The sequence below is a fragment of the Carcharhinus amblyrhynchos genome, chromosome 9 (genome assembly GCF_965287045.1).
Source record: "Carcharhinus amblyrhynchos chromosome 9, sCarAmb.v2.hapA, whole genome shotgun sequence".
Lineage (NCBI taxonomy): Eukaryota > Metazoa > Chordata > Chondrichthyes > Carcharhiniformes > Carcharhinidae > Carcharhinus > Carcharhinus amblyrhynchos.
The window spans coordinates 73,272,538-73,532,976 of NC_137332.1; the positions used below are offsets into that span (position 1 = coordinate 73,272,538).

General features: G+C 42.5%; 2 protein-coding genes, 1 long non-coding RNA gene, 2 other non-coding genes and 1 pseudogene across 8 annotated transcripts; 2 read left to right on the plus strand and 4 right to left on the minus strand.

The window, feature by feature from the left end:
- The first annotated feature begins 55,682 nt into the window (after positions 1–55,682).
- On the plus strand, positions 55,683–55,881 carry LOC145348711 (U2 spliceosomal RNA). The gene has a single exon (XR_013887963.1). It is a non-coding gene; the product is annotated as a U2 spliceosomal RNA (small nuclear RNA).
- Positions 55,882–72,065: 16,184 nt separating this feature from the next.
- Positions 72,066–81,262, minus strand: LOC145348415 (uncharacterized). The gene is made up of 3 exons (XR_013887938.1): positions 81,173–81,262; positions 78,602–78,758; positions 72,066–72,170 (listed from the first exon to the last, which is right to left on the minus strand). It is a non-coding gene; the product is annotated as an uncharacterized LOC145348415 (long non-coding RNA).
- Positions 81,263–81,805: 543 nt separating this feature from the next.
- On the plus strand, positions 81,806–160,862 carry LOC145347941 (uncharacterized). 4 transcript variants are annotated; one of them, XR_013887878.1, is made up of 4 exons: positions 81,806–81,968; positions 117,988–118,101; positions 130,593–130,667; positions 158,874–160,862. XR_013887878.1 is itself a non-coding variant. In XM_080195929.1 (3 exons), the coding sequence occupies exons 1-3, from the start codon at positions 88,393–88,395 to the stop codon at positions 159,096–159,098; spliced, it is 534 nt and encodes a 177-aa protein (XP_080052055.1). In that variant the 5' UTR covers positions 88,198–88,392; the 3' UTR covers positions 159,099–160,862. The 4 variants fall into 4 exon arrangements, 1 of the variants encoding a protein (XP_080052055.1); XR_013887876.1 differs by lacking the exon at positions 81,806–81,968 and adding an exon at positions 88,198–88,587; XR_013887877.1 differs by lacking the exons at positions 81,806–81,968; positions 158,874–160,862 and adding exons at positions 88,198–88,587; positions 131,023–131,094.
- On the minus strand, positions 114,323–114,508 carry LOC145348723 (U2 spliceosomal RNA). Its single transcript, XR_013887971.1, has one exon. It is a non-coding gene; the product is annotated as a U2 spliceosomal RNA (small nuclear RNA).
- LOC145347940 (transcriptional adapter 1-like) lies at positions 141,302–196,829 on the minus strand. The gene is made up of 8 exons (XM_080195928.1): positions 196,659–196,829; positions 183,631–183,722; positions 177,144–177,209; positions 174,436–174,533; positions 172,673–172,882; positions 164,058–164,209; positions 160,884–161,046; positions 141,302–142,215 (listed from the first exon to the last, which is right to left on the minus strand). Exons 1-8 carry the CDS (start codon positions 196,730–196,732, stop codon positions 142,066–142,068), a joined length of 1,005 nt encoding a protein of 334 aa, XP_080052054.1. The 5' UTR covers positions 196,733–196,829; the 3' UTR covers positions 141,302–142,065.
- A 28,701-nt stretch (positions 196,830–225,530) lies between these two features.
- On the minus strand, positions 225,531–225,672 carry LOC145348722 (U2 spliceosomal RNA; annotated as a pseudogene).
- Between the last annotated feature and the right edge of the window lie 34,767 nt (positions 225,673–260,439).

The window sequence follows — 260,439 nt, forward strand, 5'->3', positions numbered from 1 at the left end:
TGGTTAGGTGGATTGGATATGTCATACTCTCCATTAGTACAGTTGAACAGGTGCCGGAGTATGGTGACGAGGGGATCTTTACTGCAGTGTTAATGTAAACTTACTTATGACACAAAGAACTAAACATACTGTGGGCAGCATAGTAGCACAGTGGTTAGCACTGCTGCTTCACAACTCCAGGGACCTGGGTTCGATTCCTGGCTTGGGACGGTGTCTGTGTGGAGTTTGCACATTCTCCTCGTGTCTGAACTCATAGGGGACAGGCACTGTGAGATGTTAGTGGACAGGGGAGCATCCATATCTGTCACCGACCTACCCTTACCGACTACAAATAAAATGATTTACCTAACCGTGATAGGAGGAAACACATCCACCTACCTAAGCGAGACCACGTTAGTAAAGATAAATAATCTGTATACACCAATGAGGCTTTATGTGTGCAAAAATAACATGGATATAATAATGGGAAATGATATGATGAAAGAATAAGATTTTGATAGACTGTGGAAAGGGAGAATTAATCTGGCCAAGACAAGATGGTCGTAAAACTAGAATAGGGAAACTCACAAGTCACCTCAACCATTAAGGTGACCAGCCACTGCCAGAAATCGGGAATTAGAGACAGGAGGGTTTGGAGCCATCTGTGCTTCCGTCCTCGGGGTATGGGCTAAAACAAAGTTAAATACCGGTTTTACTAAAAAGTGCCCAATAAAGGGGCTGGGACTGGAACAAAAGCCACATCGACAATACCCAATAAAACCAGAGAAAGCTGTAGTGGAGGTAGTTAAAGGGTTAGTGGAAGGGAAGATTCTGAGAGAAACCACAAGCACCACTAACTCCCCAACATGGCCAGTGAGCAAGCCTGACGGAAGCTATAGGCTCACGATAGATTACACCAGACTCAAAGTCACACCCAAGTTGCACCCTGTTGTAGCAAGTCCTTCGACAATCCTGAATGGACTGTCACAGGAGCACAAAATATTGGACATAGCCAACGGATTCTGGTCCTTACCGTTGGATCCCGAATCTCAAGACAAATTTGCCTTTACCACAGGGATTCCACAACAGCCCTGTTATATTCCATTGTGTAATAAGTGACATCCTGAACAGTGTAGAACTGCCAGAGGGTAGTACGGTCCTACAATATGTAGACAACATCCTAATGGCCTTGCAGTCCAAGTCAGGGCATCAAGCAGCCTTATATTTAGTACTGAATGAATTAAAAACCACAGAGTTAAAAGTGAGCCCCAAAAAAGGCACAAATCAGGAAAACACAGGTCCTATACTGAGGACGCTTTATATCCCAAGAACTTAAAGAAATGCCAACGGACTGAAAGAAGGTGATAAAACAAATGCCATGACCCGTCGCCATGAGAGGCGTCAGAAAGGTGCAAGGATTATTCAACTAGAGCCGGAGTTTCATCCCAGGGTTTGCAAAATTAGCAGAACCCATACAAAGACTAGTCAAAGGGGGAAAACCAGCTTTAGATCCCTTAAAATGGGAATCCAAGTAGGAAGAGGCTTACGACAAACTAAAAACAGAACTGATATCAGCCCCTGGACTAGGATTACCAGATTCTAATAAGGACTTCCACATCCATTGTAGTAATAAGGGAGGGTTCTATTCTGCAGTGGTAACACAGGACCACGGCGACAGAAAGAGACCCATAGGCTATTACTCCACCGCAGAAGGGCCGGTAGTCACCAGACTACCAAGGTGCATAGCCTCCTTGGATTGCGCTGTCTGGGCCGTAAAGGTTAGCGAGCCAGTAATCATGACAGGGAACATAATCCTTCACACCAAACACATTTTCGTGGAAATATTGAACACAGGAAAACTAAGGTCAGTCTCAAACATGAGAAGGACTCAAGTGGGAAGCTGTCTTCCTACCTCCAAGAAAGTCCGTGATAATAATAAGGGATACAGGGAAAAACCCAGGAGAAGGGATTTTAGATGTAGGAGAGCCACACAATTCTGAGGGTATAGATAGGGACAAAGGAGAGGGTAGGATAAAGGGTATACCCTAAATAACAGCTGAGGAGACTCTTTTTGGAGATGGGTCACGCAACTATGTGGAAGGCTCACCCCAGACAGGGGGGGGCAGTAGTAAATGACAAATTAGACACAGTAAGGTCAGGAAGGATTGACAGAGGTCTATCCATGCAAGTGGCAGAACTAGTGGCACTCACACAGGCACGAGAGTTATCTGAAGGTAAAACGGTGAACACCTATACAGATAGTTGCTATGCATTCAGAGTCATACATGACTATATGACAGCAAGGGGAAGAAGAAGGTTCATAACCACGGGAGGAACCCCTATTAAGCACCAGCAAAGAATTGAATCATTATTGAGAGATAGCGAGAAACCTAGAGAAGCTGCAGTAATCAAAATTAAAGCGCACCAGGAAGAGATAACCTGGACTAGTTAAATTTCAAAGGGAACCAAGCCGCAGACAGAGCGGCACAGTTAGCCTTAGGACAGGAGACAATTGGCAAGCTGCCAATAGCAACGATAGAACAGACCGGACAAAATAGATATTCGGGACTTACATGAGGACACCTCAAAAGAGGAAGAAGAGAGATGGGAAGCACAGGGAGCAATCAAAGGGACTGATAACATTTGGACATGGGAAGATAAGGAAATAGCACCAGAGTGATTACAAAACACACAATTAAAACTACACCATGGACTACTCTCACATGTGGGTAGAGAGGCCATGATAACTAGTATAGGAAAGGAATGGTGGTGGAAAGGAATGGGAAGAGATATAGCCCAACACTGTCACCGATGCGTGATGTGCGTGCAACACAACCCTGGTAGACCCATAAAAATTAAAATGGGACACCAGCCAAGGCCAAAGGGACCCTGGGAACATCTGCAAATAGATTTTACAGGACCACTACCACAATCCCATGGCAAAACTTATTGTCTGGTTATTATAGGCAAGTTCACCAGGTCGGTAGAAATGTTCCCTACCACAAATTGTACTGTTTCCACAGTGGCTAGGATATTGGCAGAAGAGGTAATCCCTAGATGGGGAGACCCCCTACAAATCGATTCGGATGAAGGGATGCACTTCACTGGAAAGATGGTAAAAACAGTATGCCAATCAATGAGGATAAAACAAAAATTTCACATCCCTTACCACCCACAGAGTTCTGGAATGGTGGAACGTATAAATAGAACGCTTAAGAATGCACTAGCTATAGCCATACAAACATTGGGAAAAATGTGGACAGAGGTATTGCCCACTATACTAATAAGATTAAGAGCTACCACAAACCAGACAACCGGATTAACCCCTTTTGAACTAATGACAGGGCGGGCGATGCAATTACCGGAAGGCATCATAACGGGTGGCACTGATGTAGGTCCATTTAAAGATAAAATCAGGAGATATGTTTTGGAACTAAGCACCCAACTCAAAGGGATGTGCAAATTGGGAAAGGACAATCAAGAACAAAGAGACGCAGAGAGAGAGCTTGAAATGCTCCCTGACGTTCCAACAGCAGGAAGTCACGTCCTAGTAAAAACATTGCCTGACAAACCAGGGTTTGCACTAAAATGGAATGGGCCATATGAAATTATAATTAGTGGAGACACCTGTGCCTGTATAGACATAAGAAGGAAAGGTATATAGAAACATTGGACACAGCTGAAATTACACAAAGAAATGCATGAATGAATGAACGAGTGAACTAACAGAACTGCTTTCCTCAACACAGGCAAAGACTGCAAACAAGAACAACTGGCACATGCAAGTCAGTAGATAATATAACTTTTGGAGATTATATAAATTATAGCTTTAGGTTTGATATCTGATCATTGTGAATATGTACGTAATCTCATATGTAACTGTACTACTTAGCATTGTCACGACTGTAAATTTGATTGGATTGGAGGATAATCTATTTTACAAAGCTCATGTACATTTACACAGGAATTGAACTGTATGTTACCCCTCCCAGAGGGGCATAATTGGTAGAGGCCCTATTTGTAGCAACACCTGGATGGACCTCTCATGACTTATATACTGTAGATCCATCAGATGCACCCTGTAAGGGACAAATTGGCAAAGATAAAAGACAGGAGATGTGTGGAACTTGCAAATCCCACAGACCCTATGTGCAGGGCGTTACAACAGAAGGGAGGAAAAGCTTGTTCAGATACTGCAAGCTATCCGCATTGTTGTACAGGGCAGGGATGAGGATGTGCCTATGTCTTTGTCCCCAAGAATGATTCCTGCGTGCAGACGCAGTGTGTCCGTCAACACTTTTGGGTTAATAATGGACAGTTTATTTGCACTTGTGATAAACAGAAATGTCCGAATATAACCACGGGAAAACAGCTCATTTGTGGACAGTGCAATGGAACTCACGTAAGCTCAGCCAAATGGGCATGCCCATTTGATACTTAACAGGTGGTGGGATCAAACGGGGAGTCAGGTAAACCAAGCAACTGGCAATATGAACAAATTCATAATCAAGACACTAGATGTTACTGAGTTAAGAAGGGATATGTGTTCCTCTTCAATGGTACTTACACGACAGAAACACCAAACCTCCCAAACAGTTTTGCAGTAGCAACAATAGGACCACTGACGGTTCCATGCCCTCAAAAGGGGCATATACGGAGAAGAATAGTAACTCAGGCTATCAGCAAGGGACTCTATGCTGATTGGGAAGACTCGGGCACAACGCGATCCTCACTAGGATATAGGTTCCCTGGAGCCCTATCTCTGGGAGGGGCAGCAGGAATGATTAGTGCAAAGAATATGAAATATATTGTTTGTGAACGAACAGACCTGGGAACAGCACTTCAAAAGCACTAGAGGCTGTTAACCAAGAAATGGCTGAACTGAGATTCAATGCACAACAGACATGATATGCAGTGGACTACCAGTTAACACAACAAGGGGTGTGTGTACAATTATAGGCAATAAATGCATAACCCATGTCACAGTCGAGTCTCATAACATTACACAAGTCATCAATAACATCAGAGAACAACTTGATAGCTTCAGACAGGGACCCAAGAAAGGAAGTAACTGGCTGGAATGGCTAGTGGGGGATGGGGGGGTGAGCGGGGGGGGAGGGTTCCTGGGAATCTTATTTATTACATGGATTGGTCATACTCATTTTAATTGTAATTGTCTGTTGTCTAATTGTTGGATGCCTAAAAGTCTGCTGCAAGGTTATAGAATCATAGAGGTTTACAGCATGGAACCAGACTCTTCGGCCCAACTTGTCCATGCTGCCCTAGTCTGGGGTCTAGTGGTCTAGTCTGGCTTCCTCATATAAATTGCGGTTCTGGCTCAGCACCCTAACATACTCTATTTGCCAAATGGTTGCCCACTCAATTCACCTATCTGCATCCCTTTTGTATTCTTCTTACATCCGCTTCACATCTTACTTCCCACCTGTCTCTGTTTCATCAGCAAATTTAGAAACTACACCTTTGGTTCCTTCATCCAAGTCATTTATACATATTGAAAAAAACAACTGAAGCACCAGCACTGAACCATGTGTCACACCACTTGTTACATTTTACCAAACACAAAAAGACCCATTCATACCACCCTCTGTTTCAAATTAACTAGTCAATCATCTATACATGAGTCCTAGATTGCCGCTACACCATGAGCTTTTGTTACTCACAATAACTTTGCAACGCGGCACCTTAACAAATGCCCTCTAAAAATCCAAGTACAATACATCCACCAGTTCCTCTTTATCCACTGCAAGTCATTTGCTCAATGAACTTCAAGTTGGTTCAATATGACTTCCCTTTCAAAAACCATATGGAGTCTGCCTGAATTTTTCCAAGTGTCTTCAATAACAGTAATATTAATATTAGTTTCTAACAACTTTGCCTAAATGGTTAAACAAACTGACTCATTTTTTCCCTGCTTTCAGTCTCCCTTCCTTTTTGAATAAAGGAGTTACATTAACTATTTTCCAATCAAATGGAACTTTCCTCAGAATCTAAAGAATTTGGGAAAATTAAATGCGAATCACAAAAGGAATGGAGGCAATGGAAAACGGAATGGAAAATGGAAAATGGAAAACGGCTAATGTTACGCCGTTGTTTAAGAAGGGTGCCAGGCAAAAGGCGGGGAATTATAGGCCGGTTAGTTTAACGTCTGTGGCAGGTAAAATGTTAGAATCCGTCATTAAGGAGGAAATTGCGAGGCATCTTGAAGGGAATTGCTTGATAGAGCAGACGCAGCACGGTTTCATTAAAGGGAAGTCGTGTCTGACAAATTTACTGGAGTTCTAGGAGGATGTGTCTAGGGCAGTGGATAGAGGAGAGCCGGTGGATGTGGTCTTTCTGGATTTTCAGAAGGCGTTTGACAAAGTACCTCACAAGAGGTTATTGCAGAAGGTCGGGGGACATGGAGTTGGGGGTAGGGTGTTAGCGTGGATAGAGGATTGGTTGTCAAATAGGAGGCAGAGAGTGGGGGTCAACGGGTGCTATTCGGATTGGCGGATGGTGACTAGTGGAGTGCCCCACGGGTCGGTGCTCGGTGCTGGCGAATGGGCCAGGAAATGGCAAATGGAATTTAATGTTGGCAAGTGTGAGGTGGTCCACTTTGGTAGGAAGAATGGTAGGAAGGACTATTACTTACGTGGCGAAAAACTGCAGCAGGCGACGGTGCAGAGGGACCTCGGGGTCCTTGTGCATGAGTCGCAAAAACCCAGCTTGCAGGTGCAGCGGGTGGTCAGGAAGGCAAATGGGATGCTGGCCTTCATCGCGAGGGGGATTGAATATAAAAGTAGGGAGATCTTGCTGCAGCTTTATAGGGCATTGGTGAGGCCGCAGCTGGAGTACTGTGTGCAGTTTTGGGCGCCGCACCTGCACAAAGATATTTTGGCCTTGGAGGGAGTGCAGAGGAGGTTTACTAGGCTGATACCGGAGTTGAGGAAGTTGAGCTATGAGGAGAGGCTGAATAAACTAGGCTTGTACTCGTTAGAGTTTAGAAGAATGAGGGGAGATCTCATTGAGACGTATAAGATGATGAATGGGATGGATGGGATAGAGGTGGAGAGACTCTTCCTGCTCAAAAAAGACAGTAGGACTAGGGGGCACAGCCTCAAGATAAAGGTGGGGCGCGGTTTAGAACGGAGTTGAGGAGGAACTTCTTCACTCAAAGGGTGGTGAATCTCTGGAATTCTCTGCCCGTTGAAGTGGTGGAGGCTGCCTCGCTAAATATTTTTAAGACGCGGGTTGATGGGTTTTTGATAAGAGAGGGGATTAAGGGTTATGGGGAGAGGGCGGGAAAGTGGAACTGAGCCACGACAGATCAGCCATGATCTTATTGAATGGCGGGGCAGGCTCAAAGGGCTAGATGGCCTACTCCTGCTCCTATTTCTTACGTTCTTATGTTCAAACTACTGCAGATGTTGGAATCTGAAACAAAAACAGAAAATGCTGGAAAATCTCAGCCGGTTTGATAGCACCTGTAGAGAGAGAATGGAGTGAATGTTTGGAGTCCGGAAGATCTTTTGTCAGCTCCGGATTCAAAACATTGGCTCCATTCTCTCTTCACAGATGCTGGCAGGCCTTTTCTAGCATTTGCTATTTTTATCACAAAAGAAGTGGCTAAGGATGTAGTTTAAAACTCTAGGATGAAGTTCATCAGGGCCTAGGGACTTGTCATTCCTTGACTTCAAATATTTAGTCAGTACCACCTGCCTAGTGATTGTAATTTTCTTGCGTTCTTCCCCCACTTCCTTTCATTTCAAGCTGATTTACAGCTTTTTCTGGGATGTTACTTGTATTTGCTCATGAAGACTGATGCAAAATACCTGCTCAGTTCATCTACCATCTCCTTATTTTCCATAATTAATTTCTCAGGCTCACTTTCTACAGAATCAGCATTCACTTTAACTCTTTTCATTTTAAAATAGCTATAGAAACTCTTGTTGTCTTTATATTTATATTTCTTGCTAGTTTTCCATCTTTTTTTAATATATGGTAACGAGAACTGTGCCAGGAGCTAGTGTATCCATCGAGGAAGAACCCATGATGAAGATCCCCGAAGACATCAGAAGAAATGAAGAAGGAAAGAAGAAAATTGACTTCTACATGTGAAGATGCAGCTGTTGGTCTAGGGATTATTAAAAATAATAATAATCCGGACCAGAAAAGGGGATTGTAGTGGGAAAAATCACAAAGATGGCTATCTGGCACATAAAAAAGTTACCTGGGAGAGAGACATTAAGCAGGCACTGACTTTTAGTGCAGACAGCTACTTGAAACTAAAAACATGCAGGACAGACAGTTATTTAATGTTAAACATGCAGGAATCAGATACTGCAGGAAGCTAGTAGAGAGCTTCAGGCACTTCTAAGATCAGGACAAACCTAGAACAATAAGGAGATTAGCCATAAATGGGAATGGGGTTACATAAATGCAGGAAAACCAATTCCTGTATGTATAGACCGAACTAAGTCATTGATAGTTACTGATAGAGGAAATGTATCCATTCTATGAACAACGCAATATTAAATGCCAATGTCTGTATATGTCTGGCTGTAATGATGTGTTAAACTATCACTCCTGCTCAACTATAATGATGTGTTAAATGGCTAGTGTTCAGACTATCCATAGTGGCACAGTGGTTAGCACTACTGCCTCACAGCACCAGGGCCCTGGGTTCGATTCCTGGTTTGGGTCACTGTCTGTGTGGAATGTGCATGTTCTTCCTGTGTCTGAGTGGGTTTCCTCTGGATGCTCTGGTTTCTTCTACAGCCTGAAAGACATGCTGGTGAGGTGGATTGGCCATGGCAAATTTTCCCTTAATGCAGCTGAACAGGTGCCGGAGTATGGTAACGAGGGGATTTTCAATGCAGTGTTCATGTAAGCCTAGTTATGACACAAATAACTAAACAACATATTGTGGGTGGCACGGTAGCACAGTGGTTAGCGCTGCTGCTTCACAGCTCCAGGGACCTGGGTTCAATTCCCGGCTTGGGTCACTATCTGTGTGGAGTTTGCACATTCTCCTTGTGTCTGCATGGGTTTCCCCTGGGTGCTCTGGTTTCCTCCCACAGTCCAAAGATGTGCGGGTTAGGTTGATTGGCCATGCTAAATTGCCCCTTAGTATCCTGAGATGCGTAGGTTGGAGGGATTAGTGGGTAAAATATGTAGGGATATGGGGATAGGGCCTGGGTGGGATTGTGGTCGGTGCAGACTTGATGGGCCAAATGGCCTTTTTCTGTACTGTCGGGTTTCTATGATTTCTATTGAGAGAAGGTAGCTGCCCAGTACTGCGGAGTGCCAGTGCCTTTTCTCCACGAAGCTTTGTTAAATAAAACTGTATTGTTGCACCCCAAGTCTGACTCCGAAGTGGTCATTTCCCTCAACACCATGATTCAAATCTTTAAGGTCTACTTGATAGTTTATTTTAAGTTTGAAGCAATCTTTCCACTCAAGAAATCCATATGCATGACCTTTTTCCAAATGTTGGAAAGAAAGTGTTCAGAAACTTGCGTAATTAGTAACTAAGTGGATCGGTTGATATTGCTGAGTGTTTACTTGGACTTGTGTGGAAGGAGTTTATCTACATACTAGGTCAGATAGCAAGCTCTGCAATCAATACAGACTGAAAGGGAAGACAATACAGCATGTCTTAATTGAAAAATTCTAAGTGGAGGATGCTGTGCTAATCATCTGTGTGCAGACTCAGCTAGAAATATGTATGGGTTGTTTTCCATGTCTATAATCTGTTCTCCATTGTTGTGAGCCATACAAAGTGCTGAGAACACTGGGCTAAAAACCAACAGCAAGCCCAAGGAAATGATGCTTCTGGGTCAGAATGTTATATCTCAATGATATTAAATAACACTTTGCTGGAAGTTGAGTAAATTCTTCTACGTTGTGTCCATGATAGACAGTCTACCTTGATGTAGAATTTGACTTGCATTGGAGAAAAACAGATGTAACCTTTGGCTGACTCAGGAAATGTGCATGAAATAACATCAATCTGACTTGAAACCTGGGAGCTGGTTTGAAGCCTGTATTCTCTGGATCTTGTACATGAGTGAAAAGTGGACAACTTGGCAGTTATCATGAAAGGGATCCCAATAACTTCCATCTTTGCTATTTGTGGCAAATTTTAGGCAACTCATGGAAAGATAAAATGACAAATGCAGAAGGACAAATCTCCCATCAGGCAGTGGTGACTTTGGCTTGGGTACATTTAAGGGATGGAAGACGGTTGGGTGCCCGTGCAAGGTATCCAAAATCAGAAAACCAGTAGGACACACAAAGCAAATCTGAAGTTTGATTTTTTTTACATCTGGACAACACTAAATGACAGGAAAATGCTGGCATCATCTATGCCTCAGTGTGCACCACCATGATGAGCAGTGGCTTGGCAACTGCTGTCAAAACCAAAAGCAACCCACATGACATGATCACTTTGTATGTGACACTTGTGGTTGAACCTGTCTGCCAAGGTTTGGTCACTTTAAGCCATTCTATTCCCAAGGAATTTGATTAGCTGTGTTTCCATTTTACATTGCTATTGACAGCTTTCCATCTATGTGATGTTGTATTCTCCACCTTCGCATTTTCAGTCATTAATTTGTATCTCATTGGACCAAAGCAGGGCAGAAAGAGGCCATTCAACCATCAAGTCTGCACCGACTCTCTCTTACCCAGGCCCGATTCCCATATACTGTGGCTAATCCATCTTTGGACTGTGGGAGGAAACTGGAGCACCCAGAGGAAACCCACACAGACCATGCAAACTCCACCAGTCACCCAAGGCCAGAATTGAATCTGGTGCTGCGAGGCAGCAGTGCTAACCACTATGCCATCATACTGCCCAAGTCTCAGCTTTACATTTCTTGTGTGCTTTTGGTCTAGATTTCTCTGCATTTACAATGTGAAGCAGTCATGGTGAGAAAAATTTGTAATTGTTTTCAGATGTTTTGTGAATTAATTGTTTTAAAAATCATTTGAAAGGAACCTTGAAGCATTTGTATCAATTGTACAGGGATTGATTTTAATATTTGGATACAAAGTACTGGTCCCTTGATCTGGAAATAGTGCCAACAGGAATAAAGTTAAAAGAGGCAGGTCATGTGGCAGACCACATAACAAACGAAAGGGAATAGCTGGAGGAAACAGACCTGCATATCTGCTATTCCATGTATAATTTGTACCGACTGATTTGTCTGCTAATTAGTTAAATTTGCATTGATTCTGATTTTTATTAAAAGTTAGAGTAAAATCGCGCTTGATAAGTTATTTTCATTTGGGGTTGTTTGGTAAATTTGGTTTATTTGCTTTAAGGATCCCCACAGGTACCATAACAGAAACTTTTCACATGCTGTAATAATGAATTTCTGTGGTGGGGTTCCTGCCATGGTGTGTGGTCGTACCGACAGTTCAAGGAATTGATTTTACGTTTTGTGAGAAGGAACAAAATTTTATTATTGGTTTATTTTACTTCACGACATCACCAAGATAACTTTTGTTGGATTGTGAGGTTTCAGAACCAATCGCATGATTTGATGGTAACGTCATTAGAATGTGCATTCAGGCTGCTGCTTAACTTTCAATTTTGTATTCTGATGTGTTAGTTGAATCTGAATGTACAAATCAAGTCTGTCTTACAACATGATAACGAATTGATTGCTTTCAGAGCTATAAGCAGATGTGGCAGCCTATTTGCATACAGGATTCTACCATATGGTAAAGCAATTTTTAATGGTGTTGGTTGATGGAGCTCTTTGTTGATGGTGAAATGTTACCCAGTATCGTATTCTCTGCCATTTTCCACCTAGAGGCATGACATCTCTTTGTATCTACTTGTCTTAACCAAAAGGCAGCACTTCCAATGATGGAGTACTCCCACAAGGGTCATCTGGAATACTTTAGGACTATCTCAGTCCGCCCACATTACAACTGAGACAACGATCTTACCATCAGTGGCAATCTGAATAAAGATGCTCTGACATACGCACAGCAGTCATCAATATTGAGTTTCAATACCTGGACCGGTAGACGGGCGCCGCAACAACTCGGTGACTAGCACTGCTAGCTGTGCAGATACATGGATTTGGGCCTGTGTCTGTGGGAGTTTGCGCATTCTCCCTGTGGTTGCGTGGGTTTCCTCCGGGCGCTCCGGTTTCCTCCCACACCCCAAAGGTGTGCTCTTAGGCTGATTGGTCTTACCAAATTGACACTATTCTCCCCTGAATCTGGCTAAGTTAGGAGTTCCATTCGTAGACATGCAGGGTAGAATAGGTGTAGGGTGATGCGGCGGCGCAGGCTCGTTGGGCCGAAGGGCCTGTTTCCCGTGCTGGGTTGTTCTTTGTTCTTTGTTCAAAACATAAATAGGGAGGAAATAAAGGGAGACGGACCAAGTGAGGGAAGAAGGTTTTTTAGTTAGGACATCAATCGGCACAGGTTTGGAAGGCCGGAGGGCCTATTTCTGTGCTGTACCTTTCTTTGTTCTTTGTATAAGTGGCAGACACCTTGAGATGAACTGGGGCATTCATCAAGTGAGTCTATCACAATACGTCCATGGCCAATGCTATCTTTTGTGCTTTCTAATTAATTTCTGCTTATTACTGAATGTCTCAGCATCTGTGTAGCCCGAAACAATATTTTGTGCAAAGTATAAAGTATTCAGAAAAGTTAGCAGTACGATTCAGCTTGATGTAACTTCCACGTGATGCTTGAACATAATTTAGGGGATCGGTTAAACCCTTGAACTTGATGTTTTAATCTATTATATTTTCAAAGAAGCTAGTGATTGATATCCATAAGTTTAAATTTTACTCTTGAAAGAAACCTGACCAGCCTATTCCTACCTATTCAAAAATGGCTAGCTCTGAGGTGATTGAATTCTTTTATTTGAACATGTCCAGGACAAGGCAAGGTGAAAGGTCACAACCTGAATCAGTGAGTGTTTTTTTCTCTCCACAGCTGCTGCTGCCTGATCTGCTGAGTATTTCCAGCATTTTCTGTTTTTGTCTGATTTCCAGCATCTGCAGTTTTTTTGTGTATTGTTGAATCTGTGTTCAAGTGTATTAACGATGAACAATGTACACAACAACTTGTTCTGCAGTGGAACTTGGTGATTGCAAGTTAAAGTACAGTATATTTCTCAAGTATTAATATTGTCCAATCTACTGTGTTGGAATTTGGTCTTCTAGAAATTATTTTAAATTTTGACAAATAGAAGTTCACAAATAGAATGAAGTATCGAGCCAATTATGTTGAAATTTGAAGTTCTTCTTTAGAACTGTTATATTGAACTAACAAAAGCATTAACTCTGTTTCTGTCTTCCTGGATGCTTCCAGACCGTTGAGTATTCCTCGTATTTGCTTTTTTTAAGTTCAGGTTTACCAAAATCTGCAGTGTATTGTTTTAATTGCAATTGATGTGTTGACATGCAAAAGATTTGAGGACTTTGAATGAAAATTGGAAATGCCCTTTCTCTGAAATCATGGTGATTGAGTGGCTTGGAAAACATCTGTCTTTCAACAGCAGGCCATTCATTACCTCACCCTCCAACCAGTTTCTGCCCACGTGTGATAGACTGTGTCACTTGAGAACACTTGTTTTTAGTGTGGAAAGTCATCTGAGGGAGTGCCAAAGAAGAAGAATTATTGAAATGGCCATTCTCTTGGATATCACGCCCTTAATATTTTAAAATGCATGCAATTGCAATGAGGGTGACCCATTCATAAGGTGGTGAATTGGCCTGAAGTGTTTAGGTGCAGTGAAACAATGAAAAATTAAAGACCAGAAACAGCCTGAAAAAAGATTAAATACAATTGTTCATTTTACAGAATGGTGGCTAAAACAGCCGGAGCAGAGAACAACACAAATATTAAGTACTGAAATATAAATTAGTCACACTGCATCCTATGGCAGTTTCCACGTGGTGTGCATCTGTCCAATCCACGATTGCTTGTCACGAAGTATACTGCATGGTAAAGACTAATATTCCACTCAGCAGTGTGTTCTGATAAATTTCCTGTCCTGGATGGCCTCCTGAAGTTCTTCACCTGCTTGAGCTTTATAAAGTGGTCATGTGAAGATTGTTGTGTTGTTAGCAGGCTTGTGAACCAGAAAATCCAACTCTCTGGCTTTGAACTAACTTTGGGAGTTCAGAAGTGTTTTGAGTGCTGAACAGTCTGTTGCAAATTAATCATGTGTTTGAGAATCCAGGCAGCGCAAAAGTAAACCAGAATCATCTTGACGCCTTTAGGCCATTTCTAGATACTTGCCGTTGAATGTTAGTCTGTTCCTTATGTTCATCATGTGGAAAGTCTGTGGTGACCAATGAAATGTTTGTCAATTCAGGAAACAGTTGCAACTAAGGAATGGGTATTGTATGAATTCAGTGTAAAGTTTCCGCTATGTTGTCATGTTGCCTTAATTTCTGAACTCCAAAATTGTGACCTTTCAACTTCCCCCAACAGCCATACAATGCAGCCTCTGGCTGAACTCTGGAATAATCACATTGTTTCACAGGAATGAGTGCCAGGTTAAGACATCCCAAAGTCACCCCACATCAGACCCTCGGAAGCACATGAAAGGGCCATGTGCTAACTCTGCACTACAGTGCCTTGAAAATGAATTAATGGAAAGAGGTGAAGCAAATGTAAATGCAAGCCAGTTGAGAAATTAAGGCTTACTTTTTTAATCCAATAAAAATCTAGAATTAAAGATATAATTACCAAAAAAACTATAGACAATTGTCATTTAAAAAAAATCTAGTTCAGTAATGCATTAGCAAAAAAAAATCTGCCATCCTTACCTGGTCTGGCCTACATGTGACTCCAGACCCACAACAGTATGGTTGACACTTAAATGTCTCTGAAATATCCTAACAAGCCACTCCATTCAAGGACAATTAGGGATGGGCAATAAATGCTGGCCCAAACGCCACTTTCCTTTTACCTCTTATTCAATCTTGATGCATGTGAAAAGGAAAAGATGAACTAGGACAAATGTGGAGCCATTACAACTAGAAACAAGAGACTTCATAATGGAGAAAAGGGAAATGGCGGAGGAACTAAATGTTGTGTCTGGTTTCACGCAAGAAGATAGTGAAAAATATTGATTCTTGCATGCTACACAGCTAAAATATATTGTTCATAAGAACATAAGAAATAGGAGCAGGAGTAGGCCAACTAGCCCTTCCAGCCTGCCCCGCCATTCAATAAGATCATGGCTGATCTGTCGTGGCTCAGTTCCACATTCCCGCCCTCTCCCCATAACCCTTAATCCCCTCTCTTATCAAAAACCCATCAACCCGCGTCTTAAAAATATTTAGCGAGGTAGCCTCCACCACTTCAACGGGCAGAGAATTCCAGAGATTCACCACCCTTTGAGTGAAGAAGTTCCTCCTCAACTCCGTTCTAAACCACCCCCCCTTTATCTTGAGGCTGTGCCCCCTAGTCCTACTATCCTTTCTGAGCGGGAAGAGTCTCTCCACCTCTATCCTATCCATCCCATTCATCATCTTATACGTCTCAATGAGATCTCCCCTCATTCTTCTAAACTCTAACGAGTACAAGCCTAATTTATTCAGCCTCTCCTCATAGCTCAACCCCCTCAACTCCGGTATCAGCCTAGTAAACCTCCTCTGCACTCCCTCCAAGGCCAAAATATCCTTGCGTAAGTACGGCGCCCAAAACTGCACACAGTACTCCAGCTGCGGCCTCACCAATGCCCTATACAGCCGCAGCAAGACCTCCCTACTTTTATATTCAATCCCCCTCGCGATGAAGGCCAGCATCCCATTTGCCTTCCTGACCACCTGCTGCACCTGCAAGCTGGGTTTTTGCGACTCATGCACAAGGACCCCGAGGTCCCTCTGCACCGTCGCCTGCTGCAGTTTTTCTCCACGTAAGTAATAATCCTTCCTACCATTATTCTACCAAAGTGGACAACCTCGCACTTGCCAACATTAAATTCCATTTGCCATTTCCTGGCCCATTCGCCCAGCCTATCTAGATCCTTCTGTAGACTCTCACCACCCTCCGCACAATTTGCCTTTCCACCAATTTTGTTGTCATCAGCAAATTTCGACACCCTACACTCGGTTCCCTCCTCCAGATCATCTATATAAATGGTAAATAGCTGAGGCCCCAGCACCGACCCCTGGGGCACTCCACTAGTCACCATCCGCCAATCCGAATAGCACCCATTGACCCCCACTCTCTGCCTCCTATTTGACAACCAGTCCTCTATCCACGCTAACACCCTACCCCCAACTCCATGCCCCCTGACCTTCTGCAAGAACCTCTTGTGAGGTACCTTGTCAAACGCCTTCTGAAAATCAAGAAAGACCACATCCACCGGCTCTCCTCTATCCACCGCCCTAGACACATCCTCATAGAACTCCAGTAAATTTGTCAGACACGACTTCCCTTTAACGAAACCGTGCTGCGTCTGCTCTATCAAGCAGTTCCCCTCAAGATGCCTCGCTATTTCCTCCTTGATGACGGCTTCTAACATTTTACCTACAACAGACGTTAAACTAACAGGCCTATAATTCCCCGCCTTTTGCCTGGCACCCTTCTTAAACAACGGCGTAACATTAGCCGTTTTCCAATCTTCCGGCACTTCCCCGGAATCCAGCGACGTCTGGAAAATAACCACCAAGGCATCCACTATCACCTCCGCCATTTCTTTCAGGACCCTCGGATGCATTCCATCCGGTCCTGGGGACTTGTCCACAATCAGTCCCTCCAGTCTGTCGAGCACCACCTCTCTAGTAACAGTAATGTCATCGAGACCTTCCAGTCCTACCACCTTTCCATCTCTAACATCCGGCAAATTATTCACATCCTCCTCCGTGAAGACCGAAACAAAAAAGTTATTCAAGACCTCAGCCATTTCCCCATCCCCTACCACTAAGTCCCCCTTCTCATCCTCTAAGGGACCAACGTTCACCCTAGCCAGCCTCTTCCTTTTCATATATTTATAAAAACTCTTGCTATCCTTTTTTATATTAAGCGCTAGCCCAGCTTCATAGTTTCTCCTACCCTTCTTTATCAACTTCTTTGTCAATCTTTGTTGACATTTAAACCTCTCCCAATCCTCTTCTCGCCCACTACTCTTAGCTACTCTAAACGCCTCCGCTTTTAATTTAACACTTTCCTTCACCTCCTTCGTTATCATAGTGTACATTGGGGAGAAGGAAAGGAGAGGATGTAGGATATGGTGTTGAAGTAACAGGCAGGGGTGAAGAGAAAGATCAGCTTAATATGATGGGTCCATGCAAAAGTCTGATGACAGCAGAGAAGATGCACTTGAGTTGGGTAATATATGTTTTCAGGCTTTTGTATCTTTTCCCTTACAGAAGAAGGTAGAAGAGTATATTTCCAGGGTGTATGGGGTCCTTAATTATGCTGGCTGCTTTTCTAAAGCAGCGGGAAGTGTAGGTGGATTCAATGGATGGGAAGCTGGTTTGCATGATGGCCTGGGCTACGTTCCCAACTCTTTGTAGTTTTTAGTGGTCTTGATCAGAGCAGGAGCTATACCACACTGATACACCTGGAAAAGATGCTTTCTATGGTGCATCTGTAAAAATTGACGTGCTGAATATCCTCGACCTTCTGAGAAAGTAGAGGCGTTGGTGGACTGAAATCGAAAAACTTGAAATTCTTGACCATTTCCACTTCGTCCCCATTGATGTAGACAGGGGTGTGTCCTCCACTCTGCTTCCTGAAGTCAAGAACTATCTTGTTTTTACTGACATTTGAGGGACAGATTATTGTCATAGCACTATTCCACCAGATTCTCTGTCTCCTTCCTGTATCCTCCTCAAAGTTTGGGATCTGACCCACTGTGGTGATGTCATCAGCAAACTTGAAAATGGAGTTGGAGTGAAATTTGGCCACACAGTCATAGGAATATAGCAAAGGGCTGAGGACACAGCCTTGTGGGCAACAGCATTGAGAATGATTATGGAGGGGGTGTTATTGCCTATCCTTACTGATTGTGGTCTGTGGGTTAAGAAATGGAGGATCCAGTCTGAGGAAGGAGCTGAGCCCTAGGTCACAAAGTTTGAAGATGAGTTTTGCTGAGATGGTGTTGACCGCTGAGCTATAAGTCTCCTTGTTGTCCAGGTGTTCTAGGATCGAGTGCAGGGCCAGGAAAATGGCATCTGTTGTGTATCTGTTGCAGTGATAGTCAATTGTAGTGGATCCAGTCAATCTGGGAGGCCAGAGTTGGTGTGCCATAGCTAACCTTTTGAAGCACTCGATCATGGTGTCAGAACCACCAGGTGGTAGTCATTAAGGCACGCTGCCTGCTTTTTCTTTGGTACCGAGATGATAATCATCATTTTGAAGCAGATAGGGACTTCAGCCAATGTAAGAAGTAGTTAAAGATATCTGCAAATACCGCCACCAGCTAGTCCATGCAAGATCTAAATGCTCCTCCATGTGCCCCATCTGGGCCAGTCGCTTTTGGTGGGTTAACATTCGAACCTGGTGTCTGTGATGGTGACTTTGGATGCCAGTTTGATCTGGGCAGAATTAAGTCTCATGAAAATCAAATACATCACATCCACTGGTTCTCAATCTAAGCTACAGGTAACATCCTCAGAAAAAAACCTCCCAATGGGTTTGTCACAATACCCTTTCAGAACATGGACATGTTGACTCTGTGATAAAGGATGTGATGATTAGATATTTAGAAAGTAAAGATACAACTGAACAAAGTCAACATGTCCATGTTAAACAAGGACGTAATCTGTGACAAACCCATTGGGAGTTTTTTTGAGGATGTTACCTATAGCTTAGATAAAGGAGAACCAGTGGATATGGTGTATTTGGATTTTTATGAAACTTTTAACAAGATCCCACCCAGGGGGTTTGTAACAAAATTAGAGCATGTAGAACTCGGGGAAATATATTTGTATGGATTAAGATTTAGTTAACAGACAGAAAACAGAGTGGGAGTAAACAGATCATTCTCAGGATGAAAGGCTATTACCAGTGGGGTACCTCCAGGATCAGTATCAGGGCCACAACTGTTCACAATCTACATAAATGATTTGAATGTGGGAACTAAATGTCATATTTCCAAGTTTGCTGATAATACAAAACTAAATGAGAATGTGAAGAGGATTCAAAGAGGCTTCAAGTGAAAGATGGGATCAGAATATTGAATTCAATGATCAGCCATGATCAAAATTAATTGAAGTTGAAGGGCCAAATGGTCTTCTCCTGCTTCTAGTTATGTCCAAAGGGACCAGGGTGAGCATAAGCCATTAAAAGCTAGCATGCTGGTATAACAATAAGGAAGGTACATTGGCCTTTATCATCAAGGGATTTGAGTATAAAAATAAATATCTTGCTGCTGTTGTAAAGCATCTTAGTGAGACCGTACTTGGAGTACGATATGCAGTTTTTTGGCCTCCAGACGGAATACAATGGATGTTTATCAGACTAATTCCTCGGGTAGCAGGAATGTTTTCGGAAGAGAGATTCAGGAAACTGTGCCTGTATTCTCTAAAGCAGGGTTTCCTGAACTGTGTTCCACACTTGTATATAAAATTCGAAAAAATGTAATGAAATTGCTTGTCCAATCAGAGTCTGGCTGATGGAAAAAGCAGCCTCTGATTCGATGACCGAGAAACAACACACAACTCAAATTCCCAGATAAGAGTGAATGCAGACTGTGGAGTGTCAGGGAAATGGCATGGCTTGGCTGCAGAGTGGGAGTTAGAAAAATTTAAAGAGAATTAAACTTTTTTTCATTCTAACACTAGTTGCTGGTAAATTTTTGATATACAAATTGCAGGTGGAAATTTGAAAACCCTTCAGGCCTAAGAAAGGTAAAAACAAAGTCCCTTTGTGGGACTAGCAGAAGATTAATTTCAGGTGGTTAGTAAACCAGTTCAGATTGTATTTCTTTTTAAACAGGGGAAGAACAGACTATAGAAACAAGCTTGCCAGTGCTTTTGCAGGGAGTGCCATTTTGCTCTGAGCTTGGGTGTGAATGTGGGGGTGTGAGTATTTCTGTGTTATGCTTTTCTTTTATTATGCCCCAGGTTAGTGGAAGCAGTTGCAGGCCAAGGAAGGAGGACTGAACACATCTGTGTGATCACAGATAAGTGACTAGGAGGTGAGTCTTTCTCCAGACTTTGGAAGAGAAGATTGATAGGGAAGCAGAAATTGCAGAAAGTCAAGATTAGTGGTATAAGTTAAACAAATTTTAATTCTAAATTAAATAAATTCTAATACAATGAAATAAGGATGCAGAGTCAGGTGATGTGTTGTAGTGCAACACATAGGAGCTGGTGGACCCCATTGTGATTCACGGTGACCATGTCTGCAGCAAATGTCAGTTGCTTGAGGAACGTTGTCTGAGTTACTGAGCAGGAGTCTGAGCTACAGACATTGTGACACATCAGGGAGGGGGAGAGGAACCTGGATGCTGAGTTTCAGGTGGCAGTCAGTGCCCCCTCCCCCCACTGCCTGCCTGCCTGCCCTGCTTAGATTAACAACCTTAAATTCTGTCAGTTGTCAGAGATGAGATGGTGTGATTGTGAGTGAGGCAGGTGGAGGGGTCAAAAAGGCAGAGCACTGCAAGAGCCTTGCTCCTTATCAATGTGCAACAGCTTTGAGATTCTTGCTTCCTTTGTGGACAAAATGAGCAAACTTACCATCTTCAGCTTGAAGATAAGGTCAGGCTTGTGGCCTTGCTGAAAAAAAACATCTGAAACTCTCCTGTTTTCATCCTTGTTTGGGACTTAAAAGTTTGTGGTAAGATTGCCCCACAGTCTTTGAAAAATGGAGCAGGCAGTCACAAAAAAGTCAATTTGTTGGGGGGTAGGGGGCTCTGCACAAAAATGAGTTTGAATATCACTGTGCTTGTGGTAAGAGTGATCTTGCTATCTCATTGACAAAGCAAGTTTCAGCTTCATTAGCTGAAGGCTCAATTTTGAAAGGAATTTGCTTTACATTTGAAGAATTTTGACACCTTTTGATTGCTTGTGAGTTTGTAAAAGTGCCAGTTTCTAATGGCTTTGCATTAGTGATGTGATTATTTAATCCTCGCAAATTGGCTTAGTGGTATGCCCAATCTAGTCCAGTGCATGAGTTTCAAAGTAGCCAAAGAGTTTGAACTAAGTTCTGGCTGTAAGTATTCCAACATTGTCAATTAACTGGAACCACTTCCTGGCCTGCATTCATAGGAGGAGAACTTTTGGCAATTTATAAAGCAATGGAAATTGAAATGAGATTACCAATGGAGGAATGCATTTTATTAAATATTTAAATATGTGATGTTAGGCTATATTTATTCATTTTTTAAATACAAGGATTCTAAAATCTGGCTGTTGATTTAGTACCAAAATTGACAAACAAGCTCTATTATAAAGCCACTGGAAGTCTTAGACCTCGAGGCTAGCTACAGATGTATTTAAAGGAATAGTCAGAATGTCACTACAAGGGCTTCCACAAAAGAGTTGTTCTCTGCTTTGTGTCTAAGCATAAGTAATGTCACATAAGGTGTACTATAGTGACTGTAGCATTTTTACCATGCCATAGGCTATATTCAGTTAACTTGGATCAGGGGGTTGTGGGTTCAAGTCCCATTGTCAAGATTCATGCATATAGTTGACGCTAACACTTTAATGCCATATTATTGCAATTCTGTTTATACAATATGTCGATGTATTGATGTCCTCAATGTTGAAATTATAAAAATGCTTATTCCCAACATCATTAAATTTTAAGTTGAGGACATAATATTGGCTGGAGGATTCCACTGTCACCCTAGAAAACTACTAAAGGCAGAGTACTTCCCCTGTTAAACCCCACAATCATATTTAAAATATCTGAATGTGCTGCACACTATGAAATACCCTTTGCCATGTTGTAAAGGATCTATAGTGTTCACTTCAACTTGAGCAACCTGTCAAGATGTTGAAATTAGAAAATGTTAAGCAATGTTTCACATGGATTTGATTCAAATTAACACTGCAGCAAAAGGTACATGTTGCTAATCTATGCCTAATCCAAGGATCACTGGATGTATTCTGAGTTTTATTTGTTGACTTACAATTGTTCAATGATGATATGTAAATAAGGGGAAATAGGCAGGATAGACAAGAACAAGAGCACCCAGGAGTAAAGTGAAATTGGCTGAACAACCAGATGAAGAGAAATATCTTTGCATATTTGCTTTGTTCTGAAATTCACTGCCTGAAGCACTGGTGGAAGCAGATTCAGTAGTAACTCTCGAAGGTAATTGGAGGATATAAAATTACAGGGCTATGGGAAAGAGTATTGGAATGGGATAAATTGGAACAACTCTTCAAAGGACGGACATAGCCACAATAGGTTGAGCGAGCCCCATTTGTGTTGTCTCAATTAGAAATATATACAGCAAGTGAAGACAAATTTACCTAAAATGTGGTTAATAATTGTTGGTACTTAAATTTGTATGAAAGCTCTCAATCCAAAAGTTGAGATTTTTTTCTACAAGTACAGTAAGGGCGATAGGATGTGCACCATTGTTTTCTCGGCTGCTGTGATCATTATTATTTTCACTGGCAAATATACCCAGAGTTTCCCCTGATAGAGAAGTCTTGTTAGTAAAGCCTCAAGGTCTGTCAGGCCATGTTGCTGAATTTGATGTAATGGATTGCAGCACACTCGCACAGTTACAGCCAACAATTCAGTGGGATTGGCAGGAGGGAACACAGCTATGTCATAACCTTGAAAATAGTTGACTGAAAGAAAGATAAAGAAAATTGTATTTAACGAATACCTTTCACCTCCTTGGGATGTTCCACAGCATTTTACAGCGAATTAATTACCTGCAAAATGCAATAATCACTGCTATCAAGTGGCAAGAGCTTTGGATGGTTTGCACCAAGGCCTCAATGTGATAGGGTGGAATATGTAGGGTGGAATTGCTTGAGGGAAACATTACTGGCTAAATAAATTTCTTGTGAACTGGGAGAGTCGAGTCAGAATACAGAGTTTCAATTTCTGCTGATATAAAGAACGGTCACGAACATTTCATAATGCCACTGTTACACTCCTAAATGATAGTTTGGAGTTGTATGGACAGTGGGAGTCTCAGGCCATATCCTGTGAATGCTTCTTTAAAGACCCAGTCACAATCCAAGCTACAGGGGTTAAATATATCTCATATTCAAAAGAATCTAGACAAGGTAAGAAACAGCTAAGAAATTGGGAGACAGATTTTGTTATGGATAAATGTAGACTTTTTAAAAAATATATGATATATACTCCTGAAATGTGAACATCATTGGCAGTTCTGGCACTTATTGCTCTGAATTAGGTACAATTGATCAATTATTTCACAGGGCAGTTAAGACTTTGAAATGGGCTTTGAGTTGCATAGAGACCTGACTAAGGGCAATAAATTATTTCCCAAAAGGAATGACAGGGATTCAGACCTTTTGATGATAAGCTCAATAAGGCAAGTAGCATATTACCATTGTGCAACAGTAATGTGCATTCTCACTAATGACTGTGCCAGGATCCTATGACAATCGTCTGCAGCTTGGCAGGATGAGATGAGCTGGATTGACAACTTCCTTTTTGTTTTTGAAAGCTTAAGCAATTTGCCACTTCCCCTTGGCACTGCACTGGCAAAGATACCCGGTGACCATAAAGGAGTGGAATTGGAATACACCAGCAGTAAAGAAACAAGTCTTTGATGAATCAGCAGCCAGTTATTCATGTGCCTGCTGTCTATTCTAATGACATTGAAAGATGGAAACTCAAGTCTAAGTTGCAGTAACAGAGACTTTATTCACAAGTATGCTTGGGAGACACAACCTGCTCCTGCAGGGTGTCTTGTATTACACAGCCTTTGTATATTTATATATTTTAGTTATCACATGTGCATGATAAAATCCCAACAAGCAGCATTATACTGGTTGCAGCTGTAATTTAACTAACTGAAGGCTGAAGTCAGTGCTCCTTATCATACTTTTGCTTAACCATTCTGTGAGTCATTACATTTTTGATTGTTACTTTCCCACACCAGGTTGCTGAGAAAGGCCTTGAATAATTTATTTTAAAACTGTTGATGCTCATGACTAATAGATCTGAAATAGTCAAATGTAACGTTTAATGTCCAATTGTTTCGACTACCCCACTCCACATTCCGAACAGTTCAAACGCTTCTTTGCAAACTCGGTTCTTACTCTGCTATTGCTTTTATTGGTTTGGAATTGTAAATCTTAGCGATATTTTCCAAGTCAATGGAAAATAGAAACAAAGTGGTGAAACATCTGATTCGCTGGGATCAGTTTCATCCCCAAAGCCTGAGAATTCCCTGGGCAGCTATAAGCCAGAAGAACAGTGATTACTGTTTCTTTCTAGCAGAGGGCAAAAGCTAGGGTAATGTTGTGTTATCATCACATGTAGTATACACCCTCCTTTTCACCCCATGTCAGATTTTTGCAAGATTTCTTTACTGAGCAGCATTGATTGTCCTGTTAAACTTGCACCAGTGCAAATGTTGCAAACACACTCATGAAGAGGGTTGACCAAAAGGATGATATGTCTCTTGATGTCACATGTCTTTGTTTCAGTGCTGCTGAAATTAGGAAATTACATTGAACCATTCAGGCTTCTGATCAAAATGATCACAGGAATTTATTGTTGAAAATAGCAGTTGTGACTGTCTTGTTCTGGGAATCTTCTCGGCAGCCTTGATTGCACTCCATGCCGGAAGTGTCTGATACAGCAGCCTGCTTAAATCGAAAGCAGGATGCTCTCTGGCAGTTTCTATTGCTTTTGGCAACCCACTTAAAATCACTGTCAGTAAGAGGAAACCTGTCCTTCAACAAGAACTTCCTTGTCATTGAATATTCTGAGCAATGCCATTTCACAAAGTAGTGTCCAGCCTTGTATATAAATCTCAAACTTACATTTGAAAGAAATCCATTCTAAGTTGATCAAGGCATTGATTGGTGCCTAAAGCTCATTTAGCCCAGCTGCTGTTTGCCCAGTCGCTCCAGCTGTCTGCCGGTTTTCACTTCCGTGGAACCCCTTAAATTCATGCCCCCTCCCCCAGCAAATGACATCTGCCACTGGAGGCACAAGCAGGTTATTTCTAAATTGGAAATTATTGGGAGAGACAAAGTGCTGCTCAGTCTGTTTTTTATTGTTGAGGGGGAACGAAGGTGGGAATTCAGTTTCGACTCTAGTGCTCAGTTTACTTGGGTCAGCTGATCCAAGCAAGTTCCTTGCTTGTATTGCTGGCACAAAGTTGGTGGGGAAGAGGGAAGACTGGGAACTAACTTACTGTAAAACCACCTGATTTTAATCTTTGATTTAAACAGAATGAAAGCCAGGCATTTTCTATATTGGGCAGTCAATACATTCTGTCAGGCTAATGACAATTGGCACATTGCTAATTCTTAATATAGGAGTGGACATCAGAGGTACTGTTGGTAGGGGAATTGCATTTCTGGCCTTTGACATTACAAACTCCCCAGTATTAATAATAATTGGTCTTCACACAGGAATATAAGATTTCAGAAAGCACAAAAGGGAAGCACTGACACTGGGATTTGTAGAGGAAACTGAAACAGCCTATGTTCACTTTCCAATCTATGATATTAACTTCACATTGGCAATGTGTTTTGAAAGAATAATTTTGCTAAAGTTAGTATTTCCGGACATAGAAATTGACAAAAGTACCTGTTTGTTTTTGGAAATCTTGTGTGCAAAAATCACTTGAGGAATCCAGCTGATAATTTTGATGGAACTCCAAACCGAGCTGTTAACCTGATAGGGCTCTCGATGCTTGGCTCTCATCCTGTAGAAATTAAGGGGATTAAACTCAGGTGGCTTTTCAATGAGTGTAATTTTTTTACAAATAATGATGTTTTAAGTATTTTCAAATAAACGAATGTTCTGTATCTTGTATGAAAATTGCATTAACAGCTCCTGAAACCCCTCAATAGTAGCATAATGCAACCCTTATGCCAAAATGGCTCTCTGCCTCTATGCTTTTACCATGGTCAGTTAACACCAGACTTAAATAGCCACTGTTCATGCAGTTGTGACTTGACATACTCTAATGGTTATGTCTGCAGGGTGCAGTGTATATCTCCCTCCCTCCCTCAATATGGTGAGCTTGGTCATTGTTCGTATGAATCTTCTGAAGTGAGCTTGTGTGGTTGGGGTACAGTGGCTAACTGTAGGTGGCCTAACTAAAACTCTGCTATTGAATACTTCAGGAAATCATTTTCATTGCCTTGGACACCTCCCAATCTTTGACTGGATTGGATGCTAGTTTTTTTAACTCAAGGCACACCATTATGTTTTCCATTACAACTGTATTCAGTATTATCAAACTTCATCATCTGATATTGTTACAGTTTGGAACATAGAAACTTTTTCATTTATATTTGTTCATGGTATGTGTGTGTGCTGGCTGGGTCAACATTTATTGCCCATCCCTAACTGACAATGAACTATGGTTTTCTCAGTCATTTTGGAGGGCATTTAATAGTCAATTACATTGCTGTGGCTCTGCAATCGCTTGGAGGTCAGACCAGGTATGAACAGCAGTTTTCATTCCCTAAAGGATATTAGTGAGCAAGATAGCTTTTTTTATAATGACAATCAATAATGCTTTCATGGTCATTACTCAACTTTTCATTCCAGGTTTTTGTTGAATTCAAATTTCATCATCTGACATAGTGGGATTTGAACCCATGTCTCCAAGGTAATATCCTGGGTCTCTGGAATGCTAGTCCAGCAACAATATCACATGCCACTGCTAAAGAATCAGGTCATTTAGTCTGCCCCACCATTCACTATGATCTTGACTGATCATTTGTCTTTTTCCCACATTATCCCAATATCCCTTTATATCATTGATATTTAAAAGTGTCAATGTCTGCTTTAAAAATACTCAATGACTGAGATTCCACAGCTCTCTGGGATAGAGAATTTGAAACATTCACAAGATTCTCATTTTGAAATTTGGTCCCCTGGCTCTAGATACGCCAACTAGGATAAACCGCTTGCCTGCATCAACTCTTATCTATCTATCCCTTTAAATGTTGTGAAGGTTTCAATAAAGTTGCATCTCATTCTTTGACACTCTAGAGAATACAGGCCCAATTTCTCTTGAAGACAGTTCCACCATCCTAGGAACAAGTCTGGTGAACTTTTGTTGCACTCCTTTTATGACAATCATAACCTTCCTCAGGCAAGGAAAGCAAAACTGCACACAGTGCTCCAGGTGCGGTCCAACCAAGCTTCTATACAATGGAAGCAAGGTTTAAGAACATAAGAACATAAGAAGTAGGAGCAGGAGTAGGCTATCCAGCCCTTCAAGCCTGCCCTGCCATTCAATAAGATCATGGCTGATCTGAAGTGGCTCAGTTCCACTTTCCCGCTTTCTCCCCGTAACCCTTAATTCCCTTGCCTACCAAAAACCTATCTACCTGTGTCTTAAATATATTTAGTGAGGTAGCCTCCACCACTTCAACGGGCAGAGAATTCCAGAGATTCACCACCCTTTTGAGTGAAGAAGTTCCTCCTCAACTCTGTTCTAAACTGCCCTCCCCCCCCCCACCCTTATCTTGAGGCTGTGCCCTCTAGTCCTGCAGTCCTTTCTGAGCGGGAAGAATCTCTCTACCTCTACCCTATCCATCCCCTTCATTATCTTATACATCTCTATAAGATCCCCCCTCATCCTTCTAAACTCCAACGAGTACAGACCTAGTGTATTTAGTCTCTGTTCATAGTCCAACCCCCTCATCTCTGGTATCAGCCTAGTGAACCTCCTCTGCACTCCCTCCAAGGCCAAAATATCCTTGCCGCAAGAGCAGCGACCAAAACTGTACACAGTACTCCAGTACCAGGTTGGTGGGAGGGGGGGGTGAAACGGGTGCTCAGGTCTGCCTGGGTCCTGAAGAGTTGGGGTGAGGGTGTTAAAGCTAGGGTGTGGCAGATATCAGGGGAAGGTTAGAATCAGGTTTGTGGGGTGGTGGGTATGTCCCTTGTGGTTGGAATAGGGAGATTGCCTTAGGGATGGTATAGAAAGGGTTTGCAAATAACTTGGTGGGGGTAATTAGTCGGGATATAGGAGTCCCGTGCGTGGAGGGGGAATTCTGTGCAGATCTGTGGTCTGGATGTTTAAAATAATTGCATTGAAGTGTTTTTATTTCTTCTAACTCTTGAGTAACTATTGGTGTAAAACTGGCAGACCAATCAGAAGTTAGTGCTTAAAATCACTTTTGTCAGATGGTTCCTAATAAAGGGCAATTGTCTAGGGGAAGTATGCCCTTTGGGGGTATAAGATCCTAACTCGAGAGAGTGCATACCGCCTCCCGTTGCCTTTAAACACCCGGAGAAGTAGGCGAAAATCCTCCACGTTATTTCTTTTTTTCTCTTATTTAATCCCATTACTCATGATAAAACTTTACAACTCCTTATCTCCATTAGTTCTTTTTCAATCTTGAGACTTTTCAAACTAGAATATGATTGTCACTTGAAGTACTTTGTAACTTTTTTCACTCTTGCTAATGTCCCTTGGGTTCAACACAATTTGGCTTTGGAAAAAATTGGATTTTGTTTGACTTAAAGCCTTGCTGAGGGGCAACAGCCCCTTCAAAACAAAAACTAAACTATTTTCTGACTTTTTTAAATTCAAAACTCCAATTATGGGATAATAGTTTCCATTTCTGACTCTATTAAAAGAACTGACAAATAAATCAAAGTCGTGCCGTGGTTTTTGTGGAAGATTTTGATTGGCCGAGTTGTGGAACCAGGAAGATACCGCTGTTGTTTTTGAAACGTGTTTGGCAATACCCACAACTGGCTGTCCGCACACCACGTTTGTCTCATTTAGAAATGCAATTTTTTTTAAGAGTATATGGTTTCATTCAGCCTGTTGTGGTTTGGCTGCATGCGCCTCTTTGGAATCGCTAAGTGAGAAAATGTAGAAGTTAGGGTGCAAATTTAGCTGGCCAGCACTTCTACTTTGCAGCGAAGGAAATTAAATCATCGCGTATCATTTCTGAACTTGTCCAATGGTAAATCCTCAAAGGTCAATGACCGTTAGAAAGGAAAAATGTGAGACTTGGTCATTTTGAAACTTCATGTTCAGTCTTGCTTGAGCTAAAGGCATTTTCTCTCTGATGACATTACTTAATAAACAAGCATCGAAACTGCCCCCTCTAAATTGTACCAAGAACTATTTGTTACAGTCAAACATTGGGATATGTCTTCCCTTGCTGATGGGCAGAAAAAGCTCTGTCTCCACTTTGCTAGAAAATTTATGAAGCCCCCCCCCCCCCATTTGCCACACAATACAAAAGTGAATGTGCGATTAAAATTAAGGAGAAAACACATCATTCTACATTTAGGATATAAGATACAGGGCTATTGGAGGGTGGGGGATGGAGTGGGCGGAGGAATGACACTAAGTCATGCCGCTCGTTTGAAGAGCTGTTCCAGATACGATGGGCTGAATGGCCTCTCTGCATTGTAACAATTTCGTGACTTCACAAATTTCATAATTAAATTCTCAATTATTATCATATTTAAGTCAACCTAAAAGATACTCAATAGAATTTTAACACAACAGTGCAATGGGCTATTCATTTTTTTCTGTAGGAGACGTGAATTTTGCAATGTATTGTAATTTAGGTTCATAGAATTATTACAGAACCGCTATAATAATGCAGAAGGAAGCCTTTCAGTCTAACAAGCATGCCCTGACAACAATCTCACCCAGGCCCTCGTATTTACCCTGCTAATCCCCCTGACGCCAATAGGCAATTTTGCATGGCCAATCGACCTACTGCAAATCTTTGCGTACTTGCATGTTCCTAATTGTGCAATTTTTTTCTGAATGATTGTCTATAACAATGTTATGATTAATTGCTTTACTTGAACTGTCAGCATTGGTTGGCACCTGACTCCATCATGACTGACCCTGTTGATAGCTGCAGGAAAATATTGGAGACACAAACTCAAAAATGCATTGCATTTCATAACTTTGCTTTGGATTGTCATAAATCGATGTAAAATGTTTGTCAAGAGTCAATATTGTACTAATTTCTCACCGTGACATGAAAACAACAGAAAATTGTTTAATATTTATTTTCTTAGCCAGTTTTGAATAATGAGAATTAGATAATGGAAATTATTGCTTTGGCTGGGTGAATCAATCCTTCGTGAAACTTCTGCTGATCGGCTGAAATTGCACTTCCTGAACGTTGTTCCTCCGTTTCTTTTTCTCAAAAATTCTGCGGTCTACTGCTCGTGAAAACCAATTCCTGAGCAAAGCAAAAAGTTTGCATAGGAACCCAATAAACATCAACGTGAATTTACAGAACTGACCCAAAGGGATAAAATGTCCCAGGGTAACTCAGCAACATAATCAAACAATAGTCAACACCAAACCACTTGAGATATTGGAAGATGTAAAATCCAGGGCAAAGGGATATGTTTTCAGGGGCATCTTAGAAGAGGAGACTCTGATAGAAAAATAGAGAAATGAATGGAGGGATTCCAGAGTTTAGGGACCAGGCAACTGACGGAATGGCAACCATTAATGAAGCAGTCAAAGTCAAAGTCAGGGATGTGCAAGAGGCCAGAACCAGGAGTACAGCTGTCTTGGAGGGTTGCGGGGCCGAAGGAGTTTTCAGATCTGGGGAAGGACAAAGACGTGGGGAGATTTGAAAAACGGAGGCATTGCCAGTTGGGGTGTAAATGGAGATCAGAAAGCACAGCAGCAATTGGATTAATTGGCAAGTTAGGATTCAGACATGCAGAGTTTTCAATGAGCTCAACTTTAATTGCGGGGTGGGGTGGGGTGGGGGAGGAAGAGTTGGAAGCAGCCGGAAGAGCTTTGAAATAATCCAGTCGAGAGGTAACAAGGACATGGATGAGGGTTACTGCAGTCGGTAAACTGAGGGTTAGAAGTGGACGACGTTATGGAGTCAGAAGTTGATGTTGGTGACAGAGGGAAAACCGAGTCGAAAGGTCAGCTCAGGGTTGAATGGGGTCAAATAACGAAAGAATTTTCATTCTTACAGATTTTCACATTCTCCGGTACACCAATAAATAGTCTTGAAGCGTAGTCACTGCTGTTAAGGAAAATAATGCAGTAATCAGATTACAAGAAATTGCCGAAATCAGCAATAAGATGAATGACCAGTTAATGTTTTTGATTCAGGGATATTGACTAGGACGTTGGGAGAATTCCCTGCACATTTTTCAAATGCATGCCATGAGCTCTTTTACTTTGATATACAAACGGCCAGATGAAGTTTCAGATTGATAGCTTATCCAAAAGATGACACAAGCAACATTGCGCTCTCTCAAATTCTACACTGAAGTGTCAGCCGAGGTTATACGCTGTAGAATTGGAGCAAGGCTCGAATCCATCAGCTTCTGATTTGGGGGCAGGGATGTTATCACTGAGTGTGATAACTGGTGCTTGGCTGTATCAATTTCACCCTCTGCCAAAGAAAAGAAACACCCCATCACAAGATGAGTTATCATCCAACAGTTAATGTAAGAAACATTGTCTGATCAGAAAACAGAAAGGACAATTTAAGAGCTGAGTTTCACCCGAGATAATCTCCTCTTTCTGAAAACTGAACAGATCCTAAATTCAAGTTTACAGACAGCCTCCTCATGCTATTAGACATGGAGTTAACAGCTGCCTAAATTGAGACAGCACAATGTTGGCTGGTTTATGAAATGGATAATTTAGATTGGGCAGTGTTAATGCTATTGATTCTCAGGCCATAAGGAGAATGGTTTGATCCTGGATAATAAAGGGAGAGAGAAAGAAGTAACATTGGCCATGATGTTACAAAAAAATTCTAAGTGTTGAACGAGTGAGAAAACGGAAGAGTTTCAGGCTTTTTCTGGGTGAGTTTGAAGATGCAAGCTTACGGCACTGTCACTTTTTTGGACAGAAGTGCAATCCACACGAGTGTTGTGTGTGGATGGGGGAAGGTGCCTAAGTTCACTGATTTGTTGATTTCTTTAAACTGTTCCAGTCAGGCCAAAATAAATAGTCATTATGAAGTAAGTTTTTGGCTGCAGAAAGGTATAAAGTCGTTTCAAGATGGGAGGTGCAACAGCTCCAAATTCTACTTTTTCAGCAATATTTAATATTAAAACTTCAAGTTGATGTTAGAGGTCAGTCCAAATGGCTGATTGCAGTTGTCGGCTGACTCCAACATGACATTTGAATAAAGTGCATCAGATGTTTGAAAGAACATTACTCATATTAAAGAAGTTTCATTCATTATATTTAATAGGTGGATCTTGTTTCGAATAAGACACGTAGCTAGAGAGGGTTTGCAGAAACAGTGGTTGCAGATTTTTGTAATGTTCTAGATTTCAATAAAAAAATCTTAAAGGTTGACCAGTTACCCAATGATTATTCAGTGGAAATGGAATGTAATGCACCTTTTTTCTCATTAATGTCATCAAGGAATTTGAGTGTCTCTTGTCTTGGAAGATGGACTGGTCAAATTTACCACTTTGTCCTTCCTGGGATATTTTAATCCTAAATTTCAATCTTTCAGGTCGCTCCTCAATTTTCTCTGCTCCAGAGAAAACAACCCAAGCCTATCCAACCTCTCTTCATAATTTAAATGTTTCATCCCAGGCAGCATCCTGGTGAATCTCCTCTGCACCCCTTCCAGTATGTTCATGTCCTTCCAATAATGTGGTGACCAGAACTGTACACAGTATTCCAGCTGTGGCCTCACCAAATTTCTAAACTACTCTTTCATGATCTCTCTGCCTTTGTAATCTATACCCCAACTGATAAAGGCAAGTATGTCAAATGCCTTTTTCATTGCCCTATAAACCTGCTTTTCCACCTTCAGAGATCTATGGACAAATACACCAAAGTCCCTTTGTTCTTTGGAACTTCCCAGTGTGAGATCTTTCATAGTATGCTTCCTTGTCAAATTACTCCTTCTAAAGTGTATCACCTCACACTTTTCAGGGTTAAATTCCATCTGCTACTTACCTACCCATTTGACCATCTTGCGTATCTCTTCCTGTAACCTAAGACACTCGGCCTCACTGACTACCCGGCCAATTTTGTATCATCAGCAAACTTGCTGATCCTACCCCATACGTGGTCATTGATGTCGTTTATATAAATGACAAACAATAGGAGGGCCAGCATGGATCTCTGTGGTACACCACTGGTCTCCAGTCACTCAAACAGCCATCTGTCACCACCCTCTGTCTCCTACCACTAAATCAATTATGAATCCGCCTTATCAGATCACCCTGGATCCATGTGCATTTGCCTTCTTAATCTGTCTTCCATGTGGGATTTTGTCAAAGGCTTTGCTGAAATCCATGTAAACTATATCAACCACACTATTCTCATCCACATACTTGGTTACATGCTCAAAAAAATTCAATTAAATTTGTTAAGCATAACCTCCCTCTGACAAAACCATGCTGACTATCCCTGATCAAACCTTGCCTCTCCAAATGGAGATAGATTCTCTCCTTCAGAATCTTCTCCAGTAATTTCCCAACCACCAACATGAGACTCATTGGTCGGTAGTTCCCTGGTTTGTTTGCCAAGGAACTACGTTTGCCAGTTACGTTAACTTTTGAAACTAACATGGCAGTTCGTTCTGTATTCTTATGGCAAGTTGCCTTGTTAAACAGCAACGACATTTCAGAAGTAATTAATTGGCTGTAAAGCACTTTGTTTGAGGATGTTGAAGGTACTGTTGAAAAGCAAGTTCTTTGTGTTTTGTCTTTAAGTTATTTCTTCACCATGACCTTTCTCCCTACACAGCTCCTGAGGCCCAAAGTAATTCTACACTGGCGGTAGAGACAGAAACTGAAATCCGTTAAAGGAAATCAGCAAACAATTTGACCACAAATAATTACAACCAGAACCTCAGAACTTTAACTCTGGAAGAGATTATTATTTTTGAACTTGTACCCTTTCTGTTCAATATAGGTGTAACAGCCAAAGAAAATGTCAGGAAGGAGCGTCCCTCACTTAAGGCCTTTTGCTAAGCAACTAAATGCTGCTGTTTGTCCAGTTTGTTTTACGTTTTGCTGAGCTTGCATAACCTTGTGGTGTAACTTGCTCCATTTACACTGACAGCTCTGTATTTTATTTCTCAAATTAGATGGTTGCTTTAAACACTCAGCAAGTTAAGATGTCATTGTGCAGGTCCGTTATGCACTGAATCGAGAGATTCCTTTAGTTCCTCACTGGCATGAATCCATAGCATGAATTTCAGAGCATCAAATGCTGGCAAACAACGGGCACAATCTTACTGGCTCACTGAGTCGGTCGATCGGCGCATGAGCCAGCAAGATTGCAAGCGGAATGAAAATTCTGGTTTGCGTCCAGTTTCTGGCCTCACTCAGTTACTGGCACTGTTTTGCAGGTGGGAATTGGCATTGCGCCCAAAAAAAAAGGCACATAGCCTATTCGCATATTAATAACATGCTTAACCACAGCTGGTTTCTACAAGTGGAGACCAGACATGATGGCCTCACAAGATTATAGTCGATTGAAACGCTGGTAGTTGGTGTCATGGCTGGGTAGTGCCCATGGGGGAGAGCTAGCCTGCCAGTGTGGCACCTGGCACTGTCCACCAAGCATCATTAACAGTGTTCGGGCATTGCAAAGGGGTGGTATCTGAATGGGGGCATTGGGCTGTGCCTGGGAGTTCTACAGGGAGTGAGGCAAGTGGGGAAAGGGGAGCTCTGTGTTTTGGGGAGTGGCGGGGAGGGCTGATCAGCAGAAGTTATGCAAAGGTGGTGATCAGGGGAGTGTAATCAACAGGGGTCTGCGGCAGGGGTAGGTATGCAAGGGGGGGGGGGGGTTGATATGTGTGGGGTGTGGGGGGTGCGGGGTGATAGGCAGGGATGGATATGCAAGGGATTGACGGTAAGGGTGAAGAGACTGGCCACGTGGGTATATGCAGGCTGGGTTGTGGAGGGGGTCATGATGGGGGACTCATTGGGAAGGTCCTAATGCCGGTTACCTGTGATGCCATGGGGAGGGGCTTACACTGCCGCAGATGATGGGATAGCAGAGAAGAGCAAGAAGTTTCCCGGTTCACTGGGAGATTAGGGTGTCTGTACAAAGGTGCTCCAAGCTCCTACTCTAAACTCCAAAATTCCTTATACTCTTTGCAAATTCTTTCTCTTCAAGCATTTATCCAATTTCCTTTTGAAAGTTATGAGTGAATTTGTTTCCATCATCCTTTCAGCTCGTAACTCATTGCATAAATGTCTTTTTCCTGATGTTGCCCCAGGTTCTTTTTGTCAATTATCTTAAATCTGTGACTTCTGGTTATCAACACTTCTCCCAATGGAAACCTCCCCTGCCCACCCACCCCTTATTTATTCTCTCATCCGCCTTTATGAATTTGAACATTTTTATCAAATCTCCCTTTCACGTCATTGCCTGAAGCTGAAAAACTTCAGTTTTTCTCATCTCCATGTCTTTCATCCATCACAACATTCTTCTGAGTGCAACTTTGTTTAAGAAAGGAGGGAGTGAGAAACTTCAGGCCAATTAGTCTGACATCAGTCATCTGGGAAGTGCTGGAATCTATTATTAATGAAGTCTTAACAATACACTTAGAAAATATTAGTATCATCCAACAGTCAACATCGGTTTACGGAAGGGAAATGATATTTGACAAATTTAATTAAGTATTTTTGAGGATGTAACGAGTAGGGATAAAAGGGAATTGGCAGGTGTATTTTACTTGGATTTCCAAGTAGGGTTCAGAAAAGTATCTCACAGAAGATTAATACACGAGGTAATGGTCCGTGGAGTTTGGGATTATGTATTAACATGAATGGAGGATTGGTTAATGGTCAGGAAAAAGAGTATGGATAAAAGGAGCAATTTCAAATTGGAAGGCCATAATGAATGCGGTACCACATAAATCTATGTTGGGGCCTCAGCAATTTAGGTCTAAATTTTTTCATCCCACCTACCATGGGAATTGCCTTGGGTGGAATTGAAAATGTAACCGACTAGCAAAAGATCAATTGACTTTAGATGGGAATTTCTGGTCCTGAGGCAGACATTAATGACTTAGATGAAGACAGTCAGAGTAATGAATCTAATTTGTCAGTACGAGAATTGAACCCACGCTGCTGGTGTCATTCTGCAGCATGAAACGGCTGTCCAGCCAACTGAGCTAAACTGACCATTTATCTTGATACTTAAAAAGAATATTTGCCTAGGAGACCCTACAACAAATGGTCACTGGATTGGGAGGCCAAAGGAATGAGAAGGTTACTCAATGATGAAGGGCTGAATAAATTGTGCCTATACTCTGTTGATCACAAGAATGAGAGCTGAAGCATACAAGATTCGGAACAAACTTGACAGAGACTATACCTAGAGGTCATTTCCCCTGGCGAAGAAATCTAGACTATGGGGCACGAGCCTCAGAATAAGGGGGTAATCGTTCAGGATTGGGATGGGGAGATATTGTAAAGTTTTGGAATTCTCTACCCCAGAGGCTTGTAGATTCTCCATTGTTGAATATAGTTAAGGTTAGGATAGAGAGATTGGCGATCTCTTAAGGAATCGGAGTGTATGGGGGTAGCCTGCAAGAAACTGGAGCTGAGACAGAAGGTCTGTCATAATTGCATTGATGGCTTGTGAGGTGTTATGACCTATTTCAGCTCCTATGTTCTCAAATCTCGGCTGCATTCTGTGTAAGGTCTTTATTTCTTTCATAGAATGTAGTACCTAGAATTTTCCACTATTGTCCAGCTGTAGCCTCATCTGTATTTTATGAAGGTTTAACATGTCTTACTCTTCTAAGCATCCTTTTGCAACAGAAAGGAAGAGGCAACTTGATTGAACACTTTAAGATCCCAAGGGGTGGAGAGAATGACTCCCTAGTTATAGATTCACTGATATCAGAAACAATGTTTAAAAATAAGGGGTCGCTCATTTAAGACAGGTAAGGAGAACTTTTTTCTCTCAAAGGATCATAAGTCTCTGGAACTGTTCCTCCAACGGCAGTGGAGGCAGAGTCTATGAATATTTTTAAGGTAAAGCTAGATAGGTTCTTGATTAACAAGGGGATGAAAGATTATTGACTTTAGACAGGAATGTGGGGTTGAAATTGCAAGCAAAAGAGTCACAAAATTGTTGAATGGTGGAACAGGGTGGAGGGGCTGAATGGCCTATTCCTGCTCCTAATTTGGAAATCTGAACATTTTAAAAATAAATGTTAAAACAATTCACCAGATCTGCTATTATCTGTGAGGAGAGAAAGTTTATACTCTATGCCTCTCTTTATAAAGCCAAAGATCATGTATTGCTTTTTAACAGTTTTCTTGGGTCATTCTGCCATTTTTTAAAGAATTTTATTTCATTTGTAAACTTTTAACTGATATCCCTTGTACCCAAGTCCAGCCATATCATTAATATATATCTACAAAAAGCAGTCGTCCTAACACCGACCTCTGGAGTACACCTCTACGCTGTTTGTGTTCAATACTGCACAAAATATTGTGCCTCCAGCATCCGTCAGAAAAATGAAGTTCCACCTGGTGTGAACACAAGTCTTCTTGTTGTGTGCTGCAGTTTAAGTGCTGGCTTGACGCTGCTGGAGGCAAGGGAATTAATGAGTTGTTGAATGCAAGTAATGGAAAGTGACAGAGAGAGAGAATGGCCTCATTTATATTTCAGTTAAAGATAGGGAATAGGTAGGAGGGCAATGATTGCTCTTGAGTTTATTCATCTGACCGTTGTATGTATTGAATCAGTACAAGAGCAAGAGGAAAATGGATCATGCTGGAATTCCACAGTGTTCAGATAAAAGAAATTGGACTTGATCACACCAATTATTGGGGTGCTACAAATGCTTTGAGAGCTGAGCAATAGCATCCCGTGGGATAAGTCGTGTTGGACTTCATATTGACCTCAGGACATGTGTGGTGAGTAACTGCAGGAAATATGCAGAGCAGGCAGGCCACAATGTTCATCAGTGCGTTTTGAAGCTCAGTGCTCCAGCTAATGTCCTCTCTTAACTTCACACAGCTGAATATGCACTCAGCAGCAGGAAAGATCCCCCATCGGTGCTATTTAAAAAAAACTATCAACTACTCATAGGGTAGTTGCTTATTAATTTCTACTGGTTGTTGCTCCAGCCCTACAAGTGTTGAAGCTCTCAATTTTTGTTGTTTCAAGTCACTGAAGTCAGGTACTAATGAACCTTTTGTTGACTTCAGTGTTCTGCATAAAACCAACTGTTCCCAGACATGGGGGGGGGCGTCTGGAGGACATTCCCTTGGAATACAGCATGAAAGTGAGAGATTAGGCATTGCAGAACTCGCAATGTTGCTAAAGAGGGAAGAAAAAAGTTAAGGATTTTCAGCAGGTGGCCATACCTGAGTGTGCAGGGAGCAATTGTCCCACCTGAATCTCAGTGAGAAACAATGTGGGAGATTACTCTTTTTTTCGTTCATTCGTGGGACATGGGTGTCAATGGCTGGCCAGCATTTATTGCCTCCATTCTGTGGTAGTCTACAATGCTAGTTGCATGTGTGCCATCAAGGCAAACCAAAAGACAGAAACCGGGTATAAATGACTTTACCTGCATGCACGAGTTGTGAGTCAATGTGCACACAATGAGAGCAATGCAGCCATATGACACATAATAGAGCTAACCGTTGGCGTGCTGAAGAGACACTGCCACTATTTTTAAACTTCAACAAATACAACTCACGAGTCAGGGGTGTTATAGAACACTGTCTTCTTGCCCAGCTGTTTGCAGCTGTAACAATACTCAAGGGGCTTAACACCATTCAGGGAAAAGCAGCTTGCTTCAATAGCATATTGGGCATTCACTCCCTGCACTGCAGCAGCTTACTGAAGCTTTGTCTGTAGCAGCTCTCAAACCCACAACATCTACGACAATGATTGATTCGGGTAACAAATGCATAATACCATCATGGTTCAATCAATAGGTTGTATTTTACAAGGGGGTGGGGAGCAGCATGGTGAATGTTTGCCACCCCTGAAGCATGCTGTGGGCAGGCTAAAGTGGTTGAGACTGCCATCCCTCAGTGAGAGGAAGTTTTGCCGTAGGGAGCTGCCAGGCAATCTGACTGGCATCTCCAGAAGTCTCAGCAGCACCAGAGATCCATAGTGGGCACTGCTGGTACTGCAAGTGGAGCATCCGGAGGATGGATGGCTGCTCTAGAGAGGTAAGTTCTGGGCTTTGGGGCAGAGTTTTGGAGGGCAGACGCCACGGAAGGAAGGGCTGTGGAAAGGCTCTGATGCATAGAGGGATCCCTCCAAATGAGGTGTCCCAACTGCCCCCACTCCGCCTTTTTCTCATTTAGGTGTTAAGAACAGCCTACTCAACCCCTATCCACATCATCTGTATTCTGGCATAGCTAATGTGTTATCCAGATCAATAAGTTTACTAAGAAGCTCATCCAACATATTGTTATGTAATTACTATACCACCCCACCTCTGACTCTTCGACTTAGCATTCCTTCCCCAGTCCTAGGCCAAAATCCTGAAGCTCCTTACCTAACATCACTGCTGGCATACCCATACCTCCAGAACTGCAACACTTCAAGAAAGTCAACTAACCAAATGTCCACAGCAGTTAGAAGTTAGAAGACTACTACATCCAATTGAGCAGACAGGCTGACTAGCTCCCAAGGAAAAAGATCCATTAGTAGTTGTGCTCTGGAGATCATGTGGCTCAATGGGTAAGTCCCTCTACCTCCAAGGCAAAACCTCTGGGTTTGAGTCCTACCCCAGGACTTGATGATGAAGATGTTTTTGTGGTGTGGCCATGCAGCTGAGTGTCAATCTGTAAATCCATCTGATACAGCTATGGCAAGAGGTAAGAATGGGAGAGTTTCCTGATCAGCCAGAACTTGCAGATGGTAATGGCAAGTCACTTATTACCTCATCAGGTGTAACCATGGACTGACACACATGGTCTCTAATGCCCTCTGAGGCCATGGTACCTGAAGCTTGTGTGTTGAGCTGTAATAACCACTGTTACATAATGGCTGCCATCACCCTTAACTGGCAGACTTGCAAGTAGCAACGTTTGGATCAAACATTTACAACATCATAATGCCGATTTACACAAAGGTGGCTGAATTCTTCTGACAATGTTATGAAGCCCAAATTGACAAGTTTGACTACAGAAAATCAGATGAAAAGGGAGACTTCACCAGACCCTTGAGCCTTCAACCCCCTCAGTTACATCAGGTATGTGTTGGCAGACAACAAAAAACGAATTCAAAAAATAGATTTGATTCTGACTGCTTTCTGCAGTCCCTCTGGCTATTTTAGTCAAATCATCTAGCTGCTTTTTGTTTGGGACATTTCTGAGTGTTCCATCCAATCTCCCCTACATGAGTATGTCCCCAGTGTGACAGCTGTGGAACAAGCTGCCATAAAGCAAAAATAGCAATTGAATCTTTCACTATTTTAAACTGATTGAGGAGTTAAACGTAACCTTTCAAAACCACAAAAGTGAGTGTTATATCAGCTAAATATTTTGCATTAATACCCTAGATAATAACTAAATTAAATTTGGGCAACTGGGATAAAGTGAACAGATATTTTCAAATATACAATAAATGTAATAAATGTCACTGACATTTATTATAAACCAAGCTTGCTGGATAAAAAACACATGTGGATTCAATACCTTTGAGAACCATTTCCCAGTCAAAAGAATTTGAGATAAACTACTCACTCTGGCTTCAAGTAAATGCTCTTCCATCTTTCGTGTGCATTAAGTGTGAGTCATGCTGTAGTTATTTTGTCCTGAGTGCAGCAGGATGAATAAATTATTTCATAAACAGACACCTTGAAATTGCAAGACTTTAATTTACTTTCACGTGGGATTTGCACAGTTGCACAATTCTATTGATTTGGAAAGTCAGACAATCTCAAGCCATTCTTTAAAATCCTCTGATAGATTGTGCTGGGGCTTCGGGGAAGGGCATTAGTAAGGTATATGGTACATTTAGCACCCTGTCATGCAGGGGAATGTAGATGGAGAAAGAAATAGGACTATCGCTGGACAATGTCGCAATCTCAAACTGATCAAAATAGTGGGTTCTGTGACCTGTGCCCTAAACAAATGTTTAACATTATAGATTTTAGGCTCATGGCCAGTGTACCATGCCCAATTAAACAGCCATGTTTGAGGAAGCAGACCAGAGCAGCAGGGAGGTGTTTTGAAGTTGTCTCATGGACATGTATTGTGGTATGCTGTAATTATGTTTGTGTTTTGGTAAACACAAATTTGCTTTTTCTTTGACTGCAGAGAAGAGAAAGCATTTGAAAGCAGCAACAAATAAGATGGCACTGTTTATTAGTGGCAATAATTATATTAGACTGCTGCAAAAATGCTTACCTCTGTAAAATGGTGATAAATGCTTGGAAAAAGCAGCCACTTGAGTGGAACAGATTTTAAAAATAAAATAGGGACTTTCCAAGGGCTGAAAGATTTGGGCCACAATGTGTAATATCAATGGTTTGGAGGTGAAGTGGACGGCTAATCATTACAGAAGGCCAGAACTCTCCATTCACCTGACGAAGAGGTTAACCTCAAGCTTGAGTTTATTATCAAATAAATTGGTTGGACTTAAACCTGGTGTTGTCAGACTTCTTACTCTGTGAAAGGAAACCAGAGAACCCAGAGGAAATCCACGCAGACACGGGGAGAAGGTACAAACTTCACACAGGCATTGACCCAAGGCTGGAACTGAAATCGGGTCCCTGATGCTGTGAGACAGCAGTGCTAACCACCGTGCCACCAGAACCAAAAAAGAATTATTGATGTTTGGTTTTATTTAATGGTTCATTTTTGTCAAATACAAATTGTCAGGATAATTTCTTCCTTACCCTTTAAAAGATTTGCAAAGTTAAAGATAGCAAACATCTGAGAATTAGCTTCATTTATTCTGCCAACTGAAACATTTATCATTTAACGTTTCGTACAGAACGGTGCCCATGTAAAGCTAAAACCATCCATGCAGGAAAATTCTTGGAAGAAATTGCAAGAAAACTTGTCCAACCCTGTAGTCAAGACCAGCAAAGCAAAGTTCCTGTTGTGTTTTATGACCTGCTCTTCCAGTCTTTTTGAGCAAATTGCCAGTGATGAAGGGGTTTCATATCTTTTCACATAAGACTGTTACTTACTATTGTATTTCCCAAACCACGTTACCTTATTATATTGCAGTTATCTCTTGTTTTACCTTACCCCTGCTTTGATGAAGAACCCACATTTAAGTGGTTTACTCCTAACACCACTTTAGTGCTATAGTATCCATCTAGCTTATTTATTTAATAATCTATATGTGCCTAATCTTACAGTATGCCTGTCTTTGACTGTAATTCATCCTTCTCCAATGTTATCGCAAAAGAGACAGGTTTTACATAAATGGGATTTCACACAATTTGATCCATTTTACTGTTCAGCTATTGTTCTGTATTATACTCTTTACACAAAAGGTGCACAAATTAATTTGTTTTTGTTTGCTTATCTGTACAATGTTTTTAGACACTATCCCTGTATCCCTGTGCAAGTTCTATTCCAGCATATGTAATGACAACAAATGGAAATGGTCAGAAATTTGAAAACAACCATGATGGCAGAGTGAGTCATTTTTTTCATTCCTGAGTGTGATTGGGACACCATTGTTAACTTACACAGGATCCTAGAATCCTACAGTGCAAAAGGAGGGCATTCGGCCCATCAAGCCTGCATTGACCACAATCTCACCCAGGTCCTATTCCCATAACCCCATACATTTACCTGGCTAGCCCCATGACACTAAGGGGCAATTTAGCATGGCCAATCCACTTAACCTGCGGCTGGTTGCCGTCGGCAGGACTGAAGGAGGAAACCCACACAGACACAGGGAGAATGTACAAACTTCACACACACAGTGACCCAAACCAGGAATTGAACCCAGGTCCCTGGTGCCGTGAGGCAACAATGCTACTGCTGTGCTGCCATGGATAGACCCATATTTTCAGCATACCTTTCAGTGTTAATTACTATCAGGTGAGCAAATGCATGATCAAATAATAATTAGAACTAATGCATACGGAGTTGTGATTCTGTGTGATAGCCCAGCTTTCAATGAGAACACAAAATAAAAGCAGTGAGTGCTACAAGCATCAGCAAATCAGGCAGCATCTCTGGAGAAAGAAACCAAGAGGCCTGTAAATACAAGAGTCAAAGATTATGGCCAAAAGATTTTCAGTCCTTCCCACAATTGGGCTCTCCCAGTCCTGCCGATGGCAACCAACTGCAGCTTGTTCCCTGGTGGCAGAGGATGTAGGGTATACATAATCCCATTGACATCAACAGGACTGGAAGATCCACTGCTGGAAAATAATCCCTACAGCTTGAGTTTTAGAGGATTGGTATTTATGATTAATGCCGATAGCTAACAATAAATGTTTTACTGAGCAGATGGACTCCACCTCCTGCTTTTCTTCACTCATAAAAGTGCACTTCTCACACCACAGTGATCAAAGTTCCCTTCTCATTACCTCAATTCTCTGAGTTATCTCAGTCAGGGGTAACAGCTCCTTATTGCGTTCGGTCATCGGCAATGTTACAGACCGAAGGGAGTTTAATTTTAAACAGCCCTGATTTCTTCCTTCATTACCCATCCATAAACAGAAAGATGTTTCTGATTTTTGATTTCCCCCTTTATAAATGATGCCATATTTTCTCCAACCCCTCAGTTTGGATGGTCCAATCCTCTATTAAAAACCCCACAGCAAACTCCAGATTTTATAGTAACTTAATTGCAGTGTTAATGTAAGCCTACTTGTGATGCTAATGAATAAAGATAAGGTAAAATATGAGGGTTTATTTTACGCGCACACACACACAAAACATGAAAAGGAATTTTATAACTTCTGTCCCTTTTTGCACTTAAAATAAAAAAGGATAAGGGAAAGAAAGAGCACAGGCCAAGATCATAATAAAAATAAGAGTTATGGTTTCATTTGAGTCCAGATCTCTGAATCAAAGCCGTATTCCTTCAGAGGTTAACAGGCTGAAACTGTTGCAGAGCAATTCTTCTTTCCAGATGTGAGGACTTCCATGGTGGAAAAGGGCACATGGAGATGAATTAACCTAATAGACACCGATGCAGGAGTTCCAGTGTTCCTGTCATACACAGTGTAGATGTGCTTTGGGCACTTTTCCTGGATAGAGATCCTTCTGCAGCTACTTGTTAGGTGGTAAAATGATAGACTGCCTGGGTTCAGTTCTACATGACAATAGTACAGATTCTAGCAGCTTGGGGGAGGTCATGTGACATACCTCCCACCACTTCTCCTGAGTTTTGGACGCAGGATATATTCTTCCATGTTTGAAATCTTGGAAGGTTTGGCCATGCAGACAAATTATTTCTTTTCGCCAGAGCTCTGTTTTAGAAATGTAAGTGATGTTGGTACATCCCTTTGGAATTTGATTTTCTGCAATCACAGGAGGCATTACATAGAAACTAGAAGCAGGAGTAGACCATTGGGCCTTCGAGCCCGTTCCAATGTTCATTTTGATCATGGCTGGTACCTGGTCCTGTCTTCTCCCAAATCCCTTGATCCCTTTAGCTCCAAGAGCTACATCTAATTTCTTCTTGCAATCACACACTGTTTTGGGTTCAGCTACTTTCTGTGGTAGTGCATGAGTGCCTCTTTAAATATAACAAGATTGATGTTGATTTCTCAGGTATGAAATTCCTCAGGTATGAATCATGGCTAGTCAGGCCTTTGTCCATTTAAAATAAAAATGATAAAGTAACCAGGTTGACATAGATATAGGGGAGGCAGTGGTGTAGTAATATTGTCACTGGGCAACTAATCCAGAAGACCAAATTAATGATCTGGGGAACTGGGTTCAAATCCTTCCATGGCAGATAGTGAAACTTGAATTCAATAAAAATCTGGAATTAAATGTCTAATGATGACCCTGAAACCATTGTCAATTGTAGTAAAAATCCATCTCGTTCACTAATATCCTTTTAGGGGAGGAAATCTGCCGTCTTTATCTGGCCTGGTGTACATCTGACTCCAGAGCCACAGCAATGTGGTTGACTCTTAACTGCCTTCAGGAATGGGCAATAAATAGGTGCACAATGCCCACATCCCAAAAATGAAAGAAATATAGATCTTCCTTCCTGTCCTTTGGATGAGACAGCTCAATCACCATTAGCAAGTCATTCTGTTAAGAAAAGTTAATATTACTGTCAGGTTGTCTCTTTTAAAAGAAAAAGAATGCAGTTGCACTTTTTAAATGCACTTCAGGGTGTCCAAGAGTGGTTCAAAGCCAATTACATGCCTTTGAACCTACTTTTAAAGTAGTCACAGTTTTAATGTGGGAATGTATGCAGCCAAATTCCACTCAGCAACCTCCCAAAAATAGCAATTCATTTAATAACTCGATCACTTATTTTAAGTGTTGATTAAGGGATAAGGGTTTACTCGGACAATAGGCAGAGCTCCTCTGTTCTGCTTTCAAATAGTACTGGGGGATCCACCTGTGGGAAGCCAGGACTTAGTCCTACCTGAAAGATGGCACTTCTAACAGTACAGCGTGCCCTCCGTACAGTACTGGAGTGCCAGCCTGGGTTTCATATTTAGGTCTCTGAGTAGAGATTTAAACTACAACTTTCTTACCAAAAATAAGAGTCTTGTGTGCTGTTTTGGTCTCTTTTTTTGAGGAATGATGCTCTTGCTGTAGAGGGAGTGGAGAGAAGGTTTACCAGACTGATTCCTGGGGTGGTGGGACTGACATACAAGGAGAGATTAAGTCAGTGAGGATTATATTTGCGGGAGTTTAAAAGAATGAGGAGGGATCTCAAAGAAACCTATAAAATTCAAACAGGACTAGACAGGATAGGTGCAAGAAGGTTGTTCCCGATGGTGGGGGGGCGTGGGGGGGTGTCCAGAACCAGGGCTCACAGTCTGAGGATACAGAGTGGGCCATTTAGGGCAGAGATGAGGAGAAATTTATTCTCCCAAAAAGTGGTCAGTCTATGGAACTCATTACAACAGAAAGCATTTGAGGCCAAAACATTGCATGTTTTCAAGAAGTAGTTAAATATAGCTCTTGGGTGAAGGGGATCATCAGATATGGGGAAAGCAGCATCAGGCTACTGAGGTGGATAATTAGCCATGATCAGAATGAATGGCAAGTAGACTCAAAGGGTTAAATGGCTTCCTCTTCCTCCTATTTCCTGTTTATGTTTCTTGCCCACTGAGCTACGGTTCATATTTCTCTCATTCCACTTTGCTATGTTTCCGTGAGAAGGCAGGGTTACAGTTCCAAATGTCTCACTGAGCAGAAAGGAAAGTTGTTAGCCAACGTGGCCTGAACCAGATTGTAATTCAACTTTGTGCCATCTCTTTTCTTGGGACTTTGATCTTGTTGTTTGGAAACTGTCTTAGCTGAGGTATCCCAGTCACGCAAGATGATCACCACCTTGAAGTTCCAAAGCAGGGAAGACCATCATACAAATGGCATCTGACAGGCAGAGACATCTCTCTCCAAGTGCCTGTATAAATATTATAAGTGGAACTGGGCTTCATTCCATTCTGAGTTTTAAATGTTATTGCAGGATGTTAGCAGTTACTGACTAGTGCAGTCTGTCCAGAATTATAACTGGAAGTATCGCTAAGCCATGTTCACACACCACTGGCTGTTCACTGCAGTCATGCAACTTATACAAATCCTGTTGCTTATCAGTGACAGTGCCATTTATTATTTGGCTGTGGGAATGTATTTATTTCTTTGTTCCTGAGAGTTCCCCAATCAGGAGATATCCTGTGTGAAGCTTTACATTTTTTTAAAAAAAATAAATTCATGCTTATGGGATGTGGGCTTCGCTGGTGAGGCCAGCATTTAATGCCCATTCTTTATTTTCATTGAGTAGGTGGTGGTGAGTTGCCTTCTGGACTGTTGCAGTCCATGTGGTGTAGCTACACCCATAGTGCTGTGAGGGAGGGAGTTCCAGAATTTGACCCAGGGACAGTGAAGGAACAGTGATATATTTCCAAGTCAGGTTGTTGAGTGGCTTGGAGGGGAACGTGCAGGTGGTGATGTTCCCAGTTATCCTTCTAGATGGAAGTGGTCGTGGCTTTGGTAAGCTTCTGCAATGTGCCTTGTCTGCCATTATTCATTAGTGGTGGAAGGAGCCAATTAAGAGGGTTGTTTTATCTTGAATGGTGTCAAGCTTCTTGAGTGTTGTTGGAGCCACATTCATCCAAGCAATTGGAGAGTACTCCATCACACTCCTGACTTGTGCCTTGTGCCTTGATGGTGAACAGGGTTTGGGGAGTGAGGACAGGAGTTACTCATTGCAGAATTCCCAATCTCTGACCTGCTCTTGCTGTTATAGTATATTTATGACTTATTCAGTGATATTTATGGTTAAATTAATATAGAAATTTGAGGTTTCACTCTACCAGCTCTGTTGTAACTTGCATGAACATTGCAGCTCTGACTTGAAATTAGAAACTTTTCCGATGTTACTTTGATCCTAATCTTGTGGAAGATCTGTTCAGTCAATATTAACAGCAATAACTGATCCTGTACTATTTGCAGTTCTAACTGGAGTGGGAAGCCTGGATGATTTTCTGCTTTCTACATTAGGGAATGGGGACAACTCTGACCTCCCTTCCCTTCTCTTTTCCACCTTACCATGCACCACCACCCCCCCAATTTCTCCCCCCCCCAACCAACCCCCCTAAAGTTTCTGTCAAAGATTTGTTCTGTAAACTGTGATGATATTGTGCCTTTAAGAAATGTACTTACATCATGTTTTTTGTGAGGGGTCTGTTTAAACTTCAGCTCGGTTTACCTGGTGCCAAACTGTCAGCAAACCAGGCAACTCCATGCTAAAAATGAATTGACCCTAGATAATGAGGTGTTTGTTTTAATCTGATCTGATGCATCTTTTGTTTGTTTCTGGTTTTTCCCCTGGAGTTTCAGGGTAGGGTTTAATTAGGTTCATTGACAAGAGATAGAGTCATGTGAATGGATGGAGTTAAGCTCTCAGGGAAAAACAATTTGTTTCTGCTTGATCCTGAAAGAATCCAGAGGTTGGTCTCTCTCATTCACGCTCTTTCTCTGGAGACTGATGTTTGAGTGTAGAAGACAGGTATCTGTCTCTATCTTATTCCAAAGATGTTCAAAGGCTCTAGGACTGTTAATTAACTTTTAAAAAATGCACACAAGCCTATGTTATTTGCTAACTGATTTTGAAGTGAAGTTTTATGAGGAATATTTCTTAAATTGGAACTAATAGAGATTGGTTAGCAGTTAAGAGTTGTATCTTGCTATACTTAAGTATTTCAGTTGGTAAAAATTAAGCTAATTCATTCATTATATTTAAATTGTATTGTTAAAGTTTTATTTTGATGAAAGTTTCCTAGTGCGTCAACAGAATCACGCCCGGAGTGAAGCACCTTATCCTCACACCAATGGCAAACTCAAACAAACGATTTAGGTCTAATCTAGCTTCATAATATATTTTGGGTTCTTAACAAAGCAGAATAAGATCAAGATAGAAGTGTATAAGATGTTGAGAGGTATAGATCGGGTGGATTCTCAGAGGCTTTTTCCCAGGGCTGGAATGATTGCTATGAGAGGACACAGGTTTAAGGTGCTGGGGAGTAGGTACAGAGGAGATATCAGGGGTAGGTTTTTCACTCAGTGGGTACTGAGTGAGTGGAATCAGATGCCGTCGGTGGTGATGGAGGCAAATACGAAAAGGTCTTTTAAGAGACTCCTGGATGAGTACATGGAACTTAATAGAATTGAGGGTTATAGGTAAGCCTAGTAGGTAGGGATACCATCGGCGCAACTTATGGGCCGAAGGGCCGGATTGTGCTGTAGTTTTTCTATGTTCTAGTTACTTGAAGAATATCTGCCCTGAGCTTTCTTTCTGGCAGAGTAAACATTCCTAGGTCTGTTAATCTCCTGTCACAACTCTTGATGTTTTAAGCCATCAGGTATCAGTCTGATTGTCCTTTTCTACACTACTCACAGTTTTGATATCCTTGCTACAGTACAATATCCAGAATTTTTTACTCATAAGACATGAGTGTTGTGGGCTGAGCCATCATTTGTTGTCCATCCCTAATTGCCCCTGTACTGAATGGTTTGCTAGGCCATTTCAGAGAACAGTTAAGAGTCAACTGTAATGCTGTGGGTCTGAGATCACATTTAGGCCAGACCACGAACTAAGGACAGCAGATGTGTTTTTACAACAATCGGTTTCGTGGTCACCATTAAAGTTTAAATTCTTAAAATTTATTTATTAGTGTCACAAGCAGACTTGCATTAAAACTGCAATGATGTTACTGTGAAAATCCGCTAGTCGCCACACTTTGATGCCTGTTCGGGTACACTGAGGGAGGATTTAGCATGGTAAATGCACCTAACCAGCACATCTTTCAGATTGTGGGAGGAAACCGGAGAACCTGAAGGAAACCTATGCAGACACGGGGAGAATGTGCAAACTCCGCACAGACTGTAATTCAAATCCAGATTTTTACTGAAAAAACATTTCACCATCTGCTGTGATTGGATTCGAAACAAGATCACTAGCCCAGTGATGATACCATTACATCAATGCATCTCCACCTTTTAATAGCTTTACATAGTTCACCAGGTCTTGACACATTAGTTGCCTTGAACAGACTCACTATCACCACCTGGACTTTGTGTTATACTCTTTGGTTCTACATCCAAAGATCTCATTCGAATTCCTCACAGCTGTTAAGTAAGCTCTCCACTAATAAACCACAGTCCCTTACTCTCTTGCATTCTGTAGCCTGGAGCCATTTAATTTTTGCCCACTACTGTTTCTCTCATTAACCTGCCTTTGTCCACGCTGAGTGCCATTTACTATTCACCCATTTAGGATAAGGGTGATCTGTCCCCTTCATTGTGCTAATAAAAGTTTTGCATGAAAGGAGGAGGCATTCGTCCTGGATTGGAACCTGCTGATTATATGAACAGGCTTCATGTGTTTCGCACAACCACGTAGATTCCAAACTCTTCCCAAGTTCAGAGCTCTCAATGGAAGTAATTGCTATGGCAGAGATGTTAAACAGGCTGCCTCTCACTACAACCACTGTAACACTATGCACACTAAATCCAAATTATCCCTATGATCCCCAATTCATCCCTAAGCATTGAAAGATTCACTTGACTGCCAAGTGCCTGTTACACCCAGCAAGAAAGTATACAGCTGAGGAATGCTTTGCAATGTATTAAAAACTCTTTCTAGTGGAATAGACAGATGGGACGCGATCTTACTGGCACACCACACCAGTTGATTGGCGTGGTGAGCCGGTAACATGGGGCCAGAGGTGAAAAATCTGATTCGTGCCCAGTTTCTTGCCTCTCTCTATCTTACCAGTGCTGTTTTGCTGGGGAAATCAGCCACAATATCATTTAAGTGTCATTTGTGAGTCCTGGAAATGAATCATTGATTAGGTTTCCACCCAACACCACCACCCCCCCGCCCCCTGTTGGCAAGAAATGCATTTTTTGGGAAAATTCTGCCCCTGATCTTTAGAATATAAACTGCTTGTTGCTAGCAAATGTTGAGAATTATTATACCTGTCTTCCTGCCCTGCACGAAGTAACAAAGAATTTCCTCCTTCCTCCCTAAACTGCTTCATTAGTAATGCTAAACTAGAGAGCTGGTCTAGAATGAGGACAAACATGAAATAGAAGCTGGACTAATTTGGCACATCTTGCTCAGAGGGAAGGTTTGCAGTCTCTGAAAACCAATAAAAAGGAACTCCATTGACATTTTTTTAACAATGGGAGCAGTTTATGGGCCGTCCTCAGAGCTTCAAAGCTACAACACAGCCCTGATTAGGTAATACTTTACAGATTGTAACATGTTTTCGATTCATGTCTGGAGTTTCTATATATCCCCTGGAGATTACTACTGGAAACGTCAGGCACACCTATACATTGTATGAATGTGTTGTGCAACTCATTAAACTGGCAAACACTCAGGTTAATACGATTCAGCACCTCAGATGGCATTCTTTCTGAATGCTATCTCAGTAACCCCCTCAGGCTCCACAGTTCCCTGAGAATTCTGAATTCCTCCACTTCTGTCCTCTTAGCATCCCTGCTTTCCTTCCCATCAGTTATTGATGTCCAATCCAAAAGATGTACCTGTTAGGTGCATTGGCCATTGCAAATTCTCCCTCAGTGTACCTGAACAGGTGCCAGAGTGTGGCAACTAGGGAATTTTCACAATAACTTCATTGCAGTATTAATGTAAGCCTACTTGTGACACTAATAAATAAACTTTTAACGTTGAAACTTTAAAAAAAGTATCTAGGGCCTAATCTCTAAAATACTCTCTCAAATCTCACTGACTCTCTGCCTCTCTCTCACCTTTAAGATGCTGCTTAAAGCCAATCTCTTTGATTTTTTTTGCCTTAATGATTTTGCCTTTTGATTTCATCTGCCTTAATGTCTCTTTCTTTTGTTTGCTCTCAAATTTTGTTTGAAGCATCTTAGAGAATTTTAGTGTTTAAAAGCATTATATAAATGGATATTGTCACAAGATCTCACTTGCAAATATGTGCCTCCTATCAACCTCTAGAAGGTGGTGCTACTTAGCAGTGGAATTGGGGATATAACAAACATAGAAACATCGAAAGTAGAAGCAGGAGTAGGCAGTTCAACCCTTTGAGCCTTCTCTGTCATTCATTTTAATCATGGCTGATCTTCAAGTTGATTTTATTTGATTTTGATTTGGTTTGATTCATTACTGTCGTTTATTAGCACACAGTGAAAAGTATTGCTTCTTGTGCGATATACAGACAAAGCAAACCGTTCATGGAGAAGGAAATGAGAGCTTTCAGAATGTGGTGTTACAGTCATAGCTAGGGCATAGAGAAAGATCAACTTAATGCAAGGTACCATTCAGAGACTAATGATGATGATGTTACACAATGGGTTACTGCAGAGCTAGCATTTCTCCCTTACGCCTGGCTGTTCCCATTCCAAACCTCCATGCAGACATCTGTACCTCAGGTTTTACGTTGGTTTGTTGTTCATTTTTCCCTGACTTTTAGTTAGCAATTAAATGGCATACTGTTCAGGGAGGTGTTTGGAAGGGAAGACTGAGAAAAGAATGTTTTTTCTTAGCTCTTTAAGGTGTAAAATCGACAGTTTGGGGAAGCCAATGATCTCACCTTTTAAGTAACATGAGGCCTATTCATTACAGGTTAATGAGGCAAAGGTAGGGAAATACAGAGGACGAAAATCAAATGGCAGAGCCAAGACGTCTGCCTGCCAATTCGAGTGCAGCAGTGATGGTGAGTGCGAACACTTGCATGGGTCAATGATTACTGTGAGTTCAGATCAGCTCACTTTGGGTCATTTCGGGGTATTTGTTTCCACTAATAGCCCCTGTGTCTTGCTATGACGAGAGGTTACATTTGCTGCCCTCTTTCCACCTGTGAGTGTAACAATGAAACACTATTGTGATCTGAGCTGGATGGTCATGGGGGCATTTCACTCCCCCCGCCCCCCCCCGAAAAACTAAATGCCCAACGGACAGGAATACAGGGAGTTTTTCCACCTGTATTTAGGGCGAGCTTACTTGTGTGAATCTCTGGGACTCGGTGCATCACACAGTCCTTAATGTGATTCACATCGCTGGGTGGAGGGTTGGGGGGGTGTGTGGGAGCCTGAACCCACTGGAGAGGCCAGAATCAGCATGCTGAGGTGGCCAGTGCTCATGTGCTGATCAGTCAGCAGGGAGATCGGCACATGTGAAGTGGCCGGTGCCTGGTCGGCAGTGTCAAGGTGCCTGATGGGCAGTGCCAGGCTCTCACTGCTAGACTGTCAGGCTGGCAGTGCCAAACTGGTACTGCCCAAGGAGCAGCTCCCCCACCCCAACTTCCCGGAGGTGGGAAGGGGGGCCTCAATGGCTTCTGGTCCCACCAGCAGAGTGATCATGCCTTCTCCCCATTGATGGGGACCAGCCGAAATCCCCAGCCATGGGAATCTCTCCTGGCAGGTTGGGAGACATTACTGAACCTGGAGGATATCATCCCGGGCTCGCCAATAATATGGAAATAAAGGTTTCCATATTGTAATCAGCCTTGCGATTGGATGGACACTGGTCACAACTCTCACTGACATTGCTCAGTCTTTGCGATATTCGAGCAGCACAGTGGGCTGGGAGAATCACACCCCATGTCTTTTATTTAAACAAATACCTTCCGACAGCAGAGTGAGTGAACGTTCGATGAGGTGAAGAGTTTGATTTAGTTCACACACTGCTTTATTTCATGGATCAGCGAAAGATAGAGTTGTGGATACGGCTGGAGCCACTTAGTTCAATCCAGGCAATTAGTTTCTACGTAATACTACAAAATGAAGAACTTGCAAGGAACTTTCTTACTCAATGAGTCATCTCACTTAACTTCTCTGTATTGTATCCAACAATCCATGGGCAGACTTTCTCTCTCCACGGCTTTTTGCTGCCCTCCACTGTGCACTCTTGTTTGTTAAAATCAAATTAGCTACCTTGGCATCCATGTTGAACATATTCACCTGGATTTACAACTGCCAGGAAAAAATACACAGTAGCATAGGGATTAGCATTGCTGCCTCAGTGCCAGGGACCAGGGTTTGATTCTGGCCTCGGGTGACTGTCTGCACATTCTCACCATGTTTGTGTGGATTTCCTTCCGGTGCTATGGTTTTCTCCCACAGTCGGAAAGATTGGCCATGCTAAATTCTCTCTCTGTATCCAAACAGGCACAAGAGTCTGGCGACTAGGGAATTCTCACGGTAACTTCATTGCAATGTTAATGTAAGCCTACTTATTTACTAATAAATAAACTTTAAAAAAAATTCTTGAAAAAGCAATCCCTTTGTCAAAACAATTTTAAAGATTTAATTGCTACTAAGGAATCCAATAAGAAACCCAGGAGCAACTTTTTCCACCCAGAATGATGGAAATGTGGTGCCTGCCACCACAACGGGGGGTGCGGATGTGAATATCATTTAAGGGAATAAACACATGCGAGAGAAAGGTAAATGCCTTACTCTTCCCGTCCTGCCCACTGCAGGAACCGGCACGGGCAGGATGGATAATTTGATGGACCAGCAAAAGGTCCATTGACCTCGGGTGGGAATTTCTGGTCCTGGAGCAGGTGGAAACGGAAAATCCTGTCAATAGAATGATATGCTGAGAGGGTGAGATAAGGGGAAGGAGGCTCGTGTGAAATTCAAATACTGCCATAGATCTCTTAGGCCAAATGGCCTGTTCTTGAGTTCCAAAGTCTATTTTTTAAAAGTTTATTTATTAATGTCACAAGCAGACTTACATTGCAGTGAAGTTACTGTGAAAATTCCCTAGCACTCTGGTGCCTGCTCAGGTACACTGAGGGAGAATTTAGCATGGCCAATGTACCTAACCAGTATATCTTTCCGACTATGGGATGGAACTGAAGCATCCAGAAAGAACCCATGCAAGCTCTACACAGACAGTGACCCAAACCAGGAATCGAACCTGGGTCCTTGGTGCTTTGAGGCAGCAGTGCTAACCACTGCGCCACCATGCCACCCCTGTGTGAGACACTGCTCCATCCAGTGTAAATGTTGCCCGAGATTTCTTAGTTTAGTTTATTTATTAGCCTCACAAGTAGGCTTATACTAGCAGTGTAACGAAGTTACTGTGAAAATCCTCTAGTCACCACACTTTGGTGCCTGTTCAAGTACACTAAGGGAGAATTTAGCATGGCCAATGCACCAAACCAGTACATCTTTCAGACTGTGGGAGGAAACTGATGCATCTGGAAAAAATGCAGACTCCACACAGACAGTGACCCAAGCTTGGAATTGAACCCAGGTACCTGGAGCTGTGAGGCAGCAGTGCTAACCACTGGGTCACCATGCCGTTCTAGGCCTGAAGCCGAACAGGGAACATACAATGTTTGACAATCTCAGAGGGGTTAAGGGGCATCCTAAAAAAAATGACTTCTCAGCCACGTTACAGAGAATGAATTAAATACTGAATCTGTAAAGAACAGAGGAAAGGGTTCATATTGTCTGATCGTAATTTCAAATTTGATTTAGAGTACCTATAATTCACATTTCCTCCACGTGAATTTGTTCTATAAATTGAAAGAAATAATCTCAAGTCCTGAGAGTCAATACCACAAAACCCCAAATGAAGAGAAGCCTGACTATAACGAAAATTGACAACACATTGCGCTACAAAGCAGCACAATTTCAGCAGAAAATAACACAGGGCCAGATTTCTGCTGAGGGAGAATGAAGTCTAAGGTGAAGTTAAAAGGAACCACATCAAAAAACTTGCCACTTAAAGATTCGAGCACCATCCAAACAGTCTGCATATTCTCAATTTTTCTTTCAAAGCCTCTGACTTTTCTGGGAATTAATCATCTAGGATCCAATTGCAGAAATAGAATCACAGAATTGCAGAAACTGAGAGGCAATTGTGGGGTTTCCCATACATGCCTCTAAGAGTATGGCAACATGTTCAGTTTAAATGAGTTCAAGGGCTGTAAATGCCCATTTCATTCATAACAAGAAGCTGACACCTACACCTACTGGCCATCTCTCATAACAGTAGCTGGAATGCTTCTCGGCCTTTTGGCTAAGATCAAGTGTAGTATCGACATGCTGCACTTGGTTGAAGTCATTAGGATACATTTTAGCTTCATTTGAAGCAATTTTTTAAAGCGGCATCTCAGCCTTTTGGCTAAGATGCAAATAAGATCAAGCCTTGGAGGAGGAGCTATACCTACTCCAATCAGCTTGGATCACGTAGATCAAGCCCAAGACAGGAGGTGAGAGCCCTGTCTTGTCAGCTTGGATCAGGGATGTCTCAACTTGTTGGGACTCTGAATTGGATTTGATCTGATTAGATTGAATTGGAATAAAGAATAAACAAAAAACAGTAGCTGGAATGCTATATCACAAGGTATAATGTGAGCACGCTCTGTTATAAGGCAACAGTTCACTAAATTCCATCAGTGACATTAATATATTATTGTAGGTAATGGGGTTAAGAAGCCATAGGATTTGGAGCCTAATGGGATCAAATTTGTACAGGTTGATTAGTTTAAAACACATTCAAAACAAAATTGTCAGTCTTATTGAACGTCAATGCACTAGTGTACCATGCACAGATCAGCTAGACAGTCAATATCTTTTCCCAAAGGTAGGGAAGTCTAAAACTAGAGGGCAGGGGTTTAAGGTGAGAGTGGAAGTGTCCAGCGGGGCAATTTTTTTCACAAAGGATGGTGAGTATCTGGAACAAGCTGCCAGAGGTAGTAGTAGAGGCGGGTACAATTTTATCTTTTAAAAAGCATTTAGGTAGTTACATGGGTACGATGGGTACAGAGGGTTATGGGCCAAATGCAGGCAATTGGAATTAGCTTTGGTGTTTTAAAAACAAAGGGCAGCATGGACAAGTTGGGCTGAAGGGCCTGTTTCCATGCTGTAAACCTCTATGACTCTATGCACAACAGACTTAATTCAATATTCTCTATCCTACTGTAGAGCTTCCATTTTGTATTTAGTGAAATTAGAATGAACTCATGAATGTCTAATCAAAGAACAAAGAAAATTACAGCAAAGGAACAGGCCCTTTGGCCCTCCAAACCTGCACCGACCATGTTGCCCGTGTGAACTAAAACCCCCTAACCTTCCGGGGACCATATCCCTCTATTCCCATCCTGTTCATGTATTTGTCAAGATGCCCCTTGAAAGTCACAGTCATATTTGCTTCCACTAGCTCCCCAGCATTGAGTTCCAGGCATCCACCACCCTCTGTGCCTCATATATCGCCTTTAAATCTTGCCCCTCGCATCTTAAACCTATGCCCTCTAGTAATTGACTCTTGCATCCTGGAAAAAAGCTTCTGATTACCCACTCCGTCCATGCTCCTCATAATCTTGCAGACTTCTATCAGGTCACCCCTCAACCTCCGTCATTCCAGTGAGAACAGACCAACTTTCTCCAACCTCTCCTGATAGCTAATCGTTGATGGAAGTTTGATAGATGAGAATAGAACTTTATTGCCCACACGAGATGGAATGTCTTTGGCTTCACCTCCAGTATAACACATTATCATATTGTCATTAGATTAAAAAGTGACCATTTCGTGTGTAACTACATTCATACATTTGTTGACATATACTATACATCCATACCGTACAAACAGAACACATTGCACTCTGCCATTAAAACACTGACTGCAGTTGATTAAATAAAGTAAATAATAACAGCGGGCTGAGTTTATATTGGGGTGGGGCGGGTGGATTCTCCAGGCCCACCAGCTCTGATTGCAAATCGTGATGGCCTGAATATCAGAAGTCAGTGGAAAAGTGGGTTTTGCTCCAGACAGACATCAAATCCGCTGTGACCCTCCAAGGCCACGCTGCCAGCCTCGACCTGGGTTCCTTCCATAGCATATTCAAAGCCACAAATATATATATAATCAGCGGGCTTTCAGCCCCAGTCAAATAGCACCAGCTATTCACCCATCTCCCCAGCAGAATCTGCATTGGGCCGCCTTTGATACAGGCCCTCACATATGAGGAACTGACGTGTTGGACCCTGAGGAAACACCACCAACCCCTCAGCAATGAGAGGCATCCTCCCTGCCAAACCATGCAGGCTTGAGCTTTATCCGACACAATTCCCCACACAGATTACTCCCCTGTCAGACCCACACACAGCCCCTTCCCCCGGGCTCCATACATAGCTCCTTCCCCCCAGACCCTCCACACAACCCCTCCCCCCTCAGACTCCGCACACAAGCCCGTCCCCCCTCAATACCTCCACATAACCCCCTTTTCACCTCAGATCCCCCACACAGTCTTTTTCCTCCTCAGAACCCTCTACACAACCCTCTCCCCCCTCGAACCACCCACACAGGCCCTGTCCCACCTCAGACCTTTACACACAGCCCCGTTCCCCCTCAGAACACCCACATAGGCTCACTCCACCCCCAGACTCCATTCGTAGCCCCCCTTTCACCTCAGACACCCCCAACAGTCCCCTTCCCTCTCAGACCTCCCACACAGCCCCCTTTCTCTTTCAAATCCTCTACACAGGCTCCTTCCCCCAAAAAGGACCCTTTCCCCCTCACAACCCCCCACACAGACCCCTCCCCCCTCTGATGCCTGAATATTACCCTTGGCAGCCCTATGATCAATATCTGAAGTGAAACCACAGGCTGTCAATCAGAACTAGACTGTGTCAGCATTGCGGTCAGGATTAGTGAGGTACTTGAGGTGCATTCAACCTTGAAGGGAAAGCAAAATAAACACAGATGGCTGGAAGATGATAGAAATCCATTGACCTGACAGCTGAATCGTTGGTGTTTTATAATTTTTTATAAGGTCCTTGATATTAATGAAAATCTTACCATTCTAAACAGTGTTTGTCGCAGCAACATTAATGGTCAGATTCAAAAAAAAGATAGGGATGGAAGGAGGGACAGATACTGGTCTATCACTCATTTACATCATAGCAAAGTTAAGTGCTAGATGATTTGTGCAAACCCAACACGTCAGTCAAAAATGGCAGCTCCTGACAGTAGGGCAACACATGGTTCCTGGGGGCTGAAATTTTTAACCAGCCCACAGTAGCAGAATGAAAACCATTTGTTTCACTGCTGGCTTTAAGAGTCTGATATGAAACAAGTCAGCAAAGTCTCAAACCGGTTCATACCACGGTTGGCTCAAAAGCATGCCACTACACATAAAGAGGCAAAGCTGGTGACGTGCTGAGATTGTCTGGTGTAGGAAAGGCCAAAAAAAAGTTGAGAGAGAGATCTACTACTGGGGAAGATCTGATCTAATACTGGGATAGAGGGTGATCGGGGGAGGCGCTGGGGAGGATGGCAGGGTGGTGGAGGTGGAGGTGGAGAGGCTGCTTTTCTGATACTCAGTTTTATGCACAGTGTTGGGTCAAATTAGAAGGAGCTATCCCTACATTACGGTGTGCTAACCTGATGTGCCTAATGATAACAAAATTGGATGGACAATTTCCTGCAGCCACTTATCCTCAATGAATTACTTCAATCCAGGGAGGAAAGTTTATTTGCTTTAGTACAAAAAAAATTCAGGAACATTAAGGCCCATTATTAGTGTTAGGTGATTTTAGATAATAATATTGGAGGGGATTCTTTAGTTCTTGATGTGAAGAGGTTTTAATGTAATGGCCAATTTAGCATGGACATTAAAAATTTCTTCCATGCTTCTTGGGGTAATTTTAGTGGAAATGCGACACAAACATAATTGATACAGAAATAAGATTACAACAGTGGAGGAGAAGGGTTGAAGTGTTTGTGGGTCTTTTGCTTTGAGTCTCCTCAAGTTGATGTTGTGCAGTGTCCTTAACCTCAACAGAACTTGACATGGGCTGTTATCTGAAGTCCAGTTTAAGGTACTTTAATTATTGTTGGACGGAGTGCATCGTAATCAGCCATCCATGCTGTCTTTTACTGTTCCAGGTCAATGCTTGAACTGGACATTGCTCTGATAGCTTAAGGTTGAGGCTGCAGCTGGAGCAGCTCCAGTCAGAGGCAGAGGGGTGGAGGGGAACGTTGATGCTGTCTTCTGATTATTCACTGTACCTTTGGTGGAAGATCAGCAGAAACTCAGATATCAACAGGAATTCCCCAATCTTAGCAGATCAGCTAGAAAAACAGAACAGAGGCAGTAGATCACGTGCGTCTTGAAGGAATCTCTGCTCTTAATGCCAATTTACTGGTGTGCTTGTGGCACGGTACTGATGTTTTCCTGATCAGCAATGTTTCTTGTCAATTGTTGATTACCACAGGGCTGGTGGCGGGACAGGGAGGGCTGGTGTAGAGGACATATTAAACGTAAACTGCAACTCCTGTAAAGCCTGTTTAGAAAGAGCAGGGCCCATTATCACAGAATGTAAGTCTCTCCCAACCTGCGCAGCAAGCTTGGTGTTCAATGTTGGAAGATCTTCCAGCAAGTAGTTGTGTGTCAATCACAGGATTGCTAGTATAATTCTGAGACTGGTGTGGCTATCCACTGTCTGGCCTTAGGGGAACCAGCAACCCGCAGGAGAAAGAGAAAGGATGCAAAGTCAAAAGGGAGGAAGAAAAGTGGTATTGTGGCATCTTAGTGAAATATGCATGTTAGAATGTAACCGATGATAACATTGGGTCTGTTGTAGTGTGACCAATGGTAACAAGCTGTAAGGGTCAGCTAATCCAATAAACTATGTAGCCAATGACATGGTGGTCACTGACTCAGTATAAATAAGAACTTGTTGGAATTGTTAAAGAGCTTGGAATGGCCCAGGGTGAGGCCTCAATTGTTGGAGTAATGATGTTTCTTTATTAAATCTTTCACTTTGATTTGCAAATTGGAGTAAGTTTTGTTTCATTTTATTGCCTATAACTGAAGACTCCCATCTGCTGGATGAACACTTTTCCTTAAAGTCTTTTTATTTGAACTGTTGGTTTGAATCCTCACAATTTAAATTGCAGGGCTTAAAACAGACCTTGGCACCCAGACAGAATAAAAGCAAAAAAAGGCACGCTGCTTTCCAAAGTGAAGGACTAAAGATTTGCTAGCTGTTGATTTATGGAGATGAGCTGGCAGTTGAGTTATGGAGTGAAGCCTGTACCAGTGGTGTCACAGTGACAAAACGCTTGTCAGTTTCTCACATGACAAGTGGGGTGTGAGAAAAATCTTCTTCACATAGTGAGTGGTTTGGGTCTGGAATCCACTGCCTGGAAATGTGGTGGAGGCAGATTCAAGCGAGGCATTCAAGAGGGCGTTGGCTGATTAGTTGAATAGAAACAATGTGCAGGAGGAGTACAGGGGAATGGCATTAAGTCACAATACTTGTTTGGAGAGCCGGTGTGGACACAATGAGCCAAATGGCACCTTTCAGCGTCAGAACAATTCTGTGATTCTGAATTAATATTTCCACTTGTCAGTAAGGCTGCCTTACATCTGAAACACCTGTTTCAGATGTTCCTGCAGGATTAGAGATGATCCAGAATTCTGTTTCTCTTGGCACATATTCAATAGATCAAACATCACGTCAAATCTTAGTTACAACTGAAGACAACCTATGTTTCCCACATTATTGATTTGAATATTGAATTCTCCCGCCCCCAATAAAACACCATGAAATTATCAGGACAATGTTTGTTGCATATGTTTTCTCTTAATACAGGTTCCCTCCAACACACACAGGGAATGAGTCTTCCACCCTGCTGCCCTAATCGATTAACATAGCGGGGTGGGAAATATGAGTGGGAGGTGAAAAATCCAAATCACTCCCAGCGTCACGCCATTCGCCATCCTCCAAGGCCATCTTTTCCAGTGCAATCTGGGCGCAACGTCAATTTCAATGATTTTGAATGTATTTCCATATTATTAGTGAGTTTGGCTTGGCCCTTTCCCCCTCCTGTATCTTAACCCCCTCCCCGTTCCCCCCAACCCTTCCTCTGTGACATCATGCCAGCATCTTTCAAGGCTGCTGTGAAAAGTCTGGGTCAAGCACAACAGTAGTGAGGGGGTGCACGGTGGCACAGTAGTTAGCACTGCTGCTTCACAGCTCTAGGGATCTGGGTTCGAGTCCCAGCTTGGGTCACTGTCTGTGTGAAGTTTACACATTCTCCTCGTGTCTGCGTGGGTTTCTTCCAGGTGCTCTGGTTTCCTCCCACAGTCCAGATATATGCAGGTTAGGTTGATTGGCTATGCTAAAAATTGCCCCTTGCTGGGTGGGATGGGGGAATTGCATGGATGCTGGAGTTTGTGGGGCACCCATGCCGCTGTAGGGGTCCACAGGTCAGAGGTCACCACTGGCTCCAAGCCCCATGGTGCATGCATTGAACCTGGCTGCAGAGAAACTACTGAGAGGTGTCACATGAGGTCCACCACCAACCTCACAATTACTGATTTATTATCGTTACATGTGTTAGTGTACAGTGAAAAGTACTGTTTCTTACAGACAAAGCATACCGGTCATAGAAGGAAATGAGAGAGTGCCAAATGGAGTTACAGTCACAGTTAGGGTAATAGGGAAAGATCAGCTTAGTGTGAAGTAGGTCCATTCAAAAATCTGATGGCAGCAGGGAAGAAGCTGTTCTTGAGTTGGTTGGTACGTGACCTCAGACTTTTGTATCTTTTTTCCCAATGGAAGAGAATATGTCCAGCGTATGTGGGGTCTTTGATTATGCTGGCTGCTTTTCTACACCAGCAGGTGGTGTAGATAGTGTCAATGGATGGGAGGCTGGTTTGAGTGATGGACGGGGCTTTGTTCACAACACTTTGTAGTTTCTTGCCGTCTTGGACAGAGCAGGAGCCATACCAGGCTGTGATATAATCAGAAAGAATGCCTACAATGGTGCATCTGTAAAGATTGGTGAGAGTCGCAGTGGACATGTCAAATTTCCTTATTATTCTGAGAAAGTGGTGGTGGGCTTTCTTAACTATAGTGTCAGCCTGGATGGACTGGACAGGTTGTTGTTGATCTGGCCACCTAGAAGCTTGAAGCTCTCGACCATTTCTATTTCATCCCCATTGATGTAGACAGGGACATGTCCTCCATTATTGACCTGCTTCCCTGCTATCTGTCTTCTGGACGGACATTGTGGCTGACTCCAGACCTTACATCCCAGAACCCACTAACAGGTAGCAGGTCTGGCAGCTGCTGTCCCAAGCAAAGGAACTGACCAGAAGTTAATATGGCCCCTCATGCTGCATGGACTCTACTGTGCTGCTTTGAATGGGAACCCATCTTGTGATAGTCAGGAGGCTGCCCCTCCCGTCTGGCTGAACTGCAACTCATGGAAGGTAATGTAGTGGCTGCACTCATGTCAATACTTCGAGGGTCTGCAATGGGGATCCCGCACGCAGACATGTATGCTTTCCCTTTCTGCCGTGGCCAGGAGGTCAACGGTAGGCAACACGATGAGGTGACACATGGCACTGGGGATGGTGACAGATTGCCAACATTCACTCATGGGACCACTAGTCATAGAAGCAGTGGAAGCCTGGGATGGGCAACTGTACTAAATGTTTCTCTCCTTCTCTGTCACCAGCAGCCCCCACCATGGGGCCAGGACATGGCAGTGCATCCTCTTGCGGGGGAAGGAGGAGGCGGTGACCCAGGGCTCAGGTCCTTCGAGGGGATGACCGAAGGTGTGTGCTGCCGCAGGCTCTGACTGTAAGAGATGGTATGGCACCTGTGTCATGTCCTCACAGATCTTGCACCTTGAGAGACAGGAGAACAACTGCTCTAGTGGAAGTGAAGGTCACGGCGGCCCTCAACTTTATACCACAGGCTCCTTCCAGGCATATTTGGCAGCTGTTGCCCCAGGCGAACAGGGTATCCTGGTGCGCTAGGGTGGTATGTTTGTGCACAGAGAGCTGTGAGATGCCACAGAGGTCTAGGGATCCACAGATTGGGGATCACCATTGGCTCCAGGCTCATGGTGCACTAACAGACCTGCAGCCTATTACTGTTAGTGGTGCATGGGATGTAAGCTCTGGAGTTAGCCACAGTGCCTGTCCAGCAGACAGACAGCAGGGAAGCAGACTGATATTTGCGGGGTTGGTGGTGGACCTCATGTGGCAACCGGCTCCCCCCCACCCCCCCATGGGTCTCTCTGCAGCCAGAGCTATGCACCCACCACAGACCTGGAGCCAATTTTGACCCCCCCACTACCTGAGGACTTCTAGACATCTGCGGCATCTCGCAACCCTCTGTGCACAATTGCGTCTGCCAGGGCACGGATGCCCTGTTCACCCAGCCTGCCAATTACATTCATTTTTACATGGGCCAGGTCCAACAGAAAGCCTCGGCAGGAGGCTTCATCAGCATGCCCCATGGCTTCATTATCGCTGGTCCTGAAACTCCATTTCTCACAGCATTGTGGATGTACCAACATCACAAGCATTGCAATGCCTCAGGAAGATGACCGCCAATCAATTCTGGCTTTGTCAATAATGCTCACATCCCATGAGCATAACTAAGTAAGTTAAAGAACACTTCATAGAATCATAGAATCCCTAAAGTGCAGAAGGCCATTCGGCCCATCGAGTCTGACAACAATCTCACCCGTGCTCTATTCTCATAACCCCATGTTATCCCCCTGACACTAAGAGACAATCTGACCCAGTCATGTTCCCCATTACCCCAAATATTTACCCCGCTCATTCCCCTAACCTGCGCATCTTGGAACACTAAGGGGCAATTTAGTATGGCCAATCCATCAAACGTGTGTGTCTTTGGAGTGTGGGAGGAAACCAGAGCACCCGAAGCAAACCCACACAGACATGGGGCAGATGTGCCAAATGCTACAGACAGTCACCCGAGGCCGGAATTGAACCTGGCTCTCTGGCACTGAGGCAGCAGTGCAACCATTGTGCCAACCCTTATTCCATTGCCCAATACTTTTAAAAATTGTTATTAAACAACATTTCCCAAATTTTTTGTAATGCTATTGTTTTTATTGATTTACGGTTTATCTCCAGGGTTTTTCGCAAGAGTGTCCTAGATACTAATACTTAATTTCTAGAGACTTCAGAACAGTGCTGCAGAGGTTGACAATCCGACCACAGCCTTAGGTGTATAAATTTGACTAGTCCCATTTTCTTCTGCCTTTGTCCAGTTAGAAGGCTGGCGACTGTCCATCAACTGACTATCAGTACAGCAATACTAAGACGCAGTGTTCCTGGTAGTAATCCAAAAACTGCCATGACATCTCTGAATAAGTCTCAGGCAACTGCAGATAGTCATTGGAAAAGTCCATTCTGGTCTCTTTATAACCTTCCTTTTCTACCAATAAGTTTTAAACTGATATTGGTATATTTGATCAAAATGTGTAACAAAATGGATTATTCCTTCAGAGGCTGACATGGCAAAAGAAATCCTTGTGTCTTTGTCTACATATATCATGTTTGCGAAACCTACCTCTCCACTCACCTGATGAAGGAGCAGCACTCCAAAAGCTCATGATTTCAAATAAACCTGTTGGACTTTAACCTGGTGTTGTGAGACTTCTTACTGTGCCCACCCTAGTCCAAGGCCGGCATTGCCACATCATGGCAAAAGTAAAGCAGAAGCTCATTGTTGTGAGGGATGCATGCTGCATTATTAAAACAGTGATGGCCACTGAATTGAAGTCAATTCACTTACGTTGTTTGCTATTAGATTTAAGTTGAATAAGTTTGCCTTTTTTTTGGCAGACTATTTTTGACGGCACGGTACACAGTGGTTAGCACTGCTGCTTCACAGCTCCAGGGACCCGGGTTCGATTCCCGGTTCGGGTCACTGTCTGTGTGGAGTTTGCACGTTCTCCTTGTGTCTGCGTGGGTTTCCTCCGGGTGCTCTGGTTTCTTCTCACAGTCAAAAGATGTGCAGGTTAGGTTAATTGGCCATGCTAGAATTGCCCCTTAGTGTACTACAATGCTTAAAGGGATTAGTGGGTAAACATGTAGCGATATGGGGGTAGGGCCTGGGTGGGATTGTGGTTGGTGCAGAATCGATGGGTTGAAGGACCTCTTTCTGTACTGTATGGTTTCATGATTCATAATTTAAAATAATTTATAATAATTTAAATAATTTAAAGTAATTCACAGTTTTTTTAATGCTCCAGCTGATGTTGATTGTGCCAACTGCCTTTAGTAACAGTTCTGATCGATAAGGGAATTAAGGATTATGAGGAGCAGGAGGGTAAGTGGAACTGAGCCACTTCAGATCAGCCATGATCTTATTGAATGGCGGGGCAGGCGCGAAGGGCTAGATGGCCTACTCCTGCTCCTATTTCTTATGTTTAACAGCAGTGAGCGAATGTTCATTTGACCAATTTTAGCCAGGATTTAGGTGCAATTTTCCATGCCCAAGAAGGCTTTATACAGACACCACAAGTGCAGAATACACCCTAATGAGGTGGCCCAATATCAGAGTCAAATTCCTTGCCAGGGTAATGTGTTTGAGAGATGCTACATAATAATATATAAAGTAGGGAAGGGGTCGAGGTAAAGATGCCTTCCATAGGTTTGTTGACTGGAGAACTGGTTTATTAGTTCAGAGGTTGAGGCTAATGGGCCTACGTTTTAATGTCCTGGCCCCCTAATTTACTGGAAACTCATTGAATTCAATTTTCAGTGAGCCAGTAACATTTTTACTGGCATGGATTGCAGCCAAAGAAAATACAACAGATCTGAAGAATGGGAGAAAAGCAGCTGAGATCTCTCTTCTTGCTTGAAATAAGAGGCACAAAAATAATGCAACATACCCATAAGTAGCCTTTGTGAGTAAATAATAAGGAAGGAGGACAAAATTGGGAGAAAGAGAAAAGTTAGCACAGTAAACTTTCCTATTCTGTAAGTCTATTTTATTAGTATTTACTATTACAGCAGCAATATCACTACTGACAGCTCAGTAATATTAGGCCATTTTTCAGGCTCAGTTGTGGAGCCTGCCATTGATGGCTAACCAGGGAACACAGAATTTCCTGCTGCTCTTGGTCATTTCAATTGTCAACCTGGGCTCCCAAGGAGTTAGAATTAGGATAATGTCAATAGATTTGGTGCAGAAACTTGAGTATAACTTCATCTTTGGCCAAACTAGCACAGTATCCAGCACACATTTTATCAATTGAGTTGAAAGGCTTTGGGGCCTACTTCAGAGACAAAAGCCTAGCATTTCCAGGAAGGCTACAATTGGCAAAATCTGTGCTGGAAACTGCGCCAGTTTGGCCAAAGGTGAAGTTACACTCAAGTTGCCTGCATGAAATCTATTGACATTAGCCCGAAGGTAGAGTCTCCTCTGAATCAGTGGGAGATACAGAGGTGGTAATGTCACACGACTAGTAATCCAGAGGCCCAGACCAATGCTTTGGGACCAAATCCCACAGCAGCTGGTGGAATTTAATTTTAATGAATACATCTGGAATTAAAAGCTACTCAATAATAGTGACAATGACAACTATCATTGTTGTAAAAATCCACCTAGTTCACTAACCCCTTTTAGGGAAGTAACTTGGTCGTCCTTACTCGGTGTGACCAACATGTGACTCCAGACCCAAAGCAATGTGGTTGACTCTTAACTACCCTCTGAAATGCCCTCACAAGCCAATGAGTTCAAGGACAATTAGAGATGGGCAACAAATGCTGGCCTTGTCAATGACAGCCACATTCCATTAAAGAATGAGTGTGATTGGTTGATTAGCGAGTGAATTCTACTGGAGCGGGATTACCCAGAAGTAAGCCATCTTCAGCTGGTTGGTTTTATGCTCTTGCTTTAAATTATTTTAACTTCAATTTAAATCATTGCAAATTCAGTCAATCATAGCCAAGCATGGCATACCACTCTGACTTCAGCTGGATAGCTTTGATGTGTCTTTGGTACCTAAGACCAAGAATTCAATTGAAGTTAAACTGGTGTGGCCTCCTTGGCTATGACTGACTGAATTTACAACAATTTAAATTGAAATTAAAATAATTTAAAGTAAATTCACAGCGTGATTGAATGCTGATCACTGCAGTAATGCTGGAGCCATGTGTGTCTGTGCAACCAAGGCTATGAGTACAGTGTGATGAATATCCTCAAATGGGAACAGTCTGTGAGACCTCACTATGCCAACCTAGGAGCACGGCCACGTTTAGAGATAGGGACTTCTTCAGGTGAGTGGACATTTGAGTCAGTGTAAGAGATCGCAGAGACTCCTGTGCAAAAGTAGTTATGGATGCAATTCATTTGCGCTGAAAGATCTGAGAAATCTTTAGCACTGTTTCAATCATTTCTACCAAGGTTTCGCCGATCTGGGTAGAAATTATGCATAAACTCCAGCTGATTGGTTAGGCAGGCATTCCAGTGCAGTGCTCTGGGAGTGCTGCAATGCTGGGGATTCTGTCTATCAAATGTGTGATGGAGATTAGGCGATCCCCGAGAATAGTAAGGGAATTCTGTCTGGAATCCTGGCCACTATTTATCCCTTAATTAACATCACTTAAAAAAAAATTATCTGATGACTCTCAAGTTGGGAGCTTGCTGTGCACAAATTGGCCACCATGTTTTCTACCTTAAAACAGAGACTACACAACAAAAACCTGTGGCTAATTCATTCTAAAGCATTTGGAATGCCCTGAGATCATGAAACACAATGCATAAATCCTTTGCTTTCGTAAGTGTAACGTCCCAGGAACCACCAGTTTAACCACAAATTTAGAGATTAAAGCAAAAAGCCTTTCCTCCTCCTCTCTCACACCTTTCTCATAATAGTTCTTATTATGTAATGATATAGAGGTAAAAGGAATTGAGTCCAGGTCTGCAAACAAGTGTTGGAACCTTTAGTTTATGATGTTACCTGAAACCATTGAATACATTAAGAACCTTGTAATTCCTTTGCAAGGAGCTGGTCTTTATTTAACTGCACTTTCCATGGCCACCAAGTGCTACCTCTTGTTCCAGCCGTCAGATATACATGTTAACAACCATCTCTGGCTGTCAAGATGGTCACAGCATTGATGGTATGACAGGAGTGTTGGTGTGAAGTGTTTGACTTCACGCCAATGTTAAGTTCCTGTCAGACTACTGCACTTGCGGTTTGGTCTGCCTCCAGAGGAGAGTGCAGCGGAACCCCCTAGAAGAAAGCATCACTTCAGAATCCAGTTGACTTGATCTTTATACTTCTTGGACTTGTGGCTAAGGAAAATCACATCGAAGTAACTTTACAACCATAAGCCAACCACACCCTTAGACTAACGGCGGGGGAGGAGTGGGGGAGGGAGAATAGTCGTCTGAAACCAGAGTCAATTTATTTAATTTTAGGAGTAGAATTTCAGAACATTAATTCAACAATGGTAAAGAAACAAAACACCTTATGTCCAAACCAAGATGACATGTAACTTGGCAAGAATTGATAAATTGCCAGGATAGTTTCACACCTATGTGTGAAATTTTGAGTTGCATAATTTGCCATGCTGTATCAGAGATCAGTTAGGATCCACCATATAATGTGGGACACAGATCCCAAAAGATCCAGCTTGGGGAAAGGGTGAAAGCTCCCTTCCCTGAAGGCAATTTCATTTTTAACGATTAATCTTCATAGTTTTATTCTGATGCTAACCCACAAAAGGGAATTCTCCAGTCTTGTACACCCCACTGCTGCTGCCAACGAGAATTTGGCGCTCAGCCAAATCTCTGTTCGCTGCATTGGGACTGGAGAATCCCCGCTGTGCGTGAAGTCAGAGAATTCCAGCTACTGTGTCTCAATTCAGTGCCAAAGTGAGATTTGAATTAATTCCCCTGAAGGGTAGAGCTTAGCACAGAAGATGTGAGGAGGCTTAGACTGTGGGTGGAAAGGCAGAGCTTGGCAGGGAGGCATGAGGGACATAGGAGGTGGATGGAAGGGCAGAGTTTGACATGGGAATGAGGGATGTGGGGAGTGGATGGAAAGGCAGAGTTTGACACAGGGGGGTTTGAGGGGCATGGCGGGTGGATGTAATAACAGAGTTGACACAGGGAGCATGAGGGACATAGGGGTGGATGGGAAAGCAGAGTTTTGCACAGGGGACATGAGGGACATAAAGGATGGGTGGACGGGTGGAGCTTGGCACAGGGGGCATGAGGAGAACCTTTTGAACTTATCTTTTTAAAGGTCCCCTCAGTCAGACCAGGGTTCACAACTTCTCTAAGGGGCCATCAACCATGACTCTTTAAAAACCTGACCCATCTCCATGACAATTGTAGAGTAGGAGATACCTACATCTACAATGGAACCAGCCACGTTGAGATTGCCAGATGTGGGCTTCGGACAAGAAGCAGCTCAAAATACTTTAAGGCACTCCTGAAAAATCAGACAGCCAGGGAATAGGGTTGGGAATCCCAGAATCTGGACCCATCAGCCGTTTTTAAAAGGCTTCCAAATCAACGTGACTCAGTGAAAATCCAGACCATTCTTTTTCCTGAAACCCACTGATTTCCTTTGCTTCCTTTGCCCTTGTGAGCTTAATTGTTTACCATGGGTTTGAATATGAGCCACTGAAACAACTTAATGTCCCAGCTCTTTTACCCTGAATCTCTGAGGGAAATGATCATCCTGTATTAAATTCCTGTCATTGTTCTATTGCACTGAGAAGTAACAATGGACTAATGGGATTTGCTTCTGATAGATAGGATTGCCAACTCTGGAATATATTCCTGGAGATTTTATCACATGACCTCGCAGCTCCATTACCCCAAACAGCCAAATAAACTTAATTCCCTTCTCCAAGTTTTTAAAGCTGATAAACAAATGTGCTCTCATTAAAATAAAAAAATTCTTCAGAATTCCTATGATTTGTCTCCCTGGTTGCAGCCAAGTTTGGAAAATAAATCTTTAATTCTTGGTGAGTCCAGGACATTCCAGGAGGGTTGCAAACAAAGTTTCATCAAAGGCATTTCTTTTTATATTACAGTTCCATCCACTTGGTAGTCTTTGAGCCGCAATGGGGCACAGAGAGAGGCCCTTTGGTCCACCAATTATCTGCTGAGCATTCTAGTCAATTCCAATCCCTTGGCAGCCTGCAAGTTTACTTCCATCAAGTACCCATCCAAGTTTCCTTGTGAAACCATTGATCATCTCACTCCTGACTTCTGCAGCAATATTGCTGAGCAAATGAGGGCAGCACAGCTTTCTGGCAACAGGCCAAAACTCTCCTTTGACTGCAGTTGCAAATTCCGACACTGGAGGGAGAGGTGCTTTCATTTCTGTGACACATCACATTCTAAAACACTTGATGCAAAATGAATTCCTTTTGAATTTTGAGTGATCCTTGTTACAGATCAAGTCTTACAAATGCAGCAATCCATCATCATACAGATAAACATTCAGTGATAACAAATGGATGAGTAATACCTTGGTTTTGGCACACACTGTAGCATTTTTCTGCTGTAAGGGGTGGAAAATTGGGCGTGAGTCAGGACCCGTCCTGGACTAACAAGTCATTTAGGGGCCACGGTGGAAGTTCCCGTTTGTCCCAAACGTGGCCTCTGGAAGTGGGCCAACGATGGATAGGGGAATTCCGATGTCTGGAATCTCATAGGAATTTAATTCTCTAACATTAAGTTGTCTTATATTTCAGGATGAACCTGTCTTATTATAGACATCTGCCGAGACATAGGTAAGGTCTCATCCAGAGGCCCAGGCCTCGAGCCTGCATGAACCACCAAGCAAAATGTCAGCCACTCCTGAATATTAACTCCCCAAAAAAAGGGTTGACTGGAGAAATGGGAAGAAAATTATACCTTCTCAAAAAAGTTCTTGTAGTCTTGGGACTAATTGAAACAATTTGACCCGATATTACAAAGATTGGGGGTTCCTGTTTGTTGGCGTGGTGGGGGGGAGGTGGGGCAGGAGGCTGGGGAAGGGGTATGCTGGAATGACAATATGATCACGGAAGTGTGGAAGTTGAAGTCTATGTTGCCTTTCTCCTCCTGAAGCTGTGCTTTATCACAGAAAGTCTTGACCATCTTATATGCAGGTGGCACAATGGTGAGCACTGCCACTTCATAGCACCAGGGACTGGGTTTCAATTCCAGCTTCAGTCACTGTCTGTATGGAGTTTGCACATTCTCCCTGTGTCTGTGTGGGTTTCCTCTGGGTGCTCCAGTTTCCTCCCATAATCCAAACTTGTGCAAGTTAGGTTGTTTGGCCATATTAAACTGACCCTAGTGTCAGGGGCATTAGCAGGGTAAATATGTGGGGTTGCGGGAATAGGGCCTGGGTGGGATTGTGATTGGAGCAGGCTTGATGGACCAAATGGCCTCCTTCTGCACTGTAGGAATTCTATGATAAAAGGGTGGAGATTTGCAGTGCTTTTCCACTCAATACCTACTAAACATATCAGAAAGTAGGTTTTGTCTACTCAAGCATAAGGTAATATTCCATGGTATGGTGTCTTAATTACTAACTTCTCTGGAATGAAGAATTCATGTGTTGGCATCACAGGCATGTTCAATTGTGGATTGTGGGGGCAAGTGAGGCAGAGTCCAAAATATTACGCCACTGTGACTATCCTGTGGGATCTTCCATTGGTGCCTGCCATGGCAGCTCAGGAAACCTGCTGTAGACAGGGTGTAAAACCGATTTCTGTCATGCTAATTGGATGCAAATGAAGGCCTGACTGGAATCATTCCCCTCTCCCACACACCCAATTCTCTGCAATGCCACAGGAAGCAATGCCAGTCTAGAACACATCTGGAACAACGTGGCTTACAGGAGCCAGTTGAACAACGCATGGGGCTGCCTTTGGAATTCAGGATGGAGGCTGCCAGTGGCCTGGAATACCACAGCAGAAGGTGGGGGAAGAATCTTCAGGTGGACTCTCCAGATTCCATGTCATTGAGAAGTTCATCTCAGGAGTGTTCCTGGAGATTGATCTTTTTCAGGAGGTCCATCTTTTTCCTTGCTTTTACTTACAGTTGTTAATTTGTTCAGATGTCTTATAGCTAATATTTCGTAAGTCTGAAACCTGCCATTTTTTATAGACCCTTTGGAAAATTAGGAAATCTGACAGATTAAAAATCTTAATTTGAAATGCAATTTTACATTTAAAATTGTAATACATGTCACAATGCAAACGACAATTTAATGTTATTTGCAGTATCCAGGAAGAAGGCTTTTCAAAGTCAGCTGGAGTAAAAATAATTTAAAAATAGGATAGCTATTTGAAGCTTAGAAGGTAATTGGGCAGGGGGGGGAGAGGGAGCAAGCAGGAGGTTAGTTACAGACAGCTCAAAAGAGCAGCAGCGATACAATGGGCCCAATAGCTGTAGAATCATAGAATCCTACAGTGCAGAAGGAGGCCATTTGGCCCATCGAGACTACACTGACCACTGTCCCACCAAGACCCTATCCCCATAATCCCAGGCACTTACCCTAGCTAGTCCCCCTAGCACTAACGAGCAATTTAGCATGGCCAGTCAAACTAACCTGCACATTTTTAGACTGTGGGAAGAAACCGGATTACCCAGAGGAAGCCCATGCAGACATGGAGAGAATGTGCAAGCTCCACACAGACAGTGAACCAAGCGGGAACCCTGGTCCCTGGCACTGTGAGACAGCAGTGCTAATCACTGGGCCACCGCGCTGCCGCCTTCTGAACTGTGGACTTCTATGGCTCAGTAATTGTTTTAATTCTTTAGGTGCACCATTTTAATATTTTGAATCACAAGTTGAATTCAATGCCAAGTTGTTCGTGGAGAAGTCCAGTTTCTGATAGCAAGGGCAAGGCTTTAACATTCAAATTCTACCCAATGCTCAAAACGCTTTATTTCCACTGGAATACTGATGTTCTCAGCTTTTCTTTGCTTGATTCTCCTCATGGCCGGATTTTCCAGTAAGTGTCACCCCAATATTCAGAATATCCAACACCAAGATATTTTACAATGGTGAAATGTTTAGATCTAAATTTACAGTTATATAGTTCTGTATAGAACTGTATAGTATGGTATATAGTTTTATATAGAAATAACATAGAATGTAAAAGCTTTACCACCCCTCAGAATGAAAAAAGCTCTAAATTATAGAAACATGGAAACTAGGCCATACAGCCCTCCGAGCCTGCTCCGCCATTTTATTATGATCATGGCTGATCATCGAATTCTCCTTTTCCTCCCGTATCTCTTGATCCCTTTAGCCTCACAAGCTATACCTAATTTCTTCTTGAAATCAGACAACATTTTGGCCTCAGTTACTTTTTGTGGTAATGAATTCCACACATTCACCACCCTCTGGCTGAATAAATTTCTCTTCACCTCAGTTCTAAAAGGTTTACCCCTTATCCTCTATCTATGATCCCTAGTTCTGGAGTCCCTCACCTTCAGGAACATTCTTTCTGAATCTACCCTGTTCGAGTTTCGAAGAGATCCCTTCTCATTCTTCTAAACTCCATTGTATGTAATCCTAACTGACATAGTCTCTCCTCATATGACAGATCTATGCACACATTATTATCTGAACAAAAGGATAACCAATGTTTTTACACAATATCGCACAGGGGTAGACTGTACACTGCCTTCTGCATTGCAGGGATTCTATGACGATGGACTGCAACAAAAAAGGATAATCGGGTAAGTACTTGAAAAATAATGCAGAAATGGTAATGAAATGAGTTTAGATTAGATGGTGCCAATCAGAGGGCTAGCAGCCATTCGGCCCATGGAGTCTGCACCGACCACAAACCCACACAGGTTCTATTCTCATAACCCCACTTGTTTACACTGCTAATCCCCCTGACACTAGGGTCAAATTATCATGGCCAAACAAACCTGCACGTCTTTTGGAGTGTGGGAGGAAACTCCACACAGATAGTGACCTGAGGCCAGAATCGAACCCGGGTCCTGGCGCTGTGAGGCAACAGTGCTAGCCACTGTGCCGCCATGGCTTTTTGGTTGATTATTCATTCATGGTAAAGAGAGTTGCAGTGTCTGCTATGATTGTCATTTAAAGTAAAATATCGCAAAAGTATTAATGTACCAAGGTAAGCGGAAGACATTTTTCTCTTCCACTGCTTCTTCCCTGATCTTGAGAATATCCGTCTAACTTTTTAAATTATGTTTCTTATCGTCGCAGATCCTTGTTTTGGATGTTGCTGGATCTTCTTTTCTTACTACAATATCTCATTCTCAACTGGTGCCTTTGTACCAACTGTGTTTTTTGTTCCATAAATTTATGATTTTGTTTGGTCAGTTGCAGCAAAGTAAGGTGGTGGGAGTTTTGTAAAAGGTACATTGCCAGAAGTGTGCTTAGGCACAACAGTTATATGGTGCGAGTCCAGCATCGAAACTTCTGTAGAATCTGACCAGTTGCAGTTGCCTGGACACCAGCATTTTGCAGGGTACAGAAATACAGAGGAGCAATTCAGTGGATTTTTTTTTCATTTAAAAAGAGCCAAAATCCCATCAGCTCTGTCACACCATAAAGAACAAAGAACAACCCAGCACGGGAAACAGGCCCTTCGGCCCAACGAGCCCGCGCCGCCGCATCACCCTACACCTATTTTACCCTGCATGTCTACGAATGGGACCCTACTCAGTCAGATTCAGGGAAGAAATAGTGTCAATTTGGTGGAAACCGATTAGCCTAAGAGCACATCTTTGGGGTGTGGGAGGAAACCGGAGCGCCCGGAGGAAACCCACGCAACCACAGGGAGAATGCGCAAACTCCCACAGACACAGGCCCAAATCCATGTATCTGCACAGCTAGCAGTGCTAGTCACTGAGCTGTTGTGGCGCCCGTCTATTGGTCCAGGATCAAGCACACACACCGACATGAAGTACTAGGCCACTCCTGGACTTCCAAGAGCAGCCCACGCACGACCCGCCGTGTGCATGCCCCTCGCTTGACACGAGGTGGAGTTTTATGAAGATCTTACTGATTATCTTATTCAGTCCAGTGTGTGGGCATGTTGCTGAAAGGTTTTTCTTGAAAAAGAAGCAAAACAACCAGAAGCATTGACTGTGCTGGTAACATTACAGAATGCCAGGTTGGAAGTGAAGCAGTAATGAGTATAATAGCTGGTTATTCTATCAGCACAAGAATAAGAGGGTTTTAAGTTGCTGGGGACACTGAAAACTCTTTACTGTTTATCTGCTGATTTATGACTTTAGCAAGTTTTATCGATGTTAGATACTTCAGACTGCAAAAAGGGCAGGGATTGCACTAGCAGACCTCAAAGGTGTACATGTGAACAATAATCCAGTGTTAAATTACACAACAGACTATGTAGCAACCATAATTTAACTCTGATACCCAAATGAGTAGAGATAGACTTATGCTTACAAACTAACTCCTGGTCTTCCCTTGGTATTAAAACCACAAATCCATAATTAAAAAATAACTTTCTATTGTTTTGGACTCTCTTCCACTCAGTCCGTTGAAACCAAATGGTGGGAATATCAGGGAGTTGGACAACAATGACAACTTGCATTTATATAGCACCTCTAATGAAGTAAAATATTCAAAGGTTTTCACCATTAGGAAATTAGGACATGTGACCAAAATCATAGTCAAAGGAATAGGTCTTGAAGAAGTCAGTGAGAGATATAGGGAGGTGATTCTGGAGTTTGGAGTCTCAGCATTTGAAGGGACAGCTATCGATGAGTTTAAGGTTTTAAGTTTATTTATTAGTGTCACAGATTGGCTTACATTCACACTGCAACAAAGTTACTGCAAAGGGAATCAGGAATTCACCATAGGTCAGCATTGAAGAATGCAGAGTTCTTGGAGGATTATTGGGTTGGACATGATTACAGAGATAGGAAGAGGTGTTACTAAACTGGGGCTAATATAGGTCAGCAAACACAGGGCGAGACAATGGGTAAATGGAACTTGGCAGGGGGTTAGGATGTGGGAAACATTTCTGCATTTTCATACAAAGTTTGAGTTTGATAAGTTGACAGGTCGTTGAGTTAAAAGCTGTCTGATTGTCATCTGCTGCTGGCCACTCAAAATTACAACCTTTCTCCCAGGCATCTCAGTCAGATTTACAACTATTTGCTGGATCGTGTACACACAAACCAGTTCAGCAGCTTCTGCAAGAACCTCCTTCCACAGCAGGCAGCCTATGCTGTGTGTAAATGGAAAAGCAAAGACTTGTACCACTGGAAAATAACAAACAGAGAAAACACCAAGCTAATTGTTGCAGGATCCGATACTAGGAGGGCTGCCTGCTGCCCCTGATCTGATTCTGCAAGTGGTTCCACAATGTGGAATCCTTCTTCCTGTCCTCATCCCTTCATTCCCATCTGGATAGATTCCGGACATTAGATCATGAAGGAAGTCCACAGCTGCCAGTGCTCAAAAGCTGTGCATCTGGGGCTGCATTTAAGGTTAGAGGGGAGGCAGTCCCAGCCTATTTCTCACTTGTATCCACAGCACCACACCCCCCTGACAACTTTAAAAAAAAGGTCACCCCTCAGCAATAACACCTTAATGATAGAGAGTGAGATTTCTACCCCTCAGTGGGAGCAAGTCTCCTCTCTTAAACATTGCTGGTCAGTCAGAGTGGCTGGCAGCTCTCGCTGTCACTGCAAAGTCTGAACTCAGTGGTGGGTGGTGTTGGGACTGCAAATATTCCCCGGCATGAAGAGCAACGGATCCCAGTCTAAAGTTAAATCCCAGGCTTTTAGGGAAGAAAATGATTGGGTATCCTAGAGATGGGAGGAGTGAGAGTGGGGTGCACAAAGTGAGGGTGCCCACAATACTCACAGGACAACTCTCAAAGGATTGCCCACTCCTTCCCATCTTTTCACCTCACAAGGTGAAAAAGCCAACTCCCCAATTTTTCTCACTACCAACCACACTATGGCATGGGCAACATGGCATTCTGGTCAATTAACAAGTTCAATTGCACATTAATAATTTCTTTAAAGAGTGTGGAGTTGCAGATTTCTGCCCCTTCAGCTTATTCACTGCATTATAGGGACCAGGTCAGGGCTAGGCAGGAAGATGGTGGTCGAGCCACCTGTCATATTTACCTGCTCTTCCCCTTCTACGTCCCACCACTGCTTAAAGCATGAGTGGCTTTAAGCAGTGGTTGGGGGGGGGGATGGTGGTGGTGGTGGGAAGGGGATATAAATTCCAACTTTTTGTTGCACGTATGGCCAACATTAATGTGAGTGAAGATCAATTTAGGCATAGCAAAAAAAAGGGATTTGACCATAAAACATAGGAGCAGAAATAGGCCATACAGCTCTTTGATTCTACTCTGTCATTCAGTGAGATCGTGATTGATCTGGTGTGATAATCCTCAACTCCACTTTCTCACCTTATCCCCATAACCCTCCATTCCCTTACTGATTAAAAATCTATTTCAGCCCTGAACATACTTAACCACCAAGCCTCTATAGCTCTCGTTGGTAAAGAGTTCCACAGATTCACTGATCCGAGGAGAACAAATTCCTCCTTATCTCTACCTTAAGTGGATGAACCCTTACTCTGCAATAATGCCCTCCAACACCTCTACTTTCTCAGAAGGCTAAGGAAATTTGACATGTCTGCTACGATTTCACCAACTTTTACAGATGCACCACTGAAAGCATTCTTTCTGGTTGTATTGCAACTTGGTATGGCTCCTGCTCTGCCTAAGACTGCAAGAAACTACAAAGGGTCGTGAATGAAGCCCAGTCCATCACACATTGACTCTGTCTACACTTTTCCACTGCCTCGGAAAAGCAGCCAGCATAATTAAGGGACCACACACCCTGGACACACTCTCTTCCACCTTTCTCCATTAGGAAAAGATACAAAAAGTCTGAGGTCACATACCAACCCGACTCAAGAACAGCTTCTTCCCTGCTGCCATCAGACTTTTGAATGGATCTTCCTTGCACTAAGTTATCTTTCTCTACACCCTAGCTCTGACTATAAGACTACATTCTACACTCTCTCCTTTCCTTCTCTATGAATGGTATGTTTTGTCAATATAACATGCAAGAATCAATACGTTTTACTGTATACTAATACATTTGACAAAACAAATCAAATCAGTACCTTGGTCCATCCATGGTGATCTTGAACACTGTCAACTGAGAGAGCTACAATTTTCACATTATGTTTTTGAAATTCTAGGGCCAGCTTTGACATGCAGCCCAGCTCTGTAGTGCAGACAGGGGTGTAGTCTGCTGGGCGAGAGCAAAGGAGGCCCCATCTGTACAACAAACAAAAATAAACCATCAGTACACCACTTCCCATTTTGGATCTGGATGTCAAGAGAAACGATGCCCAGGCAAAACCCTATTGAATTTTTAAAATTATTTAAAAGTTATTCATTTGTGGGATATGGGCATTGCTAGCTGGCCAGCATTTACTTCCCATCCCCATTTGCCCTTAAGAAGGTAGTGGTAAGATGCTCCAGTCCATGTGCTGTGGGTTGAGCCACAGTGCTGTTAGGGAGGTAATTTTACAACTTTGGCCTAGTGACTGCGAAGGAACAGCGATATATTTCCAAGTCAAGATGGTGAGTGGCTTGGAGGGGGATTTGCAGTTGGTGGTGTTTCCATGTGTCTGCTGCCAATGTCTTTCTGGATGAAAGTGGTCGTAGGTTTGGAAGTTGCGGTCTAAGAATCTTTAAGAACATAAGAAATAGGAGCAGGAGTAGGCCATCTAGCCCTTCGAGCCTGCACCGCCATTCAGTAAGATCATGGCTGATCTGAAGTGGATCAGTTCCACTTTCCTGCTTTCTCCCCATAACCCTTAATTCCCTTGTCTATCAGAAACCTATCTACCCGTGACTTAAATATATTTAGTGAGGTAGCTTCCACGACTTCAATGGGCAGAGAATTCCAGAGATTCAACACCCTTTGAGTGAAGAAGTTCCTCCTCAACTCTGATCTAAACTGCGCCCTCTGTTATCTTGAGGCTGTACCCTCTAGTCCTGCTATCCTTTCTCTCTACCTCTACCCTATCTATCCCCTTCATTATCTTATATGTCTCTACAAGATACCCCCTCAGCCTTCTAAACTCCAACGAGTATAGACCTAGTCTATTTAGTCTCTCTTCATAGTCCAACCCCCTCATCTCCAGTATCAGCCTAGTGAACCTCCTCTGCACTCCCTCCAAGGCCAATATATCCTTGTCCAAATGCGGCGACCAAAACTGCACACAGTACTCCAGCTGCGGCCTCACCAGTACCCTGTCAGTTGCAGCAAGACCTCCCTACTTTTATATTCTATCCCCCTCCGTATAAAGGCCAACATTCCATTCGCCTTCTTGATCACCTGCTGCACCTGCAGACTGGGTTTTTGCGACTTGTGCACAAGGACACCCAGGTCCCTCTGCACCGTAGCATGCTGCAGCTTTTCGCCTTTTAAATAATAATCCCACCTACTATTATTTCTGCCAAAGTGGATAACCTCACACTTGCTAACATTATACTCCATCTGCCAGGTCCTCGCCCACTCGGTCAGTCTATCCAGATCTCTCTGCAGACTTTCCACACCTTCCACGCAATTTGCTTTTCCACTCATCTTCGTGTCATCAGCAAATTTCGTCACCCTACACTCAGCCCCCTCCTCCAGATCATCTATATAAATGGTAAATAGATGAGGCCCCAGCACTGATCCCTGCAGCACTCCACTAGTCACCAACCACCAACCAGAATAGCACCCATTGATACCAACTCTCTGCTTCCTATTAGACAGCCAATCCTCTATCCACGCTAACACGTTACCCCCAACTCCGTGCACCCTAACCTTCTGTAGCAACCTTTTATGAGGCACCTTATCAAACGCCTTTTGGAAATCTAAAAACACCACATCCACCGGTTCCCCTCTGTCTATCTTTGGCGAGTTGCTGCAGTGCATATTATAGATAATACACACTGCTGCTACTGAGCATTGGTAGTGGAGGGAATGGATGTTTGTAAACATGGTGCCAATCAAGTGGGCTGCTTTGTCCTGGATGGTGTCAAGCTTCCTGAGTGTTGTTGGAGCTGCATCCATCCAGGCAAGTGAGGAGTATTCTATCACACTCCTGACTTCTGCCTTGTAGATGGTGGACAGGCTTTAGGGAGTCAGGAAATGAGTTACTTACTGCAGTTCCTAGCCTCTGACCTGCTCTGGTAGCCATTTGTTTATGTGGCGAGTCTAGCTGAGTTTCTTGTCAATGGTAACGTCAAGGATATTGAAAATCAAGTGATAGTTTTCACAGTTTGACACAAAAGAGGTGGGAAGTTCACATCTCTTTTTAAAAATTATTGGTCACTATGAAGATGGTAACATAATTAAAATGGCAAATCAGGGCCTTGCTCATGAAGGCTGGTGATTTGAGGTGAAACACCAATACAACCTTTAACTCCGAGAGTTAAGAAGAGGAGAACAAGGGCAGGTTGTGACAATATGATTCAGAAAGGCAACCTAGGTCAGTGAGTGAACCGCATGAATGGCCCTCCTGCATCTCAGTGGGCCGCAGATTGAAATTGGGCTTGTTCACTAACCATGAGTTCATTAATAAGGTTGAAAACACGCCAAATATTTCATGATGAGTTGTAGAAAATGCTTAATCATTGGTATATTCGTAAAACTATAATCAAATTCAAATTGTAAAAACAAAAGAAATATTTACACTTTGGATGCAGCGGGAATGCACAGCTCTCAGTCACTGATATGAGAAATCAGCACATAACTTGTCCTTGCTTTACACAAAAGTAAAAGTTCAAAAGGCGTACATTTAACCCTTCACTATCTTGTATTTTACGTCTATGCTGATTTATTTTTTAGTCAGTAATCCCATCCAGAGCCTCGGCTGCCTTTGGGGGAGATTCATGACAGGGTTTACAATTTGGGACTCTGCTCCAGCTGCTGGCGCCTGGCACCCCGAGCTGCTCCTCCTGGCCGGCAGGGGGCGGGGTTGAGCGGGTCCTCCGGGCCGGCAGGGGGCGGGGTGGAGCGGGTCCTCCGGGCCGGCAGGGAGCGCGTTGGAGCCGCGTCCTCCGGGTCGGGGGAGACGATCCTCCGGGCCGGCAGGGGGCGGGCGGGGCGGAGCTGGTCCTCCTGGCCGGCAGGGGGCGGGGTTGAGCGGGTCCTCCGGGCCGGCAGGGGGCGGGGTGGAGCGGGTCCTCCGGGCCGGCAGGGAGCGCGTTGGAGCCGGGTCCTCCGGGTCGGGGGAGACGATCCTCCGGGTCGGCAGGGGGCGGGGCGGAGCTGGTCCTCCGGGCCAGGGGAAATGGTCCTTCTGGCCGGCAGGGGGCGGGCTGGAGCTGGTCTTCCGGGCGAATGGGTTTGAGATAAACGCCTTCGAGCGGTGAGGAGAAGCCGTCTCAGTTTCAGTGAAAGCTCTTCCCGGACATGGCGACTCATGTCAGCGAGCTGGAGGCAGCCAAGAAGACCTTGACGGAGGCTTTAGGGGAGAATGTGAAGCAGTGAGTGTGGCCGTAGGGAGGCTGTTGCTGCTGGAGTCGGGGCCCGAGACCGCCATTAACATTAACCCGTGTGTGGATCTGCTGCTTGGGTTCAGTCAGAGTGCCCGGGCCCTGCGGATATCCAGTGGGATGGGAGAGAGACCCTCTCAGTTGTTATTTAAATCCAGTGAGAGCCCAGGCTGCAAGTTAGTTGTGGGTATTGGAGTTGCGATAGATTTAAATCTAAGCAAGTGCGAAGTTATTAATTTTGGAGTGAAAAATGATGAGTATTTTCTAGATGGTATGAAGTTAAATACAGTGGATGTCCAAAGAGATTTGTGGGTCCAGGTTCCATAAAATGTCACAAACAGCTGCAGAAAATAACCAAGAAAACTAGGAATAGTGGCCTTAATATCTACAGATTCACAAGCATGATGCCTGGACGTCAGGGATTTAATTATGGGAGAGATTATACAAAGTAAACCTGTTTTCTCTAGAATTTAAAAGGTTAAGGGTGATCTGATTGAAGTCTTCAGGATACTAACAGGAAAAGACAAGGTAGATAAAGTTAAAACTAGTTCCACTGGAGAGTCTAGAGGAGTGCCAGTGGTCTGTAAATTATGGCCAGACCATTCAGGAGAGATGTTAGGAAGCACTTTTACACACAAAGGATAGTAGAGGTTTGGAACTCTCTGCCACAAATGATTTTTGATGCTAGATCAGTTGCAATCAGTTTAAATCTGAGGTAGATATGTTTTTGTTAAGCAAAGGTATCAAGGGATATGGGCCAAAGCAAGTATATGGAATTAGGCCACAGCCTTGATCCCATTAAATGGCAGAATAGGCTCGATGGCCTGTTTCTGTTCCTACGATACCTCTGCCTGTCTCTGGAGTTCAAAAGGTGTACATTTGACCCTTCACTATCTTGTATTTTACTTCTATGCTGATTTATTTTTTGATTTGGATGTTTGGCAGAAATAGGCTAGAGGTTTAGACAGTGAATGATATGAATGGGTCAAATGTGCACCAGTAAGGGCAGCTTTTATTTAAAAATAGTTCTCAAATAGTTAGGAACCATTAGATCTCATTATACAAAGCTTGAGTGAATTTGATGACTGCCAATTTAAAAAGTCTTTGTTTTCAATATTGCAAACTCAAAATGGACAAGAATCTTTATTTTTCCAATAAATGTTACAATCAAGCTAAATGACAGTTCACTGACACCTGTCTGAGGATTTCCCAACAAACGCTCATGTCGTCCTGTTAATAACTTTAAATTGAAAGAAAAATAAAAAGCCCTTTAAGGATGTAACTAGTAGGGTAGATGAAGAGGAACCAGTAGATGTAATATATATGGGTTTCCAAATGACATTTGATGTGCAAAAGGTTAGTAGGCAAGATAAGGGCTCATGGAGCTGAGGGTAATTTATTATGGATAGACATTTGGTTAACAGATCGGAAACTGCGGCCATAAACTGGGCGTTTTCAAGGTGGTAGACTGACTAGCAGAACGTGGCAAGAATTCGTGTCAAAGTCCCAGCTATTTGTGATTTATATGCATGAATTAGACAGAGTAGTGTATCTATATTTGTTGATGGGACAAAGCTATGTGCGAAGGTAAGCTGTGTAGAGGACACAGACTGCAAGAAATACAGACAGGTTGTGAATAAACAATAAAATTGCAGATGGAGTATATTGTAAGGAAGTGTGAAGTTATTCATTTTGATCATGAGAATAGAGAAGCAGTACATCTTTTAAAAGTTGTAAAACTTATAAATATTGATGCCCAAAGAGATTGGGTGTGCTCATGCAAGAGACGCAGAAAGTTAGCATGCAGGTACAGTAAGCAATAATAAAGGCAATTGGCATGTTGGCCTCTATCAGTTGGGAGTACAGGAATGAAGAAATTCTACAGTTGGACAGGTTTTCGGTGAGACCTCATCTGGAATTCTAAGTGCAGTTTTGGTCTCTATTAAGGGAAGAATATAGTTGCATTGGAGGTTGTACAGTGAAGGTTCACTAAATTGGTCCTTGGGATGAGGGTTGTCATATGATGAGAGGCTAAGGAAATTGGGCTTGTATTCTCTGGAATTTGGAAGAATGAGGCAATCTCATTCTACAAAATCTACAAAATTCTGCAGAGGCTTGATGAAGTGGACACTGAAATATACTGGATTCTGAAAGTGCTTGATGGAATAGATGCTGAGAGATTGTTTCTGCTATTTCTGGGAGTCTAGAATATGGGGGGCACGGTCTTAAGCTGAGGTGCCAATTATTTAGGACTGAGATGAGGAGAAATTACTTCACTTAAAGGATTATAAATCTTTGGAACTCTACCCCAGTGGATTGTGGATTCTCCATTGTTGAATACGTTTAAGATTAGGATAGCCAAAATTTTGGTATCTCAGGGGACTGAGGGATATGGAGACTGCAGGGTGGGGGATGGGGGTGGGGAGGAGATTTGGAATCTAAAGAGAAAATTAGCCACGATTGTTCTGAATGGTGGAGCAGAAGTGATGGATCATTAAGTCATATGGTCTACTGTTCCTATTGTGGTATTATTGGAGCTCCTGCAGCTATGATAGTGAGATAATAAGAATCATTGCAGATTATGAAGATCCTTTTTTTAAATATAACAAAATGCTTTAGTGTATGACCAGAGTCGGCCTTTGACTACTTATAAACCTGTTTGATCTTGCCTCTGATTACCTGGAAGAATTGCATTAAAATATATATCTTGCAGTACATTCTGCATTACCAACTTTATTCCACACCTAATTAGGAATGAAGTAAAATGTACCAGCATTTCATGTACATCATCCTTCCAGTGATGCCTGAAGGGTGACATAGTCATTGTTTTCGCATCTGAATGATGCGTGGGTGTCTTGTCTTTGACGTTAGCGTGATTTAGAATAGATGACATGCATGCTAATGTCTTGGATGCAATTTCCTTGCATCTTGACACCTGATTTTTCAACATAAGAAAATAGGAAGTTTTTTTTAATCCAATTTGGGAAGAAATTAATATTTGCTGATTCACCACTGAAATTATTGTACATAGAAGAAGTTGGGTTTGAAGGGCTAATTTTTTTAACAGGACTTATACATACATTTACAGTGTGACGTACGGCTGAAAAAAAAATCAAATCTGAAGGTTGGAGGAAGATACAGCAGCTGAGGTTTAATTTTTATGATATTGCTGTTAATAATTGCTGAGCTGCCCAAAGAGAAACTTGGATTAGATATCTCAACAATTTGCAATTTGTATTTTATTATGAAAAGATATGGGTACTGAAGTTAGGAACAAAATATTCCAGTGCCACTTTTGGAGGTTTTAAACATTAAATCATTTATTTAAAAAAAGAAAACTTAAAGACGTGATTATAATTACACAGTTAAAAATAGTCCCAAAAATATTTCCCACAAGATTTATGTCTAGTTCACTTCACAGCCTAATATCCCTTTTCAGTCAAAAAAATCCAATAATACTACCATAAGATATCCATGGTTACTATAGGGGAGGTATTCATAAGGCTTCTCCCCCCTCACTTGATAAAGGAAATTCAAGGCGTGTAACAAAAGTTTGTCTTCAAGAACAGAAATAATTTTTGAGCATTTAGAGCTCCCTTTGCCTCTTTCACAGCTATCTCTAAACACAGCATATTCTTCAGGATATTGCATGGCCGCTGTCTATTCTTCCAGCTTTCAATCCTTCCTTAAGTATGTCTTTTCTCATTCATTTTTAAAACCCATTGTTCATAACATTCTTCGCAAGTTACCTTTCCCAGAATATAAAAAAAATTATGTTGCTTTATAACTACTACCTTTGGGTAAAAATAAGCTTAATATGTTGTTTTATTCGTTTATGATCTGTGCCAGTTGTAAATTTTCCTTTTGAAGTACGACCACTAATCTTCAACTACCCTCTTATCCCCTAATGCAAAATTCTATTCATGTTGTTCCCTGGTACTCCACCATGTGCACCTGCATTACTTTTATATCTAACCCTTTCCGATGATTTAACCTTTACAGTCTAACTGTCTTCGGTTTAATTAAATTAGTCACACGTGTGCACACAGCACCCATAGTCTGTTTCACAGTAAACCACAGTGAAATTGGGAAACTCCGATATTTCTTTACGTCATCACATTTGCGTAAAATTGTTCCACAGATTGTTTTATCGCCCATAACCAGTCCTGGTTCATCCTCTCAAAACACGGTTGTCTACTCACAAACCTTATTGTGTTCTTCGAGAAGATGACCAAAGAGGTGGATAAGGGTAAAGCAGTTGATGTGGTGTATATGGATTTTAGCAAAACGTTTGATAAGGTTCCCCATGGTAAGCTACTACAGAAAATACAGAGCATGGGATTGAGGGTGATTTAGCAGTTTGGATCAGGAATTGACTAGCTGATAGAAGATAGAGGGTGGTGGTTGATGGAAAATATTCAGCCTGGAGTTCAGTTATTAGTGGTGTACCGCAGGGTTCTGTTTTGGGGCCTCTGCTGTTTGTCATTTTTATAAATGACCTAGATGAGGGTGTAGAAGGATGAGTTAGTAAATTTACGGATGACACTAAAGTCGGAGGAGTTGTAGACAGTGCGGATGGATGTTACAGTTTGCAGAGGGACATAGATAAGCTGCAGAACTGGGCTGAGAGGCGGCAAATGGAGTTTAATACGGAAAAGTGTGACGTGATTCACTTTGGAAAGAGTATCAGGATTACAGAATATAGGGCTAATGGAAGGACTCTTGGTAGTGTCGACGAGCAGAGAGATCTCGGTGTACGTGTGCATAGTTCCCTGAAAGCTGGCACCCGGGTTGATAAGGTTGTTAAGAACGCGTACAGTGTGTTAGCTTTTATTGGTAAAGGGGATTGAATTTTGGAGCCGTGAGATTATGTTGCAACTGTACAAAACTCTGGTGCAGCTGCACTTGGAGTATTGTGTACAGTTCTGGTTGCCGCATTATAAGAAAGTTGTGGAAGCGTTGGAAAGGGTGCAGAGGGGTTTACCAGGATGTTGTCTGGTATGGTGAGAAGGTGATATGAGGAGAAGCTGAGGGACTTGAGGTTGTTTTCGTTAGAGAGAAGAAGGTTACGAGGTAACCTAATTGAGGCATACAAGATGATCAGCGGATTAGATCGGATGGACAGTGAGAGCCTTTTTCCGCAGATGGTGATGGCTAACACGAAGGGACGTAGTTTTAAATTGAGGGGTGATAATTATAGGACAGATGTCAGAGGTAGGTTCTTTACTCAGAGGGTAGTAAGGACATGGAATGCCCGGCCTGCAGCAATTGTGGACTCGCCAACTTTAAGGGCATTCAAATGGTCACTGGATAGGCATATGGATAATATTGGAATGGTTTAGGTTAGAGGGTCATTAGATTGGCTCCAGGTCGGCGCAACATCGAGGGCCGAAGGGCCTGTACTGCGCTGTAATGTTCTATGTACTGGTCTGATGTATGTAATATCCTTCTTGAGGACCTGCAAGTTCGATCTTATATGAAGACCAACTCATTCAGACTCCTCTCTCAGTGGGTACAGAAGCCAGCCTAGAGGCTGGCTTCTATCATAGCTGAAAACTCAAATTATCATCATTCTAATGAACTATAATGAACACTTAATGTAAGAACATAAGAAGTAGGAGTAGGCCGTCTAGCCCTTCGAGCCTACCCCGCCATTCAATAAGATCATGGCTGATCTGTCCTGTCTCAGTTCCACATTCGCGCCCTCTTCCCCATAAGCCTTAATCCGGAAATGTGTTGTTTTAGTAAAAAACAACTCAGCGTGTCTTGGTGCAGTGCGAGAATTAATTTGATTTGGTTTATTTGGTTTGCCTGAAAGAGAGAGCGAGAGATGACCGCTTATCCAAATTTGCACCCTGCCTACCTACTGCAGATGTGGAGATGCGGACACTGGACTGGGGTAAACGCAGTAAGAAGTCCCCTTTTGGGCAAACCCCGAAAGCTAGTGGGTTTACTATCAGATAAACTTGTTGGACTTTAACCTGGTGTTGTGAGACGTCTTACTGTGTTTACCTACTCCAGACTAGGTTGTGTGTGTCAGAGCTTCTGCCAGGAGTTCTCTCTCTCTCAGACATACAAGTCGCTCATTTGAATGAGGAGGTGGGGGGAGTGAGATCAGGGCGAGAGGGTGGGAGGTAATCTGCGGCGGCCCGATCCGGAGTGGATCTGGATCCGGATCCGGAGCGGAGTTTGATGAGTGTGGAGTGGGAGGGGAGAAGGTGGCGCTGGCCAGCAGCTGTTGCTCGTTAGGCAGAGAGAGCTGGGGCAAGCTTCCGCGGGGCTGCCAGGCAACCGCAGGGAGAGAGAGAGAGAGACAAGGCGACCTCTCTGCAGTCCAGCTTTTGGTGCTGGGAACGAAACATGACTTTTTGAGCCGGTGGATTGTGTTTTTTTTCCCCCTCCTCCCTTCTCGCCAATGATTTCTCCGTCTCCTGTGGAACTCTTGCAAGCCCCGATCTGGAGCCCCGATGTGGGCACTCACGGCATGTTCGACCGCAAGCGCTCGGCAGTGCGGAACATCCAGCGGAGCTTGGTCCTGGAACTGCTGGACGAGCCCAATGTGGCCCTGCAGAGCTATCAAGCCCGGTGTCCGGAGGAAAACAACTCCTCGGTATGTGTCTGAGAGAGAGGCGAGGCTTGATTCTCACTGTGTGGGGGGTTGGTTACTGATGGCTGTATTGAGCAGATAGTTGTCGCTGGACTCGCTGTACACATTCCAAATAGCAAGTTTATTTTTTCCCATAATAAGGTTATTTCGCGGCAAATCCTGACTCTGCATCAGTGGTTGGAGGAGAGAAGGATTATATTTGAGTGGCGTCTGTGTGAAATATATCTAGGACTGCATAATAATTTCTGTGCTGTATTATTTTACTCGTATTAAGTAATAACTGGTTTTTGAACGAACAACCATTTGGTGTGCTTTATTCATCAATCAAATTAGAAACGCCACTTTGTTTTAGTTGGCCACTTCAATTTATTAAGCCAGAAATGTCAGTTTTAATTGACTACTTATTCATTTATGCTAGAAAAGACAATTTGTTTTAATGGACTATTTCTGGAAGACCCCTTTGGCCTGTTTGGAAGAGGCTGTTACTGTCTTCCCCAGTGAGATGGCTGGTGGATAGATATTCGCCATAGCATTACTGATGGGAGAGTCTACACAGCAGTCGTCACTCACTGCTCCGTCCTCTCAGTTTTTGCCTCTCGCAGAGAAGGTCTTTCGCATACTTGAGTGCGACTTTTTATTGGAACAGTTCTGACGTGCAACCGCTGAGGGGGCTGTTGTATTAGTTTTTTAATCATATTGCAAATTCAGCAAATTAAGATTTGTATGTGTTAAACGTAACATGACATTTGAAAACAGGAATTGCTTTAAATTCACCGAATGAGAAGTTTCAGTGGTATTTCAACATGCATGACCAAGTAGCTTCATCTTTCATTCCATCAAATCAAATGTGTTCGCAAAGGGCCCGGCTGCGCAAAAATGTTACAAGCAAAATTCTGGTCCAGGTGAAGCCCCGAGTTCTTGTTTCGGTGTTACTAGTTGGGGAAAGGGAGGGACGGGGGAGGAATTCAATGTTTGGCTGTGTTGAAACGCCTCAACAATGCAATCTTTCGCTCCTAGCCCTTACACTTTGGATGCTGCTAATTACTTTATTAGAAAAGCGTACCGCAGCTATAGAATCGCCCGGTTGCAAAATATTAGCTACTGATAAGGGACAAAATCTGAATAATCTTGTGCTGAGGACGGGAGCGGGGTAAGGGGGAAATGTACATCCGCTATTAGAATAATGAAGTTTCAGGTTCTATCCTGATATACATCAGTTCCTGGAGGTGTAGTGTGGCAAACCCGTGCTCCAAACATGAGATGTTGACTGATAACAAAGGTTCCCGATTGTTGAAGGATTTTTGTTGTGGTATCCTTTAAAAATGAATCGTCAATCCACACACTTTAAACAAAGGCACGTTTAATTAACTGCGGAGCCGTGGCCTCGGAGTTCTGCTACAGTGTGGGATTTTCTAAAATATTTGTATTTTCCCCAACCTAAAGGTAACGGAGGATTGGGAAGCACTGTCATTGTTCATCTGCAGCTATTGTGCACAAGCTCAGCTGAGGCCAAGCTGCAGAAAGCTTCCTTTTTAATTTACATACAGTAACGGCTTTGTGCAGGGAGGATAATATCCAGGGAGATAGAAAGCAGCTTCAGGTAATTGACTTCACTGTCGGGTGAAAATCATGTTCTGTCTTTGTGTGTGTGTGTATGAGAGAGAGAGAGAGTTGGGGGGGGAGGGAGGGAGAAAAATCGGAAAGGGGTTTATGATGGGAGTAGTGGAGCTGCCTGGGTAGTGTATATCGCATAACTGCAGTGATGCATCAGAGATCTGACCTTGCAGAGGAATTCGTTTGCACGTTTCATTATAAAGTTGAACATTCTGATGCTAAGTATTATTTTGGAAGGTTAATATTCCTTTCCAAAAGAGAATAAGATGCAATTTCATTCCACTCTTTGATTTTTCCCAAAATGAGTTCCATGAGATTATTAGTTTTTACAGCAGATATTATGCAATTTGTCCAATCCAATTAATTTGGTGCCTGTATTAGTGATTAATTAGAATTTGCTACAAATAAGAAAGATCTATGAAGGCTGTATCAGTGTTATAACTTTCACATGTTGCTCTGGCATTAATCTTGCACATTTGTCAGAAGTGATCATTGACCAAAGTATCATGTCAAATTAGTGAAGGGGAGGAAGAAGGAGGTAGTCAATTCCTTTAAACCCATCTTTATTTTCAAGAAATGACACATCTGAAGTGAGTTGTTTATGACTTTTGTCCATGGCTGCTTCAGTGTTGATGTAAAGTTTTCCTTTTTTCTATCTGGCATGCTGTGATTAAAAGAATTTTCTTCATTCAAGGGATTCTTTCTAAATAAAAGGGTTGAGCAGTGAGCACAAGTTATATGAAGTGCACAACCATGAGAGCTTGTTGCTATTTTCCCTTGTCAGAGGTAAGAAATTGACGTGTTGCTGATGCTGAATAATCTTTAAATTTGAATTTATTGCCAGGGCATGTTTCATGCCAGTGATCTATATAATCACATTAGTGTGAGTCTCAATCTTCTGAGGTGATGGGCAGTGTGTTTCTGCATGGGATGATTGCCTCAAATTTGAGGTGACTTAAGGTTGTGCAGTGAGCATAATATTTAACGTGCTTCACTTGTCCTGGCTGAGGTACTATTACAAGAGCTTTTGACTGCATGTCTCCTTGCCTGACTTAGCTCACTTCCAATTGGGCTTAGCTATGTCCATTAGGGGTCTTGAATGTCATCAGGACTTGCTCTACGTTTTCATAAATTTTGCTTTGAAGGATTTTTCATAATGACATCTCATCTCATTCCAGGGACACAAAACAACAAATGCTGGAAAACCTCAGCAGATCTGACAACATCTGGAGAGAAAATTGGAAAACGGCTAATGTTACGCCGTTGTTTAAGAAGGGTGCCAGGCAAAAGGCGGGGAATTATAGGCCGGTTAGTTTAACGTCTGTGGTAGGTAAAATGTTAGAATCCGTCATTAAGGAGGAAATTGCGAGGCATCTTGAAGGGAATTGCTTGATAGGGCGGACGCAACACGGTTTCATTAAAGGGAAGTCGTGTCTGACAAATTTACTGGAGTTCTATGAGGATGTGTCTAGGGCAGTGGATAGAGGAGAGCCGGTGGATGTGGTCTTTCTGGATTTTCAGAAGGCGTTTGACAAGGTACCTCACAAGAGGTTATTGCAGAAGGTCAGGGGACATGGAGTTGGGGGTAGGGTGTTAGCGTGGATAGAGGATTGGTTGTCAAATAGGAGGCAGAGAGTGGGGGTCAATGGGTGCTATTCGGATTGGCGGTTGGTGACTAGTGGGGTGCCCCAGGGGTCGGTGCTGGGGCCTCAGCTATTTACCATTTATATAGATGATCTGGAGGAGGGAACCGAGTGCAGGGTGTCGAAATTTGCTGATGACACCAAGATTGGGGGAAAGGCAAATTGTGCGGAGGGTGTGGAGAGTCTGCAGAAGGATCTAGATAGGCTGGGCGAATGGGCCAGGAAATGGCAAATGGAATTTAATGTTGGCAAGTGTGAGGTGGTCCACTTTGGTAGGAAGAATGGTAGGAAGGACTATTACTTACGTGGCGAAAAACTGCAGCAGGCGACGGTGCAGAGGGACCTCGGGGTCCTTGTGCATGAGTCGCAAAAACCCAGCTTGCAGGTGCAGCAGGTGGTCAGGAAGGCGAATGGGATGCTGGCCTTCATAGCGAGGGGGATTAAATATAAAAGTAGGGAGGTCTTGCTGCAGCTGTATAGGGCATTGGTGAGGCCGCAGCTGGAGTACTGTGTGCAGTTTTGGGCGCTGCACCTGCGCAAGGATATTTTGGCCCTGGAGGGAGTGCAGAGGAGGTTTACTAGGCTGATACCGGAGTTGAGGGGATTGAGCTATGAGGAGAGGCTGAATAAACTAGGCTTGTACTCGTTAGAGTTTAGAAGAATGAGGGGAGATCTCATTGAGACGTATAAGATGATGAATGGGATGGATAGGATAGAGCTGGAGAGACTCTTCTCGCTCAAAAAAGACAGTAGGACTAGGGGGCACAGCCTCAAGATAAAGGGGAGGCGGTTTAGAACGGAGTTGAGGAGGAACTTCTTCACTCAAAGGGTGGTGAATCTCTGGAATTCTCTGCCCGTTGAAGTGGTGGAGGCTGCCTCGCTAAATATTTTTAAGAAGCGGGTTGATGGGTTCTTGATAAGAGAGGGGATTAAGGGTTATGGGGAGAGGGCGGGAAAGTGGAACTGAGCCACAACAGATCAGCCATAATCTTATTGAATGGCGGGGCAGGCTCGAAGGGCTAGATGGCCTACTCCTGCTCCTATTTCTTATGTTCTTCTTATGTTCTAAAATAGAGCCAATGTTTTGGGTCAGGATCATCACTTCGCACCACAAAGGATCATCCTAGCACTCTCTCTCTCCCCCCCTGCATATGCTGTCAAACCTGCTGAGGTTTTCCAGCATTTTCTGTTTTTGTTTCCAATCTCTGCATCTCAGTATTTTGCTTCTGGCATGCCAGAGATTTGCACATAATCTAGATTTCCACAATAGCACAGTGCTGAGGAAGCACAGTCTTTCAGATGAGATGTGAAACTGAGGCTATGTCTTTCTCTCATACAGGCTTCTTGTTGAGGTACTTTTCTATAACTAGGGATCATAGTTTGAGGATGAGGGGTAAACCTTTTAGAACTGAGGCGAGGAGAAATTTCTTCATCAAGACGGTGGTGAATGTGTGGAATTCGTTACTACGAAGTATTTGAGGCCAGAACATTGTCTGATTTCATAAAATCATTGAATCCCTACAGAGTGGAAAGAGGCCATTTGACCCATCGAGCCTGCAACAATTGCAGCCAGGGCCTACCTCCATAACCCTACGTATTTGTGTCCCCTGATACTAAAGGGTAATTTAGCATGGGTCAGTCAACCTAACCCACACATTCTATGATCAACCATGAACAAAATGAAAGGCCTTTTGAGCCTGCTCTGCCAAATGATCTACTCTGCTTCTGATTTCTATGTACCCAGCATCACAGATGCCAGTCTTCAGCCAAATCAATTCACTCCATGTGATATGAAGAATATTGGCGATCAGTCAGCTGTCTTCCAGGTTGTCATTGGTGGCATTCCTCAGGATAGTGTCCTCAGTGCAACAATCTTCAACTGCTTCACCAGTGAACATCCTTCCACCCAAAGGTCAGAAGTGAAGATTGTGGCTGACGACTGCACAGTTTGATGTTCACCATTTATGACTTTGTACTGAAGCAATTCCTATCCAAATACAGCAAGACCTGGGCAATATCTAGGTTTTGGCTTACAGGTGGCAGCATTCATGCATACCACACAAACACCAGGCAATGGCCATTAAGAGCAAGATAATCTAACTGTCGCATTCTTGACATTGACGTTCTGGGGTATTACCATCACTGAATCTCCCACTGGGGATTGATTATTGACCGAAAACTGGGTGTCCATTAACATCTAGAAGGACAAAGAGCAGCAAACGCATGGAAACACCACCACCTGAAAGTTTTCCTCCAAGTTCCACACCATCCTGACTTGAAGTATATTGCCATTCCATCACTCTTGCTGGGTCAAAATCCTGGAACTCCCTAACAGCATTCTGGCTATACCTGCATCTTTGGAACTACAGTGATTCAAGATGGCAGCTCACCACCACCTTCTTGAGGTCAAATAGAGATGAGTAATAAATCCTGGCCAAGGAGAAATTTTCCATATCCTGTAAATAAATCAAAAAGGACACAAGATCCCATGACACTATTTGAAAGAAGGCAGTCAGGTTCATCTCCATTCTGGCCAATATTTACCCCAGAACCAATATCATTAAAATAGTTCTGGTTATTATCTCCCAACTGGCCCATGTTGTGCACAGAATTGTTTGCTACATTTCTTGCATTGTAACAATGACTACAATTCATTGTGTATTATTTTTGAGGTTTCATCGAAGTCGTAAAAGGTGCTATATAAATACTAAGACTTGGTTCTAAATTTATCAGAACTAAATCAATGAGAAGGTATTCAAACATGTGCTTCCCATATGTTGGGTTGCATTCCTTTGTAATAAAACGTCTTTAAGTCTGCAATGTGCAAATGCAAAGATTATTTTGGTTTATTTATTCAATACCTCTTGCAGTTTGGTATTGAACTGGTTCACTCTCATTTCTGCACCCTAAATATTTTTAGGGCAATGTTGCGAAGTGGTATGTGGACTGCTTGTATTAGTTGATGCTGAAAACTCTGCCGTTTTCCCACTTTAAGGGGGAAAAAATGGAATATTTGATTTGTTTACTGTATCTAGGCTAAACGTTATATGTTTTCAGTAGGACTTTTTGAAGAAACTGCAGATTGGCATTATCTCATGGATTCTTTAACATTTATTCAAAACTGTGAAAAACCCATCTGTCCCCTAACGAAAAATCCTTCCAAAAGAGCCTGACTGGATCAGTTGATTTGAGAACTCTCCTGTGTAATTTAGTAAAGTTATCAAGATAGCAAATCGAATATTGTAGTAAATATTTATCCCATAGTCTGTTAGGATGCAACAGATGCAAATGTAATGGAGATGTGACCAGACTGATGATTTATCTACACTACACTACTTTCAAAGTGCAAGGGCTCACAATGATGCCTTGAATTAAAAATTGAAGTTTGGCTGCCTCGTTTTAAAGCTGCAGGAATGCTTGTGGCTGAGCAGAGTGGTGATATCCCCCTCAGTACAATGCATTGGCATGGCCAGGTAAGAAAATGAGTCAATAGGATTTCTGAAAGGCAACTGAGTGATCTGTTATCTCTGAACATCAGGATAATCTGTCTCCAATTTGCTTTGGGGTGCACGGCTGCACTTTTGCAAATAATTCTCATCGGTGGTCCAAATTACATTTCCCTTTTCAAATCCATGTAAATGTGAGCACAAGTTGACACAGCAGTCGCCTCATGGTATACATCAAGTGGTAGGACTTCTGTTATGTCATTAATGATATTAGAGAAGAGGGGTCGGTTTTTTTCTGCAGAGAGGCATAAACCAAGTTATTGAAGACTGATTACATAAGCAGCGGCAAATTGCAAAGCAAAACGGCCAGGGAACAGGTTACTTGTCTTATCCCCTGGATGATGAATGAAAGGAAATGGTATTTGCTTTTTCATATGGATTGCAATCAGTGAAAATGTCAAAGTTCAGTCTTTTGAATTTTCTATTTTGCATTATCTACTTTAAATTTCTATTTAGGTCTGAGCGATCTGTTGTTTTCATGTAGCTTCAAGGTTTGTATTTCTAAAGGTGCTGACTTTCTAACAAGTGTCCGTGGTGGGTGGCATTTGAATCAACTGAATTTATCCAGAAAGAAAAGCCAAATAGCTGGCTAAACCTTTTTTTAAAAAAAATTGTTTCGAAAACCTCGTTGTGAACGTTGCTGGAACTCTTGAGTAAAACTTGTTGCTGCTGACCTCTTTGGGATAAATGAGATGCAGAGCTATGGTCTCTATTTGACCTGAGCGCTCAAACACAGGATTGTTAGTTTTAATGAGTGTCACCTGTCTCCGGACGTCTTAACTCCCCATGGATGATATCTGATGTTGAACATTGGTTTATGATTTGGATCCTTGAGTTGAGTATATTCATAAATCTGTGATAAGAAGGAATAAAAACTCCTACTTGTGTTGTCTGATAAGAGTGTAAACTACTACCGTAGTCAGCCAGCAGTTAACCATGAACTCATATTACAGCCCACTCTGCAGTTGTTGGACTCTCAGCAGCAACAGGAGCAAATTAACCTTGTTGACCCAGCAAAAGCTGGCAAGCAAGCATAATATCAACTTATTGATAACGTCCTTGCAGGGATGTTCAGAACTACTGATGTGGGAGCAATGTATTAAAAGAAAAATGTCAGACTCTGCAGTACATTCCATGTGGTAAATAGTTTTTTTTAGGACTTTGACTATTTTAAAAATGCTTTTGATCTATAGCTGTATGGTGTTGCCTCAATATAGAGTACTGTTGCACTTCCGTTCAATGACAGATATGGAAAAAGGAGGAAAAAGTATTGCTAATGCAGTAAAGGAGACTGCATCAAGGACCTGAGTTTGTTCATTATTATTGTTATGTGAATGGACAATCCATAACCAAGTTTAGTTTGAAACTAACTTGCAGTTTCAGCAGGCACAGTTGCTGGTTTGCAAGGCCAATGGTAAAGTGGCTTAACTGCTAGCAGCAACTTCTGAATATTTTGGTTTGACTACGTGTCTGCCTTTTGCCTAAAAAGCTTAGTATGCCAATAGCAATGAGCACCATTTGCTCACTGTTTTGATGGCAGAGTTTGGACCAGTCCCACTTGGGATGGAATGAACATGGTTGGTCCTTTCGAATAAAGCTGGAGCCCCAGTGAAATATTAAAAGTTGGAGTTAAACATCCACAGTACGTAGTAGCTGAAATTGCACAAAAAACTGATCAGAGGGAGCAATTGCAAAGAAAGGTGCTATACTCTCAAGGCACTTGTGTGTTAAAATGGAGTGCTATGTTATTGCAATAGCACTTTTTTTGTTTAACAATTGACCTTGCTTGAAACAACAAGCATATTGTCCAGAAAGACAGTGAACATGCAGTACATTGAAGGTGCAGTGAAGGGCTGCCAGTTCCTATCTTGGAATCCTGTAGGATGTACAGTTCATTCTGCAGATAGAACGTGTCACTTGTTCAGTCAGTGTGAAAAAGAATGACAGCAGTTAAAGGGTAATCGAGAGTTGTGCGTATTTTGTAGCCAGTCACTTTGGCCTATTGAATACAATGTGGTCAGAGTTAACTAACTGACCTTGAATAAAGCTGTCAGGACTTAGCAATTTCTGTAGTATGGATTTTTCCTTTTTCCTGGCAGCAGTTTCAATCCACCACCACTTCCAAGTGGATCTTGAGGCATGCAGCAGCAGGGGAGGCAACCAATCAAGTTTAAGTATCCTCAAGAGGCTGCAAACCAAGATGTTAAAAGCACTGATTTCTTCACTGTATAAATTTCAATTGTCAGAAAGCAAAATGAATAAAATTACGATTGGACTCAAACCTGGGAGGGGAAAAGTCTTTTGATACTTAATTGTAATAAGGGATAGATTTAACTCCTCAAATATAAAATTAGCTTTTCAGGAAAAATGTCAGTGTTCAACAGAATTGTTAATCTGCCATCTAAAACCATTCAATAAGTTGTAATTTTTATAGTGTTTTTATAGGGTTATAGGGTTTTTATAGTGAGATGTGCAATTTACTATTCTGAGTGTACTATTATGCTGAGTTTTACACTCTGGGCAGAGAATGGGAGGTTGTCCCAGAAGAGGAATGTGGAATCACTAACAGCAATTTTTGCATTTTCACATTATTCTGCTTGTGTACGGACTCCTGAAGTCTGGCTTAGTTTCAGTGGAGTAATGACTGTAGATGCCAAGGGATTTGCTGTTACACCGCTGTGATGTCCCAAACCTCTGATCCAATCATACATGGGTGATATAGCGTGTGTATATGAAATTGAGTTTGGGGAAATTTGCCTTTTTTAAAACTGAGATCCATTTATGTTTTTTGGGAATTTTGTAGGTATAAATAAAATTATTTTGCATGTCGTCCCTTTGATTTCTCTGCTGCCTCAGAGCACCAGGGACCCAGATTCAATTCTCAGCTTGGGTCACTATCTGCAGAGTTTGCACATTCTACCTGTGTCTGCATGGGTTTCCTCCAGGTGCTCCGGTTTCCTCCCACAGTCCAAAGATGTGCTGGCTAGTGCATTGGCCATGCCAAGTTCTCCCTCAATCTACCCAAACAGTGACTGGTGTAGTGACTAGGGGATTTTCACAGTAACTTCACTGCAGTGTTAATTAAAGTCTATTTGTGACAATAATAAATGAATTTTAACTACTAAACCAGTGGATTGATACATGAATCTGAAGGATTAGCATGCCAGCAGGAAAAGGTTCTGGGGTGTGGCATTGGGATGCAGTTTGTGTTTTTAACCTGAGTAATATGACCATGCCAGCTGTTGGTACAGCTACTTGCTATATTTTTCAATTGAAATTCTTACTCTGTTGTACTTGAGGGGGACTTTTTAGATGGTGTTATATCATTTTTACCCATGTCTCTACCGAAAGGCAAGGTAAAGGGACTTTCTGTGCCAGAATAAAAATGTCTCCCTTCAGTGCCCTTCTAGTTGCCTGCGTGCCGTGGCTTCAGATTTTCGGAGACAAAGTAGATTAGTAGCAATGCTTTGGTTTTATAAATGCTTTCCTTCAGTTATTTCAAAAAGTTGTTCAAATCTAAGTCATGTGTTGGTAATCCAAATTATGGGGGATATTGACTAGAATTAGTTGTGCCTTCCTAAAGAGAGGCTAAATCGTGACTGCTGCACTGTCTATTCATCTGGATAAACTTTATATGCATCTCCAATCCGGGCTAATACCTGAGTTTTGAGCCGGTTTTAATCCCCCTGATGGAATAAAGGTTTTGTTGTAATTAATGATACACATCTGACTGGATCAACTAGATTTGGTCACAATTTCATAAAGGCCAATTCTAACATCTGTCTCACTGGTTGTAAGTTATCGATACCTGCTGAGCCAACATTTTTTAACTGTAGGTGGCACTGTATACATGTCTGCATATGATTTTATTACAAATGCAGCAAAGGGAATGCTAAGAAGCCACCTTTCAGTGTCTTTTTACACCATTGTTTAACCATAATAGATACTTTCTTTAAAATGGATGTTTTGCCAATTGAGTATTTAACTGTATATGTGCTATGATAACAGACACAACCAGACAAGTTTTCACAAAGAAAACAGGACAGACCAGCTTAAGTTCTTTAATGACGAGCACTTTAAAATCTTTCTGCTGTTATGTCTTCCGCCACTGTGCTGTTGAGTTAACTTTTTATGGCGTTGCATCTGGGCATGGTGCAATGTGCATGTGTGTCCTGTACTTTCTTGACGGTGGAGGAAGCGTTTTGCCAGCACCAGGATTTGTTAAATTCCACTTGGAGCTTCATTAAATGGCACATTCTATTTTTGTCTGCATTTGATTTATATCCAAAATCCATTATATATCTTCTGCGTGGGTTCAAGGAAAGGAAGAGAGCCCAGTGTTCACTAATTATGAGCAGGTCATGAATAATTAATGCATAACAACAATTTAATGGAAATTGTGAATAAGTACAGCATTTGTTCCAAGGCATGACATGGATATCATACATATTAACATGTTGATTTTTTTCATTACTCTCTATAAATGACCTATGATACAGTTCACTCATAATTGAGTTTGGACTCGAGGTGAGGCAGTAACACTAAGAGCTGTGCCAGTGGGGTAAGGTTAATAAAATTGCTGTTATCCACTCTTCCATACAGACAGTGAATCGAGCTAATTAATGTGACATTTCTGTGACAAATGGGAACACTTGATGCATTAGAGAATTCTAATACAATAATTTTTGTGCAAAAGCTTGTTTGAGGTGCTTCTCAAATGGTACTTGATGATCATTTGATCAGAAGAATTGTTTGGGAGTTATGTTTCATGTTGCAGTGATTATTTAGTGTAGGGTGTTTGTACAGCCCTTTGGAAGGTGAGGATGCTAAGGAGCAGTCTTTGAATTGCAGTGTTGCAAATGTGGGTTGAGGGGATAAAATTAATTTCTGGAATTGTAACCCTGAAGAGAATCCTGAATAATGTTTGACGCTGTGTGAAGGCGTAGGCATAGATTTAATGTCCTATTTATAACTTCAATCTCACTCTCCAACCCTCTAAGCAGAAAAGTATACCCTGGTTTCCAAGATCTTGCTTGTTACCCAATTGCTGGCAATAGAACTATTTATCTGCTAAGTTACAATGATTCTAGAATCTTTCCAGTGCAGAACGAGGCCATTTGGCCCATTTGAGTCTGCACCAACTCTGACAGAGCATCCCACCCAGACCCTTGGTTGAGAGGGGGTTCTCAGCAATGAATTAAAGTTACAGTGGAATCCACCAGCTCACAACCATGTTTGCACCACTGGGTGACAGTTATGTGACAAACCTACCTTAAGTATCTACTTTCTCTGCCGTAGAGAATGGGCAGACAAGATGCTGAAGGAAGATAACCCAGATTTTGTGGGGGGAGGGAGCGGTGGTTTCCTTCCCCAGGGCACACTCCAACTTGCAAGCTTTTGACCCTGTTTGTGGGTTGACTACCCTAAAGGAACTTAACCCCACATTTCTATCTCCCAGACGAACAGGCAAATTGTCCATCCAAATCTTTATTTAAATTGGCTCAGCAAGGGAAAACAGCAAGTGAAGTTAGTTGAGCACCAATCTTCAGACTCTGTATATCCCTTTTACTTCTCTAGACTCTATAGGGACTCTGCTTAATCCACCCTTCCCCATATTGTATGGAGTGCAATCCTTGTGTTTGTGTACTTAAGCTGGTCTGTCCTGTTTTCTTTGTGAAAACTTGTCTGGTTGTATCTGTTATCATAGCATGTATACAGTTAAATACTCAACTGGCAAAATATCCATTTTAATGAAAGTATCTATTATGGTTAAACAGGAGAGGATGTAAAAGGAGGGTGCCCATCCAACCTTTCTTCACTTAATCGCAACTATACCCTTAAAAGGCAACTGTTCCACTTGTGTAATTTAGAAACTGCGCGCAACAAATGAGCTAAGTGACAATATCAAGCTAAAAGAAAAGGCTTGCAGAACTGCAATAAAATGTAGAAATCCAACAATGGCCATAAAAAGCAACAAAATGAATGTAGCAGAATATGCTGGAAGGATGTACAAAAAAAATTGGAAAGCTAGCACTAAATGTTGGAGAAAAATTATTAAACAAGAATATGGATTCATTAAGCAAGTGTAGGTGAAACTAAGTGGACAAGGCAGATTTGTTAAACAACTCTGGTGCTTGGTACCCGTTTTCACAGCAGAGGAAGGGAGCTATAAATACCAGTGTTTTTTTAAATTCAAAAATTTAGATCAAGGGGTGAAGACTAGTGGCTTTAATGGTTGCAGGGAAAAATAGACAATTGAGAAAATAATAAACAATTTCCAAAGCCTAATATTCCAAAGCCCTTAGGGTAATGGGTTGTTAAATCGCAAATGTCATTCCATTCCTTAGTAGAAGAAATTTAGATACTTGCAGTTCTGTCAGTTTGATACCAATTGTAGTCAAGTTAATAGAGTCTAACATTCGCAGTGACTGAGCCCTTGGACATCCAATTCATCAGTTAGCATAATTTTAAGGGACGATCAATTCTAATTTAATTGAACTATTTGAAGAGATCATGGGCGCATGTGGGTAAGGAGGGTTGTCTATGGATATTATTGATATAAACCAGTCAAATCAATTTCACGTGAGGTTAACAGTACCTGAAATTAGAGGTAGCCTTGCGTCATATTTCAATAATTGCATAGTAGACACTAGGGATCAGTGATTTGTTTGGACTGTGTTCTTCCACTGGCAGTCACAGCTTTTTGCTATACATATTTATTAACTTGGATGATGTAATAGGGAACTTGAGGTCATCCACTTGGATGTATCCAAGACAAGCCAAGTTAATTTAACTTGTCTTGATACAAGTTAAATTAAGAGTGTGGTTTCAAAACTTGGTTTGTATTCCCTTGCGTCTTTAGTAGGGCAAAGCATGACTTAATTGAGATATTTAGTATGATCACGCAATTTTATTGGGCTAAACATATTGAAACCGTTGCCCAGATTTTATAGTTGTAATGGTGAAACTGTCAGCATTTTCTGTCATCAGAATGGTGGCTTGACAACTTCTGCTATGCACGTACATAGATGACAAATACTAAATGTCACGTGGGATTTGAATCCATGCTTTCAGAGGAGACTGCAACATGAATGCATTGCATTTTAAACACTCAATCATCCTGATTCCATTGCCTTTTGATAGTTCAGCTTCTGTGCATGCTGCAAACTTTTTTGCACTCCTGCCTAAAATGAAAGTTAGCTGGTTTATTTTACTTGTAGGTTTTCTATGAGAATGTAGTTAGCTGCTTCACCTGCTTGATGGCATCACTGCTGGGTGCCAAAAAATTTACTTTTATATTTTGTAGTGGAATGAAATTGAAAATGATGAAATCCGCATCAAAGTGTCACTAAATCTTTTGTCAGCAGCTTTTTTTAAGGTCAGAGTAAAACAAAATTATTTGGTTGCTGACTTCAAAATTAAGGCCTTTTCTCTGCTGGGGGAATCCAGAAAAGGGAGGCCTGATCTTAAAGTTAGGCCATTAAGAATGCAGTTTTCTCACAGTAGTGGAGATCTGGAACATAATGGCTAAATTGAGTTGAGGTACAGATTTAAAGTGGGACGGGCTTGAGAGACTGAATAGTCTCCTGCTATCCCTTTTCTCATGAGCCTTCATTATAAACATACTCAAATTTAACCTTCAACTTTTCTCCTTCATCTGCTATAACTATAAACATGTCTATTGCCTGTGTATATTGTTCACATTACGTTCATGTTATGACTTCACTGAGTGAATACAAAACATCCTTAGTTGGTTTGGGGAAGTGCTAATTGACTTTGTTTAATTATATTTATTCTTTCTCCTGTCCTTGGATTTCCACATTACAGGAACTCCTTGTGATCTGAAAAAGTGCATATTTTGCAATACCTTAAATTTAAATTCTTAAGATCAGGGGTTAAATGTCTTCTTGGCCAGCCATTGAGAGTGCTTGTTAACAAAACAGCAGAGTTGTATCCTCAAAAAAGCACCAACAGCAATAAGTTTTTAACAACATTTCGGGATGATCTGCAGATTTTCAGTTCTACCGAGTTCCTTCCTTCTGGTGACATGCTAGGATGGCTTGATTTCCTCATCTGAGATCTGGAATGCTCCGTTCACACACACGCTTGTCTGTGTGTCACAGCTAAACAATCCTGTCATCATCCAGTGTACACAAAGGCAAGAATCCCTCATGGCAGCGAGGGATAGTGGGTGGCACAATGGTTAGCACTGCTGCCTTACAGTGCCAGGGATCCGGATTCCATTCCAGTCTTGTCTGTGTGGAGTTTGCACCTTCTCCCAGTGTCTATGGGTTTTCTCTGGGTACTCTGGTTTCTTCCAGTTCTTCAAAGGAGTGTAGGTTAGGTGGATTGGCCATGCTAAATTGCCTCTCAATGCTGCAAGATATTAGTTTTACGCGTTTACCCTAACCAATGTGGTAAGGCTGGATAAGAGGTGGTGCAAATGTAATGGGCTGAATGGCCTCATTCTGCTCTGTAGAGATTCTATGGTATTGGTGAACTCTTTTTTTTCCTCAGCTGAATTTTCAAGCAAGTTCAAGTGTTTGCACTCCTGCCCAATTGAAACCTGTTTACCTGACACAACTCTGGTAACTAACCTAGAATTTTCCAAATCCAACTCAGTCCCATTCAACTAACTGACCAATCATGAAAATCTCATTCTTATAACATTAACTTGCAATGTATTTTTGTGCATTTTTATTGGTTATTTACATGGAGGCAGTGAAATATTTGCAAATAATTTGTATTAAGGGCTTTGAATGCTTCTGTTTATCTAAAATGTGATAAAGTTGGCAACCAGGAATTAAAAAGTAATATATGAAAACAATTATAGACCACGTTGTTCAGCTTCTAACTTAAATAAACAGTGTGGCTAATGGAGGAATGATTTGTTTACATGTGGCACATCCAACAGTGGAAATGAAAGTAAACAGTTCTCAAAAATTGGGAAGTCTTTCATTTGTTTAGGTTTTCCAGAGCACATCAAAAGCTGGTTCAGTTGTGAGATTCTTTCATTTATTATTATCTTGAGCTTGTTTGAGAGCTGAGCACAATTATTGACCTTGCTGAAGGAGGAGCTCTCAATATGTCAGTGTGAAGTGTCTTTTGTCACGTACGAGCTATAAGATCTGAATGATTGCATACCTTGAAGTGACAGGTTTGTTTTCAGGTATTCAGCTGACTCTGTGCTGTGTCACCTTTTTTCACTGCTAATGAACGAAATGAACAAGTCTGTTACTTTTTTCTGAAGAGCTGAAATGGGCAACCTTTATACAAAAGCTCAGTTTCTTTTCTGGTTCCTGGGCATTTCTGTGGATAAGAACATTGTCTGTAACCGACGTTGGCATTGATTATTGAATCAATGCCACCTTAGGTGAGTCTCCCCCAATAGCCCATCCCATTTCATTTTATGAACTGATGACACGATTTCAAAATGTGTTCATTAATGCAGTTTTTCTGAAAACAATCTACAATTTGATTTAAGAATTTGAGTTTGCATGTTTCAGTGCCAAAAAGGATGCCCTCAAAGTTACTTGATTACTGCCTTTTTGCTGTAGTTGGATCCAATAGTTCTGATAAATTTGCTCAGTTGTTTCTTTTGCATTTGTAGAATGGTTGCAATCTTAAATACAGCCTTTTAAATGCATTTTCAGTCATAATGTGATTATAGTATGATTATTGCCCATTTTTAATGGATTGATTTCAATACACTTCAACCTTGCACTTATCAAGTTTTCTGAACAGACACTAAATTTATTGATATCTACAGTGGAGAGTTGTTTATAACCTTTTTTTAATTTTTTCTGTGACACTTTTTGGTCACCACTTGCTCTGTCTCCAGTTGGAACCACCAGACTCCATCCCCATTTATGTTGCAAGATTAGCATGAGGCATGGTTCCAATGTAATGAAGTTAATTTGTTTTGTTATCCCTTGTTTCTGTACGGTCTTCCATTTATTCAGAGCAGACAAGACTTGAGGACTGAGTAAACTAGGTTTTGGGTGACAGCTAAACCCTTGGATAGGGAACTGGTAGCTGTTTTTTCTGAGCAGGAAGTATTTTGCCAATTCAGAACCTGAGATTAATGTTGTGCAATGTGAGGGGAAAAAAGCATTTACTTTTCACCCTTATTTGTCAATCATAGTGCTTAATTAGTTGCGCCACTACACATAGTAATTCTGGCCAGGTGAACACTGAGACCCAACATGGCCCTGTACCTGTCCTGCTATAGTAATTTGAGATCTGTCTTTACACATTTTTCTATTAAAATAGGATAAATAATGAATGTAGAGGGGTTTTTGTAAGGCCTCCATCATGTAGTGTCATTATAGTCTAAGACAGAATTTTGTGCAAACTATTACCATTGTCATTTTGTAAAGTTGCTTCATTGTTCATTTGTCTCAGCTGGTCATCTTCATTCCAGCAGTGGTTCAATTCAGGTGGGGTATAGTAATACAATATTAAATTATTTGTGGTTTGAGGAAGATGACCAACACTGAATTCTTTGAAATTTCCTTAAATGTCAACACTCTTGCTGGATGCCTGATGGCTATTTTTAATACATTGTTTATACACTTTAGTTATCTCTCTGAGCCCAAGGGCATTGCCCGTCCTTGGCTGTACTTGAGAATGTTGAGGTGCCAGCACCTTGAAAAATTAATGTGTGGTGAAAGTAGTTGGAGTGGTATTTGTGCAGTTATGTCCAGAATTTGAGACAGTTGACTATAAAGAAATGTTGATACATTCCAAGCTGTGACTTGGAGTTGAACATGGAAGTGATGCTTTATGCTATCTTTGACCTTCCGGACAGTAGAGGATGTGGTTCTTGAAGAAGAGGTTGTATGTGTTGTATGTTTGAGTGATTATTTTTGAGTCGTGTGCTTAAGTTCAGTGTAAATATTTAACATTGTCTTTGAGTCTTCTATTGGTAATGCGGTCACAAAAAATGTAACTTTTTTTTGAGGACACAGGACTTTTCAAACCAGCATGAAACAAATGACTACTGAAACAGCAAAATTTGAAAAATAACTTTTGAATAAAGTGACCAATTTATCTGTTTCTTGGTGAACAGTTAGGTTGGATGTGATCTATTTTATTGCATTACTATTCCAGAACAATTGAGCAGTTTTGATTTCAGTAGAAAGCTCTATCTTGATTGGAAATAAATGCAGTTAGTCATGTTGCGTACAAGCCATGTGTCAATGGATTTTGATGCAGATTATATTGATGTTTTCCTTGCATTTGCCAGGCATTTATCAAAGTTGGTTTGTTAACTTAATCAAATTTTAATAGTTTTATTGTACTTCCACACTTTTGGACTACCCTAGCACTTCAAGGCTCTTTATCAAAGACCAGAACTACTGCTTACAGGACCATGTAACAAAGGCAGAATATTGAAATATAACTAGACAGATAATATCATTGGCTTCTGTTAGCACAGCATGTTCATGTGTGAACATGTTGCCCTGCTACGTGTTGCAACAGCAGTTATGGCTGACAGTTTTCCAGAAGTCAAACTTTTTAATCTTCCTTGTACATAAGTGCAGAGAATAAACACTGGCTCAAGATTTTCCCCAGACAAAGATGAAATCAGTAGTGAGTCATTCAAATGGTTGGTCTCGCATCTCCTTGTACTAAACTGCCAGATGATTGTACAAATATTTCTTCCCCTCAGGTTAGAAAATAATTCATGATATGTAGAGAGAATGAAAATAAAACCAACTATTCATTTTTACACATTTTTACATTCTTTATACACATTCCATAGTGGTTCACAGGAATGTTAAAAACAGAATTTGACACTGGACTGCAGAGATATTAGGACAGATGATCAGAAGATTTTGACCATCTTAAAGGAGAAGAGGGACAAGGAGGCAGATTTAGAGGGAGTTTGAGAATTTTAGGCTTTGGCAGGTAAAGGTACTGCCAACAATAGTGACAGCATTGCCTAATAGGCCTTTGATTCAAGTCATCTGATGCTTCATCCTGAGCTGTTTTCTTGACCTGATTTTTATCAGGTTTGGTTTGCCACTGCATTGCGCTCTTGGGGGCAGATGAGGAGGCAAGTCCCTACTCATCTTCCACCAGAACAGGAATTGAACCCCCTGGCTGATTTAAGAAGAGGCACAGATAACCTGGCAGAAATGCAGAGGAGATGTCAGAGGTAAGTTTTTGACTCAGAGGGTGGTGAGTGAGTGGAATCGGCTGCCGTCGGTGGTGGTAGAGGCGAACTCGTTGGAGTCTTTTAACAGACTTCTGGATGAGTACATGGGATTTAATGGGATTGAGAGCTATAGATAGGCCTGGTAGGTATCTATATGATCGGCGCAACTTGTGGGCCGAAGGGCCTGTTTGTGCTGTAGTGTTCTATGTTTTTGACTTTCACAATTTGACTAACTGGCCCCTTCCTTGGATCATCAGCAACTTTGAACAGTGACTGTATCTTTATAATGGCTGGGTTTTTTTTTAAGCCAGCCCTTGTGTTAAGACAATACTTTTTGATGCTCCTTACAATTTAAGAAGCCGCTAAATTTATCATTACCAGAGGGGACTGTTCAACCAAAACCTTGGACTGACTTCAAGTAAATTGAAAGGCAAATGGGAGCCCTATTCACTCCACTCCCTGTGGTGTGTGGTCTGATTGTTGGAATGTTTTGAATGGGCCCTGCACGTGAATGTTGCCTTGAAGGCATTCTTTGGACAGGTGGAAAGTCCAAGTAAGTTGGTTTGAGACCTTTCCACCTTCGCAGCATTGAAATACTTTATCTTCTTCCCAGGAGAGTTTCATTTGCCATAATGTCTTGATTTGTCAGAATTATAATAACACCTGCTTCAAATGCTGGAGCCTGTTTGATTTGGCAGTTGTCAATTCACATTTACCAACTGAGAGTTCAGTTCTCCTGTCATGCGAGAGTCGCACTTGGTGACAAGCAACAAGTGCCTGTTCATTGATATCTGGATGTACAAGATTGCTATCCTCTGTCCCTTTCAATGTTCACATTTGTACATGAACAAAAAACTGACCAAATGTAAAATCTTGCTGCCCTTGTTTCAAAGGTTTAATTAGTCGGTCTGTAATTCAAGGAACAGTAGCAGATCTGCAGTTATTAAATAAAACTTGGTGCCTTCAATGTAATGGGCCATCCCAAATCTTGATATGGAGGAATTATAAAACCAGCTGTATGACAACAAGCCATGTAAGGAGATATTAGGGCTGATGATCAAAACCTGTGTTAGAGGAAAGCAAAATGAAACAGTTTAGGGAGGTATTCCAGATCTTGCAGACAGGCAGCTGAAGGCATGGCCTTTGTTATTGGAGTAATTTAAAACATGAATGCTCGAGGCCTGAATTAGAGGGGTGCACAGACCTCTCAGACAGTTGTCCTGTTGGATGCATTTTCAGAGATAGCTAAACCAAACAGTGCTTGATAAGGGTTTCTTGTTGGTGCGAATGTCTTGTCTTGTTTCAGTTTCAGCTTTGAGTGAATGTAAACATCACACTGGGCACAAGCCATCTTCATTTTGTGTCATCGACTTGTGGTTTAGCATCTGAACGGCAGTGAAGAAATGGTCTCTGTTTTTCTCCAGGATCTTACGTGCAAAGTTGAACATGAATTGCAGAGTACAGTACAGTTCCCTGTAGAGTCAAGATGGGTAATCCATGCACATATTTTATTTTTGCTGAAGGCCAGTGGTCCTGCCAAGAAGCTAACATCTGGGGGGGGGGGGGGGGGGTGGGGAAGTTGCGCATCAGGCTCATAACTTTCAAACTGACAGCTGACAAGATCTGGTCTGTACGTTCTTTTAAATCCTTCTCCCTCTTAGTGTTTCCTTATTCTAAAGTCAGCAGATGCTATGAAGAAATCCTCATTAAGAACATTAGAACATAAGAAATAGGAGCAGGAGTAGGCCATCTGGCCCTTCGAGCCTGCCCCGCCATTCAATAAGATCATGGCTGATCTGTCGTGGCTCAGTTCCACATTCCCGCCATCTCCCCATAACCCTTAATCCCCTCTCTTATCAAAAACCCATCAACCCACGTCTTAAAAATATTTAGCGAGGTAGCCTCCACCACTTCAACGGGCAGAGAATTCCAGAGATTCACCACCCTTTGAGTGAAGAAGTTCTTCCTCAACTCCATTCTAAACCGCGCCCCCTTTATCTTGAGGCTGTGCCCCCTAGTCCTACTGTCCTTTCTGAGCGGGAAGAGCCTCTCCACCTATATCCTATCCATCCCATTCATCATCTTATACGTCTCAATGAGGTCTCCCCTCATTCTTCTAAACTCTAACGAGTACAAGCCTAGTTTATTCAGCCTCTCCTCATAGCTCAACCCCCTCAACTCCGGCATCAGCCTAGTAAACCTCCTCTGCACTCCCTCCAAGGCCAAAATATCCTTGCGTAAGTATGGCGCCCAAAACTGCACACAGTACTCCAGCTGCGGCTTCACCAATGCCCTATATAGCCGCAGCAAGACCTCCCTACTTTTATATTCAATCCCCCTCGCTATGAAGGCCAGTTGAGTCATTGGTCCTTTTGGATGCCAGGGGTTCTATTCATTTGAACATAGCACCTGGCAGTAGGTATTTAATTAAACTATGCTACTTTTAAAAATAATTGACCATTATATCCACCCACTGCATTTTGTTAACGTTTGGCAATGCAGTTTGAGATTAGGTAATGTTGTGTGAGAGCATTCAGTTTGCAGAAGGCGGTGCAAGTTGCTAAATAGGAAATGATCATGGAGTGAAATGTGCTTTGTTTAATGTATTATACCAACTTATTACATTCACAGATGCCGGAGTAAACAAAATCTAACAACTTGCCTTGTACAAAACATACAGAAAAAAAAACATGCTGAAAGTTGTATTCGGATATTTTGCATTCGTTGCTACTTTTGAAATATGAATAGAATGAACTTTTTGCTATCAAAGTTTGTAGAAGGAGATTGAGTAATTCCCCATTTTGTGATGTTGGCTATCTTATGGGATATTAGAGATGCCACAACGAACATCAGTGACACAATTTACATAAACATTGAAAAAAGAAGCAGGACTATGCCATTTGGCTCTTTGAGCCTGCTCCACCATGCATTATAATCATGGCTGATCATCCAACTCAATAATCTGATCCTTCCTGTCACCACCCTCACTGCCGCGCTCCCCATTATCCTTGATTCCTTTGACCCCAAGAACTATATCTAACTCCTCCTTGAAAACAAACATACGATGTTTCGGCCTCAACTGCTTTATGTGGTAGAGAATTCCACAGGCTTGCCACACTCTCTCTGGGTGAATTAATTTATTCTCATCTCAGTCCTAAATGGTCTATTCTGTATCCTTTAGACTATGACCTCTTGGTTCCAGACACATCCACTATTGGGAGCATCCTTCCTACATCTAGTCTTGTTAGCATATTATAGACTTCTAAGATTCACCCCCTCATTATATTCGCTGGAGTTCTGAGGAATAACCAACTGTCTCTTCTCATCAGTCCTGCTATCCTAGGCTTTGGTCTGATAAACCTCTGCTGCACTCCCCCCTAAAAGCAAGTATATTCAGCTGTGGCCTTACCAAGACCCTGTATAATTGCAGCAAAATATCCCTGCTCCAAAAAAAATCAACTGATGCAAATTACCTTCTTCCCTGGTCCTTGAGAACTTACTACTCACCTGACAAAGGAACAGCGTTCCGAAAGCTTGTGGTGTTTACTATCAAATAAACCTGTTGGACTTTAATCTGGTGTTGTGAGACTTCTTACTGTGTTTACCCCAGTCCAACGCTGGCATCTCCACATCTTGTTAATACAGCCCTTACAAAGTATAAATCAAAAAAAGCTTACAAGCAATACCCAAACTTGTTCACTATTTACCAATTGATGATCTGCATTGTAGCCATTGAGGCAAGATCTCTCAAGAAAGCAAAGCAAAAAAACACCCTTTTGCCTTCTATACCCAATCTCTAAGAGCTGGACTCTGCTAAAGAAGTGGAAACTAAGCCAGTGTCTACTTCTCTGGAAAAAGGTTGCCTATTATTTATCCATCTCTTAACTTTTCTAACGTTAACAATATTGTTTATTTTGTGCTGTTCTTGCACTGCCCTTAAAATAGCGTTGCCACAAGTGCATTTTCAGCCCAATTGCTCTGAAATCTTTGCAAAAATAAACATCCACAATTCTGGGTTTAGATTTTGGAATTGGGATACAGTGGTGGATTAAGCCAGCTGGTTGGAAAATTCGTTGTGCTATCTGCATATAAGTGGGAAATGATTAATCATCATTAAAGGATTCCAAAGATGCTGATTGCAGAAGTTATCATCCAGTGAAACCATCTATTATAGGTGCCCAATATTCAGTGCCAACACAAGAGCTGGAAAGAAAAATTGCTTGAAATACCTAGCCAGGGAATTGTCAATGCAACGCACACCCACCCTTGGGTTTAAAACCAGTTGCTTTCAAATTCTTATGCATGTGCCTGAGAGTTGGACAACTGAATTTGAAAATTTAATGAACATCTTACTCAATAAACCCATTTATGATATCTCTTTTGCAGTCAGTTGTTTTTCACTCTTGCACCATGTTTGTAAAATGTTTTGCTACAACTCTGAAGGTCAGCACTTGTCTCCCATTTGTTGATAAAATGGGTCTATTGTGCTTTTTCCTAATTGTCCTTCAAGCAGTTATGCATTTGCAGTGTGCTGTTCATAGTTCCCTAAACCAATCAGAGCCACTCAACATAAGAACATAAGAAATTGGAGCAGGAGTAGGCCATCTAGCCCCTCGAGCCTGCCCCGCCATTCAATAAGATCATGGATGATCTGATAGTGGTTTAGTTCCACTTACCCACCTGCTCCCCATAACCCTTAATTCCCTTATCAGAAATCTATCTACCTGTGACTTAAACGTATTTAATGAGGTAGCCTCCACTGCTTCAATGGACAGAGAATTCCAGAGATTCATTACCCTCTGAGAAAAGTTGTTCCTCCTCAACTCTGTTCTAAACTGACTCCTCCTTATTTTGAGGCTGTGTCCTCTAGTTCTTGTTTCCTTTCTAATTGGAAATAATCTCTCTGCTTTAACCCTGTCTAGCCCCTTCATTATCTTGTATGTCTCTACAAGATCTCCCCTCAGCCTTCTAATCTCCAACGAGTAGGCCAATACGTCCTTTCGCAAATAAGGGGACCAACATTGCAGACAGTACTCCAGTTGCAGCTTTACCAGTACCTTGTATAATTGCAGCAAGACCTCCCTGCTTTTATATTCCATCCCCCTCACGATAGAGGCCAACATTCCATTTGCTGTCTTGATCACCTGCAAACTGTGTTTTTGCAATTCATGCACAAGGACCCCCAGATCCCTCTGCACAGTAGCATGTTGTAATTTTTCACCATTTAAATAATAGTCCATTTTACTACTATTCCTTCCATAGTGGATAACCTCACACTTGCCAACGTTGTACTCCATCTGCCAGATCCTCGCCCACTCACTTAGCTTATCGGAATCTCTCTGCAGACTTTCCGCATCCTCCACGCAATTTGCTTTCCCACTCATCTTTGTGTCATCAGCAAACTTTGTTACTCTACACTCGGATGCCCTCCTCCAGATCATCTATGCATAGGGTAAACAGTTGAGGCCCCAGCACCGATCCCTGTAGCACACCACTAGTCACCAACTGCCAACCAGAAAAGCACCCATTTATTCCAACTCTCTACTTCCTATTAGATAGCCAATCCTCAATCCACGTTAACACTTTACCCCCAACTCCGTGTACCTTAATCTTCTGCAGCAACCTTTTTGTGAGGCAGCTTATCGAACGCCTTCTGGAAATCTAAAAACACCACATCCACCGACTCCCCTCTGTCAATCGCACTTGTTACATCTTCATAAAAATTCAGTAAATTCGTCAAACACGATTTTCCCTTCATGAGTCTGTGCTGCAACTCCGGTTTCCTCCCACAGTCCAAAGATGTGCAGGTTAGGTTCATTGGCCATGCTAAGAAATTGCCCCTTAGTGTCTAGGGTAGTGGAGGTTAGAAGGATTACTGGGTATAATATGTAGGGATATGGGGATAGGGCCTGGGTGGGATTGTGTTCGGTGCAGACTAGATTGGCCGAAGGGCCTCTTTCTGCGCTGTAGGGTTCTATGAAACCTCCCCTTGATTGGGATGAGCCTACCAGGAGATGTGTCAAAAAATGAGAGCGCTTAGTTTATTGCCATCTCCAAGGTGCAATCATATGGTTTGGCTCCATAGTCCTCACATCCCCTGCCCTAACATTAATTTGGTGTTTCTGCTATAGTAGTGGGGAAGGTTGCATACAAGTGCTTGGCAGCTGAATGGCTTTTTTTTTCTATACCATTTGTAAATATTTATCCTGCTGTGAAACTTTTACTAAAATGACTCTCTTGTATATTGTACAAATGCTGATCTTTAGTGTTTTTAAACTTATTGTCATGGTGGGTTGGGGGAGAAATGAGGGGAAAACTAATATTTTATTTTGTTTACTTTATTCCAATCCAATCGAGTCAAATTAAAGCCAATTCAGAGTCCCAACAAGTTGGGACATTCCAGATCCAAGCTGACAAGACAGGGCTCTCACCACCTGTCTTGGGTTTGACCTACATGATCCAAGCTGATTGGAGTAGGTGTAGCTCCTCCTCCAAAGCTTGATCTAATTTGCATCTTAGCCAAATGGCTGAGATGCCGCTTTAAAAAAATTGCTTCAAACGAAGCTAAATTGTAACCTAATGACTTCAAACAAGCGCAGCATATTGATACTACACTTGATCTTAGCCAAAAGGCCATTTCTCTAGGAAAATACTATAGAAATGATCCCAAAACTAATTTTTTTTTAAACTTTATTCCAATCCAATCAAGTCAAATTAAAGCCAATTCAGAGTCCAAACAAGTTGGGACATTCCCGATCCAAGCTGACAAGACAGGGCTCTCACCTCCTGTCTTGGGCTTGACCTACATGATCCAAGCTGATCATGTAGCTGGTGTAGCTCCACCTCCAAGGCTTGATCTAATTTGCATCTTAGCCAAAAGGCCCACATGCCACTTTAAAAAATTGCTTCAAATGAAGCGGAAATGTAACCTAATGACTTCAACCAAGTGCAGCATGTCGATACTACACTTGATCTTAGCCAAGAGGCTGAGAAGCGATCCCAAAGCTATTTTTTTTTCTAAAAATATACTTTATTCATAAAAATCTCACTTAATCTATGGCGAATGTACAGGGCTTTGAATAGCAAAACAATGTGGAATCAAACCATTTTTACAGATCTGTACAAATTACAATGGCTACATTTCAAAACTTAAAAACTATATCCATGCCTCAATATTTACAGATTTGTGCGAATTACAATGATTACATTTCAATACTTAAAACTATCTACATGCCTCCATAAATTACTGTGTGCCGTTATTGCTCAGATTGGCACACAGCTCCGCAGGTCGAGGGTATTCTGCAGTTCCCGGGCCCTCGGTCTGCCTCCGTTAAAAGGCCTTACAGTGTGGCCTTTCCCCATTGTGCCTTTGCGGCGGCTGCCCCAAGCTTCAGCCCGTCCCTCAGCACGTAGTCCTGGACCTTGGAATGTGCCAGTCTGCAACACTCGGTCGAGGACAGTTCTTTCCACTAGAAGATCAGCAAGTTTCGGGCGGACCAAAGTGCGTCCTTCACCGAGTTGATGACCTTCCAGCAGCAGTTGATATTTGTCTCAGTGTGCGTCCCCGGAAACAGCCCATAGAGCACAGAGACCTGCGCCACCGAGCTGCTCGGGACGAACCTCGACAAATACCACTGCATCTCGCTCCAGACCTTCTTTGCAAAGGCACATTCCACAAGGAGGTGTGTGACCGTCTCGTCAGCCCCGCAGCCGCTTCGAGGGCAGCGTGCGGTGCTGCTGAGACCTTGAGCGTACGTAAAGGATCTGACGGGGAGTGTCCTTCTCACCACCAGCCAAGCCAGATCTTGGTGCTTGTTTGTCACTTCTGGTGATGAGGCATTCTGCCAGATGACACTGACAGTCTGCTCAGGGAACCTTCCGACAGGATCCGTCATCTCCTTTTCTCTCAGGGCCTCAAGGACGTTACGCGCTGACCACTGCTTAATCGTCATGTGGTCAAAGGTGTGTTTGCGGAAAAGTTTCTCTACGAAGGACAGGTACTGCGGTACGGTCCAACTACTCAGAGCGTTCCGCGGCAGTGTGGCCAGACCCATCCTCCGCAGGGACAGGTAGACCCTCGAAACAAAGTGGCACTTGCTGTTAGTGTACCGAGGATCTACGCACAGCTTGATGCAGCCGCACACAAAGGTAGCCATCAGGATGAGGGCGGCGTTGGGAACATATTTCCCTCCGTTCTCTGGAGATTTGTGCATCGCTTCCCTCTGGATGCGATCCATCTTTGATTTCCAGATGAACTTGAAGATGGCCTGCGTCACTGCTGCAGCGCAGGATTTGGGGATAGGCCACACCTGCGTCACGTACAACAACACGGACAGCACCTCGCACCAGATCACCAGGTTTTTCCCTGTCATGGAAAGCGAGCGTTGCTCCCACAAGCCCAGTTTCTGCCTGGCTTTGGCGATGCGCTCCTCCCAGTTTTTGGCGCATGCCCCTGCCGCTCCAAACCATATTCCCAGCACCTTCAGGTACTCTGCCCTGACGGTGAAGGGGACAAAGGATTTGTCGGCCCAGTTCCCAAAGAACATGGCCTCGCTCTTACCCTGGTTGACTTTGGCTCCCGAGGCCAGCTCGAACTGCTCGCAGACCTGGAGGAGCCTGCGAACAGACGACGGGTCCGAGCAGAAGACAGCCACGTCATCCACGTACTGGGTGTATTATGGTAAAGGTTTGTGACACTACTGTGCCTTTATGAAATGTATTTTAATCACGTTTCTCTACTGGATGTTTTAGCAAATCCTAGGATTTTGTCTGCAGCTCGTGCTCTTTTTGATATTCAAACAACATAATTGACATTATGGTTCCAAAAGGACTTGCCCGTATATTTGTGTTCCTGGTTTGAATTCTGTTTGAGCTGTTGGCATCTTATGACACTTTTAGTTCATGCAAGTGTGCAGAAAAAAAGGGGTTGCAAACAGTTGCATGTCATTGTTTTGAGTGTTTTGCACTTGTCTGTAGATATTTTTTGTGAATAGACAACCAGGTTGTGCAGTACAGATGTCTCAATTGAGTTGGCCTGATTTTAATTATTCATACAGGCAGGTAATGTTGCTTGAAAACCCACCTCCCTTCGCCACTCCTCACCTTGTTCTAACACAGACAAAGCCATCTTTTTCTCTCTTCAGCACCTGGTTCATGAGTAGTGGTGGGGGTCCAATCTTGCTGCTGCTGCAGTTTTGTGCAGACAGAGCCTGAGAATGAGGTGGGCTATTGTGTGGCCAGGACAGCAGCTGGAATCTTTCTTGTGGTGGCAGTGGCGGGAGACATTGGAAGTAAAGGTTTAAGTCCAGGGATCCACACAGGAAAGTATTGCGTCACACACAGCGTGAGAGAAGTTGCAGCTGAACTCTGTCAGAAATGGACTTATTATTGTGCTGCTTAGCTTTGGAACTCGGTGGAATATGTGACAGGATTTCTAAAACTTCAGTTCAAAGTGCTCAAGGATCTCTGGAGCAATTGCCATGAAGAGAAAAAAAACTGAATGTGGTTACCGTGGAAGTATAAAGTGGTACAGTCGGTTGTGTTTCTGTGTTTCTATGAGAAAACAAGAGTCAAAGCTCTTGTAGTTAGTTTTTCCTTGTCACTGAATATGTTGGTCTTGTAATGCAGTGTCTGAAACACATTGTGTTGTCCTTTTCTGCTGCCTAGTAAACATATATGCAATTTGATACTCCACAAGATCTCTCTTTCACGCTTGAGCTTCTGTAAAAATCCATTGTGATCCCGTGGGATCCTTGCTAAAGTTTGGTTTCAGTTTTTAATTGATTCCTACTGTGCCAACATCAATTAGGTTTAATTTGACTCTGGCCAAAGGGGAAACTAAAGCAAAGGATTTGCAATATGTTTGCTCAGTGAAATGCTGCTGTTTCGGTATCATCCGTTTGGTACCAAAATGTTATATAAGATTGGTGCCCAGATTTTCCCAGGATATTTTAGGGAAAATGCTGGGACACGAGTGGGAAGAGGTATAGAGGGTTTTTTCCTCATTAGCAAGTTGTCCATTGATTCACGAACATTGTACATATAGTGCAATGAACAATGTTAACAGTATTGTGATTATTAATACAAATCTGCAATTTCTAAACTAAACTTGGAAGCTGTTTTTTTAAACCCCTGTTATACTGTGTGAAGACATTCTGTACTGTAGATGTTAGGAAAATATCAGCACAATGGGGAATTGCAAGTGTGTGAATGATTTTTAGTATAGATTTTGAAACAGGCATGGTTTGCATTTCTTGTCAATTTAATTAATGTTGGAAAGTCTCGCTAAAGTGCTCAGGAAGTCCCGTGAGCATTGTGAATATTTTAATATCATTTTAAGAGCAATATGTGAAGTAGACAAAGTTTCCTCAACTCTACAGGAGTCTATAATTAGATATAATACTGTCTGCATTCTGGATACAAAATTTCAGGAGCTTCTCCAGAGGGATTTATTCTTTTTGGTTTGATTTCTCCACAGCACAATTCAGTTGAAGACTGGGGTGAAGAAGTAGAAGAAGGGGCTGTTTATTTTGTGTGCTTGAAGAAAATCCAAATACAACAAGCGGCCAGCAAGGGTGCAAGATGGCTGGGGGTGAGTATAGCTTAATCTTCCCTTCCACTTTTCCTCTTTTTTATATAAACAATGCGTGTACATTTAAATGCTTATATTGGGGTTAAACTCTGGCTTTGTTACATGCTCAAAAGGTTGAATGGGAATTGTCCATTCCATCAGGAATACATTTATCTAAAATCCTGTGTATTGAGCTTAATAGCTGATCAATCATTAAGAAAGGAGAAACAAAAATGAAGCGATTATAGCATCAAATGTTAACAATTAAATTTGATGAAATTAAATCTTCGGCAAACGTGCTTCAATTAGACTAATCTGGTTGTTCCCAATACTTGGTCAAATTTAGCCAAGTGCTTTCCTAGTTAATCTTCTAAAGCAAACTTCAGGTATATCCAGTGAGTGCTTGTGCTTGGCCAAGTGATTCTATGGGCGTGCATGAAATATTCCTATACCATTGTGGAAAAGACTACTTGAGCATTTACAGGGACTAGAGATGCTCACCCTTTTGACCAAGAAAATACTTTCTTTGTTACCTCCTTAGTTTGACCTGAAACTGAGAATTCTGGTGTTCCATGAGGGGTTCCCCCCCAGCAAAAGTAGCTTGTACATTTGATGACTGATTGCAATTGTGGATGTTCAGCTCAGATCCTTGTTTACAGTACTTCTTTGCAAATAAGTTTGATACCATGCTGTTTTTAATTTCCAAATAGCACAGCCGAGATGTTTATAAAACTGAACCAACACCGGAACAGAGCTAGGATCTTTGCAACTTGATAGGGTAGTGAGTTAATGTGGTGGCATGTGGGATTATAACCTGATATAGAAGGAGCAATCTAATTTTGTTTATCAATTGTTCTCTCACTTTGTGGTGCATTTAATGCTTTTAAATATGGTATCTTCTTTAGAATCCCTAGAGTGCAGAAAGAAGCCATTTAGTCCATGACATTTGCATCAACTCTGACAGAGCATTTTATCCAGGTCCTCTCCCCTGCCCATTTCCTGCAACCCCACACACTTATCATGGCCAATCCACCTAACCTGCACATCTTTGAACCATGGGAGGAAACCGGAGCATCCAGAGAGCCCACACAAATATAGGAAGAATGCGCAAACTCCATACAGTCACCCAAGGCCTGAATTGAATCTGTGTCCCTGGAGCTGAAGCAGCAGTGCTAACCACTGATGTTGGATCTAATGTACAACCATGGAAATCCAAGTTACTCCTGTGATAAATTTGGGACTTAGGAGGTTCAGCCCATTTTTCTGAATGGAGTTGATCACTAATACAGAGGCTCGAGGACGAATATTCAGTCAGAATGACGTTGTTAAACAGGTCACTTCATATTGTTTGAGAAGCTTATTTTGTCCACAGCCCCTACTTCGTGATTTTTTTTAAAAGAAAACTCTATTTGCATGGAGCTGCCATTTGCTTAACCCCTTCCTTAGATGCATAATCTCACTTAATATTGTCCTTTTGTCATTGTCATCATAGTACTAGCAGCACCTGCCTAACCCTGACCATTTCATCTGCAACTCCAGAACATAAGAGCATAAGAACTAGGAGCAGGAGTAAGCCATTTGGCCCCTTGAATTTGATCAGTCACTCAGTAAGACCATGGCTGATCCTTTTGTGGACTCAGCTCTACTTGCCTGCTTATTCACAACCCTCAATTCCTTTACTGATCTAAAATCTGTCTACCTTAACCATACAAACCTTCAAATGAGGTAGCCTCAACTGCTTCACCGAATTCCACCTCGATAACAAGGAGACCTATTTCAGATTCCTATTTATTGACTACACCTCAGCCTTCAACACTCATTCCTGTACTCTGTCTCGTCATTGTTTGAGATCCAACCCACTATGGTGGTGCCTTCAGCAAACTTGAAAATTGAATTGGAGGGGGATTTGGCTGCACAGTCATAGGTGTGTAAGGAGTATACTCATCTCTGAACTCCATGGCCTAGGCCTCAGCACCTCCTTCTGCGACTGGATTCTGAACTTCCTAACTCTGAGACCACAATCAGTAAGGATAGGCAGCAGTACCACCTCCACGATCATCCTCAATACTGGTGCCCCACAAGGCTGTGTTCTCAGCCCCCTACTATATTCGTTATACACCAATGACTGTGGCTAATTTCCCCTTCAATTCAAATTTCAAGTTTGCTGACGACACCACTGTAGTGAGTTGGATCTCAAACAATGACAAGACAAAGTACAGGAGGGAGAGAATCTGAACTGATGTGACAACAATAATCTCAACCTCAATGTCAACAAAACAAAGGAGAATTCATCTACTTCAGGGACTGTAAAGGAAAACATGCCCCTGTCTACATCAACGGAGATGAAGTAGAAAGGTCGACAGCTTCATGTTTTTAAGTATCCAGATCAACCTGTCCTGGTCACCCCAATGCCAATGCTATAGTTAAGAAAGCCCACCAACGCCTCTACTTTCTCAAGACTAAGGAAATTTGGTATGTCAGCTACGACACTCTCCAACTTTTACAGATGCACCATAGAATGCATTCTTTCTGGACACTTTGGTATGGCTCCTGCTCTGCCCATGACAGCAAGTATCTACAAAAGGTTGTGAATGTAGCCCAATCCATCACGCAAACCAGCCTCCCACCCATTTACTCTGTCTCCACTTCCTGCTGCCTCGGCAAAGCAGCCAACATAATTAAGGACCCTATGCACCCTGGACATTCTCTCTTCCACCACCTTCCTTCGGGAAAAAGATACAAACGTCTGAGGTCACATACCAATTGACTCAAGAACAACTTCTTTCCTGTTGCTGTCAGACTATTGAATGGACTTACCTTGCGTTAAGTTGATCTTTCTAGCTATGACTATATCACTATATCCTGCACTCTTGCTTCCTTCTCTGAAGTATTTTGTTTGTATAGTGCACAAGAAACAATACTTTTCACTGTTCATATACATGTGACAAGAGTAAATCAGATTCACAAACCTTTGGGTGAAGAAGTTACTCCTCAACTCAATCCTAAATCTGCTTCCCCTTATTTTGAGACAATGCCCTCTAAGTTCTAGTTTCCCCTGCCAGTGGAAACAACTTCTCTGCTTCTATCTTATATTCCCTTAATTTTATGTTTGTAAGATTCCCATCTCATTCTTCATTCCAGTGAGCATGGTCTCAGTCTCATCATAACCCAACCCTCAACTCCAGAATCAACCTCATGAATCTCCTCTGCATCCCCTCAAGTGCCATTATATCCTTAAGTAAGGAAACCAAAACTGTACACAGTATTCCAGGTGTGACTTCAGCACCTTATACAGCTGCAATATAACCTCCCTATTTTTAAACTCCCTCCCTCCAGCAATGAAGGACACAATTCCATTTGTTTTAATTATCTGCTGCACCTGCGAACCAACCTTTTGTGATTTATGCACAAGAACACCAGGCTCCTCTGCACAGCAGCATGCTGTGATTTTTTTTTTAACCATTTGAGTAATAGTCCATTTTGCTGCTATTCCTACCAAAATGGACGACCTCATATTTAACAATATTTGTACTTCATGCCCTACCCACTCAAACTATCTGTATCCCTTTGCAAATGTTCTTGCACACTTTGCTCCACCAGTCATCTTCATGTCATCTGTGAACTTAGACATTCGCTTGGTCCCCAACTCCAAATCATCTATATAAATTGTAAACAATTGTGATCCCTGAGGCACACCACTAGTTACTGATCGTCAACCAGAAAAACACCCATTTACTCCCACTCTTTGCTTTGTTAGTTAACAAATCCTCTATCAATGCTAATATAGTATCCACAATACCATGCACCTTTATCTTTTCTGTGGCAACTTGTCAAATACCTTCTGGAAATCCAGATACATCACATCACTGGTTCCACAGTGCTTCTAATGTCCTCAAAGAATCAGTAACTTAGTCAAACATGATTTGACTTTCATGAATCCATGCTGCGTTTTCTCGATGGGACAATTTCTATCCAGATCTCTTGCTATTTCTTCCTTGATTCAAGCAGTTTTTTCCCAGTACAGAAGTTAAACTAACTGGCCTATAGCCACCTTTTTGTCTACCTAGTATTTTAAAAATAGTGGCATTACGTTTGGGGCAGTGCCAGTAGATTGGAAAATAGCAGAGTCCTGCAAATTTTGATAAATTACCATAAATGCATTTGCTATTTTTCCCCACCATCTCTTGCAGTACCTTGGGATGTATTCCATCAGAGCCAGGAGACTTGTCTCCCTTTAACCCCATTAGCTTGCCCAACACTGCTTATTTAGTGATAATGACCATTTCTAGGTCCTCGCCTGTCATAACTTTTTCCATCAATTTTTGGCATATTATTTGTGTCTTCCACAATAAAAACTGATACAAAACATCAAAATGTTCAATGCCTTGGCCATTTCCAATTATTAAATTCCTGTTCTCGTCTTCTAAAGAGCAAATGTTTACCTTGGCCATTCTCTTCATTTTATATCCTCGTAGAAACTTTTGTTATCTGTTTTTATATTCTGAGCTCGTTTACCCTCCTCTATGTAGCTTTTTTTCATTGGCTTTCTGTTGAGCTTTAAAGATTTCCCAATCCTCTAGTTTCCCACTAGTCTTTGCTGCTTTGTATGCATTTTCTTTGCATTTGATATCCATGGCTGATTATCCCTTTTTCTACAGTCCTTCCTTATCACTGATATAGACTTTGCTGAGCACTTTGAAAGTCCCCCATTGTCCTATCATAAAGCTATTGCTCCCAGTCTACCTTGGCCAACTCCTCCCTCATCCCTTTGTAGTTTTCTTTAAGGCACTTGGATTTTACCTTGCACTCCAAGGTCCTGCTCCTCTGAAATAGCCATGAACAATTGAGCTATTCCTCATTTACAACTCCCAATGTAATCCTGAAAATAGTGCGCCAAATGAAAATCACTGGGCGTGACTGGGCCTACCCCAGTGTTGAAGTGGAAATTTTTCTGCTTCTTGACTGAGGCTCAACAAAATTCGTTCCGACCGAATAACTAGTCTTTATTTACGAAAGACTGCATGCAGTAGTGGCAGTAATTTGAGTTTGGAGAGCCGTCGTTACGACTCAAGTCAGCACTTAGATAAAGAATCAATTCAGTATTTATACATAATCATTATCAGTTTGCGTGACCAGAGCTTATTCAGGAATTCGATCAGAAGTAGCATCATAAGCAATGTCATAAATCATGGTACAACCTGCTGACTTCCTAGAACTCTTTGTCTCATCAGTCACACCTTTATCTTGTCCTTTGATAGAACAGAAGAAAGTTGGTGATTCCTTCATCCCTAACCTTATCTTGTACTCATACAGCCCTAGGTTTGCGGAGTCAGCCTTATCAGGTCTTGACCTTCTCCAATCTTATTCATGTCTAGGGTTATGCGGAGTCAGTTTTCCTTATTTTATACCAAATAGTTGACCAATTTTCCCATCGTGCCATTACTTCATTCATACAACTTCACAACAGCTGTATTCAGCCCCTCAAGCCTGATGGCTGTTTGGTTTCTGCACCATGTTTACCCCCAATAACCTTTCACCCCTTTGCTTAGCAAGAATTTATCCATCTCTGCCATAAAAACATTCAAAAATTGTTTCCACAACATTTTCAGGAAGAGACTTCCAAAAACTCAAGACCCTGCTGCCATCAGACTTTTGAATGGACCTACCTTGCATTGAGTTGATTTTTGTCTCCATCCTAGCTACGACTGTAACACTACGTTCTGCTCTCTCGCTTGCTACTTTGAGTAGTATGCTTTGTCTGTGTAGCGCACAAGAAATAATATTTTTCACTGTATTCTCATGTGACAAATCAAAAGCAAACTCTCCAACCCTCTGCTCCATTTTAAATGGATGACCCAAGTGGCTTGCTGGACAGGATAGTCATGAGTGAACCACATTGCTGTGGGCCTGAAGTTTCATGTAGGTCAGACCTGGTGAGGGTAGCAGAGTTCCTTCCCTAAAGGACATAATGAGCCAGATTGTTGTTTTCTTTACAATTGGTGATTTTCCTTTCCTAGATTTAAGTGGATTCAAATTCCATCAGCTGCTCTGATGGGATTGGAACCCATGTTCACTACAGCATTAATCTAGGCCTCTGGATTAGTAATCCAATGACATTGACACTGCCACCATTCCCTCCTCTCTCTTCACCCACCACCCACCCCCCAAAAGAAAACATGTAATAAGGTTGGGCGATGTTCCTGACCTGGAATATGTACATTCAAAAGCCTATTGGCTGCCTTGAACCTAACTGGCTCAAAAATCCTCAACTCTTGACTCTCCAGACAATTCAGTTACCTCCTTGCTGCTTCCCACTGTCAGCTCACTGCCACTCCTGATTCCCCTGATCAATGCTTCCCTTTGCTGCTCTAAGCAAGGGCTTGGGACATGGATGGTGAGAGCAAGGGAGCAAAATGAGTTGCAAGTGTCAAGGCACATGGGGAATGTCAGGGTGGGAGGTGGCAAGCAGGGCAGTCACAAACAGAGATGCCTAGCAATAAACTGTGCCCCTGTTAAAATGAAATAGCACAATTGGAACATCCTCTAATTTGACAAACTCACTCAAATGCATGTGTTAGAATGTACTTAAAACAGGTGATGCTTCTACACTGCTGTGACATTGCATTTGTTCTCCCTGCCACAGTTTGTTTCTTGACCCATCTTCAACCCTTTGACACCGTTGACCGGAATGTTCTCTTCAATTATAGTTTCTTTTTCCATGTTAGTGAGACCGTTAATCACCATTGTCTCTAGTCTTCCGCTGAGTTCTGTCTGACTGCTTGTCTGATGTGTAGTCCTCCAGGTGGTGTATTATACCCCAGCTTAACATTGAGAAGACTGAATCCACAGTCACCAGGTCTTGTCACTTTATCCCCAACTCTGAACTTTGTCTTCATCATTGACAGTCTTGGAGTTCAGTTTAATTCCAAACTCAGCATCACAATTGACTTCCTAACCCTGGTTGTTTTCTCCTCTAGATTTAACCAGTCAAAAATCTTCAGGTCTCCCATCCTTCTTGAACATTGCTACTCAAATGTTGTCTCACCAAGTCCCACTCACCTATCTCTGCATTATCAATGACTTACACAGTAGATGTCACATTTTAAACTTCTTGCCATTGTCTTGAACACTTCCAGCTTCTCTGACACCAACCTCTTTTGTCTGCTTGTTGACTGTTGGCAAACACACCACTGTCTGGGTTTCACTCAAATGCCTTCTCCCAAATCCCTTTGTTATTACACTGACCACCTTTTTGGTTTCAAGAGCTCCCTTACCTAAAACTTTTTTTATTCCTGTCGATTTTGAGCCAAAGTCTGAGAACACCAAGTTGCTCTGGATACATATGTATGGTGATGCTGCTTATTAATGCTTATCTGAGAAGTGGTGTATTGATTTTGACTTACTTTTGAAAGTGATTTAATAGCAGGGTGCATGATGCTTGTTGTCACTAGCTAATGCGAAATAGGAAGTGAACAGCAACAGGAGTAGGCTGTTTTTGGACAGCACCTGGTTCATGTATCTAACCTCTATCTACCTTCCTTGATTCTATAACTTGGAATATCCTTGCCTAACCCAGAACGCTGAGCGACACAACTGCGTTTCATTATTTGCTGAACTAGCATTACAAATTGCAATAAAGGGATGGAACAGGAATAGGTAATCTCTTCTTTAAAATTGTCAAGGATTCAGCATTAGGAAATTTGCCACGTCTGACAGCAAATGTGTTGGTAGTTTCACTGTCAAATTGTGTGTGTGTGTGTGTGTGTGTGTGTGTGTGTCAGTGTCAGTCAGAATCAGTAGCTCAGGCAAGTGGGAATGAATCTATACAGGATGCTGGGCAGCAAGTTGTTCATTGCCACCTCTATGAACAATGTATCATTTTGCATCCAGGTCTAAACATCAATATTGTGTTGTTGCAAGCAATGGAATAGCAATGGATTTTGTAAATAAATAATTGCAACAGTCACACTTGTTTCCTGTGATATTTTCCAGTCCTTTCTACGCAAAGGAGAAAATTCAGACAATGTGATCCATCAGCAGTACTGGACTTTGGGAGGATATCCTACCAGCAGCATCCATTGCCTGTCCTGTGAGGCTGCTGTTCTAGGCAGCACTTCTGAATGGGACTTCTACTCCTGAGGTCCTTAGTCCCAGGGCAAAGGGTGGCAACTGGCCTGTCAAGTTCCTGAATGAAATCAGATGTAGTTGCCCTTGCTAAATAGTAGTACACGGGGCTCCGATTAACTAGGAGCCGGCAGCCAAGACCTCCAGCAGTGTACTAGGGCTATAAACTCTTTTCTTCCTTTCCTTCAGCTATACCATGTGCACCAGTTGCGCCTTCTCCATGTGTCACTCTTGCATAGTCAGTTCATCTATTTATTCCCTACTTAGTAAAGAAGTGACAGTTCCTGAGCTTGGATTGTGTTTCTTTGGGTTGTAATTAGGCGATGGTAGCCGGTAGCATGGCTCATTTCCAATTGCATGTAATGGCAAAATAGTAACAACTGTTTCCCTTAAAAATGTATTTTCTTTGCTTCTGTTCCTTCCTTTGCATTTTTGCTGAGCGTAAAATGTGACAACAGTGTCTAAAGTCTTGAGCCTGTAAAGGCAATCTGTTTTTTCTGTTCTTGAAACCTACTTGTGTGTCAAGCTGTCATATAATGGTACAATAATTCATAGCTGGAAGGTTTAACTCTGAGGTGTAACAATTCCTCTTAAATATGCCAAATGTTTACATAAACATTTAAAAGAAAGCTAAGTGCGCATCAAGGAGAAAGGGATGGATAGATGTACTGATAGGGTGAAATTCAGTAAGGTAGGAAGAAGCGGACTTTGAATGTTAACACTAGCGCAGACATGCCATTTGGTCCAAATTGTCTATGCTGTTGATTCTGTATATGTAAATTATTAATTATAGCCCTTTTTTTTCCAGAATTTGCTTGAGTTTATAGGCGAATAGCCATGTAATCACCATGGTTGTCAGTTTGATTAAAAATCCAGTAAAGCATGTTATTTCTAAATAACCTCTTGTTAGGATCTGTGGTTGATGTTAACTTGGTTTGTGATTGTTGCCACAAATGACTCCTGTTTTAATAGCTGGGGAGAGCGCAATATCTTGACTTTGAAGCACATTGCAGGTATTCTTTTACGCAATGATTCTTGCGATAAGCAAGATGACAATTAGTCAGTTCAGTCCATAATGGACTAACCCTAAACAGTGCTGTGATTTAGGATTTGCTCGTTTATAGCTCACACTCACTAACCGAGCAATTGTCCCTCTAATTTTCTTCTTTACTATTAATTTGTGGGTTAACTTGGTAATCACTTCAAACTATCTTCCTGTGGCAAAATTGGCTGTTCAGAAAGCATGTTGAGTATCATTTTACTGAATTGCTGTCTCTGCCAAGCATTGAGCTTAAAATTGGTCAGAAGTAATGCATTTAATGGCAGGAGAATGGCAGTTGAAGGGTGAATATACACAAAGTTTCAATGAGATTCCTCCCCTCATCTTTATAAGCTCCATTTGAGTACAGACCCAGAGTCCTAAATGTTCATCAAGCTTTTCATTCACAAAATAATCCTCATGAACCTCCTTGGAACCTCTCCTCACGGTCAGTATATCCTTCCTTGGATGTAGGGCCCATAATTGCTTTCAGTATTCCAAATGTGGTCCAATCAGAGCCTTTATACAGCCTTTGCAAAACATCTCTGCTTTTGTATTCTAGCCCTCTTGAAATGAATGCTAACATATTTGCTGCCTTAACTACCAACTCCACTACAAGTTAACTTCGAGAATCCTGAACTAGGACTCCCAAGTCCCCTTGCACTTCAATTTCTGAATTCTCTCCCCATTTAGAAAATAGTCTGACTCTATTCTTACTACCAAAATGTATAACCTCACTTCCCCATGTTATATTCCATCTGCCATTACTCTGACCACTCTTAAAATCTGTCAAAGTCTTTCTGCAACCTCCCCCCATTCTCAATGCTACCTGTTGCTCCACCTATCTTTTGTATCATCTGGCAGTTCTCTGCTGGAGGCACCAGCCCAGCTGGTTAACTCCATTGGCACAATACCATCTAAACTTGTGTGCAACCCTTTTCCAAATGTTGCCTTGCAGAAAGCAATGATACTTTTCTGCCTGGAGGTGAAGGCTAACAAATGATTCTCACTGATTGTTTTGTTGAAGAGGTTACAATAGACACTTGCATTGACTGTTTCTAACCAGAATTCACAAGCAATACATAACCATTCTCATATTCAATATGATAAAAGGTTAAAATCTCAAACTTTTTTCTTGTATTCTAAATGAGAAAAACAACTACTGATCCCATGAGCAAAGAGTTCCAGTAATGCAGATGTAAGAACAAGAACAAAGTTACGGTTAAAACAATCTTGCAATATGTTCCCCTCAAAATATGCTTTGTTCATCTTCGATTCCATTGTCTTCGATACTTTTCCAAAAGATAAAATATTTCGTGTTTTCCTATTGCCTCTATTTTTGGGTCAAATAATATTTAATAACCTTCCCTTATGAAATCTTTAAGTTGCAAAAGTTCCTTGCTCCTCTTTGAAGCTGGAAAACCAAGTCTCTCCTACAATTTGCTTATAAATTCACTTCACTGTGGCCTCTTATTGAAAAAATTATGCATTTACTGCCATTATCTCTTGACTCCGCCAGACAAATCCTCTATTGATCTTTTCCCAGCCTAATAAATTTACGCACAAAAAGTAGCAAACTACTCTCCCAATTGGGGAGCTTGGTTTAGCTTAGTTAGCTGAATGAAGCAGACTGACACTAAAGCATGGGTTCAGTTCCTGTACCGGCTGAGGGTTATGCCTGAAGGCTCTGTCTTCTCAAACTTGCCCCTTGCCTGAGGTGTGGTGATCCTCAGATTGAATCACCACCAATCAGCTCTTCTCCCTCAGAGGGAGCACACTATGGTTATCTTGGACTATGTGGTGACTTTACCTTTATTCCCCCAATAACAGCCATACCAACCCCTCCTCTTGCCAATCCCCTCCTCCCTGAAAAAAAGACCTTCAGCATAATGAAGCACCGCATGTAGAGGTCTGGGATAGAACTGAATAAAACATAGCCACAAACCACACTTCCACAATCATGTGGTAATGTTTGTGATCAAATGATCACAAAATAACTGGCTTGAGCAAAATCACAATCAAGTACTTGCAGTCATCAGATGACAAGTTCAATCCAATGTGTAACCACATTCAGAAATTATAAAATATTAAAGAAATGAGTCTGCCGCTTCTTTCCACGTCTCCCTTGCACACTGTCTTCCCAGGTGCAGTTATCCATCTGGAGTGAGACACATCAGCTTATTGAGCGTTTAAATACCAAATCCTTAGTCTGCAAGGGTTCATTTTAAATGGCCAGATGCAAATGCTTGATGGAAATTATTTAATTTGTGTGTTTTGATGAATTGCCGGTATGGAAACCCCCACAGCCCCAACTATATTGCAGATGGAAATTGTACTTCTCCAGGAACAATTGCAGTGATCAGAGAGTAAGTTAAATTCTGCTTCATCCCAAACAATGCAAAACAGAATTGCTGGAGAGACAGAAATTCTTGTAAGATTATGTGGCAGCAACTTTCTGAATGCATCTCATGGAAGTGCCATTCTGAACAATAGCAACTGAATTAGAGACTGCTTGACACAGGAAAAAAATCTGTAATTTGTGATTGAAATTTTATGAACATCTGATCAAGTCTTATTGAGACTTAAGTGGGAGCTGATCTTCCTTCAGGCAGTGGGACCCAAGGCTGCACGCTACCAATAGTGACCAGTTAAGAGACTGCAGCTGGGGCTATGATCCAATTTAGGATGCAGTCTCGTCCCAAGAGCTTCTGGTCCAATCAGATGGATGGCAAATTAACAGCCTCTCCTCCAGTGGCTGCTGAGGATAGGGCATCTCAATGATGGGTTGGGGGGTGCCAGCAACGTGAGAGATTGGGGTTTGGAGGCTGCATTTATATGACAACAGAAACTGGTGCTAGCAGCCCCTCAAGGTGGGAAGGAGTCCTCAGTTGGTATTGTAATTGGCTGCCCAGTGGTTTTGCCAAGTGCCACACTTTTGGCAAATATGGCATAGCACTGGATAAGGATTAGGCTAGACTCCTGATTACTCCCTGTATTTTGCCAAGATTCATACCCCCTGGCCCATCACCAATTGTCCAGGAAAGTGCAACACTATCGACACAGCATCAAAACTCTTCAATGAGTAATTGGAAAATGACTTGCCCTTCAGGCATTGTTCACTTCCAGCAACTGGTTATGCCATAAAGTTCCATTTGAAATTTCAAAGATTTAAACAAAAAAGTCACCATCTCATGCAATGATGAGTATCTTGTGTGATTTGTTTTATAAACCCTGCTGATCAAGATTTGAAATACTGCATCTTCAGTTTAAAGGGGTGTGGGGGGGATGGTTAATGGGTTTAATTTTGAATGCAAATACATGCTTAAACTGACTTGCTTTATGACTACAGCGATGAAGACTTTGACATGCCAAACTGTGAACTGATCTCAATGCCACGTTCTTCAGAAACCAACTCAGTCAAGAAGTAAGTTTGATCCAATGCCTGAGTAAATTCTGCTTCATTCAGAATCTGTGTAAAAGGGAATTGCTGGCTCTTCCTGTAAGAATCATGTAGGAACAGCTTCATATAATAGTGTAGTGAAAACCATTCCAGACCACAACACTGACATTACTGCCTCACTCTGCATTTGCCTTATTCCTCAGCATTTCTAAATGAAAAATGTATTAGTACAGAATAAAAGGTGATGTATTAGTGCAAACCAGGTGATCAAAGGTTAAAATGTTGAACCCCAGAGTCTCCTGTTTTTTAAATGATGGCCACTTGTGGATGCAAGCGTTTGTTTAAAATCACTTTACTTTGTGACCAATTGCACCTGCAGAAACTGTGACAGTGCAAATGGTGAGGAAAATGGAAATCGTGTTTCTCCAGGAACCATTGCAGTAATTGGAAAGTTAGTTTAATCTGATGTGTGACAACGATTCCTTCTTTCAGAATACCACAATGTAAATGTGAATGGTTGGGGAGCTAGCAGTTCCTGTAGATAATGTAGGAACTTGCTCATAAAGGCATGCAATAGTGCGGCAAACACCATCTAGACCATAGCAATCACATGAAAGGAACTGACTGAGGTCCTGGCACGGTAACAGTGGTTAGCACTGCTGCTGCTTCACAGTGCCAGGGTCCCAGTTCGATTCCTGGCTGGCTCACTCACTGCCTGTGTGGAGTTTGGATCTTCTCCCTGTGTCTGCATGGGTTTCCTCCCACATTCTGAAAGATGTACTGGTTAGGTGCATTGACCTGAACAGGTGCCAGACTATGGTGACTAGGGAAATTTCACTAACTTAATTGCAGTGTTAATGTAAGCTTTACTTGCGAGTACTAATGTTTTTGCATTATTCCTAGAGGTAGTTTTTAACTCTTTGTGAGCCTCTTTTTTTTGAGGGGATGGGGGGGTGAAAAGGATAGGAGGAGACGGAAAGAAGGGGAAGTTTTGTGAATGATGGTAAAGCCCTGCTGCTGGTTCTGGTGGCCTTGGACCCAGGGCCGCATGTTGCTGCAGGTAGCCTGCTGCCATGAACCTGATCCAATAAATGGTGTTGCCTGGTCTCAGACTGCCTGTCCAATCGCTAGGATGTCACCTCGGGAACCACTCATTCAGTGGTATTGGTCTCCATTGCTGAGGTTGCCTCCAGAATAGGCCAGGATTTACCCAGTGATTTCCCCAAGTGGTGGGCATGATTGGCTTGAGCAAAATGCCTGTGGAGGTAGTGAGTACTGGGCTACTTTTTTATCCATACATGGGATGTGGGTGTCACTGGCTAGGCCAGCATTTATTGCCCATCCCTATTTGCCCTCCAGAAGATGGTGGTGAGCTGCCTTCTTGAATTGCTATTGTCCTTGAAGTGTAGGTACATCAATGGTGCTGTTAGGGAGGGAATGCCAGGACTTTGACCCAGCAACAGTGAAGGAATGGTGATATATTTCAAGTCAGGATGGTGAATGACCTGGAGGAAACTTGGTGTGTTTACTCTCTGCCCTTCTAGGTGGTAGAGATCATGAGCTAATATTGTTGAAGTGGGCCTTGGTGAGTTCCTGCAGTGCATTTTGCAGCTGATGTATATTGCTATCACTGATGGAGGAAGTGAATATTGAAGGTGGTGATATGGTACCAATGAAGCAGGCTGCTTTGCCTTGGATGGTGTCGAGCTTCTTGTATTGTTGGAACTGCTGTCATCAATGGCGAGAGTGTTCCATAATCACTCCTGCCTTGTGACTTGTTGATATTGAACAGGTTTGGAAAATCAGGAGGCAAGTTACCTGCTGCAGCATGCCCAGCTCTGACCTGCTGTTATATCTATAGGCTGGTCCAGTTTTGTTTCTGTCTTGGGGGTTACGATTCAGAGATAGTTAGGAATCAGCAATGATGATGCAATTGAATTTCAAGGGGTGATGGTTAAATTCAAGTTAGGAATGGTGCTGAATCATGTATGGTCATCAGCTAACATGCCCACTTCTGATCTTATGGGGGGGGGGGGAAATGGTCATTGAATGACATCACACAGTGATGTCCTGGGACTGAATTTGACAGACCTCTAACAAGCACAACCATCATCTTTTCTTCTGGTTACACGTCCAGCCAGAGAAGAGTTTTACCCCTGATTTCCTATTGATTCCAGTTTTGCCTGGGTTCCTTGATGTCAATGGCAGTCACTCTGACTTTGCCTCTTGATTTTAATTCTTTGTGCCTGTTTGAACTAAATTTTTATCGAAAAAATAAAGTGAAGTTACATTCCCTCAGTGTTAATTCAAGGTGATACCGGAGTTGAGGGGGTTGAGCTATGAGGAGAGGCTGAATAAACTAGGCTTGTACTCGTTCGAGTTTAGAAGAATGAGGGGAGATCTCATTGAGACGTATAAGATGATGAATGGGATGGATAGGATAGAGGTGGAGAGACTCTTCCCGCTCAAAAAAGACAGTAGGACTAGGGGGCACAGCCTCAAGATAAAGGAGAGGCAGTTTAGAACGGAGTTGAGGAAGAACTTCTTCACTCAAAGGGTGGTGAATCTCTGGAATTCTCTGCCCGTTGAAGTGGTGGAGGCTACCTCGCTAAATATTTTTAAGACGCGGGTTGAGGGGATTAAGGGTTATGGGGAGAGGGCGGGAATGTGGAACTGAGCCACGACAGATCAGCCATGATCTTACTGAATGGCAGGGGCAGGCTCGAAGGGCTAGATGGCCTACTCCTGCTCCTATTTCTTATGTTCTTATGTTCAACCTGATCTGGGTTAAAAACCTTGCTATGGGAACTGTTGAAACTTTGCCTTGTGCAACACTAGCTAGCTAAAGAAAAATAATAACAATAATATGCAGCATACTCACACGAGTGCAGTAACAGAGCATGTTGCATCAAAACAACATGCAGTGCTGAATATTACTAAAAAGGTGATGAATTAAAAATAGAATAAGTGCATAACTGGAATCCAGGAAAAACCTACTCACTCCTTTCCCATAGTACAATAAACTTTTCCTTTAAGTACACCTCTAATTTACTTTTGAAAGTTAATATTGTATTTGTCAGCACCCTTTAAAACAGGACATTCCAGCTCTCAAAAGTTTTCTTCTGATGAACATTTACCATGCACCCTAGCACTGGCTCACGTACTTAATGGGGAAGATTGCATACGAGACGTTTCCTTTAAGGAGTCTCAAGACATGCTAAATATGGCAGCCAAATAAGTATAATGAATTTCAATAAGTTTGCATAAAAGGGCAGAAACACACAATTTGTGCACTTCAACTGTGTATATTCATCCTAGGTTTGGAATATTAAAAACTGATATTTCAGGTTTTTATAGTGTGGAAATTGACCTGGTCACAAAAGACCTTATTGGTAGGCCTGATAATTAGTATAGTGGCAAATGGATAGCAGAACGTTACCTGATAGGAATTTAGAATGTGTAATTAGGAGAGTTTTTGTCATAAGAAATAGGGGCTGGATGGCCATTTGACCCTTCAAGCCTGCTCCATATTCAACTCTCAATTTACCTCAACTTCATCTTTTTGCCCTGTAATCAAAAATCTATCAATCTCTCTTTCTTGAATATCCTCAACAACTGAGGATCCACAGCTCTCGAGTAGAGAATTTACTTAGTGTTTTCACTACTGTGATGGCACAGTGAGGAATCAGAAAAAACTTCATTGTCACAATATCTCAGGAGAGGCAAAGATGTGAAACCCTGGACAGGACAGCTCCTAGATTTTCAGATGCTGACACAGAGTTGATGCTAGACGCCACAAGGAAGTCAAGGGCGATCTCTTCCCAGGGTTGGCAGGAGACCCAACCAGACCTGAATACGCATCACTACCATAATATGCAGCAAAAGCATGGTAAGAACCTAGATTCAGTGCAGGAAAAGTTTCAATGGCTTGTAAACCCTGGAAAGGCAAGTGCAACTGCAGTCCTCAATACCAACCTCTGGCTATTTACCCTCCAGAAGGTGGTGGCTTAGTGGTAGTAGACTGGTAATCCAGGTTAATGCTCTGAGCACCTGAGTTCAAATCCCACCATGGCAGATGGTGAAATTTGAATTCAGTAAAAAGTCTGGAATTAAACAGCTAATGGAAGGCCATGAAACCATTCTTGATTGCTGTAAAAACACATCTGGTTCATTAATGCCCTTTAGTGAAGGAAATCTGCCATCCTTACCCTGATCTGGCCTACACGTGACTCCAGATCCATAGCATGTTGTTGACTCTTCACCCATATCCCATGAATGAATAATAAAAAAGGACACATGCTATTTCTGAATATGGGACAGGAGTGTGCTCACACCATTCAATGACTCCCTCAGAATACAAATAGACATATTATTGCTGAGGGCCTGTCACCACTGATGCATGCACCCTTCAACTAACATTGGCCATGGAAGACAACAGTGCTATATCTCACTCTGGAGAAATAGGCACATAACACCTGAAAGACAATTGTACCCTATCTTCATATCAGTGGAGAGAGTAGCAATGGAAGTAGTCATAAAGTCAAAGAGGTTTAAAGCATAGAAACAGGCCCTTCAGCCCAACTTGTCCATGCCACCTTTTTTGAACCCCTAAGCTAGAGCCAATTGCATGTGTTTTAGCCCATATCCCTCTATACCCATCTTCCCCATGTAACTGCCTAAATGCTTTTTGAAAGACAAAACTGTACCCGCCTCTACCACCACCTCTAGGCAGCTTGTTCCAGACACTCACCACTGTCTGAGAAACAATTGTCCCTCTGGACCTTCTTGTATCTCTCCCTTCTCACCTTAATCCTATGCCCTCTTGTTTTAGACTCCCCTACCTTTGGGAAAAGATATTGACTATCCAGCTGTTCTGTACCCCTCATTATTTTATAGACCTCTATAAGATCATTCCTCAGCCTCCTACGCTCCAAGAATAAAAGTCTCTTTATAAAGCAAACCATCAAGTCTTGGTTTCATCCTAATAAATCATTTCTGCACGCTTTCCAGAAGGATGTGGAACCTCTGGAGAGAGTGCAAAGAAGGTTCACCAACATGTTGCCTGGTCTCGAGGGTGTTGACTGTGAGGAGAGATTGAATAGATTAGGATTGTTTTCACTGGAAAGACAGAGGCTGAGGGGAGACCTGATAGAGGTGTACAAAAATATCCTTTCTATAATAGTGACCAGAATTGTACACAGTATTCCAAGTGTGGCCTTATGAATGCCTTGTACAACTTCAACAAGACATCCCAACTCCTGTATTCAATGTTCTGACTAATGAAACCAAACATGCCAAATGCTTTCTTCACCATTCTGTCCACCTGTGACTCCACTTTCAATGAACAATGAACATGTACCCCTAGATCTCTGTTCTATAACTCTCCCCAGTGCCCTACCATTAACTGAGTAAGTCCTGCCCTGGTTTAGTCTACCAAAATGTATCACCTCACATTTGTCTAAATTAACTTCCATCTGCCATAGGTCAGCCTACTGGCTCAATTGATCAAGATCCCATTGCAATCCTAGAAAGCATTCTTCACCGTCCACTATGCCACCAATCTTTGTCATCTACAAACGTACTAACTATACCATCTATATTCTCATCCAAATCATTAATATAAATGACAAACAACAGTGGACCCAGCACCGATCGCTGAGGCACACCGCTGGTCACAGTCCTCCAGTTTGAAAAGCAATCTTGTACAACCACCTCCTGGCTTCTGTCATCAAGCCAATTTTGTATCCATTTGGCTACCTCACCCTGGATCCCTTGAGATTTAACCTTATGCAACAGCTTACCATGTGGTACCTTTTCAAAGGCCTTGCTAAAGTCCATGTAGACATCATCAACTGCACTACCCTCATCTACCTTCTTGGTTCTTCTTTAAAAAAACTCAAATTTGAGAGATATGATTTCCCACTCAAAGTCATGCAGACTGTCCCTAATCAGTCCTTGCATCTCTAAATGCCTGTCTCTTAAAATACCTTTAAACAACTTATCCATTACAGATGTAAGGCTCAACAGCCTGTAGTTCTCAGGCTTTTCCTTGCAGCCCTTTTTAAACAAAGGCACAATGTTTGCCAGTCAGGGTGGACTGACAACATACATCTCATCATCATGTGATAGCTACCTCCACCTCCACCTCCTCCAAGACCACAAAGAGAGCACTGTGTAGGAGTTGTAAAGGCTTAAATTTAACACCAACTCAAGCTACAATAGCTACTGAGCACGTGCATAAGAGCAATATAATGACATCATGCAGGAGAGAATGAGGGGAATCTGAAAAGGGAGCCATGTCCCTGTCCTGGTGCTTTGTAATCTTGTACATAGTTAAGCATGTTAATAGAGGTTACTTTGGAAAAAAAAAATCTTTGCCTCAAGCTGGATCTCGTCAAAAGTATGACACCCACTGACACCAACAGATGAACAACAGTGGCTCCAACATCAACAGAAAAGCAGTCAAGCACAGAGACCACCATGTCACCTAGTGGATCACGAGGAGTGTCTCTTTGCTGTAACAATGCACTATTTTACTTTCTCAGCTTAATGTAAATAATAATACTTGAAGCCACGTGAGACTTCTTTTATTGATAGAAAGACTAGAACTGACAGATACGTAGGTTCAACGGTAATGATTAAACATCCAGGTGTAAGTGTTTTCTTTACTGGCAGTAAGACTTTACATGGTTCAGGTTGCTGCTTCAATGGCTGTGTTAGCATAGGTACCCAGGTGCAACCTGCACCATGCCCTATATATTGGATGAATCAGATGATCACTGACAGAAATGGCATCCACCCTCCCTGTTCAACTGAAGCACTGTGGTGTTCTGCATCTTTATGCGTAAAGTTTTGATAATACTACTGAATTTTAGGGTAACAATTATAAATTTTATTCAACTTTTTGAACAATCCTATTTGAATTTCTGCTAGTGGAGCACTTCAAAGTTAAGACTGGGAACAGGATGACGGCTGTTTGTGAGGAATTCCGGTGTTAACGGATTTTATGACTTTAAAGTGGAATTTTAGTTACATGAAACTTGAGTTAAAATCCGTTCCTGTGAATGTTTATAAGAGGTTGCAACTTTGTAACTACTCTGCATCGACAACAATGTGTCATTTTCTCACAATAGAATATACCTCTGGGGACCTGGTGATATGAGGGGGATACTTCACTCCACATAACTCTGGTTATGGAGGTAGGGTGACACCAGAAGATGTCCTGTAAATAGAAGGGGCAAACTCAAACTATTTCTAAATAAGGGATTTCATAAGAAATAGAGATAAAAGTTTAAAAAAAAGTATTTGGCAGTTTTACCTGGTTTCCATGGTGCGATTGTTGAGAGACAGTAACATCACTTCGGAGACCGAAGAGGAGAAATACATCATCTACAGCGACAGCACTTGAGGAATCCCAAGACCTTAAGGAATGAAAAACTTCCACATTCTCTTCACCATTTTTTGTTCATTGAACGCAAAATCTTGATTAAACACGACTGATTTATAAATGCAAGTTATTTGCACCTTGTTCGGCCAGGCACAAGGGAGAACCCTCTTGTTGGAAATTAAAAATTCCGAACTTACAAGACTTTAATTAAAAGTTTTTTTGATGCCACAAAATCCCAAAAAGTCGTACACCTCCCACTCCTCATTTTCCTTCAACGTGTTGTCACTTTCCAGGACCTCACCATCCTCTCAGTCTACAACTCTTACGGAGAATGCAGCTGACCATCACAATAGGTGAGACCCTTACAGGAGCATATTGCTGACCTGATTGATACAGCTACAGGAACTGCTTCAGAAGTCCAATGGCTTGCTCAATAGTGGTCCTAGCAGATGGCTTTGGTGGTATAATCTCCATGTCTAGGTCCAGGACTCTTCCATCCCCTAGAATCAATTAAAAGAGTTTGAGACATGGGGGTGAATTTTACTGTCCTTCCCACCCCAGGAATTGGAGCAGGCGAAGGGCAGACCATGAAAAATATCTGTTAACCTCAGATGGGATTTTTGGGGCCAGCAAGGATGGAAAATCCCAGACTCTGACTGAAGGATGAAGTAGTGAGGGTAGCTGCCAGAAAATCACCACACGAGGTAGATGACCAGCTGAATGTCCTTGTTAATGAATGGGGTACCTTGGTGGCTACATGGATGCAATTGCTTAAGCCCTGCACTTTGGAAAATCCAGCAAAAGCAATGAAACTAATCTGAATGGACTATCCAGCTCCAACAAATAGACCATCAGTAATCGGCAAGACGTAATGTCTTGCAGCCAATTATGGAGGTGCCAAAGTTATGATTCTTGGACAGAGCCAGAAGTGAAAAGGTCCACAGCCACTTTTTGACAGCTAGTAGGGCAAGTGGATCAGTGCTATAAAGTGGGAGGTCTTTAGTGATGAGGGCAGTAATTTCTGAAATTTGCTGACTGTAGTGTTGCAGTCCCCTGAAGGGCTGGTTCTCCGCCATTTCCCCCTTTGACAGTAGATTGCCTGCTGAAGATATAGCCCCTGTCTTATTCCTTTTCCACTGGCCACCTGCTGTCTGAGACACCATCCTTCCTACAGAGGATGATTTCCCTCATTGTAAATGGTCTGAAAATCAAAGTTATGTCACCAGTACCAGAAGTTGACTTGTATATACTCAGATGACCACCCAATTGTCCTTGGTAATCTTACTTTCTGCTCTTAAGTCTTCATGATGCCAGGAGAGTGATGGCCTTTGCACTTTACCAATGGCCAAGTCCTCCACTGTGACCTTTCAATAGGGCCCCGATAATTTCCTGGGACAATCATAACTTTCTCCTCCCTCTGTACCCATCTCCTTTCTTCCATTATCAAGCTCATGAGTTCCTTAACCAGCTTAATTGGCCTTTATCAGAGTTCAGACAGGATCACCAGCCACACTTCTCCCACCCTGATGAACAGTATTTTGGGCCCCTGGCTTCCTTTATTCTTGCCTCAACAGAATCTGGAAATCCTGTGCAACACAAAATTCCATCATACTATGGTCACTCTTCGCTGGAAGCCACTTTATTATAAGGTTATTATTAACCCTTTCTTATTGTGCAATACTAGATCCTAAATAACCTGTCCTCTAGTTAATTCTTTCAATCTAGGAAACTATTTTGTATACAATCAATGAACATCTCCAAACTTTTGCTACAACTTTTATTTGTACTGTCCAAATGAAGATTAAAGTCAATGATTACTCCCTTATTACATAGGCATCTAATTTCCTGATGTATACCCTACCCTTACCTGACAAGTAATGTTAGAAAGGCCTATAAACACACACTTTCTGCCATTTGCTATTTATTAGTTCCACCTAATCTGATTCTACTTGATTTCTGAGCTAAGATTCTTTGTCTTTATCCCATTCTTTATCGGGGCTACCCATCCTCCAGAAGAGAAGTCTTCATTTTTATCTGTGCTATTAAGCAAAGTTCTTGCCAGTGCCTTGTGCAGATGTGGTGCCTTCAGCTCAAACATTTTTTCTAATTTTCTCTGATGTCACCTTAATCACCAATGTTTTATCACCTTTGTTGCCCTTACCACCCCCTCCTGGTCCATTCTGCTTATTTCATAAAAATTTAAAATGATGCTTTGTTCCAGCACCTATTTCCCTTGCTGCTTTTGAACTCACCCCATCATACCTCCCCTTTATTACATCAAAGCCTTGTCCAGCTCCCTGTTTACCCAGGATCTACGAAGCAAAACTCCACTAAGTTCATGGATAGCAAAGGCATTGCTTGCTAATGAAAGAACATTCCAGAGGAAAATGTGAAAGGACTATGGTTCACTGCAAAAATCCAAGGATGAAGAAGTCAAGAATGGTATTAGTCTGGAGTAGATAATGGACAAAGATGCGTAGGGGGATGGAGAATTTGGCATTGCTCTGTATGACAGAACACTGATACCTCAATTAGTCCTTTGAAGAAAGCAAAGAGGGTAACTATGGATTGGCCTAGGGAAGATTTAATGCTGGATCATGGGAAAATTAGGAAGGCAAGAGTACTGATGTATCAGGATTAGGGAATGCAAAACACCCAATAGGGCAGAAACAAAAGATGGCATAATTGATTGCCAAGGAGAGGAGTCAGAACTGAAGGATGCAAGTAGGGTCAAACCAGGGGGAAAGCAAAAGAGGAGAAGCAATGAACTTGTGATAGATAAAAAGTCTTCGCAGTAACCTAAAAGGACAAAAATATTACATTAACTAACCGTCAGGTTAATAATAAACAACAAAGCACTTTCAAAATCATAACCAACAATCCAATATTTGCACATCAAGAAATACGGAGCTCTAAAGGAGAAGGTTTCAGAAAATCAAGATATTATTAAGCCTAATCTGTTCAGTGATTCAAAAGAATGAACCAAGTTCTTTCATCAGGAAGTGACTCAGCAGTAGAGAAAGAAATACCTTCTGAGGGGGAGGGGGATCTGTAAAAAAATTATGAACTACAAACTAATTTAATGACCAATATCTTCATACTTAAGTATAAATAAGAGATTGCATTCAAAAACAAAATACAGTGGAAAGGCTTTGAACACTATGGATCTTGGATGAGATTTTTAGGCAAACTAGTAAGAAATCACACTTCATGACTGTGCATTCCAAATTCAGAGACTAATGCTGAGAAACTTTTTACCATCACCTAAATGTATTTTGTACATTTACATTTTAATGAATCAATACTTGCAGTATTGTACATAAACTACAAAATAAAATTATAAATACACAAAGTATAAAATAAAGCACTTGGGTATACAAAAGACATACTGCATTCTACCAATCAACTGCCACAATTTCTTTTTGTACAAAAATAAAATGATTCCGCAGTGTTATTACATTGCATTGGTAATCTTAAACCTGTAACCATTTTGCACATTGATAAAGAAATTTATATTGAGTTAGAATATTAAATAACTAGCAATGGCAAAGAAGAATCTGAAACTAACTTGCAAAGTTAGTTACCTTTTGACTCATCAGTAGACAGGTATTAAACAAAATAGGCAAACCATCCAGGCCTTTGCTCAACTAGTTTCATCTGAAATTTCATCCTCTACTTTACCAGAGGAGTTACAGTTTTATTTTAAATACGTTAATACAGCTACTGCAATAGTGGAACTTCAAGATGTTTGCACATAAATATCACACTAGGCAACCTCAATGTGGAAATCTCAGTGGATGAAATAAAGACCCATTCCTAAGAGATTTATGAGAAATGTTTTATCAAAATTGTCAGAATGAAGTTAAATACTAACTTCCATTGTTTCAATTTACACCTGTCATGGCATACTGCCAATGATTCCCATCACTATAACAGATTCTACCCAGTAATGATAGAGACAGAATGAGGTTCAGGCAGAATCGCATTAATTCGAAGTGGAGATGAAGCATGACCTAACATTTGGCCTAAAATCAGTCAACAGACAAGTCCCTCCTTGACCGCCAGCCTCTGACGATGAATCTTATCTTGCTCTAACTCCTCATGGCTAGGATGCCAGAGCCTAGCCAATATCCTTTCTATATTCAAGGCGTAGACTGTGTGGGCTGGTATCACTTCCCTGTGTACCTACAAAGGAAAACAAACAGTAAGTGCAAAATAATGTAGGGGCAGGTAAATTAAACTATTTCAAATTTAGAATAAATCCTGATAACTTCAGCCTCTGCTGAATTCCAAGTTGGATCCAAGATTGGACTCCAAAAATCTTTAACATTTAATGTTAAAAGCTGAAAAACCAAGATGCAACGATATGTTCAACTATTGGGGAACCAGAGGTCGCAACATTTGTTTGTAATGATCAAGACTCTCTCTTAATGTAGTTGCAGGTTAAACTTATACATACATCCATTCCTCAATAGAGCACTGCTCTCAATAGTCAAAGAAAGTGACACCCAGCTGCCCCATTTAGGATTTGGAAAAGTGTCCTACCACTGATCTAGATTTGCCTTTCTCAGCCAGGTACAAAAAAACAAATTTTTATGTCAATTATTTTAAACACATCATAGCAAAAGTAGCAATAAACCAATTATAGGGACTTAGGAATGGCAGTAGGCCATTCAGTCCATGGTGTGTTTTGCCATTCAAATAGATGATGGCTTATCTGTACCTCAATTTCATTTACATGTCTTTGAACCACATCCCTCAATGCACTTGCCTAACAAAAATACATCAGTCTTGAAAGCCCCAATTCTGCTAGCATCCATAGCCTTTTGCAGAGAGCTCCAAACTCCTATCAACCTTTATCTGAAATGGTTATTTCCTGAGTTGGGGTGGTATGATCAAACAGAGTGCTCCAGATAAGTCTACAATGCTGTACAATTAATGCACAACATCCCCCTTCGTTTCAAGGGGTTGGAGTACAATCAGTAGTCTCTTTCTCAATTAATTAATTCAAAACTCAATTTCATATTAGTATTTGTAAGTGATTCTGAAATATAATTTTCAGAAGGCAGAACCAAAAACAAAGTGCCTGAGCAAAACTATTGATTTCTGGGCCGAAACACTTTAAAATTTATTTTTACAAAGGTTTTTTAAGATTGGTCACACTTGAGGCTGACAATAACCCAGAAATCAAGCTACTCTTCCTTACAAGTAGTTGATGAATAGAGATAAAAACACGAATAGCTTTTTGCAAACGATCTGCAAGTTAATCTTTTAGCTACCCCACCTGTGCCTAGAAGGAAATGAATAAGCTAAATGACCTTGTGCAAAACGTCTCCTGCAATGCAAGCTGCTGGAAGTCTGAAACATCACTAGCCCAAAGTAAACAATGAATATTGGTACAATTAGAATTTTGAGAGTTGATGTAATTATGTAACATGTCTGAGCCAGGGGGAGTCTGACTCTCCAATGAGGTACAATTCTTCCAGAAAATTTGTGGTCGAGGGAGCATTGTTGGGGCACTGACGATACAATCCTTTGGAATGATTTTTGGCACTTGTGTAATTTGATTTCCTACTCAGCCAGACAAACAATTCCTGCAAATAGTTTGTGTCTCCCCTCTACACTTCTCTCTCCTGCCACCCCTTACACCCTGTCCAAAAGCTTGTGATTTCAAATAAAACTTCAACTATATCCTGGTGTCGTGTAACCTCTCACCTTGTCCACCCCAGTCCAACACCAGCATCTACTCATCAGTTCTAAAAGGTTTACCCCTTATCCTCAAATTATGAGCCCTTCTTCTGGATCCCCTTCCCTTCACCATTGGGAATATTCTTTCTGAATCTACCCTGTCTAACCCTGTTAGAATTTTCTATAAGTTTCTGTAAGATACCCTCTCACTCTCCTAAACTGCAGTGAATATAATCCTAACCAACTCATCTCTCCTCATATGACAGACCTGCCATCCCAGGAATCAGCCTCATCTGATCCTTTGCTGCACTCCGTCTATAGCAAGAGCATCTTTCCTCTAATAAGGTCACCAAAACTGCACACAACAGTCTAGGTGTGGCCTTACCACAAAACCATAAGACATAGGAGCAGAATAGGCCACTAGGCTCAACAAGTCTGCTCTGCCATTCAATCATGGTTGATATTTTTTCATCCCCGTTCTCCTGTCTTTTCCCCATAACCCCTGATCCCCTTATTAATCAAGAAACTATCTGTTTTCAAGGCACTCAATGACCTAGCCTCCATAGCCTTCTGCGGCAACAAGTTCCACAGATTCACCATTATTATTTAAATTAATTATTATTGTATATTATTATTACTTAAAAGGCAAAAAGCTGCAGCATGCTACGGTGCAGAGGGACCTGGGGGTCCTTGTGCACGAACTGCAAAAACCCAGTCTGCAGGTGCAGCAGGTAATCAGAAGGCGAATAGAATGTTGGCCTTTATAGCGAGGGGGATAGAATATAAAAGCAGGGAGGTCTTGCTGCAACTGTACAGGGTACTGGTGAGGCCGTAGCTGGAGTACTGTGTGCAGTTTTGGTCGCTGCACTTGCGCAAGGATATATTGGCCTTGGAGGGAGTGCAGAGAAGGTTCACTAGGCTGATACCGGAGATGAGGGGGTTAGCCTATATAGATGATCTGGAGGAGGGAACCGAGTGTATGGTGTCGAAATTTGCTGATGACACCAAGACTGGTGGAACGGCAAATTGCGGAGGGTGTGGAGAGTCTACAGAAGGATCTAGATAGGCTGGGCGAATGGGCCAGGAACTGGCAAATGGAATTTAATGTTGGCAAGTGCGAGGTGGTCCACTTTGGTAGGAATAATGGTAGGAAGGATTATTACTTAAGTGGAGAAAAACTGCAGCAGGCGACGGTGCAGAGGGACCTCGGGGTCCTTGTGCATGAGTCGCAAAAACCCAGCTTGCAGGTGCAGCAGGTGGTCAGGAAGGCGAATGGGATGCTGGCCTTCATAGCGAGGGGGATTGAATATAAAAGTAGGGAGGTCTTGCTGCGGCTGTATAGGGCATTGGTGAGGCCGCAGCTAGAATACTATGTGCAGTTTTGGGCGCTGTACTTACGCAAGGATATTTTGGCCTTGGAGGGAGTGCAGAGGAGGTTTACTAGGCTGATACCGGAGTTGAGGGGGTTGAGCTATGAGGAGAGGCTGAATAAACTAGGCTTGTACTTGTTAGAGTTTAGAAGAATGAGGGGAGATCTCATTGAGACGTATAAGATGATGAATGGGATGGATAGGATAGAGGTGGAGAGACTCTTCCCGCTCAGAAAGGACAGTAGGACTAGGGGGCACAGCCTCAAGATAAAGGGGGGGCGGTTTAGAACGGAGTTGAGGAAGAATTTCTTCACTCAAAGGGTGGTGAATCTCTGGAATTCTCTGCCCGTTGAAGTGGTGGAGGCTACCTCGCTAAATATTTTTAAGATGCGGGTTGATGGGTTTTTGATAAGAGAGGGGATTAAGGGTTATGGGGAGAGGACGGTTATGGGGAGAGGACGGGAATGTGGAACTGAGCCACGACAGATCAGCCATGATCTTATTGAATGGCAGGGCAGGCTCGAAGGGCCAGATGGCCTACTTCTGCTCCTATTTCTTATGTTCTTATGTTATGTTCTTAAAAGAGATTAAATAGACTGAGTCTGTACTCGTTGGAGTTTAGAAGGCTGAGGGGGAGATCTTATAGAGACATATAAGATAATGAAGGGGATTGATAGGGTAGAGGTAGAGAGATTCTTCCTGCTTAGAAAGGATAACAGCATTAGAAGGCACAGCCTCAAAATAAGGGGAGGGGGGTGGGCAGTTTAGATCGGAGTTGAGGAGGAACTTCTTCACTCAAAGGGTGGTGAATCTCTGGAATTCTCTGCCTGTTGAAGTGGTGGAGGCTACCTCGCTGAATATATTTAAGTCATGGATTGATAGGTTTCCTGATAGACAAAGGAATTAAGGGTTATGGGGAGAAAGCGGGAAAGTGGAATTGATCCACTTCAGATCAGCCATGATCTTATTGAATGGCGGGGCAGGCTCAAAGAGCTAGATGGCCTACTCCTCCTATTTCTTATGTTCCACTCTCTGGCTGAAGAAATTCCTCAACTGTTTTAAAGGATCATCCCTTTAGCCTGAGGTTGCACCCTCTGGTTCTAGTCTTTCCTACTAATGGAAACATCGTATGTCCACTCTATCCAGGCCTCACAGTATCCTGTAAGATTCAACAGGATCCCCTCTCATCCTTCTAAACTCCAAGGGGTACAGACCCAGAGTCCTCAACCGTTCCTCATATAACAAGCTCTACATTCCAGGGATCATTCTTGTGAATCTCCTCTGGACCCTTTCCAAGGCCAGTACATCCTTCCCTAGATACGGGGCCCACAGCTACTCACAATACTATAAATGGGGTCTGACCAGAGACAGTCTCAGAAATACATTCCTGCTCTTGTATTCTAGCCCTCTCAACATGAATGCTAACATTGCATTTGCCTTCCTAATTGCCAATTGACCTGCATGTTAACCTTACGAGAATCTTGAACAAGGACTCCCTTTGTGTTTCTGATTTTCTAAGCATTTCCCCATTTAGAAAATAGTCTATGCCTCCATTTCTCCTTCCTTACACTTTTCCGCATTGTATTCCATCTGCTATTTTTTCACCCACTCTTTTAACCTGTCCAAGTCTTTCTGCAGCCCCCCCACCTCCCACTTCCTCAATACTACCTGTCCCTCGACATATCTTTGTATCATCTGCAAACATTGCAACAATGTCTTCAATTCTTTCTTCCAAATTGTTAATGTAGATTGTGAAAGGTTGTGGACCCAGCACCAACCCGTGAGACACACCACTAGTCACCAACTGCCATCCTGAAAAGACCCCTTTATCCCCACTCTCTGCCTTTTGCTAATTAGTCAATCCTCTATCCATGCCAGTATCTTACCCATAACACTATGGGCTCTTAACTTATTTAACAGCCTCCTATGCAGCATCTTCTCAAAGGCTTTTTGGAAATCTAAATCAATGACATCCACTGGTTCTCCTTTACCTAACTTCCTTGTTACCTCCTCAAAGAAATTTAACAGATTTGTTAAACATGACCTCCCTTTTTACGAAGCATTGCTGACTCAGTTCTATTTTATCATGCACTTTCAAGTACTCAGCGATCAACTTTAACAATAGACTCTAAAATCTTGTCAATGACTGAAGTCAGGCTAACCAGTCTATAATTTCCCATCTGCTGCCTCCCTCCCTTCTTAAACAATGGTGTTACATTAGCTACTTTCCAATCCTCTGGGACCCTCCCTGCCTTCCGTGATTCCTGAAAGATCAGCACCAATGCCTCCACAATTTCCTCAGCTATCTCTTTAAGAACCCTGGGGTGTAGTTCATCCAGTCCAGGTGATTGATCCACCTTCAGACCTTTCAGTTTCCCCATAACCTCCTCCTGGGTGATGGCCAACACACTCACTTGTGTCCCCCGATTCTCCTGGAGCTCTGGCATCCCACTGATATCTTCCACCATGAAGACTGATGTAACGTAACTATTCAATTCCTCTGCATTTGTTTCCTATTATTACTTCTCCAATGGTCCAATGTCTACTTTTGCCTCTCTCGCCTTACATATTGAAAAAAACTCTTCCCATCTTCTTTTATATTATAAGCTAGTTTACACTCATACTTCATCTTCTCCCCCCTTATTACTTTTTTGTTGTTCTCTGCTCACTTTTAAAGGCTTCCCACTAACACATGTCACTTTATATGCTTTTTCTTTTGCTTTTATGCTGTCCTTGACTTCCCTTGTCAGCAATGAATGCCTCTTGGCATGTTTCCTCCTCCCTGAGGTGCCTCTCAAATAACCACTAAAAACTCCTGCCATTGCTGTTCCACTGTCTTCCTTGTTAGGCTCTCTTTCCAATCAACTCTGACAAGCTCCTCCCTCATGTCTTTGTAATTACCTTTACTTAATTGTAATACTTACATCTGATTCTAGCTTCTCCCTCTCAAACTGCAGGGTAAAATCTGTCATATTGTGGTCTCTGCTCCCTAAGGGTTCCTTCACCTTGAGCTCCCTAGTCAAGTCTGCCACATTACACATTACCAAATCCAGAATTGCCTGTTCCCTAGTAGGCTCTGTCACAAGCTGCTCTAAAAAAAAAATCTTAGACATTCCACAAATTCCATCTCTTGGGGTCCACTACCAACAGTGATTTTCCTAGTCCTGGATATTGAAGTCTCCCATGATTACTGTAATATTGCCTTTTTTATATGCCTTTTCTATCTCCTAATTTATTTTCTGCCCCATATCTTGACTATTGCTAGGGGGCCTGTACATAACTCCCATCAGGGTCTTTTTACCTTTGTGATTCAATTCTGCCCACAAAGATTCTATGCCTTCTGGTCTTATATACCTTCTTGCTATTGATGTAACTTCATTCCTTACTAACAATTGAACCCTGCCCCATCTGCCTGTCCTTTCGATAAGACACATTTCCTTGGATATTTAGACCCTAGCCCTGATCCCCTTGAGGCCACGCCTCTATGATGCCCACAACATCATACCAGCCAATTTCAATATGCAGAACAAGCTCACTTACTTGTTCTCTCTACTGTATGCATTTTAGGTACAACACCCTCAGTCCTGCACTGACTACCTTTGAAAGGCAAAAGGAGAATCCAAAGAACTTCTTCTAATACATAAAGGGTGAAAAAGGGAAAGAGTAGGGCCTCTTAAGGATCAACAAGGTCATCTACATGCGGATCCACAAGAGATGGGCGAGATCCTAAATGAATATTTTTCATCAGTATTTACTGTTGAAAAAAGCATGGATCTTAGGGAATTTGGGGAAAAAAATAGTGATGTCTGGAAGAGTGTACATATTACAGTGGTGGTGGTGCTGGAAGGCTTAAAGCGCATCAAGGTAAATAAATTCCCAGGACCTGATGAAGTGTATCTCAGGACGTCATGGAAGGCTAGGGAGGAAATTGCATGTCCCCTAGCAGAGATATTTGAATAATCGATAGTCACAGGTGAGGTGCCTGAAGATTGGAGGGTGGCAAATGTTGTGCCTTTGTTTAGAAAGGGTTGCAAGGAAAAGCTTGAGAACCACAGGCCAGTGAGACTCATGTATGTGGTGGGTAAGTTGTTGTAAGATATTTTGAGAGACAAATCTAGAAGCATTTAGGGATGCAAGAACTGATTAGGAACAGTCAACATGGCTTTGAGAGTGGAAAATCATGTTGCACAAATTTGATTGACTGTTTTGAAGGGGTAATCAACATAGATGAGGCCGGTGCAGTTGATGTTGTCAACATGACTTTAGCAAGGCCTTTGACAAGGTGGGTTGGCTGCATGGTAGGTTGTTGCATAAGGTTAAATCTCATGGGATCCAGGGTGAGGTAATGGATATTTGACTATCTAGATGATCGATGCCCCTCATCATATTGTAGACTTCTATAAGATCACCTCTCAGCCTTCTGGATACAAAATTGGCTTGATGGTAAATGGATACAAATAGGATACAAATAGATACAAAATGGATTCAAAATTGGCTTGATGACAGAAGTCAAAGGATGGTTGTAGAGGGTTTGTTTTTCAAACTGGAGGCCTATGACCAGCGGTGTGCCTCAGGGATCAGTGCTGGGTCCACGGTTACTTGTCATTTATATTAATAATTTGGATGAGAATATAGAAGGCATGGTTAGTTAAGTTTGGGCGTGATACCAAAGACTGGTGGCGTGACACCAAAGACTGGTGGCGTGACACCAAAGACTGGTGGCGTGACACCAAAGACTGGTGGCGTGACGGATAGTGAAGGAAGTTATTTCCGATTGCAACATGATCTCGATCAATTGGCCCAGTGGGCTGACGAACAGCAGATGAAGTTTAATTTAGATAAATGCGAGGTGATTCATTTTGGTAGACTCAACCAGGGCAGGACTTACTTGGTTAATGTTAGGGCGTTGGGGAGAGTTACAGAACAAAGAGAGATCTCGGAATACATGTTCATAGCTCCTTGAAAGTGGAGTCACAGGTGGACAGAGTAGTGAAGGCAGCATTCAGAATGCTTGGTTTCATTGATCAGAACACTGAATATCGGAGTTGGGACATCTTGTTGAAGTTGTACAAGACATTAAAAGACTACATGTAAAATACTGTGTCCAGTTCTGGTCATCCTATTATAGAATGGATATTATTAAACTGGAGAAAGTACAAGTACTTGGATGCTACCGGGACTTGAATGTTATCCACATTATACTGCATCTGCCATGCATACACCCACTGGATAGACAAACTTTTTTCTCTGGAGTGTAGAAGGCTGACAGGTGATCTTATAGAGGTCTACAAAACGATGAGGGGCATAGATCAGCTAGATAGTCAACATCCTTTCCCGAAGCTAGGGGAATCTAAAACTAGAGGTTTAAGGTGAGAAGGGAGAAATATAAAAGTGTCTAGAGGGGCAATTATTTCACACAGAGGATGGTGAATGTCTGGGACAAGTTGCCAGAGGTAGTAGAAGCAGGTACAAAGGTTAAGATGGGTATAGAAGGATATGGGCCAAATGCGGACAATTGGGACTAGCTTTGAGGTTAAACAAGAGCAACATGGACAAGTTGGGCTGAAGGGCCTGGTTCCATGCTGTAAACCTCTATGACTCCATGACCTCCCTTCTAATACTTGTCACCTTGTGTGCTGTGCCTGAGGTTAGATTCCTGCCACCTTCTATACCCTTCTATTACATAATCTGAAAACTTTACTAACTTCTCCTGAGCCCTCAGTTCCTTTAACTAGTTGAAATTCCTCATCATTAATCTGCTCTTCTACCCTCTACTCCAACTTTGATTTTTTTTTAATTTTCCATACAACTGAACCCACCTCCCACTATTTAGTTTAAAGCCCAATGATTCATCAGGATTCTGGTCCCGACATGATACAGATGAAGACTGTCCTAACACCCTATACAATCGCAGCAAAACATCCCTATCTCTGTACTCAAATCCTCTTGCTATGAATGCCAACATATCATTCGCCTTCTTTACTGCCTCCTGCACCTGTGTGCTTACTTTGAGTGACTGATGCACAAGGACACCAAGGTCTCACTGAGTATCCCCTTCTCTCAATTTACACCCATTCAAGTAATAATCTGTCTTCCTATTATTGCTACCAAAGTGGATAACTTTATATTTATCCACATTATACTGCATCTGCCATGCATACACCCATACTCAACCTGTCCAAATCATGCTGAAGCATCTCTGCATCCTTTCATTTTTTTCATTTCATTTTTGTCTCCATTTCTTCATACAGGAAGCCTCTCAGCCAAGAAATATCTTTATTTTTCCCAATTGGAAATGCCAAGTCTCCTTAGTCCAGAAACGTCAATTGGAAAATATTAGTTACAGTGAAATGTCTGACTTCATATAAACCACCCACTAATAAACACACCAACAATTTTCTGCTGAACTACATATAGCAACTGCTTCAACATGAAGACGCACAGTAACCGGTGTGTGCACAAGAAACTCAAAACAACATTGCAAAAAAAAACACCTAATCTGTTTCAAGTGTGTTGATTGAGGGATCAAAATGCTAGGGCAACAGAATTTCCTGTCACATTTCTTTGAATCACTGATAGCATTCTTACCAAGAAGTCATTGTTTTAAGAACTGCTCTGGAAATGCAAGTGCAAAATTTAAGTCAATGCACCAAGAGAGGGAAAGCAGAAAATTATGGGCCAGTTTTCTATCTCTGAAAATACTGGAATCCATTGTTAGGGAAGCAGTAGCAGGACATTTATAAAGTTTAAACATCAATGGCCAATCACCCTGCACTGGGAACCATCTCATATGATTTAAATCAGAGGCTTTGGATGGTTTCAATAACAGAAGTGACCCAGGGAATGTCAGAAGGGTTAAAACCAATACACACTGACTACACACCTGACTTTTTCTCATATACACATGTCCAACATTTCAGTGCAGTGCAATTTGCCTTTATAAAAGTGTAATAATTTAATAAAACATTCAAATATGCTTCATAAAAGTGATATAAAATTGCAGCTCATTGGAGGTGTGAATTCCAATAGTGTACGTAAGTAGATATATCCTCAATATTAAAAAAGCAGTTGTTGGTGACTGGATTTCCACATGGAGATACATCAATCACTGGTGTCTGCAGATCATTTTCTCAGGATTCACAGTTGGAGAATGTAGAAGTTGCAGAACAAAACTCTGCTGTTCACTCGATTAAAGCAGCACTGGGAAATCACCATTGGAAATCCCAGTTACTGGTGTGATTATAGGCAGCAGCGTCCTTGGCCAGTTTTAAAATGATTTGGGATGCTAAAACTGACTCCATGAGCACAAATTGATATTTTGTCTTCAGCCAAACCCAACAAGTAAAATCAGATGGCCTATTAACACTGCCAATTTCTGCAGCCAAATATTATTTCCTCACGCACACAACATTAGATGAGAAACAACCAACAGGTATTTTTTGTCATTCTATTATTCAATATCCTCTCAAAGAACAAAGAAAATTACAGCACAGGAACAGGCCCTTCGGCCCTCCAAGCCTGCATTGACCATGCTGACTTAGCTAAAACCCCCTACCCTTCTGAGGGCCATATCCCTCTATTCCTATCTCATTTGTGTACTTGTCAAGACGCCCCTTAAAACTCTCTACCGTATCCGCTTCCACTATATACGCCGGCAACGAGTTCCAGGCACCCACCACTGTGTAAAAAATATGCTTTGTACATCTCTTTTAAAACTTGCCCCTCGCACCCTAAACCTATACCCCCTAGTAATTAACTTTTCCACCCTGGGAAAAAGCTGCTGACTATCCACTCTGTCCATGCCTCTCAATCTTGTAGACTTCTATCACATCTTCCCTCAACCTCCGTCACTCCAGTGAGAACAAACCAAGTTTCTCCAACCTCTCAAAGCTAATGCCCTCCATACCAGGCAACATCCTGGTAAATCTTTTCTGTACCCTCCAAAGCCTCCACATCCTGATAGTGTGGTGACCAGAATTAAACACTATATTCTAAGTGCAGCCTAAGGTTCTATAAAGTGTCAACATGACTTGCCAATTTTTAAACTCAATACCCCGGCCGATGAAGGCAAGCATGCCGTTTGCCTTCTTGACTACCTTCTCCACCTGCATTGCCACTTTCAGTGACCTGTGTACCTATACACCCAGATCCCTTTGCCTATCAATACTCCTAAGGGTTCTGCCATTTACTGTATATTTCCTATCTGTATTAGACCTTCCAAAATGCATTACCTTAAATTTGTCCGGATTAAACTCCATCTGCCATCTGTCCGCCCAAGCTTCCAACTGATCTATATCCTACTGTATTCTTTGATGGTCCTCATCACTATCCGCAAATCCTTTGTGTCGTCCGCAAAATTACTAATCAATCCAGTTACATTTCCCTCCAAATCATTTATATATATTACAAACAGCAAAGGTCCCAGCACTGAACACTGAGGAACACCACTTGTCACAGCCCTCCATTCAGAAACGCACCCTTCCACTGCTACCATCTGTCTTCTATGACCGAGCCAGTTTTGTTCCCACCTTGCCAGCGCACCTGTGATCCCATGCGACTTCACCTTCTGTACTAGTCTGCCATGAGGGACCTTGCCAAAGGCCTTACTGAAGTCCACGTAGACAACATCCACTGCCCTATCGTCAATCATCTTTGTCACTTCCTCAAAAAACTCAATCAAGTTCGTGAGATACAACCTCCCCTTCACAAAACCATGTTGCCTCTCACTAATATGTCCACTTATTTCCAAGTGGGAATAAATCCTGTCCCGAACAATCCTCTCCAATAATTTCCCTACCACTGATGAAAGGCTCATTGGCCTGTAATTACCTGGATTATTCTTGCTACCCTTCTTAAACAAAGGAACACTGGCTATTCTCCAATCCTCTGGGACCTCCCCTGTAGCCAGTCAGGATACAAAGATTTCTCTCAAGGCCCAGCAATTTCATCTCTTGTCTCTGAGTATTCTGAGGTTTATCCCATTTGGCCCTGGGGACTGGTCTACTTTAGTGTTTCTCGAGAACCCCAATACCTCCTCCTTTTTGATCTCAACATGAGTCAAACTTATCTACACATCCTTTCCCAAACTCATCATCCACCAAGTCCTCTTTGATGAATACCGACGCAAAATTCTCATTTAATACTTGGCCCATTTCCTCTGGCTCCACATATAAGACTCCCTCCCTTGTCCTTGAGTGGGCCAACCCTCTCCCTGGCTACCCTCTTGCTCTTTATATATGTGTGAAAAGCCTTGGGATTTTCCTGAATCATGTTGGCCAATGCTTTTTCATGACCCCTTTTAGCTCTTCTTACTCCTTGCTCAAGTTTCTTTCCAAATTCCTTGTATTTCACATTTGCTTCCTGTGTTCCCAGCCTCCTAACTTTGACAAATGTTTCCTTTTTCTCTTTGACTAGGCTCACAATATTTCTCTTTATGAGCTGGCCTGAGTAACTTAATTAAATTCCTCAGACCACCATACTTAAAATCGGCATTACAGCAGCCATTTTAGAGATACTAAAGAAGTGAGGTGCTGCCAGAGGTTTAATCTGATCAACTGAGATGTTAAACAGACTCTGAATTCTCAAGTGATAAAATCAAAGCAATTTGTTAGCCTTCCAAAAAATCAGTAATCTTCCCTCACACATGGGGCGAGGAATGTTTTAACCCAAAGTTTTTGGGTTTTTTCTGGTTGTAAACTCAGGAAGCTTAAAAAGAGAGTGATTGGATGGTAGTTATCAAAAATGCTCTCAACATTGTATTCCAGACATCTTACAGTTAGAGGAAGAAAGTCAGACATTTCATCTGTATTCCCACTAACTGAAGAATATTTAAACTTCAGACTGACATCATCCTGTACATTATTTTGCCAAAAAAAATTCCATTTTCTCAAAAGTCAATTATTTAACTATTAGATTGCAGAGCTTCAAAAGAAGCTCGTCTCTACTTTCCTGCCCAATTCCAAAACCACTCAAGTTTTTTAGAGTCCAAAAAATCTAACACTGTCAGCCTTGTAGATACTTGATGACTGAACATACACAATCCTCTGGGGTCAAGAATTCCAAAGATTCACATCACTGAGTGAAGAAATTTCTCTTCATCTTAGTCTGCAACGGTTTACTTATCTTGAGTATTTCTCCCTGATCTAGGTTCCTCAACAACAGGATCGTCACAATCTCGTTCTGTTTCACGGAGATGACTTCTTATTTTTCTCAACCAGAGGGTATAGAACTATTCTACTAAATCTCTCGCTGCATAGGACAACCCTCTCATCTCAGGGGTCAATCTAGTGAATGTTTATTGCACCCCAAGACAAGTACATAGTTTCTTATTTGTTAAATACCACAGTTAGTATTCTAGATGTGGCCAAAAGTGCTGTAGAATTCAGCGAGACTGCTTTACTTGTGTATTCTAACCACCTTGCAATCAAGATCATTTGGGCTTTCCGAATTTCTTGGTCTATCTGCATGTTAACTCGTGATTTGTGTACAAGAAAATCCAAATTTCTCTGAACTCCAGCATTTTATAGTTTTTCAACGATTAAACCTTTCTCTTCTTCCTATCAAAGTGAGTAACTTCACATTTTCCCACATTACACTCCATCTTCTTGCCTACTCATTTAATATATATTTATACCCCTTTGTGGACTCTCACCTTACCTTCCCACCTAGCTTTGTATCAACAAACTGGAATGCATAAGTAAACAACATAATTTGTAAACAGCAGAGGCCTCAGCAATAATCCTTGCAAAATCTCACCAGTAACCAGAAACCCACTTGCTCATTCTTACCATTTTCAGTCCTTTGACCAATCCTCTATCCATGCTAATATATTACACCCAATCCCCATGAATCCTCACCTTGTGCAACAACCTATTTCATGGCTCCTTATCAAATGCCTTTTGAAAATCCAAATTGACTACATCCACTGGCTAATTGCACCTTAAGCAGTAGTAATATTTGTAAAACACAATTCCCTTTTCATAAATACTACTGATTCTGCCTATTATGATTTAAGTGCTCCACTACCACTTTTTTAAATGATGGTTTCTAGTATTTTCCCGGTAATCTATGTTAGGCTAACTAGCCTATGGTTCCCCATTTTCCTTAACGACACTCCCTTTCAATCCACTGGAGCCACTGAAATTAATGGAATTTCGGAAGGTCAAAACCAGAGGATGCAGTCCCTCAGGTCAAGTGGATCTTTCCAGCTTTCACTCTCTCAATTTCTTCAATACTTTCTCTTTACTAATTGCTCTAATTACACTATTGGTTCCCCACTATTTCTGATAAGCCTTTTCTGTTTTGTACTAAGATGACAGACATTCATATTTTGGCTCTTCGCCACTTCCTTATTCCCCAATGTAATTGCTCCCATTTAATCTTTAATGGACCAGTGTTCACTTTTGTAACTCTGGCTTTTTACCTACTCTAATTTGATTTTCATATTACTCTCATTCTGTTTTCTCCCACTATCAATGTTTTGTTTACCTTTTGCCAGAATCTAAAGCTCTTCTAATCTGCATTTGTTTTGGCCTTACAAGGCTCTTATTTTAATACAATCATTAATTGAGCGTCCACATTAAAGGTTCTCTTTTCCTGTACACCTTAATTATTATTTCAATTACATAACTTTCTTTCTTTAACCATTCTATATTGACATACCTATTTTAGTTTAGATTTTCTTTTTGGAATCTCTCCAAGTGCCTAGTTACAGGAAGGATATTAATAAGGTTGAAAGAGTGCAGAGAAGGTTTACAAGGATGTTGCCTTGTACTTGAGAAACTGAATTACAGAGAAAGGTTGAATCGGTTAAGACTTTATTCCCTGGAGTGTAGAAGAACGATGGGTATTGACAGAGTGAATGCAAGCAGGCTTTTTCCACTGAGGGTAGGGGAGAAAAAAAAACTAGAGGACATGGTTTAAGGGTGAAGGGAGAAAAGTCTAAGGGTAATATTAGTGGGGGGCTTCTTCACACAGAGTGGTGGGAGTGTGGAATGAGCTGCCAGATGAAGTGGTGAATGCGGGCTCGCTTTTAACATTTAAGAAAAACTTGGACAGGTACATGGATGAGAGGGGTGTAGAGGGATATGGTCCAGGCGCAGGTCAGTGGGACTAGGCAGAAAAATGATTTGGCACAGCCAAAAGGCCTGTTTCTGTGTTGTAATGTTCTAAATGCATTTTTAATATTTTGACCTTATAGCAATAACAAAACATTTAAATACTGGAAATCAAAGGAAATGCTTTCTTTTATATTCAACAATAATAAATCTTAAAATGAATTCAGCATATGGGACCCCTCGACTTGGTGGAAAAGAAAATGGAAAACGAGTGGGAGGAATTATTGTGCTCCTACATTAGTTATCTATTTATGGCCACCCATTGTGCTTGCGATGATTCATTACATCCATTCAGTGAGCAACATTTTCATTTATCTGATCTTGATAACATTTTGAAACAGTGAAATAAGGTCTTATTTGCCTGTGCAGTTCTTATGACCCACTTGTTAAATCAACAAGTTCCTACCTCATATGTTTCATGGGTCCATCTTTAGTTCATCTATGAACTGTCTCTTGATCTCACTATCTCCTTGGATTTCAGATTCCTATATCTGTGTTGTTGCCAAGATCGTCTCTTCATACTTATAAGATGAAATGAAAGTGTTGGGGGGGGGGGGGTGGTGGTGGTGAGAGAGAGAGATGGGAGGAGGCACAAATAGAAGATAAACACTGCAGTAGCATATTGGGCTGAATGAAATATTTGTGTTGTAAAATTAAACGTAAAAAGTTGTGTTGCCTGCTTTATGCCAAACACCAGTGTTTCTTTCAACTACACCCATGGTGCTGCTAGGAAAGGAGTTCCAGCATCGTGAAAGAAGTGCGATAAATTTCTAAGCAAGGACGGTGAGTGGCTTGGATGGGAACTTGCAGGTGGTGATGTTCCCATGCATTTGCTGCCCTTGTTTGTAAAAGCATTACTTTGCATTGGTGAAGGAAGTGAATGAGCAATCAAGCAGACTGCCTTGGCCTGGGTTGTTGAGCTTCTTCAGAGTTGTTGGAGCTGCACTCTTCCAGACTAGTGGTGAGTAGTTGATGATGGATGGAAAGTAATTGCTGAAGCAGCTGAAAATAGTTAGGCCTTGGACAGTGATGTCCTCGAACTATGATTGGCCTCCAAATGTTCAGTCATGCCAAGGTACATCTCCACAAATGCTTGCTGCTCTTTAAGTTGTAATTCTCCATCAATGAACCCAATAGGCTGCCTCAAAACTGCAGGACATCTTAGTTAAAATCAGACTTGATCTGATATCTAGCTACCAATGCTTTCTAAAAAGGGCACAAGATTCTGAACAGGAATGTGAAAACTAGCTAAATGTTCCTATCTTATTTTCAAAGACACTGGCATCAACTATAATATCCCAACATACATCCCAGCCAAGGGGAGTTGAGGCATTAGAGCTTCCAGATTTTCAGGAATTAATTCCACACTAACTGAACCACTAGAGGAGCTATGGAAATTCAATATTAAGAGCAGAATAACTTCAGAAATTAAATCTATTCATTTTGTGCTGTTCCTACAAAACTCATACGTGGTGCAGCACCATCAGCAGGCAGCGGGACAGACAAATAGATTGGGAATGGGAAGAACAGGAGGAAGGATCAGAAGTGGGGTCAGGGATGCGATACGCAAGACACAAACACTCTGGTAAAGGATAGGAGCGAACTAACTCTCTCAATGGGATGTTCTGTGCTGTGTAGAAAGTAAGGAATCTCTCATTTGTTCCTCCAGGTTCCAAGCGAAACAAGGCTCCTGTTCACATTCACTGCTCAGCTGGGAGGTGGAAAAAATAAAGGAAAAGTAGTACAATGTTGCTCGCCCTCTGTTGCAAGTCCTGCTATTGTGATGTCAGGGAATAAGAATGAAGGAATTTGCACTGCACTATTGATCCAACTGTCAATGTCGCATGTCAGACTGAAGAAGATTACTGTGTCCAGACCAGTTTGCCATCCCTAATTTTCAGGAAATGTCTGGTGTAGATTCTCTTTTGCTGTGAAGTCAACAAGTGCATGTTTTGTATGTGTTATCATTCAATGCAGCGTCACAAATGGGATAGCATTTGAAGGAATTCAAGAGGTGTGACCAACAGGAACAGGGTTTGCGTATTGAATGGATTAAGAGCAGAAATGGTATTAAGGCAAGAAAACCTAAGGATTTGCGTATTGAATGGATTAAGGGCAGAAATGTTGTTAAGACAAGAAAGCTTAAGCACTAATCGTGGAAATCACTGGAATTACAGAAAGGAATAAAGGGATTTCACTGGTAGGCAGAGATCAAAAATTCTCATTACCAACAGAACAGCAATTGAGGCACAAGTCCTAACATTTTGCTCAATGTAGGTGGATGACAACTGGAGCTAATATTTATCAAATGCATTGGCAAAGATTGTAAAGACAAAAGAGATAGAGAGTTATGGTATGTGCCTACTTTAGGTGTGCAAAGCAGCCACAGTGGCACTTTAATTACTGTTGCAAATATCTAGTTCAAGGTTTGTGTTTTAGGGAATTGAAAGTTTTATCTGCAGAAAATGGGATAAATGCAACTAAAACAAACTTAAAAAGGTTGGGACCTTGGGGACTTAGAGGTTAACAGACAGAAAGGCAAGATAATTAAAACATTGGGCTCAAGAAAGGGCAGCTCAAAAGGTGACCCATGTTTATTTCATTAAGTTAGAAAAGAGGAGCTATGAAACAGCAAGTGGATTTACTTAGCTAAAGAGCTGGATGTCAGTAAAGCCTGGCATAGAGTAATCTTTTTGTTATTAGGCCTACATTAGCTTAAAAGCATTTAATTAATCCTGAAAGGCTGGAAAACCCATTTACTTCATTAAACCAAAAAGTAAGTTGTAAATGAGGGATTAGTTTAAGGATAACCCAGAGCAGACTACCTCATCCAGACATTGGAACATTCAGATATGAAAACCTCCGTAATAGTACAACCTAGATATCTAACTGATATTATAGCCAGATCAATGGATTTGCTCATAAGGGCACATTAATCATGATGTTTCAAATAAAATGAATACATCCCGTGTAATCATTTGATACACAATTGACAATACTGAAAAGAGATCTCCCTATTTTCGAAAAATGACAAAATGTTCCAGTTCCCAAACTTCAGCAGCACAAGCAGATGAATAAAAGCAAAACATGAATGAATGCTGGAAATTTGAAATAAAAACTGAAAACACTGGAAATAAGTCTGTCTTTCCTCAGGGATGCTGCCAGAGCTAATGTTTCAAATCAAACGTGGCTGTTCTTCAGAACTGACGGATGGGTATTAGCTACCAAATTGCTCAATTGTAGACTGGAAAAGTGGTCCGGTCTTTGCCATTAAACATTTTCTTATACACTTAACTGCTTACGCTTACTATGCTACGATCCGCTATGCGCAATTTGTGAACTTTGACAATATGTGCCTACAGTATCACACAAAAAAAATGTTGCAATGGCACCTCCAAGTTGTTCCTGGAAGAATCATTTTATGTACAATTAACACAGATTATGGGCAAGTCCTTCTGGAAAAGCAAAGTTTTAAAACAGTGGCTGAATATCCAAAAGTTAGAGGATGAATCGTTTGGATTCAAGTGTAATAGCTCAGATAACAGACATATATGTAGCCCAAGTACAAGGCAATAAGAAACTTGTTCGCTCCATATACTTTCTCATGGCTAGTTATTTATTGATTGATGGGAGGAGAAAACCACACACACAAGAAAAAGGCTTATCAAGTACAATTTACCTGGAGGGCTCCAAGGAGGTCATACATGTTGACAGGGGGTAAGGAAGCTAGCATATCTTCACCAGAACAGGCTAAAAGAAGAGCTGCTTGTTGTTCTACATCATCTGGTGAGAGGTGGAATCCTGGATTTAGTCCAGCAGTTAGGGGCATCCCAGGAGGAGGGCTATGTCAGAGGAAAGAAAAAATTAAGATTATATTTCTTGACATAAAAATACTTCCATTCCTACAGAGGATACAAGGTGGGTTGGGACTATTTACCATATTAGTAACTAATATATCGGTACTTGGCTTGAAACTTAAAATATGCACTGTGCCACATAAAAGATTGCATCTTTGAGTTTCATTTTTTTAAGCAGAACATTCAAGTGAAAATTATTCCAAGCCACTTTACATTTGCTTTGTGTGAAGTTAAGGAGGCTCAGCTTGGATGCTGCCACAATGTTAGGATTAAATGTTTGTAAGGGAAAAAAAATTACAGCAGAACAGGCAAACATTTAATTGCTGGGAACATACCATAGGATAAATCAAAAGAATTAATTTCCCATTACAGATTAGGTGGGAATGATTCAACAGTTGAAATTATATCATGATTAAATACAATCATAAGTCTGGAAGTTACTCAGCAACTTCATGATTTGAACTCTGTGATTTCAGTGCCCTCATGTGGTCAAACTCAGTAGTGTTCTACATCAATTGATGCAGCAAACAATAAATAGCAACAAAATGCCTCACCTACATTTACAGAACACGAACGTAGAAACATGTCCCATAGGTATGAAGAAAAGGAATGGAAATTAAAGAGTTGAATTTAAAGTAGGGTCTTAAAGGAATGAGGTGTGTGTGTGTTGCGGTGGGGGGAGGAATGCACAATACTGGTGAGAGGAATGGAGAATTCGGATTTGTAGTGCTACAGCAGATTATAGATTGTATTCAAATCCTTCCGTGGCAAAAGAGGGAAGTTATAAACTGGACACACTGGGAGACTGGGAATCAATGCAGCTCAGCAACTCAATAGATGAGCAGGATTTCATGAGGCAGAATGAAGATAGCAGAGTTTTGAATGCGCTGAATTTCACGGAAAATGGAGGATGATAGGTTAGCCAGGAAGGCAGTCAAGTAATTGAGTCAAATTAAAATTAAAATGTGAAAGAATGAAATAAACTGACAAATCAAAACACAACTGTTATTTTTCTACTTTTGCATTTGACAAGGAGCTAAATGAATCAACAAAGAGTGAAATCCAGATGTCAAAATGGAAAACTGATTTGGGCAGCTTTGCAGAGAACTATCAGAGACAACCTGAGCTCTTCTGCAAGACCTGACCTAGCTCACTTCCCACTGCTGACCTACTTTGGTTCAAGCCAGACTGCACAACTGCATCACATACAGCAGAATATATAATGATTATAGAATCTGCACCGCAGCCTCTACTTCTCCAAGTACTGCAGTAAACATGCATACTGAATCAGTTCTGTAGAGGAACAGCAGAAGTACAATCCCCTTGTAGCCATTACCCCTGTTTCAGAAAACATTCTGGAATGATGTGACAATAATGCCAGGGGCTGACAGTAATAGTGGTAGTGTTACCAGCCAATTAATCCTTAGGATGCTGATAAATTTGATCTTGTAAACTTACTCCTGTAGAATTAATATGGTATTGTCCACTATGATAATTGAACTTCTTGCAAACCATTTGAATCTGGCAAAGGGGAGAATTGGTCTCCAATTAGTTTTTGGTAAGTTTCAGATACAGTTGATTTTTATCTATTACTTCTATACTTTGACCAGACTTGCAAAGTTATTCAGAAAAAACTGAAACACTCCAGAAAACACGACAAAAAACCTTTATCTTCATCTTGAAGCAACACTGGAAAACTTGAAGCTTTGGCTTAAGCAAAAGACAAGAGGAGTTTGATCTGGAAATGAGGAGACTGAAATCTAGCTGGCTGCCTACTTGCTTGTAAGGCATGTTAAAAGATTAACAAGTTCTAGTCCGACTGTCTAAATACATTATGGGATAAATATTCAACTTGCCACCCAATTGTAAACCTGTTGCTACAGATCAGCAAGTCTAACTTTCATCTATCAGTTTTACATTCAGGTAGCAACTTGAAAATCTACTTCTATGTCCTTTTAAGACCAAAAGGGACTCTCAATTTTTTCCAAATTGGATCCTGCATGGGAAAAGACATTTAAAATCAAAGCTATTATGTAAACTAAATTTCAGTGCCGTAAAGCCTGGTTTAATATTGTGGGAGGCTGTGAGCAGGAGGGCGATCAAGCAGGAGATAGGCAGCGAGCAGAAGTGTCCTCAAGCGAGTCACAGGAAAGAGGGCCAAGTATTAATAGATATTCTTCCCCCAAAACCACTGTTCCTTCAAGCATGAGGAGAGGCCTTACCCTGTACTTGCTCCAAAATTGCAGTACCTGGGTTATGCAACTCCACACAGGTCCCAACATGAAACAACTCTAAAGAGGAAGTCCTGATGCAAAGTGCTCCCATATCCACAACATTAAAGCTGAACAACGCTGAAAGAGCAATTTCTGTTCAGCAGTTACCATTTGATTTGAGCTAACTCTATTCTCCTTTTGTGACTTTGATATCAATTCTGATCATTTTATTCTCTTTCGGTTGAGATGTTAAACCAATGACTGCTCTGAGATATAAAAGATCCTATGCAGGGGAAACTTCCCGGTATTTTGACCAATAATTATTCCTCAACATCACAAACAGATAGTTTAGTCATTTAACTTGGTGCTATTTGTGGGATCTTGCTGTGCACAAATTGGCTGCAGCTTTTTTTGACATTAGAAAAGTGACTACATTTCATTGGACGTCAAGCCAAAGAATCAGCTTTGGAACATCCCAAAATTAGGAAAGAAGCTGAATAAGTACCGAGCTTTCTTTTTGTATAACCCAGCAGAATGAAACTTTGGGTCTGGAGGATCAGCAGCCGTTTATTGCAAAATTATTAAGTTGAGGAGTCAATTGCACTCTCAATTCTAAAAAAAAATGAAAAAAATTAAGCAATTGGAGAGATTATTAGGAATGATAAATTCTTCTTATTTGTTACACCTCATGTTACTTTCAGGTCTTCTAGATTCCCCTAACTTTATGCTTATCCTATTTTCTTAAAAGAATGAAAATCTACACACATTCAAGATTGTACTCACCAGTCAATAATATTGTTGTAGGCAATAATGCTGTTTTTTAAATATGGCTGGGGGTTTACAGTACTCCCAAAAGCATACTTAAAATGGCCATCACGTAAACGGTATGATCTCCTCCTGGATATCACAGCTGTCAGAATGTCCTTCAGATGATTCTATTGGAAGAAGCACAAAGGCATAATATGCCCATTATTTCAAGGTAGAGCTGCATTTAATCTGTCTGGTTCCTTTAAAGCAAATTACTGCGGAAGCTAGAATCTGAAACAAAAACAGAAAATGCTGGAAAATCTCAGAAGATCTGACAGCATCTGTGGAAAGAGGATAGAACTAAAGTTTCGAGTCAAAATGACTCTGTCAGAGTTGAAGACAATAGAAGGTATGATAGTTATACTGTTGTTAGGGTGGGAGGAGAGTGTGGGACAGGATTGACAAAGATATCAAGACAAAAGTCAAAGGGAATGTAAACAGTGGTGACCATGGCCAAGAAGGATGCTGTTAGCTGCCATTAAGAGATCAGAATATGTAAACGGCAGAACGAAGTTAAGCAGAGTGTGCCAAAGGACAACATGAGACATGTAATAGATGGGCCTAGTAGAATGGGGAGAGAAGAGGCCATTGTGGGGGGGGCGGTGGAGTTGGAAAGTGAGATTTTAAAAAAGATTTTATTTGGTTCCTATATGGACACAGACATTTCTGCTTTGGATTTCTTTTTCTTCTTCTTCAAATTATTTTTTGTTTCTGTTTTAGTCCACTGCCAAGGTTAAGTCCTGTAATATTCCTGAGAGTGTTTCTCATTTGCCAATATAAAATACATAGTATACTTAATTAACACAGATAATCCTTTAAAAATTCAGCTATGCATGTTACTCTGCATTTACATTCATTGAATTATTCCTGTGCTCGAAGATTTTGCTTTAAGTTTTATCAAACAAATATATTAGCAGATTTTTCTTATAAACAAATATTAGCTTTTTACTGTACTAAACTAATTCTAACAAATAGCTCACATCTGCTGCACTATGCTATGATGCCAGTAACTTCCTTACAAAAACTGTTCTTTTCTCCTTTCAGTGCAAGGATGCATTCTGGCCCAACTCTCCAACAATTCCATAGACTCATTGAGCTGAAAGAATCAGGGTAATAAAACAGTGAATTGAAATAATTACCACATTTAAAAGCAATTAAATGTGTATTTGAACAAATCCTTTAAGAAACTTACCTTTGATCTTGGCTCATTTGAATTTGATTCTACTTGGTGGGAATTGTTACACTAAGAAACCATGCAAAATGGTTTAAGGATTGCAAAAATGATCCTGGATAGGTGCCAAAATAACAGGGTAGTTGTTATGGGAGACTTTAACTTTACAAATATCGATTGGAAAAGCTATTGCTCAAGCACGTTAGAGGGGTCAGTTTTTGTCCAATGTGTGCAGGAAGGTTTCATGACACAGTATGTAGATAGGCCAACAAGAGGTGAGGCTACATTGGATTTGGTACTGGGTAATGAACCAGACCAGGTGTTAGACTTGAAGGTAGGTGAGCAATTTGGTGATAGTGATCACAATTCGGTTACGTTTACCTTAGTGATGGAAAGGGATAGGCATATACTGAAGGGCAGTAGTAATAGCTGGGGGAAAGATAATTGTGAGGCTATTAGGCAAGATTTAGGATACATAGGGTGGAGTAGGAAATTGCAGGGGCTGGGAACATCTGAAATGTGGAGCTTATTCAAGGAGCAGCTACTGCGAGTCCTTGATAAATATGTACCTGTCAGGCAGGGCGGAAGTGGTCGAGCGAGGGAACCATGGTGTACTAAGGAAGTTGAATCTCTGGTGAACAGGAAAAAGGAGGCTTATGTAAAGATGAGACGTGAAGGCTCAGTTAGGGCACTGGAGAGTTATAAATTAGCCAGGAAGGAGCTAAAGAGAGAGTTAAGAAGAACTAGAAGAGGACATGAGAAGACTTTGGCGGACAGGATCAAGGAAAATCCTAAAGCTATCTACAGGTATGTCAAGAATGAAAGATTGGTTAGAGCAAGATTAGGGCCAGTCAGAGACAGCAGTGGGAAGTTGTGCGTGGAGCCTGAAGAGATAGGAGAGGCACTGAATGAGTATTTTTCGTCAGTATTCACGCAGGAAAAAGTCAGCGTAGTCAAGGAGAATACTGCGATACGAGGTAGTAGACGAAACGGGATTGAGGTACATAAGGAGGTGGTGTTGGCAATTCTTGAGAGTGTGAAAATAGCTAAGTCCCCTGGGCCGGACAGGATTTACCCTAGGATTCACTGGGAGGCTAGGGAGGAGATTGCAGAGCCTTTGGCTTTGATCTTCATGTCGTCATTGGCTTCAGGTATAGTGCCGGAAGACTGGAGGATAGCAAATGTTGTCCCCTTGTTCAAGAAGGGGAGTAGAGACCACCCTGGGAATTATAGACCAGTGAGCCTTACTTCTGTTGTGGACAAAGTTTTGGAAAGAATTATAAGGGATAGGATTTATAATCATCTAGAGGGAAATAAATTGATTAGGGATAGTCAACACGGTTTTGTGAAGGGTAGGTCGTGCCTCACAAACCTTATCGAGTTTTTTGAAAAGGTGACCAAAGAGGTGGATAAGGATAAGGCAGTTGACGTGGTGTATGTGGATTTTAGCAAAGCATTTGATAAGGTTCCCCATGGTAGGCTATTGCAGAAAATGCAGATGCATGGGATTGAGGGTGATTTAGAAGTTTGGATCAGGAATTGGCTAGCTGATAGAAGACAGAGGGTAGTAGTTGATGGGAAATATTCAACCTGGAGTGCAGTTACAAGTGGTGTACCTTAAAGATCTGTTTTGGGGCCACTGCTGTTTGTCATTTTTATAAATGACCTAGATAAGGGTGTAGAAGGATGGATTAGTAAATTTGCTGATGACACCAAAGTTGGAGGAGTTGTAGACAGTGAGGATGGATGTTACGGTTTGCAGAGGGACATAGATAAGCTGCAGAGCTGGGCCAAGAGGTGGCAGATGGAGTTTAATACGGAAAAGTGTGAGGTGATTCACTTTGGTAAGAATAACAGGAGTACAGAATATAGGGCTAATGGAAGGACTCTTAGTAGTGTTGAGAGCAGAGAGATCTCAGGGTACATGTGCATAGCTCCCTGAAAGTTGGCACCCAGGTTGATAAAGTTGTTAAGAAGGCGTATGGTGTGTTAGCTTTTATTGGTAGAGGGATTGAATTTTGGAGCCATGAGGTCATGTTACAACTGTACAAAACTCTGGTGCGGCCGCACTTGGAGTACTGCATACAGTTCTGGTCGCCGCATTATAAGAAAGATGTGGAGGCATTGGAAAGGGTGCAGAGGAGGTTTACCAGGATGTTGCCTGGTATGGTGGGAAGGTCTTATGAGGAAAGGCTGAGGGACTTGAGGTTATTTTCATTGGAGAGAAGGAGGTAATGAGGTGACCTGATTGAGGCATACAAGATGATCAAAGGATTGGATAGGGTGAACAGTGAGAGCCTTTTACCTTGGATGGTGATGGCTCCCACAAGGGGACATAGCTTTAAATTAAGGGGTGGTAATTATAGGACGGATGTCAGAGGCAGGTTCTTTACTCAGAGGGTAGTAAGGTCGTAGAATGCCCTGCCTGCAGTAGTTGTGGACTCGCCAACTTTAAGGACGTTCAAACGGTCAGTGGATAGGCATATGGATAACATTGGAATAGTTTAGGTTAGAGGGTCATTAGATTGGTTCCACTGGTCGGCACAACATCGAGGGCCGAAGGGCCTGTACTGCACTGTAATGTTCTATGTTCTAAAATCAGCTAAGAAACTCTGCCATCGATAAAGCTGATTTATTGAAGCATAGTCTTTTGACTCATTGGTGATTGTAGTATGAGTTGCTCTTTAGCACTTGCATTCTTACCACAGTTAGTGTGGTACACTTTATTGAACCCAAAGCTAGTGTCTAAAAGTGCACTGCACGTGATTCAATGGCTAGCGCATGTTCCTGAGTCACAAGGTCATTGGTTCAAATCTCAGATCCTGGAATTTGCAATCTTGACCAATACCTCACTGCAGTATTGAGGGAGTGCCGCTATGTCAGAGGCACTGCCTTTTAGTTGAGACATGAAACCAAGACTCTGTTTGCACTCTCCTGGATGCATGAAATCCCATGGTATTATACCAATCAAGAGCAAGGTAGTTCTCCCCAACATGCTGATTAACACTTATCCCTCAAGCAACATCACTGAAAAAAAGGTCATGATCACCTGCCTATTTTTTACAAACTCCTGTACACAAGCTGGCTGCCTGGTTTACTCCTTTACAATAGTAAGTAAACTTCAAATAAACTTCACTGGCTGAAAAACATTTTGGGATGTCCCAAAACCATGGAAGGTGCTATGTAAATAAGTCTTATTTGCAGGAAGTGTTGAACATGCAAATATTATGAGCAATTGCTGCAACTAATGGGCCTATAAGCTTATAAACTGTGATATTTCAATATTATTAATCGATTAAAGTCAAAATCCACAAATCTATGCCATAGTCTTTACAAGTCTTCATTTGAGGAAGGGAAAAAGAACATTGACTAGAGCAAACTACCAAATGTAAACAGGCCAAGTCATATAAAAAAACAAATTAGAGCTGCCAATTGGTGCTACAGCATACTGTTGGTGTAATTTACCCTGCCACACAATGAACAATGTAGAATCAGGCCATAATTTCCCCACAGGTCTGTTCCAATTCTGACTTGGATGTCTCAGATGAACACCCCATAGTAGCTCCTTTAACACAATAAAAAACATTCCAAGCACTTCATAGAACATAGAACATTACAGCGCAGAACAGGCCCTTCAGCCCACGATGTTGTGCCGACCAGTTAAAAAGCAATGACCCTCTAACCTAAACCAAACCCTTTCCATCCATAAACCTATCCACGGATCTCTTAAACGCCCCCAAACTAGGCGCATTTACAACTGCAGCAGGCAGGGCATTCCAATCCCTCACCACCCTCTGGGTAAAGAACCTACCCCTGACATCCGTCCTATAACTACCACCCCTCAATTTAACGCTATGCCCCCTCGTGCTAGCTTTCTCCGAGGAAAAAGGCTATCACTGTCCACCCTATCTAAACCTCTAATCATCTTATATGTTTCAATAAGGTCCCCTCTTAGCCGCCTTCTTTCTAACAAAAACAACCTCAAATCCCTCAGTCTCTCCTCATAGGACCTCCCCTCCATACCAGGCAACATCCTGGTAAACCTCCTCTGCACCCTCTCCAAAGCCTCCACATCCTTCCTATAATGTGGGGACCAGAACTGCACACAATACTCCAAGTGCGGCCGCACCAGAGTCTTGTACAGTTGCAACATGACGCTGCGGCTCCTAAATTCAATCCCCCTACCAATAAACGCCAAGACGCCTTCCTAACAACCCTATCTACTTGATTCCCAACTTTCAGGGATCTACGTACACATACACCTAGATCCCTCTGTTCATTCACACTATTCAGAGTCCTACCGTTAGCCCTATACTCTACACATCAGTTATTCCTGCCAAAGTGAATTACCTCACACTTTTCCACATTAAACTCCATCCGTCACCTCTCGGCCCAGCTCTGCAACTTGTCCAAGTCCCCCTGTAAACTAAGACACCCTTCCTCACTATCTACCACACCTCCGACTTTGATGTCATCAGCAAATTTACTAATCCACCCAACTATACCCTCATCCAGATCATTTATAAAAATTACAAACAGCAGTGGCCCCAAAACAGATCCGTGAGGCACACCACTCGTAACTGAACTCCATGATGAATACTTACTATCAACCACCACCCTCTGTCTCCTATCTGCTAGCCAATTCCTGATCCAATTACCTAAATCACCCTCAATCCCATACATCTGCATTTTCTGCATAAGCCTTCCATGGTGAACCTTACCAAACGCCTTACTAAAGTCCATATATACCACGTCAACTGCCTTATCCCCATCCACCTCTTTGGTCACTTTCTCAAAAAACTCAATAAGGTTAGTAAGGCACGACCTACCCTCCACAAAACCATGCTGACTATCTCCAATCAATTCATTACTCTCCAAATAACTATAAATCCTATCCCTAATAATTTTTTCTAAAACCTTACCCACAACAGAAGTAAGACTCACCGGTCTATAATTCCTGGGGAAGTCTCTGTTCCCCTTCTTAAACAATGGGACAACATTCGCTATCCTCCAATCTTCTGGCACTATACCTGTGACCAACGACGACCTGAAGATCAGAGCCAGAGGCTCTGCAATCGCCTCTCTTGCCTCCCAGAGAATCCTAGGGTAAATCCCGTCTGGCCCAGGGGACTTATCTATTTTCAAACCCTCAAGAATATCTAGCAAATCCTCCTTATCAACTGCAGTACTGTCCAGTTTACAACCCTGTAACCCAGTGTTCTCCACAGCTACATTTATGTCCCCCTGCGCGAACACCGAAGAGAAATATTGGTTCAATGCCTCTCCAATCTCTTCCGGCTCCACACACAAATTCCCACTGCTGTCTCTAACTGGCCCCAATTTTGCCCTAACCAACCTTCTGTTCTTAACATATCTATAGAATGCCTTGGGATTCTCCTTAATCCTATCAGCCAAAGTCTTCTCATGTCCTCTTTTAGCCCTTCTTAACTCACTCTTTAACTCCCTCCTAGCCAATCTAAAGCTTTCTAGTGCACTACCTGAGCCCTCAAGTCTCATCCAGACATAAGCCTCCTTTCTCTTTTTAACCAGCGAACCAGCTTTCTTAGTGCACCACGGTTCCCTAGTTCGACCAATTCCTCCTTGCCTGACAGGGACATACATATCAAGGACTCGCAGTAGCTGCTCCTTGAAAAAACTCCACATTTCGGACGTTCCGAGACCCTGTAGTCTCCTAGTCCAACCTATGCTTCCTAATTCTCTCCTAACAGCCTCATAATTACCCTTCCCCCAGCTAAAACTACTGACCCGAGGTTCATGCCTATGCCTATCCCTTTCCATCACTAAGGTGAACGTAACCGAATTGTGGTCACTATCACCAAAATGCACACCAACTTCCAAGTCTAGCACCTGGTCTGGCTCATTTCCCAGCACCAAATCCAATATAGCCTCACCTCTAGTTGGCCTATCAACATACTGAGTCAAAAAAACCTTCCTGCACGCTTTGCACAAAAACTGACCCCTCTAATGAGCTAGAGCTATAGCTATTCCAATCAATATTAGTAAAGTTAAAGACCCCCATAACAATTACCCTATTACTTTCACTCCTATCCAGGATCGTCTCCGCAATCCTTTCCTCAACCTCTCTAGAACTTTTAGGAGGTCTATAAAAGACTCCCAACAGGGTGACCTCCCCTCTCCTATTTCTAATCTCAGCCCAAACTACCTCAACAGACAAGTCCTCATCAAACTTGCTCTCTGACACCGTGATACAATCCTTGACTAATAATGCTACCCCTCCCCCACTTCTACCTCCTTCTCTGCTCCGACTGAAGCATTTGAACCCCGGAACCTGCAACAACCATTCCTGACCCTGCTCTATCCATGTCTCTGAAATGGCCACAACATCAAAGTCCCAGGTACTGATCCACGCTGCAAGTTCATCCACTTTATTGCGAATACTCCTCGCATTAAAGTATACGCATTTCAAACCCTGCTCCGCTTCACCCCCACGATGCCGTGCATTGCAGTCCCCATCTATGCCCCCCTCACTTTCACCCCCGCTACTCAGGATCCCACCCCCCCTCTGAATCAGTTTAAACCCCCCTGCATAGCCTTTGCAAATTTTCCCCCCAAGATATTGGTTCCCCTCTGATTCAGGTGTAGACCACCTTCCCCAGAATGAGCCCCAATTGCTCAAGAAGCTTCAAGAGAACAAAATTTCCTTCCAAGCCACGAAGGTGATATCTGGACTTATGACCAAAATCTTGGTCAAAGACACAGATTTTTAAGTCGGAAAGATAGGAGGTGGAAAGATGGAATTTGACAGGTTAGGAACTTGGGAGCTTAAAACACGGCCTCGGAGCAGCAGCTAAAATTGGGTTGAGCAGAGGTTGGAATTGGAAGAACACATATCTCAGAGGGTTATAGGGTTGAAGAACGTTACAGAGATGGAAGAGTGAACCCAGAGAACTTGAAAACAAGGATTAAAAAAGTTTAAAAATTAAAGGTTCAACTGAGAACCAACGTGGGTCAGCAGGCATAGAGCTTTTGGTTGAAGGGATCTGGGGTAAGTCAGCACATGGACAGCAGAGGTTAAGTTTATGGAAGGTAGAAGTGCGTTAGAATAGTCAAGTCTAAATTGTAACATTGTTGAAGTGCTTCAGCAGCGGATGAGCTGAGACAAGGACATAACCAGGCAATATTACGGAATTAGAAGTAGGCATCTTTAGTGATTCCACAGACGTGTAGTCAGGAATTTATTTTGAAAACAAATACCTGATCTCGTCGGTAGAGGGTGATGAGGGTACAGCAAGACCCTCACCACAGGGACATTAAAGTTTGGGATGGAAGGAAAAAAAGGACAAAAAATATAATTATTTGAATTAACTATTATTAAAAACACTAATGATATCGTAAACTTAATTTCATTTATAACGAAAAGCTAATTTTATTACAATACCTCCACTGCATGCACCACAGCTGTCACTGCATCTTCAGCTACATTGTCCAGTCCACATTCATAAGCTGTTACTATCATCCGACCTTCTAACTGGCCTCTTGTAGGAAGCACCATCGTATGAGTGCAAAATTTCACATCATCCTCTTCTTGAGGATCCTTTGCCACAAAGTGTTGTGCTCCTGATAAAGGATTCTGCGGTTGAAAACGATGCTGGAGAAAAATATATTAACTTATTGAGCACAATGACACTTCGTAATTGGCATTTTTGTACACTTTATAAATTCTAAGAATTTTTCATGCGTATACACACACAAAAATGAAAGATGGAGTCTTTTGACCATGGCCGTTCATGGAATCCTTACAGTGCAGAAGGGGGCCATTCTGCCTATTCAGTCTGCACTGACAACAATCCCACTTAGGCCCCTTCCCCGCAACCCCACATACTTACGCTGCTAATCCCTCTAACCTACGCATCCCAGGGCATTCAGAGGCAACTTAGCATGGCCAATGCACCTATCCCACACATCTTTGGACTGTGGGAGGAAACTGGAGAACTTGGAGGAAATCCACACAGACATGGGGAGAACGTGCAAACGCCACTCAGACAGTGACCCAAGCCAGGAATCGAACCCAGGTCCCTGGAACTGTGAGACAGCAGTTCGAACCACTGTGCTACCATGTCACCATTGCAGGTATCATTTTAAGATAATTTCATTCAGGGCCTTATTCTTGAAAAATGTTAACCACATTTTCAGAGTCTTTATGACCTCCACCATACAGATCCACTGAAAAGAAATATAGTCTATATCTTCCACTGTTGCATCCTTTTAAATACACTCTAATGTAATGTATCTTCAAGGAGTGTGTGATATAATTTCAGTCTAATACAAGTTCAATTATATTTCAAAATAATAACTATAAATAATTTTAAATCTGTTTTGCTTGTGAATGTCCAAAATCCAAAAGCAGGTAAGCGCAATTCAGGAGAATAGATGCATTAAAAGCCTGTAGTTTTAAATAATTACTTTATAAAACTACAACTTTTTAAAAAATTCATATTCCGTCATAAAGATTTACCCAAAAATGTGGTGAAACTGCACATATGATAAACCATGGTTCATACAAACAAATATTATGAAACACTGTAGCCAGGACTATCCCTACGCACAAGTTGTTGTCCATTTTTCTTAGTCCCAGCTGTTGTATCCTGCTGCCCTCAGTAAGCCACACAAAATTGTCTGATTCTAGCTCTTCTTTCAACAGATAAAAGAATAAATAAAATTGATAAACTATACAAAATAAAAGATGTTTCACAAGGAACTACTCGCAACAAGATTGATGTCAAATACAAGTTCATAAAATATAGGAGCAGAATTAGGCCATTCTGCCCATTGTGTCCACTCTGCTATTTGATCATGGCTGATATGTTACATAAGAACATAAGAACATGAACATAAGAATCCTCATCCCCAGTTTTCTGCCTTCTCCCCATAACCCTTCAATCCGTTGCCAATTGAAAATCTGTCTAACTCCTCCTTAAATTTGTCCCAGCATCCACTGCACTTTGGGGTAGAGAATTCCATAGTTTCACAACCCTTTGTGAGAAGTAGCTTCTCCTCAACTCTTTTAAATTTGTTACCCCTTATGCTAAGACCTCTTGGCCTACAATGCCCCACAAGAGAAAACTTCTACTCCTCATTCTTCTAAATTCCAGACCAAAAACTGGAGGAAGGAGGTAGAAATTATGACTGAAAATAACTCACTTCAAATTTTGCCCGTAGGGATGGAAACTTTTTTTTGCTTTTAGGTTTACCAGATTTTGCATTGGATGGACTGGTCCACAGTAGTGAAGTACCAACATCTGTAAAAGGAACAACACAAAAAATATATAAGTGCACTTGATTTTTCAAAGAAGATAGGGTTGATAATGTTGAATATAAGTGACTCAAATTGCCCTGCAAGTCACACGGGAAATTTAGTAACAGCCCCGTCAATCAGATCACGGCAATTTGAAGAAGTGTATGAAATATATCACAACATGATTTAATATTTTGCAGGAAAACTTCTGCTTCACCTTCTTTAGAAAAAGATCTTGGTAATGGAGGTAAGGCTGTCCCAGCTGGGGACTTGTGTTGCTAAACATGCTTCCTAGTACTACAACGAGTGACTTCAAAAAGATTGAAATTTTCATCCTGTAAATCAACGGTGGGCAATCTGTAGCCCAGGGGCCACATGTGGCCCATCTGGGTTGTGTGTTCAAGCCACGATACATTTTGTTCACTATTGCCCACGTGTGGATTTGCCGCATTCCACTGGTTTCCATCCATGTAGTTTTTTCCTAATGGCATGACTGAAGTGAAACACACGTAAAACGAAGGCAAGTGAAGTGAGGTAGATGCATGCTGATTGCACAGAACATTGACTGCGAGAGCCACGTGCTCTCTGTGTCCAAAGCATGAATATTGCTTTGTTTTTACCATTTGAAGTTGATGACATAAATGATTAAGCATTTTCTATAACTTGTCATGAAATATTCAGCATGTATTCAATTTTATTATTAGGGCCACAGCTAGTCAATACGCCTGATTTCAACCTTGCAGCCCATTGAGATGGAGGGGGACCACTCATATCACCCAGTCACTAAACTGGGTTGCCTACCACTGCTGCAAATCATTCCGTGGAGATGCCAGTGGTGGACTGGGGTAAACACAGTAAGAAGTTTCACAAAACCAGGTTAAAGTCCAACAGGTTTATTTGGTAGCAAAAGTCATTAGCTTTTACCTGATGAAGGAACAGCGCTCTGAAAGCTAGTGGCTTTTGCTACCAAATAAACCTGTTGGACTTTAACCTGGTGTTGTGAGACTTCTTACTGCAAATCATTTCAACAGGAGGCAAAGGGTTCATCATGAATTAGAAGCCACAAGGATTGGGAAAAGATTTAGTCCCAGTTGCCCATCTCTTTCATAAAGTATCCTAAGAGGGGAAAGATTTTTTCAGATCAGGGCATCTTTGTGAAGTCCTGGACTTCTCTAGTTCAATAGTGCTTATGGCTCAACCTATTTTCAAGCACAATAGTCATTCACACTCAGTCTAGCAGGAATTTTATTTGGAAAGGGAAATGGGAGCAGAAACAGAGACTTTAAATCAAATCATTGGCCATAAAGTTTACTTATGACATTGAATACTTTCAATGGATTTGATTACCAGATTCATTTTGGATTCAATTCTTGGATTCTCAATTACCTTCCTCCTAAACATGGAACCAAACTCAAGTGGCAAAGTAAAAGGGTACTTTATTTTTTAAACTGATAAATGCAACTTCCAGTTTCACTTTGATGACAGTCCCCTATCTGAACCCAGATATTTTTGAATCACATGAATGAGTAATTTCTGTTCTCTTTAATCTGAAAATGTGGGTTGAATTGAGCAGTAGCTTTGATTTTTCTGTTTCAAAGCCAAACTGAACATTCAAAGGCATTGACAGTACATTCCAGCTTTCCAAAGATGGAATTTATCATTTCAATCCACCATTCATCTATGCATCTTGGACTGACACAAATACCAGAAGAAACATTATGCAGATAGTATACATTACTCATTTCAATGTATGGTGGTACAGTGGCTAACACTGCTGCCTCACAGCACCAGGGACCCAGGTTTGATTCCGGCTTTGGATCACTGTCTGTGTGGAATTTGCACAATCCCCCCGAATCTGTGGGATTTCCTCCAGGTGCTCCAGTTTCCTCCCACATTCCAAAGTTGTGTGGGGGTTAGGTTGATTGGCCATGATAAATTGCCCCTCAACGTCAGGGGGATTAGCAGGGTAAACATATGGGGTTACAGGGATAACACCTGTGTGAGACTGTTGTCGGTGCAAGTTCAAAGGGCCAAATGGTCTCCTTCTGCACTGTAGGGATTCTATGATTCTAATGATCTGGTAGAAAGACCAAATTGAAAAGAAATTCTACTCAAGCTTGAAACTGCAACAATTACTGGAATCAGTTCCATTAAATTTTAGAAATACCCACACAGTTACGTGATATGCACAGTATAACTTACAACTCCATTGCCCTGGAAAATCCTAACCGTGCCTTTCCCTTATTAAGCATCTATTTTAAAGAAACCAAACTATGGATCAGTCTATGCTGGAAACAGGTCGGGTAGAGAAAGGCAGAGTTAATATTGCAGCTTTTACCAACACTGCTTTCAGACCATTTTGTTTTTGTTTCTCTGTATCGATTTGGCTGGAATTTAATGTTGAAATTGCAAAATTTATGAAGTCCATAATAATTCAACTTTGAATTGCATTAAGTGACACTGCCAAGATGAAATGGAAAAGCAGAAATTAGCAACACCTCCAAAAGAAACAGGGTTTGGCTGTGCATAAATGAGTAAAAAGCTTCAACAATGAATACATAAAACAAGTTTCTTCAAACAGTTACATTATTTAAACTTTTCCATTCCCACATACCTGGAGCAGAAATCATGATCTGACATCTGGTGAGAATGGCAAGCAAGAAGTCATTGTGGGAATGCACTGGAAAACAAAATCATTTTTTCCTGTAGTATTACCATTTTAAGTCGACCAATGTTGAATGCTAAATGAACAGAGAGAAGTGGTTACAGGAGATTCATTATCTAAATTCTGCGCTGTTGAGCATGGGCTAGTCCAAGAGTTTAGAAGCCATTTTAGATTTCCACTGTCGTTCTGCAACAGCAGTTTATCTGTTAAATGAGCAAGTTTACCAAAACACAGCATCATATAATTGTCTTGAAAGAACGAATTAGAGGTTCCATAGATCTAATGTGTAAAGTAATTTGCTATGTATTTTATTGCTATAAAGTTTTTAAATAAAACTATCTTGTGTCCTTTTGTCATAAAAACCTCAAGTTCTTTACATATTGTATTTCCCATAACAGATTTTGATAGTTTCTGTAAATTCTTCTCCCACCTTCTCCGTTACTTCAATAGTTCTGATTATGTTCCCTTCTGCTAACTTCCCACATTGGATGCTCCTGAAGCTACTACCTTGGCAAGATATTACTTACTGTTGAGTTTGCAATAAGTGGCATCTAGTCCTGGCCTAACAGATGATTGATTCAAGCCAAAGTCAGCTTCAAAATGCCTCAAATATTCAACCCTTGTCTTATCACAAGCCAAATACCACAGAAGCAAATGACAAGTTTGATCAGAGTTTGACTTTTACTAGAATATGCCAGAAAAATTGAAATCAGAAGTCAAATTTGGCTGGAAGATTACATATCAATTATGCACATGTCTATAAATACGCACATCAGCAGGTTCCAGGAATTAAGTGATAATCTTGGGTTGCAAATCCCCAAATCTTGACACCTTTCACAAATGACATCAACTGCAGTTTACCTGTTATTTTTAAAGAGTTCGTGGGTGTGCACATCAGTTGCTTGTTAAACTCACTGCAACTGTTAGAGCTTACATCTAAGAGCCTAAAATAAATACCTTTCAAGAAAATGATCATTATTATTTCAATGCCAATTAGCCTCTCTGGCCCAGAAAGAGAACTTAAACTGTTTGGTTTCACTCAGGTAGTAAATTCCTGCTTTTACCTCCCGTCTCTTTTCCATAATCCCTTCGTAATTTCAGTACCTGATTTGACTCTAATTCACCTTCCTATTCTATCTCTTCCTTTTTCAATCCTTTAAATCTCATTGGTTAAAGAGATAAATTGTCAGTCTCATCATTCACAGAGGTCCCAGATGCTCAGATATCCTCTGTGCCATTATCAGCTCACATTTCCAGCAAGTTTTTTCAAGTTAAAGAAGATGGGGGGAAAAATAACTGCTGGGGAACAACAATAAGATGCCCTAACCCAGCAAGGTTCATCACCTAATTTATTGATTTGATATGCACCATCCAGAAATCTCAATTGCTATATGGTATACTCTCTGTTTGGATGCTACAATGCAATATTGAGAAATTTGAGTCCCACAGGAACAGAATGAAAATAATTCTCTCTCCCTTTCACCAGATGTTATATAATTCTTCACTGTTTTTCCTACTGGCTGACATGTGAAGTACATTGTCATTGTGTATCATGTGCTGCATTTCCAAAGAGCAGGATTTTTTAAAAAAATTAAATCCCGCACATAGAATTTGTTTACAGCAGCAAGTAATTCCCAGCATCCCAAAGCCCAGGCAAACTGTCCAACTCAAGCTTCAGGCTCCTGTCAGAAGACCACACTAACGTCAAGGCAGGGATGGAGGATTGGAAAAAAAGGGCAAATTTTTTTGCAGTGTTTTAAAAATTAAAAGTCTAATGGGGTGATTTACCAAAAGTATTCTAAGTGCCAAACAAGCATGAAAATGGGAGAGAATCTCGCCTTTTTTCCAGTGAGAGAAATAATAAAATCTTAGCACACTTAGGGGAAAAAAAGAGGGAAAGTGTGATGCTCGCCAGAAGGGGAGTGGACAGGGTCAATTCACGCTGACTGCTAGAGGGCACTTTTGCACATGTGCCATGATCTTCCACTGAATGAATTGGGAGACTGTCACTTCCCCCCAACCCACATCACCTCCCCCACCCTCAATCGGTACTCTGACCAAGTTGGCACTGCTCCCCCACCACCTCAATGGCCCACTGACAAGGCCATCACATCAGATCCCAGTTGATGGGGGGGGGGGGGGGGGGGGGGCATACTTGATCCTCACTGGCAAGGACCTTCACCAGCAAGGTCATTAAGGCAAGTGAGCCCTGATGATTACATCCTGGGCTCATTAATAATATTTAAATAAGGATTTAAATATTAAAATCAGCCTTGCACCTTTTGCCAGCAGAACAAGGCCAGTAATATCACAAGTGAGAAACCAGGCACGAAACAGGCTTTTCACCTCCCTCGCGACCATACCAGCTTGCCACGCTGATTTGCATGACGAGCTAGTAAGATCGCCCCCTAAAAATTTATGGTAGAGTTTAATTTTTTAATCAGAGTTGCAGACTTTATCTATCAGTTCTTGATGTAATTTTTAGCTCTACAAACTAACCAGAATATAGGAAGAAATAGCATTCCAAAATAACTCAGAAATTATCTACCAATTAGATTAGTCAATTTTGTATTTTTATGGGTACAGGGATGGTAATTTTTTTAAAATCAATGAATTTGATTACAGCAGTTCTTTCATTGGCACTTCTTGATACTTTTTCATTCACGTTGGTCTGGATTTTAGGTTATTGGCAATCATTCACTACTATAAATCTGACAGCAACGTCCAACAACTGGAATGTATATTGCACGTTTAAATGCGAAAAACAGGAAGTTGCTGTTCCAGTTTCCCTGTTCCTCCAGAAGCTTTGCTGTAACTGTATCTCAAGAGACTTGCCATTGTCATAGAAATACATGGAAGAGCATCCACTTGTTGTATTTACATGAGCAACATCCATTAAACATGCCAATGACATTCTCCATTTTAAATATATTGACAACCTGACAGTTATCAAAATGTCTAACAGTCACATTGCATCTCACATGCCAGCTGTTCTTGAGCAACTTCACAATGGATCTTGTGCATTGCAGTGCAAGTAAATTTTTAAAATCATGCTCATTCTTAATTACTCCCAAACAACCCCTCTGGCACTGAAAATCAACTTTTACAAATGCACAATTGTACACCTATAAGTTTAAATTATTGCTGGAAATTTAAAATAATTTTTAATGTTATTTGCCTTTTCTTCCCCCCTTTCTCTATTTCACTTCCCGTATATGATTTAGCAACTGTAATTGACACATCCTGATTCACAGTCTTCCCCACTTATTAACAATATTTCAATCTGACTAGTTAAGGAAATATACATTTGCTTGCCGTGTTCACATAGGTAGATTTCTAATAGTGCAAAGTTCTATCACAAAAGCCCATGTGATGAATGAATGATGCCAATAGTTCATCACTTATTACAAAATCCCGGCCATCTTTGATTGATACCCAATTGTAGTTAATTGAGTGAATTTCAATTTTCTATCAACATACATCTAATGTTCTGCAACATTATATCCTCAGGTGTGATGAACATGTTCTATTACGCTACTTTCATCAATTTTCTGCACACCTAGCCACAGGTTATGATTCACATTTGACTACAGCCTTCATGTCTTGCACACAAATGACAAATCTCCATTTTAACCTTAGTGAGAAATGGTCAAACAAAATCTTGGCAAGGCTTACCCCCATCCTATCTCTGCAGCATTCTCCTGCACCACACCTTAGTTGGTTCATGCCTTGTACCCTTCATAGACTTGCTGATTATGTATTCGCCTTCAAACTATGCTTGCAACATTGACTTGGGCTATTCTTATTCTGAACTTTCCTATCATGTCAATCTCCATATAACTGTCCTCACCACCTAAAGGTGATCAAATAAGGCTCCAAGAGACTAGGAGACATACCACCCACACTCCAAACTCCACCTCCCCTCAACAATGCATTTCATCAACAATGTTGGACAGTTAGGAACTCATTCCACTCCTCTTTGATCATTTTCATGAATTCCACACTTCCTCCACAAGCCAGAAAATTATTCAGTAGATCTAAATTTGCAGAAATAAGAAATTGGCTTAGTTTTATGATTAGAGTCTATGCTAACATCACTACTAGTCTTATACATCAGTTCTCTTACAAATTTGCTGAACCTAAATTAATGCATTATACACACAATGAATAGTCCCAGGAAAGTACAAAAGGACTTATGTCATTCCTATTCCAAAGCAGTCACTCACCAGCATTGACAACTAGTGTTCAATTCCTCCAACTGACTGTTCCTCCAAAATCACAGAAATCTTATAGCACAAGGGACAATGGAAGTAAAGCTATACAGCCTTGACCCCAAACAGTCTGCAAATATCAAAAGGTGCTCCAACTTCACTTTGCCTGACCAATATTCTGCAAACAATTCATCTGCATGCTGACAGGTCAGGGCCAATTTCTTCATTGATGTTTAAGGGCTTCAAAGTACCCAATTACACTAATCATAGGATCACCATCTCAAAGCTCCTACAAATGAAGCCAATTCACCTTGTTTCTTGAATAAATAACTTAATTCTAAATCAGAAAGTATATCAAATTAACCAATAAAGTGTCCAGATGGATGTGCATACATGCTGGAGTCGTCAAGGAACTAAGATGGGAGCCACAACATTCCTTGGCATCATCAATGAGGCTAGCTGCAGAAATGTTGACAATGACATTCACCACTTTAAATATATTGACAACCTGACAGTTATCAAAATGTCTAATAGTCACATCGCATCTCACATGCCAGCTGTTTTTGAGCAAGTTCACAATGGATCTGTAGAAAATGGAATATACCTCAACCCTATAAAGTGAGAGATTTTTAACATCAGCTTTGCTTAAAACAAACTGGCCTCTCCCAAAACTGTCATTGAATAATGTCACAATACAACTTCATAACAGATCTTCCATCCTTCAGAAGCTGAAATATTGTTCTCTCGAGGTGATCTTGTAATCATTTTCACATCTTTTTTCTTTAACCTGTTATGGAAAATGGTGCACCCACATGGTTGGGCAGAATTACAAAACAGTAATGCAAAGCCACTGAAAGTGTTCAGAAAGAGGCTTGCAAAGTTTTCCATAGCCCATTACCATAGTTATTCAGATGCCTTACATAGTGCAGTATGGAGTCAGCTGAGAACAAACCCCATCAACTCTGTCATTATTACACAAGGTTACAGCCGAGTTCCAAGCTGATCTCACAGCAGCTACCATCTATAGAACACCGAACAACTATCAGAATTAAGATGTAAAACAACAAGATTTACATCTTACTTTGCCTGGCATGGTGGCACAGTAGTTAGCACTGCTGCCTCACAATGCCAGGGACACAGATCCGATTCCCAGCTTGGGTGACTGTCTGTGTGGAGTTTGCACATTCTCCCTGTGTCTGTATGGGTTTCCTCTTGGTCCACCAGTTTCCTTCCACAGTCCAAATATGTGCTGGTTAGGTTAAGTGGCCATATTAAATTGCTCCTTACAGGGATTAATAGGGTAAACGTGGGTTAAGGGATAGGGGCAGGATGGGATTGTTGTCAGTGCAGGCTCAATGGGGCTCCTTCTGCACTCTGTGGTTCTATTTTTTGATTCTAAGAATAGTGCCAAGCCATTTTTCAGTCATCCAATTAATAAATTCTAATACTGGTAACATTTGAACTTTGATAATTTTAAAAACCCTAATCTAATAATCAGTATCAATTTGTCCATCACTTATCTTTACATTTTATTTGGAATGATTGATTCTAAAACTTGCCTCAATTCAGCCCTTAGCCACAGAAGCTGATTTTAAAATATATAATGTTTGATGAAAAGAAATGTAACTTTTACTCATACTTTGCACTGGAACAATCAAGTGGTCTTCCAATGTGGGAATAATTTGAAAATGATATGTCTTTATGGAGAAAACAAGCTTACATTGAGCAACAACATTGCCTTTGTAGTAATCTGCATGCTCTCACTATAAAGAGAACAAGATTGGGATGGATTGGTTCAAAGCACCTCCTAATGTGAGCATATTTCCTTTCCTTTTCATAACTAGAGATTTTAGCACATCCCCATTAAAATAACAATTCCTCACAGCATGGTTAGATGCAGAGTAGATTTACTTCCACTGTTCTACCAATGTCCAACAGTAGCCCCTTTTTGGGCATATTTCTATTTTCCACATTAATCACAGCATCTACAGCACAGAAGGAAGCCATTTGGCCCCTTGCACATTTGCCACCTTTTGATCACAAGTAAATGCATTTAGTCTATGAAAATGCATCTCACAGAGGGTCACTGCAGCCAGCAGAGGAAACTTTTGCCAACTTTGATACTAAGTGTGCTGTGTGCCGAGCCAATTTTTGTGCACGAGTTTTCATTCGTAAAATCCACAGCTCTGTTAGAGGTAAGAGAATTAAACAGTCACAGATCTTACCATTATCATGAGTAAGGAGTCTCCTTGCTTCCACATCAAACTCCTCTTTGCTTATCTTTTGTTTGAACCAAAGCTTCAAGTTTGCCCAATATCTGAGAAAGCAAAAGGAAACAAAAAGTTTGCTTTTCTCTCAGCTCATGGTTAAGATCCACTTGAAACTGTGGTGAAGGCAGATTCATATTAGTTTCCAAAAGGGAACTCTGTAGACATAAGAACATAAGAACATAAGAAATAGGAGCAGGAGTAGGCCATCTAGCCCTTCGAGCCTGCCCCGCCATTCAATAAGATCATGGCTGATCTGTCGTGGCTCAGTTCCACTTTCCCGCCCTCTCCCCATAACCCTCAATCCCTTCTCTTATCAAAAACCCATCAACCCGCTTCTTAAAAATATTTAGCGAGGCAGCCTCCACCACTTCAACGGGCAGAGAATTCCAGAGATTCACCACCCTTTGAGTGAAGAAGTTCCTCCTCAACTCCGTTCTAAACCGCCTCCCCTTTATCTTGAGGCTGTGCCCCCTAGTCCTACTGTCTTTTTTGAGCGGGAAGAGTCTCTCCACCTCTATCCTATCCATCCCATTCATCATCTTATACGTCTCAATGAGATCTCCCCTCATTCTTCTAAACTCTAACGAGTACAAGCCTAGTTTATTCAGCCTCTCCTCATAGCTCAATCCCCTCAACTCCGGTATCAGCCTAGTAAACCTCCTCTGCACTCCCTCCAGGGCCAAAATATCCTTGCGCAGGTGCGGCGCCCAAAACTGCACACAGTACTCCAGCTGCGGCCTCACCAATGCCCTATACAGCTGCAGCAAGACCTCCCTACTTTTATATTCAATCCCCCTCGCTATGAAGGCCAGCATCCCATTCGCCTTCCTGACCACCTGCTGCACCTGCAAGCTGGGTTTTTGCGACTCATGCACAAGGACCCCGAGGTCCCTCTGCACCGTCGCCTGCTGCAGTTTTTCGCCACGTAAGTAATAGTCCTTCCTACCATTCTTCCTACCAAAGTGGACCACCTCACACTTGCCAACATTAAATTCCATTTGCCATTTCCTGGCCCATTCGCCCAGCCTATCTAGATCCTTCTGCAGACTCTCCACACCCTCCGCACAATTTGCCGTTCCCCCAATCTTGGTGTCATCAGCAAATTTCGACACCCTGCACTCGGTTCCCTCCTCCAGATCATCTATATAAATGGTAAATAGCTGAGGCCCCAGCACTGACCCCTGGGGCACCCCACTAGTCACCATCCGCCAATCCGAATAGCACCCATTGACCCCCACTCTCTGCCTCCTATTTGACACCCAATCCTCTATCCACGCTAACACCCTACCCCCAACTCCATGTCCCCTGACCTTCTGCAATAACCTCTTGTGAGGTACCTTGTCAAACGCCTTCTGAAAATCCAGAAAGACCACATCCACCGGCTCTCCTCTATCCACTGCCCTAGACACATCCTCATAGAACTCCAGTAAATTTGTCAGACACGACTTCCCTTTAATGAAACCGTGTTGCGTCCGCCCTATCAAGCAATTCCCTTCAAGATGCCTCGCAATTTCCTGCTTAATGACAGATTCTAACATTTTACCTACCACAGACGTTAAACTAACCGGCCTATAATTCCCCGCCTTTTGCCTGGCACCCTTCTTAAACAACGGCGTAACATTAGCCGTTTTCCAATCTTCCGGCACTTCCCCAGAATCCAGCGACGTCTGGAAAATAACCACCAAGGCATCCACTATCACCTCCGCCATTTCTTTCAGAACCCTCGGATGCATTCCATCCGGTCCTGGGGACTTGTCCACAATCAGCCCCTCCAGTCTGTCGAGCACCACCTCTCTAGTAACAGTAATGTCATTAAGACCCTCCATTCCTACCACCTTTCCATCGCTAACACCCGGCAAATTATTCACGTCCTCCTCCGTGAAGACAGAAACAAAAAAGTTATTCAAGACCTTCGCCATATCCCCATCCCCTACCACTAGCTCCCCTTTCTCATCCTCTAAAGGACCAACGTTCACCCTAGCCAGCCTCTTCCTTTTTATATATTTATAAAAACTCTTGCTATCCTTTTTTATATTAAGTGCTAGCCCAGCCTCATAGCTTCTCCTACCCTCCTTTATCAACTTCTTTGTCAATCTTTGTTGACATTTAAACCTTAAAGCTGACATTGACCTTAAAGTTGACATTTAAACCTTAACATTAAACCTAAAGACAGGGAAGATACAATGAAAACAAAAACTACATATGGAAGAGAAATGTATTAATTAAGGAGAGAGGATGTTCTGGAAAACATGATCCATTTGTTTAGAGTCAAGAAACAGCAGAATTGCCAGTACATTACTTGGTATTATATGAGCTATTTATTAATGGGAAAAAGTTAATTTGTAGGGTAATTACAGAGATAGACAAGAATTCTGCTCTTGAATTGAATAAATGATCAATAATATGAACAAACTAACGAGGGATGACAGCCCCCTTGAGGGGCATTGTAACAAAAATCAAAACATGAAAGGAAACTTAACTAAAATATCATTCCCAGGTTTATGATGCACTTCGGCCCGTGGCACCCACGAGTGCGGAAGGCCTAAAGAACTACACTCTTAATAAAACAATGATCAATAAACAAAAGTGAAGCGTGACAAGCCCGTGTGGGGCACAGACCTAAAATAGAATGTGAAAAGGAAAACTAACCATATCAAAATGTCATGCCCAGAGGTGATGATGCACCCTACCCTCCGCAGACCCACCAGTTGAAGAACAATACGTGTGGGAGTTCAATTATTCTGCTACAGGTTGGGATAGTAAAGTGTTCAAAAGTTTAAAGTTTATTTGTGTCACAAGTAGGCTTACATTAACACTGCAATGAAGTTACTGTGAAAATCCCCCTAGTTGCCACATTAATGCCTGTACGGGTACACTGAGGGAGAATTTAGCATGGCTAATACACCTAGCCAGCACATCCTTCAGACTGGAAGGAAATCAGAGCACCAGGAGAAAATCCATGCAGACACTGGGAAAACGTGCAAACTTTGCCCAGACAATGACCCAAACCGAGATTCGAACCTAGGTTCCTGGTTCTATAAGACATCATTGTGGTAAACTGTGAAGGGCAATAGGAGTTCTGCAGAATTTTCTTGATCAGTGTGTTTCTGGCTCAATGAGAAATGAATTATTGCTGTTCTGGTAAATAAGATGGGTCACGTGGATCAAGTGTTACTTGGGGAATATTTGTGGAATGATGATAATGGAAATCATTAGTTTTAGGTTAGCTGTTGAAGAGGACAACAAGGAACGTGGAACACAAATACTTAATGGCACGAAGTCCAATTTCAGTGGGAATGAGAACAGATCCATTCCTGGTAAACTGGAATCAAAGTTCGACCAATAAAACTGTAACGGAACAACAGGGCTGCCTTTATAAGAACACAAGAACATAAGAAATAGGAGCAGGAGTAGGCCATCTAGCCCTTCGAGCCTGCCCCACCATTCAATAAGATCATGGCTGATCTGTTGCGGCTCAGTTCCACCTTCCCGCCCTCTCTCCATATCCCTTAACCCCCTCTCTTATCAAAAACCCATCAACCCGCGTCTTAAAAATATTTAGCGAGGCAGCCTCCACCACTTCAACGGGCAGAGAATTCCAGAGATTCACCACCCTTTCAGTGAAGAAGTTCCTCCTCAACTCCGTTCTAAACCGCCCCCCCTTTATCTTGAGGCTATGCCCCCTAGTCCTACTGTCCTTTCCGAGCGGGAAGAGTCTCTCCACCTCTATCCTATCCATCCCATTCATCATCTTATACGTCTCAATGAGATCTCCCCTCATTCTTCTAAACTCTAACGAGTACAAGCCTAGTTTATTCAGCCTCTCCTCACAGCTCAACCCCCTCAACTCCGGTATCAGCCTAGTAAACCTCCTCTGCACTCCCTCCAAGGCCAAAATATCTTTGCGCAGGTGCGGCGCCCAAAACTGCACACAGTACTCCAGCTGCGGCCTCACCAATGCCCTGTACAGCTGCAGCAAGACCTCCCTACTTTTATATTCAATCCCCCTCGCTATGAAGGCCAGCATCCCGTTCGCCTTCCTGACCACCTGCTGCACCTGCAAGCTGGGTTTTTGCGACTCATGCACAAGGACCCCGAGGTCCCTCTGCACCGTCGCCTGCTGCAGTTTTTCGCCCCGTAAGTAATAGTCCTTCCTACCATTATTCCTACCAAAGTGGACCACCTCACACTTGCCAACATTAAATTCCATTTGCCATTTCCTGGCCCATTCGCCCAGCCTATCTAGATCCTTCTGCAGACTCTCCACACCCTCCGCACAATTTGCCGTTCCCCCAGTCTTGGTGTCATCAGCAAATTTCGACACCCTACACTCGGTTCCCTCCTCCAGATCATCTATATAAATGGTAAAAAGCTGAGGCCCCAGCACCGACCCCTGGGGCACTCCACTAGTCACCATCCGCCAATCCGAATAGCACCCGTTGACCCCCACTCTCTGCCTCCTATTTGACAACCAATCCTCTATCCACGCTAACACCCTACCCCCAACTCCATGTCCCTCGACCTTCTGCAATAACCTCTTGTGAGGTACTTTGTCAAACGCCTTCTGAAAATCTAGAAAGACCACATCCACCGGCTCTCCTCTATCCACCGCCCTAGACACATCCTCATAGAACTCCAGTAAATTTGTCAGACACGACTTCCCTTTAATGAAACCATGCTGCATCTGCTCTATCAAGCAATTTCCTCCTTAATGACAGATTCTAACATTTTACCTACCACAGACGTTAAACTAACCAGCCTATAATTCCCCGCCTTTTGCCTGGCACCCTTCTTAAACAACGGCGTAACATTAGCCGTTTTCCAATCATCCGGCACTTCCCCGGAATCCAGCGACATCTGGAAAATAACCACCAAGGCATCCACTATCACCTCCGCCATTTCTTTCAGAACCCTCAGATGCATTCCATCCGGTCCTGGGGACTTGTCCACAATCAGCCCCTCCAGTCTGTCGCAGAGCTACGCGCCCCCCTTTTCCCTCCTGCCTATCCTTCCTAAACACTTGATAACCCTGTACATTCAGCTCCCAGTCCCTGTCACCCTGCAGCCACGTCTCTGTAATGGCCACCAGATCGTATTCATTTGTGTCGATCTGCGCCACCAGCTCATCCACTTTATTCCGAATGCTTCGTGCATTCAGATAAAGCGCTTTCATCCCAGCCTTCACCTGGACCCTATTTGCCGTAATGCCACCAACCATACTCTCACCCCCTACTCCCTCTATTGGGACATCCTCTGCCTCTTCCCTTACCTGTACCCTCTCCTTAACTTTAGACCTCTTAACATCACCTACCCTCGCACCCTCCCCCCCCCAATTAGTTTAAAGCCCTGCCTACAGTCCTCTTTACTCGATTCGCCAGTACTCTGGTCCCAGCACGGTTCAGACCAACCCCTATACAGGAGAAGGTTCAGGTAATAGTCAATGTCTATTCACAGGAGGGGGAAAGATAGGACAACCAAAGTCAGATCTCCCTGGAATAGATAAAGAGACAGATGAAGCAGAAATGAGCACAGGACAAACCTATATCAGTCAGCACCAGCCTGAATACAGAAAGTTCAGAGGGTAAATGAAAACAGCAATTAGACAGGCTAAGAAAGTATGGGAAAAGACAGTGCAGAGGAGGTTTACTAGGCTGATGCCGGAGTTAAGGGGGTTGAGCTATGAGGAGAGGCTGAATAAATTAGGCTTGTACTCGTTAGAGTTTAGAAGAATGAGGGGAGATCTCATTGAGACGTATAAGATGGTGAATGGGATGGATAGGATAGAGGTGGAGAGACTCTTCCCGCTCAGAAAGGATAGTAGGACTAGGGGGCACAGCCTCAAGATAAAGGGGGGGAGGTTTAGAACAGAGTTGAGGAGGAACTTCTTCACTCAAAGGGTGGTGAATCTCTGGAATTCTCTGCCCTTTGAAGTGGTGGAGGCTACCTCGCTAAATATTCTTAAGACGCGGGTTGATGGGTTTTTGATAAGAGAGGGGATTAAGGGTTATGGGGAGAGGGCGGGAATGTGGAACTGAGCCAAGACAGATCAGCCATGATCTTATTGAATGGCGGGGCAGGCTCGAAGGGCTAGTTGGCCTACTCCTGCTCCTATTTCCTATTTCTTATAAACAGTAAAAAGTAAAAGGGGGTGAGGCCGATTAGGAACCGAAAAGACATGGAAGCAGAGGACATGACTGAGATGTTAAATGAGTGCTTACTCATTTAATATCTCAGTCATGTCCTTACCAAGGAAGATTATGATACTAATATCATAGTAAAAAAGGATATGGCTGAGAGACTAGATGGGCTGAAAATCAATAAAGAGGTATTAAAAAGGCTGGCTGTATTTAAATTGAATCATAGAACCCTGCAGTGCAGAAAGAGGCCCTTCAGCCCATCAAGTCTGCACTGAACACAATCCCACCCAGACCCTACCCCCATACCCCCACATATTATACCCATATTGAGAAATCATCAGGACTGGATGCAATGCATCCAAGAATGCTGAGTGAAGCAAGGGGAGAAATCTACTTTTAGGCAGCAGTGGTTACAATCTGCAATCCACAGACTGAAAGGCTGGTAGAGGTGGATTCAATTGTTCAGATCGGAATTTGATAAGCACCTGAAGGAGAAATAAATGACAGGGAGTGGAGCCAATCTTGGATTGGGCCAACATGGACTTGAGGGCTAAATGACCTCAGTTTGTGCTGAAGTCATTCTAGAATTCTAATGCTGAAAAGTGCTGCAAGATGCTTCTCAGAGGTGTAATCAAAAACAATAGATGCCAAACCAAACAAGAATAAACTGGGAAGGATGACTAAATGTTTCATGATATAGATTTTAAGCAGTTTCTTAAACAAAGCAGGGCAAAGGAGTTTAGAGAGAATGTTGCGGCTTGCAGGGCTTAAGCAGCTAAAAAGAACTGTCAACTGTGGGGCAAAATAAAGGGGGTGACGGTACAAAATGTGGCCAGATTCAGAGAAGCATAAATTTGAATGGGACCATGGCCTTGTGAGGGCTAAAGAATGTTACAGTGATAGAAGGCAGTGAGGGCCAAGGGGAGATTCAAATATAACAATTGGAAGTTTAAATTCGACACATCAGACGCAAGTCAGCAAGGAGGAAAGGGACAGAGATGAGAGATACTTTGTGCGAGACAGAAACCGGTCAATGAAATTAGGTTGAGCTGACGTTTATGGAGATTACAGGATGAGACAAGATTGGAACAGTGGAGCATTGAGGTGACAAAAGCATAAATAAGAGTCTCAATGGTGGTCAAGCTCAGGTGGGGAGGAGTACCGGAGAGGATGTCGGAAGCTCAGTTTGGAATCAGATGGAAGGCTGATGCAGGCTGTGCAGTGACTGGAGGCGAAGATGGAGTCATTGACAAGAATACCAAGTTTGTGGCGAGGTTAGCAGATTTCACAAATTTTAGCTGGAGAAAATTGCACTCCATCAAGACTGAATATCAGAAGGGAGCAAGGGAGGTGATGGTGTGCTGGAGCTGGGTATCAAAGGCATACATGTAGAAGGTTGCCTTATGCCTTCAGATGTCATAAAAGAACAGCGCATGGCTAAGAAAGAGTAGGCAGCCAAGGATAAATCCTTGGGGTAATCTGAGGAAATGGGCAGGAAGGGAAGCCAGTGTTGAAGCTACTCAGTTCTGATCAGAAGGATAGGCATTTAACCACGGCTGTCCCAACAGGCAAAGGCATTGGAGGAAGATGGCGTGATCAGACTAGACAACAAAGCAAAGGCACTGGAGGAAGATGGTGTGGTTAGTTATGCCAAAGCTTCAGAGGAATTGAGGAAATCATGGAAGGATAATGCAGCACCATCACAGAGAATGCTGTCTGTGACTTTAGCCAAATCACGACAATCACATTTTGACAAAATCTTATGAGTCAAACAATTTTATTTCTCTCTCTCGCTAAAGATAAGATTATAGCTTTGACTATAGTCAACTTTTCTTAGTTTAATTAATGTATCACAAAATATTCACAGCTTAATTCAAATTACTGGACAACTCATTTGTTAGCACACAAAATCTTCAAAACAATTAGGAATAGACTATTACAACAAAAAAGGCTATTTGGAACTTAAATATATAATGAATGAGAATGGGTACTCATCTTTGGGACCTCAGTCTGAAATCAGCACAAAGATTCACAGATTTGCCTACTGGAAGCTAAATGGATCACCAGTGAAGTGAAATCTATTTTGTTGTACAAGAGCAGAGTATTTTTCCTTAAATTTTTATACATTCGAAATTACGTTCCTGTATATTTTTTACAAAACGTGAAACAGAAATTGTAATGGACACTAAAATAGTAACAAGAAAGAAAGAGAAATGTAATAGAAAACCATCAATTTTGAGTACACAGTCACACAGTGGTGAAATAAAGCTGATGAATTAACCACAAGCAACACGCATCAGGAGTTGAGTTTGGATTCCCTCTGAAAGTGCACTGGTCAACACACCCACATTAAATTCCTGTATAATAGACAAAGTTTTGCTTTATTTACACAGTTTAACAACAGTATTAAACACAAACTTTACTTGTAACATATAACATAACAGAAATAATGGACCCCAAGTATCTCTTAGGAGGGCGGAGTTCGACACTGCGTCAAAATGGGGAGGTGACTTGACAAAGTAATGAATCAGCGATAGGTCAGTGATGTTTGCTGTATGATAGGATATGAGAGAGGAGTCTGAATGAGTTGGTCTTCATATAAGATCGAAGCAGTAGGTCCTCAAGAAGGATATTATGTACATCAGACCAGTGTTTTGAGAGGGTGAAACAGGAGTAGTTATGGGCGACAAAACAATCTGTGGAACAACTTTACGCAAATGTGATGACGTAAAGAAATATCGGAGTTTCCCAATTTCACTGTGGTTTACTGTGAAACAGATGTGCATGCGTGTGACTAATTTAATTAAACCAAAGACAGTTAGACTGTAAAGGTTAAATTATTGGAAAGTGTTAGATATAAAAGTAATGCAGGTGCACATGGTGGAGTACCAGGGAACAACATGAATAGAATTTTGCATTAGGGAATAAGAGGGTAGTTGAAGATTAGTGGTCATACTTCAAAAGGAAAATTTACAACTGGCACAGATCATAAACAAATAAAACAACGTATTAAGCTTATTTTTACTCAAAAGTCATCGTCATAAAGCGACTTTTTTTAATATTCTGGGAATGGTAACTTCCGAAGAATGTTATGAACAATAGGTTTTAAAGATGAAAGAGAAAAGACATACTTAAGGAAGGATTGAAAGCTGGAAGAATAGACAGTGGCCATGCAATATCCTGAAGAATATGCTGTGTTTAGGGATAGCTGTGAAAGAGGCAAAGTGAGCTCTAAACCCTCAAAAATTGTTTGTCTGTTCTTGAACGCAAACTTTTGTTACTTGCCTTGAATTTCCTTTATCAAGAGACAGGGGAGAAGCCTTATGAATACCTCCCCTATAATAACTGTGGATATCTTATGGTAGTATTATTGGATTTTTTTTATAGATTAAGAATCTAAATGGACTGTTGCCTGAAAAGGGATATTTGGCTCTGAAGTGAACTAGACATAAATCTTGTGGGAAATATTTGTGGGACTATTTTTAACTGTGTAATTATAATCACATCTTTAAGTTTTCTTTTTGTTAATAAATGATTTAATGTTTAAAACCTCCAAAAGTGGCACTGGAATATTTTGTTCCTGACTTCAGTATACATATCTTTTCATAATAAAATACAAATTGCAAATTGTTGAGATAGCTAATCCAAGTTCCCCTTTGGGCTTTGTGCAGCTCAGCAATTATTAACAGCAATATCATAAAACTTAAACCTCAGCTGCTGTATCTTACTCCAACCTTAGGATTTGCTTTTTTTTCAGCCGTACATCACTCTGTAAATGTGTGTATAGGTCCTGTTAAAAAAATTGTCCCTTCAAACCCAACTTCTTCTATGTACAATAATTTCAGTGGTGAATCAGCAAATATTAATTTCTTCTCAAATTGGATTTAAAAAGAAAACACTTCCTATTTTCTTATGTTGAAAATCAGGTGTCAAGATGCAAGGAAATTGCATCCAAGATGTTAGTATGCATGCCGTCTATTCTAAATCACGCAAACATCAAAGACAAGACACCCACACACACATCTCAAGCTCATCATTCAGATGCGAAAACAATGATACCCTTCAGGCATCACTGCAAGGATAATGTACATGAAATGTTGGTACATTTTACTTCATTCCTGGTTAGGTGTGGAATAAAGTTGGCAATACAGAATGTACTGCAAGATATATATTTTAACTCAATTCTTCCGGGTAATCAGGGGCAAGATCAAACAGATTTATAAGTAGTCAAAGGCTGACTCCGGTCATACACTAAAGCATTTTGTTATAAGAAATAGGGTTCTTCATAATTTCCAATGGTTCTTATTATCTCACTATCATAGCTGCAGGAGCTCCAATAATAAAACAGTAGGAACAGTAGACCATATGACTTAATGGCCCATCACTTCTGCTCCACCATTCAGAACAATCATGGCTAATTTTCTATTTAGATTCCACATCTCCTCCCCACCCTGCAATCTCCATATCCCTCAGTTTCCTGAGATACCAAAATTTTGGCTATCCTAATCTTAAAACGTATTCATCAACGGAGAATCCACAATCCTCTGGGGTAGAGTTCCAAAGATTTATAATCCTTTAAGTGAAGTAATTTCTCCTCATCTCAGTCCTAAATAATTGGCACCTTATCTTAAGACTGTGCCCCCATATTCTAGACTCCCAGAATAGCAGAAACAATCTCTCAGCATCTACTCCATCAAGCACTTTCAGAATCCAGTATGTTTCAGTGTCCACTTCATCGAGCCTCCGCAGAATTTTGTAGATTTCAATGAGATTGCCTCATTCTTCCAAATTTCAGAGAATACAATCCTTAGCCTCTCATCAAAAGACAACCTTCAGGACCAATTTAGTGAACCTTCACTGTACAACTTCCAATGCAACTATATTCTTCCCTTTATATGGAAGCCAAAACTGCACTTAGAATTCCAGATGTGGTCACACCAAAACTCTATCCAACTGTAGTAGAATTTCTTCATTCCTGTACTCCCAACTGATATAAAGGCCAACATGCCAATTGCCTTTATTATTGCTTACTGTACCTGCATGCTAACTTTCTGCATCTCTTGCATGAGCACACCCAATCTCTTTGGGCATCAATATTTATAAGTTTTACAACTTTTAAAAGATGTACTGCTTCTCTATTCTCATGATCAAAATGAATAACTTCATACTTCCTTACAATATGCTCCATCTGCCATTTTATTGTTCATTCACAACCTGTCTATATTTCTTGCAGGCTGTGTCCTCCACACAGCTTACCTTCGCACATAGCTTTGTCCCATCAGCAAATATAGATACATGCATGAATTAGGCAGAGTAATGTAAGTCACAAATAGCTGGGACTTCGACACCAATTCTTGCCACATTCTACTATTCAGTCTACCACCTTGAAAAAGCCCAGTTTATGGCCACTGTTTCCTATGTGTTAACCAAATGTCTATCCATAATAAATTACCCTCAGCTCCATGAGCCCTTATCTTGCCTATTAATCTTTTGCACGTCAAATGTCATTTGGAAACCCATATATTATATCTACCCTACTAGTTACATCCTTAAAGGGCTTTATATTTTTCTTTCAATTTAAAGTTATTCACAAGACAACATGAGAGTTTGATAGGAAATCCTCAGACAGGTGTCAGAGAACTGTCATTTAGCTTTATTGTAACATTTATTGGAAAAATAAAGATTCTTGTCCATTTTGAGTTTGCAATATTGAAAACAAAGACATTTTTAAATTGGCAGTCACCAAATTCACTCAAGTTTTGTATAATGAGATCTAATGGTTCCTAACTATTTGAGAACTATTTTTAAATAAAAGCTGCCCTTACTGGTGCACATTTGACCCATTCATATCATTCACTGTCTAAACCTCTAGCCCATTTCTGCCAAACATCCAAATCAAAAAATAAATCAGCATAGAAGTAAAATACAAGACAGTAAAGGGTCAAATGTACCTTTTGAACTCCAGACAGAGAAGAGCACTACAGGCAGAGGTATCATAGGAACAGAAGCAGGCCATCAAACCTATTCTGCCATTGAATGGGAACAAGGCTGTGGCCTAATTCCATATACTTGCTTTGGCCCATATCCCTTGATATCTTTGCTTAACAAAAACATATCTATCTCAGATTTAAACTGATTGCAACTGATCTAGCATCAAAAATCATTTGTGGCAGAGAGTTCCAAACTTCTACTACCCCTTGTGTGTAAAAGTGCTTCCTAACATCTCTCCTGAATGGTCCGGCCATAATTTATAAACCACTGGCACTCCTCTAGACTCTCCAGTGGAACTAGTTTTAACTTTATCTATCTTGTCTTTTCCTGTTAACATCCTGAAGACTTCAATCAGATCACCCCTTAAACTTTTAAATTCTAGAGAAAACAGGTTTAATTTGTATAATCTCTCCCCATAATTAAATCCCTGACGTCCAGGCATTATGCTTGTGAATCTGTAGATATAAAGGCCACTATTCCTAGTTTTCTTGGTTATTTTCTGCAGCTGTTTGTGGCATTTTATGGAACCTGGACCCACAAATCTCTTTGGACATCCACTGTATTTAACTTCATACCATCTAGAAAATACTCATCATTTTTCACTCCAAAATTAATAACTTCGCACTTGCTTAGATTTAAATCTATCGCAACTCCAATACCCACAACTAACTTGCAGCCTGGGCTCTCACTGGATTTAAATAACAACTGAGAGGGTCTCTCTCCCATCCCACTGGATATCCGCAGGGCCCGGGCACTCTGACTGAACCCAAGCAGCAGATCCACACAGGGGTTAATGTTAATGGCGGTCTCGGGCCCCGACTCCAGCAGCAACAGCCTCCCTACGGCCACACTCACTGCTTCACATTCTCCCCTAAAGCCTCCGTCAAGGTCTTCTTGGCTGCCTCCAGCTCGCTGACATGAGTCGCCATGTCCGGGAAGAGCTTTCACTGAAACTGAGACGGCTTCTCCTCACCGCTCGAAGGCGTTTATCTCAAACCCATTCGCCCGGAGGACCCACTCCACTCCGCCCCCTGCCGGCCCGGAGGACCCGCTCATTCTGTCACCTGACGGCCCAGAAGTCCTGCTCCACACCGCCCCCTCTCGTCCTGGAGGACCATCTCCACGCCGCCCCCTGCCGGCCCGGAGGACCCGCTCCACCCCGCCTCTGCCGGCCCGGAGGATCAGCTCGGGGTGCCAGGCGCCAGCAGCTGGAGCAGAGTCCCAAATTGTAAACCCTGTCATGAATCTCCCCCAAAGGCAGCCGAGGCTCTGGATGGGATTACTGACCATTCTGAAAGTATCCAGCCAGTATGAAACACTTGGAAAGGTAAACCTGTGCCTTCCATGTCCCCAAAATCCTTCCCAACCAAACCAAGTGCTTTTTGAAGTGACGAGCAATTAAAGTTTATTTATTAGTGTCACAAGTAGGCTTATATTAACGCTGCAATTAAATTACGGTGAAAATTCCCCAGCCGTCACCCTCTGGTGCCTGTTCCGGTACACTGAGGGAGCATTTAGCATGCTCAATACACTTCAGTTAGCACATCTTTTGGACTGAGGGAAGAAACTGGAGCAGCTGGATGAAACCCACACAGACATGGGGAGAATGTGCAAATACGCACACTCAGTGACCCAAACCACGAATCGAACCCAGGTGCCTGATGCTGTGAGAGCAGTACTCGCCAGTAGGTGACCATGTGCCCAATTTTAAACAACTGCAGCAACAATTCATACCAAACTTACTCCTTCAAAGAGCAATAAGATAGACTAGCAGTCATCCCTGTGAGAGGTATTGCTTTCAGGATAAATGTTGGCCAGGACCCAGGGGTCCCACTCCCCCCATTGAATATTCACAAGGGACCATTCACATTCATCCAGAAGATCAAAAGCGACCTTGTTTACTGGCATCTTTGAAAGACATTTAGTTCTTTTCAAGGCTGCTTTGTCATTCCAGAAGATCATATCTGATCTCCCACTGCAGCTCCCCGATCGTGTCTGACCTTTCTCCCAGATTTGTTGTTGGCATGAGTTTTGGAGGACAGAGGCTGAATGGTGAATGATTATAGTATGGAGGCTGCAGAGTTGGGAAGAGTATGGAGTTGGACCTGTGGCTAAGAGTCTGAGAAGGAAGCTGGGGAGGGAAAGAAAAACTCATGTAAATGATCAGCAGTTGGCCTGTGTTTCTTGGAGTAGCGAGAAGATCAGTCTGTGAGGCAACATATAAATCAGCAGCTGACTCCACTCGAGTGACCCAGATGTGTGAAACAAGATATGAATAGATTAAATTTGGTCGGAGCAGGTCTAAGCTCTTTAAAAATCTTTGGAAAGGTGGCATATCATTTTGAATTTGCTCCCAGAGGAGGTCAGGTCCCCCTTTGGATTGTTAAAAGCTGGCATGAATTTGTGTAAAAAATGCATAAATTCATTAACCGTCAATCTCATTGGAAATGTCAAAGTGGACTGTTAAAGGCAACTGTCATGCTGTCAAGGTATTTAAATCTCCTGTGCCCGAAATCTTTGAAAAAGTGCCTCGAGTGTTTAAAAAAATCATTGATTGCTATTTCACTCTGTTGCCATAATCCTCAAGGTTATCATTATTGGGTTAGTTTCCATTATCACAGCGGAGTTCCTTCACTTACGCAATTTGATTGACAGCCCCAAGAGTATTTGAAGTGGAACTTTCAATTCCAGTGCTTTGAAGAGAGAATCAAGCTGACATTTCGAGCCAGAATGGCATTTTGTCTCTACAGATGCTGTCAGACCTGCTGAGATTTTGAAGGCAATCTTTTAACAGTTGTCTAAGAGTTTGGTCAAAAGAGGTGTGATTTAAGGAGCATGTGAAAGGGAGAAAGAGAGTGTCATGAAGACATAGAGAGGAGTAAGGAGAGAATTCCAGAGATTAGAGAACTGAAGATGCAGACTCCATTGGTGGGTGAAGAAAACAAGGCTGTTATTGGAAACATGCAGAATAACTGGAGGGTTGCAGAGCTGGTGGATGGTACAGGGATAAGGAGGGGTGACACCAGGGAGGGATTTAAATGTAAGAAAGATCATTTTTAAATTGAGGCAGATGCATCCTGGGAGTCAATGTGAATGTCAGTGACAAAGGGGTGATGAGATAACAGGATGAGGTGCAGGTTAGAACATGGGTAGCAAGGCTTTGGATGTGTTCAAGGTTATGGACAGTGGGAGATGAGAGGTTACCAGGGGAATGTTGGAATAGTGGAGTCAGCCAGTAACAGAAGTATGGATGAGTGTTTCAGAAATGCTGGGGCTGAGGAAGAGATAGAGATGGATAGCAGAGATAAAAGTCTCTGCGATGGATGGGAATATGAAGTCAAAACATGCCAGTGAGAAGGGAACAGCTCTGAATCCAAATAAAATCCAACAGTTAAAAATCAATTTGCAATGTAGCTTGTACAAGAAGGTAGCCATTTCTGTAACTGCTTGTAAACTACGCAAGAAGAAAATGGTCGTGCAAGGAAAGAGGCAAAAAAAGATCTACACATTGTGGTATTGGGGGTTGAGTTTTCTGAGGTGACAATTTAAGCAATGGGATTTAGTAAAGGATTGTTGGAAAAGCAATGAGGCATCAAAGAAAATAAGAAAATAATAAAAAATAAATTGTCCTTGAGATATAACGTAAAGCATCAAGTCCACATGGATTCAAGAAAGTATAGAATAGAATATCTACAGTACAGAAGGAGGCCATTCAGCCCATTCAGTCAGTACCAGCAACAATCCCACCCAGGCTCTATCTCAGTAGCCTCACATATTTACCCTGTTAGTCCCACTGACACCAAATGGCAATTTAGATTGGCCAATCAACCTAGCCTGCACATCTTTGGACCATGGGAGGAAACCGAATCATCAGGAAAATGTTCCACACAGTCAAGGCCAGAATCGAACCCAGGTCCTTGACACTGTGAGGTAGCAGTGCTAATCTCACTGTGCCACCATGTTGCCCTTAAAAAGTGATAGAAAAAGGTTAGGGTTCGAGCTTTTTATATTTTGTGGGATAAAAAAGCTAGTAAGAGTATATGTTGAGCAATAAATCTGAGCCTTGCGAAGTTTGACACATTTCCCGAATTACATGCAGTAAAAGTTATTTTCCCTGATGGGTACAATTTGTTTTATGTTGACTAAACAGGATTAAAAGTATATTATTCTCTGTACTCCCTCATCTTAGGGAGACAGTGGTTTAGCGATAATGTCATGGGACTAGTAAGCTCGAGCCCAGGTTAATTCTCTGGGGACAAAACCAAGACTTGTTATTTTTGCACAATATGTAAATATAGAAACAGAAAGTGCTGGAAAAACTCAGCAGCATCTGTGGAGAGAGAAACAGAGTCAACTCTTCAAGAGTCATATTCAACTCGAAACATTAACTTGTTTCTCGCTCCATAAATGATGAGTTTTTCCAGCACTATCTGAGTTTATTTCAGATCTTCAGCATCCACATTGCTAGGCTTTTATTTTAGTGTGATTTTTATATCCCGTTTAATAAATTTTATGCTTAGTGGTTCAGATTGCCTGAGCTTTGTAGTCACATTCTTTTATATGAAAGAGCACTGACCACCAATAACGGACAGGACAAATTTGTAAATAACGACTTGACAGTTGGGCACTTGACAGTTCTATTTAATTATGATTACTTTTCTAAGTAGCAGCAATGATCTGCTGTTAATAAGCCATATCAATGGTGGGCAACATGCAGCCCAGGACCCACAATCTTTGTTCTGAGTATGATCCACATGTTGTTGATTGCTGCCCAGGAACAGGATTCCACACTCCACTGGTTTCCATCTGCGCAGCTTTTTTTCCTATTAGTATGACTGAAGTGCTACCTGTGTAAAGCAAGGGCAAGTTGTGTGCTGATTCCTCATAACAGTGACTGAGAGCTGTGCATTCCCGCTGCGTCCAAAGTGTAAATATTTCTTTTGTTTTTACAATTTGAATTTGATTAGTTTTATGAATATACCAATGATTAAGCATTTTCTACAACTCATCATGAAATATTTGGTGTGTATTCAACCTTATTAATGAACTTATGGTTAGTGAACAAGCCCAATTTCAATCTGCGGCCCACTGAGATGCAGGAGGGCCATTCATGCGGTTCACTCACTGACCTAGGTTGCCTTTCTGAATCATATTATCACAACTGGCCCTTGTTCTCCTCTTCTTAACTCTCGGAGTTAAAGGTTGTATTGGTGTTTCACCTCAAATCACCAGCCTTCATGAGCAAGGCCCTGATTTGCCATTTTAATTATGTTACCATCTTCGTAGTGACCAATAATTTTTAAAAAATGTGAACTTCCCACCTCTTTTGTGTCAAACTGTGAAAACTATCACTTGATTTTCAATATCCTTGATGTTACCATTGACAGGAAACTCAACTGGACTCGCCACATAAACAAATGGCTACCAGAGCAGGTCAGAGGCTAGGAACTGCAGTGAGTAACTCATTTCCTGACTCCCTAAAGCCTGTCCACCATCTACAAGGCAGAAGTCAGGAGTGTGATAGAATACTCCTCACTTGCCTGGATGGATGCAGCTCCAACAACACTCAAGAAGAAGTAAGTGAAGTGGAGAGAACCTGCATACATAAATGAAGGCATAACAAAAGTAGAGAGTATTGGAAATACTCAGCAGATCAGGCAGCATCTGTGGAGAGAAAATAGAACCACGACTTTGGGCCTGTAACTTTTCAGCAGGAAGGCCTTAAACTAGAGAAGATGAAGGGGAGATTTAATAGAGGTGTTCAAAATTTTTAAGGGTTTTGACTGACTTAAGGAGAAAATATTTGTACTGGCAGGAGGTTTAATGTCACACACCTGACAAAGGAACAGCGTTTCCAAAAGCTTGTGGGTTTACAATCAGATAAACTGGTTGGACTTTAACCTGGTGTTGTGAGACTTCTTACTGTGTTTACCCCAGTCCAACACTGGCATCTCCACATCAGGAGGTTTAATACTCATAGGACACAGATTTGAAATATGTGGCAAAAGAAGCTGAAGGGAGATTTGGAGAAATTTTCTTTAGATCATGATGTTATGATCCTGGCATATACCATCTGAAAGACTGGTGGAAGCAGATTCAATAGTAACTTTCATAAGGCAACTGGATAGTAGTCCTTTTCAATAGAGTGCTCGCTGACCAGTAAACTTAATGTTAATAATGTTAGAAAGCTCTGAATAATTTCATTACTGCCCTTTGTCTACCTAGCTGTAAGTAAACCTAGTAACATATCGCACAAAACCTTTTTCACTATTTTGCTTAGATCAATAATTGATAGGATTTTACTGGCAAGGAAGCTCGTCAAATTAAAAGTCGTGTCTTCTCTCTCAATTCTATTCTCGGGACCTTAAAAGCCAGCTGAGTTTGCAATGCATTAGCATTTCATGTATGGTTATTAAAAGGCCGGAACTAAATTCCTCCACCAAATTAAGTTACCCACCAGCGGGAAGTTGGAATCTTCACTTTTACAAATATATAACATATCACAGCTAAGGCTGTGAGTTGAGAAGCACTGACTGTGAGAGCTTCAGAATCATGATTTTTTTTTTTATAAAATCTCTTTAAAGGTGCACTAACATCAGATTTCAGAATGGAAGATTCTGCCTGATATTCTAGTCATCAATCTGTGGACCAGACATCCTTGAGAGACAGTGTATGCATTTCCTGTAGATTAATTGAAATGTAAATTAGGTTGATTTCTTAAGTTTAACAAAGATATTTTGGAATGCATTGAATGAGCGATTATGATGTGTGGTACATATACAAAACTTGAGGGGAACAGTAGACAATGGACTTATGGCTCCTATAGCTTTTCATCCTGGGGGTTTTCCTCACATCTGGCCTTTTACTGTTGTAGAACAACTGCTGGATCACATTTGCTTCGATTTGTCAACAACACAATTATCACTGTATCACACAAATACCAGGAACTAAAGAGTTTTCAGCTGTATTTTAAAGAGAATTGTGAATTTTGTCTTCCTTTTATCTACTGTGCTTTGGACATGACTCTAGGTTGAGTTTAGATTGATGTACAGTGAATGAGTAAGAAAGATTGTTTGGCAAGTTTGCCTAGGGAGTGGTTAGGAAGAGTCCTGGAATCCAGAAGCTGGCCAACATTCTATTCCTGATTTGCCGTCTGCCATTCTGTCCCCTCCCATGCCAATTTCTGCTGGAAGCGGCCTTTTGTCAAAGATCAAGTGTAGTATTGATATGCTGTATTTATGCTGGTTGAAGTCATTAGGTTCCATTTTAACTTCATTTGAGGCAATTTTTAAAAGTGGCATCTCGGCCTTTTGGCTAAGATGCAAACGAGATCAAGCCTTGGAGGAGGAGCTGTGCCTACTCCAATCAGCTTGGATCATGTAGATCAAGCCCAAGACAGGAGGTGAGAGTCCTGTCTTGTCAGCTTGGATCAGGAATGTCTCACTTGTTGAGATTCTGAATTGGACTTGGTTGGATTGAATTGGATAATTTTTTTTAAATTACTGCTGGAAGTGGATGTATATGGATGTCAGATGGGGACTTTGGTCCATGGAATGCCCTCTGTACACTCTCTGTCAAACGTTTCCCCTGACAATGTTGCCTAACACTTCTGGGACCAAATGCAGTAAGGAATAAATGCTTTCCGAGAGGGGAGATGAAGTAGGGTGGGAGGAGGTTCATGGGCAATATAAATGCCACACGGACCATAGAGACCAAATGCCCTGTTTCTGCATTGAAAATTCTGTGCATGACATAAAAGGGAAGTTGTATGATTTTGGATAGGGAATATTGCTTGGAAGTACCATGATTAAATATTTTTCTGCATAATTGCTGATAGAAGTAGTCTTTTGTCACTTCTTTTCTACTTTTGAAAAAGCAGCACCCTGACTGGAATGCTTAGGCAGTCACTTGGCACTCTGTGGGTGAAATCTAGATACAAACTGGGGACCAGTTTGATTTTTCGTTCGGTGGAGCAGTTGAGCATAAGCTTGTCTCTACACCTATGCTTGGCCTTTTTCTGAAGATTTCATGCTTTGTAAAATTGGGAAGTGGCGTACTGATGGTTTTTTCTGTTTGTTATACAGATGGGGCCTCCTTTGCTCTCACCCAGCAGACTACACCCCTGTCTGCACTACAGAGCTGGGCTGCATGTCAAAGCTGGCCCTAGAATTTCAAAAACACAATGTGAAAATTATAGCTCTCTCAGTTGACAGTGTTCAAGATCACCATGGATGGACCAAGGTACTGATTTGATTTGTTATTGTCAAACATATTAGTATATAGTAAAACGTATTGATTCTTGCATGTTATAGAGACAAAACATACCATTCATAGAGAAGGAAAGGAAAGAGTGTAGAATGTAGTGTTATAGTCAGAGCTAGGGTGTAGAGAAAGATAACTTAATGCAAGGAAGATCCATTCAAAAGTCTGATGGCAGCAGGGAAGAAGCTGTTCTTGAGTCGGGTTGGTACGTGACCTCAGACTTTTGTATCTTTTCCTGATGGAAAAAGGTGGAAGAGAGTGTGTCCAGGGTGTGTGGTCCCTTAATCATGCTGGCTGCTTTTCCGAGGCAGTGGGAAAGTCAATGTGTGATGGACTGGGCTTCATTCACGACCCTTTGTAGTTTCTTGCAGTCTTAGGCAGAGCAGGAGCCATACCAAGTTGCAATACAACCAGAAAGAATGCTTTCAGTGGTGCATCTGTAAAAGTTGGTGAAATCATAGCAGACATGTCAAATTTCCTTAGCCTTCTGAGAAAGCAGAGCTGTTGGAGGGCATTATTGCAGAATAAGGGGTCATCCACTTAAGGTAGAGATAAGGAGGAATTTGTTCTCCTCGGATCAGTGAATCTGTGGAACTCTTTACCAACGAGAGCTATAGAGGCTTGGTGGTTAAGTATGTTCAGGGCTGAAATAGGTTTGTAATCAGTAAGGAAGGTTATGGGGATAAGATGGGAAAGTAGAGTTGAGGATTATCACACCAGATCAATCACAATCTCATTGAATGACGGAGCAGACTCAAAGAGCTGAATGGCCTATTTCTGCCCCTATGTTTTATGGTCAAATCCCTTTTTTTTGCTATGCCTAAATTGATCTTCACTCACATTAATGTTGGCCATACGTGCAACAAAAAGATGGAATTTATATCCCCTTCCCACCACCACCACCATCCCCCCCCCCAACCACTGCTTAAAGCCACTCATGCTTTAAGCAGTGGTGGGACGTAGAAGGGGAAGAGCAGGTAAATATGACAGGTGGCTCGACCACCATCTTCCTGCCTAGCCCTGACCTGGTCCCTATAATGCAGTGAATAAGTTGAAGGGGCAGAAATCTGCAACCCCACACTCTTTAAAGAAATTATTAATGTGCAATTGAACTTGTTAATTGACCAGAATGCCATGTTGCCCATGCCATAGTGTGGTTGGTAGTGAGAAAAATTGGGGAGTTGGCTTTTTCACCTTGTGAGGTGAAAAGATGGGAAGGAGTGGGCAATCCTTTGAGAGTTGTCCTGTGAGTATTGTGGGCACCCTCACTTTGTGCACCCCACTCTCACTCCTCCCATCTCTAGGATACCCAATCATTTCCTGCCCTAAAAGCCTGGGATCTACTGCTCTTCATGCTGGGGAATATTTGCAGTCCCAACACCACCCGCCACTGAGTTCAGACTTTGCAGTGACTGTGAGAGCTGCCAACTACTCTGACTGACCAGCAATGTTTAAGAGGGGGAACTTGCTCCCACTGAGGGGTAGAAATCTCACTCTCAATCATTAAGGTGTTATTGCTGAGGGGTGACCTTTTTTATAAAGTTGTCAGGGGGGTGTGGTGCTGTGGATACAAGTGAGAAATAGGCTGGGACTGCCTCCCCTCTAACCTTAAATGCAGCCCCAGATGCACAGCTTTTGAGCACTGGCAGCTGTGGACTTCCTTCATGATCTAATGTCCGGAATCTATCCAGATGGGAGCGAAGGGATGAGGAGAGGAAGAAGGATTCCACATTGTGGAACCACTTGCAGAATCAAATCAGGGGCAGCAGGCAGCCCTCCTAGCATCAGATCCTGCAACAATTAGCTTTGTGTTTTCTCTTCTCTATTTGTTATTTTCCAGTGGTACAAGTCTTTGCTCTGCTTTTCCATTTACATGATGTGGAGATGCCGGCACTGGACTAGGGTAAACACAGTAAGAAGTCTGACAACACCAGGTTTAAGTCCAACCAGTTTATTTGATAGTAAACGCCACAAGCTTTCAGAAACAGTGTTTCTTCGTCAAGTGTGTGAAAGGTTCTGATCAGAGAAAGGCATATAAAGACACACACAGTTTACAGAATACTGATTAGAATGCAAGTCTTTACAGCTAACCTGCTATTCAAGTCTTAAAGATGCAGACAATGTGAGTGGAGATAGCATTAGCACGGGTTAAAGAGATGTGTAAAATGATGGACCTCTCAATGACACTGAATCTGGAGAGTCCACCTGAAGATTCTTCCCCCACCTTCTGCTGTGGTATTCCAGGCCACTGGCAGCCTTCATCCTGAATTCCAAAGGCAGCCCCATGCGTTGTTCAGCTGGCTCCTGTAAGCCACGTTGTTCTAGACTGGCATTGCTTCCTGTGGCGTTGCAGAGAATTGGGGGTGTGGGAGAGGGGAATGATTCCAGTCAGGCCTTCATTTGCAACCAATTAGCAAGATAGAAATCGGTTTTACACCCTGTCTACAGCAGGTTTCCTGAGCTGCCATGGCAGGCACCAATGGAAGATCCCATGGGAAAGTCACAGTGGCGTAATATTTTGGACTCTGCCTCACTTGCCCCCACAATCCACAATTGAACATGCCTGTGATGCCAACACGTGAATTCTTCATTCCAGAGAGGTTAGTAATTAAGACATCATGCCATGGAATATTACCTTATGCTTGAGTAGACAAAACCTACTTTCTGATATGTTTAGTAGGTATTGAGTAGAAAAGCACTGCAAATCTCCACCCTTTTATCATAGAATTCCTACAGTGCAGAAGGAGGCCATTTGGTCCATCAAGCCTGCACCAACCACAATCCCACCCAGGCCCTATTCCCGCAACCCCACATATTTATCTGCTAATGCCCCTGACACTAGGGTCAATTTAACATGGCCAATCAACCTAACTTGCACAAGTTTGGATTATGGGAGGAAACTGGAGCACCCAGAGGAAACCCACACAGACACAGGGAGAATGTGCAAACTCCATGCAGACAGTGACTGAAGCTGGAATTGAAACCCAGTCCCTGGTGCTATGAAGTGGCAGTGCTCACCATTGTGCCACCTGCGTATAAGATGGTCAAGACTTTCTGTGATAAAGCACAGCTTCAGGAGGAGAAAGGCAACATAGACTTCAACTTCCACACTTCCGTGATCATATTGTCATTCCAGCGTACCCCTTCCCCAGCCTCCTGCCCCACCTCCCCCCCAGTACACCAACAAACAGGAACCCCCAATCTTTGTAATATCGGGTCAAATTGTTTCAATTAGTCCCAAGAATACAAAAACTTTTTTGAGAAGGTATAATTTTCTTTCCACTTGTCCGGTCGACCCCTTTTTAGGGGAGTTAATATTCAGGAGTGGCTGACATTTTGCTTGGTGGTTCATGCAGGCCTGAGGCCTGGGCCTCTGGATGAGACCTTACCTATGTCTCGGCAGATGTCTATAATAAGACAGGTTCATCCTGAAATATAGGGATGCTTAATGTTAGAGAATTAAATTCCTATGAGATTCCAGACATCGGAATTCCCCTATCCATTGTTGGCTCACTTCCAGAGGCCACGTTTGGGACAAACAGGAACTTCCACCGTGGCCCCTAAATGACTTGTTAGTCCAGGACGGATCCTGACTCACGCCCAAATTTCCACCCCTTACAGCCAAAACCAAGATATTACTCATCCATTTGTTATCACTGGATGTTTATCTGTGTGAAGATGGATTGCTGCATTTGTAAGACTTGATCTGTAACAAGGATCACTCAAAATTCAAAAGGAGTTCATTTTGCATCAAGTGTTTTGGAATGTGATGTGTCACAGAAATGAAAGCACCTCTCCCTCCAGTGTCAGAATTTGCAACTGCAGTCAAAGGAGAGTTTTGGCCTGTTGCCAGAAAGCTGTGCTGCCCTCATTTGCTCAGCAATATTGCTGCAGAAGTCAGGAGTGAGATAATCAATGGTTTCACAAGGAAACTTGGATGAGCACTTGATAGAAGTAAACTTGCAGGCTACCAAGGGATTGGAATTGACTAGAATGCTCAGCAGATAATTGGTGGACCAAAGGGCCTCTCTCTGTGCCCCATTGCGGCTCAAAGACTACCAAGTGGGTGGAACTGTAATATAAAAAGAAATGCCTTTGACTAAACTTTGTTTGCAACCCTCCTGGAATGTCCTGGACTCACCAAGAATTAAAGATTTATTTTCCAAACTTGGCTGCAACCAGGGAGACAAATCATAGGAATTCTGAAGAATTTTTTTATTTTAATGAGAGCACATTTGTTTATCAGCTTTAAAAAATTGGAGAAGGGAATTAAGTTTATTTGGCTGTTTGGGGTAATGGAGCTGCGAGGTCATGTGATAAAATCTCCAGGAATATATTCCAGAGTTGGCAATCCTATCTATCAGAAGCAAATCCCATTAGTCCATTGTTACTTCTCAGTGCAATAGAACAATGACAGGAATTTAATACAGGATGATCATTTCCCTCAGAGATTCAGGGTAAAAGAGCTGGGACATTAAGTTGTTTCAGTGGCTCATATTCAAACCCATGGTAAACAATTAAGCTCACAAGGGCAAAGGAAATCAGTGGGTTTCAGGAAAAAGATAATGGTCTGGATTTTCGCTGAGTTGCATTGATTTGGAAGCCTTTTAAAAATGGCTGATGGGTCCAGATTCCAGGATTCCCAACCCTATTCCCTGGCTGTCTGATTTTTCAGGAGTGCCTTAAAGTATTTTGAGCTGCTTCTTGTCCGAAGCCCACATCTGGCAATCGCAACGTGGCTGGTTCCATTGTAGATACAGGTATCTCCTACTCTACAATTGTCATGGAGATGGGTCAGGTTTTTAAAGAGTCATGGTTGATGGCCCCTTAGAGAAGTTGTGAACCCTGGTCTGACTGAGGGGACCTTTAAAAAGATAAGTTCAAAAGGTTCTCCTCATGCCCCCTGTGCCAAGCTCCACCCGTCCACCCATCCTTTATGTTCCTCATGCCCCCTGTGCAAAACTCTGCTTTCCCATCCACCCTGTCGAGGAAATTCCTAGCTCAGAATAACTCAGGCAGAGACGTTCAGAGTCAGGCGTCAGGAGAGTTTATTGTCGTGATATCACGGAGAGTACACCTCAGTCAACACCGAGAGAACTCTGAATTTTTGAACAAACCCGCGCTATTTTTATACAGTGAAATAAACAACTCTGCAAGCAGGTTACAATACTCCCTATTATCCTTACTATCTCTATTACCCCTTTAATCATTGTCCCATGAATTAAAACTATGGTCCTAGGACTTATCTATAGTGTCCTTGGTCTAAATCATCCTACAGTCCCTTTCCCTTGTGATTTACCGTAACTAGATAGGGGAGAAGAATGGTGGTTTATTTTTCTATCCTCCTAAAGGCAGATGGCCCGTTATCTGGCCTTTAGACCTTGAGTGTCTGCTAGGCCCTGTTTTTCTAACCCTGCCTGCTTCAGCTAGTTTCTTGATTTTCGGTATAATGGTGAGTATATAGTGAATCATTAACCCTTTAGCTACTGCTGCAGCTTTAGCCCCTACTATAGCAAGTCCGTTTAAAACAGACTTACTTTTCTATGCAACCTAATTGCTTATATGAATCTACACACCCCTAAAGTCCCTCATGCTCCCTGTGTCAACTCTGTTATTACATCCACCCGCCATGCCCCTCAAACCCCCCTGTGTCAAACTCTGCCTTTCCATCCACTCCCCACATCCCTCATTCCCATGTCAAACTCTGTCCTTCCATCCACCTCCTATGTCCCTCATGCCTCCCTGCCAAGCTCTGCCTTTCCACCCACAGTCTAAGCCTCCTCACACCTTCTGTGCTAAGCTCTACCCTTCAGGGGAATTAATTCAAATCTCACTTTGGCACTGAATTGAGACACAGTAGTTGGAGTTCTCTGACTTCACGCACAGTGGGGATTCTCCAGTCCCAATGCAGCAAACAGAGATTTGGCTGAGCGCCAAATTCTCGTTGGCAGCAGCAGTGGGGTGTGCAAGACTGGAGAATTCCCGTCAGTAATTTGTGGGTTAGCGTCAGAATAAAACTATGAAGATTAAAAATGAAATTGCCTTCAGGGAAGGGAGCTTTCACCCTTTCCCCAAGCTGGATCTTTTGGGATCAGTGTCCCACATTATATGGTGGATCCTTAATGACCTCTAATAGAGGATGGCAAGTTATGCAACTCAAAATTTCACACATAGGTGTGAAACTATCCTGGCAATTTATCAATGCTGGCCAAGTTACATGTCATCTTGGTTTGGACATAAGGGTTTTTTTTAACCATTGTTGAATCAATGTTCTGAAATTCTCCTCCAAAAATGAAACAAATTGACTCCGATTTCAGACGACTATCCTCCCTCCCCCACTCCTCCCCCACAGTTAGTCTAAGGGTGTAGTTGGCTTATGACTGCAGAGTTACTTCAATGTGATTTTCCTTAGCCACAAGTCCAAGAAGTATAAAGATCAAGTCAACTGGATTCTGAAGTGATGCTTTCTTCTAGGGGGTTCCGCTGCACTCTCCTCTGGAGGCAGACCAAACCGCAAGTGCAGTAGTCTGACAGGAACTTAACATTGGCGTGAAGTCAAACACTTCACACCAACACTCCTGTCATACCATCAATGCTGTGACCATCTTGACAGCCAGAGATGGTTGTTAACATGTATATCTGACGGCTGGAACAAGAGGTAACACTTGGCCATGGAAAGTGCAGTTAAATAAAGACCAGCTCCTTACAAAGGAATTACAAGGTTCTTAATGTATTCAAGGGTTTCAGGTAACATCATAAACTAAAGGTTCCAACACTTGTTTGCAGACCTGGACTCAATTCCTTTTACCTCTCTATCATTACATAATAAGAGCTATTATGAGAAAGGTGTGAGAGAGGAGAAGGAAAGGCTTTTTGCTTTAATGTCTAAATTTGTGGTTAAACTGGTGGTTCCTGGGACATTACACTTACAAAAGCAAAGGACTTATGCATTGCGCTTCATGATCTCAGGGCATTCCAAATGCTTTAGAATGAATTAGCCTCAGGTTTTTGTTGTGTAGTTTCTGTTTTAAGGTAGAAAACATGGTGGCCAATTTGTGCACAGCAACTCCCAACTTGAGAGTCATCAGATAATCTATTTTTTTAAGTGATGTTAATTAAGGGATAAATAGGGCCAGGATTCCAGACAGAATTCATAAGAACATAAGAACATAAGAAATAGGAGCAGGAGTAGGCCATCCAGCCCTTCGAGCCTGCCCCGCCATTCAATAAGATCATGGTTGATCTGTCGCTGCTCAGTTCCACTTTCCTTTACTATTCTTGAGGATCTCCTAATCTCTGTCACACATTTGACAGACAGAATCCCCAGCATTGCAGGACTCCCAGAGGACTGCACTGGAATGCCTGCCTAACCAAAAGGCTGGAGTTTACACATAATTTCTACCAAGAATGGCGAAACCTTGGTAGAAATGATTGAAATAGTGCTAAAGATTTCTCAGATCTTTCAGCGCAAATGAATTGCATCCATAACTACTTTTGCACAGGAGTCTCTGCGATCTCTTACACTGACTCAAATGTCCACTCACCTGAAGAAGTCCCTATCTCTAAACCTGGCCATGCATCTAGGTTGGCATAGTGAGGTCTCACAGACTGTACCCATTTGAGGATATTCATCACACTGTACTCAGAGCCTTGGTTGCACAGACACACATGGCTCCAGCATTACTGCAGTGATCAGCATTCAATCACTCTGTGAATTACTTTAAATTATTTTAATTTCAATTTAAATTGTTGTAAATTCAGTCAGTCATAGCCAAGGAGGCCACACCAGTTTAACTTCAATTGAATCCTTGGTCTTAGGTACCAAAGACACATCAAAGCTATCCAGCTGAAGTCAGAGTGGTATGCCATGCTTGGCTATGATTGACTGAATTTGCAATGATTTAAATTGAAGTTAAAATAATTTAAAGCAAGAGCATAAAACCAACCAGCTGAAGATGGCTTACTTCTGGGTAATCCCGCTCCAGTAGAATTCACTCGCTAATCAACCAATCACACTCATTCTTTAATGGAATGTGGCTGTCATTGACAAGGCCAGCATTTGTTGCCCATCTCTAATTGTCCTTGAACTCATTGGCTTGTGAGGGCATTTCAGAGGGTAGTTAAGAGTCAACCACATTGCTTTGGGTCTGGAGTCACAAGTTGGTCACACCGAGTAAGGACATAAGAACATAAGAAATAGGAGCAGGAGTAGGCCATCTGGCCCTTCGAGCCTGCCCCGCCATTCAATAAGATCATGGCTGATCTGTCGTGGCTCAGTTCCACTTTCCCGCCCTCTCCCCATAACCCTTAATCCCCTCTCTTATCAAAAACCCATCAACCCGCTTCTTAAAAATATTTAGCGAGGCAGCCTCCACCACTTCAACGGGCAGAGAATTCCAGAGATTCACCACCCTTTGAGTGAAGAAGTTCCTCCTCAACTCCGTTCTGAACCGCCCCCCCTTTATCTTGAGGCTGTGCCCCCTAGTCCTACTGTCTTTTTTGAGCGGGAAGAGTCTTTCCACCTCTATCCTATCCATCCCATTCATCATCTTATACGTCTCAATGAGATCTCCCCTCATTCTTCTAAACTCTAACGAGTACAAGCCTAGTTTATTCAGCCTCTCCTCATAGTTCAACCCCCTCAACTCCGGTATCAGCCTAGTAAACCTCCTCTGCACTCCCTCCAAGGCCAAAATATCCTTGCGCAGGTGCGGCGCCCAAAACTGCACACAGTACTCCAGCTGCGGCCTCACCAATGCCCTATACAGCTGCAGCAAGACCTCCCTACTTTTATATTCAATCCCCCTCGCTATGAAGGCCAGCATCCCATTCGCCTTCCTGACCACCTGCTGCACCTGCAGGCTGGGTTTTTGCGACTCATGCACAAGGACCCCGAGGTCCCTCTGCACCGTCGCCTGCTGCAGTTTTTCGCCACGTAAGTAATAGTCCTTCCTACCATTCTTCCTACCAAAGTGGACCACCTCACACTTGCCAACATTAAATTCCATTTGCCATTTCCTGGCCCATTCGCCCAGCCTATCTAGATCCTTCTGCAGACTCTCCACACCCTCCGCACAATTTGCCTTTCCCCCAATCTTGGTGTCATCAGCAAATTTCGACACCCTACACTCGGTTCCCTCCTCCAGATCATCTATATAAATGGTAAATAGCTGAGGCCCCAGCACCGACCCCTGGGGCACCCCACTAGTCACCAACCGCCAATCCGAATAGCACCCATTGACCCCCACTCTCTGCCTCCTATTTGACAACCAATCCTCTATCCACGCTAACACCCTACCCCCAACTCCATGTCCTCTGACCTTCTGCAGTAACCTCTTGTGAGGTACCTTATCAAACGCCTTCTGAAAATCCAGAAAGACCACATCCACCGGCTCTCCTCTATCCACCGCCCTAGACACATCCTCATAGAACTCCAGTAAATTGGTCAGACACGACTTCCCTTTAATGAAACCGTGTTGCGTCTGCCCTATCAAGCAATTCCCTTCAAGATGCCTCGCAATTTCCTCCTTAATGACGGATTCTAACATTTTACCTACCACAGACGTTAAACTAACCGGCCTGTAATTCCCCGCCTTTTGCCTGGCACCCTTCTTAAACAACGGCGTAACATTAGCCGTTTTCCAATCCTCCGGCACTTCCCCGGAATCCAGCGACGTCTGGAAAATAACCACCAAGGCATCCACTATCACCTCCGCCATTTCTTTCAGAACCCTCGGATGCATTCCATCCGGTCCTGGGGACTTGTCCACAATCAGCCCCTCCAGTCTGTCGCGCACCACCTCTCTAGTAACAGTAATGTCATTAAGACCCTCCAGTCCTACCACCTTTCCATCGCTAACACCCGGCAAATTATTCACGTCCTCCTCCGTGAAGACAGAAACAAAAAAGTTATTCAAGACCTTAGCCATATCCCCATCCCCTACCACTAGGTCCCCTTTCTCATCCGCTAAGGGACCAACGTTCACCCTAGCCAGCCTCTTCCTTTTTATATATTTATAAAAACTCTTGCTATCCTTTTTTATATTAAGCGCTAGCCCAGCTTCATAGCTTCTTCTACCCTCCTTTATCAACTTTTTTGTCAATCTTTGTTGACATTTAAACCTTTCCCAATCCTCTTCTCGCCCACTGCTCTTAGCTACTCTAAATTCCTCCGCTTTTAATTTAACACTTTCCTTCACCTCCTTCGTTATCCACGGCTTATTACCTCTCTTCCTACTGTCCTTTTTAACCATCGGAATAAATTTCTGCTGAGCACCAAGAAAGATCTCCTTAAAGATCCTCCACTGCTCCTCAGCAGACCTACCTTCCAACGTGCTCCCCCAGTCCACATTCGCCAATTCTTCTCTCATCCTACCATACTCCCCTCTATTCAGACAAAGGACACGTGTCCGGGAACCCACTTTCTCCTCCTCCATCTGCAACAGAAACTCCACCATACAATGATCACTCTCTCCAAGAGGATCCTTCACCTCAAGGTCCCTAATTCTACCCGCCTCATTACATAGCACCAGATCCAAGATAGCTCGCTCCCTCGTCGGCTCCAACACACACTGTTCCAGGAAACTATCCCGGCAGCATTCCAAGAACTCCTCCTCGAGCCCACCTCGTCCAACATGGGTCGACCAATCAATATGCAGATTGAAATCCCCCATAACTACTGCCGACCAACTTACTTCCCTAAAAGGGGTTAGTGAACTAGGTAGGTTTTTACAACAATGATAGTTGTCATTGTCACTATTATTGAGAGTAGCTTTTAATTCCAGATGTATTCATTAAAATTAAATTCCACCAGCTGCTGTGGGATTTGGTCCCAAAGCATTGGTCTGGGCCTCTGGATTACTAGTCGTGTGACATTACCACCTCTGTATTCTCCCACTGATTCAGAGGAGACTCTACCTTCAGGCTAATGTCAATAGATTTCATGCAGGCAACTTGAGTGTAACTTCACCTTTGGCCAAACTGGCGCAGCTTCCAGCACGGATGTTGCCAATTGTGGCCTTCCTGGAAATGCTAGGCTTTTGTCTCTGAAGTAGGCCCCAAAGCTTTTCAACTCAATTGATAAAATGTGTGCTGGAAACTGTGCTAGTTTGGCCAAAGATGAAGTTACACTCAAGTTTCTGCACCAAATCTATTGACGTTATCCTAATCCTAACTCCCTGGGAGCCCAGGTTGACAATTGAAATGACCAAGAGCAGCAGGAAATTCTGTGTTCCCTGGTTAGCCATCAATGGCAGGCTCCACAACTGAGTGTGAAAAATGGCCTAATATTACTGAGCTGTCAGTAGCGATATTGCTGCTGTAATAGTAAATACTAATAAAATAGACTTACAGAATAGGAAAGTTTACTGTGCCAACTTTTCTCTTTCTCCCAATTTTCTCCTCCTTCCTTATTATTTACTCACAAAGGCTACTTATGCGTATATTGCATTATTTTTGTGCCTCTTATTTCAAGCAAGAAGAGAGATCTCAGCTGCTTTTCTCCCATTCTTCAGATCTGTTGTATTTTCTTTGGCTGCAATCCATGCCAGTAAAAATGTTACTGGCTCACTGAAAATTGAATTCAATGAGTTTCCAGTAAATCAGGGGGCCAGGACATTAAAACGTAGGCCCATTAGCCTCAACCTCTGAACTAATAAACCAGGACTCCAGTCAACAAACCTATGGAAGGCATCTTTACCTCGACCCCTTCCTTACTTTATATATTATTATGTAGCATCTCTCAAACAAATTACCCTGGCAAGGAATTTGACTCTGATATTGGGCCACCTCATTAGGGTGTATTCTGCACTTGTGGTGTCTGTATAAAGCCTTCTTGGGCATGGAAAATTTCACCTAAATCCTGGCTAAAATTGGGCAAATGAACATTAGCTCACTGCTGTTAAACATAAGAAATAGGAGCAGGAGTAGGCCATCTAGCCCTTCGCGCCTGCCCCTCCATTCAATAAGATTATGGCTGATCTGAAGTGGATCATTCCACTTACCCGCTTGCTCCTCATAATCCTTAATTCCCTTATCAATCAGAACTGTTACTAAAGGTAGCTGGCACAATCAACATCAGCAGGAGCATAAAAAAAGCAGCTGGTGTGAAGGTCTGTCAAAAAAAAGGCAAACTTATTCAACTTAAATCTAACAGCAAACAACATAAGTGAATTGACTTCAATTCAGTGGCCATCACTGTTTTAATAATGCAGCATGCATCCCTCACGACAATGAGCTTCTGCTTTACTTTTGCCATGATGTGGCAATGCCGGCCTTGGACTAGGGTGGGTACAGTAAGAAGTCTCACAACACCAAGTTAAAGTCCAACAGGTTTATTTGAAATCATGAGCTTTTGGAGTGCTGCTCCTTCATCAGGTGAGTGGAGAGGTAGGTTTCGCAAACATGACATATATAGACATAGACACAAGGATTACTTTTGCCATGTCAGCCTCTGAAGGAATAATCCATTTTGTTACACATTTTGATCAAATATACCAATATCAGTTTAAAACTTATTGGTAGAAAAGGAAGGTTAAAAAGAGACCAGAATGGACTTTTCCAATGACTATCTGCAGCTGTAGGCCTGAGACTTATTCAAGAGATGTCGTGGCATTTTTTTGCATTACTACCAGTAACACTGCCTCTTAGTATTGCTGTACTGATGGTCAGTTGATGGACAGTTGTCAGCTTTCCAACTGGACAAAGACAGAAGAAAATGGGACTAGTCAAATTTATACACCTAAGGCTGTGGTCGGATTGTCAACCTCTGCAGCACTGTTCTGAAGTCTCCAGAAATTAAATATTAGTATCCAAGACACTCCTGCGAAAAACCCTGGAGATAAACCATAAATCAATAAAAACAATAGCATTACAAAAAATTTGGGAAATGTTGTTTAATAACAATTTTTAAGAGTATTGGGCAATGGAATAAGGGTTGGCACAATGGTTGCACTGCTGCCTCAGTGCCAGAGAGCCAGGTTCAATTCCGGCCTCGGGTGACTGTCTGTAGCATTTGACACATCTGCCCCATGTCTGTGTGGGTTTGCTTCGGGTGCTCTGGTTTCCTCCCACACTCCAAAGACACACACGTTTGATGGATTGGCCATACTAAATTGCCCCTTAGTGTTCCAAGATGCGCAGGTTAGGGGAATGAGCGGGGTAAATATTTGGGGTTATGGGGAACATGACTGGGTCAGATTGTCTCTTAGTGTCAGGGGGATAACATGGGGTTATGAGAATAGAGCACGGGTGAGATTGTTGTCAGACTCGATGGGCCGAATGGCCTTCTGCACTTTAGGGATTCTATGATTCTATGAAGTGTTCTTTAACTTACTTAGTTATGCTCATGGGATGTGAGCATTATTGACAAAGCCAGAATTGATTGGCGGTCATCTTCCTGAGGCATTGCAATGCTTGTGATGTTGGTACATCCACAATGCTGTGAGAAATGGAGTTCCAGGACCAGCGATAATGAAGCCATGGGGCATGCTGATGAAGCCTCCTGCTGAGGCTTTCTGTTGGACCTGGCCCATGTAAAAATGAATGTAATTGGCAGGCTGGGTGAACAGGGCATCCGTGCCCTGGCAGACGCAATTGTGCACAGAGGGTTGCGAGATGCCGCAGATGTCTAGAAGTCCTCAGGTAGTGGGGGGGTCAAAATTGGCTCCAGGTCTGTGGTGGGTGCATAGCTCTGGCTGCAGAGAGACCCATGGGGGGGTGGGGGGGAGCCGGTTGCCACATGAGGTCCACCACCAACCCCGCAAATATCAGTCTGCTTCCCTGCCGTCTGTCTGCTGGACAGGCACTCCAGAGCTTACATCCCATGCACCACTAACAGTAATAGGCTGCAGGTCTGTTAGTGCACCATGAGCCTGGAGCCAATGGTGATCCCCAATCTGTGGATCCCTAGACCTCTATGGCATCTCACAGCTCTCTGTGCACAAACGCACCACCCTAGTGCACCAGGATACCCTATTCGCCTGAGGCAACAGCTGCCAAATATGCCTGGAAGGAGCCTGTGGTATAAAGTTGAGGGCCGCCGTGACCTTCACTTCCACTAGAGCAGTTGTTCTCCTGTCTCCCAAGGTGCCAAATCTGTGAGGACATAACACAGGTGCCGTACTGTCTCTTACATGTAGTACAGTTGCCCATCCCAGGCTTCCACTGCTTCTATGACTAGTGGTCCCATGAGTGAATGTTGGCAATCTGTCACCATCCCCAGTGCCATGTGTCACCTCAACGAGTTGCCTACCGTTGACCTCCTGGCCACGGCAGAAAGGGAAAGCATACATGTCTGCGTGCGGGGTCCCCATTGCAGACCCTCGAAGTATTGACATGAGTGCAGCTACTACATTACCTTCCATGAGTTGCAGTTCAGCCAGACAGGGGAGGGGCAGCCTCCTGACTATCACAAGATGCGTTCCCATTCAAAGCAGCACAGTAGAGTCCATGCAGTATGAGGGGCCATATTAACTTCTGGTCAGTTCCTTTGCTTGGGACAGCAGCTGCCAGACCTGCTACCTGTTAGTGGGTTCTGGGATGTAAGGTCTGGAGTCAGCCACAATGCCCGTCCAAAAGACAGATAGCAGGGAAGCAGGTCAATAATGGAGGACATGTCCCTGTCTACATCAATGGGGATGAAGTAGAAATGGTCGAGAGCTTCAAGCTTCTAGGTGGCCAGATCAACAACAACCTGTCCAGTCCATCCAGGCTGACACTATAGTTAAGAAAGCCCACCATTACTTTCTCAGAATAATAAGGAAATTTGACATGTCCACTGCGACTCTCACCAACCTTTACAGATGCACCATAGAAAGCATTCTTTCAGGTTAAATCACAGCCTGGTATGGCTTCTGCTCTGTACAAGACTGCAAGAAACTACAAAGTGTTCTGAACGAAGCTCCATCCATCACTCAAACCAGCCTCCCATCCATTGACACTATCTACACCACCTGCTGGTGTAGAAAAGCAGCCAGCATAATCAAAGACCCCACATACGCTGGACATATTCTCTTCCATTGGGAAAAAAGATACAAAAGTCTGAGGTCACGTACCAACCAACTCAAGAACAGCTTCTTCCCTGCTGCCATCAGATTTTTGAATGGACCTACTTCACACTAAGCTGATCTTTCCCTATTACCCTAACTGTGACTGTAACTCCATTTGGCACTCTCTCATTTCCTTCTATGACCGGTATGCTTTGTCTGTAAGAAACAATACTTTTCACTGTGTACTAATACTTGAGACAACAATACATCAAGTCAATAATTGTGAGGTTGGTGGTGGACCTCATGGGGCACCTCTCAGTAGTTTCTCTGCAGCCAGGGTCAATGCATGCACCATGGGGCTTGGAGCCAGTGGACCCCTCAAACTCCAGCATTCATGCAATTCCCCCAACCCACCCAGCAAGGGGCAATTTTTAGCATAGCCAGTCAACCTAACCTGCACATCTCTGGACTGTGGGAGGAAACCAGAGCACCTGGAAGAAACCCACGCAGACACAAGGAGAATGTGTAAACTCCACACAGACAGTGACCCAAGCCAGGAATCAAACTCAGGTCCCTAGAGCTGTGAAGCAGCTGTGCTAACCACAGTGCCGCTGAATGGAACTTAACCACCTCGCTCCCCCTCACTACTGTTGTGCTTGACCCAGACTTTTATAGAGCAGCTGTGAAAGATGCTGGCATGACGTCATACTGGAAGGCGCAGGGGGCGGGGGGTGGTTACGGTGAGGGAGTTAAGATACAGGAGGGGGAAAGGGCCAAGCCAAACTCACTAATAATGTGGAAATACATTCAAAATCATTGAAATTGACATTGCGCCCAGATCGCACTGAAAAAGATGGCCTTGGAGGATGGCGAATGGCGTGACGCTGGGAGTGATTTGGATTTTTCACCTCCCACTCATATTTCCCACCCTACTATGTTAATCAATCAGGGCAGCAGGGTGGAAGACTCGTTCCCTGTGTGTGTTGGAGGGAACCTGTATTAAGAGAAAACATATGCAACAAACATTGTCCTGATAATTTCATGGTGTTTTATTGGGGGCAGGAGAATTCAATATTCAAATCAATAATGTGGGAAACATAGGTTGTCTTCATTGTAACTAAGGTTTGACTTGATGCTTGATTTATTGAATATGTTCCAAGAGAAACAGAATTCAGGATCAGCTCCAATCCTGCAGGAACATAAATGGTGTTTCAGATGAAAGGCAGCCTTACTGGCAAGTGGAAATATTAATTCAGAATCACAGAATTGTTCTGACGCCAAAAGATGCCATTTGGCTCATTGTGTCCACACCGGCTCTCCAAACAAATATTGTGACTTAATGCCATTCCCCTGTACTCCTGCATATTACTTGAATAGAAACAATCAGCCAATGCCCTCTCGAATGCCTCATTTGAATCTGCCTCCAGCACATTTCCAGGCAGTGCATTCCAAACCCAAACCACTCACTACGTGAAGAAGATTTTTCTCACACCCCACTTGTTAGTTTTCCCACATGACAAGTGTTTTGTCACTGCAACACCACTGGTACAGGCTTCACTCCATAACTCAACTGCCAGCTAATCTCCATAAGTCAACTGCTAGCACATCTTTAGTCCTTGACTTTGGATAGGAGCGTGGCTTTTTTTTGCTTTTTTTCTGTCTGGGTGCCAAGGTCTGTTTTAAGCCCTGCAATTTAAATTGTGAGGATTCGAACCAACAGTTCAAATAAAAACACTTTTCCTTAAAGTGTTCATCCAGCAAATGGGGGTCTTCAGTTATAGGCAATAAAATGAAACAAAACTTCCAATTTGCAAATCAAAGTGAAAGATTTAATAAAGAAACATCATTACTCCAACAATTGTGGCCTCACCCTGGCCCATTCCAACCTCAAACAATTCCAACCTCTTTAACAATTCCAACAAGTTCTTATTTATACTGAGTTAGCTGATCATGTCATTTTGTCATTGGTTACATAGTTTATTGGATTAGCTGACTCTTAGAGCTTGTTACCATTGGTCACACTACAACAGACCCAATGTTATCACTGATTACTTTCTAACATGCATATTTCACTAAGATGCCACAATCCCTCTTCCCCACTTTTGACTCTGCAGACTTAGTACCCTTTCTCTTTCTCCTGCAGGTTGCTGGCTCCCCTAAGGCCAGACAGTGAATAGCCACACCAGTATCAGAATTATACTAGCAATCCTGTGATTGACACACAACTGCCTGCTGGAAGATCTTCTGACATTGAACACCAAGCTTGCTGCGCAGGTTGAGAGAGACATACATTCTGTGATAATAGGCCCTGCTCTTTCTAAACAGGCTTTACAGGAGTTGCAGTTTACATTCAATATGTCCTCTACACCAGCCCTCCCTGTCCCGCCACCAGCCCTGTGGTAATCAACAATTGACAAGAAACATTGCTGATCAGGAAAACATCAGTACCGTGCCACAAGCACACCAGTAAATTGGCATTAAGAGCAGAGATTCCTTCAAGACGCACGTGATCTACTGCCTCTGTTCTGTTCTTCTGGCCGATCTGCTAAGATTGGGGAATTCCTGTTGATATCTGAGTTTCTGCTGATCTTCCATCAAAGGTACAGTGAATAATCAGAAGACAGCGTCAACGTCCCCCACCACCCTTCTGCCTTTGACTGGAGCTACTCCAGCTGCAGCCTCAACCTTAAGATATCAGAGCAATGTCCAGTTCAAGCATTGACCTGGAACAGTAAAAGACAGCATGGATGGCTGATTACAATGTAGTCCATACAACAATAATTAAAGTACCTTAAACTGGACTTCAGATAACAGCCCACATCAAGTTCTGTTGAGGTTAAAGGACACTGCACAACATCAACTTGAGGAGAATCAAAGCATTAGACCCACAAACATTTCAAACCTTCTCCTCTATTGTTGTAATCTTATTTCTGTATCAATTACGTTTCTGTTGAATTTCCACTAACATTACCCCAGGAAGCATGGAAGAAATTTTTAATGTTCACGCTAAATTGGCCATTACATTAAAAGCTCTTCACAGCAAGAACTAAAGAATCCCCTCCAATATCAATATCTAAAATCACCTAACACTAATAATGGGCCTAAATGTTCCTGAAGGTTTTTTTGTACTAAAGCAAATACACTTTCCTCCCTGGATTGAAGTAATTCATTGAGGATGAGTGGCTGCAGGAAATTGAACTGTCCATCCAATTTTGTTATCATTAGGCACATCAGGTTAGCACACCATAATGTAGAGATAGCACCTTCTAATTTGACCCAACACTGTGCATAAAACTGAGTATCAAAAAAAGCAGCCTCTCCACCTCCACCACCCTGCCATCCTCCCCACCACCTCCCCTGATCACCCTCTACCCCAGTATTAGATCAGATCTTCCCCAGTAGTAGATCTGTCTCTCAACCTTTTTTTTTGGCCTTTCCAATACCAGACAATCTCAGCACATCACCAGCTTTGCCTCTTTACGTGTAGTGGTGTGCTTTTAATCCAACCGTGGTATGAACTGGTTTGAGATTTTGCTGACTTGTTTCACATCAGACTCTTAAAGCCAGCAGTGAAACAAATGGTTCTCATTCTGCTATTGTGGGCTGTTTAAAAATTTCGGCCCCCAGGTCCCACTGTCAGGAGCTGCCATTTTTGACTGACATGTTAGGTTTGCATCTAACATCTAGCACCTAACTTTGCCATGATGTAAATGAGTGACAGACCAGTATCTGTCCCTCCTTCCATCCGTATAATTTTTTTGAATCTGACCATTACTGTTGCTGCGACAAGCGCTGTTTAGAATGGTAAGATTTTCATTAATATCGAGGACCAATTATAAAACACCAAAGATTCAGCTGTTAGGTCAATGGATTTCTATAATCCTCCAGCCACCTGCGTTTATTTTGGTTTCCCTTCAAGGTTGAATGCACCTCAAGTACCCCATTAATTCTGAACGCAAGACTGACGTAGTCTCATTCTGATTGACAGTCTTTGGTTTCACTTAAGATGTTGATCACAGGGCTGCCAATCTTCAGCCTGAGTGGTGTCAGAGGGGAGAGGGGGCTAAGTGGGGGGGCTTGACAGGGGAAAGGTTCTTTTGGGGGAAGGAACCTGTGTGGGGGATCTGAGAGAGAAAGGGAGCTTTGTGGGAGATCTGAGGGAAGGGGGATTGTGCCAGAAGGTCTGAGGGGGAAGGGAACTGTGTTGGGGGGTTCTATATGGAAAGTCTGAGGGGAGAAGGCACCTGTGTGAAAGGGTCTGAGGTGAAAGGGGGGCTGTGAATGGAGTCTGAGGGTGGAGCGAGCATGTGTCGGTGTTCTGAGGGGGAAGGGGGCAGTTGAGGGGACCTGCACGGGGGAATCTGAGGGGGAACGGGGCTGAGGAGGTTTGAGGTGGGACAGGCCTGTGTGGGTGGTTTGAGAGGGGAGGTGGTTGTGTAGGGGGTTCTGAGGGGGGGGGGGTCTGAGGAGGAAGAAGGCTGTGTGAGGGATCTGAGGTGAAAAGGGGGTTATGTGGAGAGTTTGAGGGGGGAGGGGGCTGTGTTAGGGTCTGAGGTGGGATGGGGCTGTGTGCAGAGTCTGGGGGGGGGGGGGAGAAAGAGGTTGTATGGGGGGTCTGGGGGGAGGGTGAGTGGGTGCTATGTGGTGGGTCTGACAGGGAAGTAACCTGTGTGGAAAATTGGGTCGGATAAAGCTCAAGCCTGCATGGTTTGGCAGGGAGGATGCCTCTCGTTGCTGATGGGTTGGTGGTGTTTCCTCAGGGTCCACCACATCAGTTCCTCACATGGGAGGGCCTGTATAGGTGGCCCTGCGTATGTATATTTGTGGCTTTGAATATGCTATGGAAGGAACCCAGGGTCAAGGCTGGTAGCGTGGCCTTGAAGGGTCACAGCAGATTGGATGTCCGTCTGGAGCAAAACCCACTTTTCCACTGACTTCCAATATTCAGGCCATCATGATTTACAATCAGAGCTGGTGGGCCTGGAGAATCCACCTCCCCACCCTACCCCAGTATAAACTCAGCCCGCTGTTATTATTTACTTTATTTAATCAACTGCAGTCAGTGTTTTAATGGCAGAGTGCAATGTGTTCTGTTTGTATGGTATGGATGTATATTATATCAACAAATTTACGAATGTAGTTATACACGAAATAGTCACTTTTTAATCTAACGACTATATAATTACGTGTTATACTGGAGGTGAAGCCAAAGATATTCCATCTTATGTAGACAATAAAATTCTATTCTTATCTATCAAACTTCCATCAATGATTAGCTATCAGGAGAGGTTAGAAAAACTTGATTTGTTCTCACTGGAACGACGGAGGTTGAGGGGCGATCTGAACGAAGTTGACAAGATTATGAGGGACATGGACGGAGTGGGTAATCAGAAGCTTTTTTCCAGGATGGAAGAGTCAATTACTAGAGGGCATAGGTTTAAGATGCAAGGGGCAAGGTTTAAAGGTGATGTATGAGGCACAGAGGGTGGTGGATGCCTGGAACTCAATGCCAGGGAGCTAGTGGAAGTAGATATGATAGTGACTTTCAAGGAGCATCTTGACAAATACATGAACAGGATGGGAGTAGAGGGATATGGTCCCCAGAAGGGTAGGGGGTTTTAGTTCACACGGGCAACATGGTCAGTGCAGGTTTGGAGGGCCAAAGGCCTGTTTCTGTGCTGTAATTTTCTTTGATTAAACATTCATAAGTTCATTCTAGTTTCACTAAATACAAAATGGAAACTCTACAGTAGGATAGAGAATATTGAATTAAGTCTGTTGTGCATAGAGTCATAGAGGTTTACAGCATGGAAGCAGGCCCTTCAGCCCAACTTGTCCATGCTGCCCTTTGTTTTTAAAACACCAAAGCTAATTCCAATTGCCTGCATTTGGCCCATATCCCTCTGTACCCATCGTACCCATGTAACTACCTAAATGCATTTTAAAAGATAAAATTGTACCCGCCTCTACTACTACCTCTGGCAGCTTGTTCCAGATACTCACCATCCTCTGTGTGAAAAAATTGCCCCGCTGGACACTTCCAATCTCACCTTAAACCCATGCCCTCTAGTTTTAGACTTCCCTACCTTTGGGAAAAGATATTGACTGTCTAGCTGATCTGTGCATGGTACACTATTGCATTGACATTCAATAAGACTGACAATTTTGTTTTGAATGTGTTTTAAACTGTAATCAACCTATACAAATTTGATCCCATTAGGCTCCAAATCCTATGGCTTCTTAACCTCATTACCTACAACAATATTAATGTCACTGATGGAATTTAGTGAACTGTTGCCTTATAACAGAGCGTGCTCACATTATACCTTGTGATATAGCATTCCAGCTACTGTTTTTTGTTTATTCTTTATTCCAATTCAATCTAATCAGATCAAATCCAATTCAGAGTCCCGACAAGTTGAGACATCCCTGATCCAAGCTGACAAGACAGGGCTCTCACCTCCTGTCTTGGGCTTGATCTTATTCGCATCTTAGCCAAAAGGCCGAGATGCCGCTTTAAAAAATTGCTTCAAATGAAGCTAAAATGTATCCTAATGACTTCAACCAAGTGCAGCGTGTCGATACTACACTTGATCTTAGCCAAAAGGCCGAGAAGCATTCCAGCTACTGTTATGAGAGATGGCCTGTAGGTGTAAGTGTCAGCTTCCTGTTGTGAATGAAATGGGCATTTACAGCCCTTGAACTCATTTAAACCGAGCATGTTGCCACACTCTTAGAGGCATGTATGGGAAACCCCACAATTGCCTCTCAGTTTCTGCAATTCTGTGATTCTATTTCTGCAATTGGATCCTAGATGATTAATTCCCAGAAAAGTCAGAGGCTTTGAAAGAAAAATTGAGAATATGCAGACTGTTTGGATGGTGTTTGAATGTTTAAGTGGAAATTTTTTGATGTGGTTCCTTTTAACTTCACCTTAGACTTCATTCTCCCTCAGCAGAAGTCTGGGCCTGTGTTATTTTCTGCTGAAATTGTGCTGCTTTGTAGCGCAACGTGTTGTCAATTTTCGTTATAGTCAGGCTTCTCTTCATTTGGGGTTTTGTGGTATTGACTCTCAGGGCTTGAGATTATTTCTTTCAATTTATAGAACAAATTCACGTGGAGGAAGTGTGAATTATAGGTACTCTAAATCAAATTTGAAATTACGATCAGACAATATGAACCCTTTCCTCTGTTCTTTACAGGTTCAGTATTTAATTCATACTCTAATGTGGCTGAGAAGTCACTTTTTTTTTTAAAGATGCCCCTTAACCCCTCTGAGATTGTCAAACATTGTATGTTCCCTGTTCGGCTTCAGGCTGAGAGCAGTGGTTAGCACCGCTGCCTCACAGCTCCAGGTACCTGGGTTCAATTCCAAGCTTGGGTCACTGTCTATGTGGAGTCTGCATTTTCTCCAGATGCATCAGTTTCTTCCCACAGTCTGAAAGATATACTGGTTTGGTGCATTGGCCATGCCAAATGCTCCCTTAGTGTACTTGAACAGGCACCAAAGTGTGGTGACTAAAGGATTTTCACAGTAACTTCATTACACTGCTAATGTAAGCCTACTTGTGAGACTAATAAATAAACTAAACTAAGAAAGCTCAGGCAACATTTACACTGGTTGGAGCAGTGTCTCACACAGGGGTGGCATGGTGGCACAGAGGTTAGCATTGCTGCCTCAAAGTGCCAAGGACCCAGGTTCGATTCCTGGTTTGGGCCACTGTCTGTGTAGAGCTTGCACGGGTTTTTCTGGATGCTTCAGTTCCATCCCATAGTCAGAAAGACATGCTGGTTTGGTACATTGGCTATGCTAAATTCTCCCTCAGCGTACCTGAGCAGGCACCGGAGTTCTAGGGAATTTTCACAGTAACTTCACTGCAATGCAAGTCTGCTTGTGACATTAATAAATAAACTTTAAAAAATAGACTTTGGAAGTCAAGAACAGGCCATTTGGCCTAAGAGATCTATGGCAGTATTTGAATTTCACACGAGCCTCCTTCCCCTTATCTCACCCTCTCAGCATATCATTCTATGACAGGATTTTCCGTTTCCACCTTCTCCAGGACCAGAAATTCCCACCTGAGGTCAATGGACCTTTTGCTGGTCCATCAAATTATCCATCCTGCCTGTGCCGGTTCCTGCAGTGGGCAGGACGGGAAGATTAAGGCATTTACCTTTCTCTCGCATGTGTTTATTCCCTTAAATGATATTCACATCCGCACCCCCCTTGTGGTGGCAGGTACCACATTTCCATCATTCTGGGTGGAAAAAGTTGCTCCTGAGTTCCTTATTGGATTCATTAGTAGCAATTAAATCTTTAAAATTGTTTTGACAAAGGGATTGCTTTTTCAAGAATTTTTTTTAAAGTTTATTTATTAGTGTCACAAGTAGGCTTACATTAACATTGCAGTAAAGTTACTGTGAAAATTCCCTAGTTGCCACACTGCTTTGTTAAGAACCCAAAATATATTGTGAAGCTAGATTAGACCTCACTTGTTTGTTTGATTTTGCCATTGGTGTGAGGATAAGGTGCTTCACTCTGGGCATGATTCTGTTGACACACTAGGAAACTTGCATCAGAATAAAACTTTAACAATACAGTTTAAATATAATGAATGAATTAGTGTAATTTTTACCAACTGAAATACTTAAGTATAGCAAGATACAATTCTTAACTGCTAGTAACCTCTGGCTGCTTGGGTTGGCACTCACTGAACAGGAGCTAAAGAAGTCTCACAACACCAGGTTAAAATCCAACAGGTTTATTTGGTAGCAAACGTCACTAGCTATCGAGGTTCTGTCCCTTCGTCAGGTGAGTGGGGAATTCTGATCACCAAACAGGGCATATGAAGACACACTCAGTTTACAGAACACTGATTAGAACGCGAGTCTTTACAGCTAATCGAGTCTTAAAGGTGCAGACAATGTCAGTGGCCTCTTTTAAAGTCAAACCAAATAAACAAACTCAAGTTAAATCAGGACAAAAGTAAAAGGGGCAGCTTCCCAAAAGGAGGGGGAACAGCCCGAACAAAATCAAAGTACAAATGAAACTTAAAAAAAACACTTAAAATGTGATTATTAGGCTTGATAATGCACTCAGTCCCTGCAGTGCCCAATGGGGACAATATCAGTGGCCTCTTTTAAGGTCAAACCAAATAAACAAACTCAAGTTAAATCAGGACAAAGTAAAAGGGGCAGCTCCCAAAAGGAGCGGCAACAGCCTGAACAAAATCAAAGTACAAAGGAAACTTTAAAACATCAACTTAAAATGTGATTATTAGAGTCAATAATGCACCCCAGCCCCAGGGACAATGTCAGTGGAGATAAGAACATAAGAACATAAGAACATAAGAACATAAGAAATAGGAGCAGGAGTAGGCCATCTAGCCCTTCGAGCCTGCCCCGCCATTCAATAAGATCATGGCTGATCTGTCGTGGCTCAGTTCCACTTTCCCGCCCTCTCCCCATAACCCTTAATCCCTTCTCTTATCAAAAACCCCATCAACCCGCTTCTTAAAAATATTTAGCGAGGCAGCCTCCACCACTTCAACGGGCAGAGAATTCCAGAGATTCACCACCCTTTGAGTGAAGAAGTTCCTCCTCAACTCCGTTCTAAACCGCCTCCCCTTTATCTTGAGGCTGTGCCCCCTAGTCCTACTGTCTTTTTTGAGCGGGAAGAGTCTCTCCACCTCTATCCTATCCATCCCATTCATCATCTTATACGTCTCAATGAGATCTCCCCTCATTCTTCTAAACTCTAACGAGATAGCATTAAGCATAGGTTAAAGAGATATGTATTGTCTCCAGACAGCCAGCGTTGGTCAAACAAGGAGAGTCGAAGCAGGATTTGATTTGTTTATTATTGTCACATGTATTGGCATACGGTAAAAAGGTATTGTTTCTAGTGCACTGTGCAGACAAAGCAGATATGATCTGGAGGAGGGAACCGAGTGTATGGTGTCGAAATTTGCTGATGACACCAAGATTGGGGGAACGGCAAATTGTGCGGAGGGTGTGGAGAGTCTACAGAAGGATCTAGATAGGCTGGGCGAATGGGCCAGGAAATGGCAAATGGAATTTAATGTTGGCAAGTGCAAGGTGGTTCACTTTGGTAGGAATAATGGTAGGAAGGACTATTACTTACATGGTGAAAAACTGCAGCAGGCGACGGTGCAGAGGGACCTCGGGGTCCTTGTGCACGAGTCGCAAAAACCCAGCTTGCAGGTGCAGCAGGTGGTCAGGAAGGCGAATGGGATGCTGGCCTTCATAGCGAGGGGGATTGAATATAAAAGTAGGGAGGTCTTGCTGTGGCTGTATAGGGCATTGGTGAGGCCGCAGCCGGAGTACTGTGTGCAGTTTTGGGCGCCGTACTTACGCAAGGGTATTTTGGCCTTGGAGGGAGTGCAGAGGAGGTTTACTAGGCTGATACCGGAGTTGAGGGGGTTGAGCTATGAGGAGAGGCTGAATAAACTAGGCTTGTACTTGTTAGAGTTTAGAAGAATGAGGGGAGATCTCATTGAGACGTATAAGATGATGAATGGGATGGATAGGATAGAGGTGGAGAGAGTCTTCCCGCTCAGAAAGGACAGTAGGACTAGGGGGCACAGCCTCAAGATAAGGTGGGGGGTGGGGGGGGGGGGGGGAGCGGTTTAGACCGGAGTTGAGGAGGAACTTCTTCACTCACTCAAAGGGTGGTGAATCTCTGGAATTCTCTGCCCGTTGAAGTGGCGGAGGCTGCCTCGCTAAATATTTTTAAGACGCGGGTTGATGGGTTTTTGATAAGCAACAGGATTAAGGGTTATGGGGAGAGGGCGGGAATGTGGAACTGAGCCACGACAGGTCAGCCATGATCTTATTGAATGGCAGGGCAGGCTCGAAGGGCTAGATGGCCTACCGCTGTTCTCACAGACAACTAGAGATGGGCAATAGATGCTGGCCAGCCAGCAACGTCCATGTCCTATGATTGAGCAAAAAAGATTCTTTGGTTTCTTTAATTCTTTGGTTCTATTACTTAAATTAATGATTTCTTTCCTTTAGTACATTGCAACTCCCAATTTTCCCTCACCCATCCTCTGCCCAGTAGATTATACAAAAACAAATACTCAGACCCACGTCTACTAATTTCCCTGCTAGGGATATATACCCTACTTCTCCACCATCCTCCTCCCCCCAGCCCCTACTCGTCTAGCATCCTCCCCTCCCAGCCAAAAGACCGATAATGAATGCAATCTATTGAAAAGCAAAATGCCATCCACTCCTATATTTACTGCTGTTACATTTACTTGCTGCAGAAATCAGTACCTCACAGATACGCATAATGCAGCATCCTTACACAGGTGCACATTTTCCACTTGACATTTAGTCTGCACTCTTATCCCAGTTGATGGCAATTTACTAACAAGTGCATAAGAAAGGTCAAGGACAAGTAAAGGCCATTCAGCCCATCAAAACTTATCCCTATGGTGCCTCAAGTCTCCCATTCCAGCACCAGCTCTTGGGAAGTCCCTTTTTTGAAAATCAGTTCCATCCAAGTGGCTGCTTTTTCCAAGCATTTATCACTATTTTGCAGCAGCCAAATAAAATTATTCCCATAATAGACAGTGCCATCTTATTTGTTGCTCCTTTCAAATGCCTTCTTTCTCTGCAGTCAAAGAAAAAGCAAACTCATGTTTACCAAAACAAATAATTACAGCATACCACAATACAGGTCCATGAAACATCAAAACACCTCCCTGCTGCTCTGTTCCGCTTCTTCAAACATAGCTGTTTAATTGGGCATGGTGCACTGGTCATGAGCCTAAAATCTATAACATTAAACATTTGTTGGGGCACGGGTTACAGAATCCACTATGTTGATCAGTTTGAGATTGCAGTATTGTCTAGTGATAGTCCTATTTCTTTCTCCATCTACATTCCCCTGCATGACAGGGTGCTAAATGTACCATATACCTTACTAATGCCCTTCCCTGAAGCCCCAGCACAATCTATCAGAGGAATTTAAAGAATGGCTTGAGATTGTCTGACTTTCCAAGTCAATTCTGATAACAATAGAATTGTGCAACTGTGCAAATCCCACACAAAAGTAAATTAAGGTCTTCTTGCAATTTCAAAGTGTCTGTTTATGAAATAATTTGTCCATCCTGCTGCCCTCACAGGACAAAATAACTACAGCATGGCTCACACTTAATGCACATGAAAGATGGAAGAGCATTTACATGAAGCCAAAGTGAGTAGTTTATCTCAAATTCTTTTGAGTGGGAAATGGTTCTCAAAGGTATTGAATCCACACGTGTTTTTTTTTTATCTAGCAAGCTTGGTTTATAATAAATGTCACTGACATTTATTGTATATTTGAAAATGTCTGTTCACTTTAGCCCAGTTGCCCAGAATTAATTTAATTATTATCTAGGGTATAAATGCAAAATATTTAGTTGATATAACACTCACTTTTGCGGTTTTGAAAGGTTATGTTTAAATCCTCAGTTTAAAATAGTTGTTCAAGATTCAACTGCTATTTTTGCTTTATGTACAATGGCAGCTTGTTCCATAGCTGTCACACTGGAGACGTACTCATGTAGGGGAAATTGGATGGAACACTCAAAAATGTCTCAAACAAAAAGTGGCTAGATGATTTGACTAAAATAGCCACAGAGGGACTGAAGAAAGCAGTCAGAATCAAATCTATTTTTTGAATTTTTTTGTTGTCTGCCAACACATACCTGATGTAACTGAGGGGATTGAAGGCTCAAGGGTCTGGTGAAATCTCCCTTTTCATCTGATTTTCTGTAGTCAAACTTGTCAATTTGGGCTTCATAACATTGTCAGAAGAATTCAGCCACCTTTGTGTAAATCGGCATTATGATGTTGTAAATGTTTGATCCAAACGTTGCTACTTGCAAGTCTGCCAGTTAAAAGTCATGGCAACCATTATGTAACAGTGGTTATTACAGCTCAACACACAAGCTTCAGGTACCATGGCCTCTGAGGGCATTAGAGACCATGTGTCAGTCCATGGTTACACCTGACAAGGTAATAAATGACTTGCCATTACCATCTGCAAGTTCTGGCTGATCAGGAAACTCTCCCATTCTTACCTCTTGCCATAGCTGGATCAGATGGATTTACAGATTGACACTCAGCTACTTAGCCACACCACAAAAGCATCTTCCACATCATCAAGTCCTCAGGTGGGACTCAAACCCAGAGGTTTTGCCTTGGAGGTAGAAGCACTTACCCATTGAGCCACGTGATCTCCAGAGCACAACTACTAATGGATCATTTTCCTTGGGAGCTAGTCAGCCTGTCTGCTCAATTGGATGTAGTAGTCTCCTAACTTCTAACTGCTATGGACATTTGGTTAGTTGACTTCCGAGAAATGATGCAGTTCTGGAGGTATGGGTATGCCAGCAGTGATGTTAGGTAAGGAGCTTCAGGATTTTGGCCTAGGACTGGGGAAGGAATGCTAAGTCAAAGATTCGGGGGGCAGGGGCAGTGTGGTGGAGTATAGTAGTTACATAGCAATATGTTGGATGAGCTTCTTAGTAAACTTATTGGTCTGGATAACACATTAGCTATGCCAAAACACAAATGTTGTTGACAGGGGTTGAGTAGGCTGTTCTTAACACCGACATGAGAAAAGGTGGGGTGGGGGCAGTTGGGACACCTCATTTGGAGGGATCCCTCAATGCACCAGAGCCTTTCCACAGCCCTTCCTTCGATGACATCTGCCCTCCAAAACTCTGCCCCCAACCCTCCCTGCCCTAAAGCCCAGAACGTACCTCTCTCTAGGGCAGCCATCCATCCTCAGGATGCTCCACTTGCAGTACCAACAGTGCCCACTATGGATCTTTGGTGCTGCTGAGACTTCTGGAGATGCCAATCAGATTGCCTGGCAGCTCCCTACAGCGAAACTTCTTCTCACCGAGGGGTGGCAGTCTCAACCACTTTAGCCTGCCACAGAATGAAGGCATAAATGCTGGCCAGCCATTGACACCCATGTCCCACAAACGAATGAAAAAAAAAGAGTAATCTCCCACATTGTCTCTCGCTGAGATTCAGGTAGGACAATTGCTCCCTGCACTCAGGTATGGCTGCCTGCTGAAAATCCATTTTTCTTCCCTCTTTAGCAGCATTGCAAGTTCTGCAATGCCTAATCTCTCACTTTCATGCTGCACTCCAAGGGAATATCCTCCAGACCACACACCCACCCCCCCCCACCCCACCCATGTCTGGGAACAGTTGGTTTTATGCAGAACACTGAAATCAACAAAAGGTTCATTAGTACCTGACTTCAGTGACTTGAAACAACAAAAATTGAGAGCTTCAACATTTGTAGGGCTGGAGCAACAACCAGTAGAAAGTAATAAGCGTCTAACCTGTGATTAGTTGATAGTTTTAAATAGCACTGATGGGGGATCTTTCCTGCTGCTGAGTGCATATTCAGCTGTGTGAAGTTAAGAGAGGACATTAGCTGGAGCACTGAGCTTCAAAATGCACTGATGAGCATTGTGGTCTGCCTGCTCTGCATATTTCCTGCAGTTACTCACCACACATGTCCTAAGGTCAATATTAAGTTCAACACGACTTATCCCACTGGATGCTATTGCTCAGCTCTAAGTATTTGTAGCACCCCAATAGTTGGTGTGATCAAGTCCAATTTCTTTCATCTGAATACTGTGGATTTCCAGCATGATCCATTTTCCTCTTGCTCTTGTATGTATTGAATCAGTACAACTGTCGGATGCATAAACTCAAGAGCAATCATTGCCCTCCTACCTATTTTCTATCTTTAACTGAAATATAAATGAGGCCATTCTCTCTGTCACTTTCCATTACTTGCATTCAACAACTCATTAATTCCCCTGCCTCCAGCAGCATCAAGCCAGCACTTAAACTGCAGCACACAGCAAGAAGGCTTGTGGAGGCAGACATGCCAGGGTTGTTTAAGGCTTACCTAGATAAGCACATGAGCAGACTAGAGATGGAGGGATAGAAAAGAATGTTCTAGCTGAGGATCAAGAACCTCAGGACGTTCCTGGGAATTAATAGATTCCTCTCGGCCATCCAACAAATTTTATGGTTCACCTGTCTTACGTTGGAGCTATTGGGGATCTTCCATTAATGTCTGTATAGGCTGTTTGTATGTTTATCGCTTTTTTACATCCACAGGTGATTCGGTCCAGCTTGTTGGCCAACAAGGGGCATACATGCAGTGGGTGGTGTGAGGGCTGCTCTTGGATGTTGCTTCGAGAGTTACCTAGTTGCGTGAGTGTACGCTTAAGCTGGACCAAGAACACAAGGCGGCCATCTGGCCCTTCGAGCCTGCCCCGCCATTCAATAAGATCATGGCTGATCTGTCGTGGCTCAGTTCCACATTCCCGCCCTCTCTCCATAACCCTTAATCCCCTCGCTTATCAAAAACCCATCAACCCGCGTCTTAAAAATATTTAGCGAGGTAGCTTCCACCACTTCAACAGGCAGAGAATTCCAGAGATTCGCCACCCTTTGAGTGAAGAAGTTCTTCCTCAACTCCGTTCTAAACCGCCCCCCCTTTATCTTGAGGCTGTGCCCCCTAGTCCTACTGTCCTTTCTGAGCAGGAAGAGTCTCTCCACCTCTATCCTATCCATCCCATTCATCATCTTATACGTCTCAATGAGATCTCCCCTCATTCTTCTAAACTCTAACGAGTACAAGCCTAGTTTATTCAGCCTCTCCTCATAGCTCAACCCCCTCAACTCCGGCATCAGCCTAGTAAACCTCCTCTGCACTCCAAGGCCAAAATATCCTTGCGTAAGTACGGCGCCCAAAACTGCACACAGTACTCCAGCTGCGGCCTCACCAATGCCCTATATAGCCGCAGCAAGACCTCCCTACTTTTATATTCAATCCCCCTCACTATGAAGGCCAGCATCCCATTCGCCTTCCTGACCACCTGCTGCACCTGCAAGCTGGGTTTTTGCGACTCATGCACAAAGACCCCAAGGTCCCTCTGCACCGTTGCCTGCTGCAGTTTTTCTCCACTTAAGTAATAATCCTTCCTACCAAAGTGGACCACCTCGCACTTGCCAACATTAAATTCCATTTGCCAGTTCCTGGCCCATTCGCCCAGTCTATCTAGATCCTTCTGCAGACTCTCCACACCCTCCGTGCAATTTGCCGTTCCACCAATCTTGGTGTCATCAGCAAATTTCGACACCATACACTCGGTTCCCTCCTCCAGATCATCTATATAAATGGTAAATAGCTGAGGCCCCAGCACCGACCCCTGGGGCACTCCACGAGTCACCAACTGCCAATCCGAATAGCACCCATTGACCCCCACTCTCTGCCTCCTATTTGACAACCAGTCCTCTATCCATGCTAACGCCCTACCCCCAACTCCATGTCCCCTGACCTTCTGCAATAACCTCTTGTGAGGTACCTTGTCAAACGCCTTCTGAAAATCAAGAAAGACCACATCCACCGGCTCTCCTCTATCCACCGCCCTAGACACATCCTCATTAGAACTCCAGTAAATTTGTCAGACACGACTTCCCCTTAACGAAACCGTGCTGCGTCTGCTCTATCAAGCAATTCCCCTCAAGATCCTCCTTGATGACGGATTCTAACATTTTACCTACCACAGACGTTAAACTAACCGGCCTATACTTCCCCGCCTTTTGCCTGGCACCCTTCTTAAACAACGGCGTAACATTAGCCGCTTTCCAATCTTCCGGCACTTCCCCGGAATCCAGCGACGTCTGGAAAATAACCACCAAGGCATCCGCTATCACCTCCGCCATTTCTTTCAGAACCCTCGGATGCATTCCATCCGGTCCTGGGGACTTGTCCACAATCAGCCCCTCCAGGCTGTCGAGCACCGCCTCTCTAGTAACAGTAATGTTATTGAGACCCTCCAGTCCTACCACCTTTCCATCTCTAACACCCAAATTATTCACGTCCTCCTCCGTGAAGACCGAAACAAAAAAGTTATTCAAGACCTCAGCCATTTCCCCATCCCCTACCACTAAGTCCCCCTTCTCATCCTCTAAGGATCCAACATTCACCCTAGCCAGCCTCTTCCTTTTTATATACTTATAAAAACTCTTGCTATCCTTTTTTATATTAAGCGCTAGCCCAGCTTCATAGTTTCTCCTACCCTTCTTTATCAATTTCTTTGTCAATCTTTGTTGACATTTAAACCTCTCCCAATCCTCTTCTCACCCACTACTCTTAACTACTCTAAATGCCTCCGCTTTTAATTTAACACTTTCCTTCATCTCCTTCATTATCCACGGCTTATTACCTCTCCTCCTACGGTCCTTTTTGACCATCGGAATAAATTTCTGCTGAGCACCAAGAAAGATCTCCTTAAAGATCCTCCACTGCTCCTCAGCAGACCTACCTTCCAACACGCTCCCCCAGTCCACATTCGTCAATTCCTCTCTCATCCTACCGTACTCCCCTCTGTTCAAACAAAGGACGCGTGTCCGGGAACCCACTTTGTCCTCCTCCATCTGCACCAGAAACTCCACCATACAATGATCACTCTCCCCAAGAGGATCCTTCACCGCAAGGTCCCTAATTCTACCCGCCTCATTACATAGCACCAGATCCAAGATAGCTCACTCCCTCATCGGCTCCAACACACACTGTTCGAGGAAACGATCCCAGCAGCATTCCAAGAACTCCTCCTCGAGCCCACCGCGTCCAACATGGGTCGGCCAATCAACATGCAGATTGAAATCCCCCATAATTACGGCCGTCCCATTCCTTCATGCCGCACTTATTTGCGCGTTAACAGCCCGCCCCACCTCCAGATCATTATTCGGGGGCCTATAGACGACACCCACCAGCGTCTTCCTCCCTTTGCTGTTCCTAATCTCTACCCACAACGATTCCACTTTCTGCTCTTTGGCTCCAATATCATCCCTTGCTACCACCCTGATGCTATCCTTAATCAGCAGAGCTACGCACCCCCCTTTTCCCTCCCGCCTATCCTTCCTAAACACTTGATACCCCTGGACATTCAGCTCCCAGTCCCTGTCACCTTGCAGCCACGTCTCTAATGGCCACCAGATCATATCCATTTGTGCTGATCTGCGCCACCAGCTCATCCACTTTATTCTGAATGCTTCGTGCATTCAGATAAAGTGCCTTCATCCCAGCCTTCACCTGGACCCTATTTCCCGGAACGCCACCAACCATACTCACGCCCCCTGCTCCCTTTATTATTGGGACATCCTCGGCCTCTACCCTTACCTGTACCGTCTCCTTAACTTTAGGCCTCGTAATGTCACCTACCCTCGCACCCTCCCCCCCCCACCCCCCCTAATTAGTTTAAAGCCCTGTCTACAGTCCTATTTACACGATTCGCCAGGACTCCGGTCCCAGCACGGTTCAGACCCACCCCATCCCGCCCAAACAGGTCCCACCTACCTCAATACAGATGCCAATGCCCCATAAATTCAAACCCATTCCTCCCACACCAATCCCTGAACCACCCATTCACTTCCTTAATCCTGTCAACCCTACGCCCGTCCGCACTCGGTTCAGGCAGTAGCCCAGAGATGACCACCTTGTCAGTTCTACTTTTTAATTTCATTCCCAGCTTTTCATACTCCCTCCCCAGATCCTCAGTTTGCATTTTGCCTATGTCGCTGGCACCCACATGTACCACAACGACCAGATTCTCACCCTCCCACTCCAGGTTCCTCTGCAGCCCAGATGTGACATCCTGGACCCGAGCACCAGGCAGACAACACACCCTTCTGTGCACTTGGTCATTGTGACAAAGGACAGTGTCAATACCCTTAACCCCACTATCCCCAATTACTACTACGTTCCTTTTCCCCTTCTCTTTGCCTATGTCCTGCTGCATCACTGTACCGTGTGCAGTTTGCTCACCGACCTCACCTCCCTTGTCCTCGTCCACACTGGAAGCCAGAATCTCAAACCTGTTATGCAGTTTGAGAGGCTGAGGCCTCTGCTCCCCACCCCCCTTCCTCCTCTCAGCAGCCCCCTTTTGTTCCTGACCCTTACAGTTAGCCAGTCTAGGGGGGTGGATGTCACTTGCACCCCATTGACAATGGCACCCTCTCTCCCCCTGGTGAGCCTCAGCGTCTGTAGCTCAGAGGCCAGCTCGTCTACCTTGAGCTGGAGCTCCTCCAGCAACCTGCACTTACTGCAGACATGGTCACTGGGAAGGACCCTGGGGTCCACCAGTTCCCACATCATACAGAAACAATACATCACATGCCCCTCCATTATTCACTGTAGTAGTATTGAAAATTTCAACACGAACTTACCTGGCCCTTTTTCCCCCCCAAGCCCTTTTGATCTTAAGCCCTAATAGCTCACTCTGCTTCCCTCTCACTCCGCTGCCCACTTTCTACACCAGGCCTCCTTTTAAACCTGGTGCTGATTTAAAGCCTGCTCCCCCTCAACTCCCTTCTTGATGGGCAACACGACAGCTCCGTGACAACACTGTTTGCTGTGCAGTCACAGGGACCCGGGTTGGATCGCCGGCTTGGGTCGGTGTCTGTGGGAATTTGCATATTCTCCCCATGCTTGTGTGGGTTTTCTCCGGGCGCTCCAGTTTCCACCCACACCCCAAAAATGTGCTTTTAGGCTGATTGGTGTTAATAAGTCGTCCCTAAATTGGATCTCCCTTAATCTGGCACGCATATAATTCCCTAAAATTTGCACCCCTTTATTGTGGAGTCCATGAGATGTAGACAGAAGTCGTAGGTAGAAGAAGGATTGGAATGAGGCACTCACTGAGTGTTAAAATGGGCGGTGAGGGCTTGTAGGGCCAAAGGGCCTGTTTCCTGTGCTGTGTTGTTCTTTGGTGTTTACACCAGATGGAACTTTATCATTTTTCTGACAGATGCTGGAGGCACAATATTTTGTGCAGTATTGAACACCAACAGTGTAGATGTGTACTCCAGAGGTTGGTGTTAGGATGACTGCTTTTTGTAGATATATATTAATGATATGGCTGGACTTGGGTACATGGGGTATCAGTTAAACGTTTACAAATGAAATAAAATTCTTAAAAAATGGCAGACTGTTAAAAAGCAATACATGATCTTTGGCTTTATAAAGAGAGACAGAGTATAAACTTTCTCTCCTCAGATAATAGGATAGTAGGAATAGGCCATTCAGCCCCTCCACACTGTTCCACCACTCTATAATTTTGTGACTCTTTTGCTTGCAACTTCAATCCTACATTCCTGTCTCAAGTCAATAACCTTTCATCCCCTTGTTAATCAAGAACCTATCTAGCTTTACCTTAAAAACATTCATAGACTCTGCCTCCACTGCCATTGGAGGAAGAGTTCCAGAGACTCGTGATCCTTTGAGATCAAAACGTTCTCCTCAGCTCTGTCTTAAGTGACCCCTTATTTTTAAACATTGACTCCCTAGTTATAGATTCTTTGATATCAGAAACATTCTCTCCACCCCTTGGGATCTTAAAGTGTTCAATCAAGTTGCCTCTTACTCTAAGCATCCTTTTGCAACAGAAAGGAAGATATGTTAAACCTTCATAAAATACAGATGAGGCTACAGCTGGACAATAGTGGAAAATTTTAGGTACTACATTCTATGAAATAAATAAAGACCTTACACAGAATGCAGCTGAGATTTGAGAACATAGGAGCTGGAATAAGTCATAACACCTCACGAGCCATCAATGCAATCATGGCAGACCTTCTGTCTCAACTCCAGTTTCTTGCAGGCTACCCCCATACACTCCGAGTTCTTAAGAGATCACCAATCTCTCGATCCTAACCTTAACTATATTCAACAATGGAGAATCTACAACCCTCTGGGGTAGAGAATGCCAAAACTTTACAATATCTCCCCATCTCAATCCTAAATGATTACCCCCTTATTCTGAGACTCGTGCCCCATAGTCTAGATTTCCTAGCCAGGGGAAATGACCTCTAGGTATGGTCCCTGTCAAGTTTGTTCCGAATTTTATATACTTCAGCTCTCATTCTTGTGAGCATCAGAGTATAGGCACTATTTATTCAGCCCCTCATCATTGAGTAACCTTCTCATTCCTTTGGCCTCCCAATCCAGTGAACATTTGCTGCAGGGTCTCCAAGGCAAATATTATTTTTTTCAAGTATCAAGATAAATGGTCAACTTAGCTCAGTTGGCTGGACAGCCATTTCACGCTGCCAAATGACATCAGCAGCGTGGGTTCAATTCTCGTACCGATAGATTAGATTCATTACTGTGTCTTCATCCAAGTCATTAATGTCTGCCTCAGGACCAGAAATTCCCATCTAAAGTCAATTGATCTTTTGCTAGTCGGTTACACTTTCAATTCTGCCCAAGGCAATTCCCATGGTATGTGGGACCAAAAAATTTATACCTAAATTGCTGAGGCCCCAACATAGATTTGTGGTACCACATTCATTGTGGCCTTCCAATTTGAAAATGCTCCTTTTATCCATACTGTTTCCTGACCATTAACCAATCCTCCATTCATGTTAGTACATGATCCCAAACTCCACGGACCGTTACCTTGTGTATTAATCTATGTGATACCTTACTGAATCCTACTTGGAAATCCAAGTAAAATACACCTGCCAATTCACTTTTATCCCTACTCATTACATCCTCAAAACTCTATTAAATTTGTCAAATATTGTTTCCCTTCTGTAAAAGGATGTTGACTGTTGGATGGTATTATGACTCTAAGTGTATTGTTAAGGCTTTCTTAATAATAGATTCCAGCACTTCCCAGATGACTGATGTCAGACTAATTGGCCTGAAGTTTCCCACTCCCTCCTTTCTTGAGGAAAGTTGCACTCACTAGAATGTTGTGATGGATGGAAGACATGGAGATGAGAAAAGCTGAAGTTTTTCTCCTTCAGGCAGTGATGTTAAAGGGAGATTTGATAAAAGTCTTCAAATTCATAAAGGTGGATGAGAGAATAAATAAGGGGCAGGTGGCTGGGGGAGGTTTCCATTGGGAGAAGTGTTGATAACCAGAAGTCAGACTTAAGAAAAATTGACAAAAGCAGCAGGGGCAACATTAGGAAAAAGACATTTATGCAGTGAGTTACAAGCTGAAACAAATTCACTCAACTTCCAAAAGGAAATTGGATAAATGCTTGAAGAGGAAGAATTTGCAAAGAGCATAAGGAATTTGAGCTTAGAGCGCCATTGTGCAGACATCCTGATCTCCCAGTGAACTGGGAAACTTCTTGCTCTTCTCTGCTATCCCATCATCTGCAGCAGTGTAAGCCCCTCCCCATGGCAACACAGGTAACTGGCATTAGGACCTTCCCAATGAGTCCCCCATCACGACCCCCTCCACAACCCAGCCTGCATGTACCCACATGGCAGTCTCTTCACCCTTACCGTCAGTACCCCCTTTGCATACCCATCCCTGTCTATCACCCTGCACCGCCACACATCAACCCCCCTTTGCATACCTATCCCTGCCAATCAAAACCCCTAACTCTCCCCACTTCCCCCTCCCTATTAAAGTTCAGCTCATTGAAAACTTTGCAAGTCTGAATCCTAACTTGCCAATTAATCCAATTGCTGCTGTGCTTTCTGATCTCCATTTACACCCCAACTAACAATGCCTCCGTTTTTCAAATCTCCCCATGTCTTTCTCCTTCCCTATATCTGTAAACTCCTTCAGCCCCACAACCCTGCAAGACAGCTGTACTCCTGGTTCTGGCCTCTTGCATATCCCTGACTTTGACTGCTTCATTAATGGTTGCCATTCCGTCAGTTGCTTGGTCCCTAAACTCTGGAATCCCTCCATTCATTTCTCTATCAGAGTCTCCTCTTCTAAAGATGCCCCTGAAAACATATCCCTTTGCCCTGGATTTTACATCTTCCAATATCTCAAGTGGTTCGGTGTTGACTATGTTGCTGAGTTACCCTGGGACATTTTATCCCTTTGGGTCAGTTCTGTAAATTCACGTTGCTGTTTATTGGGTTCCTACGCAAACTTTTTGCTTTGCTCAGGAATTGGTGGTTTTCGTGAGCAGTAGACCGCAGAATTTGAGAAAAAGAAACAAATGGACAACGTGCAGAAAATGCAATTTCGGCCGATTGGCTGAAGCTTCACGAAGGATTCACCCAGCCGAAGCAATAATTTCCATTATCTAATTCTCATTATTAAACAATTCTCTGTTGCTTTCATGTCATGGTGAGAAATTAATACAATATTGACTCTTGACCAACATTTTATATCTATTTTTGACAATGCAAAACAAAATTATGAAATGCAATGCATTTTTGAGTTTCTGTCTCCGATATTTTCCTGCAGCTATCGACAGGGTTAGTCATGGAGTCAGGTGCCAACCAATGCTGACAGCTCAAGTAAAACAATTAATCATAACATTGTTATAGACAATCATTAAGAATAAAAGAATTGCACAATTAGGAACATGCAAGTACGCAAAGATTTGCAGTAGGTCGATTGGCCATGTAAAATTGCCTATTGGCATCAGGGGGATTAGCAGGGTAAATACGAGGGCCTGGGTGAGATTGTTAGACTGAAAGGCTTCCTTCTGCACTGCAGGGGTTCTATAATAATTGTATGAATCTAAATTACAATACATTGCAAAATTCACGTCTCCTACAGAAAAAAATGAATGGCCCACTGCACTGTTGTGTTAAAATTCTATTGAGCATCTTTTAGGTCGACTTAAATGTGATAATGATTGAGAATTTAATTATGAAATTTGTGAAGACACAAAATTGTTACAATGCAGAGAGAGGCCATTCAGCCCATCGTATCTGGAACAGCTCTCCAAATGAGCAGTATGACTTAGTGTCATTCCTCTGCTCGCTCCACCCCCCCACCCTCCAATAGCCCTGCATTTTATATCTTAAGTGTAGGATGATGTGTTTTCTCCTTAATTTTATCGCACATTCACTTTTGTATTGTGTGGCATGAGTTGATGATAATGGGAGGTGGTAGCAAAGTGGAGACAGAGCTTTCTCTGCCCATCAGCAAGGGAAGACATATCCCAATGTTTGACTGTAACAAATAGTTTTTGGTACAATTTAAAGGGGGCAGTTTCAATGCTCATTTATTAAGTAATGCCAGAGAGAAAATGCCTTGGAAAGTATTGCTAAGGTTTAAAATTCCAAATCAATAAAAGCAATAGTGGAGTAAGAACCGAGTTTCCAAAGAAGTGTTCAAACTATTCTGAATGTGGAGTGGGGTAGTCAAAACAATTGGACATTAAACATTACATTTGATTACTTCAGAGCTATTAGTCATGAGCATCAACAGTTTTAAACTAAGTTATTCAAGGCCTTTCTCAGCAACCTGGTGTGGGAAAGTAACAATCAAAAATTTAATGACTCACAGAATGGTTAAGTAAAAGTATGATAAGAAGCGCAGACTTCAGTTAGTTAAATTACAGCTGCAACCAGTATAATGCTGCTTATTGGGATTTTATCATGCACGTGATAACTAAAATATATAAATATATTACACAGCCTTTGTATAAGTAGACACTCTGTAGGAGCAGGTTGTGTCTCCCAAGTATATTTGTGAATAAAGTCTGTTACTGCAACTTACAGACTTCTGTTTCCATCTTTCAATGTCATTAGAATAGACAGAAGGCACATGAATAACTGGCTGCTGATTCCCCACAAGCTTGTTTTTTTTAAACTGATGTATTCCAATTCCACTCCTTTATGGTCACTGGGTATCTTTGCCAGTGCAGTGCCAAGGGGAAAGTGGCAAATTGCTTATTAGGCTTAAGCTTCCAAAAAAAAAGGGAAGTTGTCAATCCAGCTCATCTCATCCTGCCAAGCTGCAGACGATTGTCATAGGATCCTGGCAAAGTCATTAGTGACAATGCACATTACTGTTGCACAATGGTAATGTGGTACTTGCCTTATTGAGCTTATAATCAAAAGGTCTGAATCCCTGTCATTCCTTTTGGAAAATAATTTATTGCCCTTACTCAGTCAGGTCTCTATGCAACTCTAAGCCCATTCCAAAGTCTTAACTGCCCTGTGAAATAATTGGTCAATTGTTCCTAATTCAGAGCAATAAGTGCCAGAACTGCCAATGACGTTCACATTTCAGGAGCATGTATCATATATATATTTATTTTTTAAGTCTACATTTATCTTTCTCCCAGTTTCTTAGCTCTGTTCCTTACCTTGTCTAGATTGTTTTGAATATTAGATATATTTAACCCCTATAGCTTGGATTGTGACCAGGTCTTTAAAGAAGCATTCACAGGATACGGTCTGAAACTCTCGCTGTCCATACAACTCCAAACTATCATTTAGGAGGGTAACAGTGGCATTATGAAATGTTAATGACCGTTCTCTGTATCAGCAGAAATTGAAACTCTGTATTCTGACTTGCCTCTCCCGGTTCACAAGAAATTTATTTAGCCAGTAATGTTTCCCTCAAGCAATCCCATCCCACATATTCCACTCTATCACATTGAGGCCTTGGTGCAAACCATCCAAAGCTCTTGCCACTTGACAGCAGTGATTGTTGCGTTTTGTAAGTAATTAATTAGCTGTAAAATGCTGTGGAACATCCTAAGGAGGTGAAAGGTATTCATTAAATACAAGTTTCTTTATCTTTCTTTCAATCAACTATTTTCAAAGGTTATGACATAGCTGTGTTCCCTCCTGCCAATCCCAGTGAATTGTTGGCTATAACTGTGCAAGTGTGCTGCAATCCATTACATCTATCTGTGAAATTCAACAACGTGGTCTGACAGACTATAAAGTAATCCTTGAGGCTTTAATAACTAGACTTCTATCAGGGGAAACTGTGGGTATATTTGCCAGTGAAAATAATAATCACAGCAGCCGAGAAAACAATGGTGCACATCCTATCACCCTTACTGTATTTGTAGAAAAAAAAATCTCAACTTTTGGATTGAGAGCTTTCATGCACGTTTGAGTACTGAGAATTATTAACCACATTAAGTAAATTTGTCTTCACTTGCTGTATATGTTTCTAATTGAATCATAGAATAAGACAACACAAATGAGGCTATGTCTGCCCTTTGAAGAGTTGTTCCAATTTATCCCATTTCAATACTCTTCCCCATAGCCCTGTAATTTTATATCCTCCAATTACCTTCGAGAGTTACTATTGAATCTGCTTCCACCAGTGTTTCAGGCAGTGAATTTCAGAACAAAGCAAACATGCAAAGATATTTCTCTTCATCTGGTTGTTCAGCCAATTCCACTTTACTCCTGGGTTCTCTTGTTCCTGTCTATATTGCCTACTTCCCCTTATTTACAATTGTTCAACGATAAGTAAGTCAACAAATAAAATTCAGAATACATCCAGTGATCCTTGGATTAGGCATAGATTAGCAATATGCACCTTTTGCTGCAGTGTTAATTTGAATAAATTCACGTGAAACATTGCTTAACATTTTCTAATTTCAACATCTTGAAATTAACAGTGGCATTATGAAGTGTCTTGACAGGTTGCTCGAGTTGAAGTGAACACTATAGATCCTTTACAACATGGCAAAGGGTATTTCATAGTGTGCAGCACATTCAGATATTTTAAACATGATTGTGGGGTCTAAAAGAGGAAGTACTCTGCCTTTAGTAGTATTCTAGGGTGACAAAGGAATCTCCTGTTTTCCAGCCAACATTATGTCCTCAACTTAAAATTTAGTGACATTGGGAATAAGCATTTTTATAATTTCAACATTGAGGACATCAATACGTCAACATGTTGTATAAACAGAATTGCAATAATATGGCATTAAATTGGCCTCGATTATATGCATAAATCTTGACAATGGGACTTGAACCCACAACTCTGATTCAAGTTAACTGAATATAGCCTATGGCATGGTAAAAAAGCTACAGTCACTATAGTACACCTTATGTGACATTACTTATGCTTAGGCACAAAGCAGAGAACAACTCTTTTGTGGAAGCCCTTGTAGTAACATTCTGATTATTCATTTAAATACATCTGTGGCTAGCCTCGAGGTCTAAGATTGCCAGTGGCTTTATAATAGAGCTTATCTTTTGTCAATTTGGTACTAAATTGACAGCTAGATTTTAGAATCCTTGTATTAAAAAAAATAAATATAGCCTAACATCACATATCTAAATATTTAATAAAGCACCTTCCCCCATTGGTAATCTCATTTCAATTTCCATTGCTTTATAAATTGCCAAAACTTCTCTACCTATGAATGCAGGCCAGGTAGTGGATCCAATTAATTGACAATGTTGGAATACTTATGGCCAGAGCTTAGATTGAACTCTTTGGCAATTTTGAAACTCATGCACTGGACTAGATTGGCCATACTACTTTAAGCCAATTTGCAAGGATTAGATAATCACATCACTAATGCAAAGCCATTAGAACTGGCACTTTTACAAACTTACAAGCAATCAAAAGGTGTCAAAAATTCTTCAAATGTAAAGCAAATTCCTTTCAAAATTGAGCCTTCAGCTAATGAAGCTGAAATTTGCTTTGTCAATGAGATAGAAAAGACCACTACTCATCATAAGCACAGTGATATTCAAACTCATTTTGTGCAGAATCCCCCCCTCCACAAATTGACTATCAGTGACTGCCTGCTCCATTTTTCAAAGACTGTGGGGCAATCTTACCTCAAACTTTTAAGTCCCAAACGAGGATGAAAACAGGAGAGTTTCAGGTCTGTTTTTTTCAGCAAGATGTGGAGATGCCAGCATTGGACTGGGGTAAACACAGTAAGAAGTCTGACAACACCAAGTTTAAGTCCAACCGATTTATTTGATAGTAAACTCGCAAGCTTTCAGGGTTTGCCTTTTTGTCAGGCAAATGGAGAGTTCTGGCCTCAGACAGAGTATATAACAGCACAGAGTTTACAGATTATTGATTAGAATGCAAGTCTTTACACCTGACCTGCAATGAAAGTCTTAAAGTGGTCAACAATGTGAGTGGAAGGAACATTAAGCCCAGGTTAAAGAGATGTGTATTGTCTCCAGACAGTACAGTAAGTGAGGTTTCACCTGGTTTTGCTGGTTGTTAATCTAAGGGAGGATGGGGAGGGGGGGGGAAGAAGGAGGATGGGGAGGGGGGGGGAAGAAGGAGGATGGGGAGGGGGGGGAAGAAGGAGGATGGGGAGGGGGGGGGAAGAAGGAGGATGGGGGAGGGGGGGGAAGAAGGAGGATGGGGAGGGGGGGGGAAGAAGGAGGATGGGGAGGGGGGGGAAGAAGGAGGATGGGGAGGGGGGGGGGAAGAAGGAGGATGGGGAGGGGGGGGGAAGAAGGAGGATGGGGAGGGGGGGGGGAAGAAGGAGGATGGGGAGGGGGGGGGGAAGAAGGAGGATGGGGAGGGGGGGGGAAGAAGGAGGATGGGGAGGGGGGGGAAGAAGGAGGATGGGGAGGGGGGGGGAAGAAGGAGGATGGGGAGGGGGGGGGAAGAAGGAGGATGGGGAGGGGGGGGGAAGAAGGAGGATGGGGAGGGGGGGGGAAGAAGGAGGATGGGGAGGGGGGGGAAGAAGGAGGATGGGGAGGGGGGGGGAAGAAGGAGGATGGGGAGGGGGGGGGAAGAAGGAGGATGGGGAGGGGGGGGGAAGAAGGAGGATGGGGAGGGGGGGGGAAGAAGGAGGATGGGGAGGGGGGGGGAAGAAGGAGGATGGGGAGGGGGGGGGAAGAAGGAGGATGGGGAGGGGGGGGGAAGAAGGAGGATGGGGAGGGGGGGGAAGAAGGAGGATGGGGAGGGGGGGGGAAGAAGGAGGATGGGGAGGGGGGGGGAAGAAGGAGGATGGGGAGGGGGGGGAAGAAGGAGGATGGGGAGGGGGGGGGAAGAAGGAGGATGGGGAGGGGGGGGGAAGAAGGAGGATGGGGAGGGGGGGGGAAGAAGGAGGATGGGGAGGGGGGGGGAAGAAGGAGGATGGGGAGGGGGGGGGAAGAAGGAGGATGGGGAGGGGGGGGGAAGAAGGAGGATGGGGAGGGGGGGGAAGAAGGAGGATGGGGAGGGGGGGGGAAGAAGGAGGATGGGGAGGGGGGGGGAAGAAGGAGGATGGGGAGGGGGGGGGAAGAAGGAGGATGGGGAGGGGGGGGGAAGAAGGAGGATGGGGAGGGGGGGGGAAGAAGGAGGATGGGGAGGGGGGGGGAAGAAGGAGGATGGGGAGGGGGGGGAAGAAGGAGGATGGGGAGGGGGGGGGAAGAAGGAGGATGGGGAGGGGGGGGGAAGAAGGAGGATGGGGAGGGGGGGGGAAGAAGGAGGATGGGGAGGGGGGGGGAAGAAGGAGGATGGGGAGGGGGGGGGAAGAAGGAGGATGGGGAGGGGGGGGGAAGAAGGAGGATGGGGAGGGGGGGGGAAGAAGGAGGATGGGGAGGGGGGGGGAAGAAGGAGGATGGGGAGGGGGGGGGAAGAAGGAGGATGGGGAGGGGGGGGGAAGAAGGAGGATGGGGAGGGGGGGGGAAGAAGGAGGATGGGGAGGGGGGGGGAAGAAGGAGGATGGGGAGGGGGGGGGAAGAAGGAGGATGGGGAGGGGGGGGGAAGAAGGAGGATGGGGAGGGGGGGGGAAGAAGGAGGATGGGGAGGGGGGGGGAAGAAGGAGGATGGGGAGGGGGGGGGAAGAAGGAGGATGGGGAGGGGGGGGGAAGAAGGAGGATGGGGAGGGGGGGGGAAGAAGGAGGATGGGGAGGGGGGGGGAAGAAGGAGGATGGGGAGGGGGGGGGAAGAAGGAGGATGGGGAGGGGGGGGGAAGAAGGAGGATGGGGAGGGGGGGGGAAGAAGGAGGATGGGGAGGGGGGGGGAAGAAGGAGGATGGGGAGGGGGGGGGAAGAAGGAGGATGGGGAGGGGGGGGGAAGAAGGAGGATGGGGAGGGGGGGGGAAGAAGGAGGATGGGGAGGGGGGGGGAAGAAGGAGGATGGGGAGGGGGGGGGAAGAAGGAGGATGGGGAGGGGGGGGGAAGAAGGAGGATGGGGAGGGGGGGGGAAGAAGGAGGATGGGGAGGGGGGGGGAAGAAGGAGGATGGGGAGGGGGGGGGAAGAAGGAGGATGGGGAGGGGGGGGGAAGAAGGAGGATGGGGAGGGGGGGGGAAGAAGGAGGATGGGGAGGGGGGGGGAAGAAGGAGGATGGGGAGGGGGGGGGAAGAAGGAGGATGGGGAGGGGGGGGGAAGAAGGAGGATGGGGAGGGGGGGGGAAGAAGGAGGATGGGGAGGGGGGGGGAAGAAGGAGGATGGGGAGGGGGGGGGAAGAAGGAGGATGGGGAGGGGGGGGGAAGAAGGAGGATGGGGAGGGGGGGGGGAAGAAGGAGGATGGGGAGGGGGGGGGAAGAAGGAGGATGGGGAGGGGGGGGGAAGAAGGAGGATGGGGAGGGGGGGGGAAGAAGGAGGATGGGGAGGGGGGGGGAAAGAAGGAGGATGGGGAGGGGGGGGGAAAGAAGGAGGATGGGGAGGGGGGGGGGAAGAAGGAGGATGGGGAGGGGGGGGGAAGAAGGAGGATGGGGAGGGGGGGGGAAGAAGGAGGATGGGGAGGGGGGGGGAAGAAGGAGGATGGGGAGGGGGGGGGAAGAAGGAGGATGGGGAGGGGGGGGGAAGAAGGAGGATGGGGAGGGGGGGGGAAGAAGGAGGATGGGGAGGGGGGGGGAAGAAGGAGGATGGGGAGGGGGGGGGGAAAAGGAGGATGGGGAGGGGGGGGGGGAAGAAGGAGGATGGGGAGGGGGGGGGGAAGAAGGAGGATGGGGAGGGGGGGGGAAGAAGGAGGATGGGGAGGGGGGGGGATGGAGGATGGGGAGGGGGGATGGTGACTGCCACCTGAAACACAGCATCCAGGTTCCTCTCTGATGTGTCACAATGTCTGTAGCTCAGACTCCAGCTCATTAACTTGGACAAAGTTCCTCAAGCAACTGACATTTGCTGCAGACATGGTCACCATGAATCACAATGGGGTCCACCAGCCCCCATATATTGCACTGCAACACATCACCTGGCTCTGCATCCTTATTTCATTGTATTAGAATTTATTTAATTTAGAATGTCAATTTGTTTTAACTTATACCACTAATCTTGACTTTCTGCAATTTCTGCTTCCCTATCAATCTTTTCTTCCAAAGTCAGAAAGGTAGGAGAAAGACTCACCTACTAGTCACTTACCTGTGATCACACAGATGTGTTCAGTTCTCCTTCCTCATTCTGCAACTGCTCCTACTCACCTGGGACACAATAAAAGAAAAGTGTGACACAGAAATACCCACACCCCCACCCCCACCTTCATGCCCAAGCTCAGTGCAAAATGGCAGTCCCTGCAGAAGCACTGGCAAGCTTGTTTCTATAGTCTGTGCTTCCCCTGTTTAAAAAGAAATGCAATCTGAACTGGCTTACTAACCACCTGAAATTAATCCTCTGCTAGTCCCACAAAGGGACTTTGTTTTTACCTTCCTTAGGTGTGAAGGGTTTTCAAATTTCCACCTGCAATTTGTATATCAAAAATTTACTAGCAACTTCTGTTAGAATTAAAAAAAATTTAATTCTCTCTAAATTTTCCTAATCTCTCAGTACTTTAACTCCCAAGCACTCAGAGCAAAATTGTACTCCCACTCTGCAGCTGTGCCATTTCCATATCACTCCCACACCCCACATCACTCCACAGTCTGCATTCACTCTTACCTGGAAATTTGAGTTGTGTGTTGTTTCTCGGTCATCGAATCAGAGGCTGCTTTTTCCATCAGCCAGACTCTGATTGGACAAGCAATTTTGTTACATTTTTTGAATTTTATATACAAATATGGACCACAGTTCAGGAAACCCTGCTTTAGAGAATACATGCACAGTTTCCTTAATCTCCCCTCCCAAAACATTCCTGCTACCCGAGGAATTAGTCTGGTGAACATCCATTGTATTCCTTCTGGAGGCCAAAAAACTGCATTTTGTACTCCAAGTACAGTCAGCAGCAAGATATTTACTTTTATACTCAAATCCCTTGGTGATAAAGGCCAATGTACCTTCCTTATTGTTATACCAGCATGCTAGCTTTTAGTCGCTTATGCTCACCCTGGTCCCTTTGGACATAACTAGAAGCAGGAGAAGGCCATTCGGCCCTTCAATTTCAATTAATTTTGATCATGGCTGATCATCGAATTCAATATTCTGATTCCATCTTTCACTTGAAGCCTCTTTGAATCCTCCTCACATTCACACTTAGTTTGTATTATCAGCAAACTTGGAAATATGACATTTAGTTCCCACATCCAAATCATTTATATAGATTGTGAACAGTAATGGCCCTGATACTGATCCTGGAGGTACCCTTTATATAGATTGTGAACAGTAATGGCCCTGATACTGATCCTGGAGGTACCCCACTGGTAATAGCCTTTCATCCTGAGAATGATCTGTTTACTCCCACTCTGTTTTCTGTCTGTTAACTAAATCTTAATCCATACAAATATATTTCCCCGAGTTCTACATGCTCTAATTTTGTTACAAACTCCCTGGGTGGGATCTTGTTAAAAGTTTCATAAAAATCCAAATACACCATATTCACTGGTACTCCTTCATCTAAGCTATAGGTAACATCCTCAAAAAAACTCTCAATGGGTTTGTCACAGATTATGTCCTTGTTTAACATGGACATGTTGACTGTGTTCAGTTGTATCTTTACTTTCTAAATATCTAATCATCACGTCCTTTATTACATAGTCAACATGTCCATGTTATGAAAGGGTATTGTGACAAACCCATTGGGAGGATTTTTTTTGAGGATGTTACCTGTAGCTTAGATTGAGGACCAGTGGATGTGATGTATCTGATTTTCATGAAACTTAACAGGATTCTGCCCAAATCAAACTGGCATCCAAAGCCACCATCACAGATGCCAGATTGGCCTTCTTGAATGTTAACCCACCAAAAGCGACTGGCCCAGATGGGGCACCTGGAGGAGCATTTAGATTTTGCATGGACGAGCTAGTGGGGGTTTTTGCATTAACCACTTCTTACATTGACTGAGGTCCCTATCTGCTTCAAAATGACGATCATCATCCTGGAACCAAAGGAAAACCAGGCAGCATGCCTTAATGACTACCACCTGGTGGCTCTGACACCATGATCGAGTGCTTCGAAAGGTTAGCTATGGCACACCAACTCTGGCCTCCCAGATTGACTAGATCCACTACAATTGACCTATCACCGCAACAGATACACAACAGATGCCATTTCCTTGGTCCTGCACTCAATCCTAGAACGCCTGGACAACAAGGAGACTTATGTCAGACTTCTTTTAACTGACTATAGCTCAGCGGTCAACACCATCTCAGCAAAACTCATCTTCAAACTTTGTGGCCAAGGGCTCAGCTCCTTCCTCTGACTGGATCCTCCATTTCCTAACCCACAGACCACAATCAGTAAGGATAGGCGATAACACCCCCTCCATAATCATCCTCAATGCTGTTGCCCCACAAGGCTGTGTCCTCAGCCCTTTGCTATATTCCTATGACTGTGTGGCCAAATTTCACTCCAACTCCATTTTCAAATTTGCTGATGACATCACCACAGTGGGTCAGATCTCAAACAATGAGGAGGATACAGGAAGGAGACAGAGAATCTGGTGGAATAGTGCTATGACAATAATCTGTCCCTCAAATGTCAGTAAAAACAAGATAGTTCTTGACTTCAGGAAGCGGAGTAGAGGACACACCCCTGTCTACATCAATGGGGACGAAGTGGAAACGGTCAAGAATTTCATATTTTTCGGTTTCAGTCCACCAATACCTCTACTTTCTCAGAAGGTCAAGGATATTCAGCGCGTCGATTTTTACAGATGCACCATAGAAAGCATCTTTTCCAGATGTATCAGTGTGGTATAGCTCCTGCTCTGATCAGGACCACTAAAAACTACAAAAGGTTGTGAACGTAGCCCAGGCCATCATGCAAACCAGCCTCCCATCCTTTGAATCCACCTACACTTCCAGCTGCCTTGGAAAAGCAGCCAGCATAATTAAGGACCCCATACACACTGGAAATACACTCTTCCACCTTCTTCCATCAGGGAAAATATACAAAAGCCTGAAAACACGTACTAACCAACTCAAGAGCATCTTTTTTTGCTGTCATCAGACTTTTGCATGGACCTATCATATTAAGCTGATCTTGCTCTTCACCCCTGTCTATTACTGCAACACCATATTCTACATCCTCTCCTTTCCTTCTCCCCAGTGTACTCTATGAATGATATATTTTAGCTGCGTAGCATGCAAGAAACAATATTTTTCACTATCTTCATGCGTGAAACCAGACACAACATTTCCCTTCTCTCCATTCTAAAGTCTCTTGTTTCTAGTTGTAATGGCTCCACATTTGTCCTAGTTCATCTTTTCCTTTTCACACACATCAAGATTGAATAAGAAGAAAAAGGAAAGTGGCGTTTGGGCCAGCATTTATTGCCCATCACTAATTGTCCTTGAATGGAGTGGCTTGTTAGGATATTTCAGAGACATTTAAGTGTCAACCATATTGTTGTGGGTCTGGAGTCACATGTAGGCCAGACCAGGTAAGGATGGCAGATTGTTTTTGCTAATGGACATTACTGAACTCGATTTTTTTTAAAATGACAATTGTCAATAGTTTTTTGGTAAATATATCTTTATTTCTAGATTTTTTTTTGGATTCAAAAAAGTAAGCCTTAGTTTCTCAATTGGCTTGCATTTGTATTCACTTCACCCCTTCCATTAATTCATCTTCAAGGCACTGTAGTGCAGACTTAGCACATGGCCCTTTCATGTGCTTCCAAGGGTCTGATGTGGGGTGACTTTGGGATGTCTTAACCTGGCACTCATTCCTGTGAAACAATGTGATTATTCCAGAGTTCAGCCAGAGGCCGCATTGGATGGTTGTTGGGGGGAGCTGAAAGGTCACAATTTTGGAGTTCAGAGATTAAGGCAACATGACAACATAGTGCAAACTTTACATTTCATTCATACAATACCCATTCCTTAACCACAACTGTGTTTCCTGAATTGACAAACATTTCATTGGTCACCACAGACTTTCCACATGATGAGCATAAGGAACAGATAACATTCAACAGCAAGTATCTAGAATGGCCTAAAGGCCTCAAGATAATTCTGGTTTACTTTTGCTCTGCCTAGATTCTTTGAGTGTTCAGCACTCAAAATACTTCTGAACTCCCAATGTTAGTTCAAAGCCAGAGAGATGGCTTTTCTGGTTCACAAGCCTACTGACAACACAACCATCCTCACATGACCACTTTATAAAGCTCAAGAAGGTGAAGAACTTCAGGAGGCTATCCAGGACAGGAAATTTATCAGAACATACTGCTGAGTGGAATATTAGTCTTTACCATGCAGTATACTTTGTGACAAGCAATCGTGGATTGGACAGATGCAAACCACATGGAAACTGCCATAGGGTGCAGTGTGACTAATTTATATTTCAGTGCTTAATATTTGCGTTGTTCTCTGCTCCAGCTGTTTTAGCCACCATTCTGTAAAATGAACAATTGTATTTAATCTTTTTTCAGGCTATTTCTGGTCTTCAATTTTTCACTGCACCTAAATGTTCAGGCCAATTCACCATTTATGAATGGGTCACCCTCATTGCAATTGCATGCATTTTAACAAAATATCAAGGGCGTGATATCCAAAAGAATGGCCGTTTCAATAATTCTTCTTCTTTGGCACTCCCTCAGATGACTTGCCACACTAAAAACAAGAGTTCTTAAGTGACTGAGGAGTCTAAAGCACGACCTACAGTCTATCACACGTGGGCAGAAACTGGTTGGAGGGTGAGGTAATAAATGGCCTGCTGTTGAAAGGCAGGAATTTTCCAAGCCACTCAATCACCATGATTTCAGAGAAAGGGCATTTCCAATTTTCATTCAAAGTCCTCAAGTCTTTTGCATGTCAACACATCAATTGCAAAATCTGAACTTAAAAAAGCAAACACTAGGAATACTCAACAGGTCTGGAAGTGTCCAGGAAAAGCGAAACAGATTTAATGCTTTAGTTAGTTCAATATAACAGTTCTAAAGAAGAACTTAAGAATTCAACATAATTGGCTCCATATTTAATTCTATTTGTGAGTTTCTACTTGTCAAAATTTAAAATAATTTCTAGAAGACCAAATTCCAACACAATAGATTGGACAATATTAATACTTGAGAAATATACTGTACTTTAACTTGCAATCACCAAGTTCCACTGCAGAACAAGTTGTTGTGTACATTGTTTGTCATTAATACACTTGAACACAGATTCAAGAATACACAAAAAACTGCAGATGCTGGAAATCAGACAAAAACAGAAAACGCTGGAAATACTCAGCAGATTAGGCAGCAGCAGCTGTGGAGAGAGAAAAACACTCACTGATTCGGGATGAGACCTTTCGCTTTGCCTTGTCCTGGACATGTTCAAATAAAAGAATGCAATCACTTGAGAGCTAGCCATTTTTGAATAGGTAGGAATAGGCTGGTCAGGTTTCTTTCAAGAGTAAAATTTAAACTTATAGATATGAATCACTAGTTTCTTTGATAAATATAATAGATCAAAACATCAAGTTCAAGGGTTTAGCCGATCCCCTAAATTATGTTCAAGTAGCACATGGAAGTTATATCAAGCTGAATCGTACTGCTAACTTTTCTGAATACTTTATACTTTGCACAAAATATTGTTTCAGGCTACATAGATGCTGAGACATTCAGTAATAAGCAGGAGCTAATTAGAAGGCACAAAAGATAGCATTGACCATGAACATATTGTGAAAGACTCACTTGATGAATGTTCCAGTTCATCTCAAGGTGTCTGCCACTTATACAAAGAACAAAGAAAAGTACAGCACAGAAATAGGCCCTTCGGCCTTCCAAGCCTGTGCCAACTGATGTCCTAACTAAAAAATCTTCTTCCCTTACTTGGTCAGTCTCCCTTTATTTCCTCCCTATTTATGTTTTGAAACTCAATATTGATGACTGCTGTGTGTAAGTCAGAGCACCTTTATGCAGATTGCCACTGATGGTCGGATCTTTGTCTCAGTTGTAATGTGGCCTGATTGAAATAGTCCCAAAGCATTCCAGATGACCCTTGTGGGAGTACGCCATCATTGGAAGTGCTGTATTTTGGTTAAGACAAGTAGATACAAAGAGATTTCATGGCTCTAGGTGGAAAATGGCAGAGAGTACGATCCTGGGTAACATTTCACCATCAACAAATAGCTCCTTCAACTAACACCATTAAAAATTGCTTTACCATATGGTAGAATCCTGTATGCAAATAGGCTGCCACATCTGCTTATGGCTCTCACAGCAATTAATTTGTTACCATATTGTAAGACGGACTTGATTTGTACATTCAGATTCAACTAACAGAACAAATTTTTATTGAAGAGCACAGCATCAGAATACAAAATTGAAAGTTAAGCAGCAGCCTGAATACACATTCTAATGACATTACCATCAAATCATGTGATTGGTTCTGAAACCTGGCAATCCAACAAAAGTCATCTTGGCGATGCCATGAAGTAAAATAAACCAATAATAAAATCTTGCTCCTTCTCACAAAACGTAATATCAATTCCTTGAACTGTTGGTACGATTACACACCACCACAGAAATTCATTATTACAGCATGTGAAAAGTTTCTGTTATGGTACCTGTGGGGATCCTTAAAGCAAATAAACCAAATTTACCAAACAACCCCAAATGAAAATAACTTATCAAGCACGATTTTACTCTAACTTCTAATAAAAATCAGAATCAATGCAAATTTAACTAATTAGCAGACAAATCAGTCGGTACAAATTATACATGGACTAGCAGATATGCAGGTCTATTTCCTCCAGCTATTCCCTTTCCTTTGTTATGTTGTCTGCCACATGACCTACTTATTTTAACTTTATTCCTGTTGGCACTATTTCCAGGTCAAGGGATCAGTATTTTGTATCCAAAGATTAAAATCAATCCATGTACAATTGATACAAATGCTTCAAGGTTTCTTTCAAATGATTTTTAAAACAATTAATTCCCAAAACATCTGAAAGCAATTCCAAATTTTTCTTAATGTGACTGCTTCAGAGTCAAAGGAAATCATGCATTGTAAATGCAGAGAAATCGAGACCAAAAGCACACAAGAAATGTAAAGCTGAGACTTGGGCAGTATGCTGGCATAGTGGTTAGCACTGCTGCCTCACAGCACCAGGGAGCTGGATTCAATTCTGGCCTTGGGTGACTGGTGGAGTTTTCATGGTCTGTGTGGGTTTCCTCTGGATGCTCCAGCTTCCTCCCACAGTCCAAAGATGGATTAGCCACAGTATATGGGAACCGGGCCTGGGTAAGAGAGAGTCGGTGCAGACTTGATAGTTGAATGGCCTCTTTCTGCCCTGCTTTGGTCCAATGAGATACAAATTAATGGCTGAAAATGCAAAGGTGGAGAATACAACATCACAGAGATGGAAAGATGTCAATAGCAATGTAAAATGGAGACACAGCTAATCAAATTCCTTTGGAATGGAATAGCTTAAATTGACCAAACTTTGACAGACAGATTCAGCCACAAGTATCACATACAAAGTGATCATGTCATGTGGGTTGCTTTTGGTTTTGACAGCAGTTGCCAAGCCACTGCTCATCATGGTGGTGCACACTGATGTATAGATGATGCTGGCATTTTCCTGTTGTTTAGTGTTGTCCAGATGTAAAAAAAATCAAACTTCAGATTTGCTTTGTGTGTCATACTGGTTTCCTGATTTTGGATAGCTTCTGTGGGCACCCAACTGTCTTCCATCCTTTAAATGTACCCAAGCTAAAGTCACCACTGCCTGATGGAAAATTTGTCCTTCTGCATTTGTCATTTTATCTTTCCATGAGTTGCCCAAAATCTGCGACAAATAGCGAAGATGGAAGTTATTGGGATCCCTTTCATGATAACTGCAAGTTGTCCACTTTTCACTCATGTACAAGATCCAGAGAACACAGGCCTCAAACCAGCATCCAGGTTTCAAGTCAGATTGATGTTATTTCATGCACATTTCCTGAGTCAGCCAAAGGTTACAACTGTTTTTCTCCAATGCAAGTCAAATTCTACATCAAGGTAGCCTGTCTATCATGGACACAATGTAGAAGAATTTACTCAACTTCCAGCAAAGTGTTATTTAATATCATTGAAATGTAACATTCTGACCCAGAACCATCATTTCCTTGGGCTTGCTGTTGGTTTTTAGCCTGGTGTTCTCAGTGCCTTGTATGGCTTACAATAATGGAGAGCAGATTATAGACATGGGAGACAACGCATACATATCTCTAGCTGAATTTGCACACAGATGATTAGCACAGCATCCTCCACTTAGAATTTTTCAATTAAGACATGCTGTTTTGTCTTCCCTTTCAGTCTGTATTGATTGCAGAGCTTACTATCTGACTTAGTATGTAGATAAACTCCTTCCACACAAGTCCAAGTAAACACTCAGCATAATCAACCGATCCACTTAGTTACTAATTACACAAGTTTCTAAACACTTTCTTTCCAACATTTGGAAAAAGGTCATGCATATGGATTTCTTGAGTGGAAAGATTGCTTCAATCTTAAAATAAACTATCAAATAGACCTTAAAGATTTGAATCATGGCATTGTGGGAAATGACCATTTCAGAGTCAGACTGGGGGTGCAACAATACAGTTTTATTTAACAAAGCTTCGTGGAGAAAAGGCACTGGCACTCCGCAGTACTGGGCAGCTACCTTCTCTCAATAGAAATCATAGAAACCCTACAGTACAGAAAAAGGCCATTCGGCCCATCAAGTCTGCACCAACCACAATCCTACCCAGGCCCTATCCCCATATCCCTACATATTTTACCCACTAATCCCTCTAACCTGTGCATCTCAGGGGCAATTTAGCATGGCCAATCAACCTAACTCGCACATCTTTGGTCTATGGGAGGAAACCAGAGCACCTGGAGGAAACCCGCACAGACACGAGGAGAATGTGCAAACTCCACACAGATAGTGACCCAAGCCAGGAATCAAACCCAGGTCCTTCGAGCTGTGAAGCAGCAGTCCTAACCACTGTGCTACCATGCCACCCACTGTGCTACCATGCCACCCACTATATGTTTAGTTATTTGTGTTATAAGTAGGTTTACATTAACACTGCAGTGAAGATCCCCTCGTCACCATACTCTGGCACCTGTTCAGCTGCACCAAGGGAGAATTTGCCATGGCCAATCCACCTTACCAGCATGTCTTTCAGGCCATGGGAGGAAACCAGAACATGCAGATTCCATACAGACAGTGACCCAAGCCAGGAATCGAACCCAGGACCCTGGTGCTGTGAGGCAGCAGTGCTAACCACTGTGCCACTATGGATAGTCTGGACATTAGCTTTTTAACACATCATTATAGTTGAGCAGGTGTGATAGTTCAACACATCGTTACAGCCAGACATATACAGACATTGGCTTTTAATATTGCGTTGTTCATAGAATGGATACATTTCCTCTATCAGTAACTATCAATGACTTAGTTCAGTCTATACATACAGGAATTGGTTTTCCTGCATTTATGTATTCCCGTTCCCATTTATGGCTAATCTCCTTATTGTTCTAGGTTTGTCCTTATCTTAAAAGTGCCTCAAGCTCTCTAGTATCTGATTCCTGCATGTTTAACTTTAAATAATGGTCTGTCCTACGTGTTTTTAGTTTCAAGTAGCTGTCTGCACTAAAAGTCAGTGCCTGTTTAATGTCTCTCTCCCAGGTAACATTTTTATATGCCATCTTTGTGATTTTTCCCACTACGGTCCCCTCTTTTGGTCCAGATTATTATTATTTTTAATAATCCCTAGACCAATAGCTGCATCTTCACATGTAGAGGTCAATTTTCTTCTTTCCTTCTTTGGTTCTTCTGATGTCTTTGGGGATCTTCATCATGGGTTCTTCCTCGATGGATACACTAGCTCCTGGCACAATTCTTGTTACCGTATGTAAAAAAAATGATGGAAAGCTAGCAAGAAACATAAATATAAAGACAACAAGAGTTTCTATAGATATTTTGAAATGAAAAGAGTTAAAGTGAATGCTGATTCTGTAGAAAGTGAGTCTGGGAAATTAATAATGGAAAATAAGGAGATGACAGATGAATTGTGCAGGTATTTTGCATCAGTCTTCATGAGCAAATACAAGTAACATCCCAGAAAAAGCTGTAACTCAGCTTGAAATGAAAGGAAGGGAGGGAAGAACTTAAGAAAATTACAATCACCAGGAATGTGGTGCTGACTAAATATTTGAAGTCAAGGAATGACAAGTCCCCAGGCCCTGATGAACTTCATCCTAGAGTTTTAAACTATATCCTTAGCCGCTTCTTTTGTGATTGAAAATAGAAAATGCTGGAAAAGGTCTGCCAGCATCTGTGAAGAGAGAATGGAGCCAATGTTTCAAATCTGGAGCCGACAAAAGATCATCC

Bases quoted from the DNA above. Each gene is read 5' to 3' on its own strand.
- LOC145347941 (XM_080195929.1), top strand. From the start codon at position 88,393: ATGATTTCTCCGTCTCCTGTGGAACTCTTGCAAGCCCCGATCTGGAGC. The intron at 88,588-117,987 runs GTATGTGTCTGA...ATTTCTCCACAG, and splicing joins CGGAGGAAAACAACTCCTCG to CACAATTCAGTTGAAGACTG. The intron at 118,102-158,873 runs GTGAGTATAGCT...TTGTTCCTCCAG, and splicing joins AGGGTGCAAGATGGCTGGGG to GTTCCAAGCGAAACAAGGCT.
- LOC145347940 (XM_080195928.1), bottom strand. From the start codon at position 196,732: ATGGCGACTCATGTCAGCGAGCTGGAGGCAGCCAAGAAGACCTTGACG. The intron at 172,883-174,435 runs GTGAGTTATTTT...ATTTTTCTCCAG, and splicing joins CCCTACGGGCAAAATTTGAA to CATCGTTTTCAACCGCAGAA. The intron at 161,047-164,057 runs GTGAGTACAATC...CCTCTGACATAG, and splicing joins TACAACAATATTATTGACTG to CCCTCCTCCTGGGATGCCCC.